The 243,793-nt window shown below is 38.1% G+C and overlaps 9 protein-coding genes across 23 annotated transcripts; 4 read left to right on the forward strand and 5 right to left on the reverse strand.

Moving 5' to 3' along the window:
- The first annotated feature begins 36,246 nt into the window (after positions 1–36,246).
- On the forward strand, positions 36,247–60,983 carry PolrMT (mitochondrial RNA polymerase). The gene is made up of 23 exons (XM_019042534.2): positions 36,247–36,516; positions 37,806–37,928; positions 38,557–38,962; positions 39,799–39,916; positions 41,296–41,442; positions 42,336–42,500; positions 43,328–43,495; positions 44,830–44,982; positions 46,774–47,048; positions 47,845–48,007; positions 48,599–48,720; positions 49,052–49,267; positions 50,756–50,882; positions 51,719–51,940; positions 52,565–52,726; positions 53,163–53,276; positions 53,409–53,654; positions 54,805–54,964; positions 56,101–56,207; positions 56,744–56,916; positions 58,033–58,204; positions 58,873–58,964; positions 59,697–60,983. The coding sequence occupies exons 1-23, from the start codon at positions 36,384–36,386 to the stop codon at positions 59,821–59,823; spliced, it is 3,891 nt and encodes a 1,296-aa protein (XP_018898079.2). The 5' UTR covers positions 36,247–36,383; the 3' UTR covers positions 59,824–60,983.
- Positions 60,984–61,514: 531 nt separating this feature from the next.
- Pfk (ATP-dependent 6-phosphofructokinase) lies at positions 61,515–96,037 on the reverse strand. 5 transcript variants are annotated; one of them, XM_072300855.1, is made up of 17 exons: positions 95,884–96,037; positions 93,080–93,187; positions 92,494–92,645; positions 91,527–91,716; positions 90,428–90,638; positions 88,835–88,943; positions 77,420–77,608; positions 76,512–76,702; positions 76,219–76,306; positions 71,115–71,261; positions 70,411–70,569; positions 69,107–69,259; positions 68,587–68,686; positions 67,680–67,806; positions 66,832–66,929; positions 65,148–65,370; positions 61,515–64,370 (listed from the first exon to the last, which is right to left on the reverse strand). In XM_072300855.1, exons 2-17 carry the CDS (start codon positions 93,165–93,167, stop codon positions 64,229–64,231), a joined length of 2,367 nt encoding a protein of 788 aa, XP_072156956.1. In that variant the 5' UTR covers positions 93,168–93,187; positions 95,884–96,037; the 3' UTR covers positions 61,515–64,228. The 5 variants fall into 5 exon arrangements, with proteins under 5 accessions (XP_072156956.1, XP_072156955.1, XP_018898129.2 ...); XM_072300854.1 differs by lacking the exons at positions 88,835–88,943; positions 95,884–96,037 and adding exons at positions 81,803–81,911; positions 95,770–95,854; XM_019042584.2 differs by lacking the exons at positions 88,835–88,943; positions 95,884–96,037 and adding exons at positions 85,918–86,026; positions 95,770–95,854.
- Positions 96,038–99,000: 2,963 nt separating this feature from the next.
- On the reverse strand, positions 99,001–141,232 carry 14-3-3zeta (tyrosine 3-monooxygenase/tryptophan 5-monooxygenase activation protein zeta). 2 transcript variants are annotated; one of them, XM_019044040.2, is made up of 5 exons: positions 141,093–141,232; positions 105,124–105,443; positions 104,233–104,356; positions 102,745–102,908; positions 99,001–100,554 (listed from the first exon to the last, which is right to left on the reverse strand). In XM_019044040.2, exons 2-5 carry the CDS (start codon positions 105,421–105,423, stop codon positions 100,399–100,401), a joined length of 744 nt encoding a protein of 247 aa, XP_018899585.1. In that variant the 5' UTR covers positions 105,424–105,443; positions 141,093–141,232; the 3' UTR covers positions 99,001–100,398. The 2 variants fall into 2 exon arrangements, with proteins under 2 accessions (XP_018899585.1, XP_018899576.1); XM_019044031.2 differs by having other exon boundaries at positions 140,918–141,180.
- An 85-nt stretch (positions 141,233–141,317) lies between these two features.
- On the forward strand, positions 141,318–147,078 carry RpLP0-like (ribosomal protein LP0-like). Its single transcript, XM_019044018.2, has 5 exons — positions 141,318–141,477; positions 142,405–142,573; positions 143,552–143,701; positions 145,337–145,568; positions 146,609–147,078. The coding sequence occupies exons 1-5, from the start codon at positions 141,450–141,452 to the stop codon at positions 146,867–146,869; spliced, it is 840 nt and encodes a 279-aa protein (XP_018899563.2). The 5' UTR covers positions 141,318–141,449; the 3' UTR covers positions 146,870–147,078.
- A 666-nt stretch (positions 147,079–147,744) lies between these two features.
- Positions 147,745–170,638, reverse strand: AGO1 (protein argonaute-1). Of its 3 annotated transcripts, none has more exons than XM_019043485.2 (14): positions 170,367–170,638; positions 165,165–165,607; positions 164,194–164,302; positions 160,125–160,253; positions 158,616–158,896; positions 157,820–157,951; positions 156,496–156,670; positions 155,673–155,898; positions 154,963–155,110; positions 153,390–154,436; positions 152,845–152,951; positions 152,016–152,145; positions 151,478–151,677; positions 147,745–150,772 (listed from the first exon to the last, which is right to left on the reverse strand). In XM_019043485.2, the coding sequence occupies exons 3-14, from the start codon at positions 164,294–164,296 to the stop codon at positions 150,664–150,666; spliced, it is 2,787 nt and encodes a 928-aa protein (XP_018899030.1). In that variant the 5' UTR covers positions 164,297–164,302; positions 165,165–165,607; positions 170,367–170,638; the 3' UTR covers positions 147,745–150,663. The 3 variants fall into 3 exon arrangements, with proteins under 3 accessions (XP_018899030.1, XP_072156954.1, XP_018899039.1); XM_072300853.1 differs by lacking the exon at positions 170,367–170,638 and adding an exon at positions 169,874–170,198; XM_019043494.2 differs by lacking the exons at positions 164,194–164,302; positions 165,165–165,607; positions 170,367–170,638 and adding an exon at positions 162,792–163,106.
- On the forward strand, positions 163,263–166,141 carry mRpL53 (mitochondrial ribosomal protein L53). Its single transcript, XM_019043505.2, has 3 exons — positions 163,263–163,674; positions 164,878–164,990; positions 165,741–166,141. The coding sequence occupies exons 1-3, from the start codon at positions 163,529–163,531 to the stop codon at positions 165,902–165,904; spliced, it is 423 nt and encodes a 140-aa protein (XP_018899050.2). The 5' UTR covers positions 163,263–163,528; the 3' UTR covers positions 165,905–166,141.
- A 2,299-nt stretch (positions 170,639–172,937) lies between the features above and the next one.
- Positions 172,938–185,096, reverse strand: Rpn13 (regulatory particle non-ATPase 13). Of its 4 annotated transcripts, none has more exons than XM_072300858.1 (8): positions 184,758–185,096; positions 183,264–183,380; positions 182,458–182,560; positions 181,728–181,833; positions 180,058–180,224; positions 177,574–177,693; positions 174,848–175,014; positions 172,938–173,401 (listed from the first exon to the last, which is right to left on the reverse strand). In XM_072300858.1, the coding sequence occupies exons 1-8, from the start codon at positions 184,959–184,961 to the stop codon at positions 173,171–173,173; spliced, it is 1,215 nt and encodes a 404-aa protein (XP_072156959.1). In that variant the 5' UTR covers positions 184,962–185,096; the 3' UTR covers positions 172,938–173,170. The 4 variants fall into 4 exon arrangements, with proteins under 4 accessions (XP_072156959.1, XP_072156960.1, XP_072156958.1 ...); XM_072300859.1 differs by having other exon boundaries at positions 180,058–180,209; positions 184,758–185,094; XM_072300857.1 differs by having other exon boundaries at positions 177,574–177,696; positions 184,758–185,094.
- A 3,582-nt stretch (positions 185,097–188,678) lies between these two features.
- Positions 188,679–213,756, reverse strand: LOC109032468 (uncharacterized). 5 transcript variants are annotated; one of them, XM_072300863.1, is made up of 11 exons: positions 212,821–213,756; positions 210,077–210,186; positions 207,253–207,432; positions 205,739–205,920; positions 203,064–203,184; positions 200,744–200,855; positions 198,247–198,312; positions 195,889–196,066; positions 193,238–193,294; positions 190,778–190,827; positions 188,679–189,163 (listed from the first exon to the last, which is right to left on the reverse strand). In XM_072300863.1, coding segments are annotated over exons 3-10 (729 nt in total). In that variant the 5' UTR covers positions 207,265–207,432; positions 210,077–210,186; positions 212,821–213,756; the 3' UTR covers positions 188,679–189,163; positions 190,778–190,826. The 5 variants fall into 5 exon arrangements, with proteins under 5 accessions (XP_072156964.1, XP_072156962.1, XP_072156963.1 ...); XM_072300861.1 differs by lacking the exon at positions 212,821–213,756 and adding an exon at positions 211,217–211,310; XM_072300862.1 differs by lacking the exon at positions 212,821–213,756 and adding an exon at positions 210,887–210,994.
- A 4,625-nt stretch (positions 213,757–218,381) lies between these two features.
- LOC109032130 (V-type proton ATPase subunit H-like) lies at positions 218,382–242,828 on the forward strand. Its single transcript, XM_072300860.1, is given in 12 exon segments — positions 218,382–218,610; positions 222,625–222,804; positions 225,997–226,104; positions 226,377–226,600; positions 228,620–228,818; positions 230,201–230,285; positions 231,742–231,896; positions 231,898–231,915; positions 232,815–233,042; positions 233,683–233,796; positions 238,047–238,123; positions 240,643–242,828. Coding segments are annotated over 8 exon segments (747 nt in total). The 5' UTR covers positions 218,382–218,610; positions 222,625–222,804; positions 225,997–226,104; positions 226,377–226,600; positions 228,620–228,762; the 3' UTR covers positions 240,657–242,828.
- Positions 242,829–243,793: the final 965 nt, after the last annotated feature.

The following is a 243,793-nucleotide window of genomic DNA, read 5'->3' on the forward strand; positions in this document are numbered from 1 at the left end:
GAAAGAAAGGAAGAGAGAAAGAGGAACGAAAGGAAAAAGAGAGAAAGAAGAAAGAAAAAAGACAGAAAAAGAAGGAGAGAGAAAAAGAAAGGGGAAAGAAAAAGAAAGAAAAAAGACAAAGAAAGGAGAAAGAAAGGAGAAAGAAAAAGAAAGGAAAAGAAGAAAGGAGAAAGAAAAAGAGAGGAGAAAGAAAAAAAAGGAGAAAGAAAAAGAAAGAAGAAAAGAAAAACTACCATGCAATACTACCATGCTTAACTACCATGCAAAACTACCATGCAAAATTACCATGCTTATGCTTAACTACCATGCAAAACTACAATGCTTAACTACCATGCAATACTACCATGAAATACTACCATGCAATTTCACCATGCTTAACTACCATGCAATAACTACCATGCAAAACTACCATGCTTATCTACCATGCAATATACTACCATGCTTAACTACCAAAGGAAGGAAGGAATGAAAGGAAGGAAGGGAAGGAAGGGAGGGAGGGAGGAAAGAAAGGAAGGAAAAACAAACCTTCCACGGAAAAAAGAAATTTGTGTCTGAGGCGCAAGGTATAGGTAAAACGACGTTACTTAATTTTCCCTGTGTCTCGCAACTGCCATTTCAGGGCTGGAAACAGCCCTTAACGGCGGTCACGGGACACAGGGATGATGAAGCAACGCCTTTTCACCGTCCCTCTCGTGTCGCAGACCCAAACTCTTTCCCCGTGGCGGGTAACCATGCTCAAAATAAACCGGGCTGGTTGCGGTAGCAACCAGCCCGAGGGTGTCAAGGGCCACCGTCCAGCGGGGGTCCGGCCAGCAGTCCGGGCGGGTCTGCGGATGGCTCCTACTCGTGCGTCCAACGGTCCGACGTCCGACAGTCGAGCTCACGGCTCGTCAGACGGTCCCTCGGACATTCTGTTGGACGGCATTCTACCAACGTAACCTCACTTTCATCCTATTGTAGGATCAACTATGTAGCGTCATCCGTGTCAAAGCCGTTTATGGTTGTTCATCGAAAATAGTATAGTCCTAGGGGTCTGAAGAGGGATCTCTTAAATCTTAAGTAGTACAGGTGCCGTCATCATGGCGTCTCGAATGGCCCCCAACATTTTCCAAATGGGGCCCCAGTGAGGCATTGGGGGATGACTATCCTCCAGCCCCGTAAGTCAGTCCGTCCTTCTTCCCCACTGACAGAAGGGCCCCAAGGGTATAAATAGCCAATAGGGCTCCAAAATTTTGCTATTCGAGGGCGGGCCCCGCTGAAAAAAAGGTTTGGGGCCCATGGACCCTTTTGATTGCAGAGCCCCCGGGGTTAAAATGTCTAATGGGGCCCCCAAAATTCCCCAAATGGGGCCCCTTTGAGGCATATTTCACCAAGTTTAGGGGATGACTATCCTCCAGCCCCGTAAATCAGTCCGTCCTTCTTCCCCACTGATAGAAGGGCCCCCAAGGGTATAAATAGCCAATGGGGCTCCAAAATTTTGCCATTCGAGGGCGGGCCCCGCCGAAAAAAAGGTTTGGGGCCCATGGACCCTTTTGATTGCAGAGCCCCCGGGGTTAAAATGTCTAATGGGGCCCCTTTGAGGCATATTTCACCAAGTTTAGGGGATGACTATCCTCCAGCCCCGTAAGTCAGTCCGTCCTTCTTCCCCACTGATAGAAGGGCCCCCAAGGGTATAAATAGCCAATAGGGCTCCAAAATTTTGCCATTCGAGGGCGGGCCCCGCCGAAAAAGAGGCATCGTAATCCTTCTTCATACCCCTAGGACAATCATTAATGACACAGATGACGGTCCATAGTTGAAAACTCAGGCTGAAAGTAAAGTTAGGTCGTTAGAATGCCGTCCCGGCAAGCCCGATGGACCGTCTGGCGGGCCGTCCGCCCGACCGTCAGACGGACCGTGTGGAGGCACTTTTACCGGAACTGACGGCGTCGTCGGTCGCCATTGTGCGCCGCGCCCGAGAGGTGCAAGTCGCTCATGCAGCGGAACCTACGAGGCCCCCCTGAAGATTCACCTCGAGGGCCGTGTTCATTGGTCGTTCCTCCCCCCTCTCCCCCTCCCCCTCCCTCCCCCGGGGGGGGTTTCCCTCTCCCTCCCCCGGGGGGATTTCCCTCTCCCTCCCCCGGGGGGGTTTCCCTCTCCCTCCCTCCCCCGGGGGGGGGGGTTTCCTCTCCCTTTCGGAGGTCCTCTCTCGGTTTATATTGAAACGACCAACTACTATAAACACGGCCCTCAGGCCTCAGGCTCGTAAGCCTGTGTTGTGACACAGGCTAGCTTTGATAGTGTGCTATCAAAGCTAGCCATCAAAATATCAAGGTCAGGGGTTGTGATTGGCTTGTTCGACGACTTGGACCAATGACAGCGCTTGACCTTGACATTTTGAACAAACCAGACACCCACCGTCGAGATTTTAGTGGAATCGATGATATACTCAAAAAAAAATTAGTTTTATTTAATGTATTGCTTCATTCTACAATCGTTATTCATCCTCAATGACAGAATAACGAAAAAATTATGCGAAAATAGCATTATTGTAGTATGGACGATGCGATTAGCCGTAAATCTAAGTAGTTGCTGTAAGTCTAAGTAGGTTGTCTGAGTAATAGTTGAGTAAGCTGGGATTGTAGAGCTAAATTATCATTGCCAACTAAGCTTTTTTTTATTTTTTTCTAAAAGAATCGGCATTATTAGAACCAGATTCATGCATTTTAAGAGCATGCGTAAATATTTATTTACCGCAGGCAGTTAGCAATCGCCGGCATATAGCAAACAGTGTGCGTATTGTCTCGTTGAATTGCAATAATTTACATCATGGAATTAAATATTTCGTTGGCGAAAAACTTCGAAAAAGCGATCTCGGCTTTGAGCGCCTTCAAATCCCGGCGATACTCTCCGCTTCGCCGAGGAGTTGGTTTAGTTGCCTATCCGTGCCAAACTGAACTAAAGTAACTAACTTCATTACAAGCGTGCTTAGTGGTTCATACAAGGAGAAATATATTCCTGCTTTAATTACGAGTAGAAATATCGGTAATTTTTATCTCGTTTCTTCACTTCTGAATTCCTAATTGTTTTTTATTTAATCACACGAGTAGGTTGCAATTTAAAACGCTCTTAAAACATGGTCATCAATCATAGTTGAAAATTCAAAATTTCAAAAATTTGGTTCAAGGTTGGAAATAAATGTTATTATTTCAAATTATAGTTACATGATCTAGTATTTAGGTTTGATATTTACGCGTAAACACAACAAAACGGAAGCACTCGGATCTGCTAGAAAAATGAGGACGTCCAGCAAACGATAGTCATTTCCTACGCCATGTCAATTCAAACTAAAACAGCAACTAAATCAAGCCACGGGAAACTACAAGTAATCCTCCAAGACATCACGTTTTTTTTTTTTTTTTTTTTTTTTTTTTTTTTTTTTTTTTTTTTTTAAATGGGGATATTTCAAAACAGCACATCTTTCTCACAACACAATTTTTACCGTAGACCTGATTTCGACGCTCAGATTGGGAAACATTCAAATGTCAAGAGGTTCCGAATACTCGAGCTTATAAAACAGGTGAATTTACCTAACACCGCGGTTGGCGACATAAAAAATGTGGAAAATATTATATATACGTCTCAGAGTGTTGCAGACATTCAGCGTTTTGGAAACACGGAAATTAACATCATGCAATGTGTGCGTAGATTTTACGATGATTCCAATTTCAGTCGCGTCAGAGATCAGTATGTACAAAACTTGAAGGGAGATCCCGCAAAGTTAACATTTCTTCACAAGACGACTCGTTTTTAACTGGGTAGTTGAGCAGGAAAAAACAGGGGAAGGCAGAGAGCTATTATAATTAAGCCATTATCCTCGTTTCTCGATTATAAAATTACACCGTGAGTGAGATGATACCAAACTTCTGGACTCACAATGCTCGTCAGGATCCAAACTTCGCTGAAAGCGCGAGATGAACTACTAACTCGACGAAGATTCTCTAAAAATCTTGTATAAACGAAACAAACCTGCCTATATCTAATTTAATGCTTAATGGTGCAGAGGTAAACAAAACATAAAAAAATACGATTGTAAGGGTACGTAAACAAACTTCGCGAAAAATCTAATGATATGACTCCTTAAATTTGAATAAGGGGTACGCCTCCTCCCTTTGGTTGCTACGCGGCCAAAATCCCTAGGGGAAGCTTTGAATTAATCTAAGTGAAGCTGGCTCATCTAGGGCGGACTGTCCCCTGGTGCTAACTGTGAAAACCATGAAAATCGGTCTGGGAGATATTTTTAACGATCTATGACAAACAATGAATATTTACAGTTTTTAAATGGCAAAAACAACTTTACCGCGTGATAAAAAATGAACACTGAGTGTGACACAGAGCTTATGGTAATGAGGATGATGAAGTAGTGGTAATGCTTCTAACTAACAGGTTGTTCATAGGGTCGCGAGTAAACGGCTGTTGAAAAATCTGGTGTGTAGTAGTAAGGAACAAAAACATATCGCACGCTGTGCTCACGTTCGAACATGCGTATTCTAAAAGCATCACTTAAGATAGAGGAAATCTAGTTCGTATCATTGTCAGATCCTTTTCCAGATCCATTTTCATATCAATGCAATTCTAGTCTTAGTTACAGTTAAGTTTCTGTGGTAACCATTATAGACCCCATATGGCCCCAGTAATAAGCAAAGGCGGACTGTGACCGAAAAATGACCAGGAATATATCTGCGAGATTTTTGATTGGGATACATTATTTCATTTCTCAGATCCAAAGGATCGTAACTAATATCTTTCGGACGATTAAAATAAAGATATTTATGGAATGGTAAATCATACTTGCTACTTAGCGAAAAGTTTGAAAAACTTCGTTATCATACTTAAATGAGAACGATGTATTTAAAAATGGTAATCAGATTACGAAAAAGGGGGAGTGGGGAGTATAACCATATTTCCCGAGATACCTTAAAATGCAAGATATGTAGATACGATCCTTTGGCTCCGAGTTACAGATTTTCAATCACAAAATTTAAATACATTCATTAAGACACATAATCTGTTTCTTTTAATATAATTTTTCTCGTATAATTTTTTTTTTTTTTTTTTTTTTGCATTAGTTTTCATTTTGATCATTATTTTACACTGGAAAAAAAAACACATTGGATCTAGAGTCCAGACTCTTGAAAACATTGACAGTAAAAAATACTCTTGATTCAATCAGATTTAAGCTTAAATCATAAGGAAATCCGCTCAAATTAAGAGGCTTAGTTCTTGATTTAAGCAAAAATCCGATTGAATCAAGAGTATTTTTTCTTGTCTATGTTTTAAAGAGTCTGGACTCTAGATACAGTGTGTTTTTTTCCAGTGTAATATTTTTCATTTTTCATTTTTCGTTTTTAGTTTTTTTTTTTTTTTTTTTACATCTTTAATTTTTTTTATTTTTTAATTTTTTCCAATGTTTCATTTTTTTTTTTTTTTTTTCATTTTTTTCTTTTTCTTAATTTATTTCTTATGATGAAGACATTCAAGGAAATTATACATTACTAAAGCTCTTAGGGGGCCGTTCATAAAATACGTAACGCTCTATAGGGGGAAGTAGGTTGAGTAGAGCATTAAGTTCTTTTTTTACATACTAAGCGTTACGTGGCGAAGAGGGGAGGGGGCGAAAAATCCGACATTTTGAGTTACGTATGTTATGAGAGGCCCTTACATAGTCTGTACAAAAGATTCTATCACTTTCCTCGAAGAAAAAATTCTGCCATCAAACCCCAGAATCCACGCCACAATTACGACCTATCGTCCACAAGTTGCCACAATGTTTCCTGTCCACACTTTCTTCACTTCGCGCGATCCGTCATATCGTTGGTCTTCTTGTTCTTTCTTCATCCGAGAAAATTCTTCATTCCAAGAATAATCTTATCCAATGGTTGTCTTCTTGTCTTGATGCGGAGTGCCCGTTCCAGTTCCGTTTTCCCAATCAATGATTTCGGGAAATAACTGCTCAGCATTACGTCTCATCCATGACGGTCTCTACCCTGTGTAGCGGGTATATTCATCATTCGCATGGGCGTGTCATCGCGCGCTGAGTCTACACTCTAGACCCTGAAAGACAGCTGGTATTTTTATCATGAAAATTCATACTTCCACTTTATCAGATTCCGTTGAGTAATTATTTTGATTGAACGATGCAAATGTTTCGTTCCGTTCAATTTTAAGTAAATCTCATTTTATGGGTCGAGAGAGGAGATATAGATGCAGCCGATCGATACGATGACCGTAACTTATAGCCACTTCTACTATTTGAATCCAATTCGACCGCTTGGAAGAGCTGAAACTGCGACCGGTCGAGGTTACGTTTGGATGACACCAGAGTTTCATCTTGAGTTCACGTTGAAGAGGCCCGTGTGGATCAAACTCGGTGATTTGAGGAAAATTCATAAATCGTAGCAGGCGAGTTCACGTTCACGTCGAAGAGATCACGTTGGGTTCACGTTGGTCACGTTGGGAGTTCACGTTGAAGAGGCCCGTGTGGATCAAACTCGGTGATTTGAGGAAAATCCATAAATCGTAGCAGGCGAGTTCACGTTCACGTCGAAGAGATCACGTTGGGTTCACGTTGGTCACGTTGGGAGTTCACGTTGAAGAGGCCCGTGTGGATCAAACTCGGTGTTTTGAGGAAAATTCATAAATCGTAGCAGGCGAGTTCACGTTCACGTCGAAGAGATCACGTTGGGTTCACGTTGGTCACGTTGGGAGTTCACGTTGAAGAGGCCCGTGTGGATCAAACTCTGTGATTTGAGGAAAATTCATAAATCGTAGCAGGCGAGTTCACGTTCACGTCGAAGAGATCACGTTGGGTTCACGTTGGTCACGTTGGGAGTTCACGTTGAAGAGGCCCGTGTGGATCAAACTCGGTGTTTTGAGGAAAATTCATAAATCGTAGCAGGCGAGTTCACGTTCACGTCGAAGAGATCACGTTGGGTTCACGTTGGTCACGTTGGCAGTTCACGTTGAAGAGGTCCGTGTAGATCAAACTCGGTGATTTGAGGAGGGATTCGTCAAATTTCACAGAGCTCTGCTATCTGATACGGCACGATGAGTCTGTCCAGTGGTGTCAGCACCTTCTCGTTGGCACCAAAAATCGTTCTTTCTTCCTATTTCCATGATTAGCCATATTTTCACAGGCCTTTGGGAAGAGGCCATTGAGCCCGATTTTTACTCCTTTCCAGTGCGTTGCAAATGAATTCCCACTCTCGGATGACACAAGACACATTCGCCATTGATATGTTGGTGAGGGCGTGAGACGAATCCTTCAGAGAAACAAGGCGAGACAGTGGGTTGATCTTTTCGAGCGTAAAGATAACCAGACTTCTGGTAGAACTAATGGACTGGTAGTGGAGTCTGGTAGACTTCTACTAAGGTTCCGATGTTTGCTTTTTGGGAGTCGGTCGTTGGTTACTATGCTCAGATCACTGCATCAATGTGTCTTCTTCAGAGAGTGTTTCAATGGTTGACAATGTTTTTTATCTGACTGAAATAGGCAGTGAAGTCATAGCTTCATCGCTTGACTCGTTTTCTAAATCCAGGGTGTCTACTGAAACAGGCTGGCCAAAATCAGTTCTTACAGAGTACTTTTCCGGTGCATTCCCAGGAATTTCAGTACCTCCTTGACGGAAAAATGCAGTACTTTTTCAGTACATCCATTTGACGAGATTCGACAAATTTCAAAACTTTGAATTTCTCGCTCAAATTGCGATTGAAAATGACAAAAAAAGGAAACAATTCCGGACCTTCTTGTGCAATTTCCGCACTTTTTCAGTACTTCCGGGCCGCCCTTAAAAAATCAGTACTATTTCCGGACTTTGCGGAAATTCCGGACTTGTAGACACCCTGTGAATCAACAGAGGTCATTCGATACATAGACAAAAACATCCATTGACATGATTTAATTCAGCCTTTCTGCTCCTTTTTTGCGTCGAAGAGTCGTCCATCGCACTCGCCTGTACGGCCCATCCTAGCTAGAGAATCTTGACATCTTATTAGGAATTTTACAACGGCCGAGTATTGAAAGTAATCAAACAGAGGCTCGCCAACAAAAGCGAGGAAACTTATGAACAAGCTGACGCTAGGACCAATGAATGCCGATTGTAAATCATTTAAATTAAACGCTCGTGACTCCGGACTATTTTCAGCGTAAGGCACGTATGCAAGGAAATGTATCTGTAGCGTTTGGAGTATATCTACGAAGTTGAAGGCGCTATAAACGGAGCGAGCGTATATTGCCCGATATAATTCGAATTTGTGGCGTCCACGAAATAAAATGTAATAGAAGTAAATCCTCTTCTGAAAACTCTCCGGGACATTGGTCAAATGAAGCGAAGTCTTCAGGAAACGAACATTTTTGTAGGTAAATAGCGGGTGACGAAAGGCAACATTGCCTTTTGAAAATGTTGAAGTGTGAGTAACTTTGCATAAATTTCAAATTTTAAGTAAAACACATTTTATGGGTTGAGAGAGGAGATATAGACCTTCATAATCTCCTCTAAAGCAGTCTCCAAAATTCTTCTGGCGAGTCCAGTTTCAGAATATCGAGCCATCGTCTGGTTTAATTTTTCGAAGAGAAAAGAATTCTCCGCAAATGCAAAGATCAACGGATACGTCATGAGGCATTCAGCCATTAAATGATACTCATGCCATCGTTTTGGCGAATGGTTGATTATGAGATTTTTTTTGAGCGTTGATGAGAAAGGCACACTCAATACAGCATCCGTCTCAGCTATTGATTCTTCACCTTTCAATCGCATTCCAAAAGTGTTTATGAAAAAGCAAGAGGGAATCATTCGAGAGATCAATTTCATTCTTAGAGCCTTCGAGGTTAAAATATCTTTTAATTATTGGAAATACCTCGACAGCCACCTGAGAGTTGTATTAATGTCAGCTGCCTGCCAGGTTTTCTGGCCGTGTCTCACACTGGTTCAAGTGGTAAAAAAGACTCATTACAGTTTTTTGGTCCTCGAAAATTTTAATGAGCATGATAGATTCTTCTAAACTTTTTAGGGAGTCCATTTCTGGATACAATACTCTGTCACTATAAGAGAAGTTGTTAAATACCGTTTAGGAAAACTGTGAAAATTAAAGAGAGACCCTTCCCTATGAACAGGTGACCGAGATGTAAAGATGGTGGGCTACCAAAAATAAAATAAGCGTAGGCAATTTGCACATCGAAACGTGTGTGTAGCGTTTGGAGTATATCTACGAAGTTGAAGGCGCTATATACGGAGCGAGTGTTCATTGCCCGATATAATTCGAATTGGTGGCGTCCACGAAATAAAATGTAGTAGAAGAGAATCCTCCTCTGAAAACTCTTCGGGACACTGGTCAAATGAAGCGAAGTCTGCAGGAAACAAACATTTTTGTAGATAAATAGCGAGTGACGAAAGGCAACATTGCCTTTTGAAAATGTTGAATTGTGAGGAGCTTTGCATAAATTTTCAATTTTAAGTAAATCTCATATTGTGGATCGAGAAAGGAGATATTGATGCAGCCGATCCTGGACAGGGGAACGATGACCTTAACTTGTAGCTTTTTCGACCGCTAGGAAGAGCTGAAACTGCGACCGGTCGAGGTTACGTTTGGATGACACCAGAGGTTCATCCAGAGTTCACGTTGAAGAGGTCCGTGTGGATCAAACTCGGTGATTTGAGGAAAATTCAAAAATCGTAGCAGGCGAGAAAATGGAATTCACGATGGCAGAACTTGGGAAAAAGTTACAGAAAGCCCTTGCTAGCTAGGCAGTTTGAGAGGAAAGAAATATTGGAAAGATTTGAGCTTTTAAGAAAATATTTCATTAAGTTTCCCGACACTGTGAAAAGATTCTATTTTTCGAAGGCAAAAGTGTGCAAACTGCACAACATAAGCTAGATTTTTAGTCAATCCCACTTAAAAGTCACAAGCTCGCTCTCGCATTAATTACTTAATGAAGTAAAGGTAAAACTTAACACAAAATGGGTTTTTTTAAAACAATTTAAACAAAGAGGAAGCTTTATGTAAAATGGTTTAAATTAAAATTACTTTTTAAAATTCATCTTTTTTAACTTAATATATTTAATAAACGTATTTTATTATACATAAATATATTAAGTGATAGTGGTGAGTTTTAAAAAGTAATTTCAACCATTTTACAAAATGTGGGAACCAAAGAGCAAAATTAGGCATTTTTTAAATCAGTTGAAAACAAGAGAAATAAAAAAAAAAAAAAAAAAAAAAAAAAAAAAACACGAAAAACGCGTCGTTGCATAATATCAACGCGAGGTATATGAACAATAACGTCTTGGTAAAATGCACCAAAATTTATGAAGAGCTTCAGCTGTGTTATTGTATTTAACTAGGATTTTACTTTTCAATGAAAATTAAAGCTTGAAACGCACGAAAGCTCGGTATGGAAACCAGAGATCGATATAAATCCTCCAATAGTATTTCGGGGTAATAGTTTCAATATTAGTTATTAGTGTAAGTTAATATTACAGTATAGTAATTTTGTAAAGCAAGGGATGAAAATACTTTTCCGCCGACAGCCCCTGACGGTTAGGCAACCTTTATTTAGGCGCTATACGAGTACAATAGTATTTGAACTACTAATTTGTTTGGCCTCTTCTATTGGAGCCTATACTTATTTTTTTCTATACTGGAAGTAAAAGCTTTCATTTTGTCCCTGCCCCCTTCGATTTTGATTTAGTTTACTTACAGAACACAGAATTTTAAACTATTATTGCGTGAAAAGATTGACTTGAATCGAAAAATAATTTTAAGTTATATTCACTGTTCAATGTTTCTTTTGCGTTTCATGAAAATTGATCCTCAAGATAAAACGAAACATTGACGATCATTAGAGGACACTTGGGGAGGCTCAATCTTTAACTAAAAGTATAGTGGCACCAATTTAGGGGGAAAAGGTCTATTATTAATAAGAATTCCGAGTAGATACAGTTCTTTGGCATGACGAGGCCTCACAGCGCCAAAATTAATACATAAAAAAACTCCCATAATCATCATCGCAATGCAAGGGATGGACCCGAGACCTACTACTAAGTTCCGCCGACAGCCCCTGACGGGTAGGCAATCCATACATCACACTCGTTGCGCGATGTGTGCGAAAGCTGAGAGAACATTGTGGAATGCTAGGGGAATTGAGGGACTTGGAGGACAACGCGCATGAGCGCAGTTTTCGAACAAATTGAGATATTAGTGATTTCAACTAAATCTAGGTTTGAAATGAATTCTGTGAAAAATTCATTGGTAAAATCCAATTTTCAAGCATCAAGAAGTAAGTTTGAACATTCTTACCGCCATGAGGCTTTATGTAATTTAGAAATTTCAAACAAGTTTTTCTCGAAATTGCAAAAACTGCTCTTATGCGCCGTATCCTCCAAGCTCCTCAATTAAGTTATTAACTACCTGTTTAGCAGTGCTAAGACAAAGCCCAGTTGTGTTTCCTTTTACTTTTTCTTGGTCAACCTTGATGCACTTAGGTACCTATGATGCCACGATCATCAGACAGCGTGTATGAATAAGTCTTGTTGAGATTCAGTTCTTATGGAAAAAATCCAATTCAAATTTGAGTTATGAAAGGACTCGTGTCCTACTGATATTTAACGACCTAATTACAGGGGTGCAGAAACTTCCAAACCACGCGACCGGCCGTTCGCGTGAAATGGGGGAACCCATGTGAGGACGAAAACATTGGGGGAAAATTAAGAGGTTTGTTGTTGCTTTATTTTCGGGGGGGGGGGGGGGGGGGGGGCTTGACCGTTGAGTGCGCTACTTTGAGGGAACCTAACTGTCAAGCGCGCTGTTTTCGGGGGAACAAAACATTCAAGCGTGCTGTTATTAGGGGAATCAAACTATTGACCGTGCTGTTTTGAGGGAGCCCAACTGTCGACCGCGTTACTTTAATGTGTCGGGCAAAATTCTGCGAAAACTTTAAAATGGGGGAACCTAAATTTAAATTGGGGGAACCCTTGGGAGTTTCTACACCCCTGCCTATAATTATTGCACTCACTGCCTGTTTCGTCTCTGCCCGCACACAGTGCGGCGATTTCGGCCAAGCTGCGAGTCCAATTCTTAGGTTCTTACATGCGGATAAAAAGGTCTCTGGAGTGATGGGTATTGGACTATCTGGCTATGGTATGCAGACAGTACGTCTACAGAAAAAAGGGCTACCTTTTTTAGTCTACAGTCAAAACGTCTACATTAAAATGCCTACTGAAATTATGTCTACAGTCAAATATGTCTACGCTATTAAAATGTCTACGGTTTGTTTGCCCACATGTCAAAATATTTATGTTGGCCACTAAAAATATATAATATTTATAAAATAAAAAAATAAATAAAATATATATAAAATATACATGTTGGTATTTATAGGGTCGATTTTTCGCGAAATGTGACTCGAAATTTTTACGCATCAGCTTCTGCAGCATCTCGTCCTGTCTTTGGGGATACAATTTCAAATGAAATTCTCATTAGACGACATAAATATTTACTTTGACATTTTTGGAGTGGGCAGTCAAACCAAAGACATTTTAATACTGCAGACATATTTTACTATAGACACTATTTTAATAGGCATTTTCATGTAGACATTTTGACTGTAGACCAAAAAAGGTAGCCCTCTTTTTTGTAGCCCTTTTTCGTGTAGACCTACTGTCCGTAAACCCTGGCTATACATTATATACATGTTGTGCAAGCTCCTCAGGAAATCTACTAATCAGTACCAGATTCCTGATCGTCGTAACCATACAACTAGTAGATCTAGGCGCACGGTTAACATTCCCAAGAGTCTGGTGCTGACTACTAGATTTCCTGGAAGATAAAAATAATCAGACAGTCAAAGGGTCCAAGACCCATTGCCAACTTATTTTCTGTGGATGGAACGTGGATTGAACAGGTTATTTGCAGAGGGGCGTACCGAGGAAACATAAGATACTTTTTTTCTTCGACAATTGTTAATATTTCTATTAAAAAAATTTACTAATGTTCTAAATACCACATTTAATGAAACCACGGCCAAACGAGCAGGGAAAGTATTAGAGTATTTAAAGTTTTGGGGATACGCCCCTCTCTCCAAAACTCGCTTAGTTCTGCCACTTGTGTCAAAACTAGGAAACGATTGTATCGAGTACTAAGTAGCATGCGAGTTTAATGGCAAAGTTGAAAGTCATAGATTGTGGCCTTACTCGTGGTTTTTATCATTAAAAAGTGCTCTGCGCAGGGAGATTTCGCTCGGAACTTACGACCTTTTTCCACTGCACTGGAAAAAAAAAACACATTGTATCTAGAGTCCAGACTCTTGAAAACATTGACAAGAAAAACTACTCTTGATTCAATCAGATTTTTGCTTAGATCTAAAGGAACCCCGCTCAAATTAAGAGGCTTGGTTCTTGATTTAAGCAAAAATCCAATTGAATCAAGAGTATTTTTTTCTTGTCGATGTTTTTAAGAGTCTGGACTCTAGATCCATTGTTTTTTTTTTTCCCAGTGTGCAGTAGAAAGTCAGATGTTAAAAAAAAAAAAAAACCTTAAGGAGCAACTTTGGTAAAATTTTTCAAAGTTAGATAGTCCACCCTTAAAAGATAGTATTCCATCGAAAACTAAATTGCTGACAATTCGGCGTTTACGCCCTCTTCAAATAACCCGTTCCATTATTGCCCTCTCTGCCTGTTTCGTCTCTACCCACACGCAGTGCGGTGATTTCGGCCAGGCTGAGAGAGCAATTCCTCAGTTCTTTTACACAGCAGTTACTAGGAAAACAAATGAACAGTCGATATTTCCGGTTTTTTTTTTTTGTTTTTTTTTTTTTTTTTTGCTATGATTGCCTTTTTGGATGAGTTGTTTTTTCTTTATTACTTATGAAATGAAAGTAATTTCAATCGAAAAGTATAACTGACGATGGGAGTAAAAAGGCAGGCAGGAACACAGAGAAAAATTCCTGAGGACCGGCCGATGTTTGGGGTAGGTGAAGGACCAGTTTAATTCCCTATTCGTAAAAGGAAAACACATAAAATGGGCCGGCTCAAGCACTGATAGACCTAAGTGTATTGCCGTTCAAATTTTGGGCCACAAGTCCGTCCCTCACTTCTGAACAAGATACGTCTTTATTGCTATCAATGAGTGTACGAACTATACTCCTGAGTCAAAAAAATTTTAAAGGAAAAATAACGCTAAGTCGTGTTTCCCTACCAATTACTCTCCGTACTACTTCAACAGCCATCACTGCGTGTAACCGCGGACCCTTCTAATAAAATTCCAGAATTTGGTTCAAACAAATATAAATCTCGATGAAGAATTTAGATCAAAGTATCCGCTCACGTTATACTTTTTTTCTTTTTTCAAGAAAAAATTAAAGCACATTTCTATTTGATTAAAGTTTCTGTGAATTTCATTCGCTCTTTCAAATATACTCAAGATTATTTCTGGAGATACTCGAGGTATTTTCCATTTAAAAACTGTAAAACATCATCGGAGATTTCGAGAGTTTGTATTAGAAATTCGCGCGTAATGGGTGGAACTAGTGGGGGCGGGGACGTTGGATCCCTAGAATTCTACTCGGCACGTTTACCGTTTACTTGACATTTTTGCCGCCTTCAAAACTGTAATTTAATGAATTTTTCGATCGAGAAATTAGTTGAAATCGATTGAAAATGGGACCTGGGACGTCTGCTTAATTCCCAAAATTAAAAAAGGGCATCTCCTCAACCCCTCCTACAAGCTGGGGGAGACCCTGCACAAGTGCACATCTCCTTGTTGAGATATCTTCCTGTGCACCTCTCAATCCTCCTAGATGAAGCGCTCCTCTTATGAAAAATTCATAGTTCCGCCCATGGATACGAATTTTACGACTTAAGCATCAATTTATCGTTGGCTCTACCAGATCGCAATGAAATGCAAAACTTATTGCAAATGAGGTAAGCTATTCTCTTTTCCATGTGTATTGCGTAAGAAACAATGAATGTTAGGAACATAATTATTATAATTTATTAATAAATTGATATTATCAATTTATTACAATTATAATTTGAATGAATTTATGATTACTTTATCAGGTGATTGTCAAGGTTTAAATACAATGATAATTCTTTTCTTTTGAAAAATAAGTCTCTGGAAATATGAGTATTCAGTGGATCACTTGAGACAGTAATTATTCGCGTCAGTGAAGCAACTACTTCAGAAAGGATCCTGACGAACATCGTGAGCAACATGTGACACGAAAAGTAAAAACTGCATGACGGGGAAAAAAATACTTAGCGAAAAACGCGAGCCCTTGGATAAATAAATGGGGGAGGGGGGGGGGGGCTCCGAACACTCTGAATTCTATGGCTCAGAACAGACAAGCAAAATCTCTATGATTTCCAAAAAAAAGAGGAGTGAGCAAGTAGAAGGGTTACCCCATCAAAAATATGATTAATTCTTCGACGTTTAGTTAAGTATAGGATATGTTTCTTTTAGATGGTTTTTTTTTTACATTCAATCAAATTTCAAGGAAAATGTTAAGACGTTCATATCTCTACACTGCGAAATATTTGTCCTCTATCTGAATTGAGAGGAAAAACGTGAAAGGAGGGTCGATTTTTTTTTTAAGTGGCATGCTGCAATAAACAGAGTCCGAATGCTTCCATGATATTTGTTTACGTACATACAGAGCCAACTCTTTTCGCACCGTCATGTCATTAATTTTCTGCTAAAGTTTATTAGGATTCTAATTTGTCTTATCTGAGTTTCAAGTTAAAATTCAACGGATATGTGACCATCCAAGAGAAAAGTAATTCACGGAGGCATTACTAGTGTGAGGCGATTTTCTTCGAGATAGGGGTCTGAAAAAATCGCTTTTGACCGTACTGCGGGACGCTCTCAAAAATGTCCGGAAAAATAAGTTAAGGGCGGTTTTCTTACTTTTTGTACCACGGAGGGGCATGAGTTCCATCGCGACACTGAAATTTCATATTCCCTGAATATAGCATATTGGAATTTAGAATTTTGTCTCGAAACCACGCCCCAATCGTTTGTAGAACACTTCATTGGACTGCGACATCGAATACTCAATTTTCAGGTTTTGTTCACTGAGATACTATTTGAACCGCGTTTAGCAGAAAGGAACCAAGCCTCATCAGCTATTGTCAGATTTAACTGGGCAATTTAATATTTTACAACAGAACGTTTGTGCGGATTTCTTCAAAAATGTAAAGGAATTTGCTTCGTACTACGCAGAAAATTCACTGATATTTGCACAAAAAAACCGTACAACCGTTGTCATGTAAAACATTCAATTGCCCAATTAAATTTGGCAGTAGATGATGTGGCTTGGTTCCTTTCTGCTTAGCGCGGTCCATGTGTAGGTGCAAAATCTCTAGGATTCTTCGATCCTAGGATTGGAGGCTCGCGGCGAACACACATACACCAGTCGGAAATCGTGTACACCGCGGACGGTTAGTCAAAAGCGCGCACCAAGGTGTACGCGCAATGCGTGAAGTATTCCCAAGGTCTTGTAGGCACTGATATGCGCTATACGCCGACACTGTCTTTGAAGCAAGCGCAAAGTATTTCTGCAGTCATTTAAAGGGGGGGGGGGGGGGTGGATTAGCGTTTCACGCCGACCGCATTGTGTTCTGTACGATTATTCAAATTCGTGAAGCTGAGCATTTCTCAACTTGCTACTTCGATGTTTTAAGCCGATGCATTAAGGTCAAAGCCCCATCAGCCATCACAGGGCAAAAAATCAAAAATAAAAAAATGAAAAAACTTTTTACTAAAATGAAATTTTTGCACACTCTGTATGGATAATTGTTATTTGAAATGTGCTGCATAAAATCCAACTAAATTTAAATTAGAGTTCATACTCAGTTCATGGCAAATATAATTAAGCTCAAGTAAAAGACAGGAGTCTAGACGAATATTTCTAAGTGAATTACATAGGATGATTCTTAAAATGATGACTTCAACTGCAACATTCGGTATATTCGCATTGTCACATTTCATCTCCTCACATAGCTGAAAGATGAGTAGTTATAAAATAATGACACTTGTTAACGACTTTCTTACAACTAAGTTTACGGCTAAATCGTCATAGTGGGTGCCTGGATATAGAGGCTGGTAAATTGCGCCGATTCCCAAAGAAGCTGATTGTAAATTGCGCCAATTTGGGAAAAAGCAGATTGTAAACTGCGCCTATTTCGAAAAGAGCACGAATGGAAAATTGCGCCGATTCTGCCGTATTTTGCAGTTTTTCAGAAGGACCCGACAACGTTGTTGATCAATATGCAGTAGCGGAACAGATGAGATTGAACGTGTTATCTCACAATCAGTGTGGATGGGATAGAATCTTCCATCTTGGCCGTAGAATTCTCCTTACGGCCAGATATAAATATATTGCCAAATAATATCATGTAGGTTTCACATACATAACATAGGCTTGCTACCGACAGATAAAAAAGCTTAGTCTTGCATTTGAGTATATGAAAAAAAAATCAAGCGTCCGAAATTAGTAAGTGGCTTCATCACATTCTTGGACTGGCATTTCTTGACCCCGACGAAGTTGAAATCTGCTTTGTAGAAGATTTTATGACTGACTGTCCAAACGATGACAGAGTAAAGTTATTTTGCGATTACTTTGTAGACAATTATCTGGACGTTGATGCCACCTATCCTCCCTATTTATGAGCATGTGCATCTGCGGACACGTTCAGAACAACTAATTGTTGTGAATCTTTCCACAGCAAATTCGGTGACTACTTTTATTCATCAATATGTTTAAAATCCACTAGGAACTATCTTAGACGTTATCGGCGCAATTTTCTTTTTCCAATTTTTCGGGATCGGCGCAATTTACAATCATGGGCGTAGCTAGGGGGGTCCTGGGGGCCTGCCCCCCCCCCCCCCAGAAAAACGGGCTCCTCCATTCCTCACCCCCCCCCGCTCTCTTCACCACGAGAGGTGGTCCTATGCCCCCCCCCCAGAGAAATTTCCTAGCTACGCCCCTGTTTACAATAATCGTTGTAGGGAATCGGCGCAATTTACCGACTCCCCTTAAGGAGAATCGTATAAGGCCTTGAGGTGAATCTTATAAGGCCTCGAAATGGTTCCGCTGAACCCGGGTTCCCGGGAACCCGAGTTGCTTTCATCGCGACTTGCCTCTCCCGGCCGAGGCGTCCAACGACGACCGCCGCTCGTGCAGCTCCGGCGAGGATCCCATCGGCAGACTCGCCCAGACCTGCTGGCGCTGAGCCCCGGTGGACGGTGCACCCCGAAACCCCCGGGCTTTTGCACCACACCACCACCACCACGCGCATGGCCACCCGAGGCCCTCGTTACAGGGACAAAATCGCCAACGGATCCCCGTCCAAGTGGGGCCCATCAATGCTCATCGATGAGCGTTGATGATCTCAACTTGGACAGGGATCTGCTCGCTGTTTGTCTTAGTAACGAGGGCCTTCGAGTCGAAAGTTTGTCTACACAGTTCGTCCGACCGCCGGATGGAGGGTACGTCAAACACCCCCCCGGGCGCTCTGTCGGGGACGGAGCGCCCGGCGGACTGCTTGGCGGACCATCCACCCGATAGTCGGATGAACCGTGGAGACACACCTTCGGCTCGGTTCCCCCCAACGCCCCAGCACTAACATGCAACATGCACCATGCAACATGCAACACGCAACACCACCACCAACGTACAACATGCAACACCACCACCAACAGGCAACACCACCACCTACATGCAAAAGAAAAAGTAGAAAAAGAGAAAAAGAGAAAAAAGAAGAAAAGGAGAAAAAAGTGGAAAAGGAGAAGAGAAGGAGAAAAGGAGAAAAGAGAAGAAGAGGAGAAAAGAGAAGAAGAGGAGAAAAGAGAAGAAGAGGAGAAAAGAGAAGAAGAGGAGAAAAGAGAAGAAGAGGAGAAAAGAGAAGAAGAGGAGAAAAGAGAAGAAGAGGAGAAAAGAGAAGAAGAGGAGAAAAGAGAAGAACAGGAGAAAAGAGAAGAAGAGGAGAAAAGAGAAGAAGAGGAGAAAAGAGAAGAAGAGGAGAAAAGAGAAGAAGAGGAGAAAAGAGAAGAAAAGGAGAAAAGAGAAGAAGAGGAGAAAAGAGAAGAAAAGGAGAAAAAAGAAGTAAAGGAGAGAAAAGAAGAAAAGGAGAGAAAAGAAGAAAAGGAGAGAAAAGGAAGAAAAGGAAGAAAAGGAAGACAAAGATACAAATAAAAAAAGAAAGAAAAATAAGAAAAAAGAAAAAAAAGACAAAAATGAGAAAAAGCAAGTGGAAGACAAAAATAAGAAAAAAGGAAGAGAAAGCAAATAAGAGAAAAGGAAGAAAACGAGAAAAAATAAGAAAAAGGAAAAAAGGAAACAAATATTGATTAGAGGGAGGCTACACATGCAAAGGGACCTAAAGAGACCAACCGAACATTAGGAGCGTAGCGGTTGAGGTGGCAAACAAGGATTTGAGAAAAAGAGCACAGTGGGAAGGGAGCGGGAAGCAGAGGATCAGGATGAAAACAAAAAAGGTGCGTGGAAAACGGCCTACCTACATCCCAACAATCCATTGAAGATTTTGTGAACTGAAGATACCTGACTTCATCTGAATCTGCAAGGGTGCAAGAAAATGTAGAAACGCTCCTGATAGGTGGACGGGAAGACAATTTTTAAGAGCCCAAAGATAAAAATCAAAGAAAACAAGAAGGAAAAGGCTCTCTCTTTCGAAATTGGAGGGAAATTTGTAGAAAGGCGGCGGGCGGGCTCGAGAAAACGTGAAATCTTGGAAGATTTGGCATCCCTGGAATCCCAATTGAGGCATCTAACAATTGCAATTGTAAGCAACAGCATGAACATCGTTAAGCATCAACACAGTGTCGAGGGACAACGTTGCAATTTCATCGAATAAAAATCTATGGAGAGTCGTGACTCCGCACGATAGATATGCCATTTCTCGACTCCATCAGCGAAAAGTATCACAGATATTTAACCGAAAAACCTCCCCCCCCCCCCTCATAAAAAATACATGACGTTAAGCCAGCCTCGAAATTCCGAAAGACTAAACAGATAGTAGATGCTGCCGCGTACGGCAAAGAAATGCTCTCTCTTGACACCTCGAAAACTCGCATATAAACCAAAGATACTCTCATGGTAGGTAGAACTTTTTTTAAAATATATAGCTGGAGCTAGACTCGAAGCCAATTCAACTCAATTCAGTTAGTTCTTTATTTCCTCAATACACTGGTTCCAAAAATACTTGACAACTGGACTCATAACCATGAGCTGTTTTCGTGCGGCTAAAACCGACAATCTATCATCCGGAGAGGCGAGGGGGGAGGGGGGAGAGACTTGCACTGATCGTAGGAAGATCATGAATTTCATACATAACAACGGGAATGGAAGGAGGGATGGGTGGCGGGGAGTGAAAAAAGAACGTTCCTCAACGAGAGCGGTCAGAAGTTTCTCGACGCATTTCGAGGAAATATTAGGAGAGGAAGGGGTGAGGGAGAACCGACGAGTTGCATTTACGCGAGGGAAAAGATTCAGCAGACAAGCAAACGACAAAACCGAAGCGTCGAAAGAACGGATGCGAGAGAATCAGAACGAAATGAGCTGAAATCGCTCGGGCCTCGAGCGAATCCCGAGAAAAAGAGTTCCTTATCTACCTTTGAGCCCGTCGGACAACCAGACATATGGTGGGGTGTCTCGCCAGCTCTGTCGCCGCCAATTTGGATTTCTTCGCTATCTCGCTCATGTCCACGTAGTCAAATCAATCGCAATATTTCGATGCCGCTTACCACCTCACCCTATCATTCGAATCTGGCGGGAACCTCACTTTGCACATTCGAAGAGAGGGTTTTCGTCACTTCACTTCTCTCCCCTTTCAACTCTCTCTATCTCTCATGGGTCTGATACAAAGCGTCGAGAATTTTGGGTGGCGGGGAACGAAGAAAGGATACCGCTCCTAAACAAGAGAAGTGAGAATTTTCTAGAACGCTCTTCGAGAAATCATTTGGAGTGAAAAGGGGGAGGGGGAGTGCCTACGAGATTGATTGACGTGGAGGAAGTGATTCGGCAGACCACCACAGAGAAAACTGAACTGTCGCAAGAACAGAGTGAGAGAAACAGAATGAAATGAGCTGAAATCGCTCGGACCTCGATCGAAATGTTCCTTATCTACCTGCCGGACTAGCAGACAGACGACCAGACATCCGGTGGGGTATCTCGCCCGCCCTGTCGCCGCCTCTGTCAAAAACCCAAGAGGTGCCTTCAGCTTTTCGTCAATTTTACCCGACACAGGCACGAGAAAGCAGAAATAAAACTTAGCAGACCAATCTTAGACCAATGATAGAGACAAAAATAATCGAGTTTCAATTGAACGTTCATTCCACTCTCCTCTCCTAGGTACCTATCAATTTTTTAAACAAATTCTCGATGAAAGAGGCAGTAAATGGAGCTCTGAATTTTTGACAGAGCTAAAAATGCAATGTGTGTGTGTGTGGGGGGGGGGGGGGGTAGCCTGTATGGTGCAGAGACTTTTACATTAAATTTGCAATTCCATAGCTACAAGTTACTTCAGTAGAAGAGATATACTTTCCAGCACACCTAATTATTCGAAGATACTTAGGTTGTGAATCAAAATAATTAATCAAAATCAAAATTTTACGTCCAAATTATGGGACAAGTTCATTCTAACACTAAATATATCTGCCCTCATTTTTGTGGACAGACGGTTTCACCTCAAAATTGTTCTGGTTGGATCCGTTGGACTTTATTTTGCAATTATAGGAGCTACAATTTTTAGCTCAGCCGTAATAAACACGTATACGTAGGTACATGTAGAAACGAATGGTACTTACGTTGTTCCTCACGTGAGCCATAAATTGTAGGTCCTAATTGCAAGATGCAGTCCGGTTTAAATAATAAATTTGACTTGGGCCAGAATGGTCTAAAAATTATGCACTTGAAAAAAATTCTCAACAAGAAATCCATGAGAGCCCTTAAAAGATTCTTAGTAAAAGCTTAAAATTACCAATAAATTTGCACTTTCATTTGTGAGGGGGGGGGGGGGGGCCTCCTAGCTGGAATACCAAATAAATATGGGGCACCTGTCATGAAATTACCAGATGAAAAAATAGGGAAAATCCAGACATCACAGTTTACACTCACAATAAAACCCGAATATCCCATCATTTTGGATGATACCCCTGAAACCTAAACAAGGCAAATCAATGGATCAGCCTGGGGCACATTTTTGTATGAGTGGGTAAGGCAGGACAGATGAATAGGAATAAGTAAAGTTTGAAAGAAAAAAGAAAATAGAAACGAAAAAAAAATCCGAAAAACTACGGCACACACTGCCGTGCTGAGAGGGGAGGGAAAACGCCAAATGAACATTCTGTTGAAAAATTTGTCCCGATAATATTAATGTACGAAATTTCTGGACTGTAGATATATGAACTTGATACACTGAATTCTTCAAAGAACGTTACTCGTAATTTAATCTCCGTGCCTGAAAACTTTGAGAAAATCATTCATGATTTTTCCTAGATTTACTTACATTTCTAGTTAAAAATTCTCGTATGTTCAATATGGCGTCTTTCCTCAAAAAGCCAGTAAGCAAGGCCAAACTCATGTTTTCCAGTTTGAAAAGACTGCCTAATGTAGGCAACACAAGACAATTTTGGTAAAAAGAACTCAGGAAATAATAATCAAATTACAAGATAACAGTGAACAGTGACAATTAATATGGAAGGACGCATCATAGTTGGACAGAATTGAAATCAGGAAAAAGTAAATTCAGATTTTCAGACCTGACCAGGAGCTACCCGATTGAACAAAATCTCTGCTCACGCCGACTTGAACGATGTGAAAGTTCCTTGAGTAACAATACGCACGAACTACCGAAAATTCGATTCACGATTCACGAAAATCCTCGTGCTTCATAACACGGAAAAGCTCACTCAAACGCGAAAACGAATAACTTCAACCGACGAGAGAAGATGGATAGATGCGTTCGCGTCGCGCCGTATTCACCGAAAATGCTTCTTGTCAAGTTCGAAACCGTCTGAAGTCTACGCAAAACTTCAAAGAAACTATTAGAAATCGAACTACTGCTGCGAAATAGAATCGGATTGAATGTTCAAACAGACAAATGAGTTTTGACAGCACTTATAAACTATCCGGGAAAGGGTGACTTGATTGAGAACTGAACCGACACGCCGCGTAAGTGCGTAACACGTTGTAACCTGGAGGAGACCGGACGCTCTGAAAACTGCATGGACAATGGTGGTGGGGGGTGGCGCGCGGAAGGCCACAGCCTCAGGTGGTCGGTAGCTTGGAGGCAGATAGAGGACCCTCCCCTCCCTCCTCTTTGGTATTGGCGCGTAATTCTTCTGATTTGACTTTTGACAGATTCTCCCTCTCCCTCCAATTCATTGCATTGTCTCAGCAAGAAAGACTGATAAGCAATTTAGATTTTACCGCTTTTACTGCTCTGTGTTCACTCGAAAGAAGAGAGTTTGGTTGAGGAGGGAGAGGGAAGATGGAAGAGGTCCGCCTGTCCCCGTTGCCGAATTTACTGTGCTTACTTTCTGGGCAAAGACTGGAGGCACGATAATTAATCTGTGTAATTAATTGAGGAGTTCTTTGGAACAAGGGCGTGTGCAAAAGTGAAAATGTAGTTCCGTGGAAATCGCATAAATGTAAGTTTCAAATTGTGTAAGTAGAGGGGAAAATGCCGATCTTAAAACACCTGAGATTTCGAAATGTAACCTAACCTAAGTTCTAGCGTTGCCGTGTGACCTAACCTAAGTACAGCGTTGCCGTGTGACCTAACCCAAGTAACAGCGTTGCCGTGTGACCTAACCTAACCTAACCTAACCTATACCAAACCTAACCATAACCTAACCTAAGTCCATTTCAGTTCGCGGGTTGCGTGCCTCGCCGACGCAAGGTGCAGATATGCGGGTTGCATACCTTACGGACGGGAGGCGTCCTATGTTGGTCGCGCACCTCGCCGACGATCAGCGATAATTTGTGATGTGCATTCCTCACGAACCCATGAAATGCGGGTTGCATACCTTACGGACTGGAGGCGTTCTCATGTTGGTCGCGCACCTCGCCGGTGGTCAGGGATAATTTGTGAATCGCATTCCTTACGATCCTCCTGAAATGCGGGTTGCATACCTTACGGGAGTAAGGCGTTAACATGCGGGTTGCATACCTTACGGAAGTAAGGCGCTAATACGCGGGTTGCATACCTTACGAGAGTACGGCGTTTACCTAGCCTAACCTCTACACCCCCCTCAAATGGATGACGTCATCCCACCCGCACTTTGATGTTCCCGCGCCGATTCAGGTGATCCTCTGTCAACTCCTCCTCCGGCCGCCGTTCAGGGTGCGACCAAGTTTAAACCGGCGTGGCCCGCTTCGCGATTTATCGATTGATCTGTCATTTAAACCTATGAAAAAAGATCGATTATCAGGGTGCTCGCAGCGAACACCTTAATAATCGATTCTTTACCATAGCTTCAAATGGCGAGATATCGACAATCGATCATTCACGCCACGCCACCGGTTTAAACCTGCATCAAAGGCGCAGAGCCGCGCTCGGATCGAACGCTGTCCGAACGAGTCTGAGCCTGCCGGGACAAGTCTGAACCGGTTCGGGTCTCTTTTCCTTCGAGCGACCGGGAACAAGTTCCGAACCTGCCCGACGTTGCCACCTCGTGACTCCTTCATCTCTGCGACGTTGCCGCTCCGTTCAGCCCCCCGGGTGTAATTTCACGGTTTTCCTAAATAAATAAAAATGAAGAAAATAAGAAATGAATAAAAAATAAATACAAATAATAAACAAGCAGAAAAATCCAACATGAATATGTTGGAAAAGCGTGCCGAATATAAATGTTGGACACAAACCTACTATTTTCACGTTTTGTCATTTGCATCAATTGGTACTTTTTGCTAAATTTGGGAGAAAATATTGATTCATGAACGTTGAATGTAAATTGATTTTAAAGATTCCGTCCAATTATCTTGATTTTAAGCTGATATGCGGCATTTCGCACGACCGTGATTTGGGCGAACTGCCGTGCATCGAAATCGCGTTGAGTTAATCTCTTTGGATTTCGAACTGTAACTTCTCTCCTATTCGGCCGATTTTTACAAATGAGGTCTCTTTTTATTTGTACTTTAACGGAAAGTAAGGAAAAACTCGCTAAATAGACGGAAAACAATTTTTGTGAAAATTTGGTGGATCCTGGCGTCACGGTGAATGGTTAATCGGGCGTGGAAGATAATAGGTTCGACGAGGCGACCCTCTCCTCGCCGTCTTTTATTGCCTTGCTCGAAACCTGACACCCAAAGCTATATCGGGAGATAACTGCAGTGGTTTGAGTGGATTTCTGCAGGGGCCACGGTTAGTACATGGTATAAAGAGTCACGAGGCTCATCACAGATTGCACTTGCAGTGCAAGACGCTCATTGGCTAAACAGTTTTGGCGGGAAAGAAGGTTCTAGAGTTGAGTCCTCCGAGCGTAAGAAAGCTTCTATGAGGTTTTTGTCAAATGAAATAATACGGTTTTGACAGGAAAATGTTCTCAAGGGTTCCCAATTAGCAGTTCATTCGGTTTTTTGGTAAGAGACCATCAAGGCTTGACAGTATAATGGTTCGAAGACAAGAAAACGGGTCCGAGGAAAAAAATATTTGGACGGCCCGTTGAATAGCATTGGTTGATCGGTGTGCTGTACCATGGTACATCCGAGTGATTTCAAAAAGCGAGCCCTACTGGCACGCTTGATAGATAAAATGAAAAAAAAGAGAAAATAAACTTTTGTGTCTTAATGGACGAGACGCCGTTAAAATTCATGAATAAAATTTCAAAAACTTAAAGATAGACTCGCCCGTCTTAAGAATCGAACCCGGACCGTTCTGATAAGAACTCGATTAGAAATCCGGGCTTCTACCGACCGAGCAAGTCTATCTTCGGAAACGTAACGGTGAAAATACTCCTACAAATAATTTCCTACCCACCGGTGTTGGAGCTTTAGACACCACCCCTAACCTTATATCGACCCAGTTGAACAGATAAATAAACGTAAAAACAAAGTGTTCCGTTTGCAATTTTTATTTCTAAAACAAAAAAGATTACATGGATTTAGCTAAAAGTAAATAATAAACATTTTAAATTCTTGAAAATTATAAACTTACATTCGTTAACGTATTGAAGTCGTGAAATTATAAACTTACATTCATTAACTTATTAAAGTCTCGAAAATTATAAATTTACATTCATTAACGTATTAAAATGATAGGTACAATTGAAGATGTTATAGGTTACACGAATCCAAATAATAGTCTTTACATCAGATCTGGGAGGGATGAGAGTGACAGAGAGAGCGGTGGAGTGGAACAGCATCGTCCTACAGTAGAGTCCCTTTATACCCAGAGTTACGACAACTCACTTTTGGTTGGGCCAGGATTGGGCTGAAAGTGGCCTAAAAAAAAATCCAATTCTGATTGGTTCTCGCTCATGGAGGCCGAAACTAGTGCACCAAGATGGCGGTACCTCGTATGTGAACAAGAATAATGAAAATATTACCTAATTGTGGTTTATCAAGAGTAAATTGTTATTGCCATCGGTCCAAAATGAAAATAGATTAAGAAATTATTCACAAACCAATCTCATTTTCTTTTTAATTGATCAATTTGTTGATGTTGTTGTTTCTGTGTGACAGACATCGCAGGATTCCTGATCCTTATCCCCCCAATATCGTTCGTTTGAGTGCACTAGTTTCGGCCTCCATGGCCAGCCAAGGTCGGCTGCCAGTCAGCTGATAATCGAGTTGTCGTTACTCTGGGTATAAAGGGACTCTATCCTACAGGAGGCTCGCGGTATAATTGTTCAGCAGCCGGTCAAATTTTACACGAATCGGGAAACCCAAGTTTAAAACCACTGAAACCAGGTTTAAAACCAATGAAACCAGGTTTTAAACCACAAAACACATTTAGGAACCACCATATTTTAGTTTAAAACCCCAAAAACTGAGTCTAAAACCGATATAACCACATTCCAAACCGGAGAATCTCTGTTCAGAACCAGGAAACTCGAGGTTAAAACCATTAAACACAATTGTCATCTCCGGAACCTTGTTAAAAACCAAACCGGGAAACCCAAGTTTAAAACCACTGAAACCAAGTTTAAAACCACTGAAACCAGGTTTAAAACCAATGAAACCAGGTTTTAAACCACAAAACACATTTAGGAACCACCATATTTCAGTTTAAAACCCCAAAAACTGAGTCTAAAACCGATATAACCACATTCCAAACCGGAGAATCTCTGTTCAGAACCAGGAAACTCGAGGTTAAAACCATTAAACACAATTGTCATCTCCGGAACCTTGTTAAAAACCAAACCGGGAAACCCAAGTTTAAAACCACTGAAACCAAGTTTAAAACCACTGAAACCAGGTTTAAAACCAATGAAACCAGGTTTTAAACCACAAAACACATTTAGGAACCACCATATTTCAGTTTAAAACCCCAAAAACTGAGTCTAAAACCGATATAACCACATTCCAAACCGGAGAATCTCTGTTCAGAACCAGGAAACTCGAGGGTAAAACCCTTAAACACAATTGTCATCTCCGGAACCTTGTTAAAAACCAGAATAACCACATGGAAAACCGACAAACTCCAGTTCAGAACCGAGAATACCCCCTTTGGAACCACTTTAATCCAGTTTAATCTCCAAAAACCGGGTCAAGGAGGCAAAATAACCACATTTGAAACCGAAGGAACCCTGATTCAAACCAGAAAAACCACAATTATAACCGGTAGAACTTTGTTCAAAACGAACTCAGTTTTTGGGGTTTTAAACTGAAATATGGTGGTTCCTAAATGTGTTTTGTGGTTTAAAACCTGGTTTCATTGGTTTTAAACCTGGTTTCAGTGGTTTTAAACTTGGTTTCAGTGGTTTTAAACTTGGGTTTCCCGGTTTTCAATGTGGTTTTCCTGGTTTGAAACAGGGTTCCTTCGGTTTCAAATTTGGTTATTTTCAATGTGGTTATTCTGGTTTTTAACAAGGTTCCGGAGATGACAATTGTGTTTAAGGGTTTTACCCTCGAGTTTCCTGGTTCTGAACAGAGATTCTCCGGTTTGGAATGTGGTTATATCGGTTTTAGACTCAGTTTTTGGGGTTTTAAACTGAAATATGGTGGTTCCTAAATGTGTTTTGTGGTTTAAAACCTGGTTTCATTGGTTTTAAACCTGGTTTCAGTGGTTTTAAACTTGGTTTCAGTGGTTTTAAACTTGGGTTTCCCGGTTTTCAATGTGGTTTTCCTGGTTTGAAACAGGGTTCCTTCGGTTTCAAATTTGGTTATTTTCAATGTGGTTATTCTGGTTTTTAACAAGGTTCCGGAGATGACAATTGTGTTTAAGGGTTTTAACCTCGAGTTTCCTGGTTCTGAACAGAGATTCTCCGGTTTGGAATGTGGTTATATCGGTTTTAGACTCAGTTTTTGGGGTTTTAAACTGAAATATGGTGGTTCCTAAATGTGTTTTGTGGTTTAAAACCTGGTTTCATTGGTTTTAAACCTGGTTTCAGTGGTTTTAAACTTGGTTTCAGTGGTTTTAAACTTGGGTTTCCCGGTTTGGTTTTTAACAAGGTTCCGGAGATGACAATTGTGTTTAATGGTTTTAACCTCGAGTTTCCTGGTTCTGAACAGAGATTCTCCGGTTTGGAATGTGGTTATATCGGTTTTAGACTCAGTTTTTGGGGTTTTAAACTGAAATATGGTGGTTCCTAAATGTGTTTTGTGGTTTAAAACCTGGTTTCATTGGTTTTAAACCTGGTTTCAGTGGTTTTAAACTTGGTTTCAGTGGTTTTAAACTTGGGTTTCCCGGTTTGGTTTTTAACAAGGTTCCGGAGATGACAATTGTGTTTAATGGTTTTAACCTCGAGTTTCCTGGTTCTGAACAGAGATTCTCCGGTTTGGAATGTGGTTATATCGGTTTTAGACTCAGTTTTTGGGGTTTTTAAACTAAAATATGGTGGTTCCTAAATGTGTTTTGTGGTTTAAAACCTGGTTTCATTGGTTTTAAACCTGGTTTCAGTGGTTTTAAACTTGGGTTTCCCGATTCGTGTAAAATTTGACCGGCTGCTGAACAATTATACCGCGAGCCTCCTGTAGGATAGAGTCCCTTTATACCCAGAGTAACGACAACTCGATTATCAGCTGACTGGCAGCCGACCTTGGCTGGCCATGGAGGCCGAAACTAGTGCACTCAAACGAACGATATTGGGGGATAAGGATCAGGAATCCTGCGATGTCTGTCACACAGAAACAACAACATCAACAAATTGATCAATTAAAAAGAAAATGAGATTGGTTTGTGAATAATTTCTTAATCTATTTTCATTTTGGACCGATGGCAATAACAATTTACTCTTGATAAACCACAATTAGGTAATATTTTCATTATTCTTGTTCACATACGAGGTACCGCCATCTTGGTGCACTAGTTTCGGCCTCCATGAGCGAGAACCAATCAGAATTGGATTTTTTTTTAGGCCACTTTCAGCCCAATCCTGGCCCAACCAAAAGTGAGTTGTCGTAACTCTGGGTATAAAGGGACTCTACTGTAGGACGATGCTGTTCCACTCCACCGCTCTCTCTGTCACTCTCATCCCTCCCAGATCTGATGTAAAGACTATTATTTGGATTCGTGTAACCTATAACATCTTCAATTGTACCTATCATTTTAATACGTTAATGAATGTAAATTTATAATTTTCGAGACTTTAATAAGTTAATGAATGTAAGTTTATAATTTCACGACTTCAATACGTTAACGAATGTAAGTTTATAATTTTCAAGAATTTAAAATGTTTATTATTTACTTTTAGCTAAATCCATGTAATCTTTTTTGTTTTAGAAATAAAAATTGCAAACGGAACACTTTGTTTTTACGTTTATTTATCTGTTCAACTGGGTCGATATAAGGTTAGGGGTGGTGTCTAAAGCTCCAACACCGGTGGGTAGGAAATTATTTGTAGGAGTATTTTCACCGTTACGTTTCCGAAGATAGACTTGCTCGGTCGGTAGAAGCCCGGATTTCTAATCGAGTTCTTATCAGAACGGTCCGGGTTCGATTCTTAAGACGGGCGAGTCTATCTTTAAGTTTTTGAAATTTTATTCATGAATTTTAACGGCGTCTCGTCCATTAAGACACAAAAGTTTATTTTCTCTTTTTTTTCATTTTATCTATCAAGCGTGCCAGTAGGGCTCGCTTTTTGAAATCACTCGGATGTACCATGGTACAGCACACCGATCAACCAATGCTATTCAACGGGCCGTCCAAATATTTTTTTCCTCGGACCCGTTTTCTTGTCTTCGAACCATTATACTGTCAAGCCTTGATGGTCTCTTACCAAAAAACCGAATGAACTGCTAATTGGGAACCCTTGAGAACATTTTCCTGTCAAAACCGTATTATTTCATTTGACAAAAACCTCATAGAAGCTTTCTTACGCTCGGAGGACTCAACTCTAGAACCTTCTTTCCCGCCAAAACTGTTTAGCCAATGAGCGTCTTGCACTGCAAGTGCAATCTGTGATGAGCCTCGTGACTCTTTATACCATGTACTAACCGTGGCCCCTGCAGAAATCCACTCAAACCACTGCAGTTATCTCCCGATATAGCTTTGGGTGTCAGGTTTCGAGCAAGGCAATAAAAGACGGCGAGGAGAGGGTCGCCTCGTCGAACCTATTATCTTCCACGCCCGATTAACCATTCACCGTGACGCCAGGATCCACCAAATTTTCACAAAAATTGTTTTCCGTCTATTTAGCGAGTTTTTCCTTACTTTCCGTTAAAGTACAAATAAAAAGAGACCTCATTTGTAAAAATCGGCCGAATAGGAGAGAAGTTACAGTTCGAAATCCAAAGAGATTAACTCAACGCGATTTCGATGCACGGCAGTTCGCCCAAATCACGGTCGTGCGAAATGCCGCATATCAGCTTAAAATCAAGATAATTGGACGGAATCTTTAAAATCAATTTACATTCAACGTTCATGAATCAATATTTTCTCCCAAATTTAGCAAAAAGTACCAATTGATGCAAATGACAAAACGTGAAAATAGTAGGTTTGTGTCCAACATTTATATTCGGCACGCTTTTCCAACATATTCATGTTGGATTTTTCTGCTTGTTTATTATTTGTATTTATTTTTTATTCATTTCTTATTTTCTTCATTTTTATTTATTTAGGAAAACCGTGAAATTACACCCGGGGGGCTGAACGGAGCGGCAACGTCGCAGAGATGAAGGAGTCACGAGGTGGCAACGTCGGGCAGGTTCGGAACTTGTTCCCGGTCGCTCGAAGGAAAAGAGACCCGAACCGGTTCAGACTTGTCCCGGCAGGCTCAGACTCGTTCGGACAGCGTTCGATCCGAGCGCGGCTCTGCGCCTTTGATGCAGGTTTAAACCGGTGGCGTGGCGTGAATGATCGATTGTCGATATCTCGCCATTTGAAGCTATGGTAAAGAATCGATTATTAAGGTGTTCGCTGCGAGCACCCTGATAATCGATCTTTTTTCATAGGTTTAAATGACAGATCAATCGATAAATCGCGAAGCGGGCCACGCCGGTTTAAACTTGGTCGCACCCTGAACGGCGGCCGGAGGAGGAGTTGACAGAGGATCACCTGAATCGGCGCGGGAACATCAAAGTGCGGGTGGGATGACGTCATCCATTTGAGGGGGGTGTAGAGGTTAGGCTAGGTAAACGCCGTACTCTCGTAAGGTATGCAACCCGCGTATTAGCGCCTTACTTCCGTAAGGTATGCAACCCGCATGTTAACGCCTTACTCCCGTAAGGTATGCAACCCGCATTTCAGGAGGATCGTAAGGAATGCGATTCACAAATTATCCCTGACCACCGGCGAGGTGCGCGACCAACATGAGAACGCCTCCAGTCCGTAAGGTATGCAACCCGCATTTCATGGGTTCGTGAGGAATGCACATCACAAATTATCGCTGATCGTCGGCGAGGTGCGCGACCAACATAGGACGCCTCCCGTCCGTAAGGTATGCAACCCGCATATCTGCACCTTGCGTCGGCGAGGCACGCAACCCGCGACTGAAATGGACTTAGGTTAGGTTAGGTTAGGTTTGGTTAGGTTAGGTTAGGTTAGGTTAGGTCACACGGCAACGCTGTACTTGGGTTAGGTCACACGGCAACGCTGTACTTAGGTTAGGTCACACGGCAACGCTGAACTTAGGTTAGGTTACATTTCGACATCTCAGGTGTTTTTAAGATCGGCATTTCCCTCTACTTGTGTATGGCACTGGTTCTAGCTAATATTTTTGCACAAAATTTGATTACTTAGTTTTAAAAAATAAGTCTTCGAGAGCACACTTGCAAAAACGGAACATCGTGACTACATTTCCCTGTGATTACCATAATAGACCATAGTTAGTTTCCTTCGCTTGGACCGTTGTATATAATGCTCTTGTTCTACTTTGTCCAGCAAAATATTTCATTGATTTCACAAAATAAAGAAAATAAAAAAAGCGCCCACGGCACTGACAGAAGAGGGAGGTGCGCCGAAAGGTGCCTTTTATGAAGATGCATTTTGATCGTAACAAATCAACAATAAAGCAAATATTTTTTATCATTAAAAAAAATGAGGGATGGGAATGGGGGGGGGGGGGGGGGTATAGAGCGCGAGCGCTTTCGGCGCCCTGTGCGGCCGCACGGCTAGTCCCCTTTTTTTTCTCTATGGGCTAGCCCTACCCTAAGTCAGGGCTTGCTGGCCAAAGTATCACAAGCGCCATACCTCCATTTCTGAAATAGCAGTAATTAGGGTCTTAAATTTTAGTTTTTTCTTTTTTTTCTTCTTCTTTTTTGTTTTTCACTCTACCTATATTGTCACCAAGTTAAATTAATTACATATAAGACTGAGCTAAGTAGGCAGTGGTGCCAATCGTCTGGTATGATTTCTTTTATTCTTGATATAAAATGTTTATGGTTTACTACTTTTGCCGCACGAGGTTAAACCTCTTGGCAAGTATTTTTGTAGTGGCTTTGGCTTTAACTCAATTACTGTATTAGGTATGTACTAGGGGGCCCCTGCCCCCTGACCGCTACGCGGCCTAACCCCCCCCCCCCCCCCCCGGATGTAAAGGCAAAAATGTTCTTCCATTTTAATACACCATTTTGTGTTCGAGCTGCATCGATTTCAAAATTTTTGACGTAACACTCAGATTTGTAAATGATGAGGAATAGCTGGATGGACATAATTTCACAGTCCGCTTACTGGAGAAATTTCCATTTATTATGTTATTTTTAAATACTTAATTAAAAAAAAAAAAAAAAAAAAAAAAAAAAAAAAAAAAAAAATCGGATTTCGACCGTTAAGAGTTAATAATATTTGGTCCGTCCCGACGCGACGCAGCGCCTGCCTTCTCACTTTGTATCTGCTGTTTATCTGCTGTAAATTATAATAGAAATTCAGTAATCACACTCAAAAAAAAGGAAATGTCGAAGTAGCATTAACCGCCATGTTGAAATGACATCACAGAAATTATGTTGATATAGGCTGCACTCCCCGTAACCCAACATGGTTTGACTTAATTCTACATTTGCCGTCATGTTGAATCAACATGACCGAGAATGCTTCTACCTGTCATGTTGAATCAACATGACGGTAATATTCGAGTAACATTACGCATGTTAATTCAACCAAATTCATGTAAATTTAGCATTATGTCAGACTGAAACTGCATTACACATGTTGTTTTACCATTCCTTTGGTTGAAAGAACATTAACATTTTGTTGAATTAGCATATGCAGTGTTATGTTACCATTTGCTTTCATATTGTTTCAGGAGTACCGTGGTGCTCTTGAAACATCATCTACGTACTGAAAAGGGGGATGGCGTGTTCTCCTCCTCTCCTCCTCCTCATCTCCCTCCTCCTCATCTCCCTCCCCCTCCCTCCCCCTCCCTCCATTCATGATTTCGTTTCATAAGCTAGACATCTAAGCCACCTGACTCGATAGTCTTGACACTTAGACAAGATTGTCTACTCACAGCGAGTAACGTTCAAATTAAAAATAGCGTACCTACTTTTTATTCAGAGAACTGGTACTATTACTCTTTTCAAACCATTCGTTGGTACATTCTGAAAAAGTCTCTTAAGAAATACGTCCCAAAGTATTTACTTAAAAAAATTTCTGGATACCCAATTGATAAAGGTAAAAACACAATTGAGACACTTTCGGAAACAAAATAAATCGACTCGAATAACGGTATTAACGCTCACCATGACAATAATAAATGGTAATATGGTAATAATACTTACACATGAAACAAAAAGAATTACTTTTAAGTTGATGATAGTTTATTATTCTTCGTTCAAAAACATTTTCGCTCGTGTGGTTAAAGCTCTTAGAATCATACGTTTCTAATTATTTGATTATATTTTTTATTTTCAATGTTTGATTTATTTATATTATTAATTATTAATTATTATCATGATATAAAATAAGAATAAAAATGACAATCGTAAACACTGAAGAAAGTGAACATCGTTGTTGGAGGAGAAAAAAATAGTTCGTGATAAATTGTTAATTTTTATATGGTGCATAATGTAAATTCCTTTTCGTAAATAGTGAATGGAAAAAAGGAAAAACCTAACAATCTGATGCGGTATGCATTTCACACAACTTAGACGGCAAAAAAAGGAAAAAGTAATTCAGTGGGATATGGAAACACTTAAAATTCGTCCTTTGGAACCACAAGCCCGGATGGCTCGGTTGGTAGAACACTCCGCTTGTAATAGGTAGGTCCCGCGTTCAAATCCCGAAAAAGTCGGAAAAATTTGATAGGTCGGATGGGATGATTCTGGGTTGAGAGTAGTACCGGAAGTATAACTACATTAAAATGCGATTCAATTTTCATAAAAATAACGTAATTTATTTTAATTTGTAGCATTTGACGTACTCGTATATCAACATGATTGTCATGTTAAATCAACATGATTGTCATGTTAAATCAACACGACAGCATGTTAAGTCAACGTGACGACAGTCATGTTGATTTAACATGACGGCTATCATGTTTCTTCAACATTTTTGATTATGTTCCCGTAACATGCTGTAAGCTTGTACCCGTTTTTAAGACGCCCGTCATGCTGAATCAAGCTTGCTCAAGCTTAAAGTAACATTTTTTATTTTTTTTGAGGTGCAAGTACATTGACCAATGCCACAAATCGAAGCCGGAAGAATGCAGGAAAAATTGAGTTAAACCTTATACCTTGGACCTTGAACCTTGAACCCTGAGCGATGCACCGTTCCTCAACTCTTCGAATGAGGAGCCCTTCACCGTGAAGGGCTCCTCATTCGAAGCGGAAAAGTTCGTGAAGGGTTCACGAGCTTTTCCATTGTTTTATTGTTTATTCGAGTCACTCAGGTAGAATCCTGACAAACATGAAACATGAGCTTTAAAAACTTTACAACATTAAAAGTTCGGGGTTTCATAATTTTTTCGGTCCGGCAGTTCGTCAGAAATAGTGCTTCCAAGATTTTGCTTATAGCTGTATAATATAGATTTTCTTTATTAATATATGAAATCTGAAATCTGAAAAAAGGGAAGTTTAATAATTTTCGCCACGATTTTATTTTTTTTTTTCAGAGAAATTTTTGGTTGAATCTGTTTGAAAATTTCACCAAATTTTATCGACGGCACAAAGAAAATTTAGTAAAATTTTCGGACAGGTTCGAAAAATTTCTCTGTAAAAAAATAAAATGGCAGCGGCAATTTTTAAACGTCGCATGACGTTTGTTTTGTGATACTTTGGCCGGAATGTGACGATAAAGAAGGTCGCCCCCCCCCCCTCCCCTCAGGAAAATAATCTAGCTACGTAATCAAGAGCTAAATCTAATAGAATGTAAGTTGTAGAATTTTTGGCGTCATTCATAGTAATTTCATTTCAAACTATTAACTCTTTCTTTCTATTTAGTTCCTTATCCTCCTTCTTTTTTTCTCTCTACATATTTCCTTTGATAATAGAGGGAATAATACCCCCCCCCCTCCCTTGCGCGGTAAAGGGGCCGACTCTTTAAATTTCCCGCGGTTGTGATGCCTCCGTTTCCAGCGCTAGTGTCGTGGTCAGTATCATCAGTTTGAAGTGGTGTCTGTACTCTTCTTGTAAGTCTGTTCTATGAATAACATTGACATAACCTCAAAATTTCCATCAAAACACCCTTCTTTTCGAACTCGTGCGGTGATAGGAAAGCAATTAAAAATGTCCAGTCTCTATATTTCAGTGTTTTTCTGTTCTTTTAGTTGATGTCTAGTAATTCAGTCGCGCCATGCATCGACTCGTGGGCCATACGTGCGGCAAAGTGGCCAATAGTTTTCCTGTTTCTCATTTTTACCCTAAGCAAAGTCCCAATCAAGCATGTTTCTTCTGCAAGCAGAGGCACACGCAGCTCCTGGCTGCAGGTAATTCGGATTAAAGTTTTTAATTTAATTCCATATCAAAACTCCCTTTTCCAAAGTAATGATCTCGTTTTCTTATGAAGAGTAACGAATACCTATACCTCCCTCCTGATGAGCTCATTCATTGGTTCCATCGTCCTTCGCAAAGCTTATGAATAAGGTTCATATCGACGGTGCAAGTCGGCAATCACATAACTCGGTTTGCAACACCGCAGACTTCCTGTCATGCTTTATTTTCTAAACGGAAAACTACTCAACAGCTGTTCCTTAAAACTGCCGTGATTTTTCTTCTCTGTGCGAAGAAAATTCTGCAAAAACTTCAAGGAATGATGTTAATTTGTTCTCCTTTAAAAAAATAACATAGAGGCGGAGATTTTTAGACACCGCAAATGAGTTATGTGATTGCCGACTTACACCGTCGATATGCATTGCCCAAATTTTTATTAAACTTTCACTTGACACAGATTAAATTTCATTTGGTCTGAGAGATGGACATTTGAAAACTAAAACTGTGCATGAAAATGGGTAGCTACTTGGTTGTGTCATCATATTTAACTTTCCTCTTACTTAATCCTCCATCCTGTCAATGGTGTTGTTTGAATTGGTGAAATGAAGTTGAAGCTTTAAGCAAAGTGGAATCTGGCTAGAACGCTTGAGCATCAATACCAACAGAAAAAAATCAACTGAGAGGTGATGAAAACGTAAAATGGCACTTTGTCCCAATTTTGTCATGTCCAGTGGGCGGATTATTGAAAGTTTAAGGCAGCCCGATAAGACATCGAATTGCGATACATTGTATGGTTCAGATAGGGCTGTCACAGTTTCAATAATCGGGCCGCAGATATGACTGAACTGTTCTTCAAACTTACCTAATTGAGATTACTGATTTAAATTAGCAAGTTTGGAAGTTCATTGACCCTTGACAATTTAAAATACGTCAAAAATTCATTCAATGCAACCTTAAAACTGTCAAAATCCAGTCAAAAACACTCAGCATTTAAAATAGGATGGATCATACTGTGGTGTTTTCATCTGTGTTGTAGTCCAACTGTGCGTTAGAGCGGACGTATCGTGTGTTGAGACAATAATGTCAATCTCTGATTATCGCTGAATCAGCACCACCCAACAGGTTAATACATGCTGTCAGATGGCACTACTGATGAGTGGTGACTTAAACAATACTTGACTTTTGTCTCAACGTGAGATGCGTTTGCTCTAACTACTATTTAACTGGACTGCTACAGTTATATCTTTGTTGTTGATGTTAATTTAAGTTTTCTATCTTCCAACAGTGCAAATTATTGACCGTAGATCATTGTCGACCATTGCAAGTAGTAATTTTGTGATTCTTAATAATGTCAATAAAACTAAGAAAACTCGCAAATTGAAGAAAAATTATTCGGAGCTACTTCAAGGTTTGTATCCCAATCTCTCTTTTTAACACAGTTTTTTTTCTCTCCTTCATATTAACATACTTAAAATTCTATCCACACCATGAGTGAACTTCATAATCACAGCCCTCTTTAGCTTCTCCACAAGATCAACTTTCACTGAATTAATACATGCATTTAAAAATTTGTTCAATTGTTTGTTTGACTAGGTGCATGACTAATAAACCATTATTTAGAAATGATGGCGTCTAATTTTGGGTGGATTGCATTTTTTATTGTTTGTCAAAGTAGTGGACACATTAACTCACTACGATGCTGTCAAGCTTAAATAGAATCACATCATCCGATAAATATAACCACGTTTTTCCATAGTTATGCCGCCTTAATTTCTCAAAATGTTGCAGAGATGTGTTTTCTTGTCTCTGTGTAACGCCCATTCCAAAAATAACTTCTCTTGTATTATGCTGGCACCGAACATCTTACAATTTTTCACTATTCAACTGATGTGTGTTGGTGTCGCTCATGTATTCAGCACCATTTTTCATCCTCGAAGCTGCTCAAAATGCTTACCTGAATTTTTTTTCTTCTATCGGTGCAGATTCAGCTTCAACACAAACTTAGTAACTAATGTTTGGTTTTTGGTTATTTTCAGTGAGCAACAATGACAGTAATATGACGAAGGTACGAATCAAGAACATGAAAGCCAGTCAACTTGATATTTTTACGCAAAATGAGGAACTTATGGCCGAAGAAAATGAAACGTTAAAAGAAGAGGAGTTCTTGAACAACAGTTTCACTGGAGCAGAATACTGTGATGATATGGACATGAAATTTGGAGGATATATACTTAACGAATCAGATGCTCTGAAGTATAAGAACTGCTCTAACTTGTCCGCAGAACACGCTTTTTGCGGTCTCCATCCAAGTGACCTATCACCAATAGGAGAGGCCACTGACGAATTTAAGCTGAACGAGCCATTAGATGGAAAAGGAAAATCGCCAAAAAAGAAAAAATCCCCCAAAAAGAAAAAGGACGTCTCAGACTCAGGATCCGCAAAGTAAGTTCTCTGTCCATTGGATTTTTCCAGTGAGAAGTCCTTGGGGAAAAAGGCCAGAAAAACGGGCTGAACTTTTTATTAATATTATAGTTAATATCACTATGTTGCAGATTATACACTCTATATTAACAGACTTTTTGAGATCTATGATCCCTATACTTTTTTTTAATTTAAGCTTTAATTGGTCTCCTGTTTTTTTTGTTTTTTTATTATTGGGTATTTCAGGATTTTGGTTCATCAAGCCTTCTTTTTCTTTACTGAATGCTGAGGGCAACTTAGATCAGACTTCGGTATCTAAATCAAAGTTTGCGCATCTCAAAGTGAAATTTGGCCATTGATGAAACTTAACTATGATCAGCTGTTGAAGAAGGAACTTTTAAAAGCTATTGGTTGTAAGTCTTCCACTCTGAAATGGAACTGTCATTGTTTATGGGCAGTTTCCTTAACATGATACACAGTAGTGGGGATATTATTGATGGTATGACTCAGATTACTGCCTCTAAATTTCTGGATCATGTGGAGACAGCCTTGCACAAAAAATTATGGGTAAAAAATATTGCTGGAAGTCCAAAATTTGTCCGCGTATTTCAAGAATCTGAAGCAATTGTTTACTAAATTTTTGTGCGCAAGATTCTTTTTACCTCTAAAAAATATTTTATTTATTGTATTGTTTGAATTAAAAATTGTCTCTTCGTTAAAGTCTGTTTTTTAATCATGTAGAACATCAAAAGACAAAGAAATCAGTTTTGTTTTTTGGTAGGAATTTATCAACCTTTCCTCCTGTTTCCTTTAAAATGATTTTTTTGCTATCTAAGAATTGGTTTTTTTATTTACAGGGAAAGTTCCAAAGTAAATACAGGATTAAGTAGTTTAATCACTAAGTATGAAAATTTAAGGAGAATAGAGAAAGAAAAACATTTCAACCGTAATGTGCTTTCTTTTATCGAAGTGTCGGTAAGTTGATTTACCATTTTCATGGTCGTAATTTATTTCTTTAATGAAAAAATATCACTTGCATTGTTCATTTTTATGGACCTCTTTTAGCAGTATGGAGCAATATTTCTTCGAGTGTCTCTAAAAAATCTTCATCCAAACAATCTAGTGCCCTATGAAGCAGGAATCAAAAATCAAATTTTTGGAGACTCTCACTGAAGACGTAGCATGTTCTCAGACCTTCTTGTATGATGTTAAAAACAATAAAGTGAGAGAACCTCAAACTCTTCAGAGAAAAGTCCTGTTAAAAATCCCTGCTGAATATTTAAGTCTTTAGTCCTGAGATCTGGTAATTTGCAGATTTTTTAAAAAAAATTCTGTCTTCAAAAATTAAAAAACTTGAGATAAAATTATTATTCAATCCCAGAATTACGTCCTATTTTCATTCAAATGTGGGTTAGAGAATGAATAGCAAACTTCTCCACCAGCAGGACTCTAGAGATTAAAAAAGGTTAGGGATGATGTAACCAAACTTTTTTCCAAAAATATTATTGCTTTGTGAATTAAAGAAGAAAGCCACTAATACAGAGACGTATTTAATGAACAGAAATTTGCTTTTTAAAGTTCTGCAAGTCAGGTGGCTTAGCCTCATCTGGAGAGAGAAAAGATGTAGAGATAGTGGTTTTTTTATGAACATGAATAAAATGAAATCTTTAAACATATGTTTTTCACTCTGACGAGTTGAAGTAATGTCATAACTATTCAGAAATAGTAATGGTTTAATATTTTAGTTTTTCCCTGCAAGATTACAGAAGCCTTAGTTTGCCAAATGATAGCTCGGTCTCAAAAGTGCCTCATTTGGTTAAGTCATTGCAAGAATTAAATAATTTTTTTTTTTATATATATATTTTTCACATATTTTCAAGAATGCATCAATCCTTAACTTACAGTAAGATCGCAGCATTCCCAAAGTATAGAATATGACGGAACTGACAATCTCTCTGTACATTTAGCAAACTTTTCAGTTTTATTCTAAGTCTGTACGCATGGAGTCTTGTAAGGCTTCCTCTACATACAGAGAGTACATAATCGCATCTAAATTTAGCAGGTCACAGTTTATATCAGGAGATGCATTTTTGCAAAATTTTCATCAATGTCTATTAACTGTATCTACTCACCAGAAATTTTAAGTTGTTCGCTCATTATTCTGCAAATTATTTCTAAGTATCTCTGAATTAGAAAAAAATAATGAAGAGACAATAATTTGTAACACAGCTTATCCGATGCAATTGAAAATAAAAAATATTTCAAGCTTCAGAAGAGCAACCTCTTTTTTGAAGAACCTTTTACTCACTTTTTGCTTTCCTTAGCCTCTTGTTACTCCTCCATTTTTTTTTCAGATGAGTTGTCAATACTTAAACAGAGCCTTGGAGACGTTGTCCTCGTATGTAAAATGTATGAAACTTGCAGGCAAAGACAGCAAGAAATTTATGAGATTGACAGACCCTAAAATCTTTTCAACCTTAGCTCATGGTTTTGCATTGAAGGTGAGTTATTATAATTGGGTACACGGATATGGGCGGTTATCAGCTAAAATGATGATGTGATGGGAACATTATCAGCTGGCTCCATTGCGTCTCCCAATCCTGGGACTGTTCGAATGGTAGCTAGAAAATATGTTTTTGAGAAGTTTCATGGAGGGTTCTTGGCCATAACTTTGGAGGAACAGGCTCATGATTATATTGTACTGCTTGTTCATGGTGCATGCAGCATTGCTGCATGCCATATGGAGTCAGGCAGGGGATTCATTACATCCCTGGTCACCTGCTCTGCATGAGACTTTGGTGCTTGTTTCGCAAAATAGGGCCACAGAATTGATAAGTCTCTTAATTGGTTTTTCTTAATTTTTTTTCCCATCATTATGTGCATTAGATGAGGTAGGAAAATGGAAGAAATTGAGGAAGAAAGAGTTATGATAGCAAAATTCAGCGAGTAACGAAGAAAACAAAATTGCTGTCTACGCAAGGAAGGGAAATAAATATTTAACAGGATAAGAATGACTAATGAGCATTGTCAAACCACTCCAATTGAAGAAAATGAAAATCCTGTTCGTCATTGGACTGCCAAAGCCTGGGCGCTCCGCATCTTCACAGTGAAGATTGAAAATGAAGTGGCTGCATGGCAACAGCCTGCGCTGCTATACTCTTTGCGTCCTCGCAGTGATTTCCTTCCTACCAAAACCACAAATTTTTCTCCTGTCTCAGGATGAAGAACTTTTGTCTTTAAATAAAAAGTAATACGTAATACTTACCCGCTAGTCACCAAGACAGATTTTCAAGGCATTTTATATTCATTCCAGCTGGTACATCAAATTTTTGGTTCCTAATTTTCTAATTTTAGTCATTTTGGTTCTCAACTTCAATATTTTCTCTTTTTTTAGCATAATTTTATCAGAGTGAAAGAAATTTTTAATCTCTTTTTGGCAACTGAGATTCTGCCCAGTCCACAACTGTTTGCATCCTGTTTTGACTGCATCGGTAGAATGCCTCGCACTCCAGAAACAGATTCCGAAATAGAAAATTTATTCAAATGGATGGAAAAAGAAGTAAGTGGCAATTTCCTTTTTGTAGCATTTATCTAACTTTTACCATAGACATTTTAGCTTAAGGTATGATTGGATAGGTCATAGCTTGAGGTGTGTCTATGAATCATCATCTAAAATGTGTATCAGATAATTTTACATCTGCTTTACTCTATGGTGGCAAAAGACTAGTTTAAATGAGTGTGAGAAGTATGTTTTGTGAAAGTCATAAAAGTTGTTGGAATTAAGAGCGTAATACCTTTTTTTAATTTTAAAAATTCAAAATGGCTATTTTTTATTTATTTACCTGACACATTTCTCCAAGAATAAACCATGACTTTATCAAAGTGGACTTGGATCTTAATTGTCTGACAGAAGCATAGATTAATGTGAGTAAATTATTTTAAGGATGTTTCAAACTTTGATTTTTACCGGATGTTTCAACAGATAACTGACCATGTTTTGGAAAGGAGAGTAATAGAATACAGTTAGGTTATACTTTGAGAAGGAGCCTATAATTAATTTACTCATTTCTTTATATTTAATAAGCATATTATTCATCAATGGTGAATCATTCAAACAGAGTATCTTGTTTGGGATATTCTCATTATATTTGATTTAAAGCCATACAAATCAACATCATTCCTTGAAGTTTTCACAGAATTTCCTTTGCTTAGAGAAGAAAAATCAATGAAGTTTTTAGGAATTAACATTATAAAGTCTTCACATTTTCAAAGAAGTATATATGACAGGAAGTCTTCAATGTCGCAAACTGAGATACAAGGTTTTGAAGTTTCACCATTGTTATCTTCTTTGAGTGACTCTGTTTTTTTCTTTCCTTCTTCCTGCAGGGATTAGCTGTGGATGACTTATTCACAAAAACCGAATACACTCATGATCAGCGACAAAGAGTTCTTGATGCTGTAAGACGACTGAAGCCTGACTTTGAACCAAAACAATCTGAGTTTTCACAAACTAACCTAGATTATTCATGTCCGTTGCTACAGCATTTAAATGAAGTGAGTATTTCTGTAGCTTTTTGTCCTGCAGCTCCTTAAAATTCAAATTGTCCTCATTTCAATTAAACTTCTCATATTTTCATCCATTTTTCTCACTTTCTTTTTACTTAATCACTGAATTTAACATTTCCATTACATTTTCCATTGGACAAGGTCTGAATCATGCCATCCCTTCTAAACTAATGAAGAGCAGCACTGAAAGAGAATTTGAAAATGATCAATTAAGCAAGATTTCAGCTGTAGAGATTAATGGGCCCGTTGCAAACTTTTGCTGGAACAAAAAGAAGATTTTTTCCTATCAGTAAATGTCTCAAAAGTCACGATGAGCGCACTGGCAAAGTTTGAAATGCTCTCCTAACCTCACAATCTGCGTAAGAAATCTGCGTTTTTTTTAGCTCCCTGCTTCAAAAACGATACTACGGCACAGGTGAACATTTCTTTAGAGGAGTCTTTCCATTTAACCCTTTCGCAATAGCAATACCCAACATAGCCGACGCTTCCGCACGCAAATCGCAATCGGGAGTACAAGGTCAAACACAGCAGATCTTTATCAAAGCGAAGAAAACGCTGGGTTGTTAACAAATGGTTAGAATCTCGTCCAGGCACATGTGTTTTGGCGGATTGGTATCAGCCATGTTTAATATTGTGTAGTATCCTAGTGCACAGGAGTTGGATAGAACGACACCTCTAAAGAAATGTACACCTGTGCCGTAGTATCATTTTTGAAGCAGGAGGCTAAAAAAAACGCAAATTTCTTACGCAGATTGTGAAGTTAGGAGTGCATTTTGAACTTTACCAATGTGCTCATTGTGATTTTTGAGACATTTACCGATAGAAACAACTCTTATTTTTGCTCTAGCAAAAGTTTGCAGCAGGTCCATTTGGATCAAGTGGGCATCATTGAACTAAGATTCATCCTCATCCAGCGTTTTAAGAAAGAACAAATCTATTTTACGTATGGCTTGGATTTAATTTTGTGGCAAGAATTTGAGTAATTCAATCCTTAGGCCATGTCGTCAAATAGTCAAGGCAAGGTCTTTTGAAGGGATAGTAACTTCTGTAAAGTGTTTTTGCAGATTGATGTTCTCAACCACTAAAGTTCGCAAAATTTGCATTTAACGGAAGGTTGAAAATGCGTGACTTTGGCATTTAATGAAGTTGTACAAGGTCTAAGCCTCAGCCCCAAAAAATCCACTGCTTTGTCTCCCAATTTTTCTAACATGGGTAATGAGCAATGGTAAACCACTGCGAGAAACTGTTTAAAAAGAAGTAGTGAGCTTTAGTGATAGTTAAAAAAATTACTGAATTCCACTAAAATCTGTATTATTTTGTAGGGTGCTAATACGTTCCGGTCGCCGGCAGAAGGATTGATTACACCAAAATCTTTGAAAAAATTAGCAGTAGAGCAGTTAAAAGCTGAATCAAGTGTGTCTGTCATCATCAAGTCAATAGAAGAAGTTGAAGAAACTCCTGAAATAATAAAATACGTAAGTTAAAGCAGGATCTAATCCTGCCTGTATTGAGGGGATGCATGTTGTTGTACGTTTGCTATTTTGTAAGACATAGAAGAAGAGTGGCACATTGCGGGGTTGAAGGATTCCATAACAATACTGGAAATGAAGCAGAAAAGGTGAAACGGGGCGCGTGCAGCTAACTGGGAAACAGCACAGTCTTAAATGAGAAATAGAGACAATATAGCCGAGTAACAGGAAAAATCCTAAAACTGAGTAGGAAAAATGTTGTCTCAGACACTGGCATACCATCCGATTGCTACTAGAGCACTTCATTCAAGAAAAGGAATCTGTTGATTTTATAGCACAGACCATTTTATTTGTGCTGAATCAAGCTCACCAAAAATATCAGATAGATAGTATTGTTAGGCGCCACTTTAAAACTGAAGCTAATTTTATTCTGTGCAAAAAATGATTTTTTCACGGAATATTTAATTTTCTGGGAAACGGGTGCATGATAGAGGAAGAGAAAGAACATTTTTGGATTCGGCAGTCAAAAATACAGTTCCCATGTATCTCATGCCTAAACAATTTCCCCACGTGTCTCTGATAACAAGCTTTTTTTTGGTCAAATGGCATAATTCACCCAAAAATCCTCATGTAAAACTGATTCATATTTTTACTCTGGAAAAACAGTGAAATCATCTCACCCATGTGTCTAATTGGGCTACTTCTACTTACTTGTTACCGCTAAAGCTAAGGAAGACCATAGTTGTCTCCATTGCCCACCAATTTTTCATGTAATTAAGTTTTCCAAAAACGCCATTAAAAAATAAAATAAAAATCTGGTGAGCGATGGAAAAAACTAGGGTCATTTTCAGCCTTAGCAGTATACAGGAAATAGAAGCTGGACACCTAGGTAAAATAATTTTCCTACCCTTCAGCACGTAAAGCAAACAAATCAGTTTTGAATGGGGGTACATAGGCGGATTATGCTACTTGACCAGAAAGAGCTCGGAGTCAGATACAAGAAAAACTTGTTTAGGTACCCAATACATGTGCTTGTGTTTATTTTTGGCTGCTGAATCCAGATATAATTTGGTTTTTCTCTTTCACGCACCAGTTTCCTGGAAGTTCTCATATTCCCTGGAAAAAAGTCCATCGTTCGAGGGAAATCATGATTTTCCCGAACATCAGTGAATACAAGGACAAAACTAAGGTCAGTTTTGAGCTTGTTGCAAATTATCACAAAGGAATCAACCCCTAGTTTTTCTGAAATAAAAGTATTTTGGAGGTCGGTTTTATTCATGTGACTGCAGATAATGCATAGCTTGGTCCAGGAAATCTGTTATGAATAAGTCTTAACGAAATTCTATCGGGGAAAGTGAACAAAGCTTGTCTTGTTATAAACTGATTCATGGCATTATCTACTCCAGAAATTACGTCTACCATCAAAATTTTTTTCTTCTATCTCTGACCTATACTATCTGCACTTCATGAATGGATCGAATTTAGCAGAACAGAACCAAACACAATTACAGTGTTGCCAAAATTGTACGATGTTTTCTTTGCTTTTAAGAAAATTGAGTGCATGGTATTTTGATGAAGTTATTGGAATAGTTTTCTTTTAAAATCGACAATATTTTGACAGAAGAACCGAAAGACTTTAAGCAGTTAGGTATTTTTGAGGTAAAGATTAAGTTGCATGAAGTTTACAACACTTTAACTGTGTTGCTTTCTTCTGACAAATTTAATCCAAATACACATTATGATTACAAAAATAACAATCCAATTCCATCCAACATTTTTGTTTACTTATTGTTTCAGAGAAAAATAGTGGCGCAATTGAAAGAAGGCTGGATGAAAAATATCAAGCGAGGGCTCCTGAGAGAAATATCAATGCTAGAATTAATCGAGAAAAGAATGCTGAAATCTCCTGCCACTCCCCAGTTGAATCTGTATCCATACCTCAGAGTTTTAGACTTACAGGCTTATGCAGACGTCGTATTACAAGAAGTAGAGAAACTCATGGAAGGATCAGAAATATTCAGCCAAACCCTAACCTACCTGTATAAAGATTTAGGAAATCAAGTTAAACTTAGGTTGGTACTTCTTACAATTTCACTTTAATTTCTTAAATAATTTCAAAAAGAGCTCAACTCTGAGAACTTCTGCCGTGACCTTTGCTATCATTTGTTTGGGCTCTTTGGTGATAATTTTTTACTATATATGGACCACTTCTTGCAATAAGAAACCACTATTTCTGGCTCACTATAGAAACAACGTATATGCCATCGGTTTCCATATGCAGAAAGGTGTTTTTACAGAAGAGCCAGAGATAGTGGTTCCTTATTGCAAAATGTAATCCATATTATTTTATTTAATGTTTATACTAAGGTGGCCCCCCAAAAAACTGAGTTTTAGCCTGTTTAGAGAAAACTATTAAGGGTAACTGAATATAGTCTGTAGGATCTCGTAGCTTATATCTATATCATTAGCCGTCTCATGAGCCCTTATTATGCTCATTTGTTTAAAAAGTCTCCTTTTTTTACAACGATTTTACATTTATGGCAATGTGTGAAAAAATCAATTCAAATAAAATTAAGCTCAAATTTTGGTTGGTTTCCTTCCAAAAAATCAATATAGATAAGATATCGAAACTCTGCAATGTAGACATGACTATTTTGCTAAACTTTATCTAGCTGATAAAATGATATCTCAATTTTGACTTTGTGGCCTTTCGAACCTTTTTCCTGTGACTGCTTTCACATTGTAAATACTATGTTGTAAATAAAAGTAACTATTTTTTTTTTTTTGAATGCTCACCGCTGGACATACTAAGTACTAACAAATGAATGTTTAATGTTACAACAAAAAATAACTTTATTTTTAACCCAGGTATCTAATCAAACAGAAGAAACAAGGACACATTTTAGAGAAACAGTTTCAGTTGTACAAATCATATTGTGATTGGTATCTAAATCCAGATGCATCTCTTGTCAACACGAGACAAAAATGGCAGCAGCTCGTTCATGATGCAGCCAATTCTGGACCTGATCTTGTAAGTTGCAATTTTTATTATCTAATCGGAGAATGAATGCATTTTTTCGTCCAATGGCATGGACTGACTTACCGCTTTTTCTTGATCCAGAAAAAAACATGGTTCATATAGTCTTAAACAAAGTTTAAATTTGATTTTTTTTAAATGCTTTGAAATTGCTTGATTTTTTCTCTTTTTTAATAACTGTCAGCAGTAAATTCTCACTCTAAAGAAATAGCAAAGTATTTTCAAAGAGAACCAAAATTTGATAACATGTTTTCACAAAATGGGGAGAAAAAAGAGCATTTAGAAAAAAACAACAAAAAAGGTCTTGAAAAGTCTTTAATTTTTAATTCTTGAGGCTGCACAAATCATGTGTAAAAATTTATATTACTTTACTTGTAGTGCACCAGACATTTTTTAGTGGAAGGTTTTGTGGTGACTTATCCTACTTTTTTTTGCTATTGATACAAATTTCAAGACCTGATTAAATTTCCTTTCCTTTCACCACATAAAAAGGACTTGAATGTAGGGAATATTCCATGAAAAACATTCTTTCTTTAATTTTCTATCACCTTTAACAGAAGTTTGATCATGAATTTTTTGTTTTAGATGGTTCCCGATCATCCATGGAGTAGCGCTATTTCCATCAGTATTGGACGCCTTCTTTACAATGTGATCACAAAAGATATCAAGATCAATGTTAACATATTGAAAGGATCAAAAGGACCTCTGTAAGTATATTCGCTGCTAAAAAAAAAAAAATTTCTTGAGTCTCTTTCCCATTATTAAGTTCTGGATGCTTTTTTCAAATTTTCAAAATATTATGGTAACAGCCACCTCCTTTCAAATGATTCCATGAATTCGTATAACCCCATAGCAGTAAGCCAATATTGTGAAGACGCCCATAATCTGGTGGAAGTTGTTAGGAGGGTGAAGAATTAAGTCTAGAGAAGACTGATTTTCTTAATTTTCTGCATGCCCTCAGAATATGACTGAATTAACTTAGATCCTGCTAGTCTGTCGGAAGTCTCTAACTCATGTATTTTTCCTTGCCCTCTGCAGGCGAGTAGAACCTGCTTTTTTCGTTCTATTTCGTACTCATGGGATTCGAGCTCACCAAGAAATAAAGCCACATCCAATTCTCTCTCGCTTGGTTAAGTTAGCACGTCCAGAAGAGCTCAGATTTGATACGTCACTAGTACCTATGCTTTCACCACCAATACCTTGGACAACTGTTCACAAAGGAGGCTATATCCTTGCAAAATCTACATTGATAAGGTAATTTCCTTTTCATCTGCACTAAAAATCATGTTTCCATTGAACCAGAAATTTTTGTTTTCTGGTTTGGTGTGTTCAAAAATAAAGTGTAATATGTTGAGGAGCTCAAAACAATGCCTTCCTACAAAATAATTTTAAGCGTTCCAGTAAGGCTCGCTTTTTGAAATCACTCGGATGTACCATAGTATAGCACACCGATCAACCAATGCTATTCAACGGGCTGTCCAAATATTTTTTTCCTTGGATCTGTTTTTTTGTCTCTGAACCGTTATACTGTCAAGCTCTGATGATCTTTTACGAAAAAACCGAATGAACTGCTAATTGGAAATCCTTGAGAACATTTTTATGTCAAAACCGTATTATTTTATTTGACAGAAACCTCAAATAAGTTTTTCCACGCTTGGAGGACTCAAATCTAGAAGCTTCTTTCCCGCCAAAACTTTTTAGCCTTTAAGCATCTTGCGCTGTAAGTGCAATCTGTGATGAGCCTTGTGACTCATTATACCAAGTGCTAACCTTGGCCCCTGCAGAAATCCACTGAAACCACAGCAGTTATCTCCCGATATCGCTTTGGGTGTCCGGTTTCGAGCAAGGCAATAAAAGACGGTGAGGCGAAGGTCGCCTCGCCGCCGTCGAACCTTATCTTTCATGCCCGATTAACCATTCACTGTCATGCCAGGATCCACCAAATTTTCACAAAAATTGTTTTCCGTCTATGTAGCAAGTGTTTCCTTACTCTCTGTTAAAATGCAAATAAAAAGAGACCTTATTTGTACAAATCAGCCGAATAAGAGAGAAGTTACAGTACAGCTCGAAATCAAAAGAGATTAACTTAATGCGATTTCGATGCATGGCAGTTCGCCCAAATCACGGTCGTGCGTAAATGCCGCATATCAGCTTAAAATCAAGATAATTGGACGGAATCTTTAAAATTAATTTATATTCAACGTTCATGAATCAATATTTTCTCGCAAATTTAGCAAAAAGTACCAATTGATACAAGTAGCAAAGACGTGAAAATAGTAGGTATGTGTCCAACATTTCAGTTATTTGGCACGCTTTCCCAACATTTTCATGTTGGATTTTTCCTCTTGTTTTTTTTTATCTTCCAAAGCTGCGGAACCAAAAACTTACCTATTGTTCTGCTCTTGTGAATGATGGTAAGACATTTTTTGAAATAACGAAAATTCTTCAATGAAAATTTGATTTCATTTCCAGACAGCAAAAAAATTGAATCGCCCTCTGAAAGAAACACAACATAAATTATTAATTCAGATGCAATCAGCGGTATAATTTGTTAGGCAACTTCACAGTTGTAACGAGGCTCTTATACACAACTCGGAGGTACATCATCCAATAAACTCATAATTTTATGCAATAATTTAAAGACTTATAACCAATATAGTTATGCTGATGGTGAAACTGTAAAAATGTGTATCTCGGTTGTGGCTCTCATCTATGCATCTCTAATCGCTCAAATATTTTTAGAGTACCACTGGGACATGATTCTGATCAATGTAATCGCAAACTCCAAGAAACTCCTCTGGTTAACATGTATCCTTCCTTGGACTCTCTCAATCAACTTGGTTCAGTTCCTTGGATCATTAATAAACCCGTAAGTATTGTTTAACTCAAGAGTAAAAAAAGTAGAATTTTATCTATCCATTTCTTCTTGCTTTCAGAAATCGTGTTTACTGGTATTATATGAACCTGTATTTTCACAATGTTTAGGATTATCCATTCAGACTGAAATATTCTATGAACTAGGCTCATGTTTTGTCTATTATTAATACAAGAAATCTTAGAAGTTAGGATTCGAAAAGAATTTGCTCAAATGGATCGAATTCAGCAGGAGGTAACCAATGCCCATACTAGCATATTTGATTCTGCTCATTTTCTCATCTTAAAATTATTAATTTTAGAGGAAAGTGGCTGTGCCAATTTTATTATCGCACCTACATTTATGTTCAGTCCTTTTTAAAGCAAAAAAGAAATAGAGTAATTTTGAAAACCCTATAATTGCGTTGGTTTTCACCTGCTAAGTTTGATCTAGATTAAATGGCACAACTATGTCCATTCAAGCAAAACTAGATGTATATTGGTGGATATTTTAAGGGATTGGGGTTTGCTTGTAGCTTTTAAAAACAGGAATTTTTGCTTGATGTTCCATTTAAGAAAGTTAGACTTCTTTTAAAGACTTCTCTCCTTACAATGCGTAAACGCACTCTTTCTTCAACCATATTCTTGGACAAGCAGTAAATTTTTTTGGAGATAATCATTTGTTTAATCACTTATTGAAAATGGTATGTTACTAAAAAAAGAAAAAAAAAAACCTCCACTGAAGCCCACCAATTATATTGTATATTAAATGGTTGTGTTCACTGTTGATGCTCATGACTCCTCTTATACACTGAACAATATTTTAATGTGATTTTCTTTACTTGCTTTTAGATTCTTGATTTAATAATTAAAGTATTTAATGCTGGTGGTTCACATAAACTAAGTATTGCGCAGCCTCCGTCTTCATGTCAGGCACCTGACCCATTGTCAGCAACTGCAACAAAATTTGAACGATTCAAGGCTTCGAGGGAGAAGCAGAGCATAGCCCGTAGACGTGCAGAATTGCACAGTTTAAGATGTGATGCACTCTATCGACTATCTTTAGCTAATCATGTAAGTAAAACACAATACCTGTAAGACCATTAATAAGTAATCAAAGAGTCACCCTGTAAACAACAACCATGTATTTTTTCAGACCTTAATAAAAAAATGATTTTGTGGCAGATGTCTATCTTTAAGTAGGCTTTTAGAGAATTTTTGAATCCACTAAAACTCATTCAATCCAATCACCAACAATATCTTTGATAAAGCGTTTTAAAAAGCAACCCATAAGTAAAAAATGAAGCAGTTGCAAAGAATTTTTGCAGGGTTGTAGGATATTTTTTATCGGGTAAAATTTCGTGAAAAAACCAAAAAGATGATTAAGAAGTTTGGAAACTTATTTTGATGTAGCTAGGCAATGCCTGAAGCCAGATTCAGCAAATGTCATTTTCCGCGCTTGGCTACTTGAACAGAGCTCGCTAAAAATATTCTTCAAACTCATTCAATTTTTGGCATTTTCAAAACTGGGTTTCTTTCCTATTTAGGGTAAAAAAGTATTTGTCAAAATTCCTAGAAGCCTAGTTCACTCTGTACTTAAAGAGATTGTATTGTAAAGAAATTGGCACCACTGACCCATTCTTTTTAAAAATTATTTAATGCCACTAACTTTCATCAATATTTTCGTGATTTTTTTAGTACCGAGACAAAATATTTTGGTTGCCTCATAATATGGATTTTCGAGGAAGAGTTTATCCTGTAGCGCCTTTGTTGAATCATCTCGGTGCAGATATGGCAAGAGCAATGCTGTACTTTGCAAAAGGTGAACCGCTAGGCCCGAAAGGCCTCGACTGGTTGAAGGTCAGTCTTTTCCCTGTCTTGTACTTTTTTTTGCATGCTCCTTGATAGGACTAGTTTAGTTTCCCAATTATTACAGCGGTAAATCATCAAATTACTTGAGAAACTTTTATGTACTGGCGGTTCCAAAATTGAAAACTAGTCAGGACCAGAGGTTCTATTCCAATGAAAAACAATTTTTGAATTAAGGCAACTGATCCTTATCAATCTTGAATCTACCTATAAATTGATTTTGATCACTCTGATTTCTGTTCTTTCAAAAGAAGCAAATTGTTAATTACTTCAGAAAAGTCGAATCTTCTCTCAAAACTCTCCTAATCTTTGATTCTTTAAGTTTGAAAATATATCTGTATTTCTTCATTTCTCGGATCAAATCCATAATAATAATCCTCTCTTTACCAATAATAATTCTCATTTCCTGTTTTTTCTCTTTTTTTAGATTCACTGTATTAATTTAACTGGTTTAAAGAAGCGGAGTCCCATGCAAGATAGATTGGACTATGCTAATGAAATTCTAGATGATATCATCGATTCTGCAGACAAACCATTCGATGTAAGTCAAATTGTCCATCCGTCGCACTACACAATTTTCATGTGCTTTCTATTTGAAATAGACTAACTAGATATTATCGAAATTGTAGTCAATGTTTTAATTTTGTCCTAATTTTTGGTCATGCTATTCTAGGGTAAAAAGTGGTGGCAGGAATCTGAAAAGCCCTGGCAGACTTTAGCTTGCTGCATGACGATACGTGATGCTATAAATTCTGGAGATCCGGAAAATTTCAATTGTCATTTTCCTGTTCATCAAGATGGCTCATGTAATGGTCTTCAACATTACGCTGCTCTTGGTCGAGACCTTGCGGGTGGTATCAGCGTCAATTTGACTCCCAGCAACGAGCCACAGGATGTTTACAGTTGTGTCGCAACTCTGGTATGAAATTTTTGCTTTAATACAGGCAACATTTGTTTCAAATTCAACAAATGTGAGCTGAATGAATAAGAAAGAAAAAAAAACTCAAATTCTTAAAATAAATGAAGTAAACATTGACGTTTTTCGGGACCCCGAGGCCCCTTTTGCAAGGCTAAAATTTCGGCCATTTCAATTTCTGACTTTTAAATTCAGCTGGATTTTCAGCTTAGAAGGAGGAACTGCAAGGTCTTGAAATGCGTTGGCACCTCTTCTGACTTATTTTGTGAATTTGAGTTGTTAATCTCCCGATTCTCTTTTCTTTCTTCTTGATCTCTTCTTTGTTACTTCACCAGGTAAGCAAGCAGGATGTGTCACATCCATGACAAAAGTTCAAAACCGCCTAACTTCATTGTGATGTCTCAAAATTTCTGCTCCTATTTTATTTTTTCGAGGAAAAACAAGTCAATTTCATAGCTTAAAATTTGTACAGACCATTCTGCCTATTGAGAAGCAAAACCGCAGAGCAGTTTTCGAAAAAATACGGTGACTATTTTTCCAACAAAAGAATTAAGTATGATAGGAAGTTTACAACCATTACAAACGGAGGTATATGGCTTCACACTTACAATTAGCCATCAAAAAATCGCTTTTTTCAATACAACATCAAAAAGGTAATTTCCTCGTTTTCACAGTTAAAGCTAAAATGTAACAATCCTTAATTGCTTCAATAATTTTAAAGAATATTAAGGATCATTATCGACCTTTTTACACGAAGCAGAGGATTTCTTGAATCAAATTTTGCTCTCAGACTTAATTAAGAAGTCAGTTTTTGCAAAACCGCATTTTTGTACTTACTCCTCTCTTTAGTATGCGGCAGGGTGGCTAATCTGAAGAATTCATCATTGTCTGAACTGGCATTTTGTTGCCTTTTTGGCTGTGTATCTGGCTGACTACCCTTCAAACTTACCCACATTTACTTCAAGATAATATAAACCTACCCACGTTGGATGTAGGCAGGGAAGTTGGTCAGTGATGGGTTATTGCTGAATGCCAATGCTGAGTGGCAAAAAAGACCTGGCTTCAAGTCCCTTGGTCCCCGAGGTGTCAAGTTTCAAATGATGTTACTATATCAAGACGTCTTCTATAAGTAAATGTATTTTTATCTCACCAGGTTGAAGGACTGAGGCAGAAAGATGCAGAAGCAGGGGTAGATATTGCAATAAAACTGGATGGTTTCATCAGGCGGAAAGTGATCAAACAAACTGTAATGACAACCGTATATGGAGTCACTCGGTATGGTGCTCGTCTTCAAATCGCAAAACAATTGAAAGGTATGAGATCTCCTAAGCACTGCACAGTAAAATTCCATCAACCGAATGTATTAGGACCAGATCTCATTCGGATACTTAAATATCCAAATAATCAATTTTTGTGGAATCCGCTCCACGTACCACTGGAAAATTCACTGTTCTATAGATATGAAGTATAGTAAATGTATCAAAAGGGTGTAAGTGAAAACTTTTTTAGTGTTGAAACAACAAGTAAAGCGTTTTTAAGGGTATTGTCATCTGACTTTCCCATGACCATTCTCTTACGTAGATTAACTAGGATACAACAATCTAATGATCATCTAGGATCTGACGTAAACTTAGATTTCTGAAAGGGTCCAAGTGAAAGTGAAGTTCTATGAAAAGTCTCAACAACTTTGTACAATTTCTGAATCTTTATGCTGTCCCAGACTGATTCAGGTAATCAGAGGTCTGTATGACCGGAGCCCAAATACTTAGAGTTTTACTGCACAAAAAAATTTTTGTTTTGATCTTTTAGCATTTATTGTTCTACAATTTCAATTCTCATCATATATGTAGGGGCACTGGGTAGGTTATCTAGTAACTCATCAAACTCATGAACACTACAACTACATCTACAATCCTATGGACTTATTACTAATATCCAGATTCAATTCATAAGGGAGCAGTTAGGGTTTTATGTTCTTAGTGAATCAATTGTTCCTTTTCCACAAAGTCTACTTGAATTAAATTGGCCACCACATTAATCTGCGTGCTTAAAAATGAAATAATTTTTTCTGAGTTCTGATGTTTATTTTCAAGCATAGAATGTATTGAGGAAGAAAGGAAATTTTTATTACAACAAAGCCTTTTGTGCCAAACATTCATAATTTTTCACTGGCCCATTTGATCTTTGTCAAGCGCAATTTTTCCTCAAATAGAGGATTTAAATCCACCGATTCTTATGCAAACTTCAAACAGTGGTTTCTCACCCATAATATGATTTTTAAATCCAATATTTTAAACAAGTTCAACGTGAAATTTTAAAGTGATAGCATATTTTGTGGTGCTTTTATGACAGGGTTTTTCCCTGTCTTTTAGTCCGTTTTTTTTGGTTCACCTTTCTCCCTGTTATTTCCTCTTATTAATGTTGATCTTTGCATTTGATATTCCTCCAGATATTGATGAATTTCCAAATGATGATGTGTGGAAAGCCTCAAACTATCTTGTTGCCAAGACTTTTCTGAGCCTTCAGGAGATGTTTACTTCAACAAAAGAAATTCAGGTATTTAGCTTATTTTACATTACGTCAACTCTGATCAAATGAAGAATATAATGTCTTTAATTGTATAATTAATCACTGGCAATAAGAAAAAAGTAACGTGTGCGGAATTTAAATCCTGGAGCAACATCATTGCTGTTGCAAAGCTAATAAAATTAAGAATCAAGAAGAAAAACTAGAAAACTTATTTTAATAAAAGGTTTCATTTTATTACGGGGTCCATTGGTCTTTTCTTGTGCTTGTCTAATGTAAAACGTATTGACTTTATTAATCAAGTCCAGCTAATCAAGATGCAATAAAGTTTCAGCAATTACCGCACCAGATCTGTTCAGTAGAAAAGAATCTATACATTTTGAGAATTTCAAACAAATTGTAGTTTTTTCATATTTTAGAATTTTTCCAAATTCTTCCTCATATATTTTCATATATTAGCCTTCTTCCTTGTATATTTTTGCTGTCATTTTTGAACCTAGATCTTTTTCATATTCGTTTAAGTATGAATTACAATTGCCGCTTCTGAAACTGGCTTATTTTTTCAGGATTGGTTTACCCAGTGCGCAAGAATGATAGCCCAAAGTGGACAACTTATCGAATGGGTCACTCCTCTCGGCCTTCCAATCGTTCAGCCTTACGTTCGACCAGAAGGCTCTGCCATTAAAATAGCCCAAAGCTTGAACCATCATGTGCCTCCTTTTCTGATGAAATATTTCTCGTAAGCCTCCCTACTAATTTTATTTTCTGTTCAGTCCCTGTCACTGAAAATTTTCGTGTCGGAAAAATATAGGACCCTCCTAAATATTCACACCAAAAAAACAAATACACCATACCAATATGAGAGATATTGTTTTTACCCTGAATAATTATATCCCAATTTATTCCCAATAATCAATATGCCAGTGCACTCTGGTTCCTATTTCATGGAATGCTTGGCTCATCTTCGCGCGTTTTGAGTTTTCAAGATCTTTTTTGAGTGACTGAGCCCATAGTAAAGGCTGTCCAATACCTTAAGGAAGCTTCAGTGTCACATAATCGGAACTTGCTTGAATGTACAAATATACATACAGGACATACATAAGTCAAAATTGAACAGTTTTTTTCGTTGATTTTACTGTCATCTTATTAATGCCTGGCACTTGTTCATCCAACAACAAGTAGCGTTGGCTTATGCTGTGGCTTGCACTTACACGTGAAACAGAGAATTTTTTAAGTTAGAGGCCAAAAAGTGGGGAAATCCTATAGAATATCATGAAAAAATAGAACTGGGACAGTATCAGAACATAAGAAAAAAAGGCGTTCTCAAGAGACTCTCTCAAAATTTTCTGGAGGAGGGCCCCAAAAAACCCTCTTTCAACAGAAGGGGAAAGGTTGAGTCTGTACATGTAGCCAGGACACTGTTCTACAGAGAGCAAATAATTTCTCCTGAAAATCGTCGATTAGGAGATGAAAGGACAAGAAAATAGTTAACTGCTGAGAGTCCTACTCACTATAAGTTATGCCTCTGTTTTTTCCCATTATCTATCTGAAGTTATTAATGAACTCGCCATTAATGAATAGCCAAATAATTCCATTATGAAAAATCGAAGAACCAATCGAATTTTGTAACTTAATCAAAACAACAAGTAGAACATTTTTTCAGAGCTCTGTAGCGATACAGTCACCAACTCATGACCCAAGTGGTAACTTGTTTTAAAAAAATACCCTGTAAGCAATGAAGTTTTGTTGTGATTCAATGAGGAGTCAGGTATTCATATCATTAAGTCAAGCTTGATCTTTCATCTCTTCTCTGATGAAAAAAATTGATCCAACTTTTTATGTTCTTACATCATAGACGGCCACATGTGATGCAGCAGAAGAATGCATTTCCTCCAAATTTCATCCACTCACTCGACTCGAGTCACATGATGCTGACAGCTCTCCACAGTGAGCAAAAACACATTACTTTTGTGTCTGTTCATGATTGCTATTGGACTCATCCCAGCTCAATATCTATCATGAATGAGGTAAGTTCCCAGGCAATCGTTAAATCCTCGAATCTCTGGCTGAATAATCTGCCTCTGTGTGGAGCCTTAATTTATTTGGCGTGCTCTAAAGAAGGTTTAAATTTGGATGTAAATGTTTTAGATATCTTTCTAGAAGTCATCAATTTTTTAGCTGCTAACGTTATTTTGCTGATAATAAAAAAAAAATGACCAAGTAAATAACAAAGTCAGTAAGTTTTATTTCAATGTTAAAAGAAAGTGTTTTTTTTTTGGCTTATTCTATATCACTTAATTAGTTAATTAAACAGTGATGCACTTGAGGAATGTTCAGTCGAATCTCGCTTTTACTCTTTTTGTATTATGTGAACTCAAAGTTTAGTTTCATGTAGGAACATTGTTCAAAGTAGGAGCTGGAGTACATATGTAATGTTAATCCAACCGTTTTATAATTTTTATTTTCGAACCAATACTTGTTAAAAGGAAACACATACCTTTTTCAATATGCTCAACACAGGTGAAAAAATTGTATGCGTTTTTGGCTCTTTCTTAAATGAATATTTTCCCTTTTCCATAAGGGAGGGTTCATTTTAACCCTTGGCTTGAACATCAAAATTTGTGTATTTATGGAAAATATTTTGTAGATAAGCCAGAGTCACTGACCACTGTCACTCAATTTTATTCTGTTACAGATATGTAGAGATCAATTTGTGAACCTTCATAGTCTACCAATTTTAGAGGATTTATCCAAGTTCCTTGTTCAAAGATATGGATTTGTTGACGAGTAAGTTAATTTCGTTTAATCATCTCCCTTATTTTGGCTTCACCTTGAGCTAAACCTTCTGTGATCTTTCATTGGGCCACAATTGATGAATGGAGAGTGAAGCAAAACGGTCACATCTATACTGCGATGTTTCAACATTTTATCTTCTATTTGATTTTTTCTGCAGGAAACGAAGCAACGTTTTTGCTCAAAATTCTGTGGGATTAAACTTCATTTGGGACCTTTCCCTCCTTTCAGATTTGAAGTTTATTTATGAAACATTGAAAGTGACACAATTGTATCTCTTTAAATGTTTCAGTGCCTCCCTTATCACCATCTGGAACCCCATTCTTGTGCCTCTTCAGTAAAAGGAAACTATATTCTAGATAATTGAATGGGAAGAAAACATGTTTAAAAGATGCAAATAATCCCAAGTCCGAACAATAATTTCTCAAGCTCTCGTCCTTAGTTGAAGCGCCTATTTCGAATAGGTGCTAACTCGGGGAAAAATAATTTAGGAGACAAGGAAAACCACACAGGAGGCGGAAAAGGATTACTTCCCATTAAAAACTCAATTTCGAAAAAAGTACCATTAGTACTACTTATTAGGCACCTTTTTGAAATAAATGCTACAATCGTCTTGGCAATTTCAAACTTCATGAATATTCATGCAGTTCTGAAAGCTTGAAAGTTTTAAGTTCTTTATAAATCTCCAACACAAAAATTTCTCCAACTGTCATTTCTTTTTTACAGGGACTTGGTTGGAGAAGACAGCAAAGCTGAGAATCGAAAAGTTTTCAATGAAACTCTGCGAAGTGTACCGCCCAAAGGAGACTTAGATATAAACCAAGTGAAAGATTCAGTTTATTTCTTTAGTTAGTTTGTGTTTTCAGTTATTTTATTTTACTTGCAGCCTAGCTGAATGAGGTCTAAATGTGATCAAAATCCCTTTGAATGCACTAATGCACAAAGGGTTACAAGTTGAAATTAGTACCTAATGTTCTATGTACAATACCATTAAAAATATTGATTGGTTTGTGCAATTAGTTGCAACTTGTGAAAAAGACTATCCTAAGATTTACCTTGGGCTCTAAATGTAATTCTCCAAGGAGATAGAGGAAAAAATCCTATTACCCATGTGTATTTCATCTCACTTGCTATCACACTGGTGTGAAGACCAAGCAATTAACCCCTTGCCGAAGTTTACAATGTTCCAGTTGGCAAGATTTACCTTGGGCTCTAAATGTAATTCTCCAAGGAGATAGAGGAAAAAATCCTATTCCCCATGTGTATTTCATCTCACTTGCTATCATACTGGTGTGAAGACCAAGCAACTAACCCCTCGCCGAAGTTTACAATGTTCCAGTTGGCCCCATATTCAATGCATTTCAGATTTATTTTACTATTTATCCAACTTCTCGGCTCAAAATTCCACAATTGAAGAGAGACTCTCTAGGAACGTTTCTTCCATTCTTACTTATACATAGGTACCCTATGTACTTAACAATAATAATGCATTATGTAAGGAGTATTCTCTCAGTACATTCCGAGTCGAAGTCTAAATGCATTTTTTTGTTGCTGGTACTGAGTTTCATGTATGTCAAATGCAACATGTTCCTTGCTCCATTCTCTTTTTGTATCTTAATCTTACGACTATCAATCATAAATTTTGAATAATGGTGTGACCACTAGGAGATGTTAATTCTACATGAAGCCAGTGCGTCACTTTCCGTGAAATTTTTTCTTTTATCATTTTTATCAATTCTGCGGCAAGCGTAATTCTGCGTATGATCACGTGCACAGTTTATAAGCAAGGAACAATTGCCAGTGCTTACTTTCTACTGCATGTGGCTCAACGGAATAGTACGCCAGTAGTTAGCCTGCTCCGGCAGCCCCTTATTTGTGAATTCCCTCAGTCTCCGGCCAACGGACATTGGTTGAAACCATGAATTTTTCTGGTGCTTTCTTTAAAAAAATGTGATCCCTGTGAACTTTGAATAACCGACTGTTTATTCAAATAAATCTTTTGTACTGGTTTGATTTTTAGTTATCGATTTTCCTTGTCCTATCATTATGCCCCTGGGTATTTTGTCAGAAGGAAGTCTTCAGATTTCAATGCGTTTTTGTTGACTGAGCCTTAGGACTCAAAGTCTTTAGCAGAAAAAGTCTCAAACCGTCAACTGTGTGCAGCATATCAATGGCCAAAGTGTGAAACCCTGTATCTCCTTTGTGGAGTTAAAAAATGTCTATTCCTATTTTATTTTTTGGAGGGGGACCAACCCAACTTTATTGTTTGAAATTTGTACAGAATATTCTGGTGACATAGAGGAAAAATCAAGGAAATTTTCAAGAAATTACATTCACTAGTTTTCCACAGAAAAAATAAAGTATGACAGGAAGTCTGCAAGGTGGCAAAGCGGAGATACGCCGTTTCGCACTTTGGCCATCGATACATATTAGGACACATGAAGTCTGAAGTTTCACTGTCTAATGAGTCGCTGACCCTTCCTATTAATATCAACAAATTATACATGAGTTAAATTCTAAAATTCATCTCACAATGAACGGATAAACATTTTAGGTATTTATTCAGTTCAAACAAAATACAAAATGAAATAAGCATTACAAAAATTGTAAATGAAAATGATGCCATAGTGAAATGTTAAGGTAAAGTAAGTAAGAATGATGGATAGAATTAGCTGCATTGATTGCTGATGAGGTAAAGCTTAATCGTTAGACTTTTGGATCCACAGATTTTTCCTTCAGTGCAACCAGTGTGAACCTCGCAAATTTAAATTTGCTTCATTCTCACTGGAGTCTCAGCTTCTTTTAGGCCCCCCAAAACACTGTTATTAAAGTTTTATTGTTCTTATAATGCATGACCTTGCAACTGCATTCCCTTGACACCATAATGTTGCTAAATTTCCAAACTTATCAATATTTGATCAATTTTAAAGGTTAAGCGATCAATAGAGAATCAAAATTAGGAATAGTTGCTTCAAATAAACACAGTAAGTAAGTCTTCTCAGCATTAAATCAGTAATGTGCCATTGAAAAATTATGGGTGTCAGTCAATGCCTCAATAAAGTGAAATGCACTTGGTTCACTGTGATACTGCTTAATGCTGCCAGGCGTGATCCAAATTACAGAAAGAAATGAGAAAATTAATTTTCATAACAAACTTGTCAGGCAAAGACAATAAATTTCGAAAGATTCAGAATAATAAGCCCAAATAGATCCTGACAAGACTAACATGACTTGAGCTACGAATGAGTTGCAAACTGCAAGTAAGCAAAATACAGCTGTCCACAAATGATGTCAGGTTTGGAGGGGGAGGGGTAAAAATGTCAGAGATGTACTTAATGATGAAAGATGGGTGGAGGGTTAAGCTAAATCTGACATTAGGCTTAAATCGGAGCAAAGCTCTCTTCTTTCATACTTTTCTAATCGGAAACAGAGCGGAGCATTGATATTTTAAGAATAATATTCAGGGGGGAGTGCTTGACCCGAACCTGACATAATTTTTAGGCAGCTTCTTCACTGCCTGACATGAAAGGAGGGGGTAAACAAATATGGAAAAAAGTTAGTCTTTATTCATGGATGGCCCCAACAGTGAGGTCTTTGCTGAGGTTTTTTATCTCGATTATTAGTGGGAGCATCTTAGGTCTAACTTCCTCCTAGCATATTTGTTCAATTTTAAATTCATATGTTTGATTCTTGTAACAGTTCTTCGACAGACAAATGAAATGAAATTTACTCCGGAGATTTTGTCAATAGGAACATCCTACTTTACAATTATTTTTAGAAATGATACTGATTAAAAATAAAAAAGGTAAAAAAAAATTCATGAGGCAGTGTAATTTACCCCGACCCATTTTATTAGGCTAGAAATAGATCAGAAAAAAAGGAGAGGAAAAAAAAAAATAATTATCAATGATTAATAAATAAACTGATGAACCTATTGATAATGAAACTAGAAAAACACTACTTGTTGGTTCCGAAATTTCCGCTGGAATTATATTTTCTTCAAAAGTAAAGCAACGAGTATTTTTGCATGTAACTGATAGAAAATATTGTTTGATAAGCCAAGAAAAATCAACACTGTGAAGAGAAGGTTTTCCTGTATTAAAATAGAATGCAACAAGGCGTATGTAACTTTCCAAGTCTTGTAACTTACTGATACATGTTTTTCTAGTTTTGCCATCAATAGACAAAAATGAGCAACACATAAGAAAAAAATAGGGAAAACACTAAATAAAACGTTTCCTACTACTTTTTCAAAGCTGGATGAAAATTACTTATTGACTAAAGGACCAAATGATTCATAATCATTGAAAAATAAATATACGGTTCCACAAAATAAATTAAAATATAAAAAATCAAATAACAAAACATTTGAACTGAGAATGTGATTGGTTTATTTAATTGCTTTTCCCTTATTTAGATCAATTTTTCCCATGGAGAATATAGTACTAACAAATAAAAAATATTTGGTTTAAGATTCTGAGTACATTCAGAGTAAAAGGTGATGTTTATTAAGTTCCGATTCAATACATGTTCTGTTTCAAGTCACCGGAAAAAAATTACAAAAACAAGGCTCTTTAGTAAAATCTAACCACAGTGCCTTTGATTTGTAAATTGATCTATGGAAAACTCTGCCATGCTAGGGAAGAACGCTGTATAATAACCATCCAAAAGTTGCCAAATTTCTTCCGATAAAAATTTTATTTTTGAGGAAAAATATGCATATTTTTTCCTTGAAATTCTCGAATGTTTTAGATAAAATTGCGAAAAAATGCATTAAAACAATTGGAAGAGCAAATATTCAAAATTTTCCCTGTGAATTCATTTTTCATCAATTAAAAATGTGGTAACGTCTGAGGGCTTACACAACCTTTTTCCTCAGCAATGGAGTGCTATCAACAATTTACAGATGTATTTTGTTGTATCTCAGGACACATGGTTAATACATGAACGAAAGTAAATCAGTTATACTAATTAAAACTGAGTAGATTCATAATCCACTTGAAATGTTATTCTTATTGATAAAACATGTTATCATCTTTCAAAAATATAATTATAAAAAAACAAAATAGACTATTTTTAACTCAGAAACGAAACACAACTAGGATTTCTCTGAGAGACAGCGTAGGTACTTTGAGACAACGCAAAAGGAACGGTGTTAATGTATTGCAAAATATACAAACTATACAGATAAATCACTGGGTGTTAAACACAATAATTCTTACGGTAAACTTAACAACAGTGGGGAATATGGCAGGACTTTACACGACGAGAGGATCTGCTTCAGCTCCTTCCTCAACGGTCATATACATTCCTTCTTCCTCATATGCACTATCGTGCTTTGCAAGAATACGCAGAAGAGGTCGCAGTTTCAGCCACCACTGATGTTTTGGAATACGCTGACTGAAAACACAACAAATATAAGTGACATTGGGATTTTTGGAAATTTCATGTTTAAAATGAAACTATATATATATATAACCATATAATATAACAAAATAACCTGATCTGCTGAAATATAAGTGTTTAAATGAGAAATGCCGTCAGATAACATCACAAGGCAGCTCATTTTCTCACATTTATTAAATCTAATGTTCTCAAGTTTCCCATTTCAGACAAAAGTTATGAAAGATACTGCGAACTCAGCCCATTAAGCACTCTCAGAAGAGGCAATAAAATTTTTGGTTGCAAATTCTCCATTCTTATACGTTTTTCTTCTTCTTTTGACCGCCTCTCATCCATGTAATACATTAGAATGTAATCTCAGATGCTTCTCCGCGATAGCATTACAGAATACTTGATAAATGTATTAAGGAACAGAAAAGAAAAAAATGAAAAGGAGGAGTTAACCCTCTATGGCATAGTGTTACTTAATTGTAACAACGCATTTAATGTTTTTTAAAAAACCCAACTACTTTTCTGTGGCAAAATTTTACAAATTTCAATGAATTTTTTCTTCTTTTGAAAAATTTATTACCGACATTTTGAAATTCAGTGAAAAAATTTGGGACTCGAAGCTACGATATGGATTTTGGGCCTCCAGAATCCAAAACCGGAAATTAATTCATGCCATAGAGGGTTAAGGGCTCATTTAAAGGGATTGATCCACTAGATCGCAGAATCCAAGAATGGATGCTCTACTGCAATTAAACAAATTTTAACGATCAGAAAGAGACTTACTCAAAGTTGGTTTCCTTCTTTAAATCCATGAGAGGTGTAAAACAATACTGACGACGGACAACTCCCATCATTACAGCCGATTCATTCGTGTTGGCGTAAACGGTGCCGTCATCGCGAGCGTGAATCTTCAACTGACTGATAATCCAGTCGACTGCTTTAGCTGCTTGTTTGGTTCCCATGTTCCTATCAAACGGAGTCGGAGATCCACCTTGCTGCATGTGACCTAAAACAGTCAGAGAACCAATAAAATCCTGGTAATCATGGCAACCGAGAAGAATCCATGAATAAACATTAGTAAGTAGAGAGTTAGAAGGATACATTTAATAATATTTAAAGGGGACGGTAACCCTAAAATCGAAGATGAGATAGTATTGAACATTGAAGCGGAAGGTCTGAGAAGCAAAAGAATGAAAAATTCGCAAAATTCGGTAGAGATGTGAAAGATTGTAAGTCTGACTGGTGGCGTCATGCGCTCGGTGCGACTGCGGTTCACAAGCACACAACTCGTGGTCTGGCACCTTCGCTGTCTGGCGCCGCAAAGTCGCCTTGATAGTCACACCTAAGCAAAGAAAAAAGAGTCTGCCGGGAAGGAGCGAGACTGGGGCGAACTAATAACTTGTCGCGAAAACGCGTCCGCCACTTGACACCGGAGACAGAGTGCAGACTGCGAAATGCGAGATGGAGCTCATGATGTCACACGTTTAGCTAATTTTTCGCGATAGCAGCTCAACAAATGCAGATATTCGCAAACGGATTTCGGCATCGTTCAATGCACACTTTTCTTCGTCGATTCAACCAAACATGTTTTTAAGGTTGCCTTCCCCATTAAAGTGCTGTACTAACAAAACAGCACTTCAACATATTTAAATAGATAAATATAGACCTTGATTTATAGGGGTCACAAATTTTGGCAAGCTTGAGGAAAAGAGAGGAAAGGGGGTTACTTGAGCTTCACTGGCATTACTTTTCTTGAAGATTTCAAAATTCTCACGAATGGTTATCAAAAAGGATGATTCAACCTGCTATTTCTTTCGATGATATATTACTCATTTCACCAAATATACCAATTTCTGAGATACTTGATTTAAAGACATTATCGATACTTTGAAGTTGACCGTGCTTCGTGACATTTTTTTGAAGGTTAGGAATCGCTTGCTCCATCATTTCCCCAGCACAAAGGGTAGTCTTCTATCATGTTACTTTCATCTCAATGACATTTCTGAATGGCCATTGATTATAAAAATTTATATCTAATGCCAAGTAAAGGAGATTAACGAGACAGTTGTTTGGTCAAAGTATTATAATATTACCAAGAAAAGTCACGACAAAAATACCATTTCAGATAGGATGAAAAAAAACACCTCCCACAGTTTTTGAAGCGGGCAGAAACGAGAGTTTTTCAAGTGTATCAGTTCTATGGGACTAAACAAACAGACATGCAGGATAATAATGAACTGACTCGAAGCTTCAGCAGATTTGAAAGAGTCTCCAGCAGCAATGGCCATTGTAGAACTTATCAATATTTTAAAAAAGGTCTGCTGACAGCTTACCAGTAAGAATTAGTTTGAGCACCTCTATTCCTGGTCTTAAACTGGGACGAAAAGGGGCAATTTTAAAAATTAATAAGACACTTGAATTTTGGCCAAAAATCAATACTGAACATTGAATGTATATTAAATCTTACCTAAAACATTCATTCTAGCGCTGAAAAGCCCTTTGCCTTCTTCTGAATAGAGTCTATAGATGAAATCGGTGTTATAGTTATCGTTGCACTTTTCATTCCTAAAAATAATGATAGCCATGAAGTGTTGTAACAATGAGAGATAATGCCATATTGCCAAGAAAAATTTTGCAAAAATTAAAAATGTAAAATAGTGCTTGTGCGCACGATATAACTATAAATTTTTATGTATAGGTTCTTTTGTGCTTCTTATACTACAAAAATCTGAAAAGGGATGGTATTGATAAGATTGTTTGTTACACAGTACCATCGGCTATTTACAGGCAGTTTTTTTAGGGAAATAATTCAGTTAAAAATGATCCTTTAAATTTTGATTTTTACGACAGGAACTTCACTTGTAAACTTCTTCTTGAGGAAATGCAAAGAGAAAGCGAATTTCTTCTCCTCAACGAAAGATTAGGGGCCCACTGCTCTTCAGAGTAACCCTTGTAACTCTTGAAGGACATGCGCAATCTTTCTTATCGTTTTTCAAGAATAGGTTTTCTTCAATGAGAGTTCTGAAGAACCCCGAGATCAGAAAACATCTCGCCAGCTCCTGACTCAAAAAATCAGGGAAATCCTCACTGGCGACTATCTTAACAATCTAAAAACCATCGAAGCAAGTGAGAGAAAGAACTAACTCTTAAGGGAAGGACAAATCAAAAAAATTGTGTATCCTTCATTTCAATAAAGTCACAATTTTAACATTCAATTATAAAAGGGCCCAAGTTATACATAGATAAAAGAAATCAATGCTGAAGAATTTTTGGGTCTCGGCCCCTCTGTGAATTAACGTTTCAATTGATACACACCTTAATATAAGACCTCTCTGTACACCTTCAGCCATTTTGGATGCCATATGATATACATCTTGTTGAAGATCTTTAATGGAAAATTTTTCTTCATAAATATACGCAGCATCGGCACCACCAGCAAGTCCTTCAGGAGCAAGAAAAAGCAAAAGAACATTTTATAACTGTGACAAATCAATTTAAATATTCATGAAAAATTGGCTGACAATCATGAGTCATCTTTAGAGCGACCTCAAATCAGATCATTCATATTTTGTACAGCCTTAGAAACGAACATTAAGCCCTTTTCAAAGTTCCATCTTCCAAATTTATCCTCTTGTGCACAATCCCTCCTTGATATAATAGTTGATTATTGTTGGGTTTTTTTTTCTTCTTAGTACTGTTATCACCCACGAATGAATCAGTGAGATCGAAAACACACCAACTGGGTAACTCGAAAATGCTCAATTTTCATTAAAGACAGTTAATTACATAAAGGTCATTGAAGTTAGCGCATCTGTTCCAACTTGGACCTTTAAAATGTCCTTAAGTGCTTGTATTTTGGCACCAGGAATGTTTTTCTTCGACTGATTTCTTCATCTACTGTGCAATTTGTGTGTGTCTTGATTACTTTCATTTTTCCGAGTTGGTGTGTTTTTGTTCTCACTGATTCAAATATGACATATGTTTCCTGGTTTTCTACACATTACCTCTCAGATGATGCACCCATAATACATGCCCTGTTCCTTCTCTTATGAATTATGTATTGCTTGGCAGAAACCCTCTCCTCCTTTTTCCAAATATCATTTTGTATTTTCTTCTCTAAATTGAAAGCGACCCAAAAATCTTTCCCTGGCCATCTAATATAGCCATGAGCTTTGGTCCCCGATTTCAGATTTCACAGTTATATCCAGTTGGAAGAAATTACCTGCTACTGTTGCAAGATATCCGCAGTAGCCTCCCATGGTTTCAATGACAAAAACTCTCCGTTTGGTACCTTGGGCAGACTGCCTTATGCGATCACAAATCTGTTGACAGTAACAAACATTTCAAATTATTAATACATCCTAATGATTACTTCTGAATGTCGGAGGCTATCAGAAAAAAACAAAATTGATGTTTCGTTTACCGTTCAAAATTGCATTTGTTCATTGGCATGCCAGTTCTTAAGTAAGAGGAAAGGAGATCAATATAAAACGACCGGTTGGCAACAAAAATGGAAACTCGACAAAAGGTGTAAATTCAAAAGGAATTAATATTTTGCAGACCAGCTTTCTACCTTTGGAAAAATTCTTTCGACTCACTGCAGGCAAAATAAAATAAGCAGCTTTGATTTGACTGTTATCTTGGAAATTTTTCTTTAGCACTATCCATAGTTTGAGCTTATTGTAAGATTCATGGGTATAACTTTTTAATGTTATACCTATTAACTTTAAAAGAATAAATACCTCAGTGATTTCATTTAAAGCAGTATCACATCCAAGAGAAAATTCAGTTCCAGGAACATTATTACTAATGGTAGACGGAATAATAACAATAGGAATACAGAATTCAGGGAACTGTTCTCTGTTTTCGACCAGCTGAATTCCACCTTGATAAGCCTGCATGAAAAAAGAAAAATGAATTATCAGATTGGATTAAAATCGGTAAGGAAAAAGCTAGACTAAGCTAACTTACACCTTGCACTGATTAATTTTAGGAAAGAGAAATAAAGCACGTGATTTGACTTGTTTCAGGTAGTTTAGATAGAGAGAAGGAGTAAAACAAGAAAGTGCAAACTTTACTTACGACTGAAAGAAGTTATTCCACTTAAAATCCTTCAAAAATTTAGATGTATGTACTAATAAAGTCTCATGTATGTGTGTATGTATGTGCCTCTTATATGTAATGGAGAATATGTAGGTGTCTGAAATTTGGTGAATTTCATGTTTAAGATGAAACTATGAAAGGAAATAAGTACGAGAAAGTCCTTAGTTTCTGAAGTGAACAATTATTGGAGGAGATATGACAAAATAACTGAATCTGCTAAAATACATACATTCAAAGGTAAAATGCTGCCAGATGAAGTCACAAGGCAGTAAATTTTCTCACTTTTGAATCTATTTCTCTACAATTTTCCATGACAGAAAATATTGTTAATTTAGCTCATAAGGCACTTTCAGATGAAGCAATAAAGTTGTTTCTTGCAAGTTCTCCCTTTATGCGAGATATGTGACAGCTTTTGAGCTAGCTTCTACAAAACGTAAAAGATCAAAGGAAATAATTTGAGACAGATACGTTGCACCAAACTTGACACAGAACTCAAGATGGCCTGAGAATGAAATGTAAAGATTTCACTAGAATAAGCCTAACTACATCAGACGTTCTCCATGTCCTAGGGTAAATTCAAAAAGAATTACAAGGCATTAAGTTTCTCCGTTAAAAAAATAAAACATAGGAGAAATTTGGGCAATGTTAAATGCAGTTAGCCTGATTCTGGCTGAAATCCGTCAGAGTAACTCTCCATTTAGCTCTACCTGAAGTTTGCAAGGCTGCAGTTGTTCCGTGAGTGGATTTAAGGAACAAATTTCTTACAGGAATACTTGATTGCTAGGACATGAAGTCACTTTCAGAAACTTTTGAAAAATCTTAAAACCCAAGGGTTGTTGATTAGTCCATCAATTGTTAAGTTGTTTTCAAAAGTGCTATGAGAACACCTCGGAAGGCATCCTGAGGGACAGAATATTTGAGCACGAATATCATGAGCACTTACTTCAAAACCACCGATTATGAGAAGCGCTTGAATTTTGTATTCTTTCAACCTAGCGGCAATCTGAGGAAGTTTACCCTCAGGAAGGGTACGCTTCGTCCCTAGAATAGCACCACCTTGGCCAACCCAACCAGTTACATCCGACCACTGCATAATTTGAATCTGTGACAATTTTTAAAAAAAATTAATTGGTTAGAGTATGATGCTAATTTGAGCCCAACACTTGGGTGTGCAAAAGAGCTTGATGCAAACCCCAAAATTCCTTCAGATTTTTCATACATAGATTTCACATACTTGAGTCCTTTTCTTCCAAAATTTTTAGAACTCAAACAATTTTGGGGGAACGCAGGGAAGGAGTTAAGGTTGGAACCTTCATGCACCAATAGCTCCGAAAAGATATCAAAATTTGGTTTTTAATAAAACCAGTCTAAAATTACTTTTGAAAGTCTTAGAGGAAAAATACTGAGGTTCAATGTTTAGGCTGTGTTTTGTGTAATTTTTAATTTTATAAAACAAGGAATTTTGTTTACAACGATGAACAAAAAGATCACAATTTTTAAACTGGATCAAAACTGGTTTTTTGACTCATCTTATCCAGAATTTTTAACTGTGGGTTCTGAGAAAACAATTGGATTGGAAGTTACAAATAGTGTATTAGAAACCCAATAAAAAACGAAGTTGACCTAGATTTGATGTAAATTACTTACATTTCCAGCGACAAAACCTTCTACACCATCATGAATTCCGTAGACCGTGTCACCTCTATAAATACAATTTCTGACGAAAGATCGCACTGCTGCATTCATACCACACGCGGGAGCACCAATGTGCATTACTGCCAAGGTGTACCCTTCCTGTAAAAAAAAGAAGATAGAAACAGTTGAAAAAATAACAGACAAGGTAAAATTAAAAAAATGATGCGGAAAGAGGCAATTACAATGACCATTTCATCCGAGAGTTTCAAGAGAAAACAATCCGATTGACATGCAATGGATGCTAGGATAAAGCTAGTAGATTTTTACATGAATTTTGAAAAAATCCAAAGAAGAGAAAATTGGACAGAGGAAAAATTTCTAGATACATTAATCATTCATAAAAGAAAAAGAATAATGAAATTGAAAATCAAATGTACAGCTTAAAAATCCTTTGAACCTATCAGAATAATTAGCACACTATGTTGAATTTAGATAAACGCACATTTCCATTAAAATTCTTGAAAAAAATACTTATTTACAATGCTATAGGATTGCTAAAATATACTGCATAGGGATGCATACAATATTAGAGGAGGGCAATAACACTATTAACGATGACAAGTAAAAAGTGCTCGCAAGAAACACCTAAGTCTCCTTCCTACTCCATGGCTGCTTCAGTGTCCCGCTAATACACTGTTGCTAAATGCAGCTTGTATGATTTCGCCTGTGTATAATGCAAATGTGATTCTATGGTTACGCTCTAAACTTGTCTCTTGTTCTCTTCACTTACATACACACTCCTCTGATCTCCTATTTATTTGTTCTTATTTCCATCTCTTTGTCCCCTTGTCCCTACTCAGCTAATACATTGTTTGGCAATGGGACCTATCTGCGGAAATGCGAAGGAAAACCGTTCTATCTACATAAAGCCACCATTTTAGTAATCAAATTCCAATCTTCTGAGGGACTTGAGTAGGGTGCAGCTTCTTTCGGTCATGTTGGGGGGGGGGGGGGGATCTGCCCATATTGTTAAAAGAAAAAAAAAACTATCTTTCAAAAAGGCAACTATGGACCGATTGTGAACAAGATAATCAAACTTTCGACTTCGACTCATGGGGTCACGGCGCAACCAGTTTTCAGACGCAGCAACTATGTAGATTGCATTTTGACTAAAATGGTTTCATTGAATTAGAATTTTTAACAAAATTACAGAGCCATGCAAAACAAAGACACAGAATTGAAATCAATCAAATAGATTTAACTCTACGGAGGGTCATGCTCAAATCACTCCACAAAAGGACGGAGGTTCCTGGTAGTACCGAAGTCCTTTCAAAGGACGATACAAATGTGTTTTGGGAAATGAGGGAATTGTTCAGACATTAAACAAGATCTTCATGTAATTCGTGTACAATTCTTGATGAGTTTTTTGTTCTTTATAAATGGATACCATCTCCATAAAATTTTCACACATGAAGTTGCAGTGGCGTAACGGACTTCCGCTGGGCCCCCCCGCAAAATTTTTTCCAGCCCCCCCCCCCCCCCCCAATGTCGATAAAATTTCAAAATTATCCTCCCCTCCCGCCCTTCTCCCTCCCGCCCTTCTCCCTCCCGCTCTTCTCCCTCCCGCCCTTCTCCCTCCCTCGCTCCTTCCCGTCTTTCCTCTTATGGTCGGTGCCCGCAGCACGAAAATTTCTGTAAAAAACAGCCTTAACCACCAAAAAAATCAAAATGGCAGCAGCTTATATCTTTTTACCTTTAGGTATGGTATTTGCAGGATTTAGCCTATTTTTACGTTATATCCTTAGGTTGAATTTGACTCATTCCTCACCGTCCCGGATCCCGTACCCGATTAAATGGGACCACTAAAGGATTAACGATCTAAAGTGGGGCGGGGGCCCAGCCCAGACCCAAGGATCTTCAGGGGGGGCCAGGCCCAAGAATCAAAGGGCCTTGGGGCCATTAGATTCTTGGGCCTCCCCCCTCCCAAAGCCCGAAATACGAGAAGTGACAAAAAAAGAGAAAATTGTCTAGTAATCACTGAGTGGACATTGGAAAGCAGGGACCCTCCAGCAAACAAAAAGTTAGGAACAGTCCGAAAGAAGTATGAAAAACCCCGAGCTAACAATAAAAATCAGAGGAAGGAGCCCCATCTCTGTAAGTAGAGGCCAAAAGTTTGAAACCAAACTTGAGCATCAAAAAGAGAGAGAGAAAGAAAATCCCAGCGGCCGAGGGAGGGCCCCCTAGGCGCCTGGGCCCCCCTGCATAGCAGGGTCTGCGGGGGCGCCCGTTACGCCACTGTGAAGTTGCAACACTGTTGGGATTTAAGAAAATTTAAAACTTTTTTATTGTCCTGATGCCAAACATAAAACAAAACGATATTCTACAAATCGGTATCCAACACTGAATTGATCAATAAAATTATAGAAGCAAACCTAGACTGAGAGACAGTTTTCAAAAGCATTTTCTGATAGTTTGCCTCAGATAGGTTGAAAAGTTTCAATGCATTTTCTTCAATGTTCAGCACTATTCCTGCGTATTTTCCCCTGCAATCTATTTGTTCCTATTCTATTGTGAGGATTGATTTGCCTTGCTACATACGTATTCAACATTAGCATTTATCATGGCGAATGAAACAGCTGAATTGTTTGTTTAAAATAAAGGTGGTTTGTGATTCATTCATACAGATTAAAATTTGCTGTACCCCAAGCTTATGATGTAGGTGCTTCAGCGGTTAATAAAGTTTAAAAAATTACAGCAATTTGACAATTTTCGTAAAATATATCAAGACTGTAAAAGCAGCGAGCTTCCAATAAAACACAGTAAAATCACACATGTTAAGCTTTTTAAAAATGGGAGTTGGTTTTAAAAATCGTGAATTCATCTAGACTGATGATCAAAGGAAGTTTAAAATTAACAATCGATCAAGGGAACTGAAACACGATTGGTAGGATTTTTTTAAACGTACCTGTCCCCACAAAGTGTCTTGCTGGATGAAAGAAAAAAGAACAAAACAACCATTTTTAGAGGGAGATCATTTAAGTTGAAAACTATAAACTGGGTCAAGATAGTTCATCTGACGTTGTCTGAATAATGACGGAAGTAGTAATGGTGTTCAAAAATTTTTAACATAGATCTAAATTTAGGAATCTGGAATATAAGAAAAATTTTCGAGATCCATATCTACCGACAAAATTTGTATTAAGCGGCCAAATTAACGGAGAAGAACGCCTCAAGGAATATTTTGATAGACATAGAATTGGACCAGTTCCGGTCATTGTTTCCGGGTAAAGTAAAAGGTTACGACTTCGTCGATTTCCCTTTATCATTTTCATTCAATTACCACTGGAGGTGGTTCTTTAAAAAAAAATTATTTCACGAAATGCACCCAAGTAAACAAGGTTTCTAGTGGCTTGGTTGGCCATTTGAATTTCAACGGGCGAGAATAGGTAGGACAAAAATAGAATGATCTAGTTTACGGAGTCTTGCAAACAGGGGGGATATAGGGGAATGGGGATAAAGCGAAACTATTCTCTTAATAAGTAGTTTGACAATTTTTACCTTACTCTATGAGTGCAGATTATCCAGGAAAACAAAACAAAAGAAAAAGAAGAAATAAAAATTAGTAAGGGATAAGCCATTGACCTCCAAACAAGGTATGAACTTAAGCACTAAGCCCCACATTTCCTCTTCAAAATTTCATGGGAGGAATGAGCTACACAACATGGAAATCTGGAAATTGACTCCTAAAAAAGATGTAAGTGCTCACTATTAACAACGGTTGACGAAAAAAATACAATTGATGCTTTTCAAGTAATGTTTTCATTCTATCTGTTTTAAAATACTCGTTAATACCTCGTTCAGGGGTTGATTTCCAGACTAACTGCTGGGTGAATCGTTCTCTAGGAATGATTTTGAAGAGAAACCATGCGACTATTCTTCTAGTTCAAACCTTGTCTAATAGCTCACTTCATTACTACAAGCAAACTTTACCCTGCCATAAAAACAGTTCTATGTATAATGTCAAAGCAATGATTGAGGATAAAGTAATATGATACACAGAATTCTAAGGCAACTGAGAATCAAAGGAATCATCGGATTACTGATTATGGTCACATTTTAAGTAAGATGCAAAAAAATTGGATACATAGGGCTGCATGCTTATTATAGCGTTAAAATTTCTTCAAATTTAAATAAAGAGTAGACATGATAGTCTCAAAATGTCTAAATTTGTTTTCTGTATGAACACTGAGAAATTTGTTTTTGTAATTGATTAACCCTTGAGTTAATTCTTCCTGAACTGTTTCCTTGATAGCGAAGGGCCTCACCAAAAACGTATGGGCACCGGCAGGTAACCCATATTGATTTTCCTATTTCATGCAGTCAAATATTAAGGTGCGGGCTGTGCACAAAAATGTTTTACCACTTATAAAACATGTGAAATTTTCCTGTGATAGGTTAAAATGGAGGCGTCGATTATCTGCAGATACCTGTTGTATTTTCAGACAGAACACACATATTGTTGTCTTCTCCCATCCACTCTCTAGCATTGAAAGAAATCGCTTAGAAAAATTGACTTTTGCACAATGCTGTATTTTTGTACCTCCTTTCAAATGCAATGAAGATCAGAGCTTCGTCTATAACGATTCAAAAGTTACGGGCAAAAAATGATTACACTTCAATGCACCCCTGAAGCAGCTTTGTTACGTAGCATTGCACTTAAAAACAAGATTTTAAAAATTCAATGAGAATCCTATTGTCCTATCTGTTCCCATTCCTTTTCCTTGAGATCTATTTCTGTAGAATCATTACACAACATTAGAGAGATAAGTTGTTCCACTCTAGCAACTTAAAGAAAATTAGGAAATCTCCATTCATGATTATTTGCAAAATACAGTTTCGATCCGAGCAAAGTTGAGACTCCCATATTCATGGATGATTACTGTTTTTACAAAATTTTGGTTTTATGAATCAACAAGAGACAGTAACTTTTCCATCTCACAATCTTACTCTTCTATATTTAGGTCTTACAAAATTGAAGACAAAAAGTCATTTGTCGTAGAATTTCAAGACTTTAAAATTGGTATTTTTATGATGAAAATTGAGGTACTTCACTTACCAATCCACGACCCGATTCATCAAAGGCAGACCTCGGAGGTTTCAGTCGAGTCAACATCTTATAGGTTTCCAAATTCCTTGCAAAACTCCTGAAAAAACGAAATCAAGAGAATAAAATTATTTTCAGACAAATTAATCACAAAAAAACCACAGAAAATTTTAAATACATTCTATACATTTTACCCTTCTATCCTGTCTACAATACTTTAAGTCAATCTACGTAACTGATATGAATACCACAAAAAATAACATTTTTAACATTCAAGTCATGAATAAAAACAGAATAAAACTTGCCTGCCCCTCAATTTCACAGCGAGATCCCACTGCTTATCTGCCATAGCCTTAGCTACCGCTTTAGTTTTCTCGACACATTCCATTAAGGGTAGACGAACGGCTTGATTTCCATCCAAGGACACAACACACGCCTCTGTTTCAGGGGTTGCTTCCATTAATGCCATTACTGCCTCTGCACCCATTCGACATCCCTTCAGAGAAAAAATAATTTAAACACATGATACATTAGTCAGTAGAACTTGAGAAAAGAGTGAAGTGAAGTTAAAAGCTGAAGAGAGACAAAAAGATGGATAATCTTGCTCTTTTATAGGGGTGTTCAAACTGTCATTTGATCCATGGAGTGACACGGGTAAATTGGAACAAGTGATGTCAAAGGCAGAAAAGTATTTTTCTGTGCAAAGAGCATGGATTCAATGGATTTGAGACGGGGTATTATCAAACGCACCTCACTCTTTCTTTTGCAAAATCTGCACCAAATTCTTATCATATTATAGTGACTGCCAACCATGCCTACATAATTTTTAAAATTAATTTCAATTATTCTGTAAACAAGAAAAAAACACCAAGAATGTGGCCCGAACTGTAGGTAACAAGTTGATAAAATAGTGCAGGGTCCAGAATATTTTGTAGGGAGAGCAAGACAGGAAAATTCCGAAAAAAGTTTCAATCGGAGTAAAAAATTTGAGCTTACTTTAATGTTATGACCAACATAGTCCTGAGTAAAAATTAATAAGGAAATGATAAAGTGCAACTTTCGTTGGCACAGATTTTTGTTTCAATTTTTTCAAAGATATTGGTGGAGATATTGATCTGGCCTCATGAGATGAACAGGCAAAAACAGCTAATTTCACCACAATAAAAATTTTAAAGAGAATTGATCATTTTGCTGAGTGGCAATTATGACGTACCAGGACTCGATCGAAAGCTGAAGGGCTACCTCCTCTTTGTACATGACCTAGAACTGTTATCCGAGTGTCTTGCTTTAAATTATCTACGACGACTTGTCTCACTTTTTCTGCAGTAATTGGTTGACCTTCTCGATCTATGGCTCCTTCAGCAACAATGATGATGTTCAATCGCTGACCAGCTGTTCTCTCCTGCACAAGAGAGGAAAAAGCATGAAATCAATCTCAACCTGCTTCTCAAATACTGATTTATAAGTTAAAGAGTAAAATCAAACTGAGGTTATCTGGCATAAAAGTGAGGCTTCATAATGAATCATGAGAGAGAAATCATGTGGTGATTTTTAAAGTGTAGATAGAACAGAGCACAATTTAAAAAGATACGTTGAAGGTTTAAGAAATAATCATTATTTTCATGGCTTTTAAAATCAGGAACACTTAACTGGCCTAGTCTTTAAAATACATGGATACGTCTCACTAACAATAAATTTTGACATGTTAATCTCTATCTATAAAAATTATTGTCAGACTATAATTGTTTATTAAATTTTCAGGGATGGAATATCTTTTTTCACCAATCCCCACGATTGCTTTGAACTTTCCAACAGCTTCTATATAAGTAAATCTATGACACCTGTTTACAAAAACAAAAATTATCCTTTTCTCATGAGACGGAGGAACCAGGGTCACAAGATTTGGCTGTTGCCGCAAGATTGATGGAAATGAGATCTTAGGTTGAGATCAACAACCATTATTTTCTTCACTAATAAAACACTAAAAGGATTAAATTTACTAGGAGACTATGTTCGCTCCTTCCTGTCAGAATTGAACGCAGGTATGAATTTTAACCGACATGATAGATATTCTTGATTTAAAAGTAGCATCAATCTTTTCACCATAACAAGAAGAACCATGAAAATGGTCTAAGTACAAACATTTTAAACAGAAGGGTTTACAGGACACCTTCATGCAGGAAAAATTCAAAATTTTTGCTTCAGAATTCCTCAACATGCATGGCAACAAAATTTCAGACTCTGATCCGTATCATTCTGAGAGAGACTTTTTCAAAATCCACAAGCTTAGCACGGCTTTTACGAGGACTTCCATGTTCCATACATTGTTTTTGTGAAACGCATCAATACAGTTAGTAAAACAGTGGAACCTTATTTACCCGACTTGATGAGGAGATCACAAAACAATAATTTCAAATGACTGTGGGTCTGAGTAGATCCTAAAAATTTTGCTTGCACTTTTTCCTTTGAGCCTCATTGGTCCTCAACCTTCATAAATGTTGCCCATTTCAAAAAATATTGAACTAATTACTTACATTTAAAAAAGGAAAATTTCGAATAGAAAATTGAGAGAAATTGATTGAAAAATTTTGGAGAGTCCCTTACATTCAGGAAAGAGAATTTGAATTACGAATTGAATCGAACAGTTTTTGGCAATTACTTCTTCAGCAAAAAAGGTAAGAAGTTGATTCTTACTCATCTACATAATTTCTACAAGTTATGACAGGCAATGCCTTGTTTGCCATATTTTGTAGGGGAAGGGGGGGGGGGATTTGTCGAATAGAAGTTTCAGATGCTGGAGGATTGGATAGTCAAGGTTCCACTGTATTTAGGGGAAATTTTTTTTCCCCCGCAATGGGATGAAGAAATTAGAAAGCCTTGAATGAAGAACAATCAAAACTCTGGACCAATCTAGCAACTAGCTAAGATGCATAAGAGCGACGATAATTAATGGAATCAAAATTGAAAAGTGTCCTAGCCTCTATTATTACTCAATAGGGAACTACCCTTTTGCTAACTGTTGATTAACGTCTTAATTGTCTTGTCCTTGAAAATCAAATGAATTTCTACTATTTCCCACAGACCGAATTGATCAATGTAAAATTAGCCTTCAACTGTAATTACTCATGAAATACAAATGCTAAGCTTTGACATAGCAAAACAATATGCGTGGAGGACTTAACAATGCTCAAAATTATTCAGGAAGAAGTCACAGTTGGTGGGCTATTTCTACTGACGTTTCTATTCTCAGAAAATCACCAAAATTTGTCGCGAATTCAGCCATGCGTATTGAAGTATCAATCAATAACCAACAGAATAGCCGTTTCACCTAGAAAGCAAAAATCTCTCTCAATTAAAATACAATGAAGGGGGGGGGGGCATAAATATGAATGATGTTGAGATGGAAAGAGATTGAGGAAAGGAGTGTACTTTAGAAGGAGCATCTATTTCTAGTTTATTTCTGATTCCATTTCCTACTTCATGCTGACAAATGGGCCCAATATTGGCAGTGCAGTCAAGTGTCCTAGTGATGCAGCATCGCATCAACTGCGACTTCTGTGCTTGCAACTTTGCACAAGGTTAGATTGCAAATAATACTCATGAGCAAGTTTTGAGTTTAAGATATCTTCAATTGGATCAATCTTCTCATCAGCAGAAATTGGATGCAGTATTTTTTAAATTGATTAAATGTGTTGAATCCAAGGCTACTTTGAAAAATAATTTTAAGTATGGATCGATTTCAATTCATCCCACCGGCAGGTAAAAATCAAGAGCCTTTTTTTTCCCTGCCCTTAACATAACTATGGAATTTTGCTGAAATCTTTAAAAAACTTGAATCACAAAGTATGACTTAAAGGGAAAAAATAATGGAAATAATCAAAATTAAGAGGTACCTATGCTGGGATTTCTACTTAAAACACTTTCTAGAGAGATTTTTTTGTTTACGGAAAGAAAGTTTTCAGAAGAGTCCTTACAATGCGGATATCTTAGGTAAAACATATAATATCAAATACATTCTGCTTTGAATTTATGGTGATTAAAAGGTCTCTTCCATTGCACAATGAATTCCTGCTAATAGATCAGTAACTTGAAAATTTCCTCTCATTCGATGTGCATATCATAATTTCTAAAATCCAAAATCCCGTAAGATTCGAGGACAAGGTGCCTACCTTTCTTGCTAAAATATACAAATACTCAAAAATTAGCTATCAATCCCTCGGAGGCCACTAATTAAACAAAATTATAAAAAATTAGTTGTGGTTAATAAACACTCTCCACTACTATACAGGGTTAAAAGAACACGAGAAACAATTGAGGAGAGAGAAAAGAAGTTCTTCTCTCAACTGTTCTTCATAAAAGCATTCATGAAACGAAACTATGTAGTAGAAATGCCATGCAGTTACAATCAGTATTATCATTCCATGCACTTCAAATACAGAAATTTCCCTCACAAAACACCGAAGGCACTCAACCGCAACACACAGAAGTTACAGCATTGCACTAACAAAGCCTTAAGATTTGCTTGAAGAATTACAGGAGACCTAACTTACAGAAAAAACGAGTGCAGAAAAATAAAGATTTCTCTCGGATTTAACGGAATGAGTGGCTCATTAAAGAACTCCTAATGAGAAAGAAAGGACTGACTAATAATCTGCTGACATTAGTGGTATCTCATGTTTGGAGAAATAACGCACGAAAAAGCCTGTGCTCTGTTTCAGAATTAAGACCATATTCATTCTTCTTTAATGGTGACAAGTTTGCTTTGATTTTAAAATTTCTTGATTTTTAAGGATATTTCAACCAAAGATTTCTGCACTTTTTAGAACGTTTACAATTGAAATTCTCTAGCTAAGTTATACTTAGTACAAAAGTTGAGCAATAAATGTCAATGGCGCTTCAAAATTTCACGACGAAAACAAACCACGCGACAGGAAGTCTGAAAATTAACTCCTAAACAAAATATTAGTGTTCACAACAATTGACATTGGTTAAATGGTAAAAATACAAAGGATGTCATTTGTATAATGTAACTTCCATTTGATCTGTGTTAAAAACATTTGCTAAAGTCTCGTTTAGGAGTTGATTTCCTAAATTCCCCTTGTGTGATTCGTTTCCTATGTGAGATTTTGAAGAGAATTTGTATGACGTTAATTTCTGGTTCAGACCCTGTCTAGTGGTCCATTCAAGCCAAATTAAAATTTTGACAGAAAAAGAAAGTTTAACGTTGGATGGTGGAATTTCCTCACAGCTGAAATTTTTGTTTAATAAAGTAAAAAATTGTTGAAATTTAATACATTTTTTAAAATTTTCCCTGACATAGAGAACTTGCCACCCTATCTTTATTTACACGTACATGAAGACTCCAAAGAAGGGGAAAGAAGTTCTTGCTGCAATGATAACAGCTTAGATATGGAGAAAAGATAAAGTCAAATAACAATTCAAACCAAGAATGAACTGGAAGGTCGAGACAGGTGAAATGAGACAGTTTTCCTTCAGAGAGAAACTTTGGAAAAGAAAATCAAATTAAAAGAATACGAAGCACTTATTTGACATTATCTGAGATTAGCAAAAGGGAAAGTTGAAAATATTGTCTTGCCTGTAACAGCTTCTTACACATCTTGTTTGCCCAATCCCGCTCGGGGGGCCATTCAGGGATGAAGACAAAGTCTGCCTCACTCGTAAGAGCAGCTACAAGAGCCAGGTACCTGTCATGTCACTTATGATTAATAGCAATCACAATTGTCAATAGTAGTAAGTATAATAATGCTTGCATGCTTCGAAGTTCGAATAATTTCAAAAATTATTCACTTCGTCAATTCAGAGAGAGAAAAGGTTGCTCCACCTTCAATTAAATACGACCCTTTACCAATTTCATTTGAACCATTCAGATGTATTACTTTGTACCTGGGTGAGCATTTTCCAAGGACTGGGCATGAAATTTTAGTTTTTAGTCGTTTGAACAATTTTCAAGAAAAAAAAAAAAAAAAAATTACTAGCTTTTAGCGGCAAATTTATTTTCTCTCATTATGCAAGGTCAAGATTTTCCTTAGGAAAAGGAGCGCAGTGTCTGTTAAACTCAGCTCAAATATTCCTTTCCTTTAATTAAAAGAAATCTGTTATAAATTTAAGATCTGCTCAAATCTTTGAGGAAGCAGCTGACAAAAAACAATTTTGTGAAAAATTCTTAGCTTGCTTTAGTCAAATACCATGACAGAACTTTTTTATCCTATCCAAACATGGAGTTTGGAAAAGAGGTGTTTAATAGTCGACCCAAGGAATCACGAGGCTCTTTGCAAATAGTGGCTTCTAGGATAAGGTGACACCTCATTGTACAATAAACTTAAACCAACCCTTTCAATAGGCTTGATAAATCAAGGTATTCATTTAGGGTAAATGGAATATTAGCCCAATATATTAAAGGAAACAGAAAAATATAAACATACAAATGGAGCAACATTCACACAATTTCAAGTATGCACCCCTAGCTGAATTATAGAAAGGACCATGCTATCAATCCGGGTCAGCATGGATGCAATTAATTGCTTTCTACGATGTTATTGGGTAGGCGATATGTTCATAAATGAGGGAGTTAAACTGGGTAAAGTTGCGATATAAAAGTTAGTAGATGAGGTTCAGATCATACATGAGTATATTTGCTTCTTTTTGGAGTTAATCCGTGCTTAGCAGGCTGAGACTTACACTTGAAGTTTAGGATTTTTGAGTTGCTTCTACACTTAGTTCTGTAAGGCTAAAACTAGAAAATATTTAAAGCCATCACCATTTCCTGAGTTCTTGAAACGTACGATACATTGCATCATTATAAAACACACTTTATATAAAACATTGGAAGAGAAAGAGTTGACTAGTAGCCAGCCACTGATCAGCAGATCTCGAATAAAAGTCTGCCTCAACTGATAAAGGGAGGTATTTTTATATATAAAATAATTAAAATTAGCTTATTTGCAAAAATATTTACGGCCAAAGTGCAAAACAATTTAACTCTATTGCCGTGTTTTAAAATTTCCCATCCTATTTTATTTTTCCGAAGAGAAAGAGGCCAACTTCATAGTTTGAAATGTATAAAAAGTATTCTGCTAACATGGAGGAAAAATCAAGGAAGTTTTCAAGAAATTATATTGACTGGTTTTCTGGAGAAAGTTAAAAGTTATGACGGGAAGTTTGCAAGGCCGCAAACAGAGATATGCAGGGGCAGATAGGCAAGCAAGAGCACTGGAAAAGATACCAGTCCGCCAGTTGATATTAAAGGTGATTTTGGATCAGATTGCCTCCTCCACACGACAAAAAAACAATTAGAATGGGCTGATCTACGCTCTGATGGGCTGGTATTCCTAATCACTTTCTTAAAGCCAATTCACCCCTATTCAGAGACAATTTTGCTTAACAACAGATGTCAATAACCATCTGTGCAAGGCACAGATAAATTAAAGAGACATCAATCGATCATCGAGAAAATTCTTTTTTTCAAAGATTTCAATGGACTTTGATGGGTTTGGAATAGTTCATAGAAAAAAAGTTGGGAACCACTGAAATACAAAAAGAAAGAGACTGATGAACTGCAGGGATAGAACGATTATGAGAATACACGCATTTAGGAGGTGGTCTTGAGGATGAATCTAGCACTTGTATACTGGTTCACCAGCTATGAGCTTGTGTTAAATTTTCAAACTTACGAATGTTGAAATGTAATTACAGTCGAGTGATACTTCAAGTGAATGTATTGAAAAAAGGTGCAATGTCATGTCTAGTTTAGTTTTTTACTTCCGATTATCAATAGAATTAGCTGATTTTGGTTATACTAAACACAATTCATACAAAGAAAAGAGAAAGATCTCAATTCAGAAGACATTTAACCCAAAATGGTCACAAATTGATCAGTTGCGAGGTTAAATACAAATAAACACCTCCGAAACATAATTAAAAGTCAAGAATACAGGGTAATCTCCTGTTTCAACAACTTCATGCCTTTAGGATTCCTTTGACAGAGCATTGTCTTATTAAAAAAATAAAAATAATTAAAATAAATAAATGAAGGTGAAAAGTAATTCAATCCAAAAAATAATTTGGAACCTTGGTCTCAACCATGTTCAAAATATCTGATGACCTAAACATAAAAGAAAAAAAAGAAAGAGGAAAATGAGAAACCCTGAATGATCAAACTGATGAGTACCTAGTTCAATAATGCACCACAACCTACAAAGATTGTTGAAACGGACAGTTCAAAAAGATGAACCAAGTTGAAGTTGGAGAAGATAATGAAAACTATCAACAAGTAAGTACCAAAGATTCTGATTCATTTGTCATCAATGCACATTCTTAATTGTTGCTGAAAATTTCGTTACGGGCCATGCCTTTTAAAATGAAAAAATGTAGCATCCCCTGTCATTTGCATTGAAAATGAAGATAGGTACATGCATTGCTTGTTGTACTAAAAAAATTATGAAATCAAGGCCGAAATTGGCGAACAAATTGAAACATTCCTTGCTTCACAAAAGAGCTCTGCAGAACAAATATTCCACCATGAATGAGATCTTGACACATGACAAAACTATGTATTGTGGTTTAGTTCCTGTGACATGATAGGTTAGAAAACGCTTGCACGATACGCTGCTTTGCTTGATGTATGAGGGTAAAAAAATTATTAGCTGAAGCGATCTTCTATTTAGTTTATGACATGTAAAAGGGACTTGACTGCAAAAAATTCATTCGCAACTTATAACAATTGAAATTCACATTTTATTTTATGATACAAAAATGTTCCATAAAACTGATTTCAAACTGCATTGATATAAGCTTGTCAATTTATGTTCTTACATTTTTTTTTCGGATCAGATAGGTCATTAACTTTGGAGGAATCCTACGGATGTTAAAAGCTTTGAAATATTCTCAGAACTTCCAAAAAAATTCAACTGATAACATAGCGTAGGTACTGCATGACATTAGAACTGCCACCACGGATGTTCCAGCTCGATTAAGTGAATGAGTTGGGAAATGAATAATTGAGAATGAATTTTCCGCTTTTTTTTCTTGAAGAGAGCAAGCAGAGTTTAAGATGAAAATCTCCTTTCACTAATGACAAGATGATGAAATAAGAAAAGATTTTGCACCTAGACAAATGAGAAGCGTTCGTGACACCAGGGGTACAGAAAATGCTTGATCACGCGTCCGGGCAGGCGTGTGAAAATGTGGAAAAGCTCTATGAAATGCGAGAAAAGGAAAATTTAAAAAGGTCAAGTGTCGTCAAAGGTATATAGATGAAAATTGGTGGGATATTTTGTGGAAAGCCAATGAGAAAAATGTGGAAAGCCAGCAGGCGAGCGCATGAATATGTGGAAGCTTAGAAGATTCTGCACCCCTAGGTGACATAATTATTGATTCTTTGTTTACACACTTTGCCTAAAAAAGTATCACAATCAAAACAGTAGGTATTGATAACTAATCAAAACTGATAATATGCTAATACATGGAGTGGAATAAAAACTACACTGACTGAATATTCAGCAAAATTTTGCAATGCCAAATCCCCACATGAAATATTAAACCGATGAAATTCCTCATTTGAGTGCTTACACATGAAAATCAACACAACATAAAAACAAAGCAAACCTCTGAATGACAAAAATCTATCCAACCCCAAATGCAGAGAATTCCCAACAGAAGCTTTTGAACAAAAGAATAAAAATATTTGCTTGCCATTTGCAATCGTTTACACATTTCATCCTGCCAATCAACTGATGCTGGAGATTCTGGAACAAACATACAGCCCGCTTCGACGGCAAGAGCAGCTTCAACTGTAAGAAACCTTTTCACAACAACCAATTACACATCAACTCCACTAATTATAAATCTCACAGGGGTAATACTTGCTGATTTTAGTGCCTTCTAAAGCTTTCAGCTAAAATTCGTATTTCGTCTTTTTCATATTGAATTATCCTCTCCAGGGGAATATGATACACATTCAAGGTCATTTTGTGTACGACAGAATATAAAAATATTACAGTACGTTGATCAAAAAAATTATTGGAACAAAGTAGCAACAAGACGAGAAAATTTTAAAAAAAACTGATGAGATATAATACTTGTGAGAATGGGGAAAAGAGCTATTTGATCCTGTTTTTCCCTCAAAAAAAAATAGATCAAAATACTCTCCGAACCAAAAGGGGAAGAAAATTGTTTAGGACTAGTTACACAAATCTTCAGCAAAATTCAGCTTTACCAAATATATAGGAAGAAATTGTTCATTTGCGATAAAATAAACTCGACCATCCATTCATTTTACACCAGGGAATTAATGGAAAAAATCTATTAATTTACTCATTTTAAACATATTAAATATTAATGCAGAAAAATTAGTAAATGCGAAAAAAATATATAATTATACATATTTACATGCAAAATTGCTGTTATTTTTTTTTTTTAAGTTCCAATCACTTTTCAGACTTATTGGATCCATAGAGAAAGAGCAGATTAGTAGAGCAAACTTTGCAAAATGATCAGACAAGTGTATCTACATGGCCTCACAAATTATGTATTCCAGAGGGAAAATAGTTCAAGACGGATAAAATGCATAAAAGACTGATCGTGGATGAATAGTAGTAGACTTTCACAAAACAATCAAAACAAGTGCAAAGCTAATTCCACGATATATCCAAGCCTTTGCATGATCTGATACCTGATTGGCTAATGAAACCCAACCGAAACGGATGTGGAATCTTTAAGTGTCTTTTTTAACAATTAAAAAAAAAAAAAATTGAAAGGTTCGTAAGGGATGAGGGCAAAGAAAAAAAATTATTGAAAAAATATTTTCTTTTACCCCGAATCATCATCTCCTACTTGGAAGAAACAGTGCCTCACCTTAGGTTTACTTTGTTAACCTCCTAAACCGGATTTAGAGATGAAATGAAATTCACTTTAGGCTGAGGTTATTAAAAGAGTGAACAAGGGTAAAAGGGAAGGGAGAGAGGGGGAAAGAGAAAGAGTGAGTGGGATGGCGAGAGAGTAAAGGAGAGGGATGAATGTTTCCAGATTGCCAACCACAGCGATTGCATGAGAGAGCGCAGCATGATATCAATTATTAATTTAAATATTTTTGAAGCGATCAAAAGATGGGGAGCGTTCAAGGGAGGAAAGATAAATTGCATGATGCCAAGTGCTGTACAAGGAAAAACTCTTAGAATCCGCGTCAAACAGAGAAAACCGAGCATTTCAATCCAAGCTTTCACACGATAGAGCGAGCAAGTAAACAAACAATTCTGGCTGATCACAAGACACCACTTGTCTTCTTGAAAATTAAAGAAAAAAATTAGGAAATGAGTGAATAATAACAAATAATATTGTTAACTGACAATCAAAATATGCGCAAAATTTGTAGCCAAAACATAGCGGGCAAACTTTTTCCCTCCATGTACATTGTAAAATTATTGGGAGAGAAAAATGAGATTCATCAAGTACAAAAAAGAACTACATACGTAAAACTCAAGGGATTAGCAACTTTGACGCTTAACCTTCATTACTTGCTCTCTTTATTTACTAACTTCTTGATACCTAAGTGAGAGAGTTTACGTTTACCAGTGCCATTAAAATGATAAAATAGGATGGATTTTTAGCCACTGTAATTGTGAAGATGTCATTAAATTTAATTACAACTTCCCTTCTATTGCTGAGAGAAAGTATGAATAAATTTATATAACATCTATACAATTACAGCATCAATGGCTCAAAGTGGAACCTATTCTATTTTTTAGTTCTTGCTCTTTTTATGCTAGATATTTACTGAATAGATGGCCCTTGGAAGAGAAAATTAAAAAACTAAAATTATCCGGTACAGGACCTGTTGTATTGTAAAAAACTTAATGAGTAGGTAAGTAAATAAATAAATCGACAAGATTCAAGAATTTAGGATAAAATAAAATAAATATATGAAGAGAAATATTGAGACTTCTTTGATGTTTAACAAAGCAAAATTATACTATCTTTTGATGCCTAATAGCACTGAGTTAGCAAAAGTTAATGAAAAACGTTAACTGCTCACGCAAGATCATTGCAGATGAATAATAAATACAGAAACTATCATTACAAAAAAAGATAAAATGCTCTTTTCAAAGCCGCCTTTGGTTTAGCTTCAAAGCAAAATTAGATTCAGAGGGAGCTGATAACAGAATTGTAAAAATCACACATCTATAAATTCTCATCTCACAAATTCACTTACTGTCCTATGACAACAGTTAAGAAAGACAAAATCAATCATTCATCCATCATTCAGAGGAACTCATGACCAGGAAACCACTTCCAAACTTTCAAACCAGGATAAAGAACGCTGCGGGCCCTCAGAAGAAAAAGGTCACAAACATTAAACCGAAGATCATAAAAAGGTATCGATGCAAAGAGGGTTAAGGGGAGACTTTCCAGGAAAAATTTCTACAATTAATGAAGCTGAGAATCGACCAATAAGATACGACTCAATGATATTTTCAAAGAGACGAATGGAGACTTAAACCATGAGACTGTACAACAGATCCTAAGACAATTGGGTGCAGTGATCAGCAAGAAAATGTTTGATAGAGAGATTGTAAGTGGAAAGGTAGCACTATAATCAATGATATGAGCTTGCCTGCTCGAGTTTGGTGCACAGTTTTGATGGCCAATCGTTAGGTGGAGGCATTTCCGGACAGAAGACGTAGTCAGCTTCACTTGTTAGAGCTGTCACAATGGCCAAGTACCTTTATCAGATAAACTAAACCTCATTATTTATCCTTCAAACCAACTGCTCATGTTTTATCCTTTTAATTCAATGCTAACAACAGTTGTTAGACCTATTTGACAAAGAGTTTGTTCCAAAAAGTAACCGTTACCAAATTACAGTTTTTTCCAAGGCGATTCTTACCTCTTCTGAAACTATTTTCTGATTTCTCCATGCAAATATGAAGGAGAAATAATACCATCTTAGTTAAAGGCTTAGTACACACTAAAGCACCCATTTTTTCTAGAAGGATAACGTACAAACTACCAAAATATTTAGCGCTAATTTTCATATTATTTACTACGATGATCTTTGAAACCTTCTGAGTGCAATGAGCTTTCAAAATCAAACTTCCTAGGTGCCGATTCCAAGAAGAACAAGGCTGAAAAGACAATTTTTGAACCCTTTTACATTTGTTTTCTGATGAAGATATGAGACTGTCCCGACGTAAGAGGGGACGCTGCGCCCCATGCTGATATCGTTTGGGAAAATTTGGTTATTTTCGTCTGTTTTGACTTCTTGGCTTGGGAGAAAACTGAAGATCTCTGATAATACAAATCAGATGTTGCAATATTTCTACAAGATACTGCATGAGAAAATGCATAAAAAATCAAATTTTAGCCCCTCATTTCTCAGAATCAGCAATAGAACGTTTTTTTAAAATCTCATGGTGCTCAAACGGCCGAGTATAAAAAAACATCATGTCAAATAATATTGAAATTTAACTGGCGCCAGATTAAATTTCTTGGTGTTCCTTGTGGAGTCCTATGAAAATTAGTAGATTCATATTTTACACTGAGGTAGAGGTAACAGGTATGTACCTTGAAACTTATGAACCGCCGGGTATTCAAACATTTGTAAATGCTGAATGAATACCAAAAGTAGAAAAATATCAATGGAAAAAAAATCTGATTTAAAGTTCTACGCAAGTCTCTTCCAACTACAGAAGATGAAAGGAGTGTGTAAATGGTAAAACATTAATTTTTCAGAGGGTAACATGGTAACATCATGGGTAACGTGGATCTAAGATAAGATGTCCAAAAGGATATCTTTTTTATAGGGCTGAGAGAAAAAAACTAAATAATTGGTTTGGAGCCCTCTGATCGAAAATTGGAGATTTTTAAGATGAATAATCCTCTGATTGTTGATTCCAGAGAGATAATACATGATTAAAACAGGGATATGTACAACTTGAACTAGGTACTGAAGTTTTTTAGACAAAAAAAAACAAAAGAACAAGAACTCAGGAACTTGTCTAGCTTGATTTTTTTGGATACTAATTTCAAGTTCTTATATGAGATAGCTTTCTGCGAAATTTAAAGAAGCTAACAGACAGAAAAACCTTGATGCCATCAGACACTTTTCAACCTGTAAGAATTTCAAATATATATATATTCTTTTTAATGCCCTTTAACTAGTAAAAATTATAGGAGAAAAAAATGTTGAGAACTAAATGAAACTTACCCACAATGGCGGCCCATAACCTCCATAATAAAAGTTCTTTGGTGAGAATAAGCAGTGGATACAATAGCATCAATGGCCTCAATGATTCTGTGTAAAGCAGAATCTGTGCCGATCGTCATGTCTGTACCACAGAAATCATTGTCTATGGAGCCGACGAGTCCAGCAATGTGCAAGTGACTGTACTTTTCTCTTTGCTCTTTCGTGATGCTTCCTAAAAAAGTTTATATCTGAGCTAGAATCGGATGAAAAAGTTAAAAAGCTGCGAAAAGATTTTTACGATAAATAAGATTCAAGCATGAATATTTTACGATGAGAGATGAGATTTTATACAAAGCACTAGAAGTGATGAAAATTTCCATTACAGAGTTGGTTAGTTGCACATGTTAAAAATCCTTTTGCCTGTTGCAGCTCATATATTAGCCAAAATTAATTCCATCAGTATAAAGCCAAGCATCCAATATTAAAGGAGATGACATATTTTGAAATGACCATTTATCCATGGATTTTTTCACGAAGAATTCATTGTTCAGTGATCAGACGAGGCGACCAACTAATTTCATAACTCACTTTTACCTTACTTTTATGCTAGGTATCCAATGGACGAACACTAAACTTCAACGATCAGCCTGCCTGTAAACCTGAGATCCTGGTAATAAGTTTTGGCATTCAACCATTTTTGCAGAGTGATCAATCTGAACACACCCTGCCTGGACTATGAAAGAGGTGCAAGAACTCAAGCATCCTCATAATAGTAAGTCAATGTCGCTACATAGCTGTGCCTTGATAGTGACATTTGAGTGAAGAATGCTAATTTATTTGCATCCATCAGCATGTTATTCTACAAGAGCAGCAGGGTATTTGAAATGAACCGATTAATGTGCCATTTGAACCTCTGGTAAAGGATCAATTATCAGAGAGTTCGCAACACCTTGACGACCGAATCTTTACCATACCTTCAAATGGAAGAATTTCAATAACTGAAGATTCACACTTCGCCACTGCTCACAAGTCACAGTTATCCACCAAATCAAGATTGATTCTGATTTTAGTCTATTCCAGCAGACGTTGTTAGATGGAACGATAAGATGTAACTTCTTACCATTGTTGAGAAGTTCGTCCAACAAGCTTGGCCATTCCTGTCGGAACAAGTTTGCTCCAGTGAGAGATCCGTCACCTCCGATTACGACTAAATTTGTGATTCCTTTTTCGAGTAGATTTTTTGCAGCTTTTAATCGCCCTTCTCGCTCCCTGAAGTCTTTACACCTGGCAGATCCAATTACAGTACCACCCTTGACGAAAATAAAAAGGAATTATAATAATTTCTGAACAATGGATGGACTGTGAAAACAGGGAAGAGGAGATTTTTTAATGCCTATATTTCAATATCTCAATTTTTGGGGGCAGTAGTATTACAGTGGAAGCATGTTATTGATTCAAAATCATAGAGAGGACTCACAGCTATAAACACGGTATGAGTTTTTGACAGTGGGACAAAATCGGTAAAAATGTACCAGATCCAGTGAAATTTTGCATCATGCTCAATTTAAAATTTGGGTTGACACAAAACTCCTAGATTAGTCATCTTCGATGACCGAGTCAGATAATATTTCCAGTAAAGTTCACGGTAGAAAGTTCCAGTAAAGTTCAAAAATGCATTGAAAGCACAATAAAATATTGATGACCAAATGCGAAAAATGCAAATTTTGATTAAATCAAAAAAAGCTTTGATCATGCTTTATGTTCTTTTAAAAAACGAATTTAAAATTTTACTTGTAACTTTGTGTCATTTTTTAAGAACGAATAAAGAATAAAGAATAAAGAAAATTAACTAGAAATGCCAATAGAAGCTGTAGGTCAGTTTTCCTAGAAAAAAACAAAACAGGAGCAATAACTTGAAAAATGTCACAATCTGAGATGAGCATTTTTTTACGTAGCCATTTGTAAGTACTGATTTGCTATGTCCTTGGCGATGCAGCTATTTCTGCATGTGAATTATCAATAACTGATTTCTGTTTCTAAACCTGATTCATTTTTAACCCCCTTTATGGTTCACTGATGCAACATACCTTGTGAATAATTGATGATACGGAGGACCAATTAGCCTCAACAATATTGCTACCTCCATCAACCATTCCTTGATAGCCTTCTTTGATAAAAAATACTTTACAGCCTAAATAAATTCCCATCCGAACGACAGCGCGTACGGCAGCATTCATACCTGTGAACAAACAAGAGATCATCAAAAATTAGCATGCTTCGACCATTATAGTTTACAGGTTTCTATTATATGTTTCGAAATTCTGCCTTCACCTTAAAATTTTAGGAGCCATTTTGGGAGAAAAGCTTAATTTTTAAGAGCCATCTAAAATTATTCAGGAGCCAAAGTAAATGTTTGCTTTTGCATCCCAGCTTCCCAAGAGCAAATCTGAAAAAACCGACGAGATGCTTCAACTTTCCTACTTTTTTTTCACCAAATTTCAGAGATTCTTCTTTGAAAATCCTTAAAAAAGGGGACCGTGGCAGTAAAGTGACTACTACAAATCATACTTCACCACTGTTTCCTGCACTTAAAAAAAGGAACGAAGAAAAAATCGATTAGGAAATATATTAAGAACGACTAAAAGTGAACAAATGAAATGAATGTATAAGTACCTTGTGAGTCTCCTCCACTGGTGAACACGGCAATGCCTTTCCCTTTATGGGACCCTCTTTCAATAAAACGCTTCTTCTCTTCCTCCATGCTTTTGTGGGTGCTTCCTCCTAAAAGATAGCAAAAGGTGCTCATTAAGTAAGGACAAGAACAGCAAAGACAAAGAAAAAAAAAGGGAAAAAATAGTGTATTTTCCTCGAAAAATGAGGAAACCTATCAACATGCAAAATAATAAGTGAATGAACATAAGAGATGATAATATAAATGACAGCACAAAGGTTGCAAAAGCAAATTTAGAATTAAGTGATAAAGGAACTAGGAAGAAACATTGAGAAAGCACTTACTAACTCTCTCAGTTTGCTTTGAGCACAAATGAGTAAAAATAAAAGACTGAGATAGATTGTTTATTTAAGATTTACAAGTGCTTGAAGGATGTTTAAGTCAGTTTTAAATTTTGAATTTTTCAAATGAGAGCAATAAATGGAGTAGAGCAGATAAAGTTTTTTATGAGCTTACTGAAGAGCAAGATTTCCAGAGGCTATTAAGCACGAATGAGGTAGTTGATTATAATGAAACGTTGACAGATAATTGAATGATCATTGATTCAATGAAGGATAATAATTGATTCTGCAGTCTCAGGTCATAAGCAATAACATGGTTGGAAGAGTATGAGGGCATCATAGTGGAACAGTTTGAGGTTGCCAAATGAGTAGGTACTAGGGTTCTCCAATTAAATGGGGGCTTGTAAATTAAAGAGTCACTAAAATTCATGCTTGGGGCAGATTAGTTAAATTGCTTTACCTACGTTTTAAAAGGTATGGGTGGGGAGGGGGTTTGGGGGGGGGGAAGGTTTGCTTGCCAATTTTTTTTATATTACATCTAGCTGAATTACAAGATTCAGAAGATCGAAAAGAGAGTAAAAAAGTAAAACAAGCAACAAAAAGAGAAAAAAACCTACAGAAATACCTAAAACTAAAAATATAATAACAACAGTAAAAAAATATTAATAAAACTTAAAAAAAAGAAGAGGTACTTTTTTTAAAAATCTCCTTCAAAATCTATTGCCTTACTTCCGCTCTTCGTTGTCTAGGATTGCAACCCCTCTGATACCGGTTCTGTTGATTTTTTTGCTATGCATTCTTCTAATTTTCTGAGTTCATTTCAAACTAATTATTGACATTTAATATGATTGAATGGATACACTCATGTGTCTCAATTTAAATTACTGATTGATTTTAAAATGGTTTGATGTTGTTCAGCCTTAGACTAAAAATTTATCATGTTGGGTATTATCCCAATATCCCCAATAAGTGTAAAATTTCATTCTCATTCTGTTTTTTCCATATTTTACTTGTTATTTCTTCAATTCTTTTTAAACATTTATACTTGATCTCGTGACACATGCCACACAGCTGACTATTAACACATAAAGACAAGTTCCCTTTTTGCAAAAATGTTTCTTTGTGCATTGGTTCATGCATTTTATCGATTAGAATTGCAAATAAACCAAAAAACTGGAGGAAAATAACTATTTATTCAACTTAATTTTTTGACTTACTTACTCTGATTTTGTTCATCTCTATCTCAAACGGCACAAATAAAAATATGATACATTGATTTCAGAAAAGAAGAGAGGCAAAGAAATATACAAAAGAGATAATATGTAAGTGATCAGTGAGCTTTCTTTCTTACATCTAACTTAGAGATATTGCATAAAACTGGGTTCAATCAAATTCGTAAAATTTCTTGAAGTGATGATCGCTTGAGAAAAAATGTACAGTTGGTAAACGAAAATATGTAGGAATATTAGGCAGTTTAAACAAAGCATTTATAAGTATTGGTCAGCAATGAGTATATAAAAAATGATAGAAAATTTTAATAAAAGCTTGAATACACTGCAGGGAAGGGCGTGCCTGTTCTAAAGTTTTCTCCTGCAAATTAAAAAAAGTGAAGATCCCTTGAAAAAAATTGCATTACCAAAACTGACTGAAAAGAGGGTATCATGGAAATATTGTATGCAGCGAATACTTGCGAAGGATACTACTGGAGGGCTGTCATCCCCCCTCCATCCAGTTAATGAGCAAATGCTGCAATACCTGGCTGTTCTGATACGATGATGAAACCTTCGAAGGATATTACAGCTAGGAACCGGCTTCCAAGGACTCAAATTTGAATATGTATGGAGGGAGAAACTAAGAGTAATTCAGAGACTGGGGACCAAATGGTTCTCGTGAGTGCTATAAAATAATTCATTCTTAGCAGAATGCTTACGATATAGAGTTAGGAATTGTTCCATGTCCGTGCTGATCAAGACAGGAATTCGTGATCAGAGTTTAAATTTGGGTGAAAACGGTAAGAGCACGAGGAATTAGATGCCTGAATATGGGCAGAGGCTACTTGACAGGTATTCAGAGTCAGCAACCCTGAACCTATCTAAATATCATATTGGTGGGTGAACTTTAAAAACAAGGAATGGAAAGTAAAGATTGGGCTTGAGAATGAGGGTGATATCTGCATGACAGGTCATATTTTAGGTTGGAAGGTAACAGGTAGTTCATTGACGCCATAAAGCCGGCTCGTAACTTAATTGAAGTGGAAAAAAAACGCTAAATTAATGATGAAAAAATGCGACAGCAATTAAGTCACCTTCAAGATACCTAACCTAAAACGGAGATAAGAGCACTTCATTCACCTAATATCACAGGGGAACCGAAACACAACAGGAATAAAAACCAAAAAAGCGTGCAAACAATAGTGAACATTTTAAATCAATTGGAGAATATTAAGGAACATTTTTGTCACAGACCTGCTTTTAATAAAATTGAATGATAACACCGATTCAAATGTCACGACAGGATTCAAATTTGTTTCTCCAAGCACCAATTTTGACCTTGCCCCTCTCAAAGGACGTAGCCACCAGCTGCACATGCGCATTGGTCGCGAAGACTAATGCTCTGATTGGTTCAAGGTAGTTGGGGGTTGAATTTTGAAATTTGTGATTGGCGCTTGGACTTAGTGTTTACACGGCGGGAATTTTCAAATTAACGGCACGGAGCGGAAACGCTGGACTTCGCCTGTGAAGGTCATTTATTTAAAGAAATACATTTGTTTGATAAGCGGATGTTAAAGGCTTGATTAATTTTTGTTTTTATGAAATAGACGAAGAGACAATAATACCTTGAGTTTCTTTTTTCGTCTTCGTCTTCCTGTAAGCATTTGACCGTGTCTGGCTATCAATTCTTGCATGCAAGCGGCTTTGTTCATTCACTCGGGACTAAGAAATAAACGTACCTACTGATGTTAAATACTGCAAAGTGCAAACAGACATAAGTTTTTGAAGATGCTTAAAATAGGGGTCGGGTCAGAATCTTGATGAAACACCTTGCTCCTCTTAGTTCTCTGGAAAATTTTAACTTTTCCCTGAATAAGGGGGGGGGGGGGGTTGATTTGAATAGACCTATGCCCGGCCCTTCACCCCTCTCAATATAAGGGTATTTAATGCAAATGATGATCATATACAGGCAATTCACACGAGCTTGTCTTCATATCCATGCAACCTAGCATTATTCTTTTTATGACTTGATAATGTTTAGCAACATTTTTTCCCTACAAATATTTCCACATGAAGGATGGAAGAAATGTTCAGAAAATTTTGGTATAGTACCTAAGTATGTACATTTAGGATCGTGTAAAACAAGGGCAAAATTGCACAATTGTGTAAATATGGCAGTGAATAAAACACTTTTTCTCTCCTGTGCCCTTCATGAAGTGTTGATACCTTTTCCCCCTTATTTTTACTTTTAATACCCCAGCCAATCGGGCTGGGGAAAGTTCAGTTAAGGTGCCAAAACTACCTATGCAAGCCCTAGTCATTCAAATTTTCAGAGATCCAGGCTAATAGGGTTCAAACTTTATACATTTCAGAACGAAAGGTAGCCGATGATGAAACTTAACTCTCATTTAAGAGAGGCATTTTCCAGAGATGCCTACTGCAAGACCAATCCATACAAGTCATTCGCATGGCCGAGTCTTATGACCCTGCTCCGCATTCATGGCTGAAAGTTTAAATGGAATGGTTTTTCATGGAATTATTTCAGGAATTCAGGATAAGTAAGCCAATTATATGTCATACGTCAATACCTAACCCATGTGGATTGTTCTTGGTCTTATGTGTGTGTACGCTTTTCCCTGAAATGAGCTGGTAGTTGTAGATTTTGGTGAGAGATGTATAGCATTAAGGATAAGTCCTGTTCTAGGAACCCAGTTTACCACCTGTGGTCTGGCATTTTCCTTGGGCAATCCGGAAAAGAGGTGTGAGGGGGAGGGTTTCCAATATGAGCGGCCTAAATTCCAGAATTGAACAGATTATTTTCCAAATGATGTGAGCACCAAAATTTCCAACATGGCGATTTAAAGAATAATTATTGCCTGAACCAAGATGCATCCTCCAAATAAGTGATATTTTAAAACATAAAATTTAAAGGTCTCAAAAAAACTTTTGAACTGCAGTTTCTACTGAATGGTTACGATTGAATATTGTAGTTTCTCTTGAAATCATACTTGTGGCACTTAGATCATCTGGAAAATAATCGGTTCAGTTCTTTTTTGCACACATTCCCAGACTGTGGTACATCCTGCAGAGGTATTCTCCAGCATAGAAACTGTGAGTTCATCAAATTTTTTCAATTTTTTACTTGGCAAACATTCAAAGAGAGGTTTTGTATGAAACATGACCAATGATGTCATGCACTTATGATGGGCCCTTACTCTGAAAAGATTCCTAAATATGTAACTCTGTCATCTACAAAATAGTGTCTTGGCTCCAGAAATTTGTAAATCAACCGATTATCTCTCTGTGTTGCTGCTCATAGGTATACAGTTTCAATGGCAGCAATTATTTCACTCTCATAAGATACATTGTTAAGCGCAATAAAATTTTCAAAAAATGTTAATAGTTGTCACTTCAACATTGCTGAATAGTATCTCTTGATGACTTGATAGGCAATTCCCTGAAAAGTCATCTTGGAAATCGGATAAATCAATCTGGGTTAAACAACATTCATTTTGTCACCCAACAACCATCGAGTAGTATCAGTTAGGTCTTGTTGGGTATAACAACACATCTATAGACCTACTCCTACAGTCTCACTTCCTGCAAAGCTCCTTCATTGAGGACGATGCCGAGAGAAGGATGTGTGTAAGAAGTACAGTGTTTTGAAAGAAAGCCATTTGAACGTTTGATACGGTTTCCGCACAAACTATGTGAATTAATTTGTTAGACCAAAGGCTAATCTTTTAACCTATATCTTGAAGTTTTGAAATCCACTGATAGTTTGGAGAAAAGAACAAACTTTATAAAAAGCTGTACTTTGGGGTACGCCCTTCTTTCCTCAAGGAAGTGCAGCAAAACAACTAAGAGTTGCAATTTTTTTATATTTCTTTGCTCATTTTGATCACTGAGATGATTAAAATTTAGTTTGGTTTTTTTTTAAAATTTTTTTGTTGTTAGGAAGTCACAAAATCTCCATTTTCGGAGGAAACCCTTTTTTTCACTCAAAGTGAGCAGCAAATGAAATTTACCAACACAAAGTCCGTTACTTAGGAGAGGTGCTAATTTCAAATGATTATCTTTTGGGCCAATTTTGATAATGACAACAGCAGCGTCACAGTATTACATTGAGTGATTCCTTAAAAAACATGCACTGTTAAACCATGTAAAATGCAAAAAAAAACCTATGGATTTTTTCAATGCTCTCTTGTAGAAATTAATTGTAAAAATTTATAAAATTTAAACTCCACTTGATTTAACTACTTTTTATTCTTTCTTTCTTTTTTTTGTAAATAGCTAATTGGAAAAGTAACACATAATTCTTGACAGAATTATTCAGGAAAATAAAGGAGAGGATTATTTGATGACTAAGTATTAAATAAAATGAAATAATTTGTATTTAAATATTGTATAATATTACAAATATTTCCAGATACAGTTTGTGAAAAATGAACCACTAGCGAGTCATGTATAAAACAAAAGATTCTTTTTTCTTCTTCAGTTTCATCTCAATCAATGATTGTTTGGAAAATAAAGAAGTAAACGATATAAGCATATTGTGTGAAAAGATTCTGACTTGCATACAACACAAGCGTGAGTTGGACTGCTTCATTTATCGGCAAACTAGAGAGTGAGTATTAACATACATGAATGAAAACAGAAAAAGAAGAAAATAGCGATAATTCAGATTTCTGTGGAACATTTCCTTGATTCAAATGTAATCTTCAATACAAATACGGATAGAAAAACTTCGGTAAAATTCTTGCTGATGAAAAGTGAACAAATTCCTCCAAATCAATTTATAATTAGCCCTGAATACTTTAAAATTGTCAAAAATTCTGTATAATAGTTCAGCCTGTTGTGCATAAAATAATGAAATTGTTTCAAAGACTATTTAAAATAATAAATTAACTTTATACTTTGCTTGGACGATTATGTTTGTTGAAAAGTGCAGAAATTGTTCGGGCAACAATAATATTTAAAGAATGAAGCAATGAATAAAACATAATTCAGAAGAGAATAACATATCTTACAGAAAATAGTAAGCAATGATAGAGAAAAATTAGGTACTTCCATGAGAGACAGAATAGTAGGACTTGAAGAATGTGATGCACACATAGAAAAAGACTCGCTGATGCAGAAAATCTAACACAGATTTGTTCCAGCTAGTAAAAATAAATAAATAATCAAATAAATACTTCAGATGTTCGGGATACCAATGTCTATTCATGCCTTTCTCTTTATCTTGGATGCACAATTAACTTCGAATCAAGTAAAATATTTTAACAGATAACAAAACTTCTGAGAAACCTCAGAAAAACGTAAAAAGGAGAGAAAAACAAACAAAAAAAAGGAAAAGAGAAAAAAAAGGGGGAAAAAAGTTAATTGTCACTGCGGCGAAAAAAGGGAGAAGATGCCCAATATGGACACAAATTTACGTAAACAAGTACATCTAATTGAGTGAAATTTAACAATCAAATTGAAATTGTATTCAGATTATGGCAACTAAACTTGAAACCAATTGGATCTTGAAAAGATCAAGCATTGTTCTTCATTGTAGTGGTTCCAGTTTGTCGGTTAGCGTTTACTTCAACCAACTCTGACAGCTTTCAGGTAGGATATTAACAATTATGGTATGCAAAATGAACACGGTTTGCACTCTTTGTGAAACATCCAACATAAAAAAGTATACAAAGGAAGGTAGAAGGGATGTCGAGTTGGCAAAATCAAACGCGAATACAGAACACTCCTAGAATGCGCACAGTGAACAATCTAGTTATCTCCAGCATCTGCAGGTTCATCGCCATCAGCCTGAGTATCTGATGTCCATAGCGTCAAATTATCTCGTAGTAACTGCATAATCAGTGTCGAGTCTTTGTAGCTATCTTCATTTAGTGTGTCCAATTCTGCTATTGCATCATCAAATGCCTGTTCAACAAAAATTAATTTGATTTATTATTCATTTGAACCAGCAATCAAGTGTCAACCTAAAGGACATTCTTACTCAGAATTCTCCTGGAACTCCTTCTGCAATGAGTATGTTGGTAAAAACATTTTAAAAAAAAAACAACTTATTCCGCCTAAAACGATAAAACAAAATCAATTTGAAACGGGACAAGGCCGCAAGAACATAAAATAAAAATATGCTGTAAGTGTGCTATTTGGTGCAACAGTAGTTGCTACCAATCAGGGAGGCAACTGAGGACAAGTTACGTTCACTCTATTGATGGCTTTAAGTTCTCTTGCTATTGCAACCGCTCACCCAAACTTCGGTCTGGTAGTAACGACATCCCTCAGCTTGATAGCAAAAAATTAGGTATAGACAGAACTGTGCTGAGGATAGAACCAACAAGTCGTGAAACACATCCACAGTTGCCTTTTGGATTGGTCATAACTAGAGTGGCATCATACAGCATATCTCTTCAATGAAAAATATATGTGCTTGATTGAGCTTTTTTCCTCATTGGGCAAGTCCGGTTGATATTGAATTTCAATGCGCATTAGCAAAATCACCAACTCTTTTTCTGAATGACTTGTGCGCCGAGACTACAATCTTGATTTAAGTTCCTTTCCCACGACTGAATGTTTTTACAATTTAATATTACACTGTTAACGCTTTCGACTGAATAATAGCGAGTGCCAGGAACTCGGTCACTCAGAGCACACGGCCCTATTTGTTGAAATCTGGCAAAGATCACCAAAATTTTTACACTGAGCAGGATTGAAAAAATAACACGAAAATAGAGGGTTAGTGATACAAGAGTTAACACTACAAAACACCAAATCAAAAATGCAACTTTTTGTTAAGAGGAGGAGCAAATTGAAGAGATAATTTCACTTGAGAATTTTGAAGAACAGAAAATCTATGTAAAAGACAGAAGGCAAAGAATGGAAAAAAATAACAATAACTGCTTCTGGAGCTGCCTCAGAAAATTACTGTAATTTAAAGAAAAGGGTTTCTAAGTTAAGGAATTTAAATCTTTAAGGCTAAAAATTGAGTAATTAAGGAGTTTTATCTCATTTTTGCGAGGCACTAAGTTCAAGAAGTAATTTCAGTAAATTGAAAATGAGATATTAATTTAAAACTTTAAGATAAAGAGAGGCAGATACATTCATGGTGAGCGATAAAAGTGGTGACAAAACACAAGTCGATTGACAAACAGGGCAAGAAATTCTGACGTCAATTGAATACTAGAAAAAAGGCTGGTAAAGGTGATCTAGATCATTCTGAAGATATTCTTGTGCAATCATACAATTCTTTTCATACTTTAAAAAATACTGAAATTAATTTTTATATCAATATCTGGTCATTACTTCTTTATGAGGCCAAATTCTTAACCATATCCTTCCAACACACAGACTGGCTTACCAGACCCTTGATATTGTATATCTTGACTGATAGGTACACTGAAATATGCAAAGTGTTAAGTTAAACTCAGAGGAAAAGTTAGTAGAGGGCTGTTCATAAAATATGTAACGCTGAAAATCGTATATTTTGACGGCCACCCTCCCCCTTGCAACACCTTCGTGACAAGGGTCTACACTACCCTAAAAAAGTTTTGTAACGCTTCCTAGGACCCTCCCTCTAATAAGAAGTTTGGGATGAATATGGAGAAGAAACTACCAAAACACATTGATTTTTCAACTTAAATTTTTAAAAAATTTGCTACACACGCTAATTCTAGCATTGCATGACACAATCTTGATAACTCTCTCTTCCTTTTAACACAGGCTAAAACCCCCCTTCCCTAAAGCGTTATGTATCACATGAACATCCCAATAGATTAAATCAATTCACACACAAATGGGTTAACCGGGAAAAACACGAATCCACGCACGTAAGCCAGTAACCTTATTTTTCCTTTTCTTCATTACCTGTTTGGCTAAATGACAGGCTCGAGCTGGGGAATTGATTATTTCATAGTAAAAAACTGAAAAATTCAATGCTAATCCCAAACGAATAGGGTGAATGGGTTGCATTTTTGATTTGGCGATATCAAATGCTTCTTGATAAGCCCTTTGCGAATCATCGACTACAGCTAGAACAAAAAGGAGACAAATAGTAAAAAAATGGAGTAAAAATACTATCGATAGGATGATAATGATCCTCTAACAAACCTGTTTTGCTAATTGGCAGGCTTTATCTGGTGAATTGAGGATTTCATAGTAGAAAACAGAGAAATTAAGAGCTAAGCCAAGTCTTATTGGATGTGTGGGCTGCATCTTCGACTGGCTTATTTCAAATGCATCTTGGTAAGCCTTCTGAGAGTCATCAACTACAGCTGTAAATAATAATTTATGGATGAAACATAGAAAGAGAACAGCGCATTGAACAAAATAATTTTCATTTTCAAGTTGGAGCAGTTTTAACTTGTCTGGTAATAACTACGGGGAATAAGTTGGATTAAATAAATTTGCAAAGTTTCCATAATTTCTTCATTTCCTGATTCCCCAACTGTCCCTGACTCCAAAATGTTCCAAATCCCTGATGCAAGGTCTCTACTTTTCTTTTCAAATTTCATGTGTTTTCCTTGCAGTCTTTGCAGAAAATAACTCTCTGATAAAACGCACTCGTCGCATAGGTGTAACTTAACCACTCTGTCAAGACTATGATCACGGACAACTTATAAAAGCTCCTTTTGGTTTGTAAAAATCATGTCCAACTTCACTACCACACAATACTACTATACAAAATATTGGGTTTACCTACTACTGTTGAAATGAATACACTTTTTAAGAGCATACATTTTCAAATTTTTGACTGTTTCAAGTAGTAGATAAATGAGAATTCTTTGACGTCTTAACAATTGTTATAATAAGTTATTAATAAAGTCATTTTTCTAAGAAAACAGCAAGTGCTGTTGAGTGTGGAGAGTAATTGAAACTTGAAACAAGAAAACAGGCAGCTTTCGGTTTTAAATTTTATTTCCAAGTTTGACTCTTTTCACTAAACGCTTTTGAAAGAAATTCTTTTCACTTAAAATTTTGGAGTTAAAGTCACATTCCTTCCAAATTCACAATCAATTCCCTTGGTTTTCCCTGTTTTTTTTTCCAGTAGTAGAAACCCTGAACAACTCAGAGAAATAAGTTGGATTAGGTTGGTCTGACAACTATGATTGACAAAGTTGAAGGCCTCTTGTTGAATTATCACAGTACCCTGGGACTTATGAGCCACTGAGTTTTAGGCTAGAGACACTTTTTTAAACACTATTCCTGCCTTACTGAATTTTTCGACAAAATTAATTTTGCAAGACGAGAATCAGACTATAGAGGACAGATATTTATTTCGGTGTGAAATGAACACTACATTCTGTTGTGTTGTGTAGTTATGTTGGTTTTGTTGCCTGCCTACTGATAAATTTAGAAAATAATGTTGAGTTCTCAGAACTATCTCTGGACACCACTAATTTAATATTTATTAGGTAAGCATTCATTAATATTCCAGCAAAGAGTCAAAGAGAGAGGTCTGATATGAAAATAACTCAAAAATTAATTAGGCACGAGATATGTTGTGGAAAACACATGATCTTTCCTTAAAATCTATGAAAATTGTTTTACAGTGTTGTTTCATCCAAACAGAGGATGAATTAATAAAATGATAATTACCGCTTCTAGTGTCGCCTGTGGCAACTTCTGCAAGGTACCTGTAGTAATCACCTTTCATTTTAAGATAGAAAACTTTACTTTCAGGGTTACTTGCTTTTGGAATAAGAAACTTGTCCAATAGACCCTGAAACAGAAAAAAAGAAGAACAAATATTAAAAGGAGCCGGGAGAGGACAAAATAAGGACTATTTCAAGATCAAAATCTTCTATTTTCTTATGTGCAATCAATGTTATCCTTAAAAGGAAAGTTTGACCAAATAAAGGAGCTTTTAGAAATACAAATTCTAAAAGTAAAGATACACCTCCAGAAAATTAAGACAGAGATCCATGCCTGCAAATAAAGAAAAATGGAGGGAAATAGTTATCCAGAGTATCTTTAAAATACTGAAATTTTCACTTTAATAGTTTCCAGGTTCCAGGGTTTCCCTGACTTTTTAAAATTCCCTAACATTTCCCGGTTTTCCCTAACAAAGGCGACCCTGTAATACAAGTGAAAAAGTTAATCCTTCATTCAATGATCAGACTGTATGCAAGGTTGCCAAAAAATGTAGAAAATGAATTTCCCAGACACATTTTGGTAAAGCTCCCCGAAAATTGAAGGCATACAAGACGGTTAAAAAGACATAATTTGAATTAATGTTCACCCAGAATTAGTCGTTCAAAACGTTAAACCCATTTTAGAAAGCAAATAAAGGTGACTTAACGATTTTTCATTTTTCATTTCCAGGTTTTCCCTGACTTCAAAACACTCTGACATTTTCCAGCGTTCCCTGACAGTGGCAACCCTATACCCTGTAATGTGGGTGAAAAAGTTAATTATTCGGTCAATAATCAGATTTTATGGAGATCGTACTCACTTCCAAGCATGCTGAATAAGAAAAGAAAATCTTACCAAAACATCATAACAAATATCTCGTAACTCTTTTTCAACTTTTTCTCTGTATTCTCTAGCCATTTGTTGCTTGCGTTCGGATCCTTCCGTTTTCTGTTCGATCGACGAGATGACTCGCCATGAGGATCTGCGGGCTCCTACGACATTCTTGTATGCTACTGAGAGAAGATTCCTTTCCTCATTTGATAATTCTACACCTGTTTCTGTCACATTTTTCATCGCTGCCGCCATGTCATCGTATCGCTCAGCTTGTTCGGCAAGTTTTGCCCTTTGAACCAACTCTTCCTTGTCCACCGACATTGGTACTCTGATCTGTTACTCTGAAACAAAACAAAAAAAAAATGAATAATGAATAATTTGAATATTATAATATTGTATTTTTATCATAAAGGAATATTGAAGAATGTTCGGAAAGAGTAAAAAACAAATAGAATTGGATAGAAAAATAGATTCTCAGAAAATCCCGACCTAATTCATTCACAACAAAAATGTTGAGATCACACAACATTATAATAATATCAGTAAAGCTCAGCGTGTTGGGTATTCGTTAATCCAAATTTCCCAATCGCGAAAAAACCCGATGTCTTCTGGAATTTCATGGCAGTAGATTTTTTTTTGAGATTTACGAGTGTGTACATTGTACTGTGCTTAAGGATATAATTCGTGTGAAACCTGGCTCTGTTATTTCGAACTTTAACGTTTAGTTTTAACCGTCAATCTGATTGACGCAGGGTTATTTTTGATTTTTGAAAAATTCTTGTGTGTTTTTCCCCCAGGCGGGAAACTTAAACTGACTGATTCTAATGTTAGCTTTGAAGAAAAAATTCTTGATTTTTGAAGATTGATAATATTTTTGACCTGATCTGCGTGACACAATGATGCGGAAATCAGTATTGCGGAGTAAAAATTCTGTAAGAATCTCGACTGTGAAACGAACTAACTAAAGGTCCAGTCCTAACGAATCAAAACGAGTCGAAGAGGAGAGAATTTTTATTTCAGTGATAGCAAAAGGCAAAATAATACTGACAGTTGAAGAAGAAATGACGGTAAAACTTTTTTGGTCGAGTGATACCTCCAGACAGAGCGCTTAATTTACTCATTAGATTCGGCGTGCTAACCGACGAGTAGTTCTGGGAGGGAGTGGATGGGGTTCTAGATGGTAGACGTAGATGTACACCGGGGGGGGGGGGGGGGGACCTTGACAGAGAACCTGTTTTTGGTGAATTTTAATCCACCTGGATTCTTATTTGAAGATGGGCGTTACGTCATCGCATCATCGACAGTGATCTACCTTTGCCAAAATAAGGATTCCGTAAATCACTCATCAGTGCTCGCGATTTTCGCGCGACCAGAACTGAGTGTCTATACTGCCTGAAGAACGCCGTATGAACATTCGAGAGTTGCCAAATTTCCTTCGATAAAATGTTTATTTTTGAGGAAAGCTATGAATATTTTTCCTTGAAATTTTCAGGAACTTTAGCTGACACTGCACGCAAGATTATCTGAAAAATTGGAAAGAAAATATTCATAAGTTTATCAGGAAATTCGTGTTTCATCAAAGGAAATTTGGCAATGGCTGGAGGTTCATACGGCGTTTTTCCTAAGTACGGCAGTATCAGAGTGGTAAATTATGAATGCTAAATGAAAAGTGCGAAAGTAACTTGCGATTTTTTTAAATTCCAACAGGCATTGCCGATGCCGATGCCATGCCGTGTCTCTTGGGGAGTTTGGATTTGGCTGCATGGGCATTTAAAAGGACGTTTTTCAAATTTTCATTTTTAACTTATTCGTCAAGGGGACTCTTCGCGATGCATTGTTACCTACTTCTGGAAATATTCGATATTTCTTCACCGTGGAAAATTGTTCGGCGAAAGCTTTTGCAATGATGACAGTCGGCGTTCGTAAACTTCACAGTTGATTACTTAGTGCTGCCTTGGTAATGAGCACTTCTTTGATCTTCCGGTCATGCGACGGGGAGCATCTTTCATGAATTATAATTTAACGTGCAAATGGACTACAATATGCATGCAATGAGCGACCACTACTCCTGGCTCATTTTAGAGACGACTTTTGAGCCATTAATTCCCGTACATAGATAGATGCTTTTACGGTTAAACCACTTGGAGAGGTTCTTTACGGCAGAATGTAGACGAAATGAGGCTTGCTTGGGGTTTGCGATAATTTTTCCGGATGATTCTAAAAGTTTCGATGGACTTGTACGAGTTACAAACAAAATAAGTCACAGTGTCTACCAGGTATATACAACCAAAATTGGGGACTTTCGGGGACTTTTGAGGGTGTTTTTTCAAGAAAATTGGGGAGTTTTTTTCTCGAAATATTAAGAGAAAAGGAGCTAGTTAGAGCGTTAAAAGGCGTATTGCATACGACTAATTTTACGAGTCAAGTTGAACCGATTAAAACATTCGAAAAACCGAGCAACATCTCAGTTCGTTTTCCCCCGGTTATAGCATGCCGCCGTGGCTGGCGGAAAATTTGAAAATGCCGGTGTTTAAGACGAAAATTGGGGACTTTCGGGGATAACGGGGACACCCTTCCAAATCGGGATAATCGGGGACATTGGGGATCGGTAGACAGTATACAGAGACACCCTGTAGGTGACCAACCAGGAACCATTCATTGCCCTATACTACAAGAAGACTAAAAATTTCTCAGATTTTCCCTGACTTTACGAACACAATCCCTGAGCTCTAATTGCTTCCGTCAACATTCCTAAAAATTCATCTGGCTTTACGAAGAATAAAGAAAAGACAACCCTGATTACGAATCTACTCCCTGAACGCTCCCGTACTTCACGGGAAAAAAATCATTGATAACGAGTCCATAAATTCCCTGATACATCAGAAATGTAAAAAACTCCTTGGCACCCTGATTAAGTCACTAATTACATGGTCGCCACGGAATTCAGAGAATAAGATTTACCCGATTTCCCCGACAAATTTTGGAAAATTCCTCCGACACTATGTTGAAGACATAAGGGACAATTTGAAATATTTTTCGAGCAAAAGCTGCGGTTCGAAACGCCGAACTCATTCTAGGAAGCAAATGAGGGCGAATTACATCATTTCGCCTGACAATTCCCGGCTTCCCTGACTGTTTTAAAATTCCCTGACTGGTAACCCTGTCATCACGTCCGATTCACGCTGGGCCACCTGAAGTCATCAAAACATTCGTCTAACCACAGTCAAAAATTTCCCCGACTTCTTCCGGGCTTGCGACCCATTTCAAGATGTACCTATGTATGTTACCCAATCGACAGAGGCGCCTCTATCGAGGATAGGAAAATTTTCACGAGTAGCTTGGGGCCAGGAGCTTGCATGACGACCGTCATGCCACAAACCCCTCGCGAATATCCTTGAACTATCTTCCTCTATCGCGGCGAAGATGAAAGACTCCGTACACTACCGTGCCAAACAAGAACGCCGTATGAACCTTCGTGCGTTGCCAAATTTCCTTCGATAAAATACGAATTTTCCGGAAAACTTGAGAAAATTTTCCGTCCATTTATCCAGAGAATTTTCCACGCAACGTGATCCAAAGTATCAGAAAATTTCAAGTAGGAAAGATTCATTATCGTCTCGAAAATTAATATTTTAGAAGGGGAAATTTGGCAACTCTCGGATGTTCGTACGGCGTTTTTCCATAGCGCGACAGTGCAGCATACCATCGGAACGGGACCTCGCTGAAATTCCTCGGCTTCATCGAAAGGCGGATATCCATCCACTCGACATTGAATCATTTCAGCTCGACCGACGGCGTTTGCAGCAGCTTCGAGCGTCGAGGGTACACTTGAAATCCGGCCTTTGTATATTGATTTTTCCCGCGTTCCTGCTCCTCGTCTCGTTCGCGCGGGCCGAGACGCCGGCGGCTCGATTCTTGAGTCGTTATCGAATGACCTTGATCGATAGAAAGCATTGCCGAGATAGGGAGTTATCGATCGAGTCCATTCGATGACGATTCAACACTCGACCCGCGGGCCGGGACCGACGAGGGAAAAAAGAACTGCGGGTCGATTGTTGAATCGTTATCGAATGATCCTGATAGATAAATCCCTATCTTAGCACTGCTTTATATCGATCATGGTCATTCGATATAGATTCGTTATCGAATGACCTTGATCGATAAAAACAGGGTTGCCACAAAATTTAGGAGATGAAATTCCCTGACATTTCCCTGATTTCAGTTATAGACAACCTACTTGCTTAAAGAGTCTTAACTGGAGACTTGTACTCACAAAAATAAAGCTGCTCCTATTAAATCGAGGGGTTTGATCATTTTACCGGATTTAAAATATAAAGTGTCTTTATTTACAGCTGTTTCTCTTTTTTTTTTTTTTAAAAAAAAAGGGAGATCGGGGTCCACATAATTTCTTCATCATCTAATTCCCTGACTTCTCCCATGTTTCGAGTTTTTCGGATTTCCTGACTTTCCCTAATATTCTACGTAATGAGACTTCCACGTTGACAGGGTTGCCACAGAATATAGAAAATAAAATTTCCTGACATTTCCCTGACACATTTTGGTGAAATTTCCTGACAATTGAAGATATGACGGATGCTTAAGAAGGCATAATTGGAAAAAGTTTTCAGGCAAAATTTGTTGTTCGAAACCTCAAACCCATTCAAGAGAGCAAATCGAGGTGATTGAAAAAATTTTCCCGGACATTTCCCTGTTATCCCTGATTTTTTAAAATTTCCCGAATTTCCCGACATTTCCCGATTTTCCCTGACTGTGGCAACTCTGTAAAAAGCATTGCCGAGATAGAGATTTATCGATCGAGTTCATTCGATAACGATTCAACACTCGACCCGCAGGGCGGGACTAGAGTCCCTTTATACCCAGAGTTAAGACAACTCGATTATCAGCTGACTGACAGCCGGCCTTGGCTGGCCATGGAGGCCGAAACGAGTGCACCCAAACGAACGATATTGAGGGATAAGGATCAGGAATCCTGCGATGTCTGTCACACAAAAACAACAACAGCAACAAATTGATCAATTAAAAAGAAAATGAGATTGGTTTGTGAATAATTTCTTATTCTCTTTTCATTTTGGACCGATGGAAATGACAATTTACTCTTCATAAACCACAATTAGGTGATATTTTCATTATTCTTGTTCACATTCGAGGTACCGCCATCTTGGTGCACTCGTTTCGGCCTCCATGAGCGAGAACCAATCAGAATTGGATTTTTTTTTAGGCCACTTTCAGCCGAACCAAAAGTGAGTTGTCTTAACTCTGGGTATAAAGGGACTCTAGGCGGGACCAACGAGAGGAAAAAACGCTGCCTTCCGATCTAACGATTGCTGTGACAAAAAAGAAATGTCAACAACCGCGAAAAACGGAAGCGAAGGGGAGAGAGAGAAAGAGAGACGGGTAAAGCTACGTAAACAACGATACGTCGCGAACGTGCGAAAAAGGGGAGCTTTTGAAAATGAAATTTCTCGGCTTGCTAATTGTTCAGATATCGTCCTCTGGCGTAAGGGCGTATCTCAATTTCGATATGAGCCTTGTTTTACATATAAATCCATGCTTTCTGTGGCTCATGCCGAAATCGAGGTGGGCTCTTACGTTCGAGGAACGACGATATCACCCCTTCGTCGGGTTACCGAAGAGAGCAGTCAGGGTTTCCATAATTTCTTCATTTTCTAATTCTTGGCGCTCGATGGCTTTCGAGAGGGGGAAAAAACTTCCACTTAGATTTTTTTCCTTCTTTCTTTTAATTACGATAACCTGAGCTAAACTTCTGACTGAATTTCCACGTCTAGAGATTTAAATTATAGAAAAGTGTACTCGGAAGTTGTTCGAGCTCTCTTAAATAGCAACGGTTAAAGTTGTCGAGCCAAAGCGCCAATCGCAAAATCCTCTGATTTTCCCCATGAATTCCCCGGCTTCCCAATTACCGTACATCAAGAGGAAAAATTATCAAAGTGATAGAAAATGGAACTAAATTGTGCCTACGTGGAAAATTTCATTGACCGAATCTTCCACACTTTGTAAAATAGTCAGTAGACTTCCAGGAGACTTAAAAATTGTTTGGATGATGAAAAATCAACGCACTCCATCTTCGGCCATATTAAAAGGGCCTTTTTCATTTCATATTGAGCAATACAGTTATGCGTGTATTCTGCTTGCTTACATTTTGGACGGAAGACAAACAATTTCTTTAGGGGTTTAAAATAGATAGAAAAGGGTATTATTTTACTTAAGACGCAGCTCTTTCGCAAAATAATGAGGAATCACTGCTATTCTTATCTAAAATGACGTCCACTTATTCGCAGTTATATCTCCCTCGTAAGTCTCATATTTTTAAACTAATACCACGAAATTAGATGCGTTGAATTTTGAAAGAAACTCTACCACGATAATGAGGGCGGCTCTACTTGTTTCGTTATCACGATAGGAAACGGGAGATATACCGGAAACCAGTGGCGTGGCGTGAATGATCGATTATCGATTTTATCCCATTTGAAGCTATGGTAAAGAATCGGTTATTAAGGTGTTCGTTGCAAACACCCTGTTAATCGATCCTTTTCCTCAGCTTTAAATGGCAGATGAATCGATGTATCGACAGACACGCCGCACCACTGCCGGAAACACCTGATCGCCGAAACGGGAAAATGAAAATAGGTACAGCATTCAGCGCGGTTTCGTTCGTGGCGCCTTGGTGCAACTATTCGTGCTCTGCGGATGTCCGTGTTGCATATCGATAAAATTGCAGGCGCTCTGACATTCATAATCCAGTTCCCGCGTGCAAATGTTGATGCAACTATTCGTGCTCTGCGGATGTCCGTGTTGCATATCGATAGAATTGCAGGCTATCATTATCCAGTTCCCGTGTCAGACGCGCAATGGTTTTATGTCGTTGGCACAATCGGCTGCGACAAGTGTGTCTCTTCATTTCATCGATTCCCAGATTCCAAGGGGAGAGTTCTCGGTTGAAAACTCAGAGCTTCTTTTTTTCACTAGTTCAAGTTTTTCCCCGTCTTGGGAATTACTTAATTTTTTCTTCGGGATACCAGAGAATATAATCCATTTTTTATAGTTTTCTAGTATTTTAAAGCGTCAAATTGACGTGGACTACGAAATGAGGAAATGGTATGATCTCAGAGCGAAAGGAGAGGGAGTTCTTGGTTTCTAACGGCAATTTCTTGATTTTCGGGGATATTTCTTGGTCCCTGATTCCTGGAAATCCGCAGTCTTGACAAGTCATCAGACACCGATCTTTCGAAAAAAAAGTGACGTAAGACAGGACAGAAGGGTTTCTTTTGAACATAAAACTTTCCTCACTTTTCTCACAGTATGTAAGGTTTTTGTCTGCAAAATTCCCCGACTTTTCCAAAATACAGGGCGTATAATGCTTCCCGAAGACTTATTTAGTGTGAAGTTTAAGGTGAATCATCGGAGCCATGAAAAAGTTCCGACGAAGTGGGAAAATTCAAGCTCGGGGTTGAAAGGTATTTCCTAGAGTCCCTTTACACTGAGAGTTAAGACAACCCCCCCTCATGGAGTCACGAACGGGAATAAAGATTACACAAATTGAAAGTTTATCGTAATCTTTGATCGGCCCATTCTCATATTCCTTTCTCCGTTCCTTCTCTCATTCCGTTTGTTCCTTGCCGAACCCGTCATTCCCCGGTCCACTTCAGATTACAATCTTTGCAATCCATGAAAATGTAATCTATAATCCCGTTTGTGACACTGTGGAGGCCTAAAATACGGGAACCAATCAGAAATGGATTCACATTGTCTCGACTCTCAGTAAACAGGGACTCTATCTGCACCTCGCGCTCCAAATACGCTGAAAAAAAATAAGAAAAGAAGTTAAGTACGACTGGAAGTCCACAACGTCGCGAGCGGAGATACGCGGTTTCGCACTTGGCCATGATATAATGGAGATGTTGCATGTGTGAGGGATTTGGGATTTGACCATTGATTCTTATGTGAAAGTTCGCGAGAAACACGATGGTGCCACTGGTTTTCTCTGAAATCAACTCCCAAGCTTAAAAAAAACTCTCAAAGTGAGGCCAAAATGGAGGGGATATCCCGCCCTACCCTGAGAGTCCACCTCTACATCAAAACAAACTCTCCATGCAAAGATAGGGAGCAAATACATTGACAGGGCTGCCACTTTATTTGGGGACTCCCAAACTGCAAACACGGCAAGCCCTGCTAATGTATTTGCTCCCTATCTTCGCATGGAGAGTTTATTTTGATGTAGAGGTGGACTTTCAGGGTAGGGCGGGATATCCCCTCCATTTTGGCCTCACTTTGAGAGCTTTTTTTGCGCTTGGGAGTTGATTTCAGAGAAAACCAGTGGCACCATCGTGTTTCTCGCGAACTTTTACATAAGAATCAATGGTCAAATCCCAAATCCCTCACACATGCAACATCTCCATTATTTCCAATCTTCGGAAATACTCCAAGATTCAAAATCCCATTAAATTTTGCCACCCTGTCCGCGGGGGACTCGTCAGCGGTCCCCCGGGAGAGACACGGGGAGATCGACGGGCGGAAGGTGTCGACACGTCGAAATCGATCGTCGCCGGAGGCTTCCGCGGGGGGTTTTCTGCGGCGAACGGGGGCCGGGGGAACGGGCTCCGATGAAGATTGAACTCCACCGCTGGAAACTGTAGTGATGACCGCACCGCCCGAGCCGGGTGCGTGGCGCGGCGGCGGCGGCGACGGGGCGGCGGCGGGGCTGCGGGGGTTCCGGGGGGCACCTGGGCCTGGGCTGCGACAAGCCGCGGAGCCCGCGGGGGGCGGGGGGAGCGCGATCGATCGCGGCTTGGCCCGTTAACATGGCAACGCTCGCGGCCCAGCAGCGAGCGAGCGAGCGACCCGACGCCTCTCGCCGGCTCGCGCGACGATCGACGCCGCGCCATGCCATGCCCCATGCCGCATAACGTATGAGTCGCCGAGTTGGGTTCCCCCGTTTCGCCGAGTTGGAGGAGCTTCCGTTGCGTTGTTCCGTTCCCGAGACCCGGCCCAACGCCCATCCACTGCGGACGCGCTGGCGTTACTGCCAAATTGGGTTGGCCCGGTGAAAAAGAACACTTCGAGACGTACAATTCATTAGCGATGAAAATCGTCGGGGTGTCTGTCAAAACAGGCTGACCAAAAATCAGTACTTTTACAGTACCTTTTCAGTGTACATTCTCAAGAAATTCAGTACCTCCACAACAGAAGAATTCAGTACTTTTTCAGTACTATCAGTTGAAGAAATGCGACAAAAGTTAAAAATTTGATGTTCTCGCTCAAATTGCGACAGAAATGACAAAAAATGAAAAAAAATCCGGGCCTTCTTGCGGAATTTCCGCACTTTTTCAGTACTTCCGGATTGGCCTTGAAAAATCCGTACTTTTTCCGGACTTTCCAGAAATTCCAGACTTGTAGACACCCTGATCGTAGAAGAGCATCGATTTGGTGGGACGCTTTAAAAATTTTAACGATTTTTCAAACTGGCGTACAATGTCGTAGCCAGAGATTTATCATTGGGGGGGGGGGGGGGGCAGTGGGGCACCGATTAAGAATTTCTCATGGGGGTGGTGAAAAGTTCTTGAAATACATGAAAAATGACATTTTAAGGGGGAAATATTTGCAGCGGGGGCGGGGAATTCAAACCATAGGGTTGGCGTAATTTCTTCATTAAGTTCCCTGAATTTCCCTGATTATTGCCGCTTTTCCCGGACACCAAAATTTTCGAATTCCCTGACATTCGAAAAAAACTTCCAATTTAATTTTCCCCCTTTAAATTACACTCACTTCTGCTAAATGCTATTCACATTAGAGTCCCTGACTTCTGGTTCAAATTCCCTGACTTTTGGTTTGAAGTTCCTGACTTTCCCGAGCCTTCAAACCGCCGGGAATCCATAAACCCCTTGGAACCCCCCCCCCCCTCCCCCCTTGGCAGCGCCATGCCACTGACGGAGTACAATTAAAATCAGCAACTGATGAAAACAGCAATGGAGCATCCACATCAATGACGTCATGTTATCGATTCCTCATCATGCCGATCCGAAAAACCTAAGAAACTGAATTTCTTCTTGAAAGTCAACTTTTCCCGGCCAATAATTAAATCGTATCGATGATTATTTCATGGCATCCGATGGCTTTTTTCTCGCAAAGGCCTTTTTTGCGGGCAAAACGGGCGGCAGCCGCTTCCAGGACGGCATCCGGCGACGGAGGACGGACGCCTCTTCGCTCGTGCCGAACCCGCTGGCGGCGAGATCGCAGGAGGTGATCGCCGGTTAAGGTATGAATCATGAATACTGCCGTGCTAAGGAAAAACGCCGTATGAACCTTCAGGCGTTGCCAAATTTTCTTCGATAAAACACGAATTCCCTGGTAAACTTATGAACATTTTCCTTCCAATTTTTCAGAGAATATTCTTTGTATTTTGATCTAAAGTCCCTAAAAATTTCAAGGAAAAATATTCATAATTTTCCTCATAAATAAACATTTTATCAAAGGAAATTTGGCAACTCTCGAATGTTCATACGGCGTTCTTCCTCAGCACGGCAGAATACGGCATCCAAGTGGGAGCTCGAATTGGATGTGATAGCGCCAACGGATAGATGAGCGGCGCCAACTATGGCGGCGAGAGTGCGTAGGTTCCGAAAACGATAACGATTACCGATTGCCATTCGCGATTGTTCAGATGGATCTGAAGCGGGTATATGAGAACATCGAGAGATCGAAAAAAAATTCTGAAACAGCGGGCTGATTGCTGAAATCGGTAGACAAAGCGATAGACAAGGAATACAAAAATGATATTGAGGGATCCTATTGGTGGAAGCGGGCGGTTGCAATGGACAAAGGACAAAAGCAATAGACTAACTAGACCACGTTTGGCAGAAAGGAACCAAGCAACATCAGCTGTTGCTATATTTAACTGGGCACTTTAATGTTTGACAAAAGAACGTTTGTGCGGATTTCTTTTCGAAATTTTAAGGAATTTGCTTCGTATTATGCAGTAAATTCACTGAATTCTGCACTAAAATCCGGACAAACGTTTTCATATAAAAAATTAAATTGCCCGATTGAATTTGGCTATAGCTGCATGTGGTGTGGCTTGGTTCCCTTCAGCAGAATTTGGTTCAAATGTGCCTCTAGACGTAAAAGAACCGAATTTTGCCAAAAATTTACAGAGGAAACAGAATTCCAGCAAGATTTGTTCGATGTCTTGATGTTGGCTTACTTCCAGTACAATCACCTTCCGAGTGACGAGTTCCCCACGATTTTGAAATTCCTTGGCTTTTACCCGACTCTCAAGGATTTTCGGCACGAAATTGCTTTTCACGAGGCACGTGTAGCGAAAAATTCAATTTCTCCTAACAGTAAGTGTAGGTGCAAATGGAGTCAGTCCGAAACGACGAAACTGGAAAATTCGAGTTCGATGGCAAAGTCACCGAACTTTTTAATGACGTTTTTACGGTTGAGTGAAATTTCCTATAACTTTGCCACGTTTCCCTCGACTTTTCAAGAACTTTTCACCCTGTTGTGGATTGGTGATGCTCGAACTTCTGCGGGCCGCATGATTATAAACTTCAACACCGAGCAGTCGTGAATGGATGTCACCTTTCCGAAAGCTCCGTTTTGAACTATAATATTGCGTCTGTTAGCACCGGATACTTTTTGATAGTGTTATCGAACCTCTCAGATTTAGAGGCCGCTCATTGTTTTGTTCTATGACGTCACATGGATTGTAAAAAAGTTTCAAGACGTGGGGTTTTGTTTTCCCATCTGGAGAAATGAAAGGTAAAAGATAAAAAATCAGGCAATGGCATACGTAGTTTATCAGCGGTGAAGCGTAAATGATCGACTACCGATATTTCTCCATTTAAAGTTAGGTAAAGGATCGATTACGGTGTTCGTTATGAACACCCTGTTTATCGATCCTTTTCCACAGGTTTCAGTAGCGGATCAATCGATAAATCGCAAAGCACGCCACGCCACTGTACTGCAGCGCTACGGAAAAACGCCGTATGAACCTTCAGGCGTTGCCAAATTTTCTTCGATAAAACACGAATTCCCTGATAAACTTATGAATATTTTTCTTCCAATTTTTCGGAGAATATTCTTTGTATTTTGATCTGAAGTCTCTGAAAATTTCAAGGAAAAATATTCATAATTTTCCTCATGAATAAACATTATGTCAAAGGAAATTTGGCAACTCTCGAATGTTCATACGGCGCTCTTCCTTAGCACGGCAGTAATGTCGTCCAATTAAATTAAAATAACCTACGGAGGGTACTAGATCACAGAGAATCGGCTGGAGACATGTTTTGTTCGTTTGTTAAACTATGCGAGGTCAGTAGCACGACTTTCTCTGCGACTTTTGGCTTGTTCAAGGCCGGAAGATAGAGTTGGCTCACGGTGAGTTGGGGAGAATTAAAGTTTAAGATACGCGGCGCGCAAAAGCAAAGATTAACTTTTACGCGCGGTGTCCGTCCCGGAGTATCACGGAAAAAAAATTCGGGAAAGAAGGATTTTCAAAATGGGAGGGGAATGAACTTTCCGTAGCCCTACAAGGATTCTGAGAGATCATTAATGGATTAAAATTTTCCTCTGGCGTTGCTCAAATGAGGGTCAACTGAGGGGCTTGGAGGACAGGGCCTGAGGCAAACGTGAGGCAAATCTAGGGTCGTGAGGCAATTTTCAAAATAAATCGCACATTATTTCAACGTGAGGAAAATCGGAAATTTGGCCTTGAGGCAAAAACACCGGAACGCGGAAAACGGTCGGCGTTTAGGAACTTTCAACACCTCTAAACACATTCAGAAAGGGGATACTGAGCTTGGAAAATATTATGAACTTTTATGAGAAACGATTATTTTTCGGTTTTGGCGAAGTCTCCTACATTCTTATCAAAGCATCTCGACTACGAGCGTAAAATAATCTAAATGCTGCTGATAATTACCGCTTGAGGTTCATATCTTCATTCGGAAAATTCGCGACGAGATGTTAACGTGGAAGGGAAAACGTGTTTTTATGACTGCCCGAGAACTTAGTTATTTCGCTGCCACATTACGTCATAACGAACTGAGCTATTTTTGTATCCAGTTTAACCATTACTTCCGTAACTCGGGACTAAAATCCAAGCATTAAAGGCATTGAACCTTTATTTTCGAGCGTTTCGCCGTTCCGTTTGGCAAAATTACTCTTCGTTTTCTTCGCTCGCTGCTTCAGGGTTGTAATTTCTGAAAGATAGCCCAAACTCCGGAAATGAGAAGAATTTTGTAGAGGGGCGCAACATGTTTGAAAGTATTTCATCCCTCCCGCAGCCCACCGCCCGAGTTTCGTCGGCCCTCTGACGCAAGGGCGTACCTCAATTTCTACGTGAGCCCTGTTTTACATATAAATCCACGCTTTCTGGGGCTCATCGGGAAATTGAGAAACGACGAGTTTCTGCTCGAATGGTTATCACGAAGCAGAAGTGATAATGGCGTTTTGAAAACCGGACCCGATTCAAAGTTTCCCGGAAAAGTTAAATGAAGGACGAAAATCCGTAGGAGCGTTCCCTGCGGCTTTTCCAAGTGTGGGTGTTTCTCTATCCAAAGTTCCCGGATAAGTAGCTTTCAGCCAGAATTCCCGACCCTTATCTAAACTTTGGGTATGATATCCAACCAGAAATACACCTTAGAGATCTCTTCTTGTGTGCCTTTGTTAATCAGATTCTATGCGGATGGAACAATTATTCGTCGATTCGATGATAAAGAATCGATTATTAAGGTGTTCGCTGCGAACACCCTGTTTATCGATCCTTTCCATAGGTTTAAATACCTTTCAATAGGTGGGTGTTTCTCTATCCAAAGTTCCCGGATAAGTAGCTTTCAGCCAGAATTCCCGACCCTTATCTAAACTTTGGGTATGATATCCAACCAGAAATACACCTCAGAGATCTCTTCTTGTGTTCCTTTGTTAATCAGATTCTATGCGGATGGAACAATAAATTATTCGTCGATTCGATGATAAAGAATCGATTATTAAGGTGTTCGCTGCGAACACCCTGTTTATCGATCCTTTCCATAGGTTTAAATGGCATAACAATCTATACATCGCAATCCACGCCACGCCACTGGTCGACTCCTTCACGAAAGGACGTAACTCCATTTCAATGTTGTCAAATTTCCCGACGCAAATAGTTTTTTTTACCGGGAGAATCTAAGGCACACCTAACCGAAAGTTTCGGTATGGTTTTTCTTCTGATCTCGAACGATAATAAAAAAAATTTTGGACAGAATTTACTTAGATACATTTCTGTAAAAAGTTGAATTATCAGGGTCAATTTTAGAACCTTGGAGTGGAGTTATGTTCCTTCGCTCGGGAAACGTCGAAATAGGTAAGAAGAAAGGTTAAAATTGAACGTTGAAAAAAAAAAAACCACATTGGATCTAGAGTCCATGCTCTTGAAAACATTGACAAGAAAAAATACTCTTGATTCAATCAGATTTTTGCTTAAATCAAAAGGAAATCCGCTCAAATTAAGAGGCTTGGTTCTTGATTTAGGAAAAAATACGATGGAATCAAGAGTATTTTTTCTTGTCGATGTTTTTAAGAGTCTGGACTCTAGATCCGATGTGTTTTTTTTTTCCAGTGAACGTTGTATTATACACTGACACTGATAAGTCTGATAGGATCTGATCCTATTGTCATTTGATGGATATCTCTATAAAAATACATTGAAAAAATTGCGAATACGAAATGTCATGTCTACATGAAAGGTAAGAAGCCTTTTCGAGAGGGCTGTTCGGGGGGGGGGGGGGGGGTGTATACCGATGAAAATACCTTCAGCTTGGTTCAGTGGCGTTACTTTAAAAACCTATCATTGAAATATTCTTGACACATCTTTATGGGAACGTCTCTAGATCTGATTGAGGGAATACAATAGCCCGAGTGTCCGATGCGGTTTGACTCAACGGCGCAAGATCGTAAGTTGTGCACGGGTCAAAATTTCTAGGTAGTAAAAATAACGACGTTTATTTTTTTGGAAAAAGTCCAAAATCAAAGCGCGCGGCCCGTTTCATTTGACAAATATATTTCGCTCTGAACTCTTGATGAAATATTTGTCTTATAATGTTTTCGATGAGAGCCGTTAGCGGAGACTGAAATTCTCTAAAAATCTATACGTGAAAATTAGTTGATGGATCGGTCGCTCCGTTTACTTAAGCGGGCCCGTCAGGTCCGTCACGAAGTATCGTTGACTGAACAAAAAAAAAAAAAGAAAAAAAAAGCGAAGAGCGTGCACTCTCCGTGTTTTTGAAATCTAAAGTGTCTGTGTGAGGAGGAGGGGGGGGGGGGGGGCAGGAGGAGAAAAAAAGCATTAATTCACTAGGCAAGTTTCCATAATCTGATAAAGGAAAGAACAGATATTAAAATAGACAGGGCTTTAAAAAAATGATCTGATGAGGATAAGTAGTTATTCGTCGTCACCGTTTCTTAAGAATTGGACTGCATTTTGAAATCAGGAACTAGAATTTCTGGCTCATGTTAGGTACATCGTCTGTGCACTAAGTTTCCCTATGCAGGTAGGCACTTTTATGAATGAGCCTGATATTGTAGTTCCTACGTACAAAATATGGCCCGATTATTATTCCCTGGCATTCGACTTTTCGTAATCTTCTCTCACAATACCCGATTTTCACTGACTTGAAAAGTCATTGTATTTCCTGGTTTTCCTTGATTGTGGCAACCTTGTAATTTTTCCAGTTTTGATTCGCGCGGCCGTTCCAGAGAAACCCCGCACAGATATCTTCTCTCTAGTTTTTTAAAAGTTTCTTATGGAAGTCAACGCTCAGTTTCGCCTAATGATGACTCTTGACCAGTGACGTGGCGTGCGATGTATCGATTGAGCTGCCATTTGAACCTATGGAAAAGGATCGATAAACAGGGTGTTCGCAACGAACACCTTAATAATCGATTCTTCACCATAGCTTCAAATGGTGGAATATCGATAATCGATTATTCACGTCTCGCCACTGCTCTTGCCTAAAGAGTTGAGCTATTTGTTCAGCAATCCTACTATAAGTTGCAAAAACTTGTTTCGCCAAGTGCTAACTCCGATATTCATCACTCATCATCAAGCGAATTTTATGCTAAACAAGTTGTTCATCTATCATTATTAGGCGGAAAGTAGAGTTCACCTCTGAACTTGTAGTTAATGCGGGGACCCTAAAATATTTTGTTTACCAGACCGTTCATGCTGCCGTACTTAGGTAAAACGCCGCATGAACCTTTGTACGTTGCCAAATTTCCTTTGATAAAACTAGAATTTTCAGGAAAATCCGCCAACAGTCTCCGCAGGGCCGGATTTACCTACTTGCCGCCCATGGGCCGCCTTTGTTTTGCCGCCCCTTCTCATTCGTTTTGAAACACCGATACAAACCATCAAGTGAGCGTGCCGGAGGAGGAGGAGTGCATAAGACGCGTTTACTCGCGTTGGGCACATTTTTGGTGAAAGCCCTGTCAACACTAGCAAAAGTTCACGGAACTTAGCGCGAAAATTTAGTTCCGTAAACCTATCTCTATGTGGACGAGGCCTTTCATTTATAAGAAAAGAAAGAAAAAATTATGAAACAATACACATGAATGAGGTTTAATATTTTTAATTTCCGCCACCGCGCCAACCGCACTGTGTTTGGAGCAATGCGTGAAGTATCTCTACAGTCTTGTAGGCGCTATGCGTTTCACGCGCCGATCGCTGCTGACCGCACTACGTTTGACGCAATGCGTGAAGCATTCGTGGAGTCTTGTAGGCGCTAACGTGTGTTTCAAGCTGACCGGCGCGCCGAGAGCTTCTACTTTCCATCTCAAGTCCTCGTCATTATTGCTCTCTGCGCCGCGTCGCGCCGTTCCGGGCTAAATTGCGTGTTTGGATTCTCTCTCAACTTTTGTCTCTTGAATCACCGAAATACGAACAAATTAGAAATTACTACACTTCAACTCTCAGGAAATGAGAGCTTTTGTCGCCTTTTCTCGTTTGTAATTTTTTTTCTGAATCAGATTTTTTTCTTGATACCTACATTTGAAAAAATTACAACATTTGCCGCCCTTGCCGCCATGTGGGCATCCCCTTAATCCGGCTGTGAGTCTCCGTCCAGTTGTTTTAAAAGTTTTTGCTTCACAACGTGATATAAAGTATAATGTAAAAATGAATTTCAAGACGAAATCAGGGTGTCTACTAAAACAGGCTGGTCAAAAATAAGTACTTTTACAGTACATTCTCAAGAAATTCAGTACCTCCTCCAACAGAAAAATTCCGTACTTTTTCAGTGGGTACCTCCATTTGACAAAATTAGAAATATTTCGACAAATTGAAATTGCGACAAAAATGACAAAAATTTTAAAAAAATTCCGGACCTCTTTGCGGAATTTCCGCACGTTTTCAGTACTTCCGGACCGGCCTTAATAAATCAGTACTATTTCCGGACTTTCCGGAAATTCCAGCCTTGTAGACACCCTATTCAACAGTTTCCGTCCAGTTCTTTTAAAGCATTTTCTTCACAACGTGATATAAAGTATCTGAAAATAAATTTCAAGACGAAACATGAACAATTCTTCTCAAAAATTAATATTTAAAGAGGGGAAATTTGGAGATGTGCGAATGTTCAGACGGCATTTTTCATTGACACAGCAGCAGGCGAAACGCCAACTGAAAGGACCATTTAATGGACAATCCGGCATCTAGGCTCTTGGACGGATGAATGAGCGCGAGGAACTCCTGTTTGATTCGTCAATCCTGTTTTTTAGATAACGCCCATGCAACACACAATACATCGGCGTCGGGTGTTAGGCGGTTCATTCATTAACAAAACGCCTATTTCATACTCGATTGCCTGCCCGCGATGAGCAAACGGCCTAAAGCGATTAACCTCCCGAAACGCACTTATACATTGTGTACTACAATGTGTAGGCCGTGCAGTCGTAAGCTCCGTGAGGGGGTTTTATAGGATTGAGTTGTTTCGACACCCGGCAATTTCCATCGATTCCTCCCGCGAGATCATGTTCACTGGAAACGATGCGTTTGGGAATAGAAACAGATAAAACAAGACATAAAGCCGTGATGGCGAGAATTCTCGATTTTCTTGTCATTTCCCGGGCATTTATCTGATTTTTCACCATTTCAAGAGAAAAATTCCGTTATGAAAATCCTGTTTCTCTCCTTTTCCTCTAAATTATTTCAAGACGAACAAAATCAACTTCGTCATATTTTTTCTAGTTTTTTAAAGCTAGGGCAACATGCGACAATTATTTAAGAATAATTTTATTTCGGAGCAGAAAAAGAGTGAAAATTCCGATTTATTTCGTTGCCGACTCCCTGATGAATTCCTTGAAGTTTGATTTTTGAAAGGTACGGTCCTGATGAGCTATTTGTACAAATACCGATGGTAAAGCATGATCTGGTAGGATACGTAACTAAATCTGGGGAAAGAAAATAACAGAGAAAAGTTACATCGACCTGAAGTGCATCAATCGACAACTGGCAGGCTGCCTCATTGGTTAGCACATCAATTTCTATTGCGAATGGTGCTATTTTCCACTTTTTTCTTGCTCCAGTTCTAACATTGACGGTTCCAGCCAATTGACAGCACTGTTTTTCTCCATTTAAACGTGTGGACTTAAATCGATTCTTGGAGGGGCCAGGTACTCCGACAAGAATCGATTATTTAACACATGTTTAAATGGAGGATTGCCAGTGTTGCCAAATTTTTGGATCCGCCTCTGAGTTCTAGGCCAGTACCTGGTTTAATTGGACTGCATTTTGTAATGAAGCAGAACTGGTACTTCGGACTCATTTATAAAATCACTAACCGCACTAGGAAACTGATGCCATACATGTTGCTTCTTAAATGAGCCAGAAATAGCAGGTCTTTATGCAAAATATGATCAAATAAAATACTGAAAGACCTATTGAAGAATCCAAAGCGATGAATGGTCGAGAAGAATAGCAATGACAATGATATTGTTCATTAAAATTCAAAAATGAGATTAAACATATGCACTCATGCACAATCCAAAGATTGAGGACAATGCGTTAATTCGCCTTCCTCCATTCTGCCGTGCTAGGAAGAACGCCGGATGAACCTCCAGGCCTTGCCAAATTTCCTTTGATAAAACGCAAATTTCCTTGTAAACTTATGAAAATTTTCCTTCCAATTTTTCAGAAAATTTTGTTCGCAATTTCACCTAAATGTTCTAAAAATTTAGAGGAAAAATATTCGTAACTTTCCTCAAAAATAAGCATTTTATCGAAGGAAATTTGGCAACTCTCGAATGTTCATACGGCGTTCTTCCTTAGCACGGTAGCATTGGCCTGTTCTTTTCTTGTGTGTGTGTGTGTGTGTGTGTGTGTGTGGGGGGGGGGGGGGAGGTTCGCCATTGTTTCGGCCAATTTTGAAGGGTGAAAAGCAACGCTTAAGCAGCGCTTTGAGGTGCTTTCAATCTTTGCACAACAACCGTGTGCGGATTTTTCTAATCTCTGAGATTTAAAGTCGATGCCTCCTAACGGAGCTAAATACGTCCGCAATTGATCCGCAGAACTGCGATAGCGTCACGCGGCAAAATTAAAGCGCATAGCATGGCCATGACTGCGTGCTGCCGTTATCAGCGAGGAAAAAAAATAGATTTTTCAAAACGGCAACGGATTACATGTGTGACGAGTCGCAGGGCCAAGGCAATGGTGCAGAAAATTTGCAAGCAGCTCACCGGTTTTACACTGCGATCGACATTTCGAGATCTCCGAATATTCTCGTTAAAATTCTCCCATTTTCTTGAATTTCTCGGACAAACAGGTCATCTAATAACCGCGAATTGGACTGCATTTTGCAATTTGGACCTGTAAATTCTGGCTCATCTAGAAAAACACTTATGTGCACAAGGAAACTAATGGAACATACGTTGTTTTTAAACCATGCGACCGGGCGGGTCGCGGTCGGTCGCGCGCGAAGATGGGAAAGTCCCAAAAACGGTGTTTTGAAATAGGATAGGTGACAAAATCGCGATTATTTTCACAGAACTGCGGTAAAAATCATGCGTTTTTCGTGGAATCGCAGTATTCATCACGCGCTTAGCGCAAAATTGCGACAATTTGTACGTGCAGAGCCATAAAAACGTCATCTTTATGGAATTTTAAAATGGGCAGGCCAATACTTTCTGCACTCCCCTGGTAAAAATTGGCAATACGAGCTGCGTTTCAAAATACCATAGGAGTTCTTACAGCCGACTAGAGAAGGGTATTGAAAATCATATAGCTGGCTGTAGGAAGCGGAGCAAATCATATGGCCGGGCTATACGAAGCTATAAAAAAGTATTCAGTCGGGCTATAGTTCCTATCGCCGGGCTTTACACTTTATCGCCATTGCCTATAAAAGGCTATAAGAAATTGTGTAGAAATTCGCGTGCTTTGGAAATCATTAAGTTTGATACGGGACTACCTTAATATTTACAAAACACACATTATATTTTCCTTTGAAACATATTGTTTTTTCATCAATTAAAATGAGATGGTCCATACAGAGTGTGCAAACATTTCAAAATCATGAGTTGAAAAACGCTGACTCCGCGAGATTAAATATTAGAGCCTAACACAAAGCGGAGCGGCGACGCATTGGCGCCTACAAACCTAACAGGGATACTTCACGCATTGCGCGGCGACGCACTGGCGCCTACAAACCTAACAGGGATACTTCACGCATTGCGCAATGCGTGAAGTATCCCTGTTAGGTTTGTAGGCGCCAATGCGCGTTTCGCGGGCTCTGCCCGCCCGCCGCGCCGCAGCGTGTCACGGCGTCTGAAGCAACTATTTCACACCAGAGGTATTGCACAGTATAATAAGAAATTGAAGACGCTCCAACATATTAAGAATGACAGGCATCCTTCAAAAGTACGGAGCTTTCCTCGCAAAATAAATCAAGATACTACGGCACAAAAAGAGAGCGGTGGTCCAAAAACTAAGTCCTAGTATCCGTATTTAGTAACGTTTGGTATAAACTTTATCGTCTGGCCGTTGCTGAGTCGCCATCGGCTATTAAAGGCTCTAAGAAATTGTACAGCCGGCTACAGAAGCTATTGGAAATCTTACAGCCGGCTTTAGGTCTATAGGATTTTGGAACACACATTCTACTGCCAATTTTTACCAGGGTCTGCTTTGTAGATCGGACGATTGGTGATAAATAAACGAATTTAAGTAGATTTAGCCTAATTTCTCCTAATTTATTATTTATTTTCCAGAAAACTTATTGTCAGCAACAGTCCGAATTAGAAATTCGCTTGCTCCCACTATAGATTTACCGTAAAATCCGTAAGTCTCCGCGCCTAGAGGTGGAATGTTACGTGTCTATAATCTGTGGCACGGAAAATTATGCAGACTTGTATCCTCGGACATAGCAATAGCTATCCCAAAGGGATATCTCCCCCCCCCCCACGGGGGAGGGGGGTATTGGATAGCTGGATACCTCCCTCATTCGCGGCTCGATAGCAAGGCCGCGAATGGACAGGTCAAGGCCATCGATCGCTCTTACAAGAGGAAATTTCCGACGGAATGGAGAACACTAAAAGAAAGAATTATGCCACCTCTTTCTTTGTTTCAAGTGCCCTGCAGTATTGCGGCGCAGCGCACAGTGGGACAAGCCATCGGGAAAGGTCGAACACGAATTTTTTTACGTAAACTGCAAATTTTGATGTTAGTGTCGTCACAATTTACAGTTCAGGGGCTGTTTCTGACACGGCGTTGTACGAGAAATCCAATGGAACCACTTTTAGGCCTCTAACGTTTTACAATAAGAGAGATCTACGCTTTGGAAGTTTTCACAATGCCCGACGTCTCCTCTTGACTCGCTTTACTTACTGTTCGGCGGCTGCACAGCGCTGAATCTAGGGGGTTGAGCGGTTCATCGGAAAATCTACTTCTCTTTCTTTCGCGAGTTTCTCTCGACGGATGCAAGGTCTGCCGAACAAAACCTTCGTTAAAAAGGGAAAGCGAAACTCAGTGTCAGTCAACTCCGATACCCACATATTGGTGGTACTCAAAGCTCTTCAGCACAGAGATTAGTAGCAATCTCCACTGAAAAAAAAATCTCGGTGAATTTACTAAGAAAAGGGTAAAATTACCAAGAAAACAGGGTTCTATTTGATCCCAGTTTCTTCTTGGTAAAATTACCATTTATGGAATTGGTAAGTTTACCAAGAAATCTCGGTAAAATTATTGAACTTTCTCGGTAATTTTACTGGACCCCGGTAAAAACGCCAATATTTTTTATCGACTGTGGTAGAATTACCGAGATAAAATGGCAAAGTTACCGGGAATTGATTACCAATAAAAGTGGTATTCTCACCTGAGAAAAACAGTGAAAATGCCGGTTTTAGGTAAGCTTACCAGTCTGTCTTGGTAAAATTACCAATAATTGGTAAAAAAAGTGAGATGGTAAAGGTACCAACGGACCTCGGTAAAAACGCCGAGAATTTTATTTCAAGTGTCAGCCAAAAAATTTCCTCACTCGGAAAATAGTACGCGCTGAGCAAAAAAATTCAAAAACAGGGCTTTTCAGCCCTCTTTCCACGCTGGACAAAAGAAACAAGGAGCCGAAAAAAAGGGTAAAAAACCTTGGATGTCGAAAAATTTCCTCACGTCACCTGCGTGCCCCGGCTCGAGCACTCTCTAAATCACCGCTCCTCTGACGTGAAGACGTATCTCAATTTCTACGTGAGCCCTGGGTCACATTCAAATCCATGCCTTCTGCGGCTCACACGGAAATCGAGATACGCCCTTACGTCGGAGGAGCGACGTAATGTCCGCATGGCACACTTTCAACTAAAACCATGTGTTTCCTCGGATCTGGTCATAGAAGAATAGCTACATGCGGGTTGATTATTGAAATTGATAGACAAAGCTACAGACAAAGAAGACAAAAGAGATATGGAGGGATCCTATTGGTGGAAGCGAGTGGTTGCAATGGACAAAGGAGGTAGGGTAATAGACTAACTAACGGCAACCCACAAGGGACCCGATAGTCCATCATTTTCTCCTATAGTCTATAGGAACCACCCATTTCAACCAATAGGATCGCTCCATACTCCCTATGTCTTCTTTGTCTATCGCTTTGTCTATAAATTTCAATAATCGGCCCGCAGAAAGGTAACTGGCAGATCTTCCCGTAAGATCGCGTACAGTCACTTTTTCGAGCTCTTTTAGCTGTTTTTCCCCGCAAAATTTGAAACGGAAGGCTGAGCGGGGGTCGCGGGGATTTCAAGAATCGGAGCAAAGATGACCGACTGCTGCCCTTCTGGTAGATAAAGTACTATGATCTGGTCAGAGACAAGAGACCCTCCACTAGTATCTTGGCCATTGTGGAAGCTTTTACTTTCGGGACTTCAGCATTCTACTGTTGACTTACCTTCAAGGTACGGAACCTTAGGCGCGTCTGGACGCGGCGTCCAGACGCTGATAAATCTGTCTAATGATTTTTGCGCGGGGACGGCACCTTAGCGGCGAAGAGACGCTGCGGAAAACGCCGATCGAGGACGCTCCGATCTGAACAGATCGGAGCGAAGACGCCGAGAAATTCCGCTCAGTCCGCTGCCTTTCCTACCGATTTTTGAATGTGTTCAGTTCGACAAACCCACGAATCGATCACAAAGGCCGTGAATTGATCGACAAAAGCCGCGAATCGATCGAAAATTCCGTGAATCGATCGACAAGAGCCGTGGATCGACCGACCCACCCGTGAATCAATCGACAAAAGCCGTGGATAGATCGACAAACCTGTGAGTCTATCGACAAACCTGTGAATCGATCGACAAACCTGCGAATCGATCGACAAACCTATGAGTCGATTGACCAAGTTGTGAATCGATCGAATTACGTCGATTGGTTCACGTTTTGGTTTTTCGATCGATTCATGTCAATTGACTAGATACCGGTTTTCCTTTTAATTGTCAATCATTTCTCGTCTATCGATCCACATTTTTTGTCGATCGAATCGACATCCGTTTTTTAGTAATTTGTCCATCGATTGGTGTCGATCGATTCACGTTTTTATTTTTCGGTCGATTTTTGTCGATCGAATCCACACCCTCCTAAAAAAAAAGCGCGTACAGCCATTTTCGCGGCCCAGAGCATACTGTCCGATCAACGAAAATTCGAGAAATTGACGGCGGACAGAGCGGAAAAAATCCACGGATTCCGCTCCTAAGGTGCCGTGCTCTAAAATGTGAGCGTCTTCTCGCCCTCGACTCGGTAGCAGCATTTTCCGCCGGCGTCCAGGACGCCGCGTCCAGACGCGCCTAGGGTTCCGTAGCAACAACGGGTTGGCAGTTTCGTTTTGCAAACAAGTCGAAAATGGCCGAAGTTTGCGAAACTTGTTTGGCTCATGACGTCACCCGAAGCTCATCATTGACCATGTAGGTAGGTCAACAGCCGAAATTGAGGTGATGACGGTTGCTCCCTAATAATTGTCCATAAGGAACTGTTGAATCCCCGAAAGTAAAATCTTCCACCTGTCGCTAGGAGGCCAGTGGAGGGTCTCTTGTCTCTGTTCTGGATCTGGTCCGGTCGAACCTAGAGTACCTATATTGAGAGAGTATGGCCACTGGGGTTACCACCTCTGATTGGCTTAGCCATCTTAGGCTGAATGGAGCCCTTAGGACCCAAAAATGGCGGACGCCATAAATTAATGTAATGCAAAATGACTCAAAATGTAGTTTTCTTTGCTTATCGTAACGAGAAATTTACTCAAATGCACTATTGCGACATCTTTACATATTTTTAAGGCTAATCGTGTGCAATTTTTGAGAAAAATTATCTTAGATGTAGTAAGGTTGGCAGCAAGTGCGGTTGGTGATAACCGTCAAAAGTTGGCAATGACCCCCCCTCCCATCCACAAAAACCACAACAAAGCACCGCCGTTTTTGGGTCCTAAGCCTCTCCATGAGGCCCAGTGGCCATACTCTCTTAATATAGGTACTCTAAGCTAAAGTTCTATGATCTGGTCCGGTGGAAGCGACTCCTATGAGTGTGAAGTTGGTTCATGGCGTGGAACCCGGCAATCCCCCGGCGGAACAGCGGTCCGGTCGTCGGCGCGGCGGTGGGCGATGGAAAACGAAAACGAGGAGGAATGCGAGTCGGCGCGGTCAGAGACCGAAGCGCGAGGCGAGGCGAGTGCCATAAGACCAGAATTGGTGATTCGTGTCAGTGCGCAATGGGTTACTGACTGAGCCGACGGCCGGCAGCCGTGGCGGAGCGGTGGTGGCTTCCTTCCTGCTGGGGCGCGATTATTGAAACGTCATCGACTCTATGTCGCCGCTTACGACAAGACATAGCCCTATCTTAACCGTGCAATATGTCGCAATTCGATGTCTTATCGGGCTGCTTTAAATTTCAATAATCGGCCCGCTGGCTGACACCCGGCCACCCGACTCATTTGCACTCTTGCTACCGACCGTGTTGCGCCGACCACTCCGAAATGTCGCTACTAGACACACCTCGTCGCGATCAAACCGACGACCTTGGGTGCCCCGGTTTCGCCGGACCCGAAAGCTCTCCCGCCATGCCGAACTAAAGAAGCGTGTTTTCGTTGATGATCGGTCGAACCAAAATGGGTGGATCAAGCGGTTCCGTACTTTGTTTTGACGCGATCGTAATTTTTCGGAACAACATTGCGATTCACCAGACAGATAGAAGGTAGAATTCTTGCAAACGATGGAGCCAAAATATAATCCTACAAAGGGGTTTAGAAATGACCTGCGGGCTGATTATTGAAATTGATAGACAAAGCAATAGACAAAAAGGATTTGGAGGGATCCTATTGGTAGAAGCGGGTGGTTGCAATGGACAAAGGAGGTAGGTAATAGACTAACTAACGGCAACCCACGCGAGACCCGACAGTTAGTCTATCATTTTCCCCCTTAGTCTATGAGAACCACCCATTTCAACCAATAGGATTGCTTTATGCCCCCTATGTCTTCTTTGTCTATAGCTTTGTCTATCAATTTCAATGATCGGCCCGTTGATGAAGATGATGGAATCCGACCAGCATCAATTTCGAAAGTCTGTTTACAAACCCGATTATGATCCCGCCGCCATTGCCGCGACATTTCGGCTCGACCGATCATCAACGAAAATACGCTTCTAGAGAACCACGCATGAGCCCGCCAACGTTAGAGTCCCATTATACTGAGAGTTAAGATAATGTGAATCCATTTCTGATTGGTTCCCGTATTTTGGGCCACCGCAGTGTCACAAACGGGAATAAAGATTACATTTTCACCGATTGCAAGGATTATAATCTAGAATGGACCGGGGGATAACAGGTTCGGCAAGAAACAAACGGAATGAGAGAAGGAACGGAGAAAGGAATTTAAGAATGGGCCGAAAAACTATCAGTTTGTGTAATCTTTATTCCTGTTTGTGACTCCATGAGGGAGGGTTGTCTTAACTCTCAGTATAAAGGGACTCTAGCCAACGTTATTGCGCCTCTTCTAGAAAATCTTCTTGGTATGGGCACTGAGCCCCATGGAGACCCTTGGAATCGTGGTGGCGACTAGGGGAAGGGGGGCTGAGACAATATATTCAGGTGCCCGCACTAAGAATCAGATTGTAAGCGACGTAATCGAGTAAAGAAAAAGTTCGGCTCGGAGGGCAACTCTTTTTTTCGCCTGAAAATGATGATTTTTTGTTACTTCTCTAGAAACCATTTGAATATTCCCCAGAACACAGGATACCGATGAAGGTTCTAGATTGAGTTCCTCCTGGGAACGGGCGCAAAATCAGTCAGTTAAATGATGGAACCGCGATTCGGAAAGGCTGAAGTGCGAGATTCTCGAAAGGTTTAGGTTTGATAGGGATCAGTGGCGGTTGAGTGTCGTAGAGCGCCAGAGAGCGCTGTATATCGACAGATACGTGGGTGTGTGTGTCACAGGAGTTAGCAATTACTAGCAATTTGCGAGCAGGATGCTCTTCAACTCGTCAAATTGCAGTAATTCGCATCGACATAGTAAAGTTTTTATCGGTGAATAACTTCAGAGGCACGGTCGGCTTGGAACGCCTTCAAATCACGATGATACTCTCAGCTTCGCCCGCAAGTTGGTTTAGTTGCTTAACCTAACCAAACCCAACTGAGGTCACTGCTTTCACAGCGCCCACTAGCGAATACAAGAGGAGAAGCACGTTTGTTTGGGTTCCGAGCGGAACAATCGGTACTTTCTATGATGTTTCTTCACATCTGAATTTTTTAATTACTTAACTCAACGCAATAGACTGCCTATTTTTTTCGGCGGTTGCCAATTCCCTGCGACGTACGAGTGAACGTTTTTCCTTGAAAATTTCAATGCTTTAGGTTTGATGGCGAATAAAATTCTGTGAAAAATTGAGAGAAAAATATCCCCAAAACAATATCGTACTTCAAAGAGGGAAACTTTGTAACCTCTGAGGAGTGAGGACTCATAAGGCGTTCTCCTTTAGTAGGCCGGCGCGCAGTGGATCGAGACAATAGGAGAAGTCGGACAAAATTTGGAAATTTTAAACGCTCATTAACTAAACGCTTTAAACCTTGAAGTTCTAAAAGTGGTTTCAATGGTTTCCTCGTGAAATTTTCTTCAAGAAGCACTCCTTAAAGTTTAAAATGTGACGAAATTAACATAAAAATTTGCAGTTTTATTCCAAAATTTCATGTCCGACCCCTCTGATGGAGATGTTGCATGTGTGAGGAATTTGCGATTTGACTATTGATTCCTATGTAAAAGTTCGCGAAAAACACGATGGTGCCACTGGTTTTCTCAGAAACCAACTGCCAAGCTCAAAAAAAGCTCTCAAGTTGAGGCCAAAATGGTGGAGATATCCCACGCTATCCTGAGAGTCCACGTCTACATCAAGACAAACTCTCCATGCAAAGATAGGGAGCAAATACATTAACGGGGTTGCCGTGTTTTCAGTTTCGAGTCCCCAAATAAAGTGGCAGCCCTGTCAATGCATTTGCTCCCTATCTTTGCATGGAGAGTTTGTCTTGATGTAGACGTGGACTCTCAGGATAGCGTAGGATATCCCCTCCATTTTGGCCTCAACTTGAGAGCTTTTTTTGAGCTTGGGGGTTGATTTCAGAGAAAACCAGTGACACCATCGTGTTTCTTGCGAACTTTTACAGAAGAATCAATAGTCAAATCGCAAATTCCTCATAAATGCAACATCTCCATCGACTCGAACCACTTTGCGGCGATCCTGCAGTCCGTTCTCAGCACGCGGACGGAGGATTTAACGTCTCGCCTTACAAACGTGCAGACGCTTGAACTCCCGTTCATCGACGAAACGAGAGCAGATCCCAAAATCAATCTATTTCGGTCGATTTGACAGCCTCTGACGACGTCTCAACCGTGTCGATTTTTTATGCGTCTTATTGTTGGAAGCAGGATTCTTTAAGAAATGGATCGGTTACGAAACGGGACTAGATTATAGAATTAGTTGTTACGTAAAAACATCGCGAGAAAACTGCTCTCGCCCTGCTAGGCAAACTTTTCGAATGGACGATCGAAATCGAGCAGGGTTAACATCATTATTTCCGGATCGTTGACTCCCTTAATTTTCTCTTTTTTTTTTAAAAGTAACATTTAGAGAGGAGAGTTGTCGACAAGGGCCGTTTTTGAGCCCACCCTGGCTGAATATCCTCAACTCTATGATTTTTTGCTCATTGGGGGTCTATATTTTACGGAATGCATCATGATTCGGTCATTTCCGGCCCCTTTTTCAGATCTGATAAGGGCCTGAACGTGGATCTAACGGCCGATTTTGGCGAAAAATACGAATTTTTCAGCATTCGATCACAAATCCGTCAAAATTGCGGTCTCCAGACCTAAGTGCAGGTCAGGATTACACCCAAGAAGAGCGACTAAAAATGACCAAATCATCATGCATTCCGTGAAATAAAGACCTTCAAGGAGCACAAAATCGTGGAGTTGAGGAACTTCAGGGTGAATCCAAAACCAGTCCCTATCGGTAGCCCTCTTTCGCGTAGCCGAATTGCAGGATTTTCCTGCTGTGGGCACTAGGCAGATAATACCCTACATATGAGCTCACTGTCCGTCAACTTCATAAAATATCGGACTTTATGCCGAGTTACGAACACGGTTCTTCTTTGACAGCTCGAAAATAGAGTCTGACGACTCCGCAACGGTCATGCTTTAGGAACCTAGGTTTGACGCCGAGTGACACCTGCATGATGTCATTCAATGCAAACTTGGAGCTGGGATTTCTCCTACGGATACATTCTAATTTCGGAGTGACTTCATTTCGTCTTCGTCATCGACGTCAACCGCAGCGAGGGATTCACTCGTAGGCCTGAGTCATCTTACACCAGTGGCGTGGCGTGAATTGCGATATACCGATTGTTATGCCATTTAAACCTATAGAAAAGGATCGATAAATAGGGCGTTCGCAGCGAACACCTTGATAATCGATTCTTTACCATAGGTTTAAATGGCATAACAATCAAGACATCGCAATGCATGCCACGCCACTGTCTTACACCTACATTACGCATCTCTCCAAGGCTCAGGATTTTATCTCTCTACCGACTACATGAACTGCATCCGGGATTTTGAAAACAGCCTTTCGCCTTTGAGTGACGTTTACACGCACCGGCTAAAACCCTGAAACGACAGAGCTTCGAACCTGCACTCCGTACACGGATAAAAAGAGCGGTGGATAAAGCATGGTGGCGACTACTAAAATTGTCTCACTAATCTTCAGGAAATCCGATAGCCAGTATCACATTCCTGATAGTGTTAGCCATACGTACAGTGGACTACTAGACAGGGATGCAGAAATCAAATCGGCCTTCCCATCTGAAAAACCCCTCTTTTCTGAGAAATTTTAAAAAAAATGACTTTATTATATTTGAACGTATTGAGTGCCGCGCGCGATTTGGCGAAAAACAAGAGTTTTTACCGCAGTTTTGCAAAAATAAACAAACAAAAACAAGATTTTGCCGGCTTTCCATCTGAGAACACCGTTATTGCCCTGAAAACGCCCGAACTCCTTGACAGACCCCCTGCTCGTTTTCACACGCGACCAGTCGTGGTCTGCCCGGTCAAGTGGTCGAAAAGTTATAGCACCCTTGCTAGATAGGTACGTAGTTTACCACACAAAGAGTCTGGTCAGAAATAAGTAGAGACCCTACACAAACCCCTTGGCAATAGGTGGAAACTTTCATTTTTGGAAATTCAACATTCATTTCACGATAAAATAGCAATATGGCAGCAGCAGTCATCTGCTTTCGTTGGATGGCTTTTGAGCTCCAGGATAGGCAGTTTGCCCAAAAAGTTTAGCAAACATAGGCTTGATCCTTGAACGATTGTTCGACACGTTTCACGACAGCCAACAGTTGAATGATGGAACCCCGAAAATGAAAACTGTCTGGATAAGTACCACCAGTAAAGAGTGTTTAATTGTAGCCCAATCCAGGGTTACCACAGAATTTAGAAAACGAAATTCCCTGATTTCCCTGACACATTTTGGTGAAATTCCCTGACAATTGAAGATGTGACGGATGATTAAGAAGGCATAATTGAAAATAGTTTTCAAGCAAAATGTGTTGTTCAAAACCTCGAACCCATTCGAGAAAGCAAAATGAAGGTGATTTAACAAATTTTCCCTGACATTTTCGTCATTTCCCCTGACATTTCCCGGTTTTCCCTGACTTCTTAAAATTCCCTGACTGTGGCAACCCTGCCGATCTGGTGTTAGGTATCTGTAACATTTCCCGGGGATCATTGGATCAAACATCCGAACAGTCTGGTAGCCTCGACTAGGATTTTTTCCGGTTAGGAATAAAGTAGAGGGCACACTGGAATTCATTAACGCATCGAATACATGGAAGTGGGCAACCGAGTCCGTTTCTAGGATATTCGTCTAGACAGCTATGATTGAGCCGTGCGTTCAGGACTCTCTTTGAGGAAAACGAGCGTTCCATTAAAACGCGACGATTATCAGCGAATCAGTCACCGGCACGGGACACGAAACGTGATGGAACGTTGACCGTTTTGGGTAGCCACGACCACCAACTCAACGGTTCTCTGCCTATCCTGTCTGCGCCCGGATTTCGATAGTTGCAGCCGCCAGGGTGTCTACCACTACCAGTTAAGAAAAACCAAAATTGGGGACTTTTGGGGACTTTTTTCAAGAAATCGGGGACTTTTCCCCCCGAAATAGTAAGAGACAAGGAGCTAGTTAGAGCGTTAGAAGGCGTATTTTATACGGCTAATTTTGCAAGTAATGTTGAACCGATGAAAACATACGAAAAACCAAGCGAGACTTCAGTTTTTTTATTCCTAGTTATACCGCGCCGCCACGGCTGGTGGGAAAATTTGAAAATACCCGGGTTTGAGACGATTTTTGTCAGTTATTGGGGACCTGAACAAGAAAATTGGGGACTTTCGGGGATATCGGGTACACCGAGACACCCTCCCAAAATCGGGGACATTGGGCGACTTTTGGGGACCGGTAGACACCCAGGCCACCCAAAATTCGTGCAGTCCGCCCTTCAAAAGTCGGTGATCGTTCATCGCGAAGTTTAGACACATTTACAGAAATCGGACCGAGTATAAGGTGGTTCTTCGGGACTTTTGAAGGCGATTCAGTAGTCGATAGGTAGATCAATTGGACTGCATTTTGCTACTTGGAACTATAAATTCCGGCCCGATTTAAAAACAACGTATGTGCCATTAGTTTCCCTATGCACATAAGTGTTTTTCCAGAAGAGCCAGAATTTATAGTTCCAAATTGCAAAATGCAGATCAGGAACTATTATTTCTTGCTCAGTTTAACAACCACGTATGTACCCTTACTTTTCCGATGGGTTTTAACAGATGAGCCAAAAATTATAGTTCCGATTTACAAAATGTAATGAAATTGATGATTTCTGGAACTAAGGAACGGACAGTTCGTCTTTTCTCGGACGAAGGAACGTTACTCTATTCAAAGGTTGCAAAACTGACTCGAGCAATTGAATATTTTACAATAATGTACATGTGCAATTTATGTCCAACATGTTTCTGATTTTCTAGGAAGATCAGATATCAGTGAAATATTCAGTTAGAAAAAAAACCAAGATTCTCATGGTACTTAAAAATGCAATTTGCGAAGGGAAATTTGACAACATTGAAATGTAATTAAGTTTTTACGCGGGGGAGACGACGATTTATTTAAAATTTTCGGGCATAAAATTATGCTGTAGTAACTCAGGTATTCGTACAGAACATTTGACCGAGCAGCAATTTGAAATATCTCCTAAAGAACGTCCCAAAGGAATATAGTAAACTGCTGCTTCCCGATTTGCAATTTTCACCGAAGACGTACTCTCGACGCTGTTTCAAGATGGTCCTCGGTCAAATTTTGTAGGAGCATACTTGACATACTACAACGTGATGTGATGCATGGAAATTCAAAGTGAAAATTTACAAAAACCATCAAATGCTCGATGATCGCCCATCGCGTCCACAGAATCTGCAGACTAAGGCTGCTGCTATTACTATTTTCCAATTATCCTGACAGAGCTACGTAACTATCCAAGAAAAAGTGAAGAATAAACCAGAGTGCCACCAAAACCAATTTCCCATTTCATTGGCTGAATTAGCGAAAACAAGTTGAAAAAATAGTCAGTTCAGCAGGGTTCCTTACAGGCCAATCAGCTGAAATAGCGCCGCTTACAACCGCATACTAATTCAGCAATCTGCAGGACTGATCTATGTCAATGTCAATATCAATATCTTTATTTTCGGTGTAGGCATTATTCGTTTTTGCATATTTGTCCCAAAGAATAGCCACTATCAGTGGCACGAATTAGAAAAAATCGATATATATCGCTTGTCTGTGACGCAACACTGATAGCGCCCTTTACAGGGTCAATCACACGGACAGTGGTGCCAGATTGCGAGCGAGAATTCTAGTACCACGTGAGGCACTTAAAACACCCGATTTGACAACTATGCAAATACGTTTGACCCGACCTTCGCATAACAGTGCGCGAATACTACATGAAATAGGGAGATACGTAAGCTATTATCCCGGTTCGAACTCACGTGAATTATCTCTAACGTCAACTGGCACCCACACATGATGCGAGTTTGATGAGTGTTTGAAGAATGCCGTAAGCTGGCTCTCAAACGTGATTGGCTCCTGAGATGAACAACTTCAGTGGAATTTCGATCAAACCTCTAATACAAAGCAAAAAAACGAAACACAATCGGGGAGGTTTTGGGTCAGAAGACCAACAGGAATTATGCATTTGGATGTGCCTTTTCACTAGCATCAGTAAAAACTACAATTTTTTTTAATCCACACCAGATCAAAATCCCTTTTCAGATAAAAAAAAAAATTGAAATTAAAACGCATAAGCTTAACTTTCCGAATAATCTTATGCAAAGCAAAAGGGAGACAAAGATGAACAATAGGGGGGGGGGGCACAATTTTTAAAAAAACCATTGATTGCTTGCATTTGGCGGTAATGGGCCAATGGCTATGATTGAGGATCATAAATTTGAAATCGATGCTTATCAACTGTAAAATAAATTTGAACACAGAAATCCAGCATGGTAAGACTTGTATCATTTCTGAAAAATTAGCTGCTACTTATACCTAATTCGTAAACGGGCGAAAAATTTGGAAAAACGGCTCAACCTTGAAATCTAAATAAGATGAACAATTGAAAAAAAAAGGCACTTAAAAGAATGGCCTGGCAACCCCAAAAATGCTTCCTTTTACAAAATGTGCTCAAACTAGGAATGGTCAAATATTTCAATGATCGGATATTTAATATTCCAAATATTGTCACCGAGATGATCACATGACAACCGAATGTTGGTGAAAGTAGGTATTCGAATAATTGATTATTATTCGATTAATATTAAAAAAGGTAAAACTGCAATTTCCTATTACTTTGCCTCCTATAGTTCAAAATTACGAGGTTGAAGTATTCCCCTCCAGACCTACAGACCAATCAGTGCATACCTACATGCCCTGGGGTCCAAGTTACCACCAGCATGGTTCGAAAAAAGTCCATTCTGTGGAAATACTTTTCCAAAAGTGCAAAAAATAGAGCCCTGTGCAAGCTTTGTTCCACCACCCTGTTATATTTGCGGAGCACCGTTACAAAAAAATGAAAAATCGGAGCAATGATCTGAAAGATTCAAATATTCACTTCAAAGTACATTCGAAATTGCGAGCTTCAATTTTTCAAATAATCGCAATCGAAAAGTTTCGAATATTAGAATAATCGCAGGCGATTCGATAATCGTCCATCCCTAGCTCAAACATAGCCATTTCAAAAATCTGTACAAACCCTAAAAATTCAGCCTGCATATCAGATGGCCCCTAAAATTGTAGGCTTAAGTATAGAGAGGAAACAAAAGCTTTCTCCGGCGTCACCAATCAGTAAACACTGTTACTAAATGACTAATATGAATATTCTGAAAAATTCACTTTGTAGCCTCATTCATTTCGAAATTGTGACAGAGAAAGTTTGATTTATATGGATTATTCAAGAACACCAAGAAAGGAACTTTATAAAAAGATTTTAAACAGTCATACAGAAAATTAGCCGAGGCTAAGTAAGTCCTTTGGTTTTCTGTGCAGGGTCCAGTGGCGTAGCTAGGAATTTTTGAAGAGGGTGGGGATCTATTTACATTGTTTAGGGTACATTTCAGATAATATTTTATGTCTGCCCTCCAAAAGTAAAAAAAAGGTACAAATAACCAGGCTGGGGGGGGGGGGGGGGCAGACCTCTTGGATCCCCCTTGTCAACGCCGTTGACAGGGTCTTTATGTGAATCAACGAGGGGACAAAATGCTGAGGAAGTGAAATGAGAGGTGAATATTGTGAACCTAACAAATCAGAACTTCTAGGTCCAGGGCATTATAGCAAGTTACATGATTTAAGATAAACTGAGATCAGAGAGTTCTCTGCATTTAATTTGACCTACTTACATTTCACTGCAGTTTTGATTAAAAGGGAATTAACACATTACATCTAATTGGAACCATTCAGGCTCTAATCGAACCTTCCTTTAAAGATGCACGGATATCAAGAAATTCAATGAAACCGTTTAGCGCTGAGCGAAGATGAACTGGTTTAGGATCTATCAACTAAGGTCTGATTTCAGCACTATCACTTCAAAACTATTTACATGTCGGTAGATTCAGAACTTGCAAATAATATGAACAGCAGAATAACATTCAACAGTTATATTATGCGACTTAGTCATGACTCACAAATGGGAAGACTACACTATAGAACGCCCCTTCATTATCAATTAAAAATACTGTTTAAGGTGCGATTACAAGCAAGAAGGTACATGGAAGTTCATGCTGGGGTAGAACGGAGTGAGGTATGATACCGATATCGAGCTCTGGTATTAACTTGAGATCTTCTCATCTCAATGTTGGTGTGATTGCGAGTGGCAGCGAAGGTCAAGTTTGACAGACCGTGGAAAATGTATTTCTTCAGCCATGAATGCTGTGGCGGAGTGTTGAGGCCACATAAAATTTTGCTCTGGCAGGGCGTCAAACCCTGATGGATTCACATGGACAAGAGGAATTAGCACAGCATGCAATGCACTAAAATGTGGTGTCAAGGGGGATTCAAGAATGATCTGTTGGCTAGCTCTGAGGAGGGTTATGAGGTACCTAACAATTTTTTTTAGAAAGCTCCAACTATCTGAAAGTAGAATGGATCTGAGCTACAGATAATAATATGTGAGTAAGGAGGAGGTGATTGTAAGTAAGAAATCAAACATACCTTTTGCCGGTAAAATACTAAAAATGGCGAGACCGCCCTGAGTCACTCCTTTTAATGCGTCACTCTCAACAACACAAAATTGTTAACGTTGATAAAACGAAACCCCCACAAAACTAATGAGTAGAAGAAAACAGAAGTAAAAGTAATGTCACTGTCCAGATGATAAATTACTCACATTTATACCAATTTCCAAACACTTTAACCGATTTCTTGACGACCGCACGGGCTCCTGACATTAAACTTTAGCACTTTAGGTTGCAAACTGACTGGATTTCTTCGAAAAGAGGGGTTCTCACGACGGGAAACACGATGAGGAGGGGGAAAGTTGCGGTAGATTTTGCACATACCGCGGTAGATAACAAAGTCACTGTTATTTGGTGATTTTTCGTGCTGAATTTCGGTTGCATCGATGATCCACGTGAGGATTTTGTTATTGTTTGAGGTTAGGCATGGTTTAATCTGGAAGCCCATGCTTTTAAACCGATTTCACTTGACTCATTGATCCCAATTTTGTCTAACTTGTCCTCTCAAAATGTCTAGGAAACTTCGGAAATTACAAGGTATTTGCTCAACATTTATTCCGTCTTTTCAACTTTTGTAAGAATCTAATGGTTACATTTTATATTCCGTGAAGGTGCAGATCGCCCCTCGTCTCTCACAGGCTTTGGAGGAATACTTCCTCCCTTTCCAAAGTATTTCCAAGTTTTCAATTGCTGGACTTTCACAGAGATTCTTTGAGCATCTGGGAATCTCTAGAGTCCTCTCCCTCCAAGAATGATTCAGTGCGCAAGAATTAGACAACTCTAATACAGTCCACTATGTCTCCGTCTATGCTGTACCCAAGGTACTACCCCAATTAACGGAAGAAGTCATGTATGACAGTAGCATCGGAATTTGTAAATATTAATTGTGCATCCAATGGTAGTCAAATCTAGTTTCAAACGCAGGAACCTACAGAATTCAATTTTTGTGCACTTCATTTCAGTATTTCAAGATCGTTTAGGAAAGATGTAGGATGGGAGCATTCTGAGCTTGAATTTCCACATCATCTTCTCCTTTGACTTAATTGTTGCAGCAAGAGGTTTTTTTAGAATTTTTTCAACTAATGATTACTCTTGTAGATTTTCAGATTCTGTAGGCTAATGTTACTCTGAAGATTTCATTCCAACTTCCCACCAAATTTGCGCTGCTAACTGTTTAGAAAGGTGGACTGAAAGTTAATATGGATGACAGATTCAAGTATCTGTTCCACTTTTCATAGGACAAAAGATTGAGAAAGGTTAGACAAAAAGTTTGACCATCGGAATTAACGTTTCCTTAGCTGCAGCCAAAAATTTTCGGGAGGTGATGGTATGAAAGCATTAAAAGCGATCCTACCACTTTAGTACTATCGCTTTAAATATTGTACTCAACGTGTAAAATGAAGACAGATAATAGTTTTAAATGCTAGCACAAATGTTTCACCCCTTTTTTTTGTCTTCTTTCAGAATACAAGTTCACTGAGGTAAAGAAAAAAGGCAAAGAACTGAAAAGTAAATTAATCAATGAAATACGGAATGCATTGAACGATTATGAACATATTTTTCTCTTTAATCTAATCAATATGAGGAGTAACAAAGTCAAAGAGCTGAGGAATCACTGGAAGAAAAACAGCAGGCAAGTCAATGCTTTTTCACAACTACTTTTTAACGAATAAACTTAAGAAAATAAGCATTTATAATTTCCTATTTTCTAGAAATGTGCCCTCTTAAACTCATTTTTGTGAATGGGCTTAGAGCCTGATCATGGAGTACTAAATTAATCTGACCTTGTTTCTTTGAAAATTGCTCTGGTGTAGGGTAACAGAAAAACTTACATAAAACTAGTGCCTGAGTAATGCGGATGAAGTTGAAGAATTTTCTCAGTACTGCTGCCTGACTGTTGAAATTTTTTTTTGTCGGGACAACATGGATGACATAGGTTAAAAGGTGGAGCTATGTTCGGCTATGTCTTATCACTGCTTTGTCGTGCCTATGTCGGGTTGAACTGACGACAAGCTAACGGCACCTCTTAAGTTTCCGACAGTATGTCGTCCATTCCACCTGACAAAAGGCACGACAAAGCAGCGAAAAGACATAGCCGACCAATCACGCTCCGCCTTTTAATCTATGTTATCTATGTCGTCCCCACAAACAAAAAATTTCAACAATCAGACTGCTGAGCTTAAAAGATGGCCATGTGGCAAATTTATACTCAAGAGCAACGTCTGTTTGGACAAGTTATAAAAAAACATAAATTTTGAAAGGTCCGGTATGAAATACTTAAGTCTTGGAAAAAGATGAAGAAAAAGCCTCGGAGGCATGCAACTTTTATGAATAATATATCATATCATGGGTCTATAAAATCACAGTTCAATTCTGCATATTTCAGTCCATTCCTCTTGAATTACTTTGTTCTACTTTCCAAAGCAGCCTTTATTTGAATAGAAGTAGAGTTTAGTTTAATTCAAATGATCTCGCACTAAATGCATGAAAAATCACATGGTTGACTGTGAGTTCAATTGTTTAATTTTTGCAAAATGAAACAACAAGAAAATACTTCAGGGCTCTCCTACTAAATGACATTTATCATGATTCAATCGATGTATTTTTTCAGGTTTTTCTTTGGCAAAAGCAGGGTAATGGCTGTTGCACTGGGTCGCACAGCAGAGGCAGAATCACTAGAAAATATCCATAAAATAGGAAAACGCATCAAGCCACACTGCGGCCTAATGTTTACAAATGAGTCCAAGGAAAAAGTTATTGAGTTAGTATACATTTTTACTTAAAAAAAGCACCTCAGTCTTATCAACTTTCTAGATGGACCACTATAATCGAATTCATCTGTGAATCCATAAAAGTGAAAAATAGTTTTGGAAATAATTCTAGGGATACAGCCAGACCATGGAGTTTTTCAATTAATGACCATTAACTGGAAAACTCCCTGGTCCGGCTATATCCCTAAAATTTATTTCCAATATTAAAAATACCACGCAATATGCAGCGCAACTTATTTGAAAAATAGTTGTTTGGATGAGTTTGGTTCACAAGTACTTCCATGTTATTTTGACATTGGGCCAAGCCACATCAATCTAGGAGTTGAGTTCATGAGCATCAATCCTCCAGGAACTTTACCAAACCACCCCCCCCCCCCCCAACTCCTTCTAGGTAAAAATTTCAACAATTTTGTCAAATGGAGGAAGGTGAAGGTTCCTAATGACAATTGATCTGTTGCAAATAAGAAATACAGTCAACTGAATACTTTTTTTACGGGAAAATTCGCTTGAGAATCATGTTGGGCACATCAAAACAGCGTGAAATCCATTCCTTAGTGCGCCATCTGTGTAGTTTGTGACATGCTTTTTCAAATTTACTGCATATGCAGGCAGTCCTTGGTGGCTGGCAGTCGGGTTTGCTGGAAAAGAGACTTAACCTAAATAAACACACAATCTTGAAAACTGTTATAAACCCTCCTCCTGAAAGATTTCAATTGATTGAAAGCTTTTGTTTTTGCAAAACAAAGAAAAAAAAAAGGAAACAAACGCTTGAATACAAATAAAATCATACGATAGAGAAAGTTGGTTAATCGCTTGTTTACTATGGGTAGTACTTTCTCACTCCTCTGCTGGTGCAAACCTGGTTAGCGGTGACTGAGAAAAACTGCCTGCAGATGCGGGACACTTGAAAAAGCGTGTTTCGAATTATGCATGTTACGCGCTAAGGAGCAGATTTCAGACTTTTTTGATGTGCCCAATGTGATTCTTGAGCGCATTTATCCTTACAAAGAGGATACAGTTAGCTGTTTCTCTCATGTGCAAGAGACCCATTGGCAGCGCACAAAATAATCCTCCCTGCCACCCCTTTGAAGGAATTTTCTGAAGGCTGCTTTGAGTTTTGATGTTGAAAGTTGTTGTTCTGAACTTTCCCCTCTCTTCACATGTCAAGCAACTTTGTAGCTAGCCAATGAAGGCTTCTTTATCCTTGCTAAAGCCAAGAATCATCATAAATCTGTGCATCAATAAATTGTCTTACTTCTTTTTGAATACAAGAAAAAAAAAATCAACGCAACTATTCTGCACTTTTTAAACTTTTACAAGCCAGAATTTCCTCACAAACTCGCCTACTTCCTCAAGCCATGTGAGAGCCGAGTCGCATGCACTTAACATTTTCTGCACCCTTGTATTCATAGCTCTTCCATTTCTATTGTTCAGCTAAATTTCTTAAAGTTATGGATGACTGTATCAAAATTATGGAGACTACATCAAGCAGCCTAATCACTAATTCAGATATGAAGTTGGCCCAAATTCTCCCATAAGATATTATTATTTTTTTTTTGCTCTCTAGTTTCTGTGTAATTCATTTCTGATCTTGTGTAATCAATGCTGGATCTCTCTAATTTCAGTTGGTTTAAACGTTACAACATGTCAGAGTATCCAAAAGCTGGATTTATCCCTTCTTCTACTCTAACTTTACCCGCCGGAGATATCCCAACCCTAGGAGCCTCTCAAGAACCTTATTTACGAGTCAAATTAGGCCTACCAACACTTCTAAAGAATGGTGTAATTCATCTACTAAGTGATTATACCCTTTGCAAGAAAGACAAGCCAGTCAGTCCGGAACAAGCAAAATTGTTGGTGAGTTGTTTTTTTTTAAATGGTAAAGTTTCCACTTTCACCAATTTTCTGTGGGTTAAGCTGTGAAAATATCTCCACCATGCTTGCTTTCTTAAATGCTTCTTAATAGAGAAGGCCGAAAATAGAAATGTCGATATTTTGGAAAGAAAGTAATCGATACTTTGGTAAGAATTCGTAATGGTACTCTTAATGGGTATCAATAATCGAACCTTAGTACTGATTTGTCAATATCGCTCATACATAAGTTGATTGCATGAGGAATAAAAATTTATGTGAAGAGAGAAAAAAAAAGATAAAGAAAAATGAGAAATAAAAAAGTATAAATCCTCGCCGGTTTACTGCAAGTTGATGAGCGGTTTAAAAACTTTCATGATTTAAATTCTGGTGAAATGTTGGTGGGAAAAAATGGTTTAGTGTTGTTAATAATTTAAAACAATTTTTGGAGTTTTCAAGACGAAAGAGGCCGAAGATAAACCTTCAAAATCTCCACCTCCATAGAATCTTCTCTCTTTGGCTTCTCCTTAATTAGACCAAAGGAGAATGCAGGTAAAGTGTCATGTTGACTGCATTTGACAGAAAAGAAACGTCAAATTTTGGGGAAAAAACGCACTAGAGTGGTTTTGAGCATTGTAAGCAGCACATTTTCTCCTGTTAAGAATTATGATCGAGAAAGAATATTTTCACTGTACAAAAAGGTGTTCAACTTTGTATCAAAAATTGAGTTTAATGAAGGAATATAACTTCAAATCTCTTATTCCCAGTTTGAACTTGGTTCCTCTCTGTCTAACTCAGATCATTCAACAATCAACTCGACTTCTCGAAGGAGAAAAAATAAAAAAATAAGTAAAAGTAAAAAAAGAAGGAAAAAAAAATATTGAGCTGCCAACCAATGAAATCAACATGTGGTGTGAAAAAATATCAAGGATATTCAAGAATTTTCGAAGACATTTCAAACCCTGTCTCATGCTTTCTTAATTGCTGTTACCTATTCATTCTAGATAGCCTCATTTACATTCTTTTCGTTCCTTTTTGTTTTTCAGAAACTGTTGGGTCACAAAATTGCAACTTTCAAGATTAATTTGAAGTATGTCTGGTCGAGAGATGGCAGTGTAGAGTGTTTGTACGATAAAGAAAATGCAAGTAAACTTATTCGATCTCAAATCTCTGACAGCAATGAGCAAGAGAGTGATGACGAAGAGGCAATGGAACTTGTTATAACAAGTGATGTAGATGAAGAAGATGATAATGAGGAAGATGATGACAGTGATAATGATGAGGAAGATGAAAATGATGATGACTGAGTTATGTGTTGCTGTGCCGAATTATGTTGTCTGTACATATTATTTCCTCCAGCGTATTACCATGAATGTGTGGTATATACGTTTTCTAAAGATTCTTAGACAAATTTTAGATCTATTTATTTTTTAAAGGTCTATGATCTTGTTCTACTTTTTCTTTCTTGTAAATATTTTTTTTTAAAAAAAATAAATTTCTTATTTTATTCTATAAAGTCTACGTTTTTTATTGTTCGCTATGATATCCCTGTTCAAGTATGACCGTTTACAGAAGAGGAACCTTTAGGGTTGTTCCTGAATTAAATCAAGCTCAAATTTTGAATCATTGTCGAAAGTTGGAGGAGGCCACCCTTGAAAAATACAGCTCCACAATTCCTTTCTGAAATCAGTTTCAGCAGCCTCACATAATTGTCAATTAAGAGTTTATATTTTTCTCTGTTGGATTAGTAAGGATTAATTTCCTCACCCTAAATGAATCTGAATAATTTTAGAGTTGAATTAATTCAGTGATTAAAGAAGCAAACTAAGAATAGCTTTACGATATTTACTCATATCAACGCCTAGAGAGGCAAATTACGCACCTCCACGGTAAGGTTTCGAACTTTCTGCTCCTATCCTCTTCTTTATAAATATATAGGTCAACTTTACAGCTTGAAATTCACGGAAAATATTCTGCTTACAGAGAAGAAAAAAAAGAGAAAGTTTCCATGAAATTACGTTGATTATTTTCTCAAAGAGGAAATATAGTATGACAGGAGTCAGTAACGTCGCAAATGGAGATACATGGTTTCACACTTGAACCATTGATATTTTGATCAGGGATTCGGGAAATGGAATGGTCAGATAATTTGGAATGAAATGAGTTGAGAAAAAATGCAGGATTCATATAATACAAATTAAAATTTTATTTTTAATGATACAGACTAATCTCCTCAAATAATATTTTCAATTTAATGCTTAGATCTGCATTGACAATTAGCCATGATCAGAAGAAAAATCTTATAACAATAAAAATGAAAGGTGGATTATTTTACAGGCTTGGAGATTTGGGAATCAAAATACCATTTTACAATTGATACAGAACACTTAGAAAATTTAACAGCCACAAGTACAAGAAAGAAATAAAAATTAAGTTAAAAATTAATCATAAAATAAAAAGTACAATAAGACAAAAGCGTATGATACCTTGTCCTGATATTATAACAGTCAAGGATAAAAATTTCAACGTAACCCACCAAAAGAACTTGCAACAAATAGAAGAGAAGTAGAAAAAGCGACTTCCCTTGTTCGGATAGAATATTTTACAAGATGAATCAAATTTCAGGGGAAAAACAATCAATAATCAATGGAAGAAATAATCTCTTTTGAAGGATAATGGTTAACTAAAATTGAACAAGTCGGTTTTGGAAGTTAAACGAGAAGAAACATTAAAGATCCAGCACACTTGATCCATATTGACTGCTAAGCCTTCCACCTACTCTCTCATATTTGCACCCGCTTCCAGAGAACTGAGGCAACTTCCAACTGCGGGGCAGCGCTAGGCAACAAGGGTTAAAAAAAACCCCTAGCATCTAAATAAGTCTAAAAAATGAATACTGACTGGTTAATAGGTACATGAGACTTCAGAAAATCAAAACTAAGAAAAATGCCACATCAAGAGTTAATGGATGGAATCGAAAGTAAAAAAATTTAGAGAGGAAAGCAGAAAAAAATAAGTTAGCATGGAGCCAACTTAATAACCTAACATGAAACAGAAAAAAGACCCACTGGAGTGATGAAAGGGAAGGTGGAGAACACAATATAGGAGTAATATGAGCGTGCATCCTAATAATTTACCTGCCTTATTCGAGAAGTTTGCCCATGAGTAAGATAGGTATAACAAGGCATGCTAAGTGGCCAAGGCGGCTTCAGTTGTTGACGAAACGATCATAAAATAATAGATTGAACACATGGGCGAAGAAGATTAGTGTTGATATCGCATGATAAAATAACGAAAACAAGGTCTTAGAATATTTTTTTCTCACTTTTAAGAGAAAATAAGATAAATGTCAAAAAGCTGAATTTAGGCTTGCTGTATTGTGAGTATCAATAAAAATTTTGGACAGACTGTTGGGGCTTCAGCAGTATGCGCCACAGAACATTCTAACAAAAATTGACATCATAAGAGATCACAAAAACTAGCCAATTACATTATTCAAATGCATTCCGGACTAATCTTAAGTTCTCCTAAAATGAAAAAAAAAAGACAGAGAAAAAATCGGTTCTAAGGCTAAAATAAACTTGAGGGGTGCGCTGAACTTTAAACTATCTGCTCAGTGCAATGGCAACAAACAGACATTGTGATAGTAAACCGTAGTAAAGAGCTCTCTTTAAAATGAGGTACTGTGAGATGTACAGTGCTTATTTAAAGTAAAAAAAGTTCACCTGCAAAATAACTTCCACTTGATCAAAAAAGAATAGTTACTAAGAAACAAAATATAATTGCTAGATGGCAGGCGATGTACCAGTCCAAAATCATAAGAAAGCGAATACAATCACAGTTAAATGTGAAGGGATAAAATTAAGATTAAATTTCAGAAAATTGTGCAGGCTCATCTACACTTTACAGAGAATATGCTTCTCGGACCGGTTTCCTCCAAACAAGTTCTTCCAGGTACTAGCAAGGATCTCACCGGTTATAGTTAACTGGTTAGAACGCATGATATCCAGGCTTCTCTTCCCATTTCCTAAATACCAGGGCACGATTGGAACAAATTTAAAAATCTAGTTCTTAGAGAGTTCAACAAAAATCATAATTAGGTAAAAGACAAGGCTTTTTCCCCCACTCTCATTTTCATTCCTATTCAATGGACGCAGATTTTTGATCAACTTTACACTTAATAGTTGACTAAGAACTTAAAAATCCTAACATTCATCATTTGAGAAACTTAGTAATGAACTAACGATAAAGAGTCAAATGAGAAGTGTCCTATTGGAAAATTTATCCTTAAAACAAACCTAAAAACGAGCATCAGTAATTCCACCCACTGATATTGAGTGGTATTTGAATCCAGTTAACCTACAGTTTAGTATATGAATTGAGTTGTTACAGGTACTTTTTACAAGCGGCATGAAAGTAAAAATTCAATCCAGGGTAGATCACGAGGAACAAAATTAAGCAAAGTTGAGGCATTCACAGATAAAAACATCAGAAGTACTTAAAATATAAGTATGAAACAATAAATTAGGAAGTAATTACTCGGTAAAAAGTATGCAATCCTCAAAATTTACACTTGCTTTGACTGATTTTGGCTAATGAACACCTCAACTGCGCAAACACACTCGCTCTTGATACACAGACACACTGTTCCCGAATCAGCAAACAGTAACGCAAAAATAGCCTAAGTCATTAATTACAAAACAAATTGGATAACATTTAGATTAGAAGATACGTTTGATCATGTCATTCATTCGATATACGTCACTATCATACAGGCAGGATTGAATGCTGGGAGGTTCGTGGCAGAGTAGGAGAAACTGGAAATCTCCTGATAAATATTCAAAGTATACTAAGGAGGCAAAAAAATAAAATCGAATAATTGCAAAATTTAGCGTAGATCAGTTTGAATCCAAGGCAGTAACTTCTCACATAATCTTTGGTGGCAGACTAACTTTATTAACAATGAACAAAATGCTAGCTAACTTTAAAGAGAAGAAAAAAGGAAAGTCAAGAGTCGACAATGATAAAATGATGCTAAAGTAAAATTATAAACACCTTGTTTGTACAAAATTGGATTTCGGGGATATTCTGTTCGGTCTCACTAAGCGAAATACATCACTTTTTTGGTATCAGCGTGGACTGTGATGGCACGAGCCATAGCACCAGGTGTTCTATCTTCACTGCAACCAGAATGGTGTGATCCTTCTCCACTGTAAAAAAAAGAGACAGTAAATAAACATTAATATCTCTTATCTTCGGATTGCATATGTTGTTAAAATGTTGAGTGAATTAAAGTGCAACTTCCATTTTTCTCTTCATGCTAGAAAGAACTCCACACCATCCTTATGAGAAGTCCCCCCCCCCCCCCCCCAGTAAAACCTGATGAAACTTTGATATGATGCTCAGCTAGTCATTCTGATCAAAAGCTCTCACGGGCCCAATGAGATCCCATAAGCGGTTTTCGAGATATTCGCCGTTTTATATGCATGAACGGAGGTCCTACCGGGCGGACCATTGTGCGGCACTACTCGTACCTTCCCCTTTCAGTCCACTCCAGCCCCTCTCCGCTTCCCTGCCACCGATACCTGAGGCTCGGACTCTGACGCTCACAAGGCTTCGCTCATCGGCAGCGGCCCAAGTGGTCTTATCTGAGTGGTGATAGTTATAATAATAATGTTTCACTAGGTTTTACTGGGGGGGGGGGGGATTTCCCATAAGGATGGTGCGGGGTTCTTTCCATATTTTTCTTGCAGTGTGCTCAGCGCTCACAAGTACCCGGGTTTCTACTTTTTTCGATTTCCAAATTCCCTATATTATCCCTGCAGTGTTTGCAGAGAATAATGCTCTATTAAAATGCATCCATTGCAGACATGTAAAATATATGTTACATTGATGTTCAAATAATAGTTTCTTACCTGTCGTGTTCTTTTTCCACTAAGTGATAACGGGCTCGGAATGCAACAAGATGGGCGTAGTAGGCTGGAGCAGGAATAGAAACAGATCTGGTACATCTAACATACGTGTGACATAATTGATAAGTTAAACATTGAAGTTCATCGGAGTCAAAATGGTTGTCATCCCACAGTACATGATAATGACTTGGTCTGCTGGTACCCTAAAATGAAAAAGTAAACATACGTGAAAGAGGCAAAATTTACACATGTTTGCACGGTAGAACTTCGTATGCAGTGCGAGGATTTTCTTATTAATTTCAGTATTAAGAATTTCTAAAGGCAAATGACTTATTTTAAATATTTAAATGATGAGATCAAAAGAAAATGAAGGTCCAATTGCCATGTCGTGATTATGGAACGGTTATGGCAAGTTTTCACAGTGCTAGTAAATACACTGGCAAAAAGCACCCAATGACAGCAGTGTTAAACCTTAGGGTGGGCAATATTAACCTTAGATCCGTAAAATATTTATGAAATAACAAAAATTACTTCATCTTACCTGGATTCCTGCATGACTGCAAAGATAGAAGTCAAACTCAGTTGGGTGTGTGATTCCAACATCTACTGTTGTTCCGGCCGGAATATTTCCAGATTTGCCAGATTGTTCTTTCTTGTCAGCACAGAATAGTCTGAAATGGAAAAGTTTCAGTGAAGGTTGGAGTAAAGGAGATATGTAGTGCATTGGTTTATGAAAAGAGAGAAGGTTGGCTTTAAACATTACTAGGGAATAGCGAAGATTGGTTCAACGAAGCCACAGCAACTAGCAAAGAAAGCGGAAAGTTGATACAAGCAGAAAACTGCTGAGAAATGTAGAAATCACAATGGAACGATGGAGGAACAGTCTTAAAGAAACTGCGATGACATTTAGCTGAACGCCCAGCCAATAGATACGGCTAGTAGTGCTCAGGTAGCTATCAGCGTTGTCAATCGACAAATTACAGAACACATTAGAGATACGAACGAAAGTGCATTTCATGCTGACCTGAATTTGTGTTTCTGCTAAGTTCATTGCTTTTTCTGCTAAAATTCAAGAAAACCTTAGGTACAAGCAGACGCCAATGAACAAATCTTTCAAATCTTCAGGATCATTATGGTGCACGGTGGGTGCCATAACTGACTCTATCTGCATCTGCATCTCTTCTCATTTTCAAGTTTCCAAAATGGTATTAGGTGAACAGTTATAGATATTTGTCCTTTTTTGTATACAATTAATAAAATTTTGGTTCTGAACTTTAAAATGGAAATCTGACGCTTTGCATCCTGATCATTGTCATTCTGTTTGGTAGAGCTATGACTTTAAAATAGCAATGAGCATGGAGGAAACATACCTTGTGTGATGTCTCTTCTGTACCACGATGAATGTAATTCCAGGTTTGTAGTCACCTTCAAGTTTTATACAAGCTTCTCGAATGGCTGTGAGTTCATGCTGCAAAAGCTGCAATGGAAAAAGATACATGGTAAAAAACGGACAAAGTTTGGATGTTTTCTTTTGAAGTCAACTAAAATAGGCTTTCTTGAAATTAGACGCACAGATTTGAGCCAAAAGCTCTTAACCTCATGTTTCACACGTTAGAGGATACAGAGTTATTTTAACCGCAGAATCATTTTCACCATGGTGACCCAAGCATCAAATATATTTTTAAAAACGTTTCATCTTCAGTTACCAGACAGAATGCTTATTTTTGGGTTTTTTTTTTTTGTTGATAGTTAATTTTTGTTTCTCACATCATCGGCCAAATTTTTTAATACTTGTTACAATATGACATGACAAACTCGAAAGGACTCGCCTTCAAAAAAAATTTCTTTGTAAATTACAAGACAAATCTGAAAAAAAAAAAAAAAAAAAAAAAAAAAACCAGCAAAGCATACTCACATGGATGAATTGACCTTCAGACACTCCGTCTCTGTAAAGAATGATACGATGTGGTTTATAACCTCCAGTGCTCTTATAGAACATTAACAGTAGTTCTCTCACCATTGAGCAGAGTTCTTGAATGATCTCTTGCCTGTGCTGCTGAACGCGTACTGTTGCTGCATATCGACTTGGATGGGCATCCATCGAGCCGACACAAGCTGCGATTGACGGCTTCTTGTTATCACCTGCTGGGGGATGAGTGACATCAGCACCCAAGAAAATGACAGGCTCATTGAATACTTTAGGTCTGATACTTGGAACAAGAATACTGTTGATTCCACCTAATTTCACATTGATCTTCAAGCAGAGATTCGACAAAGTTTGTGGTGAGGTCTTATTGACATTTTTAGCTTGAACACATTGAGTGGCCATTCCAAGAACTGTATCACCTACTCGTTTCACTTCAGCGTAGACAGGAGTTTTGCCTGGAAGCACGACGACGACCAACTGGAGCGCAACGAAAGTTGTTTTGAGATAACGGAACATTGGCTCCACTTGATCCGGCCCAGTCGCATATTTACAAAAGCAGGGTTGACCTACGATCGGCATTCCTGCATCGCTACTTATTTTTTGTAGATTAATAATGAAGTTCCTCAAGGCATCTTCTCTGACCGTTCGTTGCGGAGCGAAACACGCTATCGCCCACACTCGAATTTCAACGCCTGTGAAAAACTGCTTCCCTCGCATATCCCAGACACCAGCGTTGGGCATGGCTTGGGTTTTAGCATGGAGGGGATTGAACCCAACAACCTGCACTGAGGAACGTCCGCCGTACTGCAGCTTCGGGGGAGGGAGGACACGGCCTCTTACTTCCATCATGTTGTTTGAAATTGTCAAGCCGAACTCTTGGACATACGAGTCATTGTTGAAGTCGGCACGTCTGACAAGGTTGTTGATTTCACGTTCTCTGTCGGGAGCTGAACGGGCAGTTGCTTTAATCATAGTGGACGTCTGCATATCTGTCAATTTCTTAATACATCTTTGACCAGCAACAATGTTACACACCTGGAGACGATAAAATAACCACAATTAGAAAAGTAGAAGAAATATGGAGTAACAAGATATAGAAACTGATAGAGTTAAGATATAGAATGCAGAGGTGACATTGAAAGTTCATTCAAGTGATAACTTGTTCTCCAAAATGCAGGGGAATAAAGTTTTGATAAGAATCATGAGCGTAGAAACTTCTGCGAAATAAAAATTTTATTTTAATGAGGAGTGCAAAAACGAGGTTTAGAAGATTAAAGAATAAACTGTTAAAAGGAGGCTAACACCAGACTTTACTTGTGGCAGGAACACTGCACTGCAAGAAACAATTTACAGTTCGAAACATTTTGCACCCATGATTTTGACCTCTGCAACATGCTCTCACCATCAAGGGATTTTATTGCGGGGTTCGCGATAACCAGGATAGTACAGCAACATTTAAATTTAGAATTTCAAAAGAAGGCCTTCTTTATGGACTGATTCCTGAAATCCTAATCCTGATCACACCAACTTGTTAAAACAAATTTCAAGCACAAATACTCACTTCCAGAGGTAGGTAAGTATGCTTGTGTTCCTGTCCAACTTGCAAACATGGAAGATGAGGATACCGAAGTTTCATCTTGTACTTGTCTAAGAAGTATTTTGCAACGGTGCATTCAACAGTCTGACCATTTTCAAGTTGCAACGGAAATCTGAAAAAACAGAGGAGATAACAGTCAAAGAAAGTGAAAATTGTGTACCTGCAAGATTTTAAGAAAAATTTGAAAATTTTAATTATGTTACATCTTGATTTTTATTTTTCTTTAAAAGGCAGCTAGGCTAGGGCCTTTGCTATGACTTTAAAATTCAGGGGATACACAAGTGTGGTAAGTAAAATATAAGAAAATAATCACAAGAAAAGCAAAAAATGTCAAGATCAAATTATTGGACAAATTAGGTTCAAGAAATTTAGTGGATCTATATACTGCCAGTTGTGAGGCATTGATTTCTAAAAACTGCGCTTTACATGGAAGGAATGAGGAAAAAGCACTGTTTTTCCTTAATATCTCAAAAAGGCTAAAATGGAGTTAATTAAATTTTTGATTACAGGTCCTGCTCGATGTTTCTAATTTTAGAACATGACTCCAATTATAATGTACCTAGTTTTTAGAATTTTGGGCAAAACTGAGGAGCCCTTTCAGCTAGCATAGATAAGGTAGATTTTTGGAGATACATCAAACATAAATGAATGCTGAAAATTGGAATTGCACTTACGATTGCATCTGCGCTGGTCGTCGGGTGACATTGCACACTCTATATTTTCGACGCATCGTTCCACAATGAGTTATTTCTATTTTGAGACCTTTGATTTCTTTTGTAAACTTGACCCGTTGGGAATCAGTCAATGGTTTGCGTTGCTGCTCATTGACATCTCGAATATCCAAAACCTCGCACATGAATTCAATGGCAGGCTGTGCTTTGTAAAATGCTGTGGCAGATACTGCAAGAGAAATAAAATCAGCTTGTTAAAAAATTGATTGGGTAAAATTCATCATCGTCAAGTTAATAATTTGTTTAAATTATACAATATGCCCCACGATTTCGATTTGATTCTCAAGACAAAATTTTGAGAGGACTTAACTATCAATTCAAAATCGAAGAGAAACTTAATAGTTTCCACTTGGTGCGTTAAATGACCATCCAACCTCATGAGGGGTAGACCATGGACAAAGAAATCCCTCATCTAAAAGGCAGTTGCTACACATGGACTGAGCTGAGATTGCAGTTTGAATAAAGCCCAAATCTATGAACGTTTCTGAGCAAGAAAGAGCACAAAATAATTTTTGAAGAAAAAAGAATAAAGTGACAGTTCAGCAAATAATTTAGAAGCTTGAAACCAAACGAGCGTTTTTCCATTTCACACATCGAAAAAGGCTGGTTTTAGGCAAGGCAGTCACACATTTATCTGAAGAAGAAGAAAGTTCTAATGACACTGCGCTGATCTGGTGTAAAAGAGAGCAAGCTGATTAAGATGTTACTAAATTTCAAAAGGCAACAGAGAATGCTGAGGAAAAAAAATAAGAAACTGGAGAATTACCATCAATATTGAGCATCATTTTCCATTGAGAAGGCCTGACAGACTGATGGAATCCAAACCAAACTTCACGACCTCCACCCAATGGATGATAATAGCCATCAGGTGATGAGAAAAACGATCGGCCTACTGGCGTGTAGGTCATTGAAGGTAAGTGTCTCATGACTACATCTAGAGCCTGGAAACAAAGAAATTAGACATGCCAAAAAGCTTGTATTGAGGCAAAAATTTGAGAACCGGTTTCTTTAGAGTGATAAGTTCTCCATGTCTGTACTGAAAGATTTAGATAAGATGCATTTACAATACCCGAAGATCTTTTGCTTCTTAACTTGTGACAGGCTTCATAAACGTACTGTTTAACCCTTTGACGGCCGTGTTAGGAATACGGCCGCCGATAGTGGCGCTCTCTGTCAAGGATAAGATAAAGATGTAGTTCACATATTTGCCGACAGAGTGCGCATATGCTGCATACTTAATTTCATTGAAAAACAAGGGAGCTAGAGCGGGAAATACGAACGCGAGGCGCAGCACGAGAATACTCGGGCGTGGTCTGTGACGGTGGCTTGCCGCAACCCGAGTATTCTCGGGCGTGGTACTCAAAGGGTTAAAACTGGTTGACTAAATTGAAAATACGACGTCAACATCTAAAAATCTATCAGGGATGCAGATTTCTAAACTTTTCTATTTTTCCAACTGGCCTTTGCATTTTAGAAACCTCTTTCTTCGAACTTATGAAAGTTATTACTTTTCTTTGATCCAGTATTCATAGATTCCTAATATAATGTGAAACAAATGCAAATTGCAACGCGTTCTAGGAAAAAATGCCGAATTTTGCTACTATTTTTCGGCTACAATACGCCAACTTTAGAATTTTTAGTCTTCCTATTTTTTCACATGAGCAGCAACAGAGTCATGATCATAGGAGGAGTGAGTTTCTGCAAGTTCATTTTTCGACCAGCTCATGGATTTTTTCAAGATGTCAAACGAGTTGGATTGAACCAACTCCAGGAACTTCGGGGGTAAATTTTTAAAGGACCTGTAATCTTTCTTGATACGATAGTAACGGATGATAGGCAAGCAGATATCTGTTAGAGTATGATCAATTTGATTTCTTGGTCATATAATATACTTTACATGTACATGATGACAACTTATTAAATAAGTAACAAGGTGGAGAAATGGTACTGGGTCCACACCATTTTGCGGGGAAATCAAAGCCAAGAAGTTCCAAAAATTATAATTAGTCAAAAATAAATCTCTTTGACTCTCATTGCATAAGCTAAAGGATAATCATACAGATTCTTGAATATTATGCTTAAATACTTACTGAAATTGCGTCGAAAGGAATCTGTCTAGTTCTGCCTTCTAGAGCTTCTTCTAGGGCGAATAATGAAACCTGGGCAACCCACTTCAAGGCTACTCTAAAGACTCTATCTTTACCTTCACCAGGTAGAGTGACCTGGGGGAAAAAGAGAACAGATAATCTCATTGATAAAATGGGATCTTAAGTTTGGTACCTTCAAATAATCAATGCACATGTTTCGTGATTGCACTACATGTTAAAAATGGAAACTGAGTACAAAATAGCACAAACTGACTTCTCAGAGGAGTGAGACAACTTTTCCCTAGCTGCAAAAAGTTTAACTTATGCATTCAAAGACTGAAAAAACATAATGAACAAACATAATGCCTGATCTTCTTTCGACTTTAAACGCAGAAGGCTCTGAGAGAAAGAATAACCTCTTTCTCCTGTTTAACTCAGTTTTTTTCTAAGGGGCAGTTACAACTGTTTTGAATGTAGATGAATAATCTGCTCTTGCATTAATTAAGCACCTTTGCGGCACTTTGAATGAACAGGTGTTAATTGCATATCCAACCTGCACAGTGTCTGCTTAACTCAATGCAACGCTCCATTTGTCTTGTTATTAGTGCAGCTCTTTGGTCATGAAAATTGAAAGCAGTATTATAAATATTATTCATGCATTATTGATAAATACAAAATTGTACTTAGTATGATTCAATTATCATTGGAAAGTTTAGTAAGTATGTAACTCAACTGTGAATATTTGGGGATTCTGAAGGAACTTAACCATGGTAATTAAAAAGCAGAGACAATGACTCACCTCTAGCTCCATTCTGTCATTTCCAATGGGCAAAGGATCTCTGGTGTAAAGGTTACTCCTTCCATCGAAGACAGGCTTTAAATTACTGAATAATTTACTGTAAGCATGGACCATGGTCTCGATGATTTCACGATTGACCTTACGGGGGCATTTGTCTGGCTGGATGTTGATATCATAATGATGGATGAATCCTCTGGGCATAGTGATTTGGAAGTGGTTGGCTCTGAGTACGATGGGACGACCTTCTCTTCCAAGATTTGGCCGTCGTGGGCAGTTGAAAACTGAAGAAAAATTAACACAGAAACATTTTAGTGAGGATATAATGATCAAGACAGACTCACTTTGAAATGTTCCGTCCGGAATGCAAACAGTATTCATCTTTCTGTTTGTCAATTGGACCGTATTCGTATTCGATAGTGATTTGATGTATCGTTTGGTTCAAAACAGTAGAGCATAACCTCAAACTTATCTGTTAGGATTTAAGTTGGAAAATCTGATAATGAGAAAATTCTTAACAAAATCACTTTGCATTGGCATTTGGTACTGAAAAGAATAAAATATCTGTTACAAAAGACCCGTTCCCTCCGATTTCTAAATTGACTTTTGAGGCTATGTTTATGTTTTGAACCAATCAATATCGATACAATCTCACCTGTTTGATGTACCATCTAAAAAACCAAATCAATCCTAGTGTAAACTCAAGTGTAGTAAATGATAAATTGTATTTTCAAGGAAAATTGGATTGCACTTGGCAGGGAGGAGGCGAGAGCGTTCCAGTGTAGCTAGATTTTTGCAAATTGATTCTGGCCAAGATTCAAGTTGCACAAACATGGCGACGCTGGAATTCTCTTGGTTCCTTTTTGCAAAGTGCAATCCAATTGTACCGAACTCATTTCTGTTACAAAAATTTTTGTGTTGGTATGTGAAAGCAGGTGAAAATGGAACGAAGGCCTAGCCAACCTTTGAATCTATCCTAGATAATTTAATAATCTTTTTATAATTAAAATTGATACAAACTTCTTTATTGTATTTAACATTGTTATTGTTTTAAAAATTTAAATTTAAATTAAATATGTAGGTATAACTGACTCATCCACACGAGTGAACTCATGGATGAGGGAAGTTGATTTTTACTACTGTTGTATATTGTAAATTGAAGAATTGGAATAAATTGAATTGAACTGAATTGTATCGAATACGATCTATTAGCATCCTCATGAAAAACTACTCTTTCCTCAGACTGTTCTGAGTGATAAGACTTTTCATATATCTCCCCCCCCCCCCCCCCCATCAAGACTCTACACTGACAAATAGCCAAGATTTTGTGTATTGCAGACTTATTTCACATTGACATAAACCAACTCGCTCAGACCCTTCGCAGAAGTTTAGTTGCAAAACTTTACTAGAGAAAATATTTTCCAATCTTTATTTTCTACTAAGATTGCTTCATAAATCGAATTACGCTTAAAATGGTATGTACGCATGAAAAAGTCAAAGTTAGAAACTTACTTGGCAAATCTGGAGGTTGTGGTGGTTGATGAGGTGGTTGCTGTGGTGGAATGAGGCCCATAGCGCCAGGAGGGACTGCCACTGCGCCTGGAGGGGCCACGGCCCCGGCAGGCCCAGCTGCTGGAGGTGCTGTAATTACAAGGAGAGTGAGTAAAAGTGAATGATATCCGACAGCATGAAATTGATTTTCCTACTGGGGATTTGGTTGTCTTCATGACACATGTGAAGGGATGCATGTGTCTGGAGAAACATCCTAACTACTAAGTTTGCGCTGGACAAGCTGAAAAGCTGCAATTGCGCATCAGTCAGCGGTGTTCCTTCCCCACTTGAAACCAACCAGTGCGACCAAATCAAATCTTCTTTCAATGACTTCTTTTTAATGATTCTCTTCACTGATTTGTCTTCTGACAGGCTTGTGTTATTTTTTCACATTGATGTGTTTAGGCCCAATTTACTTATGAGCCCCGCAAGATAAAAACAGTAATTGGGGAAGAGCTGAGTATCCAGCAATGAAATTCAGACACTGCAAAAAATATTCTTGTATGCATTTGTATTTAAGTTATATTAATCATATCATTATATTTTAGGCAACTAAAAGATTTCCGATCCATAATATTCACTTCTCAATAAATTTGTGATAGCAGCCTTTTCCTTAATTAGTTAAAGGACAAAAAGAGAGATTGGTCCAACAACAGTGTACAGTAAAGCCCAATTCACTTTTCTATCAAAATTTTCATTGTCAGCCTCCTGTGGTGTAGTGGTTGTAGCACTTGCTCTATGATCGGGAGGTCCTGGGCTCGATTCCCAGCCAAATGACCCAAGTTTGATGGTCTCAAACAACGGTTTTCTGGGGCTGGCTTGATCAAGGACAGAGGGGGGATGGGACTTAGGGGATGGTAAAACGAAGATTAAGTATCCCTTGTGGGATATTTGAAACGTAAAAAAAAAAAAAATTTTAACTCTTGAATGCTTGTTGTGATGAAAAGTTTGATAGAGCGATACTGATGCCAGAAAACGACAATTTGATAAAAAATTGAATGGAAACTTAAGTATGACGTCACATACAACTTTCCGTTTCGAAAATTGAGCGGAGAGTAAGTTAATCAAATTTTTTTGCGTTCAACTCGCCATCCAACTTTTCGTTCAATATTGTCGGCTTAAAAATTTCATAGTGTAAATTGGGCTTAGTGTATAACTGAGGAAGGAAAAGACAAGACAAATGTCTCATCCAACAGATATTTACATGCAAACCAATGGGCCAACTGATGATTGATGCATCCAGACTGACGTGACTTCTGTCTCTTCTTTTCTTTCCCCAGTTCTACCAGACTTCTGACAGTTGCTGCATCATTATAAATGCAGGACACGAGCAATATACCAATGGAGACAAAAAGTTCTCGACACAAAACGCATTGTAGTCTTCCAATTAAGGAGCCTTCAATATGATTTTTCAGTAACACTTGTTGGTAATAATAGAGACAAGCCCAGCATCTCAATCTATTTTCTCTCTGCCTCATTAACTCCAAGAAGATCCAACAGACCAAGAAACTAACTCGCTCAGAGCTCACGCATTGTATATTGAGACTGACGTCAAAGTATTGTTTACATCGCCACTCATCAGGGGTACCATCTAACTGCATGCATGGACCTCTTATGTAGTGCTAATTTATAGCAAATCAGAGATTGACTATTGTCCCTGCATACAATGCGCAAGCTCTAGAAGGTTGGATCATGATTGGATTCCTGACGCATATCACAATATGATGGTAAATAATAACTATTCACTATTTCGTTTTTAAATGAAAAGTATCAAAAAGTGCAAATTAATGAAGACCGGACACGACTAGGTAGTTCCAATACATCTTAAATGAATTTCCGTACTAGGTCTAATCAGCTCATAGGGGCCAATTGTTGAAGCTATTTTCTGCTGTGTCTGCAAGATAAGACGTAGCCCTGTCAACACCATGAAACACATAGTTTGCCATGTCTCATCTTTCTGACAAAATTTGTAAAAATCAGTCCATAAGTCTCCACAAACAAAAATGAAGTAGCACTGCATATTCTCAAAGAATACATAAATTGAGTGGTCGAAGTAACCAAACAGAATGGCAGTGTTGGAATAGTTGATAATGGCTGATGGTAGTCTTGCGAATAGAGGCCAGGGCTGGATGTTGTAGATTTGAACACAAAAGAGAATCTGATAACCTCAGAACGAATCAAGATAGGACCATGCCAACAACCTCTAATGAAATGCAAATTTCAGTATGAAAAGAGAGATAATAGTGAGACATTCGTGTGAAATGTCTGAGACAAATGACAGGAAATGTGGAGCACAGCAAATCAGTTAGTTAACCTAACTGACAACTATGAGGTCATTCAACTTTATACTGAAGTGGTTCACATAAAGAAATTTGGGAATACTTGGGTGTAAGTAAGGTCAAAATGGGGTTTTGTTGGTCCTGAAACACGATGAAACAAAAACCCACCCAGAAGAAACCTCAAGGTGCAGGAAAATAAGGATTTCAAATGCAATGAAGGTCAGACTTGTGACAGGGGAGTGAAGATAGGCTTATCCAGCTACATCTGCCATTCAGTTCGACAAAAATTCGGTATGTATTGGAAAGGTACCAAACCGTTTGAAGTAGAAATTTATTTAAAATTACTTACGTTGTCCTACTGGATGCATATTACACTTTTAGAGGAAAAAGACCACACCAAACATAGGGGGCTCGTAGGAAATTACACGAGCTACCCCTTCAATTCACGTTCAAGAGCCAATACAAACACTAGACAGTTTACAACATTGCAATCGCCAAAATGGCGGAATCTCTTTATGACGTCACCAAAAGTCAAAACGGCAAGATTGATGGCAAAGTGATCTCAGAACTCAGAAGTGTTAGAATCAATGCTCGCCTGACTAGTTACAAAAAGTGACTAGGGTTTTAAAAAAATAATTGAGAACAGCGGAGAACTACAAACTAAACTATTAATTGATGCGATGCGATGATGAAATAGCTGAGCTTTGAACTTCAATTGTTTGTAGCGCACTCTGGAGGTTTACGGGGAAGACACGGCAAGCTATGAGGTGACGTCATGAGCAGCAAACTCTTTTATGATTGGCTGAGTTCATAAATGTAAATGGCCGACCGTCGACCACGACCATCCGAAGTCCTCCATCTCCATATCAAGTTCTAAAGTGAATTGTAATCGTGAATTGATAAAAAATCCGGTTTGGTCGAGACCGGTGCATATTGTCTTGATGTAAATACCGAAGGCTCGTTCATAAAATATTTGAAGCGTATTCGGAGTGTTCGACCCTACATTAGAAAAAGTGTGGAAGATAAGAACTGCGAACGGTGATAAGATCGTGGCTTGCAAGATTCTTGGGTTATGAATGGCTCACAATGGCTTTACCACCAACAGGCGTATTGCATAGAAGATCAGGAGGAATAGTTGCAGCTATCAGAAAGCAAGTTAAGATCCTCAATCTGAAACCCGTGAAAAAAATTCAATTCTCATTCGATCCATTCGGTGCATCCGAGAGTTTGAGGTTAGTCTGAATTTCAGTGCTCCACGGACATGATCAATTTTTCTTGCAGCAATGACTACTCTCATAACATAAGAGATTGAGACGCTTCATATGAGTAAACGTCAGGAAAATGTTACACGAGTTGAGCTTCTAGTGGGAGTGGACATGGGTTAGGAGAATTGAGTGGGAAATTTGGGAACTTCTTACTTTACGTTCTTACTTGAGGAAAGGTAAATTGGGGAGGTACAAAAAAGTATTGCAAAGCTATCGAGACATAAAAATACTAGGGGTATGCCAGGAAGGTCGAACAAATGGGAGCAATGCTTAGAGGTATCACGGCAATCAATGCATCGGGTATCATGGAGTTCCACGACAGTTTTCTAGCTAAATCGCTAAAAATTTCAATTATTATGAAAAAAGTATTGAGTGCCTGATGAAGAGATGAGGGAATTTCAGCTATTTTAATAAAATCAAAAGTACCTACGAGGTTAAGATGACTGGAATTCAAAGGTGATGACGATATTAACACTGAATACTTACCCCCAGACTGCATGCATGCACCAAATGACTTCTGCCTCTCAGGGTGATAATCGGGCGAAGGCGAAAGAGGAGAAGCATCTATTTGCGGTAGTAGAGCATTCATGTTGATCTATAAAAGAACACATTCAAACTTGTGAGAGAAACTAAAATAATTAGAATTATACACTAGAGACAATCAAAGCATACGTGCGACCTAACAGAGGGCTTTACATTATCTCGTCACCTTCCGGCCAAAGTATCACAAACGCCATGCGACTGTTCAAAATTTTTGCCGCCATTTTATTTTTGTACAGAAAAATTGTTGGATGAATCTGTTTGAAAATTTCACAGAATCTTATCAGCAGCACAAAGAAAATTCAGTGAAATTTTTGGACAGCTTTGTTGAACAATTTCTCTTAAAAGAAATAAAATGATGACAGGAATTTGTAAGTGTTGCATGGCGCTTGCGATACTTTGACCGGAAGGTGACGCTCTGTTGCCATCCTTTTCCAGCATGATAATTTTTTTTTTATGGCATTATTCTTAAAATAACAGATGCAATTTGAAACACCATGAAAGGAAAAATACACTATAATTTTCATTGCTCTCTCCTCAATTAATGATGGTACTTCAGTTCAAAATGCTAGGGAACAAAATCCTAATGTCCAATTCAGTCTTTGACTAAAATTCATTCGATCTTTTCAGGCATTTCATGCACGGTGTCTCCATCCCAGCGGTCAGAGCAACAAATCTCAACGCTGTTTTCCGAAATGAAATACTCAGCGACAGACAAGAACCCACAATAAATATATCCTTAGGTAAGTACTCTGCCATTTCACAATTCGGGGACTGAGGATGTAGAAAGAGTATGAACTTGAAAACAATTTAGGCAATAAAAATTTTAGAAGGATTTCGCTTTGAAAATCCTATAACAATACCTCTGAATCCATGCCTTTAAATTAGGTGCAATTAAGTACTATTTTGTAACTTACCGATTTATTCTCAATCGAAAATATCTTTGAAGAATTGTTCACCAAAGTAGAGATGTTGTAACTCTACTTTAATAATTTTTGGCAGAAACTACCATTACTGAATGTAATTTCAACTTCACCAGACTTCGTTCATTTCATACAAAAGTGTCCATTTAAATAATAATAATAAAAAAAAAATTAAATCTTTAAAGTCTTGCAAATTGAATAATGCTTCAATGCTTGATCACTAAATTACTTTGCATGTACATAAGTTTTAAATAGAAGTAGCTGTGATATTCCAGCAGGATGTGATGTGTTGCTAATTTCATTTTTTCATCCAGAATTCTGACCAGCGTACCAGCACTTAGACATCGAATTAATTGAAAGCTAGGTATTCTTAGTTCATAAAATGTATTTGTTCTATCTCCATACTAGCACCATATATAGTTTCACGGAGTCAAAATCTGAAACAAACAAGAAAAAAATCTGTAGTTATTACATTGAACAGTTCTACCCATCAAAACACATTTATGTGCTTGGTGCAGGTGAATAACTTTTGTCCTAACCTAGTCAATGTTTTGTTTCTTTCAATTACAGTGAACGGTGAATCAGTCATTTTTAAGTGCAGCAATTTGACATTCGTGGAATTACTAACACTCTACAACAGACATATTTCCCGACTCGCACCGAAGGAGGTAGATGAAGATGACGAATTGACCGCCAAGTACACCAAAAAACTAGCGAAGAAAATAAAAAAGTAGGCAAATATTTAACTTGTAAAAGATTTAGAAAAGAATACTTCAATTATGCCCAAAGACAAAAAGGAACCTTACAACATCAAGTTAATTAACAATTTTTACAACCAAATGCCTGCTTTTACGGAGGTCTTCGATGAAGAGACATGGTACGCATTTGTCATTTGTTTTGTGGTAGGAACGATAGCAGTTGTATTCCTCTTATCTAGATTTATAACAATAAGACCAGTTGACTTTTGATAAGATTTTTATTTCTTTAATCCTCCCTCCTCCTTTTATTTGGCATTTTTTATGCGACCTGTTACCTTCTTAATTAAGTCTCTAAGATCCTCTTATGAAGCATCAACAACTTGTGTTTCTACTGCTGTGTTATAGCTATTACTACAATGAACTAAATAATTTAAAACAAGTAAAGGAAAGTTTATTTCTTTTGAGTCCCTCTTAATCTCTCTTCTCATTTACCATGTTCTTCCTACAGTTACCTTACTCCTACAAATGAAGTTTAATAGCTGCTAAGATATAAACTTAAGGGTGAAGTAACTCACTTTAAACTTAGTCTTATAATTTTGCATCAATGTCAAACTTTTAAAGGGCCCTCTGCTTCAAAATAATGACCAAATTGAGTTGTTCGCTTAGCACACCATACTTTCCTCATGAATCCTGAAAATATGAGGCTACCATAAGTTGGCTGCAAGATGTAACATTATTCTAGTGTGAAAATCTCATCTTTGAATGAAGGCCAGATGTGTCCCTACCTTACCAAATATCAAGCGTCATTATTTCAGATAAAATACATTGCAATTCAAAAATCAACCAATGAGGTAAGCAAGAGAGATTTTCAACAATGTGAACCTGCTTCTATGACAAAAAAAGTCAAGATCTTTGGGGAAATTTTCACATAAGTATTAAAGCATCAATTGACGTCTTGGTTAATTTTCTTTGTTGAACCTGAAGTTTTAAATGTAAAGATAGCTTGCAAGAGTTTCTTTTCTCCGAATGACTTGCATGCCAACAGAATATTATGTCATAGTCATGAAAATAGTTCTGGATGAGACACCAAACCTTAAAAATTGTACTTCGAGCTCATGGAAGAAAAGAGGGCTAAACTTTATGGATATTGCCTATTTCATATGATGATGTCAATAATACTTATTCAGAATAATTAACTTTTACTTAATTTCAGAATATGATCTTAGAGACAGCGTTTGTTGAAGAAATCATTTCTATGTGTAATAGCAAACTTTGGATTATTGTTCTATAAAAGTCTAGTTCATTGAACTTACATGTAACCTTTGATCTTGATTTAGTCTCATAGCTTTAATTAAGGATTGTTTTTGAAATATTTCTTGAAGTTAACTTTTCATCATCTATCATTTAAAATAATTGCCAAATGGAAGAGATGAATTTTGCCTCCTATTACCTCTCATTATTCAGTTTTAAAATTAAGAGAATTGAGTAACTTTTGTACACAGAGCTTGCTGACTTCTTTTTTCTTTTAAAAGTTTTTTGCTCATATGGATGCATTCAGGTTTTCCTTTTGCCATTTTCCCTTTGTGTGTGATCTAAGTCCCTCAGTTTTGTTTCTTTGTTTCAATAAAACTTTTTTGCAGTCAAGAAAAGGAATTGTGTGGCTTGATTTTTAAGTTCTGCCTTTCATACATTACACATGTGCTGATCTTTAAATATCCAATTTAGTGAACCTGTGTTTCAAACAGGGTGCTCACAGAGGGAAGGGCTGCACCAAAGGAGCGAAATCAGCCCCAACCTGACTTTCAGTGACTCTATTGTTCTTTGACATAGAAGGTTTATTTTTGACTTTTCATTTAGTTCCATCGGTGAGGTTGGTTGCTAAGACCATGGTTCCGAAAGCTGAAAAAGGCTCACACTCAGATTTGGATTTTATTATATACAAATATTTATAAGTAAAAATGGTAAATTCGTGCAAAAATCACACTGGTTCTCCTCGGTTCTCTATTCAAAAAGCACAGAACTTAAAAACTCTGAAAGAGGGGCATTTATAGATTTTCGAATCATGTAAGCAGCAATGCATTTCACAAGAGATTCGATGGCCAGTTGAAACAATTAGGTAATTTTTTTCAAACATAGACCTTCTGCTGTCAAGAAATAGCAAGGTTAGAGAAATCCAAGGTGGGGCCGATTCTAGCCCCTAGCAGCAGCCTTCTTTTGAAAATGAGATGCCCTGACTATTCCAGATGTTCCTGACAAATTTTGGTAAAATTCTCTGGAATGTAAAGGAATTATTTCAAGATTTTTAGTTCTGGCTAAAATACAGGAGAAAGCTCAACATATAAGTTTAAAAGGGTCGCATGTTGCTTTTAATAATTATAATGTGGATTCATGATTAGACCAAGTAGATGACGGTATACTACTATTCATTCTATCTCAATTGGCCCTAGGGCCATCTAGATGCATCTTGAAAAATAATAAACCCCTTATACCTGCATCTACTTGGTCTCATCACTAATCCTAAATTTTAAAGCTATGTGATCCACCATGTAGAAATTTTCTTCCCTGCAAATGCAATTTGTCAGTGAATTGGGTGTTCTTTTCCTATCCCTGCCATTCTTTTTTGTTTTATCTTATTCTATTCAAAAAATTTGAACACACTTCAACTTTCCAAAAGAAAACATTGTGATAGATTATCAGGAAATTTTTAGAGAATCTTTTGGACTCGAACAGAGAACTTTTCAATGAGAGGTACTACAATAATCTTAAATTAAAATTACATTGTAACCTGGTCTTAAGAATCTACTCATAGCGACAAACCGTGCTTAATAGAAATTATGCCCTATTGTTTTGAAAAGGAAAATTTATGTACTTAAGTAGAAAGCTATTTCAAAACCTGTGATGGATGCAAAGATGAAAACCTTTTTTGACTATTGATGAAAAATTAACACACAACTGAAAGAAGGAATGTGTTAAACTGATTTTAACTTGTCCCAATTGGCAGTGATTCTATTCATTTTCCAAGGCTATCAATTACCTACTGAGAGCTATGGTTTTCTGTCTCAACCAATTCAGCTTCATTATTAACCTAAAATATTTTAAAATTTTTGAAATAATAATCTTGACTTTTCCCAACGCAGATGAGCGTCTTACAGCATGAGTAAGCACCTCACAGAGCATCAGAGTGCTAGGAGTCCTCAGGCACTATTGAAAGTTATTATTTCTAATAGCCCAAATGAGCTAATCTCATTCAGCAGCCAAGCCTGCAATCTAGACTATGATTTCTACTATCCTCCACCTACTTTCTCCCTTTTATCAACCGTCAACTACAATCCAAACGTCTCCTATAGATAGCAAGTGGAGAGCAGTTCACCGTCTCTGGAGTTACGTTTCTAAGACTGCTGTTCCTTCCTAATTCTATTATTAGGTTGCCAATGAATGTAACTATAGTTGTTTTGCTCTGTAAATAGGTAGGTCCTTGCCAAGGTACTCTCTACTAAACATATGGACAAATGGAATATTAGAAAGTCGTCAAAATGCGTAGATTTGATAGCGTCCAATAGTATGACTGCGGCACCATTTTGAAAACTTATTTACTTTCTGTTCTGAGAGTGGGTCTCATCAATTTTGTGTTTTTTTTTGTGTGTTCTCAGTTAAGTCTTTTGATATTTTGAGTTTTATCAGCTTTTTAAATTTATCTGATAGCTTATTGAAGCTACCAGATCTGCCGGAACCTCATTTTGAACTGCGCGGCAAAGACAGTACAACTTGCGACGTCACTCAATGGCCCATATTCTCAGCGCTGCCACTTCGGCACCCTGTTTGTCCATACCTGTAATAGAGTGTACCTAGGGTCCTCGCACTATATTGGAAAATCTAAACCACACTCGCATAACAGGATAAAAACTGACATGGTTCATGATGATCCATCAAATTTTGAACAAGAAAACATCCCTGCTGAAAGAAATCTTGCTTAACATTCAACTTAACAAAAATAAAATGAGTTACCTATGTTTTAGTGACCTCAACATTCATCAGAGACACTGAATCTGGACAAATAGAACGTGACAAGGTGAACATTTGTTACTCGTTCCTAGACAGAGCATCCTATACATGCGGTACGACAGGACAAGTGGGTGATACTTCTTCGGGACGTAAACATTCTATGTGATTGCGCTCGTCATATTCCGAAACCAACATACAGCAAAACATCAGTTTACAATACACCAAGATTTGCACATGGTTGGATGGCAAGAGTGCCCAAAATCAGAGGGCCAAAAGTGAGGCCGTCCGGTAAAATGTTCTTCTATTTCAATGGATGAAATGAAAACGAAACCGAAATGACATTGAAAATCAACTGATGGACCTACGTCACGTAAATTTTCAAGGTCAGGGTTTGTTATTGTCTGGTTCCAAAGAGTGGCAGCGACTATCTCATTGAGTAAACGGAAATTAGAACCCTCACAGCGAGACATAGGCGTAGGAAAGCGTAGAAACTCACCTCCAATGACGGGATTTAATTCTACCCCGAAAGACAGTTGGAATTTCAGCTTCGGCCTTAGCTCATGCAGATCGATACACCACTTCACTTCACTCACGTCTATTTGTTTACAAACAACTCGTCGTAATCACACGAGATGGTAGAGATAAGAAATAGTGAGATAACGGCATAACTTCGGGTTGAGATAAGACCTTGACGATAAGAGTACAGAAATTATCTTGTCGGTAACTCGGTGAGATTGCAACACAAAAGTAATCGGCAGACACTCGCGATCGAGGGTAGAGAGTGGTGGGTGAATCACTTTTCCAAAATGATGGCTGCGTTTCGTCACGTTCCAGACGAGCGGACAAAGCAGGGTTGCCTGGTTTGGGGTATGACGGTTTTTTTTCGTCCGAATTGGGTTGTCAAAATAGAAGAATTCCTCTTGAGGGATTCGGTTATTCCTCAGGCAAAAAAGAGAGTTTATTTCAACGTTACTTGGGCGGAAAGATGACTCCTCACTCGCCGGTTCTGCCGGTGGTAACAGAGGGGAGAAATTATTTTCGGGGCGCCGCCGCATCATGCGTTACTTTGTGCTGATAAACTGAAATAGCGCGATTTTTAAATTAGCGCTTCACAAAAAGGTACCTGCTGTCTCGACTCACTAGAATCAACTAATAACTTGGACTTGGCAATTTTTCGGCTGCTAGTGACTAAACTTGAATTGATCATCCTGGCAGGTACAATAGGCACAAAACAAGAAGTGATACCTAGGTAGTTTCTTTGTAATTACAAAAACGTTCACGTTTCAGAACGAACAAGTCTCCAATGCTTTAAAACTACATGTTAGGTGATTCATAACTTCATAAGATAGAGACAGCATCAATTCTGAGTTTTGAAAAGCCTCAACCCTCCTTCCGTAGGAAACACAAGAGGAGAGTTAAAATACAGAAGATTTTCAATTTGATAAGCTTACTGGTTTGGGACTGGTTAGAGGGACGGAGGGGGGACTGGACTAAAAGCGCAAGGATTAGCCCTAGTGGGCTATTTGAAGTAGTAAACAAAAAAGACGTATTTCTACACTGTCTTCATGCAGAGTCATTAAGCTTTTTGTTGATGAAACAGGGCATTTGGTAGGGAATGCAGTTGGTGTGGCACCCCTTATTTTTTATGCTGAAGTCTAAATTTTCAGGCAAAGGAATGTTGTCCCCGGTGAAATTAGATCACTGGCTCTAAATATGTCTGACAAGCTAGAATCAGATTACAAAGCTAATTTAAATCATCAGGAGTAAGAGTCTTATCAGATACTTAAGTCTGAGACACTCTACAAAGATTTTCAAAATTCATATCATTATCCCTCCAAGAATTTAAAGAAATTTCAACAGGGTTGGATTCAAGTTACTGCTCATTTGAAAATAAGTGAAATTCTGAAAATCTGGATTTTTCTAACTATTTTGTTGTAATGAATACGCAGGGTATGGCTACTGTATGAAGACAGGGTAAAGAGCAACATCACATAACATCTTCAGATTCGCATACCTAGTAGAATGACATCAATATGACTATTGAATCTCAAGGGACCTCTGAACGTAACATGGACTGTTTATTCATTGGCTGCAGTTTGATTATCTATCTGTGCATATTAATTAGTCTCACTATATGTTAATTTTTCAAGGGACATCAGGGAGTCTACTAAAACAGGCTGGCCAAAAATCAGTACTTCTACAGTACTTTTTCAGTACATTCCCAAGAAATTCAGTACCTCCAATTGACGATAATCAAAAAATTTCAAAAATTTGAATTTCTTCCTCAAATTGCAACAAAAATGACAAAATATAGAAAACCTTTATGCGGAATTTACATACTTTTTCAGTCCTTCCCGACCGCCCTTCAACAATCAGTACTATTTCCGGACTTGTAGACACCCTGGGCATTTGCAAAACTAATATCTCTGTTTGCCAAGTTCTTGTCATACCTACTTCATTTTTTCTTTGGAAGACTAATCGACGTAATTTCTTGAAAACGTCCATAATTTTTCTTCTCTGTTAGCAGAATAATCTGTAAAATTTTACAAAGCCAACCTGATGTTTCTTTTCCAAAAAATGAAAATGGAAGCGGAAATTCTGCAGCACCACGATGTAGATAGGTGATTTTGCACTTTGGCCATTGATTTGCAGTTTATGGCTGCAGTCTAGTCTGTTAAATAGCCTGTCTGGGCATATTGATCATATGAATTCCAAAAATTGTGAGACATTTTTCGACGCATTAAATTTTTCTTGTCTAAGGGTGCTTGATTTTCATTTACAAAAAAAAAAAAAAATGGATGAGACATAAACCTATCTTTGCTTTCCCAAGGTCATTATGTAAAAATGCTGAAGAGGTAGATCAACGAGGAAGGAGTACAGGATCTTGCATAAAAAGACTGAGGGCTTCAGGGATGCCTAAATTTTTTCTCAGTCTTCGGTCTTGGTAATTTCACTGTCAATCCACTAGATGGCCTTAGCCCTAGATCTATCAAATAGAGTAATGTCTGTGATTTGATATGCAGTGACCAGATGAGAGAGGAATTCTGGAAGTGTTGTGGATGCTGACTTACAAATTAACAAATATACTTTATTTAAGATTCAAGGAAAGAGCAATTAATAAAATTAATTTAAAAAAACCACTTTGTAAATTTTAATGAAATATAAAGTTAAAAGCTACCAAAAAAAATTGGGATTATGAAAATAACAAGATGTGCTATCTTCCAAGCAGCTGGAACAGGGAAAAATCATCCATAACGTTCATACTTGATATTCAACATTCTTAATTAGATAAATTATTAATTAATCCATGGGCATATCTTCATCGCTTTTACTTTCCTTCTTTTTTTTTTTGTCTGGCTGCTCTGGGGTTGAATCATCATCGCTACTGATTGTGGCTTTTTCTAGAGCTTTTACAAACTCTTCCATGTTGCCTTCATTTGCTGCCGACACAGCATCTTGACCAACAGAGAACTGTTCCACAACAGGACCTAGCTGTCCCGACTGCAGTGCAGTGCTGAACATGCTCACAGCCTGAAAATTTGCATCGAAACAAAACGATTATGAATTAGAAAAGGTCAAGCATGGATCATTCTTGCAAGTCACAGAATTATATCAAAATTAGACATGATCACTCCAAGCGTCATGTGTCTTAGGTTGATATTGATAGAGATGTCGCAGGCAAATAGTAAAACCAGGCATTTTGTCAAATGTCTAGGCAAATATTAAAATATTCTAACGTGGATTGAAATTCTGATTCTTTTCCTAATTTTAGAAAAGTTATTTAATTGCTCCTGGAAGAAAAAATTCTCAATAAAAATTTGCATCACGCAATTGTATTTTAAACGATTTTTAGCTCCTGAACAGACACTCATCTCGAAATTTTTAGCATGTCATAAAAAACAGAATTTTGAGAAAGTAAACATTTAAAAATATGAGAAGGAATTGAAGAGGTAGAGACAAAAAGAGCTCCGTAGGTTTGATGACTTATTTTTCCAAAAATATTGAAAACTCGCGAGCTCTTTGCCATAAATTGACAAAATTGTGCAAACAGTCAAAATTTAACTATCTGCCTAGGCATTTGACAAAATGCCTGATTTCACTATTTGCCTGCGACAGAGACATCACCACATCAATGACGAAAGTGCGAGACCGTTAAGTGCGAACTCTGTTAGCGACATTAGAGACTTCCGGTCATACTTCATTTTTTCCATGGAAAACTGGTTAACATAATTTCTTAAAAAAGTCCTTAATTTTTCTTCTCTCTTACTACTGTTAGTAAAATATTCTATATGAATTTTGAGCCACTAGGTTGACTTGTCCCTCTTTGGAAAAATAAACTATTAACTGAGATTTGGAAACACCGCAATGGAGATCCGTGGTTTCGACATTTGATTGTCCAAGGGGAACAGGCCTTAAAGCCAAAATATTCAACTCAAGAAAAAAGCTGTAAGAGTGGCTTCAAGATCAAAAGAGAAATTAGGGCTGAAAAAATTGAAATTAGGTCGTGGATGCTCTTTCCAAGCTTGTGTGACCAAGCAACTAAAGTGGTTCGGAATATATATTAAAATGGGCTAAGAGACCAAGTCTGCACAAGAGAAAAATGTCACAACTTTTCTATTCAAAATTTTACATAGAAAAATCTTCGCACAATGGAAAGTTCTAAAGATAACTCCTAAATGAGATATTTTTAAGTATTCTCGGCACAGACCACTTACATCTTGTTTAGAAGTTTATTTCCAAATTACCGATCTGTGATTCGTATTCCTTTCAAATTTTGAAGAGGAGACATGCAGTTGCACAGCCGACTTACTTTTTATAAATTTCTTTCAATTTTCCTGACTTTCTTAGGTCGCTGTAAATTTCCTGACTTTCTCAGGTCGCTGTACATTTCCTGACATTCTCAGGTCGCTGTACAATTCCTAACTTTCTAGGTCTTCTAGACCAATGGGAATGCTGCATTTTTCATTTTATTCTTACCTGTTGAAATTGCGGAGAAGCTAAGGTATTGCGTAATTGGTCTTGCTGAGAGTTGGAGGTAGTAGTAGATGATAGGGAAGGTAAATGCTGCTGCAAGTTTTGAACGATACCAGGGTTACTCAGAACTGCTTGCAAGCCTTCAGCATTCAAGGCAGAGGATAAATCAACTGAAAAATAATTCATGAGTAAAAAAATTAATTTCAGTTTTGTAAATCCTGTCAAAGGGAATAATTAATGTCTTCGTGTTTGAAAAATTTTCAAGATACAGATCAAGGCTAGGCTAAACATAGTTGGACCTAGATTAAACTTATGTGAAAATGGATTTTGTTTCCCAGAACTCATTTCACTCGACAGCTTAGTTTCTAAAATTAATCCTCACTATTCTAATAAAATCATTTTTAAGACGCTCAATGGACCGGGTGAAGAAGAGGAGTAAGACCGTCGATAGACTGGGGTAAGGAAGGGGAGTTCAAAGTCCGTAAAAGGGAAACTCCTATACCCATCAAAACCCATTAGTGGGAAATTCCCCTTGTATTGTTGTTGACTCTAGCTTACATCCTGTTTCTCTTTACTCCTTTCACAGTTGGCTTGCGTCCTCTATTTCTCATTATTTCATTCTAATTTGTTGATTGAGGTTTCTTTCTTTTAATTCTTAATAATACTGTGGATTTTTACATTCGAGTTTTCTCAGTAGGTTGAGAGTAATCGATTTCAATATGTTGATGAGGTATCTTTTTTTTTTTATTTTAAATTTTCTTTTAGCTGTTGAATCTTTTTTTAAATTCTTAATTATTTTAGGCAATTTCAATTTGATCGTCGGGCGATTTCGACGATTTTGCTGGCTGCGAAGCTGACCTTCGGGGGCTCGCAGCGCCCCAGGGGTTGAGCCGTGTAGCGGTCAGGGGGAGGACCCCTTGGTTTGAAGTAAAAGGCATGAGGATGGAATAATGGAATTACTGTTTCACAACAAACAAGTTCACCCACTCAAACTGCACATTGTAGCAGAATTGTTATGTAATACCAAGGACAGAAAATCCTATGCCAATGCCCAACGGTTTGTTGGTATTTCTGTTGATTAAAGTTTCCAGGAATAAACTGTTCTCTCACTCTACAAAATAGGAGCTTCGTATCTATCGTTATCTTTTTCTCTGCGACCTTTACCCCATTTTTTTTTAGACTCATTGGAGATATCCAGTTTCCCTGATGAAAGGCACCTTAATGTGCTATATTGAAGATTTTTAGGTCATAAACATAGACTCATAGATATTCAGTAGCTTCTACTGGAGGGTGGGAGGGGAATCGAGGAGCGAAAATTGAGGTATTTTTAACTCTTCGACAGGCGCCTGCAAATTGCCCAACAGTGCAGAAATTTCACATTTAATAATGATTGATTCATAATTTCTAGGCCTTGAGTATGTTGAACTCAACGAGATGTATTTAGAGAATTCAACGCATTCTTACGGCAAGTTCTTTCTTAGTCTTCTTTTTCATTATTGATGCATCATTAGGGTAGCCCAAATTTGGCAAAGTCGGAATTTTTTAGGTCCCACCCCCTAGAACTGATCCATTTGATCAAAAAACACTCTCTGCCAAGTTTCAGCCAAATTGGATAATATTAACCCAAGTCGACAGAGCCATCTTTTTTACATGAGATTTTACATTGAAAAACACTTTTTTTTCAGAAAAATCCATTTTTCGGAAAATGCGTAATTTCTAGAAAAAATCTGAGGTCATATTTGGCTTCAGCAGGGAAAATTAAGTGGGAAAGCATGTATTGGACACTGCAAAAAAATCTTTTACCCCTCGTTATAGCGACAAAACAACTGAAACATCTAGAAAACGCTAAAAAGGAGTAAAATGACGATGATGAATCTCAAATAATTACGAAGGCCTGCATCCGAAAACAAAGCTCAACATATGGAGGGTGTGTTCTATGTACTTTTTTACGCTGAGTCCGAAAATGCTATCCATTTTTTTCTATTCCATCAGGAGTTTCCGGGAAATCGATTTTCCTGTATGGAAAGAGGGTTTTCCAGAGAAAACTCAATTTTCAAGAAATAAACCTCAACATGTGACGGATGTTATTTATGTGATTTTTAACGATGAGTCCAAAAATGATGACAAAGTTGCTCCATTGTATCGGGATTTTCCAGAAAATCGATTTTCTTGTAGAAACAGGGGTTTCCGGTGAAAATTCAATTTTTAGGAAATGAACAATCGACTTGTATTAGATGTTTTTGATGTGTTTTTTAACGGTGAATTCGAAAATGATAACCGTTTCCTTCTATTCCATAAGGAGTTTCTGAGGAGCTATATATTTTCCCACTTAATTTTTCCTGCTGAAGCCAAATATGACCTCAGATTTTTTCTAGAAATTACGCATTTTCCGAAAAATGGATTTTTCTGATCAAAATGTGTTTTTCACTGTAAAATCTCATGTGAAAAAGATGGCTCTGTCGGCACGGGTTAATATTATTCAATTTGGCTGAAACTTGGCAGAGTGTTTTTTAATCAAATGGATCAGTTCTAGGGGGTAAGACCAAAAAAAAATTGGGCCACCCTAATGCATCATGTTGTCTAGTATTCTTTATTTTCATGTCACGTTTTTATTCTGTACTCATTTACTTCCTTTTCTAGTCACTAGGTTCTTCAAGTATTTATTTTTCTAACGCAATAATATCCTATCAGGCTTTGCTCACAAAAAATTGTGAGCTAAAATGACATACCATTTGGCCGATTTGCAGTTTCTCCTGAGGATTTAGGGCCTTTATGTGCTTGAATATCAGATAGTAAAGACTGCAGGTCTTGCAATTGGATTGCGGAAGGTGTGTAAGAAGATGAGCCTCCTGCTATAAAAGATACAAGAAAGTCATCAATAGCTAACAGGCTTATTTGTATATGTTACTGATGGTGAAAACCATTCTAGTTAAAATGGTAGTGGGCAAAAAGTAGTCAAATCAAATTATCTTACTATCATGCTAATAATCAAGCTATCTTTCTCAGGCACCTTCACGTTTTCTGTCAGATACCGACAATTCACAATTTGTTCCCTACAACTTTTTTCTTGGTGGGGGGAACTCCAACATTCTTTGGTGATGTTTTCATATACCATCCTTGGTACACCACCATACCGGACGATCCGTTTTGTGAAAAAAAGTCATGCACTAGGTTTTCTTGGGGGGGGGGGGGGGGGACCTGTAATTTCATATGCTCTTCCTGTCCATACAAATCATAAATATCATACGTAATGTTAGGCTGCCATGCAAAAATGTAAAGAAGTTAAATAATTTGACAAACAAATCTCTCACTGCTTTTAACAAAGTATATCCATTATGGAACAAAAGTTGATTTGAGATGGAATACTCCTGGTTACACCAAAAAAGGTCTCATGAAAAGCTGTAGCTAGGAGATTGTAAAGTATAGTTCTGTTGGTTCTTTTGATTTTTTTTTAAATAACTAAACTTTATAATATTAAGTAAAGTAAATTAGAGGTGCGCTGAGAGCAGCTCAATGATTTTGACTGTGTGCATTGTGTGGATAATACTTACATTTTGTTCACATTTTAAAGGATATGACAAATAGTTTTCTACAGGAGAATTATAAATTCTTCTTGGCTGCATTGGTCTTTTGCAGTATAAAGCTGCTTGTCAAAGGAAAATAAATGTAAAATCGGCTGAAATAGGCTAGCCAGTGCAGCAGCATGAAAAAGGGGAACAAGTTTTTCTATAGCCCTGCTGAGTGGAGTCCCTTTGTATTCAGAGTTGCATAACCTACAGTCATGGTTGGAGCAGGAAGATTAGACAGTTAGTAGCATTTTTCCTGATCCTTGGTTACTCATTCTCAGATTTCTTTCCTCCATTTCCACTCTTGTTCTGTTGGTTCACTGTTGTGCCCTCCGTTCAGTTGGTTCCTTGGTCAAGTCCGGTTTATAATCTTTGGAACAGGTGAAAGAGTAATATTTTTGCTCATTTATGACATTCATGAAACTAGAATGAAGCCTAAAATGAGGGCCAATCAGAAAGGATTCCATATTACGCTACTGTGGGTATGAAGAGACTCTACTGCTGATCTTTGCTTGCGAAAGACAATGGGCCACCGGACAAGGTGTAGAGAAAACATCACATGTTTTCTCTACAAAATCTTACATAGAAGACGCTTGTTTACAATGCACTGTCAGCCATATTGATTAATCTTTCAAATGCATAGCTGCATTTCAGCTGCCTTTTCCGAGTGATTTTTGTTGTACTTGTTGCCCTTTTGGGCCCAAGAGCTGCATAAATCGACGTGTCCATACTCTAGTTCCACTCTAGTTATACTCTAAAGTTCCTCTAGTTCAAACCTTGTCTAGAGGTCCATAGACTGATTTAGTGGCTACGTCATTTGATATAATATCGAACCCTTGGTTTAAATGTATACAAACACGGAATCTTGTTTCTGATTCGCGCCTTTTACGCCTGGTGGTGAAATGCGTCTAACAAGGGGAGGCTACCGATTGTCCACCTCAGATCGGGTTCAAATTTGGCAGAGAGGTAGAATAGGTTAATATAAGAACCCGTATTTTTTTTTTAGGTGCCAATGCCCAGCCGTTTTTGAGTTATGAATTTTTGAAGTTGCCGTTTTTTCGTGTCAGCGACGCGCTCAATTTGAGCCTACTGTGCGCGCACCTTTTAATGCGATCCGAATGTCGTAGTGGTCATGCGAGACAGTTGTCCAAGCGGTAGCGCGCTCGCCTGTGGTGCTGCAGGTTCGGAGTTCGATACTTGTTCCGTAAATTTAATTTTTAAAATTGATTATTTTGTTTTTTAATCGCTTCATCACAAGAAATTGTAGTGTTTCTTACAAACGACAGTTCTCATGTTTAATGAATCTTCAATTGATTTGGGACCAGTCAATGACTAAATTTTAATTAATTAACACAAGTAACTGAAGAAGAATTCGTAAATGAGGTGATCTTAGTGGGTTTTGGTTTGAACCAAGATTTCGATATTATATCGAATGATGCAGTCACTATATCAGTCTTTTGTGAGAAAAAGTTTTGCAGTGTAGATATTTTTGATCCATAATGATGAATTGAACTATATTTTGCAATCAGGAGGTACAATTTCTGGCTCACATTAAACACAACATACATGCCATTAGTTTTGATTAGGAGTTTTTACGTATGGGCCAAAAATTTTAGTTCATTATTGCAAAATGTAGTTCAACTATACCTGTCGCAGCAGCGGCTGGAGCAGAGGCTGTAGTGGTAGCAGGTTTAGATGAAGATTTGGCTGTTGACGGTTTCGGTGTGCTAGGTGTGGCAGTGCTACTACTGGTTGAAGAAGTTCCAGATGTTGCTCTGGGACTCACAGAACTGGAGGGGCTAAAAAGTGGGGAGCTTTGAGTAAATATTATGTTAGTGAGCATACAAAAAAACATTTTTTTTTGACTTGCATAAAAAGTAGAGCCCATTTCAGATACTTTGCCTTTTTCAATGTCGCGCAGAGTCCCGCACTCCGCGCACACAGAGAATTACGCAAAAAAATCTAAAACAGGCTCTAAGAACAGCATCCAATCTGATTTTGAGTGTTGATCTCAAAAATTATATTCGCCTTTCTCTATCAATCTAGTTTTCTCTGGAAAAATCGAAACATTCTCTGATAATGGGACTTTAACAAAACAGATAGCAGTTCGATGCACAAACCGTTTTGACAAGAGAGTCAGCAATTTCATCCACATGCGTTGAAATTCAGTATAAAATTGGACTTGATGGAGAAAACTTAAATGTGCCTTCTTTTGGATGGAAGTTGAGACTCTTTGTCTTGAGACAAGTTACAAATGCACAATTTTTCACTAATGTCTTAGTGAGAGGTGCCTTAAGAAGGCGAATCAACGTATCATTTGATGAAATTTAAGCTGAGACAAGGACAACCTCAAAAGTCTGAGGTAATAAAGTCTTATTTCAAACTAAGATATATAAAGCCAGAAGATTTTGCAGTGTCACTTGCTAAAAATACTTGCAAGTCCGTTTCAATCACTAATGTTTACGCATTTATGTTTATAAAATGTTGATAGTGTTATAACAGAATATTCCAGTTTGGGTTTGCAGAGGCTTCCGACTTCTTTGCCTCAAATTTAATATTGCTTTCTTCTAACGCGAAAGGCTCTGAGGAGCTTTTCCAAGCTAGAAGATGAGTTTTTTTCCGAAAGGACCCAGCACACCTCTTATGGGAAGCTGCACCGCGACCGATTGCCTTCTGACTGATGCTTTTCGATTCTCCTCAATATGCTGATCAAAAGTTATAATTGCGCCAACTTTCTACGATGCACCGTTTTCGCAAAGAACCTAAGAGAAGATTCAATTATTCGGCGATAAAAAGCCAGAAAGATTCCTCATTTCAGTACTCGAGTGAACAAATCAGGGGAACTCCCGCACTGAGCGGCAGTCTTATCTCGGATTCCGCTCGCCGTTTTGCTCGACCAAAAATCAGATTCTTGAGGAGCATAAGAACAGAAAAGTCTGAACGTCTACCAGGCGAGTGCGGGAGAGAGATAGCCTCTGAGTCAACAGGTACAGATAAGAAGACGGACACACGCTACGTTTTTTCCTTATTTACATCGGGCCTGTCCTCAAATGCTTTGTTCTTTTTTATTCATAGTTGGCGAATAATTGAATCTTCTCTTAGGTTTTTTGCGAAAACAGTGCATCGTAGAAAGTTGGCGCAATTATAACTTTTGATCAGCATCTTGAGGAGAATCGAAAAACATAAGTCAGAAGGCAATCGGTCGTGGAGCAGCTTCCCATAAGAGGTGTGCGGGGTCCTTTACTCAAGAGGTAAGTAACATCAAAGTAATTCCAGTATCATGCAGCTCAAAAAGTGACAGTAGGTAAGATCATTACCTCATGGTTCCTAAAAGACTGGAGAGACCTCCAACCTGTCTCACACCTCCAAATAATTGCATAAGCTGTTGTTGAGACATGTTAGTCAACATGTTTTGCAGATCCTCTGTGGATAAAAATAAAAAGGGTTACTATCTGTGCACTCTCGGAACATTAGAGACTTTCTGACAGGGGTGAAGAATCTTCCAAATTTTCAAGTGCTCAAGTGTTTTCATTTTTTTTAACAGCTTTCCACAAAATTTCCCACCAATTTAAAAAAAAGATTGTTTTTTTTTTCTTTTTCCTCTGATTCTTGACCGATAAGACTTTTTCTTCATTCTACACTATTGGGGCCTTTCCAATCCACATTTATATGCCCGATAATGCGTCTGCCTGAGCTGAACCTTCTCCCTCCTCAGTCTTATACTGACACTCATGGGAGCTCAAATTGTTGGCTGTAATTGCAATTTTTGGAATTTTTTGGATTTGCTTTCCTCGCAAAACAGTGTGGACTTAGCACTATTATACCACTTTGTTACATAAAAATCGGGCCACATTTGTAGTGTTTGTTTCTCGAAAATAAAAATAAAAAAAAATTAGCAAGAAAATCTGGCAATGTGAAACTGAGCTAGGCTGATTCTAGCCAAAGCCATCAAATATTCTAATTTAATTCTATTTAATTCTAATTAAATACAATTGCGCTCTTGTTTTACATCAATATTCAAGATAAAAACAGTAAGAGAAAAAGAACCTGGGTTGCTGGCACCGCCACGGGACATCCCAGGTGTAGGTGGATTGTTCAGGACTTCATTGACACGTCTGCAATATTCATCATCTTTATCTGTTTTTGGTTCCTGCAAGCGAACAAAATTTTAAAATGAAGATTTGAAGCTAGTGGTTTGTAAAATTGGACTGGTGGGCAACGTGAAATTTAACTAGGATTTCACTGAAATGAAAATTCAAATTTGAAGCAGTAAAAACGACTTGTATGTACATATTTCTTTAGAGTCATTAAATGATACTTTTTTCTTTCCATAAAAAGGAGCACACATACACTTATTTCACATGAGTAATCTTATGATTTTTAGCCAAAACCTTGTCTTTATTTGCGTGCAAAGACACAATATATCTCTTCAGTTTTGGTTCTCTGTTTTCCTTTTTCGCAAATCAATTTTATTCTAGTACCTACTTAGTGATTCATTCTCTCAATTCGATTTGTCTTTTTTCAAGAATCCTCCCTCCTACTCCCAGGCTCTGAACTAGAAAAAGTGATAGCATAAAAAATTGGTCATAAAGTGCTTCGGCATAATCAATTATTAAAAGGATAGTAATATTAACTTCCAACGGTCACAGAAGGTAAAGCTCAATCTAAATCTACAAGTGCACTTTTAGCATGGGACAAAGGATTCTCCATCTCTAGAAAACGTTTTTCAAGCGCAGAAACGTCTAAATAATAAGGACCAATGAAAAATAATGGCTAATTTTTATGTAAAAGAAAAAAAAATGAGAAAGAGAATCAAAACAACTAGCTGAACTTGATGAGGACTCAAGAATTACCTGCAGCCAAAAGAAGAACTTCTTCGTTGTGGATTTAAACTTCAAATGATAAACACGACCTGTGGTGCACTGAGTAACACGTTTGAATTCACAATCATCCGGGAATATAATGAGATCCTGTGAAGAACATAAATAAAATCGAATTAATAAAATTAGGACTACATTTTTCAAGAAAAACAAGCAACAAAAAAATACCCATGTTAATAGTAATGAGGCAATCATTTGAAAAGAGGTGCAAAACCTTAAGGCTAGAGCCCGTTTCAGATTACTATGCCTCTTTTGCTGTACACTAAGGTTAGGGAACTCCCTATCTGGCACACCCCTTCGAGCACTACCCTATTCAGCTGATGATTCATTCTTTAACCAGTAGCAGATCATTATATTTTCTTGCAAACTTGTGGAATCATAGAAGGAGATGAAATTTATTGCGTTGATCCTTTCTCAAATCGGCTGACTCAAAGGAGAATAATTTCCACAAATTATTCTCCTTCGCAAATTAAACGCAACTGTGTATGCTAGCCCTCCAGACAGGGTTTTGTGTGCCACTTAATAATCGCTAAAGATGACCTCTTTCTATCTCTTTTCTCTTCTTCCATCCCTCTTAAAACCTTTCCTTATAGTGCTGGGAAGAGTCTTACACTTTATGTATTTTTTCCTGAGGAATCGATTCACTCCTAGTACTTGTTCAGCTCACTCGTTCATTAGGAATCGAAATGGAGAAACGATCCATATGAAACGCCAGATTTGAGGAACAAGACCATCTTTGAAATGAGGTAGGTTATCAGTGCGAATCTCGTTCATTTTGTGATCTGTGTGTTCATTGTTCATCTTTGTCGATTCAAATTCCTTCGATTCATGAACGACTTGAGGACCTGGACGCAAGTCATTCATGAATCAAAAAGAATTGGAATCGCATGGATACCAACCTAATACAGTACTAACTTCAACTCTCATCATAGGAGCAGTCAAAGATTGTACAGTGTTAGGTTGGCATCCATGCGATTCCAATTCTTTTCGATTCATGAACAACTTGCGTCTAGTTACCGCAGTAGTGCTAAGCGCGAAACGATTTCTGATGAACTGGTCCATATTGGTGTGAATCTTCTAGGATACACGTTCCTTGCGATTACTCGTTCATTTGAACGGTCCGATTCATGAACAACCCAGAACTATTTCCTTTAGTTCCACTCCAAAATGAGATCCCATTACCAGGTTATTAGCAAATACTTGTACCGTTCCTAAATTGGAGCACGTATGTCCCCTGATGAAGGTTAGGTACCGAGCATATCAGTTAACAATAGCGATGTGGTAGGAGTCCAAAAACTGGAGCAGATCCAAAAATTTTGGCCAAAATTTACTCAAAACTTTCAGTGTTTTAAAAAATTGACAGGCCCTTTGTGAATCGATACCAAGGAGTCGAACCTAAGGGAGGTGCATCTGGAGTAACACCTTTTTACAGGGGAGCAAGGATAGGAGTTGGTCTATTATACTTACATCTTCTAGAGATCCGCTTTGTCTGTCTTTCCAGCAAAAATGCATCAATGAATCATCCGACTGATAAATGTACACAAGTCCTTTCCTTTTATCAGGACGAACCATATTACCTTTCATTGTCATTTTACCAGCCCGAAATTCGACCAAATTTTTACTCGCATTCCGCGTAGCTGCACTACCGAATAAAGCACCTCCTGCAGGCATTTTTGAAACTAATTATTCACTTTTGAAAATAAAAGCACGGTAAACTTTACTAAAATCAACTCGATGAGTTGCAGAATTGTTATCGCTCTTTTCCTCGCCTCGGCACCGCATGGATTAACCAATACTGCCTCTTCCTCATAGTGGATTCATGTCCTATTCACCTACAAAGTTGGTGTCCGATGTTTTCGGAACAGATAGTATTCTGAGGGATCAGGGAAAAGATCCGGAACCTTCATAAACCAGCCGAATTCGTTCCGGAATAAATTTTTACCGTTAATTAACACTTTTGGAGTCCTCTATTTTTATGAATCACAGAAATTCGCTTTTTTGAGCCAAATAGCAGATAGGGTAGGGCGAGTAGAGGTCTGTTAAGGTCAAGGCGGAATGCGGATAAAGAACAAGGACAGATGATGGCAGGAGGAGAGGTGGATAATGGATAAGGGGTGCTGGAAGGGCAAGGGAGGATAGGTGGGGCGGGTGGAGGGGGGAGGAGAGGGGGAAGGAAAGGAAGAGAGGGAGGAGGAGAGGGGGAAGGAAAGGAAGAGAGGGAGGAGAGGGGGAAGGAAAGGAAGAGAGGGAGGAGTGGGGGAAGGATAGGAAGAGAGGGAGGAGGAGAGGAGGAAGGAAAGGAAGAGAGGGAGGAGGAGGGAGGCTGAGGTAAAGGGAGTGCGAGGGAAAGAGGCTGAGGTAAAGGGAGTGCGAGGGAGAGAGGCTGAGGTAAAGGGAGTGCGAGGGAGAGAGGCTGAAGGGAGGGGTCTGACGGGGCGGGGTGGGGACGGAGAGGGAGGAGGGGTTGGAGAGAGGGAGGGGAGGTGGAAGGGGAGGGGAGGTGGAAGGGGAGGGGAGGTGGAAGGGGAGGGGAGGTGGAAGGGGAGGGGAGGTGGAAGGGGGGGAGGTGGAAGGGGAGGGGAGGTGGAAGGGGAGGGAAGGATGACAGAGCGAAGGAGGGGTGAACGTTCCCCCCCTCCCCATTTTTTCCACCACGGAAAAATTAAATTGCTGATTTAACAATTTCGTTGTTAGAGAAAGTGGCTGCAATGTTTCGATGTAAATTTTACAGCAAAAAAATGCTACTTTAACCACCCCCGTGGTTAGATTAGCTTTCCACTGTTGTAAAATGTACATTTGAAACATTGCAGTCACTTTTTTTATCAATTGCATTGTTAAATCAGCAATTCATTTTTTCCGTGTTCGTCAGTTTCCCTACTAATAAATAATATGCATTGATTGATCGATTGATCATCCATGCGAGTCGAGTCGCGGATATTCGGAGCAGGCTCTGTCGTTTCATCAATTTCAGTTGTTCCTCCGATTTGAGCGATTATTTATTGAAAATGGGTACCCAGGACCACCCTCGGAAAATTTCAGGAAAATTCAAAGGGGAAATTTCATGCAGTGTTGCCGAATTGCTCAATCATCCATAATTCGCGAGTCGCGTAAATTCGGAGCAGGCTATGTGATCTCATCAATTTCATTTGTTCATCCGACTTAACGAATTATATATTGAGTAAGGACAACCAGGACCATCCTCGGAAAATTTTGAGAAAATCCAAGGGGGTTTCATGCAATGTTGCCGAATTCCATCATCCATATTTCGCGAGTCGCGTATATTCGGAGCAGGCTCTGTCGTTTCATCAATTTCATTTGTTCATCCCCTCTGACACATTAGATATTGACTATGGACACCCAGAATATTCCTCGGAAAATTTCGATAGAATCCAAGGGGAAAATCGCAAGTAATGTTGCCGCATCCATCATCCATGCGAGTCGAGTCGCGTAAATTCGGAGCAGACTCTGTCGTTTCATCAATTTCAGTTGTGCATCCGATTTGGCAGATTACACTGTGCAACAAAAAAAAATGACAAAAATGTCTCCCGGACGAGATAAGGTGATCCTTATGTATTTTGATGCGCTGAATCCGAATATGACCTCCGTTTTTTCCCATCACCCTCCAGTTTTCCGGAAAAGTCGATTTTACCCGGAAAAATGGCCATTTTCGGGCATTTTTGGTGTTTTTGCGACTATTACCCCCTGCAGAATGTAGGTAAAATTTTTCTCCGGTACGAGAAACGGCTATTCCGATGTATTTTGAGCCGCTGAGTCCGAAAATGACCTTCATTTTTCCCTGTCACCTCTCAGTTTTCCGGAAAAGCGACTTTTCCCCCGGAAAATGAGCAAATTTGAAGTATATTTGTCATGCATGCAATTTATTTGTATAAATTTTTCTGGACCCGTGGTACTGTCATTCTTATGTATTTTAAGCCGCTGAATCCGAATATGACCTCGGTTTTTTTCCATCACCCCCGAATTTTTCGGTAATGTCGATCTTTCAGAACCTAAATTTGTGTATAAGCTTTCCCGGACTCAAAGGGGATCAAAAATATATTTTAAACGTGTCCGCGACGTGCGATACATCGATTCTTATGTATTTGGACTCGCTGAACCCGAATATGATCTTGGATTATTCCGATCACCCACGATTTTCCTTGGAAAACTACCTTTTTTGTTTTTTGGACGATTTTCCTGTTGTGAGGAGTCTGAGAAATTTTCTGAGATCCTCTCTAGGTCTCTTCTGTTATATTAAGAGCAGCTGAATTCAAATTTGACCTCTATTCATCTCTGATAACCCCCCGTTTTCTAGAAAGTCCGATTTTTCCGGGGAAAAAGCTTTTCCAAACCGTCCCCACCTCCAGGGAAATTTGAAAATTTTTCCGCATGTGTGATACATCGATTCTTATGTAATTTGAGCTGAAAAACCCGAATATGACCTCAGAAATTCGTTGTCACCCACCTTTTTTACGAAACTCGATCATTTTGGGATGATGATGATTTCTTGTCACATTGTATGTATTACTTACGATAAACTAACGAACATTATATCTTGACATTTTTGCTGGTTATCCTGCATTATCAGAGCCGGATTTAAATTTTTAGCGCCCTAAGCTAAACTTAGGGTGGCGCCCCTAAAAGTAGGCGCTCTCGTGGGGTGGGGGGGGGGCCAGACGCCCCTCCCCTCCAGATCAGAGGGAGGATGTTAGGTGTCAGGAAAAATGTTCAAAGTCACCTTTAGAAAAACACGATTTAAAACAGTTTTGAGGTACGTTTACGTTTGCAAGTTGATTTTGGAAAATTAGAAGTAACAGAAGACTTGTTAAATTAAAAAAAAAAAAAAAAAAAATTCTCTTCACTCACTATTTTATCAGTCCATTCTTTTCGTTGCGCATTTGCCCGAGTAGTAGCTGGAAGCCCGTGTGCTTATGACACGCGAAGGAAATAAATTTGTTAACCACAACGTAGACATTTTTTAATAAGTCACGTTTTTTAATAAAGTCTCAAAAATTTTGCACCCCTCAGAATTTTGCGCCCTAGGCTATAGCCTATGTAGCCTATTGGTAAATCGGGCCCTATGCATTATGTGCAGAATATTTGGTAAAATTATGAATAATTCACTGATTTGCATTGAAAGGAAAAAATCAGCTCTTCTTGAGACATTCCGAATGAGGAAAGTGTTTTGCAACTTTCACCATAAAGCCATCTCAGGATGTAAGATTCAGAAAATAGGGAGAAATATAGTGTAGCCTTCAGGAACAAAATGCGACTATTATTAGTCAATAAATGACTGGAAGAAAGGTAAAACACACATGAAAATGTTTCACTGACCGACATTATTCATGAGAAAAAATGGTGTATGAAAAAAGAGACGTTGATAAATGAACATAAGGTAGTAAAAAAAGAGAAAATTTATTTAAGTTCTTGAAAACTAAACAAAAAATCAGTATTTCACTGTCGACTCCCTGACGTAGGTAATGATATTTCAATGGGATACAAGTACAAAATATGGGTTGAACGTACTAAAGAAAGGCTTAAATGAAGTTTGCCGTATTTGCACTGTTAGTCGGAGAACGAGCTTGTTTACGTGAAGGCATGAAATTCATTCAAGTTTCCAAAAATAGGAACAAAAATCAGTGTTACACAAGCAACTCACTAACGTATTTAAACACTAATAAATGAATATTATAATTAGCAAGTAAACAAAATAACCATCAAATTAAAAAAAAAAATATATTGTTTAAAAAAGGCAGTAAGAGAGAAGTAAAACAATTTTGAGCAGCGTCAGTTCCGTCTAAAAGTAATCATTGAGGAACAAAAATAGTTGGCATTTTCTTTCAAGACATGTGTTCTAGGCTGCCTGATTCAAGCATCTGAAAACATGAGAAAAGAAATAATCATCAACTGTCAAGTAAGTGGAATAGCAGAGCAAGTTACGGTTATTAAATTAATAGTCATTCCATCAGACAGGGTTGCCACAAAATTTAGAAAATGAAATTCCCGGACATTTCCCAGACACATTTTGGTGAAATTCCCTGACAAATGAAGATATGGCAAATGGCTAAGAAGACATAATTTGACAAAAATTTGTAGTTCGAAATGTCAAACCCAATATAGAAAGAAAATGAGGAAGATTCAACAAATTTTCCCTGACATTTCCCAGTTTTCCCTGACTTTATAAAATTCCTTGACTGTGGCAACCCTGCCCCTTATGAGGTGTTGCCAAGTTATGTAAACCATAATTCTAAGTTTCAAAATTCATCTTTTCTGGCGTTTATCATTTCATAATTGAGTCATGTCGTGCGAAAGTCTGTAATGTATATTTTTCCAGCTTTTAGTTTTCTTGTGCTCATAATAATTTTCAAGATTTGACACCACCATCAAAGTGTAAAACAAGTAATAATGCCACATTAATCGCTAAATTCAACTCTCGAATGTATTATCAACTCAAAAAACCTCAAGACTGGAAGAATGGACATGAGCAGCCTCTGCATGAAACGATTGAAATTTGTGTAACTCATGATAAGCCAAGAATTAAAAACATCACTGATCAAGAGGACCACGTACCTTGAGATCCAAAAAAGTAATTCTATTTTACCAACGGCTGCCTCACTAAAAGTTTTTTTTTTCTCTTCCTACAAAGAACATACGCGTCTCTTATGCCATTCACTGTCATCTGCCTACTTCTAGTTGGATGAAGTTTTCTGCATCCACAAGTCCACTGGACAATTAACTGATATACCGGTACGCTCTTTGAAAAAACTCAATAATCTTCCATTAGTTTTATTCCTCCTTCAGCTTTGGCTTCAAAACATCATCTTAGTGGAATGCAAATAGTCTAGGACTTCATTGACGTTTTGAAAACTTGAATTAATTATATCAGGCCAAGGCTTATAACCCTTAAGTAATGGGAGATCTTCGTATTATAATTTGCCATTTTCCCTTCGAAAGCTTCTCTTATCTCAATTTCAAGGATATGAAGGTGGAAAAAACATGCATGAAATCTCTCTTCAAAATTTTCTGGAGGATAATACCATCATCATTAAATTTACACAAGTTTCGTACCTAATCCTCATTGGCAACCGTTTTGTCAACACAAGCTCCACATTTCCAATTGAGAAGTTCTCACTTCCGAAAATTTGTATCTGTAGCATCCGTTTCATCTCACCGCATTATTTCGAAACATATCTCAGTTGACGAATACAAAAAGTGTCCTCAGTATCAGAAAATTTAACACAACAAAAATAATAAACAGCTAGGTCATTGAAAAACTTTTTAAGCAGATTTTCTCGGGGAACTTTTTAAATCTTGTCCTCATAGACCATACTTGAGAAGATGGGTAAAAACAAAATTTGTAAAAAAAGCTGATTATCTTGAATGACTAACCTGAAGGAGGAGTAAAATCTTAAGGAAAAACCCTTCACTTCCAAGAATGATTTACTACGTATACAATTTTTAAGTGTACTGGCAATAAATTGAAAACTCACCTAGTTATCAGGCTTGTCGCAAGAGCCGCATCCCGTATAATCTACTGCATCTGTGAATGAAAAAAAAAACGTCCAAGTTAACAAATCAGGGAATTTCGTACAGTTCAGTACATAAGTGTGATTTCGAAATCACGAATTTGAAAAACAGTAAACTTCAGTCAATGATTACATTTCACTGTAAACACAACTATATATATCTATCATCATGCTTTTCTAGTCAATGTTTCCGGCTTGTGATAACATAGTGAGCACCTACTGAGTAGAGTTTGTTTCATTTTGAACCTCAGCATTAAGTACTCGAAAGTAAAAGATTGTATACCGAAAATTTTATTTCGGAGAAAATCCCTAATTGAAGATTGAACACCATGTACTTCCTCCATTACTTAAACTGCCCCTAAACTCTAATTCCTTTGTGACTTGCTGAACCTTTGAAAAGGGGTATGCAAAACAGCAGATGGCTGCTCTGTGCAGGTTTCTAACATATTTTTTTTTCTTAGTTTTTTTTGTTTGAAAACATGCACAAGTTCTTTTATTGGCAAGAGACTTTCTGCTGCTGAGATGATATGTTCCTTATTACTTAAGTTTTTTGTTCAACATGAATGGTAATTGAGAGGGGTGGGTTTGTCACTAAAAACATGTCGCCTTTCTCATTTTAAACAGAAAAATTAGAGTACTGAAGTCTTTGTCCATTAGTTGCCAACGCATGGATGATGCAGGGGTAGAGATGACGACTATACAGTGGATCAGGGTTATATGTTCCCCCATAAACATGAAAACTTTGCAAAATTCGCATTCCATTATCTCTCTATGATCTTTAGTTCATTTCTATTGTACAGAAACATGTATAAGCTACATTCATTTTATTGGATACGCCATCTTACGAGGATTCAGAAATCTTGTACTCCTGAAAATGGGCTTAATGGCACTAATGCTTGTTTACCAAAAATATCCTTATTAAATTTGTTGTCACTTCTGATATCAAAGTCTCCTCTTTGCTCTTCATTTACCGGCAAAAATGTAATTCTCCCCTGAATTCATTCAAGCAACCATGAGACACTACAGCCTGATTGTTAAAGCTTTATCAGGCTTTGTCGGCAGGCTAACACATGATAATCCTTTATCTGATCGATTTTTTAAGTCTTTTTGTGCTGACATGAGCATCAAAAATCAGGCTACTGGTCGACAGACACTTCGAATTGCCTAAAATTTGTCACTGATTCTAAGTGGGCTTTTCGCAATGATTTTGAAATGGTGCATTTGACAATCACCTACTTCCAATTGGGGAAAGAAAAGAAGACACATATGTTACATCCGAGAATCACACAATTCAACATAAATTTAGATGGTGACAAAATGATAGCTGATCCACTCAGGTTGATGCGATAATTGGCTCTTCTTTCCTTTCCCCTGTCCTCTATGATTTACTCAGTTCCCAAACAACTGAATTTCCTGTGGTAAACTGCGATTTTTTTTGGAGCACATGCAAAATTTGATTTTTCCAAGCATACCTTGAGGATCCGGAAAACCCAGCGTAATTTTCGAGATCAGCCCTAAAAATACACCTAGAAAATTACATTCCTTCTTGTGACGACTTTTTTCTCTTTTTGATACAACCAATGTGAGCTTGGTTCATCTAGAAGATACGCTATCAGAGACTTGCAATGGGCCTGTTGCAAACTTTTGCTAGAGCAAAAATAAGAGTTGTTTCTTATGGATAATGCCTCAAAAATCACGATGAGCGCATCGGCAAAGTCTGAAATGCACTCATAACTTCACCATCTGCGTAAGAAATTTGCGTTTTTTTGAGCTTCCCGCTTCAAAAACGATACTACGGCACAGGTGAACATTTTGTTAGAGGAGTCGTCGCTCCATCGTTAGCGATATTCATCATGGCCGACGCTTGCGCGCAGTTCCGCGCGTAATTCGAGGAGAGTTCAAGGTCAATCAATTCGGGCGTGGAAAATATGATCGTTAACACGCTGATTGTTATCTGGTCTAATCCAGTTCAGGTGTTATATCGTCCCATCACACGTGTTTTGGCGGATTGGCGTCGGCCATGATGAGTATTGCCGACGATGGAACGACTCCTCTTACAAAATGTTCACCTGTGCCGTAGTATCGTTTTTGAAGCGGGAAGCTCAAAAAACCGCAAATTTCTTACGCAGACTGTGAAGTTATGAGTGCATTTTAGACTTTGCCGATGCGCTCATTGTGATTTTTGAGGCATTATCTATAAGAAACAACTCTTATTTTTGCTCTAGCAAAAGTTTACAACAGGCCCATTGGTCTACTGTCCTCTGAAAATTCTGTGTTTCTGCAACCCATCAACAATTTGGATCTGAACAAATACACGTTGAAATTAATTACTGTGCCCTTCTTTCCTTTATTCATCTGATAAAATAGTGATAAAATGTATTTTTATGGTTGCCAAGTTCCGATGTTGTAAATACTTTCACTTACCAGTTCTCGATGTGTCTGCGGATGGCGGCTCCTCTTCGGAACTGATTGTTGTTTCTCCTGCAACACGAATTTTCAATAGTGTAATTAAAAGAAGAAACCTTTACTAAAAGAATTACAGTAACCCCTAAAAACAGTAATCCTGTTTAACAACATAACCTCATTTGGTAGGGAGTGTACACTCATGAAAAAGGATTGCCGAAACACACTCAGCTCTTCCTGGACCAACTTTGAAAAAAACTTTGAGTTCCGCTACTTTGAACAACTTTTCTCAGATAAAATTTGATTAGATGAAAAACAAAAAGGGGTGAGATTCCCAAAATACTGATCAATTTTGATAACAAGTTCGAAAACTTAGATAACGGATTTGTTGGAAGTAAAAATTCTTCGTCTCAATTGCCAAACCTAATTCTGGAACCAACGCCTGCTTAAAATTACAATTTTTCTTGTTATTTTTCCTTCCAGAAGACAATGGACAAGATCAATTGGACACAGTCCAATAACAATGACTTAGGAGACTGTGCAAACAATTGAACTTAATTATTAGCTGCAAATCTACTGCATCATTTATTTTTTTTTTCCTCCTATGCATATTTATTTTGAAGGTCAAATATAACCCTATTTTCGATTTCCTTAAAGAACAGAGTGATTTCTTAATCCCCTGAAAGCACCTGAAGGAGACTAATATTTAACCCCCTCTGAAAATGCTCAAAGGTTCCTTGACAAAAATGCCACAAGATGGAGGAGCTGTCCTGCTTCATTGAACTCATATAAAGAAACTTCACTTCAATTTTCCTCTTGAAGTAATGGTCTGGCAAAACTCCTTGTAGTTTTATAATTAAAATGTTATCCCTGCAACTGCTGAATAGTGTTAATTCTCTGACAGAGGAGTGTTGATTCTACAGTTCCTCTTACGAGAGAATAAATTAAAGACATTCTCTTTTCCCTTTTAGAAAACAGACGTGCATCATTCCCTAACAGCAACGATGAGGAGGGCACCTGAATTATCAAAGTTCTTCCCCTGTTGCCAACTATGATTGCTTATCGTGACAATTCACGGTGGAAAATGCCACCAATCAAAAAAGTAGACGTTGAACTGTCTTTCTTAAATACCCCTCAAACATGTATCATTGTCTGGTTCTCAGAAAATATCAAGAGAGGGAGAGAAAATGAGGTTCTAAGCTAAGTTATGGCAGCCTTTGTGCTATGGATAGTCTAGATGTATTGAGTCTTTCCTTACCTTCCCTCAAGTACATCATAAACGTTGACAAATTGTCAGCCTCTTTAACTGAAATTTTTCTTTTGAACTGCTATGAATTGGACCTACTACATTCCAACATATGAAAATAGAAATATGAAGTGCACATCCTATTCCACTTGTAAATTTTTTTTGACTGTAACCATTACAACTTTACTTACGCACGAGGATCGTTCCAAATAAAAGTATCTTTTTGCCTTAACTTCTTAACTACTACATGAAATAAAGGTCTGAAAAAAACTCTTCATTGGTCATGATGTCCCCTTTCTTGCAAGGTTTTATTTTTCCTTTAAAATTTGGTTCAGCAGAATGTCAAAAAAGTTGTTTTTGTGAAGTCACCTCCGGACCACATGGGTCCAAAATTTCACGCTACCAGTCCGTCCGAAATTTAAACAAGACGTGAGACAAAATGTAACGTTGGACAAGCTTATTAATCCCCTCAGCATACAACTCCTTATAGATGAACGATATTTCTGGGTAACTCCATGATCCGATAAGAAAGCCCCCTAGAACGCTTGTGATGCAATTTCACAAAAAGTAGCTGAAATACAACTAATACCACGCTGATGTCCACATTGTGGTGCATCTTTGGTGATCTTATAAAAAAAGAACCTTTAGCTAAGAATTGTGGCTGTCTGATGTTACAAAATCCTGATTGCACTTTGACACCGAGTAGTTGCTGCGCCGATGTACCGACATGGAATTTTAAACCTGTTTGGTGGTGAGGTGGGTTCACAAAAAAACAACTTTTCTGCCATTCTACTGAACAAAATTTAAAATACTATAGCTCGTTAAAAAGCTGACATTATGACCAATAAGCGGTTGCTTACGGATTTTAATTTTATGCAGTAGTGTGGAAGTTTTGGCAAAAAGATACTTACTTTTGGAAGTCTCTTCTATTTAAAATCTGCCCCTTCTTTAATTTTTTGAAAATTACCACTCCTAGACTTCTGGGAGAAGTATAGCGGTTTTGCATTCAAGTTTGTTCTACTATTTCACCTTATTGACCATGAGCCTTGGCCGACTCAGAGAACTGACCCTGATAGTTGCAGGAAAGAGGTGATGAACAAAAATGTTTTAACTGTAAGCAAATCTTTCAACGTCAGACGCCTCAAGTATCCAAATTTTTTCTTTCTAGCATTTACTTTGGATTCACATACCATTCATATTTACTTAGCATTTACATTGAAGGTTTCATTCACCGTTGTAACATTTTTCTTCATCAACTTGTTCCTGCAACAGTTCCACTGTTCCGACCAAGTCTAAACCAACCTTGTGATAAGAAATGTGTTATCTCCGGTGCAAATTTTAATTCCCAACCCTAGCTTCCCCCTCAAGAATGGGAAATATTAATACTGTGAATAATTTCCACAATAATATTAATAAGATGTCTTACCCAGACATCATGGCTCCTGTGGAGGAATCGATGCAGGTGCTGGAGGTGCTGGTTGCAGTGGAGGTTGTGGTAGAGGCTGCAGTGGAGGTTGCTGTGCAGGTTGTGGAGCAATTATTTCGGTGGGTGGTCCTACATGCCCACTGGCCCCAGCTTGTCCTCCTCCCACGCATTGGAATGTCTGAAAGAGAGAATCCAATAGTTGATCAAAAGATGAATTTTCATGAATAGTTTGAAACAATAAAAGCACTTTGGACGACCAGAAATAACTTCCCAATACTGCCTATTTTTCCTGCAGTGAACGACTAATACACTTTCATGTTCTTCACGAAGTTGGAGGCAACTGGAAAATTATCTACTTTAAATAACATAACCTTTCAACTAATTATTTACTTGCTTCGGACACTAATTACTATCAGATGATTGTTAATGATGACAACCCAGAATTATCCTCTTCTTCATCAGAATTGGAGGATGTACAGTTCAAGCATTTTTTACAACCTTCCTTTTCTAAGAAATCCTTAGAAATATCGTGATCCCAAAGTCAACCACAAATTGGGTACTTCCTTGAAAGAGAATATTTTGAAGGAGTGACTATGCATTCCGTCTCAATTTGTGTCAATCTCATTTATCCCTTCATGCTTTTCTATTAGTTACTGCCTTTCCACTGAAGCGCATCCCTTTGTGCCAAAAAAAAAAACTGCAAAATACACCATGTGATTGGAAATATGAGTTTCTTTCAGTTACTCCCTCATTCATCATCTAAAAAACTAAAATTTAATTTAAGTGCTGATGGGGCAGACGTTTGTGCAGATTTTTTTCTCCATACTGAAGTCACTTAGCCATTAATGACTGACATCTATGATGTTCTAAAGGTGGAACTGCTTTTCAGTCTTGTCAATCTATAAACTCTCCTGTAATAATCCTGTAATTAATTCAATAATCCTGTGAAAAGATGCGATTAATCAGAAAAAAATCAGAAAAATTATTCTTCTTGTTCCATCTGTAATTTTAGGAAACAGATTATCATGATTTATAGAATTAAATTAAGACGTAATTTACTTATCTATCACAGAAAAATTGATTCCACCAATAATAATCTTTATCACAACAGCTACAATACAAGCTAGTGGAGAATCTAAAATAAATAAACCCAATACAATTATTAAACAAATGTTAACATATATGTGATTTATAAAAAAATTAAACTTAATAAGTAAGATAATATTTGTAGCCCAAAAAGTTGACGTATTAAAAACTACAGAAAAAGGAATAGTATTCAACATAGAGAACATAGGTGCAGGAACATAGGAACATTTCAACATAGGTTCATTCATAGAGTTGCAGTGTGACATCTTGTCAATGATACATAGGCAGTATGTTCTGGCCTTAACAGATGCTAATTTATGTAATTTAAGGCTGCTTCTGCTTTTTTGAGCAATAAATAGAGAGAGAACATTACTGGTGCTACTGTCTCAAAGTTTAAAACCCACTTTTGGCACTTGGCACCAGGAAACGCTGGTTGTCCTCTTTGAGTCAGTGGGTTTTCTGCCTCAGAAGAATGATAAATCATTGACCCATTATCGGAAGTGATTTTATCAATTAGTTTAGTAAAAAAAGGGATTCCCAGTTTTAAACTTGAAGATAAATAATTTACTAATTCAATATACCCTCTTTGTAATTATTTTCCTCCAACACATCTTGGAGACTGATTTCTTTCTAGAATTTGTTTCATATGCTGACTAAGCAAAACCAAGAAACATTGGAGGAGGTATAGGGTGGTTGTCATTGAGAAAAAGAAAACCAATTCCTCAACTTCGGGAAAATGGTACGTCGCTGAAAACTCATCGTTTTGCCTTCAGAAAGGAGGGAGGGAGTACCGTTTTGAAAGTGATTGGATAAAATATGTTTTTTCATCTTTAAGTTCCTTAAAAATTATTTAATTAATTAGATACAATTTCCAAGCTGTAGCAACTTTTCAATGGGGGAAGAATGCAATTTCTCAATTTATAAATTTCCCTGTTGGTTATTGCAAGGTATCTACTGCACCACTTACATTGATTTGCCCAAAATTTGTTTTGGGTTCACATCCCTCCTGAAGCATCATATGGAAGGGAGGGGGAGGGGGTGTCATCCACTTGATTTTCAAAAAGAAAAAAAATAAGAAACATCCTACTTCATATACACGACAGCCGTTATTTCTTTGAGAGGCAACTGAAACTGTTTTCTTGTGTGCTGTTTAAGGGGGCAGTTGGTCATGTTCAATAGTTGGACGATGACATTTCCACACTTCATCTACGGATAGTTTCTAGTGTTCATCTTCACTCAACAATAAAAGGGAATAATGACAAAGATACGTACCCTGCCTTGGCGAAACGATGTCCGCGTACGATTCTAGGATTTGAATCGCTTGCTCGACTGATCCTCCTGGGAAAAAAAAATATTCTTTACTTACGGGCGGAAAAGTTATATTATTTACTACCTTCATTTTAACTGGATTGTGGTAAAGTTCCGCTAAAGGGCTCATTCAACTTTTCAATTTTTTGCCGTTTTTGACGATTTTTTCTCGTCACTCTTTCTCGATAATTATGCAACAGAGGAGAATATTACAGTACATCTTTTCAAAAATGCACGCTGTTTGTAGGTTAACTCAAGTTTTACGTGAGAAAATTTGAAAGAATCTCCTAAAAACTGGCCAAAAATGGCGACAATGGACCAAAATACCCCTCACATTTCACTGGACATCATTTAATTTTAAAGGCAAAATATGGAGCGTCCCAAAAAATACATCCGTGTCACCTCTCAACAGAGTGATAATAATCGAAAAAGTGTAAGAAAATAAATTCGTGTTTTTCCAAGAATTGGGTTTTAGGGACTGCTGCTTCCTTCTATTGGCTCTGCTCAGTGAAATATTTGGCGTGCAGTCTACCTGGGCCTATAACTTTGGAAATGAGAATTGTGTAGCAAAACCCAGGCTCAGGCAGGAAATGTCCTTAACGCTACGCATTATACAAATCTGCAGTTGTCCCTGAATAAGATAATCGTTCAGAAGGCTATCTTTTTCTTCTATTGGCTTATTGACTTATATTCCTTATGTGAAACCTACAGCCATCTATACACAAAATTTCATACTTGATATTATAAGAAATGTAGGGGTAAGGAAATGTTTTATAGATAGAGTAATTTGTTTGTTGAAGCCGTCACCATTTTCACGCCTAGAGACCCTTCTAGGCGACTTCCTATACCGGGGTATACTGGGTCATGGAAAACATTCAAAGTGAACATACGGAAGATTTAGGATTTATATTCTTTCTCTTTTTTTTTTGGATTTTAAGATTTTGGAAGATTAGGATATTGACTACTAGCCTTTGGAAGTGGATATCGGACGGTTTTATTAAAGAATATGACTAAGAAATAAAAATTGTTAAAGTCTTCCTGTAAATAGTTAAAAACATTCCTAAAGCAACCACCACCCGCAGCGAACCAGGTGGTATTTACTCCTAAAAAATAACTAATACAGTCGGATATAGCTTATAATTCTAAGTATTTTTTTTTTTTTAATTTTTTATTTTTTTTTCTTAAAAAGATTTATATTATTGACTTTTAAAAAATTAGCAATGATTTAATATATCTTGGGATCTGGGGTGTGAAGTATGTATGGGACGTTGAATGGAGGAAATTAGTTATTTTCAATTAGATTTTGAATCATCATAACTCGATTTATTAGATTTTGACATTCAAATTATAAGTGGTTTAGGTCACCATAGTCTACATTCGCATAATTCTGAGTCTTTCAGATTTAAGTTCTTTAAATGAACTGGGAAGTTTCCATGTCCTATTCGAAGTCTAATTAAGTTTTTTATTTCACTATGATTCCATTTTAGTTCATCAAACCAAGGTTTTAGATTAATTTTTGGGCAAATTGATTTTATCATAAGGCTATCAATTACCGATTTTGAAAATAAATTTTAAATGTTTTTCTCTAAATCTCCGATTTTCCATTCTCCTACATACTGCTTTAGACACTAGTTCAAAAGATTGCTAATGCACCATCCCAATAACCAACCAATAATATGCCTCAAGGCATGGAAACGGAAAAATGAAATAAAAAGATCCATCGATGAGTATGAGAGCTTCACATAATAATAACTGTTTTCGTCATGTTTCCTGCTGTTTTCATGACGAGAATAATTTTCTTACAATTTAAATAAATATCCTTACTCGAAACATGCTGAACTGGGTAATCTGTTGCAGCCTCCATTGTGTGGTGGGAAAATTCTCTCAAGTTCAGGCGGTAATGAAGAGAATACCTCACACTACATTGAGAGCCCACCTCCATATCTTTTCTAACACTCCATGCACAGATAGAGATCAAATACATTAGCAGGGTTGCCATGGCTCCAGTCTTGGACTCTTTGAACAAAATGGCAACCCTGCGAATGTACTTGCTTCTTCTCTGTGCATGCATGGAGAGTTTCACCAGATATAAAGGTGGATTCTCACCGTAACATGAGACATCACCTCCATTACAGCCTTAACTTTACAGCTTTTGTGCGCTTATGAATTTATTTCAGAGAAAGCAAGTTACACCACCCTATTCTCCGCAAAATTTAACACAAGGGGAAGCCTTTAAATAAGAACTGCCTGACACATGCAAGAATTCCTTTACATTACGATCCCCTATAGGGAGACATTCAGGATCTGTTAGATCACTTCCTCATACTGTACTTTGCTAAGTTGCAGAAACTCCACCCTCTGAAGTTTCATGAAAAGGATTGCTGCCCTTCTACTAAATAAAATTCCTCAATGTTAACAGAAAGCTGTGTAGAAACAACTTATTCTTCATAGAAAATATTACCAGCATGGAGAGCAGCGGACAGAACGTAGTTTGGCGGGGCGGTGCTCCGTTGACCAATTGCAGATCTGATGAGTGTAATCGCATGGGCATGGCGGCCCATTCTTGGGTTGACCTGGAAACAATCGAGAAATGACAACGGATGAAAACAAATGAACAAATAAAACATAGAACAGAAAGTCACTGGGGTTGATTCTGGAGAAAGAGGTTGTTCCTAAAATCACATTTTGTCTCCTCCCCTCCCCCATCTTACCTTAACTGTTGTCCCTGGTGCTTTGGAAAAATTTCAGCCTCTACAGATAGTTACAGACTTCAGGAGGAAGTCAAATTCTCCTACTTGCAAAAATTAAAAAAATTGTATCTCTGCCATGGCTTGTATGTTAGTGTCGCACCTTGTGTTCACAAATGTTGAGAAATATTCTCTAAAAATTGCCGAGGTGCTTTGGTAATTCCATAATTTATTACAAGGCATTATCTTATTTTTGATACTGAACGTCGATTTTGTACCCTTTTAACTATTCTCCTCTGGCTAAATCGTTGCTGATAGAATCAACCAACTTTGCAAAAGTTCTAGGAACAAATGAGTATATCTGCAGATACGGATTCCACTTCACCTCAGTTTGGGAAATTTGAAGAATAGACCGTGGGTGTGTAGGTTTGAAAGTTAATCTAGATGAGTTTTCGACAATAAAAAGGAGAAAAATGACGAAATAGCTTAGAGAATCCAATGAAAACTTCACAAAACTTCTCTGATATGATTAACTTAATTTTCAGATACTGTATGGGCAAAAAATTCGAAACTACTCCTACTTTTCTGAACGATTTGGGTTTCCTGCAATTTACAGTAATTTGAGGGTAGATCTGTTTAAAGTGCTTAACATTAAGGTGAATCCAGGCTTGGAACTTCACGATTTGGCCACCACGTCGCGCTGCTCAGAATAGCTGCATATATTTGCCAAAATAATAAAAACCGTAATACTTATTCAAGATTGGAGATCCAGGGGATATGGCAACATACGTGAGAAACACTCAGTAGAAAAATCTTCTCAAAATTCCCATAAATAAAGTCTTAACTACGGCGGAAAGTAATTCCCATCGGCAATGGGAGAGAGAGAGACAGAACATGAGAGATTCCGTTGCGCGCTCGGCCACCGCCTCTGACCTGGAAGTTTCAGCCGTACTTTCTCTGCGCTTGTAATTCTAGTAGCCAATATTTTGGCTCAAAAAATCAAGCAAAAATTAATCTATATCTTGTGGATCTGCTTTTTGTAATTCGGGAAATATTATTTCAGTAAACTTCGAAGGAAAGTGAAATTCTCAGTGGGGACTGGTGGCGCTATCTCTAATCTTGAATTATCCCTAATCGAAACCTGGATTCACCTTAATTGATGATATTCATTAAATCCAACCTCCTTCCTCCTCCAAGGAAAAAGTTGGAAAATTTCATATTTCAAAAATCATTTCCTAATGAGGATCAATTAATTTGAAATCCCAATAAATCTCAAATTTAGAATTACAAATTTAGTAGAGACTTCGGTCAGTTGGAGAGGGATGGAGATGGTGGCGCGAGAAAGTAAAAACTTTTTCGTGACCGCACTTAGAACCCTAATACGTCAATCAATATCGTTCCTTCTGTGATTGACTGATTTGGAAGCAATATCATATCAGACTGTACATCCTTCAATGGTTGCTTTCCATCCTTCAGAGAAATTATGGTGTTCTTTGGGTTATTCACATGTTGTGTTGTGTGCTTTATAAGAGTTGTTCCATTTTCAGAAATAATCTAGCTCTGATTATTTTCACATTTCCATCACACGAACCTCCCCACATGTCCTCGCCTGGAGGACTTTTTCCCCTCAGATGAGAAGACTTTGTTCCCAGGTGATAAAATCAAACATCAATTCAATTATAATAAAGGGAGTAAACAACACTTTAATATATAGTGCTACCTACGTTAAAAGTTAACTTCACACTTCATGCACAGTACATGTTTTGGATTTCTTAATGTTTTTGTTTGAGCCACTGTTGGATCGGCAGTTTGATATTGTAGTGAATGGCGTTTACCGCTGAACTTTTACTTCATCATTCGAAATAACATTCCAGAAAAGTGACTAAAAAATAAAAAAATGATGAAGGAAAAAACTTTTGAAGGGTCATAAGAACTGACACATCAGCAGCCGTGTGTGTGTGAGAAGTCTTAGTTGCACAAAATGCTATCATTTTCATATTCTCACTTGTTGACTTTATTCAGCTACAACTTAGAGAAATTCCGTCTCAAGAAAATATGAAAAACCATCCGAAAAATATATAATACAGTACTCACACTTAATATTCGCGTCCAACTGGATCTTTGCATCTTCCAATTTATTAAGTTAGAAAAACAGACAAAAACCAAGCGAATAACTAACGCACGAACGAAATGTAGCTTCCGATTTTCCGACAACCTAAAAACAAACATTAAAACCATTAGTAAAACTACAAAATATGAGACAGTACTTGTAATCCCCACATGGAACTGCGTCATAAAGGTGTCTGAACATTGTGCTGCGTATTCTCTCATCTAAGAAGAGAAGAAAGGGAGCAAATCAAGGTTCCTTTAGAAATCAAAGCAGACATTTATTGCAAATGGTGCTGGAGAAAGACAAAAAATGATCATCATTCACCAAGCAGGAGGCTCATTAATTATCCTGAAGCTTCTACTGTCATCTAAGCAACGCCAACTATTTGATGCTGCAGTTTTTCACTGGTTACTGAAGTTCCAGAGGATACCCCTTTAGATTTAAAATCATCACTTCTCCTTCATTTAGATGATGCATCATGGAGAGAAGAATCGAAGAACACTTTTTGTCAGTTCCTCAATTTCCAAGCACTCAGGAGGAGTGAGAGATTTTAGAGACAGGTATCAAAGAGGTACTAACATTGAAATTTAGTCACTCATATGGTGGACTCGACAGCTGGAAATGGGGTAAAGGGAGTGAATGAAAAATTCGAATGATGGGTGAGGAAGGCTTAAAAATTAAGATAATAAATTTTTAAGTTTCTTCACTCATCTTAAGAGTTTTTCTTTGTCATTCCCGACTTGTAGTATTAGCTAGTAGTAATTGCTCTTGCTGTTAGCCACTGCCCACCAATTCGGGTATAAACTAAAAACTCTTCAAGATGAAAATTTTTAGACGTGAAGAAAATTAATAACAAATAGCCAACAAAAGTTTTGCCTCACATGTCGCATTCCAAAACATTATGAGGGTGTCACGCAGAGGGTCGTGAAAAACAAATTCTCAATATTTCACCGAACAATCTCACCTCTAATCAACAAAATTGAAGGCAGCATTTTAATTACATTCTAGTCTGACGATCTCTCACCATCACATTGAAAGAGAAGATGTGTAACTGCGATGGGTGCGTACCTCATGCCTATGACATTGCCTGAGAGCAACACAGAATCAAGCCCCTGGTCATATACTTAGATCAACTGTTACCCTTCGGACAGTTAATGTTACAATCCCCTTTTGTTACATTGCTTTCCATACCTGGTTTGCACCATAAGATTCTTCACCTACGATAGTCTTAAAAGGGCATGAAAAAATATTTAGTGACCGTAGAGATAAGTGGTAATACTTACATCTGGCAGATTTCAAATAATTGTGAAACCTGAGAAAAAAATACTGAGAAACTTAGAACTGTCTTGCTATGGAGTCAAGAACAGCGCAGAAGGACTGACAATGAGACACATGGCCAAAATACAAAATCTGATTAAAAGTTCACGAATCGCCTGAACTTCAGTTACATTTCTTGAATTAAAAAGTTTAGTTTAAAATCTAAGAGCATTAATGGCAGCGAGAATTTTTAAAAAACACTTTTCTAAGAGTAGTGTTAAAATCTCAATTTTGAGATCTTCAGAGTCTAAACTGGCTTAAGACTGGAACAACAATTCACTTATTTTCCGAATTTTTTCAAAAACACAGTAATTTCCCTGTGATAAGAGCTTGAGTTCACAATTTTGGATTCTTGTTTCAGAAAGACAGCGATTTCGTTTGTAAACAAGATGTTTTCCTACATTCAACGAAATATCAAAAAATGTTTCTTTATTTCTTTAAATTAACTGCTGACTCTTATCAGTAGAGAAGAATTCAAGCACTTCCAAGGCCTTGAAAAAAAAGTCAAAACCAAACCCTTCCGAAGGTAGAACGAATCGTGAAGATGGGATGCCATGATACTCACTTTAACCAGCATGTGCTTTTCGGTGGGTGTCAGGTACATCTTTGTTTCGAACATGTGCACACACAGATTGACAACATCAGACAGAAGCTCTTTGTAACCGATTATTTTTTCCAAATTCTCTTTCACCGTGTCTCGAATTTTGTTCTGTGAAGCGAGAAACATGGATGAATTCTGCGACTCTTGCAGGATGTGTGAATCTGCCATAACTTTCGAGAACTGGGCGGCACTGAAAAAAGAGGCAATGGTGTAGAGACTTGTCACGATACTTTTGAGCTACAATGGAGGTTTGATATGAATCGGAAGGAAGGGAGAAAACTGTTCGATGTGAAGAACAAAGGACTTAATTCTCCACAATGCAACACAGGGTTGCCACAGAGTTTAGAAAAGGAATTTTCCTGACTAATTTGGGTAAAATTTCTTAACAATTGAAGATATGCCAGACGGCTGAAAGACATAGAACTAGGGAAAGAAAAGAAGAGACAAATGTCACATCCAAAAATTGCACCATTCAACAGATACTTACATGCTAACCAATGGACCCACTGATGATTGATGCATTCAGACTGATGTGACTTTTGACTCTTCTTTTCTTTCCCCAGTCCTAATAAACTCTAATTAAAACGTAAGACTTAATTATTTATTTTCGGACAGCTCTTGTAGAGACTTTTGCGATATTACTTCTGTACCATAATTTTTTAAAAATAATCTCCCTTCAGGTACACAGGAGAAAACTTCAAAATGGAGAAATCTTTTACGACTTTACACACATAAACTTACCGACACGAGGTAGAATAATCATTTTTCACACATGATTTCATGTTTTTCAGTTTATCTAGCACCGCAAACGTATGGATAAATTTTCCTAAGGTGAGCAAGTAGGCTCCAGACAGAAAATCCTTCCTCTTTTCAGCATGGCAACGCCTTTTTACCTCTGCACAAATTCTTTCAATAGCTTTTCGCTGTGAAAGAAATAATTGGAGTTAAATAAAAAATTAATGATCTCACTAAATTGATTCATTCCTTGACAGTAAAAGTTATGTGATTAAAATGTGCACCAAACTTAGAAAACTCTATCACCTACGTTTTTCATGATCAGTATGCGCTGTAGTAACTACCCTCCTGGCCGCCATCAACATTGACAATCAACTGATGATTGTGACCACAGAAGCTGCTGAAATGCGGACTGAGCGTAAAACATGGTTTGTAAGTAGAAAGTAAGACTTTTCTAGATGTCATGTATGGTTTAATAGTAGTAAATAAATTGAGGAATAATCAAAGTAAAGTATGGAGAGAGTGATGGAGTGAAATTCAAATTCATTATTAGGATTTATTAAGTAATTCCAATTTTTGAGAAAATCAAAGCACAGAAAGGACACTCTTCAGTTGTTGTGTTTCAGAATCTTAACCAATTTTTCATCCATTATGATCAAGCAAATGTATGTAATTCGCTGAAACTCCGACTGAATATTCTTCATGATTTTATAATTCTCTAGATGAAAATTTTCAGAAGATTCACACAGTAGTTTCCTCTCTGAAAGCATGAAACTTCCCTCAGGGCAATAGTTCAAAAAAGTAATTATCATTTAGCATGCGAGAATTTATCATTGTACCTATAATCAATTGAGATCTAACCCTACGGCATAAATCCTAAAAAAATAAAATTTTCCGATGAATATTGGCAAAAATAAGATGGAAGTCAATAGACGGAAAAACTGAATGAAAATCAAAAAGACTAAGACCTTTGACAAGTCCACAGCCATGACCCCTTTCTTGCTAAATGCGCCAGGTAATTTCAGGCACGGTGACTGGTATTTTGCACGTACTATAACAATTTTCATTGTTTCAATTGTACCAATTCATACTAAATAAATAAAACATCACACAGTTGTGCAATATGGGCACCATCACCAGTTTTTGCACGGAACTAAAACGCAGAGGGAAGTAATTTAAGTTAATTAAATAAATATGTTTAATTTTAAAGACAAAGATAATTAATTTAATCATTTTATCAGTGCAATTGATATACTTTCGTTTAGTTATTCGTCTTTTAATTATATAACTAAAGACTACAGGTGGTAACCTAAACTGAGTTCTAGCATTGTGGCAATAAGTGGAAATTGTGATTTGAAGCACTCAAAGATCCTTTTTTTCTTACATGTTTTTCTGGCCCGAACAAGATCAGTTACACTTCTTAGACACATTGGTAGAGAACGTGATGCAAGTTTTCACCTAAAATACACCACTTTAATTACTTACCGAATGTCGAAAACTGACAAAATTAGAATGCTCACCTGAAAATACATGAAATTAAGCAGCTTGTTCACTTCAGGAGCTAATACTTCAACAGTCTTTTCATAGATTTCCACCCAGTTTGACTGCTCATTGGACTTCGGTTGTGGGATGGCTCGAGAGCAACATCACCACGTTGACAGCATGACCACTTGTTCCAAGCCATCTTCCAAAAGTTCATTCTGGAGCATAACAAATAGATATTTTACAGGATTGGTAGATTGACAACTTCAAATTCACAACATGAAAAAGCTCTGAATTTTCAAAACGACCAGAACCGGTGTCGATTAAGCTTCAATGAAAAAACCTATTGACTGTTTTCAGTGCAAATACTATAAAGGTTCAAAAATTGATACATTTACATTTAAAGGTCGATCTGCAATGGGTTCCTTGGATAGTTTGAAATCTTCAAAATTGAAATCAAGGTTCAAATGACCTTTCATCAACGAAATACATAATTAATGATTTTATTCTAAAATAGAAGCCTCTACCAATTTTCAAAATGTCTGCTTTAAGTTGAAAACACTTGCATGGAACTAACTTTTTGGATATGATATTTTCTGATCCTGCTGTAGCCCTGTAATGATGTAGGTAAGAGTAAAATAGTCATATCATTTTTTCTGAGCCCCAATTTAAGCATGTTAACGGTAGTTCTTGATGTTATTCATTCCCTGCTAAAAACTTATGATTTTCTCTCATTATACTCAAAATTAGCTTGGAAAAGGAAGATTTTTCTAAGAGTCATAGAATATCATTACTTAATCATCCATTGAATTAAACAGATTAACGATGGTCAAGCAGCAGGAATGTGAAGCTTCCCAAACTGGCATGAACGGTAGCTTCTTCAATGTACCACCCATTGACGCCAGTGACGGACCCATTCCAGTCTTCGAAGTTGGTAACGAAGTTAGCTTGATAAATGACAGGGCATGGCTGAGCTGTGACACACGGTTGTTCATTAGGTAACCTAAGCTCATCTAAGGTGTTGACGTTGGATAAGGCATCAGTTAATGTTAGCTTATCTGCTGCCATTTAGAGAGGTTGACTCATTTATGCAAAAAACCATCAAAGACATAATGGTCATAGAGAAATGAATGGTTTTAAAAACATACCCACTCTAATCAATTAAAAACGGAGAGTACTCTGAAAACCGAAAATAAATATTCTTGAGTGTTGCACGATTCAATACCAAAGACGGTTAACAATGGAGAGTAGATAAAATTGGTCAAATAACTTTAAGCCTTGAAGAGGTAGGACAAACTTGTGTAAAACTATCAGAAGTATTACTGCAGACTTGAGGTAGAGGTGTCATCAGCTAAGTTGGCACTTGAATACATAACAAACACAAGCAGCTATAATGTAGGCATCCAACAGTAATCAAGGATTGACTCAGCTCACGATCAGGTTGCCGTCAATCCCCTATAGTGACGCTATTAGTGGCACGTCACAAAAAAGCGATAAATACATCGATTTATTCACATTAATTAGTAGCATTGAAAGAGGTTACTCCAATGTTATTGTTTGGATCCAATTTGATATAATGGAGAATCCATATGATGACATCGCCACTAACGGCGTCTATTGCTTTCAAGTGGAATATAAACAAGTGCCTACTTAGCTGACAACACCTCTAGTGAGCAGAGTAAACAGGTAATTTCAAAAAAATTTAGACTTGAAACAATGGAAATAAAACATAAGAGTGGAAGAATAGGTCGGTTGTGCTGGTCTCAGAATCGAGTTTTGATACTTTACTCATGCAGATCAACTAAAAATGATAAGATCTGGCCAAACAGCAAATTTCTACGTTGAATACTAACCAAGGTATCTCGACTATAAAAACTTGATTTATGATGTTATCCACCACGGTAGGACGTATCATGTTATGCACTACCGCAGTGGATGACGTCATAAATCAAGTTTGTCAAGGTGAGATATCTCCGTTAATATTCAAGGTAGAGAGTTGCTGTTGAGACAGATCTTTATATTTAGAGCTGATCTACTAGAACCAAGCATCAAAACATGATTCTATTACCAGTGCAACTGGCCCATTGAATAAAGAAAGAGAAATGATCGGGTGAAACAGAGGCTAAGCTATCGGTTCGCAGGGAAGAGATGGTCTAGATGAGCTTTCAAAATGATGAATTCGGCCTCATTATCACAGCAAGACTACATGCAGACAAACTAACTCTTTCCTTTAGAGATTAAACGACATGAAAGTGAAAGAAGGAGAGAGTTGGAGGACGTTTAGGGAATAAGGAAATTCAGGCAGGAAATATCTGGCAATGGAGTCCGAACTAGGATGATCTTTAGGTGTAGTAACGGTATTCACAGTTCTTGCTATTTGAAGGGGATTGGGAAACAAAACCTGTATAACAGTCTTCACTGTGCTCAGAGGTTCCTTCTTTAAAGTTAGCTTCAGTCTCACACACAGGAATCGATCGTTGAAACTCTTGTCGGCACGCCCAGGCCAAGGGGATCAAGGTCTTCCAAGCGCAAAGCTCACACATTCCTCATCTTGTCCTGGCGTACCAACAGAGTTTCAAGAACCGGTCTGCATTCATTGATTGACTAGATAAGGTAATAGGAGATAAAGAGATACATCTTGGTCCATAGTGGAGTCTCCAAGACAAGTCCAGCAACAGACAAAAAGACATGTTCCATCACAGGAGTCTGATGACAATTCTGTTGTAACATCGTAAGTTATGGGAACAACACTACGTTCTCATGTAGGAATCAGTGGTGTAAGTTTCCTCGATTTAGTTGAAAGAGAGGCGATTGAAAGCAATACCAGAAAAACGACTCATACACTCATACTAGAACTCATACCTGTATAGATCCACTCAGAACTTCGGTTTCACCACCGCACTTCCCATGGCTTCTTCGTGATTTTCGTTGGCCCTGGGGTTAAATCTTCGTCTCGAATTGATGAAATACTTCTAAATGAGCAAAGAAGATGACAGTTTCAACTGCTAATAATTAAATAAATTACAATTCAACCATTAACCATTACAATTAATTGAGCGATCCAGAATTCGGGCACCGGCGTGATAGCGCGGGAATGCGCGGGAAAATGCATTGTTCTTGTGCTGAATCCTACAGCTGGGCGGATATCGAATATCGTATCGAAGCGACTAATCGAATATCGCACTATCGATTCTTTACCATAGCTTCTAACGGGGACGTGGCGCCATTCGATCATTCACAAAAGTTGGCAAGAAATCGGTCGCCCAGCAGTCTCAGCCACTGACTCGATTTTCGCACCGGCTCGGCTCATCAGGAGTGAATGCCCCCGGTCATCGCCTTTACTTGTTGTGGCTATTTCACTCGTTCCTGGGGATTTCGTGCTGAACCAAATTGTATGCCTGGGTTATTTTGATCGTAGAATTCATTTCTGACCTTACTTTTTTCAATAAAATGACGCAAATACACAATTTTACGCGTTCTTTCAAACTTTCCGGAGAAACATAAAAATGTATAACTTACTCAAAGATAAGTTTTACTCGTTCTTGTGGGCATTTCGTGTTGAAACTCGGTATCTCAGAGGACTTTTGATCGTAGATTTCATTTTTGACCTTACTTTTGTTGATTTGTTGACACAAATATATGATCTCGGCGGTAAAAAGAAAAGGTACTCACCCTAGATTGTACTCGTCCTGGTAGACATTCCGTGTTGAAACTTCGCAAATTAATGGTACTTTGATCGAAAAATGAATTTATGACCAAACTTATCCTAAAATATATGATGACACAAACGATGATGACAAATTAAGGGGGGGAGGGGGGGGTGTCAGTGGCGTGCGGGCGTCCGGATAAGCAAGGCAAGCACTGCTTGCCAAAATATTTCAGAAGAAAGAGGAAAATTACACCTATTAGATGTTTTAAATTTTAGCTAATATATTATTTATCAAATGTATCAGTAGGTAAATTGCATTAAGAACAGAAAGAGAGTGAGACAGAAATACGTACATAGCAGCTACAAAAGTAGGAAAGCGGCAGAGCGGACGGTGTGGTGGCGCCAGCGCGCTATGCGCGGCCTGAACACGGCACGGCCCAAGTAGCATTTTTCAACGGAAAAATCGCGATTTTATCGCCGATAAAGTCGCGATTATCCTCGATTTTATCGGCGATAAAATCGCTAGGATCATCAACATTTGAGCGATTATCCTCGATCTTTTCGCGATTTTATTGCGATTTTATCGGCCCGAAAAAATTGCGATTTTATCGCGATAAGATCGAGGATGATCGCTCAGATGTTGATGATCCTAGCGATTGATAAAATCGCCAAAAAAAAGGGATTAAAGTTGTCAGCCGATTGCCGTTAGGTTCAGCCGTCAGGTCCTTTGACGAAGACGAGCGTAAAATCCCCGGAGCCTCCGCGGGGATTCGAACCCCAATCGCTACGGTGGAAGGCCAGCACATTGTCACTATGCTATGACCGCTATGTGACTTGCGTGTGCGAATTGAAGCCTCTTATACATGGATCGGCGCTTCGCAACCTCACAACTTATGTCTTTGCGTTGACTGACACCGATTTTTCATTGGATTTTTTTTTTTTTTTTTTTTTTTTTTTTTTTTTTTTTTTTTTTTTTTAAATTTTCCCTCCTCTGTATTTTATTTCATACCTTGAAATACGGTTGGTAAAATAAGGTTCTATTGGTAATCTCATCATTCTGTCTCTGTAAAATTACCAATAATAGTGAGATGGCAAAGTTACCGATGGACCTTGGGAAAAACGCCAATAGTTTTTATCGACTGTGGTAGAATTACCGAGATAAAATGGTAATGTTACCGGGGATTGATTACCAATAAAAGTGGTATTCTTACCTGAAAAAATCAGTAAAAATACCGGTTTTCAGGTAAGCTTACCAGTCTGTCTTTGTAACATTATACTAATAATTGATAAAAAAAAATGAGATGGTTAAGTTACCAACGGATCTCGGTAAAAACGGCGGCGGCGGAATAGAAACATCTTTCATATGCGTCATTCATGCGTTAATGAAAAATTGCAATTTATTGCAATTTTATCTCTATAAAATCGCGTTCGATAATATCGCGATTTTGTTGCAATTTATCGCGATTTTTCTCCCGATAATATTGCAATAAATCGCGACGTCGATAAAATCGCGATACATTCTCCAATTAAATCGCAATTTATCGCGATCACTGCTACTTGGGGGGCCATCTCACGCATGCTCTGCTCAGTGCTCACCTTCAGAACAACAGAATAATGCTACGGACAATAACAGCTTGCTGAAAAAATTGAGCAAAAGAAGGCTGTACCTACGAAACATGGAAAATTTTCCCTCCGAAACATGAGCAGTTTGAGAGCCAGACCCTGTGTGCATATGTAACATACAAATATCTCATTCATTAGCAATGGCCGGCCATTGTATTAATAGCTAGTATAAAACACAAAAATGGTGAACCAGGGCTCAGAATGAAACTCGGTCATTGCGACTTGAATGCTTTCGCTTTGTTTTGTTTACCTACTATCAATCCCTGGTCATGGCAGCATTCAAACTTAAAATTTTAAAGAAAACGATCAAAAATTAAAACGAAAGTATACTCACACTTTACGATTAAGTTTCCTATCAGCTATTTCGTGCGTCCATTATTAAACATTTTATTAATCGATTTAAGCACAGGAACAAAAGCACATGAAGACTCAGCACTCCTCACATCATCGAACAAGCAAGTTAAGCAGCAAGGCAGTAAGCTTCCATCATTGAAAATTTGAAATAGCGACGGTGTAGGTCGGCAAACACATAACTCGTTTGCGGTGTCTGAAAATCTCTGCCTCTTTGTTATTTTTTTAAAGGAGAACAAATTGACATCATTCCTTGAAGTTTTTGCAGAAATACTTTTGCCGCACGAGGCTAGACCTCTTGGCAAGATGTGGTTTTCCGTTGAAAAAATGAAGTAAGACCGGAAGTCTGCTACGTCGCAAACCGACTTATATGATTGCCGATCACTCACACCGTCGATAGTCAATAGCTTACCTACGCTAAACATGTTTGAAAAATTATATATAAAAAGCGACACACTTTACCGAGATTTCAACAACGAGATTTTCCGATCGTTTACAAAAAAAAAGAACCGTCAGAGCGATTTCCCTCACACTTGGCAAGAAGAAAGCTAAGAACCACCTTTACAAGTCTGAAAAGTCAAATTTCAAAAATAACGCCGCTGAAGCCCAAAAGAGAGAAAAGTTGTTTCTCCATATACTAATGCATGGGAGATAGGAGGTTCTTCCTCGCGCCGCGCCGCTCAGTGCTGGGGAGCCGTTGATAGTTTCGCCTTGCCGGCAGGCTACGAGCTCAACTTACCCCCACTCCTTATATTTCCGACTCACATTCCTGTATCTCTCTCCCTCCCCTCCTTCGACAGACGCTCTGCCCCCCGCGCCACGCGCCGCAACGGGCAGCTCCCCCGCCCGTCCCCCTTACGCTCAAATCCAGGTCCGGTTTCCGGTCGTGTGAACCCCGTGCGTGCCGCAGGATTTTCTCTTTCCGTTCCGCATGCCGCTGTCGGAAGCCAAGCGCCCGTTAATTATTTGCTGTCAACTATTCTGTATGTATTGTTTCCCACATCCTTAACCATAATTTATTAATTGTTCCAAAATATTTTAGGGTTTTCGGCGAACACTGCGAACCTATGGACGCCACGCCACTGAAACGATCAGTTGGAATTTCAATCTAAACCTTGATATACTTACAGTATTTCCATCGTAGAAGTCAATTTTGGCCTTACTTTTGCTCGTTTGACCGAAATGTATCATTCGTGGAGTTTATGAGTTGTTGGTTGGGGTTGGAAAAAAGCTGTTTTCATTCTAGCTCACACAAATGGACATATTGATGGAGAGTACATTAAGTATTACTACATGTTCTATCAATACCTACTTTTGAATGAAAGTGTTCGTTATACATATGTGTCCGCCCTTTTGCACTGGTTTAAGAGTTACCTTACCCACGACTACCCAGTCTCCAAAGCACTACTTCCTAGGATTGTGCTCATCTCAGCTGACTCTCATATTGGGTCTGGTAGAAAAGGGCTGAAAAAGAGTTGTCCTTGAATAATGAAAGGCATCTAAGGGCAAGGTACACTCTACTACAGGTATGGACAAACGGGGTGCCGAAGTGGCAGCGCTGAGAAAATCGGCGATCGAGTGACGTATGAAGTCGTACCGTCCATTTGCCGCGCAGGTCTTCGCAGTCGTACTCTCGATGCTGTCAAATCTACGCGTTTTAACGACTTTCTAAAATTCCATTTGTCCATACCTGTAGTAGAGTGTACCTTGATCTAAAGGGTGGAAAAGGGTAAGTAGAGATGGTATCAAAATGACTCCAAAGGTGGTGGGAGGGGAAAAGTGCAATTTTAAGGGAGTGAGATGGGGCTGAAAAATCGCGTATTGATGTGAACCATAATAAGTAGATAAGGTCAAAAATGGGATTTTCGATGAACATACCATACCATCAAGTATGGAAAATTCAACGTGCATTTTCAACCGGAACTATAGTGAAATCTCTCTTTGAATAACTTCTTTTCACTCTTATACTAAAAGTTTGGAAATACACCCCCCCCCCCCCCGCCCGCCCGCCGTGCAAGCTCTAGCGATCTAGGAGGTGGCGGTGGTGGATTAACGTAGCCTATAGCCCCCTTCGCCTCGAGAAAGCCTTAAAAAATTGTTAAAATTTAGATCCTCGCGAACCTCAATTTACTCTAATTTTAGGATGAAATCTGATGGAAAATCTTGAAAAACAATGGTTTCATTTGATTCTCTCTTATTTATGATCATTTGCCACTTATTTCAGCCATATCCAGTCGTTAATCTACAGCGTTTAGAATTTTTTCAGTTACTTATTTAAAGGACCCCGCACACCTCTTATGGGAAGCTGCACCATACGAGGCCTTCTGACTTATATCATTGGATTCTCCTCAAGATGCTGCTCAAAAGTTATAATTGCGCCAAATTTCTACGATGCACCGTTTTCGCAAAAAAGCTAAGTGAAGATTCAATTATTCGGCGACTATGAATAAAAAAGAACAAAGCATTTCAGAACAGGCCCGATGTAAATAAGGAAAAAACGTACCTAGCGCGTGTCCGTCTTCTTATCTGTACCTGCCGACACTAGGGCTATCCCCCTCCTCCCGCCCTCGATGCGTCCGTTTGACGCTCATTTTCCTGTTCATATGCTCCTCACGATGGGTGGTCGAGGAAAACGGCGTGCGGAATCCGAGATAAGACTGCCGGTCGGTGCGGGAGTTCCCCTGATTTGTTCACTCGAGCACTGAAATGAGGAATCTTTCTGGCTTTTTATCACCAAATAATTGAATCTTCACTTAGCTTTTTTGCGAAAACGGTGCATCGTAGAAAGTTGGCGCAATTATAACTTTTGATCAGCATCTTGAGGAGAATCCAATGATATAAGTCAGAAGGCAATTCCTCGTGGTGCAGCTTCCCATAAGAGGTGTGCGGGGTCCTTTCTCAAAAAAACATCTCTCTGCGTTTAAAACATGCTTGGGAAATGTCTAATTCATCACCAATTAGATCCAAGTGAGCGACATATTATTGAAATGGAGTTAACTTGCTCCGAAGGGAGCAAGCGCAACCACGACGGGAAGAGGGAACAGGACGGCGCGGGCGCATCGGAGTCAAATAAAGCAGCGAAGCGCTCGAGCTGGGAACCAGTGTTCCCAGGTGCTCCTATCTTGAAAGGTCCGTACGCTCTCCGGATGGGCTCGTGTATGTCCGTGCCGCTCCGTGCTCCGTGCTCCGTGAATCGCCTCCCGCGATTTTTAAATACTTATACTTTATTTCTCAAATGAAGAATTACTAAACATCAATTCTTATAAGAACTTCCATGATTTTTCCTCTCTGTGCGAAGCAAATTCTGAGAAAATTTCAAGGAATGATGTTGATTTGTTCTCTATTGAAAAATACCTACAGGAACAGTGATTTTTGAATGCTGCCGAACGAACTGTTGTAGCTACCTATGTCCAAATCATGCTTGAATAGCGACATTCAAGTACCTATGTCCTCTAGAAAGCATTGGCAGGGAAAAATAATCGGAACAATTATAGGTACCTACATCAAAAAGCAAAAATTCAAAAGATAGGAGCTGACTTTTCATGAAATTCATAATTCCTAACCCATTGAACTGAATTGAATAACACATAAATTAATGCAAAAAGTACTAAATCAGGTCCTGTATGATACCTGAAATTTATTCGTGGCTTCCTTCTATCAATAACATTGGCGAAATTGAGAAAAAAAGTAAGAAAAAATGTCAGAGTGATCAAACACAAATGCACAACAATACAGAAAACAGGGACGGACCTTAAATGAAATGGCTGAATTATGATAAGAATACAATATAATTAATGCAAAAAGTATCTAATTTGTTCCCGAACGATACCCGGCTTTCATACTAAACATAGTTGTATCAATAACTTACGCAAAAGTAATAAATAATGCAAAGAAAAGCGGATTAACAGACGCACGGACTGCGCCGGGCGAGCGTACAGACATTAAATGAAATGACTGAATTTTGATAAAAATACAATATAATTAATGCAAAAAGTATCTAATTTGTTCCCGGACGATACCCGGCTTTCATACTAAACATAATTGTATCAATAACTTACGCAAAAGTAATAAATATTGCAAAGAAAAGCGGATTAACAGATGCACGCGGACTGGGCCGGGCCGGGCGCACGGACATAAATGAAATGACTGAATTTTGATAAGAATACAATATAATTAATGCAAAAAGTATCTAATTTGTTCCCAAACGATACCCGGCTTTCATACTAAACATCATTGTATCAATAACTTACGCAAAAGTAATAAATATTGCAAAGAAAAGCGGATAAACACACGCACGGACAGGGCCGGGCGAGCGTACGGACAAAATAAGATAGGGAAAAATTTTCCCATAAGGTTTTTGTCCGTACGCTGTCCGCGCGGGTATAGGGAATGTCCGCGCGGCACGGAAATATCCGTACGCCTGGGAACACTGCTGGGAACGTACCCCGTACCGCTCTCCCCGCCCGCCGTGATTCCACCGCCGCGCCGCCGCGCCGCGCCGAGCAGTCTGGTAACCGATTCTCCAGAGCATGAGTTTGGCCCGTGAAGTGTTCTAGCCGTGTTCAGACCGCGCAGCGCGCTGGGGCCATGCCGCTTTCCTACTTTCGTGGCTGCTACAGTGCTATGTGCGTATTTCTGCCTCTCTCTCTCTCTCTCCCCCCGTTCTTAATGCAATTTACCTACTGATACATTTGATAAGTAATATATTAGCTAAAATTTAAAACATCTAATAGGTGTAATTTTCCTCTTTCTTCTGGAATATTTTGGCAAGCAGTGCTTGCCTTGCTTATCCGGACGCCCGCACGCCACTGACACCCCCCCCTCCCCCCCTTAATTTGTCATCATCGTTTGTGTCATCATATATTTTAGGATAAGTTTGGTCATAAATTCATTTTTCGATCAAAGTACCATTAATTTGCGAAGTTTCAACACGGAATGTCTACCAGGACGAGTACAATCTAGGGTGAGTACCTTTTCTTTTTACCGCCGAGATCATATATTTGTGTCAACAAATCAACAAAAGTAAGGTCAAAAATGAAATCTACGATCAAAAGTCCTCTGAGATACCGAGTTTCAACACGAAATGCCCACAAGAACGAGTAAAACTTATCTTTGAGTAAGTTATACATTTTTATGTTTCTCCGGAAAGTTTGAAAGAACGCGTAAAATTGTGTATTTGCGTCATTTTATTGAAAAAAGTAAGGTCAGAAATGAATTCTACGATCAAAATAACCCAGGCATACAATTTGGTTCAGCACGAAATCCCCAGGAACGAGTGAAATAGCCACAACAAGTAAAGGCGATGACCGGGGGCATTCACTCCTGATGAGCCGAGCCGGTGCGAAAATCGAGTCAGTGGCTGAGACTGCTGGGCGACCGATTTCTTGCCAACTTTTGTGAATGATCGAATGGCGCCACGTCCCCGTTAGAAGCTATGGTAAAGAATCGATAGTGCGATATTCGATTAGTCGCTTCGATACGATATTCGATATCCGCCCAGCTGTAGGATTCAGCACAAGAACAATGCATTTTCCCGCGCATTCCCGCGCTATCACGCCGGTGCCCGAATTCTGGATCGCTCAATTAATTGTAATGGTTAATGGTTGAATTGTAATTTATTTAATTATTAGCAGTTGAAACTGTCATCTTCTTTGCTCATTTAGAAGTATTTCATCAATTCGAGACGAAGATTTAACCCCAGGGCCAACGAAAATCACGAAGAAGCCATGGGAAGTGCGGTGGTGAAACCGAAGTTCTGAGTGGATCTATACAGGTATGAGTTCTAGTATGAGTGTATGAGTCGTTTTTCTGGTATTGCTTTCAATCGCCTCTCTTTCAACTAAATCGAGGAAACTTACACCACTGATTCCTACATGAGAACGTAGTGTTGTTCCCATAACTTACGATGTTACAACAGAATTGTCATCAGACTCCTGTGATGGAACATGTCTTTTTGTCTGTTGCTGGACTTGTCTTGGAGACTCCACTATGGACCAAGATGTATCTCTTTATCTCCTATTACCTTATCTAGTCAATCAATGAATGCAGACCGGTTCTTGAAACTCTGTTGGTACGCCAGGACAAGATGAGGAATGTGTGAGCTTTGCGCTTGGAAGACCTTGATCCCCTTGGCCTGGGCGTGCCGACAAGAGTTTCAACGATCGATTCCTGTGTGTGAGACTGAAGCTAACTTTAAAGAAGGAACCTCTGAGCACAGTGAAGACTGTTATACAGGTTTTGTTTCCCAATCCCCTTCAAATAGCAAGAACTGTGAATACCGTTACTACACCTAAAGATCATCCTAGTTCGGACTCCATTGCCAGATATTTCCTGCCTGAATTTCCTTATTCCCTAAACGTCCTCCAACTCTCTCCTTCTTTCACTTTCATGTCGTTTAATCTCTAAAGGAAAGAGTTAGTTTGTCTGCATGTAGTCTTGCTGTGATAATGAGGCCGAATTCATCATTTTGAAAGCTCATCTAGACCATCTCTTCCCTGCGAACCGATAGCTTAGCCTCTGTTTCACCCGATCATTTCTCTTTCTTTATTCAATGGGCCAGTTGCACTGGTAATAGAATCATGTTTTGATGCTTGGTTCTAGTAGATCAGCTCTAAATATAAAGATCTGTCTCAACAGCAACTCTCTACCTTGAATATTAACGGAGATATCTCACCTTGACAAACTTGATTTATGACGTCATCCACTGCGGTAGTGCATAACATGATACGTCCTACCGTGGTGGATAACATCATAAATCAAGTTTTTATAGTCGAGATACCTTGGTTAGTATTCAACGTAGAAATTTGCTGTTTGGCCAGATCTTATCATTTTTAGTTGATCTGCATGAGTAAAGTATCAAAACTCGATTCTGAGACCAGCACAACCGACCTATTCTTCCACTCTTATGTTTTATTTCCATTGTTTCAAGTCTAAATTTTTTTGAAATTACCTGTTTACTCTGCTCACTAGAGGTGTTGTCAGCTAAGTAGGCACTTGTTTATATTCCACTTGAAAGCAATAGACGCCGTTAGTGGCGATGTCATCATATGGATTCTCCATTATATCAAATTGGATCCAAACAATAACATTGGAGTAACCTCTTTCAATGCTACTAATTAATGTGAATAAATCGATGTATTTATCGCTTTTTTGTGACGTGCCACTAATAGCGTCACTATAGGGGATTGACGGCAACCTGATCGTGAGCTGAGTCAATCCTTGATTACTGTTGGATGCCTACATTATAGCTGCTTGTGTTTGTTATGTATTCAAGTGCCAACTTAGCTGATGACACCTCTACCTCAAGTCTGCAGTAATACTTCTGATAGTTTTACACAAGTTTGTCCTACCTCTTCAAGGCTTAAAGTTATTTGACCAATTTTATCTACTCTCCATTGTTAACCGTCTTTGGTATTGAATCGTGCAACACTCAAGAATATTTATTTTCGGTTTTCAGAGTACTCTCCGTTTTTAATTGATTAGAGTGGGTATGTTTTTAAAACCATTCATTTCTCTATGACCATTATGTCTTTGATGGTTTTTTGCATAAATGAGTCAACCTCTCTAAATGGCAGCAGATAAGCTAACATTAACTGATGCCTTATCCAACGTCAACACCTTAGATGAGCTTAGGTTACCTAATGAACAACCGTGTGTCACAGCTCAGCCATGCCCTGTCATTTATCAAGCTAACTTCGTTACCAACTTCGAAGACTGGAATGGGTCCGTCACTGGCGTCAATGGGTGGTACATTGAAGAAGCTACCGTTCATGCCAGTTTGGGAAGCTTCACATTCCTGCTGCTTGACCATCGTTAATCTGTTTAATTCAATGGATGATTAAGTAATGATATTCTATGACTCTTAGAAAAATCTTCCTTTTCCAAGCTAATTTTGAGTATAATGAGAGAAAATCATAAGTTTTTAGCAGGGAATGAATAACATCAAGAACTACCGTTAACATGCTTAAATTGGGGCTCAGAAAAAATGATTTGACTATTTTACTCTTACCTACATCATTACAGGGCTACAGCAGGATCAGAAAATATCATATCCAAAAAATTAGTTCCATGCAAGTGTTTTCAACTTAAAGCAGACATTTTGAAAATTGGTAGAGGCTTCTATTTTAGAATAAAATCATTAATTATGTACCGTCAAACGGGGCTACTTGGGACTACAGGCTAACATGGGACACTCGAGGGAATTTTCGCGTTGTTGTGTGTGGTAGCACTGTAATGTTTATTTTTGTTCTTCTGATGCCATAACCAGGGGTAGGAAACTTGATACGGCAATTCTTTTACACACTTCGTATGTATGTTTTCTCTGGCCATAACCTCATTCTACATTACTCCGGCATGGCTGTTCATGACCAAGAAGAATTTTGAAACCCAAATAAGTATTTTAAAAAAAATATTTGTCTCTTTAATATTTTTTCGTCATATTTGAACACCGTTATACTTTCCTGGGGATCTCAGTACCTTTCCACCACATGCAAACTTCTTGTATGTGAGTAAGTCACAAATGTGCCTCTGTTGATGGGGTCTGCTTCAGTTTTACAAAAATTTTCGTTTTCATCCCCAAAATTTCCAAAAAACCAAAAAACTAGGAATCGCTGGGTAACATGGGACACCCTATTTTCTCCTTTTTAGTGATATCGTTTCCATGTTTTCCAATTCTACCTTGCATTACAGACTAAGAGGGAGGACCTATTGGCAGTGCTTTTGAGATAAGAGATTTCCTGGGTTATATTCAGGTTTTTATCAGTTAAGTAGGTACTGATCTGTTTATGACAGGTATTTCGTAATTTTACAAGAAACATGGTCCGGACGTACAAAAGAAAACCAGGCTCTCGGGCATACAGAGACTTCTCACAGAACTCATTGAAGAAAGCTGTCAAAGCAATTCGAAAGGGTGCTTCTCTGCGTAAGAGGGTAAGACGTCAACAAAATTTGGAATTCCGAAATCAACCCTTAACAGACATGTTCGCAATTTTTTGAAAGAATACTTTTCTTAATGCATACCTTTACTTACCTACTAAAGGTTGGTACCTACCTACTCAAACTGCCATAGGTGCCTCTTAGTTGATAACTTTGAAACGTTTTGACCTCAATATTAGCTTTAAGTTCCTCAAGGCTGTCATGCCATTTTTGTTTCCTACTTAATTCTTTAAAAGACTTGTTCAAATTTACCAAAATTGTATTATTTTATAGATAAATGTTCAATTTACTTTTTTAAAAATTCAGTTTACTGTCCCATGTTGCCCTGAAAGAGCCTAACATGGGCCAAACACTTGATTTTCATTTGTGTCCCAAGTTACCCCGAGTATCGGGGTAACTTGGGACAGTCGAAAATCGAAAAAAAAAAATATAAGGGGGGGGCATAAATTTTTTTTCCTTTAAAATTCGATATGCGTACCAACGAACTACCTTTAGCACAAAAAAGTTTGGCAAAATAATGTATGGTTCGTTTTGGAGAAGCTTTTTTGTGCTAAAATCGTCCCAAGTAGCCCCGTTTGACGGTATTTCGTTGATGAAAGGTCATTTGAACCTTGATTTCAATTTTGAAGATTTCAAACTATCCAAGGAACCCATTGCAGATCGACCTTTAAATGTAAATGTATCAATTTTTGAACCTTTATAGTATTTGCACTGAAAACAGTCAATAGGTTTTTTCATTGAAGCTTAATCGACACCGGTTCTGGTCGTTTTGAAAATTCAGAGCTTTTTCATGTTGTGAATTTGAAGTTGTCAATCTACCAATCCTGTAAAATATCTATTTGTTATGCTCCAGAATGAACTTTTGGAAGATGGCTTGGAACAAGTGGTCATGCTGTCAACGTGGTGATGTTGCTCTCGAGCCATCCCACAACCGAAGTCCAATGAGCAGTCAAACTGGGTGGAAATCTATGAAAAGACTGTTGAAGTATTAGCTCCTGAAGTGAACAAGCTGCTTAATTTCATGTATTTTCAGGTGAGCATTCTAATTTTGTCAGTTTTCGACATTCGGTAAGTAATTAAAGTGGTGTATTTTAGGTGAAAACTTGCATCACGTTCTCTACCAATGTGTCTAAGAAGTGTAACTGATCTTGTTCGGGCCAGAAAAACATGTAAGAAAAAAAGGATCTTTGAGTGCTTCAAATCACAATTTCCACTTATTGCCACAATGCTAGAACTCAGTTTAGGTTACCACCTGTAGTCTTTAGTTATATAATTAAAAGACGAATAACTAAACGAAAGTATATCAATTGCACTGATAAAATGATTAAATTAATTATCTTTGTCTTTAAAATTAAACATATTTATTTAATTAACTTAAATTACTTCCCTCTGCGTTTTAGTTCCGTGCAAAAACTGGTGATGGTGCCCATATTGCACAACTGTGTGATGTTTTATTTATTTAGTATGAATTGGTACAATTGAAACAATGAAAATTGTTATAGTACGTGCAAAATACCAGTCACCGTGCCTGAAATTACCTGGCGCATTTAGCAAGAAAGGGGTCTTGGCTGTGGACTTGTCAAAGGTCTTAGTCTTTTTGATTTTCATTCAGTTTTTCCGTCTATTGACTTCCATCTTATTTTTGCCAATATTCATGAAGAATATTCAGTAGGAGTTTCAGCGAATTACATACATTTGCTTGATCATAATTGATGAAAAATTGGTGAAGATTCTGAAACACTGCAACTGAAGAGTGTCCTTTCTGTGCTTTGATTCTCTCAAAAATTGGAATTGCTTAATAAATCCTAATAATGAATTTGAATTTCAGTCCATCATTCTCTTCATACTTTACTTTGATTACACAACACAACAAATTTCCGGTTCTGGTTTGTCCTTCGAACCAAACCAATTTTTTTCGTTTCCTCGGTGCTACAGTAGTCTAAAAATGCCCATAGAAACTTCAGGAAAATTGTCTGGTGCTCAGGACACCGCCATTTTGAATTTTTCAAATTTGAGAAAACCCACCATTAGATTTTTGCAAATATCTCCGCAACGGCTCATCCCACGAAAAAAACAAAAAACCAGCAGAAAGCACATGAAACTTCCTACCGAAACTCTCCCCTGTTTTATCTAGCTTACATTTTTTGTCATAAAATTAACGTTTTCTTCAAAAATTAGCTTAAAGAAGGCGCATTTTTGCTGATTTTAGGAGAAACTTTGCTTTAAATCTCCAGCCACGATTATCTGAGAAAAAAACTGTTACGCTCATTGAAAAGAGCGTAAAATTTACTGCTGGAAAACATATCAATAGTTCCTAATCTTGATTATATTCTGTGAAACAGCAGTTTATTAGCTCGGCCCTTAAATTGTAACCATCTATTTTCAAAACAAGAAAAAAAGAAGGAAAAAACCTAAAACCGAGGCTCAAACTGTGTAACAATGTGGTAAAATAGTGCTGGGCCCACACTATATGGATGGGGGGTGGTGCCAAAAAATTCTATCATTTTCTATCAGAGCCAATATTTTTGAGCTCTAAGGAGGATCAGTACGAAACTGATGGGGGAGTGTTCAGCCCAGGCAGTTTGCATTGGACTATTAAGGTGAGGTAACGTCGAGAAATCAATTATTTTGGGTTTTTTTACACCTCATCTGTAGATCACACTAGTCAGTGAGATCAAAAGCCCCAAAATTCAAAAATTTTCAATTAGAATCAAAACTAGTGAGCTCTAATGAGTACTAATACGAAACTTACCGTCTTGCAGTACAGAACTTGTACCTCGAACTTGTGCTTTGATGCTGTCTTGGATTTTGCAAGATTTTCAGTTGGATTCACTGACTAGTGTGATCTACTGATGAAGTATAAGAAGACCCAAAATTATGGATCTCTCATTGTAACCTCAACTTAATAGTCCAATTCAAACTGTCTGAGCTGAACACTCTTCCCATCAGTTATGTTCTTGATCCTCATTAGAGCCCAAAATTGTTGGCTCTGATTGAAAATGTTTGAACTTTTTGGCCCCCCCTCCCCCTCCCTCCATATAGTGTGGGCCCAGCACTATTTTACCACATTGTTACACAGTTTGAGCCTCGGAGGAGATGGTCACAATTCAAGGGCCGAGCTAATAAACTGCTGTTTCACAGAATATAATCAAGATTAGGAACTATTGATATGTTTTCCAGCAGTAAATTTTACGCTCTTTTCAATGAGCGTAACTGTTTTTTTCTCAGATAATCGTGGCTGGAGATTTAAAGCAAAGTTTCTCCTAAAATCAGCAAAAATGCGCCTTCTTTAAGCTAATTTTTGAAGAAAACGTTAATTCTATGACCAGCAAAGTAAGCCAGATAAAACAGGGGAGAGTGATTTCGGTAGGAAATTTTATGTTCTTTCTACTGGTTTTTTTGTTTTTTCGTGGGATGAGCCGTTGAGGAGATATTTGCAAAAATCTAATCGTGGGTTTTCTCAAATTTGAAAACTTCAAAATGGCAGCATTAGCTAAGTTGGCACTTGTTAAGATTCCACTCACAAGCAATTGCGATGCAATTGTCCAACAACAATACGAGATTGACAGCAGCCGGATCGTGAGCTTAGTCAATCCTCAATTCCTGTTGGATGACTACAATATAGTTGCTTGCAAACGATATGTATTCAAGTGCCAACTTAGCTGACGACACCTCTACCTCAAGTTAGCTGTATCGCTTCTGATTTTTTACACAAGTTTGTCCTACCTCTTGAAGGAATAAAGTTGTTTGACCAATTTTATATACTCTCCACTTTCAACCTCCTCTGGTTTTGAATCGTGCAACACTCAAGAATATTAATTTTCGGTTTACAGTGTATTCTCCGTTTTTAATTCAGTAGAGTGGGTATGTAGAACAAGAACTAAAGCATTTTGCCATATACCTTGTATCTTTGTAAACTTTATTTGAGAGGAGTTAAACTCCTGTTTGAGGTGACAACTTCAGCGGTAATCTTACTGTGTCACTCTCCGCACTGTAGGACTGGCTAAATGATTTGCTATAGACTGTTTACACAAGTAAAAGTAGTCAGCAAAACATCGATTAGTGTCGTAGTGAGTGGCGTTATGTTCGGAAGGTTACTTTTGCAACATTAAAAACCTGCCCATCATATTGAAAAAATAAAATAAAAGATTTAAAGAATCTTGAATAAAAGAAGCCCAAAGAATTTTGTTGTCTTCTTCCTAATATAGATTCCTCCTTTTCACAGATTTAAAAACATATCAAAATGGCGCCAGAGCCACTGGATATCTCTGAGCATGAGTTGCTCTTCAAAGCAACCAATTTATCCAAACTGGCCTCCATAGATTTGTCTCAGGTATGAGTTATAAATATTTTTCATCAAGTAACATTTTTTTGTTAGTCAATGAGAACTGGAATAATTTTTTAGGACAAACAGCTCATATTTTTTCTGTTCTTTTTTTCCTATATTTTAGTTCAAAACCTGTTAGAGATCTCTCCTAAATTGTTGCAGGCTCAAGAAATGAATTTCAAATTCAGAGTATTGCATTAGAAAACTGGTTTTCTCAGTTGATGTGAAGTGTGCTCTATTATAATTAATAATAACATTTTCTGTATTTTAAAATCCAGGAGGACAGGTCAAGAGTTGAAATATTTGCCGAGTATTGTGCTAAGAAGCGAGAACCTATTTGCGGTCAGTTTTTGAACTTTTTAAATGGATCTGGTGGATTCATTGTGAATATGTCTGCCAGAATAATTGCGAAGATTGCCTGTTGGAACCCATCTGCCAATTTACTTAATAGCTCTGATTTTACTTTTACCTGAATCGGTTGAATGGACAATTAAAATTGAGTGTAAGTTAAATGGATCAATGATTTTCTGCTATTACTTCTAATTAATTCAGTAATGCATCTGTTGTCCTCAGAATTCTGTTTCTGCAGGTGCAAAAAGTTCTAAAGCATCTTGCCTTTGCCACATGATCCGGCGGTCTCTACTTCTTAGCAAAATTTTTGATGAGAAAAGAGAGAGAAAAAAAAGACATCACTTTTTTAAAATTGCATCACTCGATGCTGATTGTTGATGATTGCTTATTTCCTGTGATTGCTAATTTCCTACGATATAACATAAAATAAATAAGGAGCTAGGTGGCACAATGGTGCGGGGGAGCGCAGGTTGTTCTTCTGGAAAACTGATATTTCCATACAGCATACCATAAGGCACTACTGCACCAAATTTCATGACAGTATTTCAAGATTTGAGCAAGTTACAGGATTTTTTTTTTTGCAAGGTTACGATTCTGTGACAATCTATACTATAAGCTCCGAGACCTCCTAATTTTGCGAAACTGGTAACGCTTAGTTCCAACGTTCTACCGGGCCGATTTTCATGATTTTTGCGGCTATCGACGGGCAATTGTCTCTAGATAAGCCAACTCTTTTCAGATTTTCAAAATATGGCCCAGGTTTTTTTATATTACGTGGTAAGGTTGCGAATTCTCCCATTTAAACAATGTAAATTTATACTTTTTGTCATAGTTCGTTTGAGCGTTCTACCGGGCCGATTTCCATGCTTTTTGCGTAAATCGACAGGTAATTGGCCCTAGATGAGCCCGCTTTAATCAGATTTTGGAAAAAGGACCCAGGTTTTTTTTAAAATCACGTTATAAAAGTGACTGAGTATACAGAATGCTCCGGTACTGCTACCGCTATGCGCGGGAGGATGCGCAGTGGTCGAGGAGGTTGCGCAGTAGCTGTGTAGCCTGCGCATCAGCTCTACACTTATCTACACAAGATTCGCACCTGCGACTTCAAGTCGAGAGGTGGCTGAGTCGTCCAAGACGTCGAATGCGTCCTCTGTGGACTCGGTGTGGGTTCGATCCCCGACTCATGTAATCTAAAGTATTACTTGACTTTACCATTGTTCATTGTTTTACCGCAATATTTCATCAAGCAGTCATTCCAAAACGCGTCCTTTTAATTTCGAAGTAATTTTAAGTAAAGTTTAAAATTAAAGTATACCTTATATCGTAATTTTTTAGGGTAAAAATAAAACTAACACTGATAGGAGGGTAAAATTAGGGCCGCGAAGCGGCCCATTGACGGCGCGGAGCGCCCTCAGGGGGTTGGGCCGCGTAGCGGCCAGGGGGCGTAGCCCCCTAGTATTCATCTAGGTCATGACTGTTATTTGTCAAAATTTCTGTACAAATTCTCCACATAGCTGAAAATTGGCTGGTCTTTCAAGATTTTTTCAATGCACGACCCCATTATAGCTGAGGAAGAGACCCTTCTCACAAGCAGCGATGGTGAAAGTGTATGTGAGGCTGAAGATTCATGATGTCTCGATTGATGAACTCAGTGGAGCTGGCCCTTCTTAATTTTGTCCCCTTTACTCCTAGACATGTACTGAGGGGGCTTATAAACTTTTTCAACATAGATATGCTTTTTTTTAAAAAAAATAATGATCTTCTAGTAGTTCCCTTTCCTTGATAGTCTGTAGTTCTCTTGAAAAACGACTTCTGTAGCGCTTTTGTAAATCTCATTTTAAATATGTCAAATACTGTATTTCAGTAAATGCAATGGTACCAACCTCTAAATGAGGATTTGATCTATCATTTTTGTCAAACCCATGATCTCAAAATCTTTAGTATATAGCTGGTAATCATTAGAGTACCTGTACAGCAAGAGTATAGACAGGTGTGAAACTCAGAAAATTAAATCCATCAGGCCTTCACCGATGCCTGCGCAAACAAGGTTAGGGCCCAAAAGGGCAGCCAACCTATGAATTACATACATCCAGAACGATTTATTATTATAATTGTCACAACCTGTTGTTTGCAAAGAACGTATTTGACCATTGAATTTGTTATCTTTTAGGGAGAGGACTTCTTTTTGTTGGAAGATGCTTGCAAGTAGTTCTTGATGATAATCGTTTGGCTTTCATCAAAGTTGGAGGGCCTTCAACATTGTTGAAAGTCCTTGCCTCCGGACAAGTAAATTTCCAAATTCAGTACCAACTTATGTTCTGTCTTCGGTTACTGCTTTTCAACCCTAAATTTGCTCAAAAAATGAACAAGTGAGTATATACAAATAAGTCTAAAAGTGTTAATTGTCTGTTGAAGAAGAATTTTGTTTTTAAATTGTTGAAATATCAGGTCAGATAGCCTTATCATGCCATAAATGTTTTAAATGCCTCGCTAGGGACCATCATGTAGGAAGTCCGGGTGACAATCGGCTCTGTCTATGAAAATAATAGGCTGTATAAAATTTGAGCCAATTTGAAGCTTTTTTAGATGATGCTCCAAGGGATTAAAACTATGGGCAAAATTACATTGGTTTGAATGGGCGGAAAAACGCCTGATCTGCGAAAATGCATTTCTTGGATCTAAAATGCGCTGAAATGAAGAAAACCTGTCCAGCTCTTAGAGAGGCATCCAGGGGCCCATTGGAAACGAGAAAATTACACTTTTGATCCATGAGTGGGGACAGCGGGGTCATGACGTAGCTGGTTGGTTTTGTTTAGGCGCTGCGCCCACAGCTAAGTGATCGCTTTTGAGACTTTCAGATCAAACTCAAAATAAGTGTTCCGAAGTTGAAGAGGCAAATGTATCTCACAACTTGATGAGAAATACTGTATAAAAGTTGTTTCAGCCCTTGAGAACTATACTCGGCCCTTTACAATGTTGCCTCATACTATTTCTCGAGCCTAGAATGAAATTGGTGTATATATTTTATCTTGCACTTGAGTGATCTCCCCTACCGTCACCCTTGGGTCAAAAGTATGATTTTCCCGTTTTGAAAGGGCCCGTGGATGCTTCTCTTAGAGCTGGTCAGGTTTTCTTCATTTGCATATTAGATCCGTAAAACGCATTTTCGCTGTTTTTCATCAGGCGTTTTTCTGCCCATTAAAACCAATGTAATTTTACCCATATTTTTTATCCCTTTGAGCACTATTTAAAAAAGCTTCAAATTGGCTCAAATTTCCTACAGCCTATTATTTTCATAGATATAACGATTGCCACCCGGACCTCGTCGATTTTCCTCCATGACGGAAATAAGCCGCACCCTAATGGTACCTCTAACTCAAATATCAGGCTAGAAGACCAGTTGAAAAAGAACAAGTTTAAAGGCGGGAGCGGTTCATTATAAATCAGAAACCCTTCCCTAGAATATGGATGAATGTTTAATATGTTACTAATTAGTATAATTTCAATGTATTAAACAAATTGCTGTCCTGTATGGTATTGTTACTAAATTTAGAACTTTTTCAGGCCGTATACAATGAGGAAAATGTTCTCTGTCAGTCTAATATCAAGGGATTAACAAGGAAATGATTTGATCGTGTAGTCTGGTTGAGAGAAAAGTTCATGCGGAGTAAGAGAAGACAATAAGAAAATGAAGCTACCTCAATTTTTTCCCTTCACTCTAACATAATGCTGGTTGCTCTTAAATTCACAGATTAGGCGTCATTCCAATCCTAGCAGATATTCTCAGTGACTCTGTGAGAGAAGAAGTTACCCGCATCATCTTGGCTGTATTCAGGGTAAGTTGGCTTTTATACCCACCCATTCTTTCATGCCGGCCCTACACACTTGCGCAGAGGGTGCATTCAAAGCATTGATGCCTGCTTGATCATATTTTAAGAATGATTGCAGATAGTTAGTTAGTTAATTTAGTTAGAGTCATTCATCACAGACTATTAATGTTTTTACAGAAAACATGAAGAGTGAGTAAAAATTAAAAAATTTGATTCTAAACTTAATGGAAGCAAAAAATTTCAAAATCTTGATTATCACTGACATCATCTTCGGTTAATTTACAAGTAGTTTGAACAAGTATATCTATATTATGCCACTAACCCAGTGTACCGTAGCGCTCTGCAACTCCTAATCGCCATTAAAACCGATTCTGCCACTCGATATCTGCAACCGTTCAAAAGTTATGTCGAAAAGTTGATTTTTCTTTGACCCCCCTTTTCTTGGGGGCTGGATCAAAAACTCCGCCATTATTGAACTTCTGTAACCTTCCTTTACAAAAGGTGAGGGTATGACAAGATTCCGCTCTGGGTCCAATTCTCATGGGAGATGCATATAATACCTCTTTGTGAAAATCGGCAGAAGTTCAGATATGGATTGTTTGTGTCAATGTAAGGTGGAAAGTAATCAGTATTTCTTTCCCTCACCTCTTAAATGTAAGAAGTTGAGGAAGTAAAAACAAGAGGGGAAAAAGTTCGTTGATTCGAGTTCAGCAATTTTTTTGCCTGCATGTCGTAAAAATTGACGTCTACTTGTCATAGGAATGTTGGTGGTGCAGGCTAAAAAATAATTTGCTCTTGTGCTTTCTGTCTCTTTCCCTCCAAATGGAATCGCCTGTGAATTGAATGGAATTAGCCAAGTTAGGGTTAGTTGGGGCATTCCATAATAGGATGATTCTGGATTGGTCTCACTGCGGTTGTCATTTTAAAGTCAGGGAATTTTTACATTAGTGTGTTATTGCAAATGATCAGTCGGTCTCATGCGGTGTTTTGATTGACTCTCTTATTTTTTCTTACAAGGTATCCAGGAAAGTATAATCAACAAACTGGGAAACTCTACCTCCAGATGTTGCAAGTAGCAGAAAATTTCTATATACGGTCAACCCCCGCTAAATCGAACATGTTACCTAAAAATTGCCATAAATCAGTGAGTTTCTGACCAAAAGAGCTCAACCAAGTAGCATTTCAAAGCCAATGAAGTGATTGCCAAGCTTTCATAATCCACATTTGCTGGCTTTATTTGCAAAGGTTGGTGACATGACTTTTCAGACACCCCTCAACTTGGTGAAAGATGACTAACCGCCCCTCCTCCTCCTTCCCCCAATAAAAAATTGTCAAAAACCTGAAGTGTCAACTCATTGTTTCTCAAAGAAGAAACAATATAGCCTAAACAACTTGAAGGTGTGTTTCCCTGTTCAGAGATGATTAATAATTTCTTTTTTTTCTTGCTTTGTTCGCTTTTTAGAACTTAATAGAAAAACCAGAAGAGCCGAATATTGCAAAGGAACATTGTATTGCAATGGTACAGAGTAAAGTATTAAAGCAGCTGAGTATTTTGGAGCAATGCAAATTCGATGATGAAGACATTGTAGAAGATGTTCAGTTTCTCAACTAAAAATTGATCTGTTCAAGATTTAAGGTATCTGGTAACTCTATTTTCTCTCCCACTGAAGTACTCTGCATTCTTCAAGTGAGTGGGTGTATTTACTGGTCTTTCTCCCTAGTGGTTGCATACACCACCTCTTGCAGGAGAACTATGGGTGGGGAGAAGTGTGTCCCTGTGGTGAAGCACCTCGGAAAAAATTAAGAATTGTAGTATAACCTGTAAAATTTATGTATTTTAAATGTGGGTTCAAAAAAGTCCGGTTTGGTAACCCATGTGTGTAACAATGGTCATTAAAGCAAGGGTTAAGCCAGAGACAACATTTTTAGAGACGCTGCACTCTCCATCCTTTTATAGAGTTAAAGTCATTTTGGGAATCATTAATTACTTTTTGCCTAGTGATGATTCATGAAATTGGTGAATAATCTGTTGAAACATGATTTAGATCAACAAACTTGCTTTGTAAAATTTTCAACAGGTTATTCCGAAGTTATCATCTGCCAAGAATGGAGGCAAAAAATACTACCGTGTCAAAGAAGAATGCTGAGCCATTGCCAAAGCTCCTTTAATAGAATACAAAGAAATATGTGAATATTTGTTACTCAATTTTTCAGAGAATTTTATCCGCAATTCGGACCTCAGTTTTCTGCAAATTCTAAGAGACAATATTCATAAATCTTCTCAAGTATGAACATTTAATCAAAGGAAATTTGGCAACTCTTGAATATTCATATGGTGTTTCTCCTTAGTACAGTAGAGTAGCTCATATATCATTAAATTGAAGTACGAAGTCTCTTAATGACATTTTCTCCACCTTAAAGAGTGATAATTTACGATATATTTTTGGAAGACCATTGTCTGTAGTGTGTGTGGTATTTATTATCAAGGAAGTTAATACTGTAATTTGAAATAATTTTTTTCATTTTTACTTATAGTTCTTTTGATGGATATGCCTCTGAAGTAAAATGTGGGCGATTAGAGTGGTCTCCAGTCCACCGGTCTGCTCAGTTCTGGAGAGAAAATGCAGCAAGTTTGAATGACCACAACTATGAGCTTCTTTGCTGTCTGGTCCATTTACTTGATACTTCCAAGGATGCTTTGGTGCTCAGCGTTGCATCCTTTGATGTTGGTGAATACGTCCGTCACTACCCGCAAGGCAAACCGTAAGTAACAATTGACAACTTTTAAATTAAATCAAGATTTAAAAACAATTGGTCTGAGAAGTTTTGATTTACATCCTCTGACATTCTAACCGTTTGATGAATGACAACTTCGATGAAATCGAGGATGGACTGCTGGAATTAATCAACAAGGATCAGTCGTGAAGAAGCTGAAGATGGAGCGTGCAGCTCCGAAACAATGTCCTTTAGTCCATAAAAAGTGAGTGAGCTTAGAGTTTATGTAATTGACGACTGGATGTACTCTTTGTTAACTGCCTAGCTGATCAAACGCTGTAATGATCACCGGCGATTCCTAGGAGATAACAGCCCTCTATAAGAACCAGGTAGAGCGGAATCACTCTTCTAACTTCTGGAAGGTCAAAGGCCTGATCCAGGAGAGTAATGATTTTGCTTGCTCAGTGCTTGAAATGATCTACATCCTAAAATTTTGGAATAGGGTGTGTAATTTTAGAGCTGATGTTGAAAAGCTCAACACCATTTACCACTGAACATAGACGCATCCATTGCCAGAATATATAGTTCTGACAGCACTTGTTATACGTTGTAATGCTTACATCAGACCACTCTACTTTCTCTAGCTTCCACAACCTCTCTCTGTATAGTCATTGTTTTTATCTTACAGTGTCATTGAACAGTTAGGAGGAAAACAACTTTTGATGCAACTTTTGTCTCACAAAGATCCCAATGTTCGTTATGAAGCTCTGCTGGCTGTTCAAAAGTTAATGGTTCATAACTGGTAAGTTCCTCTCTCTACTTCTTCAATCCATCATCTATGTTTATCTGGCGAACAAACGCAGCGCTCATGGGTTTGGTAATTTTCCACTGAAGTAGAATGATTTGCTTGATGTGGAACTTTTCGATCAGTCATTTTTTATTCAACCTAATTTTTTTTTTACTGATGTCACTGATTCTCGAATTTTTTAAGAATAGACTTCAAAGAAATGCCATGTATTTTATCGTAAAATTTTCTCCCGTCTATTTTTTGTTTTTAGTGTATTTTCTTTCCAAAGAAAATACACTATTTTTTCAGTATACTCTTTGCCTTGAAGTACATTTAAGCCTTGAGTAGAATATGAAAATGTATTTTTAAGGATTTTATTTTTTTTCCTCTTGGAAGCTATCAATTATAAATGGACATTAAAGCAGATGGGCATTCTTTCAGCTTCTCAACAAGGTACATTAAGACTTCAGTTTATCGGATCGCAATTTAATGGATTGATCTTCTGGTCCCTTCTAGGACTTCAAGTAATTCAAATCAATGGATTTTGCGATTTAATGTATCAATTCGTCAGTCCTGTAAAATCGGATTTATGGAGGTCTTACTGTATAGAGGTTAACATTTGACTGAAGGGTTGCTATGCCAAGGAATGATGGTCTTTCTGTATCCATTCCATTACAGGTAGTCTTTTCTGGGAATCGTATTGACCAATTGTCAAAATTTTAGGCGTGCTTTAAAGTAGAGAATGTTTCTGATTAACACTTTGTTACCGATTTGAGTCATCTTCTTTACTTTGGAAGATATAAATTAATATTTGCGTTTTGGATGACCCTCTTATATTCTAGCATTGATAGTTTCTAAGAAAAGGAAAGTATGAAATTTTCTTCCTTTCCCCTGCTTCCCTGCTTTCCTCCTCTCTATCATTCCCTATTCCATGCTCTTTTGATCAAAGCTTTTTACATTGCAAGCAATTGCTGGTATCAATGTTAATCTTTTTACAAGTTATTTTCTGGATAGGTATGCAGTAAAGAAGAAAATAATTGTTGATTATTATGAATAATCTGCAACCAAAAAATTATTCGAACGACTGTCTGAATACTTCTGCTTTCTTGTTGATGTATGCAACTCTTTTTTGATTATTTTATGCTATACCTTAAACTTAAAGTCGTTTCTAATAAGATTTTTAATTTTGATTTGTTCTCTTTTGTTAGGCCATCAGTTGATTCCATATTTCCATCCCATTACATTATATTAATTGCTCAATGTGTATTTTTAATGGTAACTAAGCAATGTCCTATAGCAATGTTTGAATTTTGTAGATCAGTCATCGATGCCAGCTGCAATAACCATGTTCTTGAATTATGATAGCACGTGCAAATTATTTAAACGAATCAACAATGGAATTATTGCTAATGCATTATTTTTCAAATGCTGTGGTATGTGCACCTAAGAAAATTCTCAATGCTGTTTTCTCACCCGTTTTCAGTACCTCAAAACTTTGTTTGAAATATTTTGCTCAACAGATTTTATAAATATTCAATGAAATATACAATTTCTAGCCCCTTTTACTCTCCGTTTATTGTCTTATAGCCCTTTTACTTCCGTTATGTCTATGCGTTGTACTGCGTTATCAAGAGTGTCCAAAATTGTCTGTTTTTCAAGCTTTCACTACTGGCTGCCCAATTTTTTAATTTTTTTTTAAAACAGAACATCATTTGAGGAAATTGTATTTCTCGAGCGAATTCAAAGAAAAACTTGCACAGACATTAAAATAACGAGGAACCAACTTATTTGAAGAAGTGGAACCTAAACCATAAATTTGAGAAAATTTTACTTTCTTCACCTGGACTTTTACAGCTCCTTAATATTTTTTTGCGGTAATTTGTTACAGGCTTGTATTTTTCAATGATTTTTTGATGGTGCAGTTGGTGTTTTAGCCCCTTCCCCTTTCAGGCCCCCGTAGTTGTGTTTTCATTGTGTTCCATTGTTGCTTTTATTCTTTTGAAACCCTCAAATTTTTAATTTTCTGGGCTCAGGCAGCCCTTTCACATCCTCTCAAATGTTTAATAAGAAAGGATAGGCTTGGATCAGTTTCAGAGAACCCTGTCCCATATGAAGATAAAATTATCTGAATCAGTCAAATGATGAATGAATATCTTGTACCTGCTGTCTTGTTCTTCGTTTTAACAAAATCCAGAAGTCTTACCTACAGTAATATTTTGATTACCAATAAATTATGGCGGGAGCTTGTGCTGGATACTGAAAACGCTGTAATAATAATAAACGCCTAAAAACATGTAAAACCACATAAAATACGTATGAAAAAAATGAATAAAACTCACCTGATTAACATGGATGAAAAAATGATGTGATAGTGCGTTGAGCTTTCGATGCTGTGTGTACCTGAGGAGAATTGTCGTTATCCGCCCAAAACTCTTCATCATTTGTCACCATTCACTGCTAAGTTTTAGTCTTATCCTCATCTTCTGACTCAAGTATTGCCAGCGTCAATTGTGCTTAGGCACCATGTTGCCAAATCTTAAACTTGTTCAATCTTTTATGGAAAAATTAATCAACAGAATCACTTGAAAATTTTGCCCAATATTTCTTCCGTCATCAAGAATAATTTCTGTTTTATGGAAGTATGCGCAAAAGTTTTAAAGCAAAATTAAAACAATATTGAATTGTCTGGCAATACACCGTCGATGCCAAAAGTTTCAAATACGCGCCCTTCACTGGAAACTTTGTGCTCTTCCCATCTATTCAAATCTTGGCGTTTCTCTCTTTTCCCACTCCTTTTTATTAGACCTGTGAGCGGCCTTTGCATTTTAGTGATCTGGAGAGTGATGGTGATGCTTCGGGAAATGATTAATTTATAGTGACCCCAGTACCTATTTGAGAAAATACTTCATATTTGCGGTGGCTGTATTGTCTCAAAGACTAAAGCCAATTATTAGTTTTCTCTTTGAAGGAACATCTCTGTGTTCTTTGAGTGCAGAATTTTAAACCCTTAACCCAGAAAATTTTCTCCATCAACAAGAAATCAAGTATTCTGTTCTTCCACGTGGTTTTATTATTAAACTCGTTGAATTCATTTCTGCAATATTCAGGAAGCCCGTTGTTTAATGCCGAGGAAGCCAACGTTTAATATTGACCAGTCTTTTAATCATTTCGGCTCCTCATATTCTCTCCTTTTTCTTTCATTTCGAATCATGAGTGACACAGGTGATTACATCAAAGCTGCATGGATACCGAGCTTGTCATAATGCACTTTATGAAAAACTGTCCAACTCGTTTTAAGTATTAGAGGTGAGGGTAAGGAAATATAAAATTGTATTTAGCAAAGTTCCTAGCACTTCAGCATTTATTTTAATTTCTAGCTCAATCAAAGATGACGTAATTAAATGATAATTTTTTTTGTTGTGAAAAATGATTTGAGTTAAATATTGGTTTGTCTTTAACTAAACTATTATACACCTTAACAAAAGAGATATAAGCTAATTATGGGGTATATAACTTGCCAATCATGTCAACTATTTTCCTTTTTCTTTTTTTGTCCAATCTTCTGCAATTCTCTTTCTTTGTAACAGAAAACTCAGCAACAGATAAATCATAGAGTACATAGAGTCGTAATGTAACTGGGAGAGCTGGCGCCATGTTCTGCTCGACGAATTCCGAGCCCGGTGTGCGCCGAGTTCGGGTCGCTCTTTCGATACATTTTCGATCCAAAATGGCGGTGTGGAGTACATGGTAATCCCTATCTCCTTTGTTGTTGTTGTTGTTGTTGTTGTTGTTGTTGTCATCGGATGGCCGGGTACCCGTGTATCGCAAACAATCGATTATGTATCGAAAAAGTGACCCGGCGTCACACAGGAGTCTCGGAATTCGGGACATGGAAAATGCTTAAAAGTGGCGCCAGCTCTCCCAGTTACATTACGACTCTATGTACTCTATGAGATAAATTCACCTGCCTTTCCCTGTATTAAATACATGTATACATATGTGCATGTATACATGTATACATGTTCTGTATTATCTCTGTCCAGTAGGTGTCTCTCTATACCAGATGAATCTTCAGGTCCCTTAAGATCCCCTACAGAGAGCACTGTATTAGTTTTTCATTAGATCCATGTTAATGGTAAACGATTATTGCATGCGAATATAAATATTTTGCCTCGAGTCCAGGATTATACCTGTTGCACACACTTAAGGAGTAGAATTTTCTTAATTAATTATGTCATTAATTTTTTACTTTTGTTTTATATCAGGGAGTATCTAGGACGTCAGCTGGAAAAAGAGCAAGGATCAACAACTACAGCAAAATCTGCAGCTGGAGTACTTACTGGTAAGACCTCCATGCAGCTTGACTGCCTCAGAAATTAATCAAATCTTGCATTTGAAGATCATAATTTGCTCCAGTCATGTTAAACACTGAGATTTTTCCTGCTTATTATTATCAATACACCAAACGTGGGTAAATTTACTGATGTGGCGGTCCATTGACCTGTATTAGCTAAAAACCTGCTAATTAAAAGTATGGATTTTGGTGCCTTCAACGGAGACTCGTTACCAGAAGTATTACCCAGACTCTTAACAATGAGTCAGTGACGCTAACTTTTTGTATTGCGTCATTTAAAATTACTAATTGAGGTGAATCCTTTGTAATGGGTCAGTTGCGCTGGTCACAGAAGTGCATTTTGATTGTTTAAGCTTATAGATGAGCGAAAAGTATAAGAAATGTCCAGATGCTTAGTTCTTCCATCCAGTATTAACGGAGATATTGCCCTTTGAAAAACACAGTGTATGATGTCATCCACTGCGGTAGCTTACACTATGGTCTCTTCCACCTTTGATTCATCAATTAGTGATGTACACATTTGTATTGGTAGCTCTACTTAAATCACGGATGAAACCAAGGTGGAAGAAACTATAGTATGCACTACCGTGATGGATGACGTCATACGCCATGCTATTTGAAGAGGGATATCTCCGCTGGTATTGGACAAGGAAACTTGGGTTTTGGACAGATCTTGTCATTTTTTGCTAATCTGTAATCTGATGTCATCAAAATACAATTCTGAGACTAGCGCAAGTGACCCATTTAACACTTTGCATTGTGATTAAGGAGGGAAGCACGGATTTGACGAAGCTAATCGGCAATCTAGCAGAAACAGTAATTTTGATGGCCAGCTTGTAATAAGCAAGAATTATCTTCTCGATGGTTGTGGGTTTTGAACTTGAAGAATTAATGGCTGACTATTGGTAGTCTCACACATCAAGACCTCTGTGCTAAGAAAGAACGCCTCATAAACCTTCAGGCGTTGCCAAATTTCCTTTCATAGAACGCGAATTTTCTGGTAAACTTATGACTATTTTTCTCACAATTTTTTCAGATATTATTCGTAATTTCACCTACAGATTCTGAAAATTTAAAGGAAAGCTATTTATAACTCTACTCAAAAATAATCATTTTATCGAAGTAAATCTGGCAATTCTGGAATGTTCATACAGCGTTCTTCCTCAGCACGGCAGAAAAAGACAATGATTCAGTAAAGGCAGGCAGGGGCACACAGCAGCTGAGTTCCTCAGGTTTTTTCTTAAATTCTTGTAATTGACCTCATGTTTTCTTGAGGCTCCTCTCCTCCAGTAAATATTTTTTAGCCTCTTTCTCCTCTATTTTAGTTTGTTTTCATAGATCTTTATTAATAATGAGTATGCTGCTCAAATGAGGTTTTTAGGTTCTTGCATTTATTCCTACGTCGCAAGTAATTTTTCAGAGTTCTTAAAATGCTATCTACTTCCCTGCCTCAAAAGTAGTGAAGCAGTTCTATTAATCAATCGATTATTTTGTGAAGACACTCACTAATTTCCTTTGATTTTCCTCTAGAGGTATAGATCCATCAAAGTCAGTATTGGTGTCGATACTCAATTCAAAGCTTATCAACGGCGTAAGTCCGTTATCACATAGTCGTTTGCGGTGTCTGAAAATCTCCGCCTCTATGTTATTTTTTTAAAGGAGAACAAATTGACATCATTTCTTGAAGTTTTTGCAGAATTTTCTTTGCACAGAGAAGAAAAATCACGGCAGTTTTAAAGAATTGCTGTTGAGTAGTTTTCCATTCAAAAAATAAAGTACGACAGTAAGTCTGCAACGTCGCAAACCAAGTTATGAGATTGCCGACTTTCACCGTCGTTATGTCTCTACAAATAAAACTAAATGAAACAAGACAGAACTTCAACATTAATTTGCAAATTCAGTGTCAAAAGGGATCCTATCTAGAAAACCAAGTACCTCAGTATGTGCTAAATTCTGTTTTTTGATGTAATGTTCCTTACGATCTCTTGGGCACAATAAGCTCTCAAACTCAAACCTTCTATGTATCAGGCTCAAGAAAAGCAGGGCCAGACAGTGAATTTTTCTGCATTTTTTCACGCAATATTAAGTAGATATGATGAAACATCCGACTGGTCTGCAAGGAGAGCTTTTGTTTCCTTGCTGGCCAGGGAGATAAGAGATAGACAAAAATAGTCAAATTTTCCGAATGATAACAGAGTGAGGCGCATCATCTTTACGCACAGACCAGGAATCCCACAGCTCTATTGGAAAACACTTGTAAAAAGGCAAAAAAATTATTTTTTCAGCCCTGCTTGTCTCGACCTTGGCACATTGAAATTTTAAGTTTAAAAATTCATTGTGCTTAGAAAGTCGCAAAGAATATAATATTGAATAACAATGAAATTTAGCCAGGTCAGAATACCTTTGGTTCCCCATGCAGGGTCGCTTCAGGTATCCTAATTTTTTGCTTTTGAAGCAACTTTATGTTGAATGAATTCTAACTATTTCTCTTCTCTTCTTATTTTTAGGTAAAATATCATAAGATCTAAGTTGGCTCTCAATAGTGGAGAGGAACAAATTCTGCTGTTATTCGATGCCAATCAATTCTGGTGCCCTTTTAATTCTTTCTTGAGAATGATTTTTCCTCAAAAGGAACTCATGCTGATATCCTAGCAACTAGTTACGTATTAAAAAAGTATGATGGTGGCACTTTCTCAACTCATTTATTGAACGTAAATTTTCCAGATTTGTTGAAAGTAAAGTCATCCATGAAGCATGAGCTATAATTCGCTTTAGCTGTAACTAAACAGTGGCATGAGGGTGTAATTAAAGCCTCTGAAAACATTGTAAATGTCTCTCCAATGAACGCTTAATCTAAGTATATGCATAAACAATTTTGTCAGTTTATGAATTGGTTGGAACTCAAACAATTTACCATTCCCCATTTCGAGTATACAGTAGACTCTGGATTATCCGGATTAATTGGTGTCGGGCCCGATTCGGATAAAAATAAATCCGGATAATAATAGGAAACACAAACACCACGAACCAATACCACAGTATTCTTATTATGTTTACATCATGTACATACCAACTTAAACGGGCTTGAAGTAGGCAGTCAACGGTCTCTGCCTTTTAGAATCCACTTGTTTTTTGGATGCCAAATCCCGCCAGCATTGTAAATAACTGATGTCGATTGCCGTTGATTCCGATTGCTCAGCGATGTAATTGAGCGCATCTGTTAGAGACTTGTATCTTTGAGAGTGTGGAATGGAAACACAGGCTGGTTCACTGTCTCCCGTATTTTCTTCGGAAGTATCGTCTGGCTCTTCGCTGACCATGTTGATGATGCCAATCATCAAGGGTTTTTCCAGTCACCTTATCGCTGGGTAGTTGTTGTAGTAATGCTAATAATTGTTGATCAATTTCGTCAGTTGGAGGGGCTTCAAAGTCGACGACATGGTCCAACAAGGGTTTCCATGATTTCAGCTAAGTCTCAGAGCTCTGGGGGGTGAGAGGGTGCATTGTCTATTAGAAGGAGCGCTTTTCTCGGCAAATTCTTCTCTTCAAGGAACTTCTCAACTTCAGGCACAAACTCTTTATGAAGCCGGCTAAAGGACACGTTAATACTGATGATTCACACAATCATGCGTTCTCTTGTGCACATTTTGACCTTTGACGCTATCGCGCGATCGCTTCTCCGTGGATTGGCTCACTTATCGGAATGCGTACATAGTTACATGGTTGCAAAATCGATCGGATAATACGAAGCCGGATAATCCAGAGGCTATCGTATTTTGTATAAATTCTATTTTAGTCTTTTCAATAAGAAAGCTCTCCAAAGTAGGTTAATTTGAAAATCTGTAGTAGCATCTTTCAACTGATCGCGACTTCTTCAAGAGTTGCTGTTTTAATAGTTTTAATATTTTCATTCTTATTAGCCTCAACTCAACTTTACAATTGACAGGGTATGTTGGGGAAAACTACAAAAATCCAATGCAGTATTCATCTTTTTGCATCATGCCAATCAGCTTTGCTTAAATTTTTACTCTATTGCTCCCCTAGGGTAGAGGAAGTATTGTCATCCTGCAAGGGGGGGAAAAAAAAGTTGAAATTTCATCATTTCTAGACGTTCTTTATTGCTGTAAACTGCATCTTATTTGAGATTGGTCACCTCTAAGCCAGTCAAATAGGTCAGGCCAAATACTAAACGCAGGAAAGTTCAGAGATGTTGTTGTTTTTGCTGTTTTGTCCAGCCCCTGGACCCCAAAAAAACCAGTAGCTTTTCTCCACAAGCCTTAGCAGTTAATATCAAACAAAAGATCAAAGAAAAAATTTCAATAGTTTGGAACTTAAAGTCGTAAGATGCGTCGTGATGTGGTAAATCTATTTACCATAATGCTTCTGAGCGGCTGATTTCACTTGATTTAAAATGACCCTGTTATGAACGAGATTAATTTAATTTTTTCAACAACTCTTGTGCTGTAGTATTATTATGTAACTCTTATGTTCATTGAAAAAAATCTCTTTAAGCTCCAAGCCACGATGACAACACATAATTATTTTCCCCAAGTTCATTCCATAGAAATGTCACCTACCACTGTCTTTGTTAGATCATTCTATGAGATGTTGATGATGTATTTTTGATTTGTTAAATTTTATTATTGAGGTATCATATGATATTGTTAATGTTAAATTATATGTTAAAAAATTATGCAATTTTATTTAATTTGTGTTTTTCAAATTCGATTTTTTTTTTTTTTTTTTTTTTTTTTTTTTTTTTTGATGGGAGGAGGTGAGTAAAAATTGAAGAGCATTTTGTAGAAGGGTGGCTCTACAAGGCACTATTTGTTGAGGAAAATGCAATTGAAATTGTGTTGATTTTGATCACACATAACCCTGTTGGGTAACTTTAAACCTGTTAGCTTTAATCAACCTATATTGAACTGAAAATTGACAACAGTTATAATCGCTAACTTTTTGAGCTTTTCAAAACTTGAAGCATTGGTGGATCAAGAGGGGGCGGTCACAGTGGTATGCTGCCATGCTAAGTTGAAAATCAGTAAATCCACAATTTGCCGCAAGTCCACTAATGGACCAGTTTAGAAAGTACAAATTATCACATTCTAATACATATCGTAACAAGAATTTTACCTAGAACACGATTCGCGCAACAGAAATTGATGAAACTAACTCTAATTAATCTGTCTAACATTTTTTGATGCTTGAATTCAAACCTTGTGCTCATGGAAAAATTAAAGTCTAGTTGAGACAAATTGCGCAGTAAGGGTTACTGTAACAGTCTCTGCGGTATGAAAAGATGGCAACCTTGATTTTGGATCTTCGGCTTAGCTGTCCCACGTAGTTAACACCTAGAACAACACAAGGCAGGAAGGAAGATGGCTTGATTAAGAAGCCTGCCGAAACTGTTGTGGTATGTGCGATTTGATTCAAGTAGACCATTGTTTTTCTTGTGAGCGGGGAATTCAAAATTCTTGTAACCAATGTAAACTAAAAACGTTGATATCTTAGTTTGGAGTTGATCTCAGTAAGTCCCTTTGTGCAAGTTGTGTTTAACGTGTTTTGGATAAAAGCCATGTATCAGAACGCTTCAATTTTTGCCTTGTTTACTGGTCCATTACAAAATATAATTCTGCTCGTTTCGAAGAAAGTAGTTTA

The sequence above is a fragment of the Bemisia tabaci genome, chromosome 5 (assembly GCF_918797505.1).
Source record: "Bemisia tabaci chromosome 5, PGI_BMITA_v3".
In the NCBI taxonomy this organism is placed as follows: domain Eukaryota; kingdom Metazoa; phylum Arthropoda; class Insecta; order Hemiptera; family Aleyrodidae; genus Bemisia; species Bemisia tabaci.

What these genes read in the sequence shown, in the direction of transcription:
- AGO1 (XM_019043485.2), bottom strand. Translation starts at nt 164,296, where the DNA reads ATGAATGCTCTACTACCGCAAATAGATGCTTCTCCTCTTTCGCCTTCG. An exon ending in AATGATGCTCAATATTGATG is followed by an intron (nt 155,899 to 156,495) that starts GTAATTCTCCAG and finishes TTTCTCTTGCAG; the next exon opens with TATCTGCCACAGCATTTTAC. An exon ending in ATACTTACCTACCTCTGGAA is followed by an intron (nt 154,437 to 154,962) that starts GTGAGTATTTGT and finishes TATCGTCTCCAG; the next exon opens with GTGTGTAACATTGTTGCTGG.
- LOC109032468 (XM_072300863.1), bottom strand. An exon ending in GTCCGCTGCTCTCCATGCTG is followed by an intron (nt 198,313 to 200,743) that starts GTAATATTTTCT and finishes TTTTTTTCCCAG; the next exon opens with GAGGATCAGTCGAGCAAGCG. An exon ending in ACAGGAGCCATGATGTCTGG is followed by an intron (nt 193,295 to 195,888) that starts GTAAGACATCTT and finishes TTCGTGTTGCAG; the next exon opens with GAGAAACAACAATCAGTTCC.
- Pfk (XM_072300854.1), bottom strand. Translation starts at nt 95,839, where the DNA reads ATGTTCACTATTGTTTGCACGCTTTTTTGGTTTTTATTCCTGTTGTGT. An exon ending in GTTATGGGCCGCCATTGTGG is followed by an intron (nt 81,912 to 90,427) that starts GTAAGTTTCATT and finishes GTGACATGACAG; the next exon opens with GTACCTGGCTCTTGTAGCTG. An exon ending in CAGAGAGGTCTTATATTAAG is followed by an intron (nt 66,930 to 67,679) that starts GTGTGTATCAAT and finishes CATTATTTTTAG; the next exon opens with GAATGAAAAGTGCAACGATA.
- mRpL53 (XM_019043505.2), top strand. Translation starts at nt 163,529, where the DNA reads ATGGCTTTACCACCAACAGGCGTATTGCATAGAAGATCAGGAGGAATA. An exon ending in GGTGCATCCGAGAGTTTGAG is followed by an intron (nt 163,675 to 164,877) that starts GTTAGTCTGAAT and finishes CGATCTTTTCAG; the next exon opens with GCATTTCATGCACGGTGTCT. An exon ending in CACAATAAATATATCCTTAG is followed by an intron (nt 164,991 to 165,740) that starts GTAAGTACTCTG and finishes TTTCAATTACAG; the next exon opens with TGAACGGTGAATCAGTCATT.
- RpLP0-like (XM_019044018.2), top strand. Translation starts at nt 141,450, where the DNA reads ATGTCTAGGAAACTTCGGAAATTACAAG. An exon ending in CACTGGAAGAAAAACAGCAG is followed by an intron (nt 142,574 to 143,551) that starts GCAAGTCAATGC and finishes GTATTTTTTCAG; the next exon opens with GTTTTTCTTTGGCAAAAGCA. An exon ending in TCCAAGGAAAAAGTTATTGA is followed by an intron (nt 143,702 to 145,336) that starts GTTAGTATACAT and finishes CTCTAATTTCAG; the next exon opens with TTGGTTTAAACGTTACAACA.
- 14-3-3zeta (XM_019044040.2), bottom strand. Translation starts at nt 105,423, where the DNA reads ATGTCGGTGGACAAGGAAGAGTTGGTTCAAAGGGCAAAACTTGCCGAA. An exon ending in ATATTTGTTATGATGTTTTG is followed by an intron (nt 104,357 to 105,123) that starts GTAAGATTTTCT and finishes TTTCTGTTTCAG; the next exon opens with GGTCTATTGGACAAGTTTCT. An exon ending in CACAGGCGACACTAGAAGCG is followed by an intron (nt 102,909 to 104,232) that starts GTAATTATCATT and finishes TATTATTTACAG; the next exon opens with CTGTAGTTGATGACTCTCAG.
- Rpn13 (XM_072300857.1), bottom strand. Translation starts at nt 184,961, where the DNA reads ATGCCTGCAGGAGGTGCTTTATTCGGTAGTGCAGCTACGCGGAATGCG. An exon ending in AGTCTTTTAGGAACCATGAG is followed by an intron (nt 180,225 to 181,727) that starts GTAATGATCTTA and finishes ATTTACTCAAAG; the next exon opens with CTCCCCACTTTTTAGCCCCT. An exon ending in CTTCTCCGCAATTTCAACAG is followed by an intron (nt 173,402 to 174,847) that starts GTAAGAATAAAA and finishes GCAAATTTTCAG; the next exon opens with GCTGTGAGCATGTTCAGCAC.
- PolrMT (XM_019042534.2), top strand. Translation starts at nt 36,384, where the DNA reads ATGCATCGACTCGTGGGCCATACGTGCGGCAAAGTGGCCAATAGTTTT. An exon ending in TTTCTTTTATCGAAGTGTCG is followed by an intron (nt 39,917 to 41,295) that starts GTAAGTTGATTT and finishes TTTTTTTTTCAG; the next exon opens with ATGAGTTGTCAATACTTAAA. An exon ending in AAGGCCTCGACTGGTTGAAG is followed by an intron (nt 52,727 to 53,162) that starts GTCAGTCTTTTC and finishes CTCTTTTTTTAG; the next exon opens with ATTCACTGTATTAATTTAAC.